This window comes from Lonchura striata, chromosome 12 (genome assembly GCF_046129695.1).
Source record: "Lonchura striata isolate bLonStr1 chromosome 12, bLonStr1.mat, whole genome shotgun sequence".
Taxonomy (NCBI): Eukaryota; Metazoa; Chordata; class Aves; order Passeriformes; family Estrildidae; genus Lonchura; species Lonchura striata.
Genome location: NC_134614.1, coordinates 611,171 through 849,383, shown reverse-complemented (window position 1 = coordinate 849,383; position 238,213 = coordinate 611,171). Strand labels below are relative to the sequence as shown.

The 238,213-nt window shown below is 42.5% G+C and overlaps 3 protein-coding genes and 1 long non-coding RNA gene across 13 annotated transcripts; 1 reads left to right on the top strand and 3 right to left on the bottom strand.

The window, feature by feature from the left end:
- Positions 1–49,573: 49,573 nt before the first annotated feature.
- On the bottom strand, positions 49,574–50,954 carry LOC110475414 (uncharacterized). The gene is made up of 3 exons (XR_002466266.3): positions 50,703–50,954; positions 49,695–49,812; positions 49,574–49,605 (listed from the first exon to the last, which is right to left on the bottom strand). It is a non-coding gene; the product is annotated as an uncharacterized LOC110475414 (long non-coding RNA).
- A 719-nt stretch (positions 50,955–51,673) lies between these two features.
- NINJ1 (ninjurin 1) lies at positions 51,674–85,174 on the top strand. Of its 8 annotated transcripts, none has more exons than XR_013340705.1 (5): positions 51,674–51,997; positions 58,944–59,178; positions 63,003–63,164; positions 63,272–63,322; positions 84,392–84,402. XR_013340705.1 is itself a non-coding variant. In XM_021539543.3 (4 exons), the coding sequence occupies exons 1-3, from the start codon at positions 51,926–51,928 to the stop codon at positions 63,155–63,157; spliced, it is 462 nt and encodes a 153-aa protein (XP_021395218.1). In that variant the 5' UTR covers positions 51,674–51,925; the 3' UTR covers positions 63,158–63,164; positions 84,392–85,174. The 8 variants fall into 8 exon arrangements, 5 of the variants coding, with proteins under 5 accessions (XP_021395218.1, XP_021395219.1, XP_021395217.1 ...); XR_002466269.3 differs by lacking the exon at positions 84,392–84,402 and adding an exon at positions 64,992–67,077 and having other exon boundaries at positions 63,263–63,322; XR_002466268.3 differs by lacking the exon at positions 84,392–84,402 and adding an exon at positions 64,992–67,077 and having other exon boundaries at positions 63,003–63,322.
- Positions 82,756–120,739, bottom strand: SUSD3 (sushi domain containing 3). Of its 3 annotated transcripts, XM_077786032.1 has the most exons (6): positions 120,590–120,739; positions 107,329–107,517; positions 104,898–105,045; positions 101,917–102,081; positions 93,351–93,660; positions 82,756–82,856 (listed from the first exon to the last, which is right to left on the bottom strand). In XM_077786032.1, the coding sequence occupies exons 1-5, from the start codon at positions 120,672–120,674 to the stop codon at positions 93,447–93,449; spliced, it is 801 nt and encodes a 266-aa protein (XP_077642158.1). In that variant the 5' UTR covers positions 120,675–120,739; the 3' UTR covers positions 82,756–82,856; positions 93,351–93,446. The 3 variants fall into 3 exon arrangements, with proteins under 3 accessions (XP_077642158.1, XP_077642156.1, XP_077642157.1); XM_077786030.1 differs by lacking the exons at positions 82,756–82,856; positions 93,351–93,660 and adding an exon at positions 100,983–101,294; XM_077786031.1 differs by lacking the exons at positions 82,756–82,856; positions 93,351–93,660 and adding an exon at positions 101,182–101,422 and having other exon boundaries at positions 107,329–107,592.
- A 10,477-nt stretch (positions 120,740–131,216) lies between these two features.
- Positions 131,217–233,978, bottom strand: FGD3 (FYVE, RhoGEF and PH domain containing 3). The gene is given in 20 exon segments (XM_021539532.3): positions 131,217–132,618; positions 138,338–138,478; positions 140,074–140,226; positions 142,499–142,621; positions 146,530–146,592; positions 151,511–151,612; positions 152,102–152,132; positions 152,526–152,605; positions 154,409–154,501; positions 155,100–155,246; positions 156,817–156,875; positions 157,667–157,805; positions 161,654–161,810; positions 163,093–163,229; positions 164,436–164,525; positions 170,212–170,809; positions 171,875–172,043; positions 176,824–176,994; positions 233,751–233,810; positions 233,813–233,978. Coding segments are annotated over 20 exon segments (2,811 nt in total). The 5' UTR covers positions 233,886–233,978; the 3' UTR covers positions 131,217–132,393.
- Between the last annotated feature and the right edge of the window lie 4,235 nt (positions 233,979–238,213).

The window sequence follows — 238,213 nt, the reverse complement described above, 5'->3', positions numbered from 1 at the left end:
ATTATTGGCTGTGAGGATAGAGAGGTCTTGGGAAAGGTTTCCAAGAGAAGCTGTGGCTGCCCCATCCCTGAAAATATCCAAGGCGAGTTTGGACGGGGCTTGGAGCATCCTGGGATAGTGGAAGGTGTCCCTGCCCATGGCAGGGTTAGGAATTAGATGGACTTTAAGATTTCTTCCAACCCAAACTTCTGTAATCCATCCTTAGGTGAGGACAGACGTGGGACACTGGCTTTGCCAAAGGCTGTGCCCTGTAACAGCTGTGACATTTCTGCTCTGTAAATTTCAAAAATGACGCTGGTTGCCACTACTGCCAAGCTCCTTTCTCAAGTATTAGGTTCATACAAACATACCATATGTAATGAAAATTTAAGTAAATAAAGAAAAATAAAAAGAGAAGGTTTACTAAGTAATTATTCCCTGAGATTTCTGAGGGAAGGGACGTTGACTGTCAGGCAATCATAATTAGTTCTTCTTTTAATTAATTAATTTTTAGTTAACAATTTTTTTTTAAAAAAACCCTTTTAAAATAAGAAACTGGGTAGTCATTGTCAATAGAATCACTGGTGGCTTATTTTTACAAATCACACAACTAACAATTCAGCCTAATGGATGTATTTGATCTTTCAGTGGTTTTGCTTTTTGAAGTGTTCAAATATCAGTGATATTTCTAGGAGTTGCAATTGTGGCATGAAACATGGATTTGTGTGCTGTATAGAAACCCAAATTCCTGAATATTAATCCTGTGTGCTGGGCTCTGCACCTCTCTGCACATGGAGATTCGGTAGAGAGCAGTCTGCAATTACCAGGAGAAAAGAAGGGAAGGTGAAGAGCTCTGACACTTTCTCCTACTTATTACATAAATTGACCTAAAACTCTCTTCAGAGTAACAGAAATTCCCACCACCATGTAGAAAATGAATAAGATTCAGGGTAATGAGAGGGCTAAATGTAGCTGGCAGCATTTCACTCTGCAGGTGGACAGGATAAAATGGGAATATTCTAGAGCTGACCAAATATCAACCCCAAAACCCACAATCAAGAAAAATATGGGGGGAAAAGGAGACTGGATTTCCCTGTCTGCCAGGCCCTGCCAGAAGAAAGAGGGACACCCTCAGGTGTAGAGAGCATCCCACCCCTAACTCAGGAGGATACACGAGCACTGCCAGGCTGCACCGGTGTCCCCTGACCCCTTCCCAGGGCTCCACAGATGAAACAACACCTGTTCTCACAGCTGAGTTTTTGTGCTGTCCAGTGCCACATTGTACCAGGGCTCTTCCTGTGTCCATTTGTCTACTGAAAATTTAGCAATAATTTGCAGGTCACAAACTTAATTGTGATCCACTATCAAGTGCTCTGAGTCTGTTACATGATGATCTTTAATATTCTAAAACGGAAAGAAAATGCTTCTTCTCAGATAGCTGTTTGACCTTTTTTCCATGCTGCCCTCTGCCTGCTCTACATCTCCAGGTGAGTGAGCTGAGCAGAGGTGTCACAGCACGGGGCAACACGGGGCAGAGCAGTGTGGCACAGCGTGGGCAGCTCTGAGACTAGCCCCAGTCTGATCTAGCACTCCATGGCAGGAAACAATGGCCCGTCCCGGCAGAGGGATGCTGCCCAGCACACAGAGCACTCTTCCTCAGCCATCGGGAGCAGCCATTCCAGCCTTCCCCAGTGTCAATGACCACAATGGACACATAGCCACAGAGGGATCCAGTGCCCAGTTCTCCCATACCCTGTGCTCAAGCAGTCCTGAGCCAGCCCCCTGTCCCAAGCTCATGCCTCATGGGTGAGGAATGCTCAGCAGGCATATAGGGGGGACTGGGATGACACCCAAAGTACAGACTGATGCAGTCTTTGTTTCTCCCATCTACCCAAAGCCCTCAGCACTGGGAACAGTTACCTACAAGCTACCTTTCCATAAGGAAAGGTCCCCTGTCCTGGGCAGGGGACCTCACAATGGAACAGGCTGCACAGAGAGGGCTTCCCTCACTGGGGATACTCCAGAGCTGTCTGTGGACACAGTCCTGTGCTCTAGAATGACTCTGTTTGAGCAGGAGCACCAGGTGGCCGACTGTGGTCCCCTCCAACCTTCTCCTTCTCTTGTGAAAAGCTATTTTATGGGGTTGCCTCTACTTTTCTCAGTTTACCCAAGGCAGAAAGCTGTTGTTGATTTTTCTGCTCACCTCTTTCAGCCTGTGCAAGCCAGTAGACACAGACATAAGGAGGTTGTTCTACCCACACAGCTTACTACATCAGTGTGCTTCATTACTAAAGGGCATGGAAAAAGATGAACAGTTTCAGTTTACCTGAATATTGGATCATCAACCATCATCAGAACAAGCTAGAAGTAGAGTCACCCTCAAGAGCTGACTGGTATGCAGATGGCATTGGAAATTATAGCACATTTCAACTGACAGGCAGCGAAGGTGTTACCTCAGACTGTGACTTCAATCAAGCCTTTGACTAGAACTGCTCCTTTAAGGAACGAAAGCCAAGATGCTCATCCCCTGGGTGAAGTTCTCTCTCCATGCACGGTGCTAAGTGAGACACACCTCACCCCAGAGCACAGATGGGCATTTCCACTTGACAAGCAGATTACCACAGGTCTGTCTTTGACTCACCTCACATCTGGCAGGAACATTCAGTCACTCACTGACACAGAGCAGGACAGGTTGTCCCAGTTAATAGTTAGTGTTCATTTTAAAAGGGAGAAAAAGAACCATTTTCACTTAATAACATCCCTTATTTTCCTTCTGTGTTTGTTAGTTTTGAGTGAGGAATTCAGACCAGTTTGACCAGCTTGACTTTCAGGTTCTCAGATACTGAGAAATTTTTTATTTGTTTAAAATAAATGCTTGCAGGAGACCATGGAAACATCTGTACTGGCCTCCAGTTTTCTATTAACTCAGTTTTTTATATAATTTATGACCGGATTGAAATCAGGTCAAATACCTATTGAGAGCTTACTTTCAGTTGCACCCAGGGCATGCTCTTTTAGCTGCACATGTGCTATGGGTTCTAATGTAGTATTATGTAGTAATTGCTTTTTCTTTGAAAGAACAATAATCATCATTTAAAAATCCAGTTTCACAATATATTCTCCATTAGGTCATCTATGTTCTATTCTAATAATTTGTTTATAGGGACTCTAGATACAGTGGTCCAAGTATCATAGAATCCTAGAAGGATTCAAGGTCATCTTATTCCACCCCCTGCCATGGGTAGGGACACCTTCCACTGTTCCAGGCTGCTCCAAGCCCCATCCAGTCTGGCCTTGGACACTGCCAGGGATCCAGGGGCAGCCACAGCTGCTCTGGGCACCTGTGCCAGGGCCTGCCCACCTTTGTAGTAAAGAACTTCTTCCTAAGTATCAGTTAATCTCAAGTTAATGGTTGGACTTGGTTTTAAAGGTCTTTTCCAACCTTAATGACTCTGATTCTATGATACTCAGTAACTGAATTAATACAAACTAATCACAAAGGTGTAAACAATCATCTCTTTATGTCAGAATGATGGATGCTCTTGGCAAACTCACCTTGCAGGTCAGGGAGCCAGGCAAGGGCAGGGAGCGAGCGGTGGGAAGGTGTGTGCCACCCTCCGCAGGAGGGGCTGGGTTCCATTTAGCTTTCTTTGCCCTGCAGTGTGACATTAGTATAACATATCATTCTAACATGCATGACAAGTATAGATGGAAAAAAATGTTTCATGTTTTTAATTCCTACAGATTTTAATAGGCATAATAATATGCCACCACATTACCTCTCAGATTCCTTAAATAAACAAGCTTTATGGGGCTGCACAGAAGTTAATGAGCAGTATCTTCATTGCTGTGTGGATTTATGAGGTGTGATTGCTGTTTCCCAGCCCAGGAGCCATCTGTGCCCAGGGAATTGTGTTCAGACCTCCCTGAAGGTCAGCTTAGTCAGCAAAAACACAGTTATTTTACAATTCTATTATTTACATTAAGCATTATCTCTCCACACAACTCTATGAAGGTGAGGTTTATTTTTCAGACAGGAAGCCTATCATTCTTCCCACACCAAATCTGACCAATGATGAATAGTTGTTTAAAAATTAATGTATAATTCCAAAGTTTGTACTTAATTATTTATCTGCTTTTCTTTGCCAGAAAACAATGGCTTTCAGCCTGCCATAAGCCCAAATGAAAGACCCAATACATTTCCAAATGCTCCTGTGTGGGCACAGGGATTGCAAGAGTACAAAGAGCAGGTTGGGTTTTTTGAAAACCTCTTTCACCTCTTGTGCCATTTCCCACTATGATCCCTCAGGTACCTTTATAATGAAAACAAAATAGATGGAAAGAGCAATGTAAGAATTAGATCAAAACAAGGAACAGAGCAAAACAGACCAAATCAAGGAGTTCAATGTGACACTTAATAACATGGTTAGGACTTTCTAAAATGTTAAATGTTTAAATTGACCAAGTGAATACCCTTTACTTTTTATTTTTAGCACGAAACTATATTTTATCAAAGAGCCCATTGAACACATTGTGTTGCAAAATAGGAAGATTTAAGACATAATGACAGTGCCATTATTCCTCCTAACATAAAAGATAGGGCATAAGTTCTTCTAACTTCAATAAACATCTGCTGATCTCATCTCCATGCAATGCTGCTCATTATACTGAGCTCTTTGATCCTGGCTTTTCCATTAACTGAAGAAGTGGTGAGAGCACAAAACCTCAGCACAAAACCCTCCCTCCATGCAATGTGCATTTAGTGACAGGCTCACATCACAAATGAGTTCAAACAGGTGCTGTGCTGTGAGGATTGCACCCATGTGCCTGACTGGTTCCAGTGACTCTGAACACACCACTGTGAGGAACACCCAAAAGTCACAAGAACCTCTACTTTGGCATTAACCAAAAATTAAAACAATATTTACAAAGGTTAACCATTTAAGGAATACAGAAACTGTGTCATACACTGATGACAACAAAAGGCCTGTGGAGCCAATGCCTGTGCTCCCAACAGCCTTAATCCTCCACCCTCCTCATGAGAAACCTCCTGTTTAGTGCACTGACACATCATTTTTAAGGGCTTTTAAGCAAGTAGCAAACACCATTGGCTTCCTGAGGGGAGTCACCACATGGAGACACAGAGCTCCTAGCCTGTGGCAGCAGGCTAGGAATGGATCTCTGGCCACAGAGAGCAGGCACAGACTTTCCCAGGCATTTTCCTGGAGAAGGCTGTGAGAAGATCAGAGAAAAGAATGAGAAACAATTCTTATCTCAACTTGTTGCACCTGCTGTTGTGCACATGTGGAATGTGTTATGGAGATTTGTTTACTAAAGGGTGATTTCCTAATTGGATACTGGATGGTGTTTGGATTGATTGACCAATTAGGTCAAAGCTGTATGGGACTGGCTGTAAGGGTTACTGAGTTTCTTAATAAGTATAGTTTAATATAGTACAGGATGATATAATAAAGCAATTGATCAGTCTTCTGCAATTATGGAGCCAATGTTAATTATTACCCGGCTAGGGGCCTGCAGCGACACTAGCCTGTTTAGGGGTCACAACAAGGACAAGGAACCTTTTGGAGTCCCAAGGTGACTGAGATACACGACATCTGAGATACATGACCAGGCATTTCAGCTAGTGCGGACTGCTCTGCTGGAATCATTGGAAAGCAGACAATACATTCAGGACAAATAGGTCGATCCATGGACTCAGTGCTCAGACATGGAGTGTGGGCTACACAGGAGAGGTAGCCTTGTGTCATCTCCTGCAGTCGTATGCAGTTGCTTAGTGTAATCTTGCTTTTCTCTCTGCTAGATCCCCTGCAAACATCTGAATAAGCCATAGATTCAATGAAGTTGGGAAAGCTCTCTAAGGTCATCAAGTCCAACTATTAACCCATGTCCTGGCTTGTAAGATAAGCATGTATTCTATTTCCCATCTATTGGAGGTTGGGCAGTTTTCTTATCTCTTCCAAGAACAATGTCTCCCTCCGGGGAGATATCTTCTGTTAATAAGCCATTGAATGACTCACTGCATGACTGGTAAAGTTACATCATCCCATTGTGAGATGCTCCACCCAGAGGGAGGAGCCAAGCACCCCTACCTGCATAAAATCAGCACTTTTTGGGACACCAGAGCAGCCCTTTGCTGGATTCCTAGAGGAGCAGCTTCTTCTCTGCTGGATCCCTAGAGGAAGACCAGGCCCATCTGCTCCACCACCAGACCTTCAGAGAAAACTACACCCTTCTAAAGGTTTCAGCCTTCAGCAGCATTTCATCTGCCACTCCAGGAGGAGCAGCCACCATTTAACTGGACTACTACCAACACTCTGACTCCTCAGGATGTCAGGTTTCTCACTCTATCAGTAGTTTTGTTTGTACTAATTACATTTTTTTTATTATTTAGGGCTTTTTTTCCTTAGTAAGGAACTGTTATTCCCATTCCCATATTGCTGCCTGAGAGCCTTTTAATTTTGAAATTGTGGTGATTCAGAGGGAGGGGGTTTACCTTTTCCATTTCACAAGAGGCTCTTGCCTTCCTTCACAGACTCACAGTCTTTTCAAACCAAGACAACCCAGTACTGCCTTATTCACCAGTAACCGAAGTGTCACATCTACACATCTGTTAAATCCCTTCAGGGTTAGTGACTCTGGCATCGCCCTGGGCAGCCTGTGCCAGAGCTGGACAACTCTTTCAGTAAAGAAATTTTCCCTAATACCCAATCTAAACCTCCTCCAGGGCAACTTGAGGCTGTTTCCTCTTGTTCTGTCACTTGTTAGTTGGGGAAAAAAGAAACTCCCATCTGTCTACACCCTCCTGACAGGAAGGTGCTGAGAGTGAAAAGGCCTCCTCATGAGCCTCGTTTTCTCCAGGTTACCTCAGTTTAAGCTGCATCACCCTTTTGGGCAGAATTACATGTGTGGCTTCTTTTCTTGTAGCAAGAATTAGAGGAGAGCCACTGGTGCGTGTGTTGAAGAGTCACAGACACCTCTGAATGGTTTTTAGAGGTCCTAATAGAATTTCACTCTTATGCCTTGTAGAATAATACTCCAGAAGAACATTGATATATTACCAGTTTTCAGTATTTGATGAAAGTGTTATGTCAATGTTATGTTTTGACATTGCTATGTCAAAATTTCCTTCTCATCTGTCAGACCAACACAACAAAGAAAAAACTGAGAAATATCATGGTATAAAGAAGCTGCAATTACTGTTTTCAGTTCCCAAGAGGAAGCCAGAAAATCCATTGAAGATCCCACCTCATGTCAAAGACAATAGATTCCAGGAGTATGTCCTTTGTTCTTTTTCCTTCTTTTCCCTGACAACAGGAAAAGGCTGCACATGAACCCTTGATCTTGGGACTCTGCTGAGACAGTTGGCATCCTGCATGAGGAGGGTTTAGGAAGAGCCTTTGAGACCTCTCAGTTACAACATACCTCCAAAAATAAAAGCAACATATCTCACTCTGGGTACCAAATACCAAGGTCCAGAGTTGAGGTTCAGATGTTAAAATTCAGTATTTTCAAAACATCAGATATCATTTATTGGACAGTAGTGTTTGTGTGGTAATTTAGAATAAGTGTTGGACAAAAATACAAAAATAAGCTCTGCAAGATTTGCAGATCAACTAATTTATACTTAGCAACAGATAGATGAAATTGGTGTAATGTCCTGAATTTCCAGGTAGGCTCTAAACACAAGCGCTATGTCTGAGCCAAGGTCCCAGTTCTGGTTTAATTACACTGACTTGCCATTGATTTAAATGAAGGCAGGATCAGCACGTGATACAATAATTTCCTAGTTTAACTGTGGGTCTGCTCACTGTGCATATGCTTGTTGTGTAAAAACATGCATTCAAAAGAATGTGAGATCTCCCACCCAGATGGATCCTAAAAATCTGCAAGGGAAATTCAACCATTATTTTTATTCTGAAAAATTAACCAAATGTGACATAATTTTACCCATCTCTCATCCTATATATCATACATTCTAAGGTCCTAAGCCCATATTTTAACTTTTTCCTCAAAATTAGCACACTATATATTTTATTTCTTTTGAGAAGAAGAGATGATTAGCAAAGTCATTAGCAGCTAGGCACCAGCACCTTGCTCATTAGAATTTATGGTTTACTTTCTGGGCAGGGATTTGCCCCATTTTCAAGACACACTGACAAAATGGTTGTGTAATTGAAGAGAAAGTTTACAAAATTATGTATGTGAGAGCCAAAATCACTAAGCTCCACCAAGTGGCATAAGAGAGAAGGTTTTGCCATAATGTTGAAGCATTAGAATGGTTTCAGAGGAACTGATCTCTCTTTATGTTGCCATAATTCATTCTGCAGCTACCTATGTTCTCCAACTTGTATGTGGCAGGTGAGTAGAGCATTGAGGGAGAGATTCTCTGCAATATAATTATGATCCACTATTCAACTTGTGATCCTGCAGTACAGGTCTACTCATCCATTCTACGGGTTACCATGGAATCATGGAATATCCTGAGCTAAAAGGGAGCCCTAAGGATCATAAAGTCCTTGTGTGTCTGTATTTTGAGCTGTAGACACATCATGTCCTTTTAAATGTATACCATAAATATTACTAATAAATATGAACAGGAATAACAAGTTCCTTGTTAATAGAGTGCATATTTGTTTACTTTGCTCTACTGCCAAATGTTTCAGTGATCTTCTCACTTCAAAACCACTTATTAAGAATACCTGCATGCTACAGGTAATTTTGACTAACATGTAGTAAATGTTTTTCACGCAAAACTGCTGGTTGCCAATTCCACTCTGTTGTCATTACACAAGTCTTAAGTTAGAATTGGATTGAGTTCAAAAACATTTCTGTTTTTTCCAGGTCTGTCAACTGGTGCGATAAAGGCCATCATTTTCATCCAGAAAAAAAAACACCCAACAATCATCATTGCACAGAACTCCAAGGATGTTACTTTTAGAATCACTTATCATGTTTAATGTCAGCCCTAGCAGGGTGTTCTCCCTCTCATTGAATCATTCAGAATTGCAGTGCTCCCTCAGAGCAAAGATAGAGGCTGAACATATTATGGGAAAGGTGCCAACACCCTGGGACAGGTCCCATAGTGAGAGTAATAATAAAACTACTACAGCTACTCACAGTACTCTTATCAGTAGTGGTTTGGTGTGGCCACACGGCAGATGTTGCCGGGGCGGCCACTTTCCAAGACCGTCTCCCTCGGCCAAGGTGGGTAGCCCAAATGAGGAGCAGATGCTCACATAGGCAGATGGTGCCTAGCAGGCCAACCAGACAAGACAGAAGAGGCTCTCTGTGTAGGCTTCCAACCATTGTTCATTAACAGAAGGGCTGAAGGGACAGCGAGGAGCAGGGCTCAGAGCCCAGAACTCAGAGCCTCCAACAGGGGAGGGTCCAAGGTATTGAACTGACCATGGCTAGGAGGGGTGAAACAACTCGAGGGCCAATGGGAGGAGGGATGAAGGCAGGCACAAAAGCAGGCTAAAGGAACAGTAACCACTGGGTAGAAAGAGGGGGAGTAACATATAACATATAAGGACCAATGGGAAAGTGGAAACAGTGGACATTCTGGAACTGGGGAAGGGAATAGAAGTGATGTCCCAACAGTTATTAACATAAAAAACAAAGAACTATGGGAAAAAAACCCTAGTTGTCACTATAACCTAAACTGTTGTAACCTCCCAAGGCACTCCTGCTCCTCTTTCCTCCATATGAGACACTACATTTCCCCCCTCTTTATTTACTATGAAAGCCTTTCCCACAGTGTTTTTAAGAAATCTCATAAAACATGAAGCCGCTAATGCTAAAATTGCAATAATAACCAAAATCCATAACAGTCCTCTAATAACTAGGGCTGCCAAGCCCAGATCACCCCATTGTGTAAACAGGCTATGAAGCCAATCAGCAGTCTTCATCTCTGCCTTGATGTTCTTTATTTTATCTTGCATCTTCTTAATGTTGGATTGTGTAGATGTACTGTGCGATGTTAAATTGAAACAACAAATTCTTTCAAAACCCTTGCACTCATGGCCATGGGCAAGTAACAGGAAGTCAATTGCTTCTCTATTTTGAAAGGTGGCATTCCTGGTGGTCTCTTTGTCCACTAGAACATCACTGAGCATGGCGGACATGGTGTTGGCCTGCTTACTCAGCCAGCACCCCAGCTGAGAAAGCTCACTGAGGGCCTTCGCAGCAGCCACCCATGGTAAAAAGGTGGAGACTGCAACCCTCTTTGTTTTTCCCCAATTATAAATTTGGTCATCACAATTTGAGTCTAATTCAGCATATGATCTTTTTGTGCAGGCCAATTTATCCTTCTGCTTCCAATCCTTAATTAACATAACTTTTGGGGTGAGTGTGGTAAGCTGGCCAAGGCTGCAGGTACCCCCTTGAAGACATAATGGAATTCCCACCCATACCCTGTCTCCACAGGTAGGAAACACACCCCTCAGGAGCACTTTGGGGTATGGAGAGGACTCAGATAGGATGTGACTGGTATAATTGCACCAATTGGCCTCATTATATTCTTTCTTATTAGGTGTTACATTCTTCCTAATAATAGATTGGGCCTGTGTGGTATCTGACCAAGGCTGGCTGGACTGTTTATAAAAGAAATGGATACAAAATGTTGCTTTTGCAGACCCCAATAAGTCCAATTCCTGGGGTTCCTGTGGTGCATGTAGAAGGATCTTTATCCACTCATTCCAAGTGTCTACAGGGTTGGGCTTCTTACCTGTGTAGGGGTAGTCTCTTGCTGTCAAAGGAATTCCCACCAGGCATGTAGACAGTGGGTTGTCTACGCTGCCCATGGCCATGCAGAAGTTGTCTTGTTTCAGGGTCTTGGTGAGAGTCACCCAGAGGTTTTGTTTAGGTTGTTGTACAATCCATGCAGAGGCAGTGCTGATAGCGATCATGTGAGCAGCATTATCTTGTTGGAATGTTCCATGGTATTCCTTTGGGTACAGGGCATCAGCCTAGGGTCGTTACAGTATATGTTTTAGCATGCGGCAAAAGCAGCAGTTATAAACTATGTTTTTCCCTTTCCTCATTTTACAAGTCTTTCCCGTACCCCTTTTCTCCTGCTTGTCTTTTCTCTCCCCCTATTCTCTCTGTGTTAATAATTGTTGGTAAGGAGGGCGGGGGATAGGGTGTGGGTATGAAGGTAGGTCAAGGGACAGAGTGTGTATATGTATGAAGGTGGAGGTTGTAAGTAGGAGAAGAAGGAACTAGTAGAAATATCTGCATGTAATTAGGATGTGAGCAACGATATTAGGATATCTGTCTTTCTTTTTCCATTGATGTCATGCAACTGCCTCTTCTTGTGCTTGCACTTCTTGGTATGATGTATGATGTGCTTGTATGGAGTTCAATTTGGAGTCAGGTTCTAGGTAGGGTCTTATACTTTTTCCCGGGATCCACTTTGGCCTTGTACCTCTAGAAACACAAGCATAGCCTCTCCTCCATGTGATGAGAGGAAAAGGTCCCTGAATATGTTTCGTTTCAGGGTCATTTATGAGGACTGGGGGTTTTTCTCAAAGGTGTGCTTGGGTATTGTTTAGAAAAATGTCTTATAATTGGAGGGTTGGGTTCTCTAGAGGAATTATTCATAAAGTTAATCACATGTAAAGCTTTGCACAACCTTTCTATAGGTGACTGAGTTATATTGTTAGTTTGATGTTGTTCAAGAACCCTTTTTATCTCCTGGTGTGCCTTTTGACAATAGACTGTCCGGTGGGGTTGTAGGGAATGCTTGTGTTATGGCAGATCTCCCATTGTTGGAAAATCTCACAGAGTGGTTTGGAAATGTATGCAGGGCCATTATCAGTCTTGATTGTTTGAGAGACTCCAAGTGTCGTGAATGCCAAATAAAAATGTTTTATTACATCTTTTGTTTTTTCTCCTGATTGAGCTGAAGCAAAGATGGCACCTGAAAATATGTCAACAGATACGTGAATATATTTTAGTTGTCCAAAGGATGTAAAATTAGTCACGTCATTTTGCCATAATTCTAAACTGTCGAAGCCCCAAGGGTTGGTTCTGGTCGCCATGGATGGTAAAGCAAATGACTGGCAACTGGGGCACGTGGTTACAATGGCCCTTGCCTGTTGGTTGGTAATCTCAAACATTTGAACTAAGGCAGGCACGTTTTGGTGGCAAAATTGATGACTGAGTTTTGCCTGATTAAATATGTCTGGTAGCATGCAGATAGTGTGAGTGGTGTTGACTGCCGTCGCTAGCAAATCTGCTTTCTGATTGCCCTCTTCTATGGGACCAGGAATGTCTGTGTGCAACCTGACATGCATTAGATGAAATGGTTGCTCTCGGTGGGAGATAAGCCATATTAACTTTGAGGGGCAAGTGGAACAATTGATAGTTGGATATTTTAGCACAGAATGTTCTGCCCTTTCAGCTACCCCGCTACATAAACCGAATCAGTGACCAGATTAAAAGGTTGTTGGAACATTTTAAAAGTTCTAACAACTGCCAACAATTCAGCAATTTGAGGGGATCCTTAAACAATCTGAACATCAGACTCCCACTTCTGAGTGTTCAAATCCTTCCACGTTATAACTGATTTATGTGATTTCTGTGATTTTCCAGAACCATCTGTGAAAAGTGTTAAAGCTTTGAGAGGGACTTTACTCTTTAAAGAATTTGGGACCAAATGGAATGGTTCTTTTAGCAATTTATGTTTTGGATAATGGAGAGAGATTTGTCCAGGATAGCTGTCTAAAGCAAATCGAAAGTGTTAATTTGTTTGCAACAATGATTCTAACTCATGTAATCTAAACAGCAGGGAAATGTATGCTGGGTTGCACACTGTGAGGGTTCAGAGGCAGTTTATGCCTTTAATTATCAGTTGAGCTAACAACTCTTGTGGGGTTGTAATGTTTTTTTTATTGTTGGTGTGGCAGGAAAATGCATTCTACAATTAGCAATTGATCTGTAGAGAAATAAGTCCCACTGAAAAAACAGTCCATCGAAGTGGGAGGACTTACCAAGGATTGCTAGCCAGAAGATCAGGAAATGGTTGATGCAGTGTGCTTTTCAAGCTGAGACAGCATGTGCTACCTTTTGCAATGCATCAAGGGCCTCTGGAGTTAAAACACTTTGAGAGCTCAGGTCGTTGCTTCCCTTCAGTAGGTTGAACAAAGGTGACAATTCTGTGGTGAGGCCCAGCAATGGTCGGATCCAAGTGATGGACCTGCACAGCTGCTGTTTGTGGGTTGTTCTTGATGGAAATATCGTGGGGAACGATGGTCCATTTGTTGATTAAAAATCTGAGGTATTTCCACAGGCAGCAATATTGGATTTTTTCAGGAGCAATATGAAAACCTGCATCCTCAGTTGCTGTAATGGTCTTTTTGATCACCAAATTGAGGTAAGTCTTGTCTTGGGAGCAAATTAGGATATCGTCCATGTAATGCAGAATAATAGCATCAGGGAAGACCTTCCTTATCGGAGATAGAATTGTGGCCACAGACATTTGACACAAAACAGGGGAATTTTTCATTCCCTGCGGTAATGTCACCCAGTGGTATCTTTTGAAGAGGGCTTGATGGTTGATGGTTGGCACAGAAAAAGCAAACTTGGGAGCATCTCTGGGACAGAGCAGGATGTTGAAAAAGCAGTCTTTGATATCAAGGACTGAGAGCTGCCAGTCCCTGGGAAGCATGGAAGGTGAGGGGAGGCCTGGTTGTAGGGGGCCCATATCCTCCAGGACACAATTTACCTTATGAAGGTCCTGGAGCAGTCTCCACCTGTGTTTGCCTGGTTTTTTAATGACAAAGACAGGGGTATTCCAGGGACTAGTAGATGGTACCCTTTTTTTGTGCCCTTTTGATAGTTGTTCTCTACTAGGATGTGGAGCGCTTCTAGTTTGTCTTTTGGAAGGGGCCACTGATCCACCCAAACTGGATCCTCAGTTTTCTAAACCTCTGGTGGAGTGGCAGACTCTACAGTGGCCCCTACTAGAAATCCCAGGATGGCTGCAGGACCTCTAGCCTCACAACCGCCCTCCCCCTCCCCCCCGCAGTGACAAGACATCCCTGCCTAGTAGAGTGATGTTACTTGTTATGAAAGGCCTTACTGTTGCAACTTGTTCTCTGGTCCTTCCGCAGGAACAAGATGCTTGTTTCTCAGGGAGATGGCGGCTCCTCCAATCCCAGAGACAGTGCCACAAGGGGACACCAACTCCCAGTCGCGTGGCCACTTACATTGTGGGACGAGGGTAACATCAGCCCCTGTGTCAGCCACGGCAGAGAAGGAAACAGTCTTTCCATGGTGTGACATGGTGATAGAAACCATTGGTGTCCCTGCTGAGAACATGGGAGAGATAGATATCATAATTAGCAGCATTTAAATAGTCCTGTCCACTCAGTGTGTACATTAATGCAAATGGTGCACCCTTAGTCAAAGTGAACGGTGGGCTGTTACAAAATGGAGATGGTCACTTCGTGGTTGACTGAAACCACTTCTGGGATGACAGTAATATTATCTGGTGTGCGCACGTTGTCTCCTGGTAACAATACTTGGATAGGCCTGTCACCTTGGATGGGACCAATGAACTCCACAGGCACTCTTACCAAACTTTCGTTGTCCAGCATTAGGTGTAGAGAGCTGTGGACGAAATGCCTTGTTTGTTAATTTGACTGGTTTGTCTGCCTAAAGAATCGGAGTCCCTCTGAGTGGTTCCTCTCCTCAGAAATGTGCCATCCGGGAATTGGGTCTCCTGGATGGTGGGGAGACCAGGGCGATATGACCTGCCACTTATTGTTGTTGCTTGGGGTCATGTCGTGCTCTGCCATCTGTTTCCCAGCCTGTGTGGTGGGTGAAAGCTTCGAGGAGACTTAAAGACAGGGTGAGGCCCATGTGCTTGAATATGTCCCATCTGTGTGCAATTGAAGCATTTAATGTTGGTGTAGGTTGTCATTGCCTCCCCCACCCCCCTTTGCTGACTGCCAAAGCAACTGCACAGTTCTCTACTGTCTGTTGGATTGTCAGCTCGGGATCCTGTGGAAGGGCTCTTATCACTTCTTTACACTCCTAGTTCACGTTTGTGGCAGCCATCTTTCCCAATAGTTCTTCTCGGGCCTCTGAGTTGTCTATTTGTTTTTTAATGTCTTCTCACAACCTATCAATAAACTTGATAAAAGACTCACAAACCCCTTGTTGAATGGTATAGAAGTTTTGGAGGGGGGTGCTACTGTTGGGTATTTTTAGCCAAGGAGTGCAGGCAGCATCCTTGATATCATTTAAAACAGGAATTGGTAATTGAGTCCTCTGGTTTATCAAATTTGCCCTCCACTGACAAGGCGTCCATTGCATCCTTGGGTGTTGCAGAGGATAGATAGATATGATTGTTATCTTAGCTAGCCGAATGTCACTTCTACCCTTGGATGAATCATGGAGTGAAATGGACTGTTCCATCCCACCCCGCAAAAGATTGTGGCTCATCCCACACCTCTGTACCTGCCCCTGAAGCATCGGAGTCTGTAACCCCATTGGCTCATGCCTTGTCCCAGCCCACCTAGGAGCCCCTGAAAAGGGGGCTCCGAGCGGCCATGCAGCCTCTTGGACTTCCTCTCTCCTCCCCTCTTGGACTTCCTCCCTCTCTTGGCCCTCTCCTCCTCTCTTGGACTTCCTCCCCCCCTAAGCCCTCTGTTTTCTCTCTCCCTTCCCCCGTCCTCCTAAGCCCGGCCACGTGCTACACCTGAGAGCACAAGGCTCGGGCATTCCTGAATCCTCCAATAAACCTCTCTCCCCAAGAGCAAGCTTCAGAGATCTCTGCCTCCCTACACCCCCACCGTGCAGGAGCCTAATCTTCCCACACAAATGGTACCCAACGTGGAAGGAAAAGGAATCCACGAATCTCGACACCTCCATGCACGGTAATTTCCTGTGATAGCCTCCTCTTCGCTCTGAGCACAGGCTGTCGTTGCTAAGCAACGTAGAAGCCTTATCTCCTTAAAGATTTGCCGAGGCAATTTACCCTCGAGCACCATAGCCCGTTGGTAGCGAGCTTTTGGAGCTCTTGGGACTGCCCGAGCAAGGAGCTGTGAGCCGGTGGCACGTGGCCACGTTAAGAGCGCACTGAGCACTGCCCAGCACTGCCTGCGCTGGAAGCCCCGAGGGGGGAGGTCTGAAGGTCCCGAGCACGGAAAAGCCGTCCGGAGAGACGTCCGGAGCTCTGAGGGGACCTGTGCAGAGTCCTGAGGAGAGGATCTCTGCTTTTGCGAACTCGAGGTGAGCTACACAGGTCTAAAATATGGGACAATCCCACTCTACCCAAGATAGAGATCTCTATAAACAATTGAACCATCTTTTACGTAGTTATAACAGTACTTTGCCTAAGAAAGAGTTAAAATCCCTCTTGGAATGGGTCCTGCCCCACTTCCCTCATACTGATCGATCAGCCGCCTTTACCAAAGAATTCTGGGACTCAGTAGGTGATAAGCTTTTTATTGAGATTTTTAGGAGAGACCCGAAAGCTTGTGAGTTACTCCCAGCTTTTAGAGCTGTGGCCGAATTGTTCATTCCGCGAAAGCCGGTCCCGGCCATGTGGCCGGCCTGCGCGGTTGCTGACGACCGCGCCACGATCCCCTTCCGCCCCCTGAGTGACGCAGTTCCCGCCGCCCGCGCCCCAGCCCCTGCGACCCCCCACCCAATCCCCGCGCCGCCGGGCGCCGACCCCCGCGGCCGCTTCCGCCGCGACCCCACCCCCAACCGCTGTGCCCGCCCGTGCTCCGGCCCCTGCAACCCCCTGCCCAACCCCCGCGCCGCGCCGCCGGGCGCCGGCCCCCGCGGCCGCTCCCACCCCTGTCGCTTCCGCCGCGACCGCGACCCCATCCCCAACCGCTGCGGCCGCCCCGGCCCCCGCAACCCCCCCCCACGCCCCCCCGATCCCCAAGCCGCGCCGCTGCCGCCGGGCCCGGCGGCCGCAGCTGCGGCCGCCCCTCCTGCCTCCACCGCGACCCCACCCCCGGCCCCCGTGGCCGCCGCTCCTGTCCCGGCCCCCGCGCCGCCCCGCCCCCCCCACTGGCCGCGGGGCTCGTGCCCGCCCCGGCTCCCCTTGAAAACCCTCTAGTAGTGGCGGTTGCTACTTTCGCTGGCTTCTTACAAAGCGGCTTCGCTGCGTTTCTACAAACACTCGACCCGGCGCTCGCCGCCGCTGCCTTGCCGCCGCCGCCCACGCCGGGAGGGCGCGTGCCCACACCCCCAACCCCGGACGTGCGGCAGGAAGCACCGGGAAGCCCGGTGCCCCCACCCCAGCCCGAGCCCCGGCTGTGGGGGGACACCCTGGGACCCCGCGTCGCGACCCTGCCATCCGCCGCCCCCCGGCAACCCCCCCGCGGTGCGGGCTCAACCCCGGAGAGCTCCGGCGGGGCGGCAGACGCGGCCGCCATCTTGGTTCGGCCGGCGGAACACGTGACGCGCCCTGCGCATGCGCAGTTCGCGGTGTCCCCGGTCCGGCCAGTTCCTGCCGCCTGTGCCGCGCCGCCGACGGAGCCCGCCGCTCCCCCCGCGCCCCGTGCCGCGGTCTGCGATCAACCAGAACCCCCGAGCTCAGAGGCGGCGCCGGCAGGACCCCCGAACCACCAGAAGGAGTTCCACCGCCGCTGCCGCGGCCGGGGAATCCCGAGTCACTTCCAGGTTTGCCGCTAAAGCCCTCCATGCCGGGTGCCCGCCCAGAACTCTCTCCAGCCGCGCAACAAGTAGTTTCGTTACACCGCCGCCGCCCCTGCAGCCCCTGGACGCCTCCGCCTCCTCTCCTACGCTGTATCCACATTACACAGCTGCAGCCTCATCCTCGGTGTGTCCTTCCACACGTGCCCGTTCCTCCTTGATGGCTTTGCTTACGGACGCCTCTCCTCCTGCCCCTCTGCCCCAGCTGTTGGCAGCTGCTGCATCTGATTCACAGCTTAGCATGCAGCCAGGGAAAGAGGAACAGCACCTGGCAGCTGTTTTGACGAGTACAGGATCCACGGAGAACTGTGCTACCCCTACCAATACCACCCCTGCTGCCTTAGTTTCCCAGGATGCTCAGGGGATCATTGATGGCCTCCAACTGATGGACAGGCATATATCCAAGCCTCATGGTCACAGAGAGTGGACAGCTGTCCCATCTCTGGACGAGAGAGAATTCCTAGTAGCGGCAGGAGATAGTAGCTTCCCTTTCTCCTATGGTTACCAGCTGTTGGGGGGTACCATAGAAAAGACATCTAAAGCCCTAGAATGCAGCTTATTAAAACAGAAGAGGGGAATATATCAGGCCACACCCCAAAATAGGTTCAGCAAAGCCCCATACGCATACAATTTTTCAAATTGCTGTATAGGACAGCCTGACATCCCCATTTACAGACACTTTCTGAACAACAAAAAAGTAAAAATAAAAGTCTTAATCAAAACCTCAGTCACAGGACAAATAGAAAGCCCATGTAACCTTGTAACATGGGAGAGAGAGTTTGCTTGTGTTTTCACAGGTGAAAGATCCAGGTGGGTCCCAGCAGGGAATGTGGGGCCTTACCATACACCGAAATCTAGCAGTGCCCTCACAAATGGCAGTGACTTTGCAGGTGCAAACCAAGAAGCAAGCGCTCAGATTTGAACTGTGCTAAAACGAGATGAAAACTACCTGCCAGGAACAACTCAAGATTATGGACATTTGTTTTCACATGCATGTTACTTTTATACCCTTGTTGTTACAGTTGTTCTCTTGTCCCAGTTTTTGTATTGAAGTTCCACCTATAGGTTAACCAAAGACAAATGCCTGGGTTGCTCTAGCCAAGACTGCAAGCTCTGATACCATATCTCTAACTGATACAAAGCTCTAATAGACTTTTTCAACCTAGTCAATTATAGAACCTTCCCCAAAAGGTTTTAATAACACTACCTCAGTTAAATTCTTCCATTAGACTAAAGCAGTCAAAAGGTTAAAATGCTCAATCAGTAAAGAAATAAACGCCACCTCGATTACAATTAATAATCTAGCTAAACAGTTTATCTAAAGGTTTGAGCTTTGCATCTTGGCTGGAGGAACTCTGTAAAATAAGCTTGATTGTTTTAAGAAAAATAAGTGTCGTTTCAATACCAATAGGTTATATACCCCAAGTTGTGCAAAAATAGTAATTAAGTCAATATTTACCTTTTAAAAAGTTTAACAAAAAGGGGCAATTGTTGCAGAGGATAGATAGATATGATTGTTATCTTAGCTAGCCGAATGTCACTTCTACCCTTGGATGAATCATGGAGTGAAATGGACTGTTCCATCCCACCCTGCAAAAGATTGTGGCTCATCCCCACACTCCTATACCTGCCCCTGAAGCATCGGAGTCTGTAACCCCATTGGCCCATGCCTTGTCCCAGCCCAATTGGGAGCCCCTGAAAAGGGGGCTCCGAGGGGCCATGCGGCCTCTTGGACTGCCTCTCTCCTCCCCTCTTGGACTTCCTCCCTCTCTTGGCCCTCTCCTCCTCTCTTGGACTTCCTCCCCCCCTAAACCCTCCGTTTTCTCTCTCCCTTCCCCTGTCCTCCTAAGCCCGACCACATGCTACGCCTGAGAGCACAAGGCTCGGGCATTCCTGAATCCTCCAATAAATCTCTCTCCCCAAGAGCAAGCTTCAGAGATCTCTGCCTCCCTACACCCCCACCGTGCAGGAGCCTAATCTTCCCACACTTGGAGTCTCCATTACCCACTCCAGGTTTGGTTATCAATGGTTTAAGTAGTTTTTTCCATTGTGCCTCCCACAACATGAATTCAGTTGGTGACAGCAAAGCTGTCATTGTATCTCTGATGTCATGAGGCACTAGTGTATGTCCCAAGAAAGTCAGTTCAAGTATGCTTTTGAAGTATAGTGTATTTCTCCCATAATCTTTGGCTGCTTTCCTTAATTCCTTCACCTTTACACAGGGAATTTGTTGCCATCTAGGATTATCCCCCTTCTCGCAATATCACTGGTGCCATGAACTGATCAAGGTCTTGAGCGAGTTCTAAATTCCCATCCCTCATTGCTTCCTTCCTGATTTGTTCCCAGCTTCCTCCTGGCCAGCTGTTGTGGCTGGAGGTCTCAAGCTGAAGGACAAGCTGAAGGACAAGCTGCAGCACAAAGCCTCTTAATTGCCAGAAGGGTCCAGTGGTTTGGACTCTTGAAGGACAAGGTGGTCTTCTTTCGGCCATGTCCACTTCTGGTTCCGGTGGTGCGGGAACCAGCAGCAGCAGGAGGCGGAGAGGTGTGGCCTGTGTGGAGGGCGGAACCACAACCGAGGGGCCCATCAGGGGGAGTGACCAAGGAGGAGAATGAGGTGGGTCCTGACGCACACACACTCAACACGATGGAATGGGAGGGACCCAATGCATTCATCCATCTGGGATGTTGGGATGGCAGTACCACCAGCCAGGGAGGAAACGAAGGAAAAACTGAGAGCAAAAAACCCTCAACAAAACAGCCCCAAACGAAAAAGAAAGAGCGAGCAAAAATGGTCCTTGTAGGTCCCTTCCAGCTCAGGGTATTCTACAGTTGTATGATTCTATGTTTCATCAGTGTCTTGCTAGTCAGACCAGAATGACTAAACCTCAGTTAAATCCTGCAATCTATCTAAAAAATGATGTTAGATTTTAATCTTTGCTCAAGATAATTCAAGGTATTTTTCTCTCTGCCACATATTACTTGTCTCAGTAATGTCAAGACTGACATTAAAAGAGCTTCCCTAGCACAGAGGAGAAGCTATTACTATGTTCCCAGAGTTTAAAGATGAATGCCTTTTAATAAAAGAGTTTCCTAGCAACTTGTGTTCTGAGCCCAGAACGTATTCCAGAAGCAGTGATACTTTCAGTGTAGTCTCCATCACTCGATCTGAGACAGTTGCTGTGCTCTGCTGCCATTCCTGCCTTCACAACCCACAGTATTACAGAACAGCAGTCTCCTCATCCTAGATTCATCTTCTCACTGTCTCCTGCTTTGCTCTTACACATGAAAATATCTACCCACCCTCATCTAGTGATGTCTATCTATTGCTTTTCTTCAGCATTCTGAGGGAACATCTCCTTTTCCCTCACCGAATATCAGTCTCCTGAGTATTTCTGGCTCTTATATTACTGAGACTGCACATATTCCAAACTAGGCAGCCCTTTTAAATGTGTTTGGAGAGCTATGGACAACTGAATGATGGTCCTGGACCAGCACCAGCAGCACCACATTCTCCAGCATTGTGCATGAACACAGAGCAAGAGCAGGGAGCAGGAGCACCTTTCACTTCAGGAACTGCATCCCACAAGAGAAATAAAACTGTGAAATGGCTTAGCAAACTGGATTTTTTATATGATTGCAGAAGAAGGAAAGAGGAAAGTAAAGGAAAGGAAAAAGGAATGGAAGAAGAAAAGGAAGAAGGAAGGGGGAAAGGGTTATCCTGTAACTTCTTTGAAAGGGAATCATGATGCAAAAGGTTATGCCAGGCCACTAAGTCTTGGGGAAAATCCTTTGGAGTGTGGGTGTGGAGACTCAGGTCTGTGACAAAAGATTCTTCTTCCCAGGAGCAGATCCTGACCAGACCATCGCCCTCTCTATCCAGGATTTCCCTTTCATGATCAGGGCTCTCCAAGTGCTGAGAGAAACGACAGGGGAGGGGGGGCACAGGTAGGGAGATGGGATGCTGGGGAATTTTTGAAGGTTGAGAAGGAAAAAAAATTGCACCCCTGACTATTTGTTGGAGGAATTGGGCCCAAATGCCAGGATTTTAAAATGTCAACACACAACTGTCTGTCTAGCAACCTGAAAAAATACTAGAAATACCAGTAGTGTGTACTGCTTCTCCCCTGGGAGCAGGGAATACCAGCAGAAAGGCATGCTTAGGGAGCAAACAGAAATCACACAGCCTCAGAGGGAATAGGATTTTCCTCCACTGAGGTGCAGCTGGACCCCAGCAACTGAAGGGTGGATGTTACAGAATCACAGACTGGTTTGGGTGGGAAGGCACCTTAGAGCTCATCCAGCGCCACCCCTGCCATGGGCGAGGATACGTCCCACTGTCCCAGGGTGCTCCAAGCCCTGTCCAGCCTGGCCTTGGACACTTCCAGGGATTCAGGGGCAGCCATGTCTTGAGGATGCCCTGGACCTTTGTCCCACAGGGTGCAAATTTTTTCCTTCTCAACCCCAGACGGAATGGTCAACAGGAGTCCCAGATAGTGTAATCAGATCTTCCACCAGAGAGCTAAGAGGACACCCAGGTAGCTTTGGTTCTTGTAGGTTTATTGGAGGGAAGACAACCTCACAACAGGGAAGCCAGCTCTGGGAGCCCCTGCCAAGGGAGGGGTCAGGGCATATAACCAGGGAAGGATAGGAGGGGTCAGGGTACATTGAGACCAATAGGGAAGAGGCTCCGGGGAGGAGCAGGGATGGGCTGACATGACTAAAGTAAATGAGGACAAGGGGAAGGTGTGGTTAACTCAGAGGAACCAATGGGGAAACAAAGAACAGAGAACTTTCCAGATCTGAGGGATAGTAGTCCAAACAGTGACTGACATAAACTAGGGAGGGTACAACTCATGATGGACATCTTCATCATCATCATCAGGAAGGCAGGAATCTTATACATTGGTGGTTTCCCAGGGCATTCCCAGATAGCCTTCCCCGGGACCACATCCTACAATGGCTTCTCTGGCCAACTTGAGCCAGAGCCTCTCTACTGAGCTGTCTGTAGCTTGGGCTGGAAGTGCAGCCCTTTCTGGCTTTCACAGCTCCCAGGAACATTTTAGGATGTGTGGCATTAGGAACTATACAATGTGTAAAGGCCAAATAATCCAGATCCTAAAGGGACATTAGCTTTGCCCCAAGCACTTGCTGGTCTCAGAGGAATAGGAGGGCAGTGGGATTTCAGGCAGATTCCTGCTAAGTCAGGCTGTTCCAGCCCTAGCTGCAAGGAGACAGGCTGCTAGCGAACACTCTACACAGCAGCATTTAGGAGCAGCATCTGAGCTCTTCTGTGATCACTTTCTCACTTATTTACTGCAAAAACATACTAATGAAGTTTTGCAAGCACAAGGGTATGCAGAAGCAGCTGAGATACCACACTGTCAGTGGTTTTGTGATACAGCATTTGCTTTAATGCATTCCTCAACAGCAGGTTGCAAGACTGAGATAGAGAAGCTTCAAAGAACATTTCTTTCAATTTACTCAGTTCCTACAAGGATAAAATAATATGTGATGTCACAGAATACATTTTGATTCCTTCATTTCACAGCAGTTCTACAGTGCCTCATCCCATTAAACAAAGGTGCCTCATACCAGCTGTGCCAGCTCTGGACCTTGCAAGGTGCCACAGGGAACACAAAGCCAGGAGTCAATCACTGGCACACAGAGCTCTCTGCCAGGGGCTGGACAGGCTTTGGAGTTGCCTTAGAGCAGGTACGAAACCTTCTTTAGTTTTGTCTATAACACAGGTGGTCCTGAAGCTGTAGGGCATATACTCTATATACATTGACGTGATCTTGTTAGCAGCCCCTTAATGTTTTTGCATATTATGGGATCTCTAGGCTGAGGAGCCAAAGTTGCCCAGAAAAATTCTAACATATAGTTCCTTGCAAGGGGAGCCATGACCCCACCCCAACTGCTTTGAGAATTCATGCACCTGCCTCAGAGATTTCTTCCACAGGCCAATAAGGATGTGAGTCCCTTTTCTTTGATTAGGACAAATGTGAAGCAGAAATGGCTTTAGAGGAAAAGTTCTCTTTGTGCATTGGGGGCTGGTGGAGGAGAGAAAGGCTCTTCATTTACCTTTGACCCCAGAAATCAGACCCCAGACACCTCCATTTGGAGAGCCAGTGCCCTGCTGAGCACAAATTCCTTGATGCTGAATGTTACCAATCCAGCAGCATTCTTACAAGAGACAGATTTGGACTTGGCAAAGAGGAGGCATAACTGGGATTCCTCTGCTGAATGTCAGAGGTGTCTCACCCTCTCCTTTCCTCTCCCAGGGGACTGGGCTGCAAACCAGCTCCTGAAGAGTCTGTATTTTTCTTGTTTCTGCTAATTCTGGGATAAAAGGGATAATTTAGGTCCTTGCTATGGGAGGAAAATATTCAGATAACCTTTACAGTGTTAATTGCAGCACACACAAACCAAGCTTAAGCCATATGTTTTCATTTGGCTCACAGAGCACACTTTGCACAGTCTCCTCTCTCCTTATTGGGTTCTACATCTGATACACTTTATTTATAGACATCTGCCTTTCTCAGGCAGTAGCTCTGGCCCTTTTTGATCTCCACAGCTCCCTGACAGGAGACTGGAGTCAGGGGGTCTCTCAATCTCTTCTCCCACGTAAAAAGTGATAGGATAAGAGGGAACACCTTCAAGTTCCACCAGGGGAGGTTTGGGATGGATATTAGGAATAAAAATCCCTTAAAGAGTGGCAAAGTATTGGAACAGCTCTGGGATGTGGTGGAGTCCAGGGCTGTTCAAAGTAAGTGTGGACATGGCATTTTGCAATGTGGTTTAGTGACTAGGGTGGGATTTGGCTGATGACTGGCTGACCTTGGAGTCTTTTCCAACCTTAATGATTCCATGATTCTTCAGAACTATGAGTGTTACAGCTTCTATCCCATACCAAAAGCTAAACAAGCAAAGGAAAAATGCTCTGCAGCCCAGGACTGCTGCCGTTCATATCTTACCAAAGTCACAGTGGTACAACAGCCAGAATAAACAGGGTCCTATCATACCCTAAGCTCATATTCCTCTTCCGCTAATTTAAATGTGCAAGTATCACAGAACCAAGAATGGTTTGGGTTGGAAAGGACCTTAAAGCCCATCCAGTGCCACCCCTGCCTTGGGCAGGGACACCTTCCACTGCCCCAGGCTGCTCCAAGCCCTGTCCAGCCTGGCTTTGGGCACTGTCAGGGATCCAGGGGCAGCCACAGCTGCTCTGGGCACCTGTGCCAGGGCCTGCCCACCCTCAACTCACAAGGAAGAATAATTCCTAATATCTAATCCTAATATAGAGATGTTCCCCCTTGTCTTACGACTATCTGCCCATGTAAAAAGTCACTCTCCATCTTTTCATAAGCCCCCTTAAGGTACTTGAAGGATGTGTGCACTCTCATTCATGCAGGAGTAGAAGAATTCCTTCACAAACACAAACACCATAAATCCATAATGAGCTGTTATCATACATACTGTTGATTCACTTCTTTAAACCTGTCCTCTGGATTTCAGCCATGTACCCAAAACTACCAATAACATATGTGGATGCCAGCCTGGTCAGGGAGAGAGAAATGACAATCATTTCTCACAGTGGCTTGTGAGAATTTTTAGGGAGTTGTAAGAATGTGATAACTTGTTAGTCTAAACAATCTGCAGGTGGTGTTTTTCCACCTTGCTTTTCTGTTCCTCTCAAGGATGGTGTGTGAGAAAGATGTTTTTATTAATTAACCAATCAAATAGAATGTGTTGTGTCAGTCTATTTAAGCCGAAGTTTCCTTTCCATAAAGGCCTTCTTTTCTTCTTTTTTGTGCTGTGTCCTTGTCTGTTCTTGTGTCTTTCTTGGTGCAAGGGTGACATCATATCTTCAAATTTCTGCTAACATTTAGTTCTTTTAAAACAAACCTTTGAAAGCAGGACAGATCTCCCAGTTCCTAAGCCAACCTTCCAGGGCAGAGCAAGATATCTCCTGGCATTTCCAAGCTTTCAGTGCTATGGAGTTCTCATAGCTGCTCAAGGAGACCAGTCCTGCTTCAGTAGCAACCACAGACCCACCCCTGAGGGCCAGAGAGACCTAAAGGTATCTGCCAATTTTCCTTCCTGCTTGATACTATTCTTACTTCATTAAAAAAAAATTGCTGAAAACCCAGTTTCTGATCTCAGTTTTGCTGTCCAGACATGTAAACTTAATTCTCCGATCCTGATTTTTTTGTGGATTCTTGTCCTTTCTTAGCTTCACATTTTTAAGGCTTCATTTCTTTTTGCTTGTAAACTGTACTGCTCTAAAGAAACCCCTGTGATGAACTAGAGGAAAAACCTAGTAACACCTGTACTCATAATGCCCACTTTCTTTACAGTTTTACACAGTCTTGTAATTTTTTTGGAACAGCTCTTTAGTGCTATTCCTGCTCTCTGTAAATTACTGAGATGATAGCAAAACACTCAGAAACTGCACTGGGAATAGAGAGGAGTGCCACTGTGATGAGACTGCTGTAAATCCAAACTTCATAACCAGACTGGGCTGTAGCCATTTGAGGAACTATTTTGCTCATTCCAGGACACCACATTGTCATTATTAGTCAGTGCAGTTATTCCTTCCCCATGGGGCTAGAAAACTGTAAATAGCAAAAAGAATAAGAATAGGCAGCAGTCAAGCAACAGAATATTAAAAAGGTCATATGAAGTACATGGCACCAAAATATTGGAATGGCTGTATTAGAAGGTGGAATTCTAATAATAGCCTCCCAGTTCTAAGATAATATTAGCATGGAAAACTAGCACAGAATATTAATTTGAAAACAATAACTTTTTAAAAGACAGGGTTTTCTTCAACACTCAAATTCCTTTTCTGAATGCCAGATAAATTCTGTGAGCGTTATCATCCTTTCACCAGAGTTTTTAATGATGCTCCATTATATGAGAATGCAGCAGAATGAAGAAGAGCCTCAGTTGTTCTCTTTGACCCTCCACTTCCATTTCCCATTACGTGTTCCACCCAGGCCCTGTGAAGCTCAGTAAATCCTGTGCATCCCCACACACATGAAAAGACATCCAGCTCCCCACTGGTAAAGGATCAATCCATAATAATCATGGGTGCAGCCCCAGGGAAAGAGTGGAAGAGGGAGATGTATAATTGCATATTGGATGAGAGATCAGTGGTTTGTGAGCTCATCACCCTGGGAGATGGGACCAAGCTGCCGAGTCATCAATTATTTCAAATGATGTGCACAGTGTCTGCTGCTCCTGAATACCAGAGTGGCTTTAGTCATGTCAGACAATCTCAGTGCTTTTGTCCAGCACCCTCCTGGAAAGGAAGCCAGTTTTCAAAGACTTCAAAATCTCTGCTATTTCCATAACGATAAGAATTGGTTTGCCTCTAGGATTTTCATCTGAAGATTATATATCACCTTTCAGGGCTTCTGTCAGAACGCTAGAGATGGGGACAAATCTTTGTTGCTTCCAGAGACCAAAGTGAGGAAGGGATAATGGTTTCTGGCAGCATCAGGTGACAGCACCCAGCAAATACAGTCCTCAGGTGGAACAATGGGCATCACCTGAATGTTACCTTTTAGCTGGGCAAAGCATACTGGTATCAGACAGGGAAGTTTGAATTAGACAGGGAAAAGAAGTGTGGCTTTCACAGTTAAATGCCTGAGTAATAGGTTCAGGAAACTCTGAGCATGTCACTGGGAATGAATGATGGGTGGGTGTGCTTCAGTGCATACTGGAAAGTTAAATCTGCAATTTTCTTTACATTGGTAATGAAAGGGTGTGAGGATGGGAAAACCTGGCACAGGTGCCCAGAGCAACTGTGGCTGCTCCTGGATCCGTGGAAGTGTCCAAGGCCAGGCTGGACAGGGCTTGGAGCCACCAGGGATAGTGAAAGGTGTCCCTGCCCATGGCAGGGGGTGAAACAAAATTCTCTTTAAGGTCCTTCCAATCCAGACCATTCTGGGATTCTATGACATATAATAAACTGCAAATCGGGTGACAGTTTCCAGAGGGTCAATGTGGTGTCCTTTGACAGACCAGGAGCTGAGGGTGGCTCAGCACTTCACCTGGGCACAGCACCACCCTAAAGCTGGCTTCCAACATGCTGATCCTACTCTTTCCTGCCAGTGAAGTCACTCCTTGGACACCAAGTTAAAGCAGTTCACAATATTTGGTAAAATTTAGAATATACAGCCTAAACTGGCAAAACCCCTCATTTCTACAGGACATGGAACTCAAAGCCAGGCACGATACAGGAGGGTGGAAAATGCTGTGGGAAACAACTGAGGATTTGAATAAGGATGCCTAATTTTTTTTTTTTTTGTCCTTCCATACCTTCTTTAACTGGGTCTTTAGGTGGCTTTGTAACTCAGCTTTTGTAGGAAACAGGATAAACAATGCTTCTAGTTAAACAATGCTGGTACTATTTGTGAGTGGGTTTTTGATAATTTACTTGCACTTTATAGGGGATCATAATAGTTTTCAAATAGTGTCACCTCATTGCTTCTTAAATACTTCTGTAATCAAGGGTGCAGCTCAAAAATCCCAAAGATCTTAGAAGCTGGAAAAGCAGCTAAAACATGGGGCTTTCAGGTCATGCAACAGAGAGGCACACTATTTTTGGCAGCTTTTGACAACAGGACACAGACCATCCTGTACTGCATTTCATTACAAGTTTGGGCAAATCTGAATAACAAAATCTTTTGTACAAATTTATATCTGTCATGCAGATGGACTTACAAAGTTTTTCAGAGGTTTGCAGAAAATATTTGCTAAAAATTAAATAAAACCAGTTAATAAAATATTTTTATTATTATTTTAAAGCAAAATTCTCAGTTGTCCCCTTTGTGCAATATTCTGTTGCAGCTGGATCTTTTTCTAATTCATTTTGTGGGGCAGAGTTGCACCTCCATAAGGCATTAAGGTAACACCTCAGTAGGGAATTTTCAAGCTCACTCTTTTAAGCATTTACATTTTCTAAAGTGTTATTCTAGTTTTACCAATAGACTCCGATTTCAATAAGTAATTGAAACTCTGTGTTCAGTAGATTGAACATTTCTTATCTGAGTCACAGGGAGCAAAAATAAACTTTTCTCTTCTGCACTGGAACCCTGAATTTGGCTCTTTCCAGTGATCTTGCAGATTATGTAGCAGAATTAACTATTCAGTGCCAAATTCTACTACTGGGTTCAGGTCCATTTGGTTTAATTACTAAATAATAGAAACGTTGGACCAATAAAAGATCAGTTTCAAATGTGTCCTATTTAAATACATCCGCTTATATTGTTTATATCAAGTATATAATAGAATTAGGACAATAGACTGACAGAACTCAAAATGTCTCTCAGACATTTTTGAAGGTTCCAGGCCCTGTTCAGAAGCATTTGAGCCCCTGGCAGGCAGCTGGAAACAGCTGTGATTTTGGGTTTGAGCCCTGGAACGATTTACCAGCCTTGCAGGAAGAACAAGAAGTCACAAAAGTTTGGATGTTATAGTAGAAGTAGTCACAAAGTAGAGGGAAGAATTTTTGAGTGCTGTACAGGGCGGTTTTGGTTTTGTACATGGGGGTCAGAGGGTTTAAGATGGATTTGGGATTTGGGCCTGCCCTGTCCTTCCTCTTTCTTCTTCCTTATCTCCATGTTCTGGGTGATGTTGGCACTCACAGATTGGTTTGGAGCAGAAAAGCACCATTTAATATAGGTAATAGGCATTGGGGAAAAACTGTAACCAAGGAACACGTAATGTACCATATAAAAGACAGCAGCAGCCCTGGGCGGGGAGAGAAGAAGCAGTCGGGAGTCAGAGAGGATGTCAGGGTGTGTGTGTGCCTCTGCCTGAGCTGTGAGCAAACCACAGCAGCCCCAGAAGAAAATCTTTTAGATAACTTGCAATAAACAACCATGAGACTAAACAGCAGAGACTGCTGAGCTTTTCTTTGGAAGCTCGGGTTGGAGGAGAGACTTTTCCACCACACAGAGGAGCCACCCCGAACTAGGGTGGTCTCTGGCAGTAGATGTCATAGCTATATCATAGCAAGGAAACTGTTTGGGAATGCTTTTTCCCAATGTGACATATGAATATACACACAACCCCACCCTTCCCAAACATGGCAGCTGTGGGATCTTCCAGAGCTGGAAGAGCAACAAAGGGAGCAGAGGTTCTGGGAGTGCCATGGAGAAAGGACAGGACAGCACTGTCATAAAATCTCCTGAGCTGGAAGGGCCATTGAGTCCAGCCCCTGGCCCTGCACAGACACCCCAACAATCCCACCCCGAGTATCCCTGAGACTGTTGTTCAAATGCTCCTGGAGCTCTGGCAGCCTTGGGGACATGGCCAAACCCTGGGGAGTCTGTTCAGTGCCCCAGCACCCTCTGGGGGAAGAGCCTTTCCCTGATACCCAGCCTAACCCTCCCCTGGCCCAGCTCCAGCTGTTCCCTGGGTGCTGTCCCTGTCTTCGGGAGCAGAGATTGGAGCTGCCTCCTCGGCAGGAGCTGCAGCCCTGGTGAGGCCTGACCTCAATCTTCCCTCCTCCAGCTGAGCAAACCAAGTGTCCTCAGCCACTCTTTGTAGGGCCCCTCCAGACCCTTCCCCATGCTGTGTCCCTCCTTTGGACACTTTCTAATGAAATTCTTAAAATCATCACATGGTGTCTCTCTGACACGGGGTAAGAGATCACAGCAACAGAAATCTCCTCATGCAAGGCAGATGTCCTAAAGGCATGCAGCCTACTTTTATGAACATTCTCTGTAATGCTTTGCCAGCATTTCTGTAGGTAATTGTACACTATCAGCCTTTGTTTTATCAAGGATGACATAAGCTCTGTAAAGTCTGCCCAGGGCAAGGCTGGGCTGCCATGGCTCTCACAGCCCAGGACAAGAGACAGCAGCCAAGGCTAAACCTTCCACAAGCACATGGCTGCATTTAATGGCTCTTCCAGCCTCTTAAAATAGCTCTATTTGCTTTTCTTTTGTCATGACACTTTCCTCACTCACAGGCTGGAGCAAGAGTATTTTCTCACTTGATTAATGTTCCCCTAGAAAAATGACTTATAAATAGATATAGAGTGAGTGTTGCTGAAGTTTCGAGGGCATGAGCCTGTCTACCACTTTGGGTTTCATAACCATGAACATGCTGCTTTCCAAAGCTTAGCCCTCCTCTTTGCCATTCTGCTGACTCAAAAATAGGCCTGTGTTAGGTTTTTTCATAACCACCATATGGTGCCTAGAAAACCTTTGGTACATTTGCAGTTCCCGGTGGCCTACTCTGAATTTAAGAAGTAGATTTCTGAGGATGGCAATAATTTATGGCAGCTCAAAAAATTTTAGGGGTGTTTTTTTGCATCTTCTCTAGTGCTTAATATTTGTCCAGTGAAGAGGCAGCATCTGAAGACAAGTGGCTCCTCAGTGAAACTGTGTATTGCCTTTTCAATACACAAGATTTGATGTCTCTTGATTTAAAACACTTGCTTCTGCAACAAAAGCACACAGAAGTGTGAGATGTCTCTTCAAGTCTCTAAGCATGTCCCCTCTTACCTGTATACTCCCTGCCTGCCATTTGTCTGGCTTATCTCTTACCTGCTTTTCTTAGTAGCTTTTGTTTTAAAAATTCTTTTGCAAACAGAATTGAAAATTGTGCTGCAGGTGAGGCTGTGATGTGGATGTCAAATAGGATGTGGTTACATTTGCTGTGACATTTATCTAGATTACTGTCCACCTTCTCAAATTTTATGATATGGCCACAGCAACACTCTGATCAGCTTCCTTTAATTTAATCCCTGCAATGTCTAAAGATGCTTCAGGTTTCTTTTCTATTGTGGGTTGTTTTCTATTAACCCTAAATTTTATCTATTTTGTGGCTTGGTTCATTAGGTTCATCTGAAGTCTTTTGGTTTTATCTTTTAAACTAAATTTCTCCTGGAAAGCTATGATATGAGTCATCCACATTTACTTCTGTGCTCTCTTTGCTCTAATGCCTCTTGCAGTTTCTTCTGTTCCAGAGATGAGAATAACTAGTACCCACTCTTAAATTTTATAGTTTTTGGAGTGTACTATTTTTGCTAGAATTAATTTTGCTAGAATTCCTCTTCTTCTGAATGCATTTTAAGACAGCTGGAGGTAAGTGACTTGATCTGAATAAATTAACAGCTGAACTTCCCTGCAGAACAGACCAAGATGTACTTTGGTGAGTTAATTCATTATTTCCCATTTTTTTTCCTGGAAACTGGTTTTGACCCCCAAAACAGAAATATTTAATAACAATCATACAGGTCACTTTCTTTAAACCACTGAAATATCAAGAACATGCTCCAGATTGTGCTGGCCATTTATTTTGGGGAGACTTCTGCCCAATTTATTACCCCAGGCCTTTGATTAGCATTTTCCAAGTATCTAATATGTAGCCATCATGAATTAGAAGGTAAATAAAAATAAATGAGACAGTACTTTCATTATGAAATTTGGTTAGAACAAATACAACACCCTGAAATTAATCTTCAGTGGATGTAATATAACCCCCAGGAGATTAACTGAGCACTCTCATAACCATGGATTTACTGGAATAAGTCATTGGAAGTAGGTGCTTTTAGACAAGACCCATTAGACTCTGGAATTTTCATTAAACACATTTCAGATGTTAGCTAGGAGAACAATTTGGCAGATCAGGCCCTCTGGCTGAGTTAATTACTGTGACTTTGAAATACACAGTCAGCTTCAGACACAGGGACTGACCAGCTCCTGCCTAATGCATCCACCTGGCAAAGAACAGAAACAGACAGGCTCGTGGTGTAGAGCTCCTGCCACAGCCAGGTAAAGAGCTCCCCAGCATGAGTACCCTGTTCAAGAGACAGCTGACAGAAACGGAGTAGCTTAGAATGTTTCAAGAATGAATTAGAGACGTGGGTTAGTGATGAACAGGGATGGATTAACAGCTGGACTGGATTTTAGGCAGCTTAGCCGTAGTAATTCTGTGATTCTGTCCCTCCATGTGTTGCGCAGAGTGGGCAGCAACAGGGGCTCTCTGCAGCAGCAGGCACAGCTCCACCTTAACTTCACCTGGGGACAAGAGCTCCTCACCAGCTGCCCTTTGCTCAGGTTCACCATCCAAACAACCAGCTGGAACTCAGCAACTCCCCTTTTGTTAGATGGTTTTTCTTTACATTTTCCACTTGGGTGGTTCAAACGCTTTATCTGGTAGAAACACACTGCACAGAGGAAGCTCCCAGCAGAACAGCAAAGGCATTTCCTTGTTAAAGCAAATAGTATTTTGAGAAACCTAAGACATTAACTGCTATAATAAAAACAAGCAAGATAACCCACACTGCCATACATGTGCACTTGTGAAATAATTTGCAGTTTCTAACTACAAAACAACAGAAAAGAAATGCTACAGACATTCCTGCCAGTGCTGCAATGGGTGTATGCCTCACTGATCCAGACTCAGCACAGTGAGCAGGAGCTGCCTGTTTGAAGCAGGTTCTCACCCTGGGTCACTAACTGGTTCCTCACTATCATGAACCAGCAGCTATGGGAAGTGCATCAGGGTCTTGCAATCTTTCTTCCAGGTTTGAGCATTTATAGGGAAATGCTCTGATTCCAGCTGTGCATTCTGGAGCTGAAGTTAATGAACATAACAGCGGATAGAAACAGTTTCGGACAGAGAAAAATAAGGGAAACCAGCAGGGAAACAGTAATGGGGAGTTAAAAACCTTTGGTCGAGTTATTTTACTGGGTCATTATTTCTGTTGTCAGAGAGGACATACCTTTCCAAAGAGAGACAGTTCACGTGCAGCTGCAGAGAGGTGTTGTTTCCTGCTATAGCTGGATAAAGAGTCACACCTTCCAAAAACACTTTCTGATGCCAGTAACACAAATAAAGTACACGGTGCACCATATTTTCAATAGCCTCCTACTTTCAGCAGCTCTCCAGCTTGTTGTATGTTTTCATTAGGGCTTCACTGCCATGCAACTCTATTCTTAATTCATGTTAACTTTGTTCAGAGCTTCCTTCTGCAATAAAAATTAGTTTCTTCAAAGGAAGACAATTCAATGGCAAGAGGTAATGGACCAGGCAATGTCAGTTATATATCACAGCTAAGCTGTTAGGGAAGCCTGTTTTGAGGCTTATTTCAGTGAGCTGGGCTTCCTCTACCTTCACATTCCCTTCAAAATGTTCTGAAGGCAAGACATGAAACATCTGGATAAGATGTGTACATCAGGTGAGGGTGCTGCATGTGTGGAGTGGCAGCAGTAATTAATACCTCAGCTCCCTAACCTTCTCTGAGAGCTGAGAGACACAGAATCTGAGATAGACCTGGTAAACCTTATTTAAAAGCATGACAGTAAAATATATCTAAATTCAAATACAAAAAAAATCAAAGTTTGATGGTAGTGGCTGCCCAGTTTTGTGACTCTTGGGCTAAAATGAAGATATGGGTTGGAACTAGTTGATCTTTAAGGCCCTTTCCAACCTAAACCATTCTGTGATTTTATTTGTCACAGCTGTAAACCAAGTAAAACCAAGGCGAGTATCATGGTGCTAACCAGCTAACTGATGATAAAGTAAATTTTAAGAATATTGTCTTCTTTATCATTAAAAGCAAACTGTATTAGTATGCACAAGATAGTAAAGCAAAGCTGTCTTTATTAAAAACTAAGCAAAGGTTTCTTGCTGAATTTAGACTAGATCAAGAGGGACAGAGAGGGTTTCTGCCTATTTTCATCACATTATTTTATACTGGATATGTTTTTAACAATAATAGGACACCCTGGGAAGGATGCAAAGAGCTGTCAGTGATTTTCTCTGAATGCTGTGACATTCCAGAGTACTCTGAGTGATTCAAATAATGAAGAAATGTAATAACTTCTATACAAAACCCCTGTTGCATAGTTACTAGCTGAATATTGCCTAAACACCTTTTGGGTGTTAAATTGCCTCAGAAGGGATGAAGAGAGGAGTGATTTTGCTACATTCCCACCTTGCTCAGCCAAGGACTGGATGGGATACATTCACTTGGAGAAAAACAAAAGAAAAAATTTAAAAAGTAAAAGAAAAAGTTCTTGGATCATAAATTCTGATGCATCATAACTTAATAGTGTGCATTCATGTCAGTCAGAATGTATTAAAAGAACCCACTGCTATTAACAGCACAACATCCACCACTTCAGGATGGTTGCATTTCCCAAGCAAATTAAGGCCCCATCCAGCTTTACCTGGATACATTATTCTAAGAATCCAAATGGCCTTCCATTGAATTATGCCAAATTTAAATAAATTTCTCTTATTGTTTCTTAAAACCAAATACATTACACCTTTTTTTGCAAACTCAAAAGGTTACAAAGACATGGGATAGATTTAAAGAATTGCAGCAGTTTTTCCTAGAGGCATGAATTTTCCAGATCTGGTTCAACTCTTAAAGTTTTTAAATTACAGATTCAAAAATAATTTAAGCAGATTTTGGAGCACCCTCCTGGAACTCATCTGTGTATCTTTGTCTTCTCTGTGTGCATCCTGCATTCAAGCCCCCTTAACAGAACTGTCCCTCTGTTCTGAGTGTGGTGTGTGGGGCCCTTTGGAGTGCAGTGCCATGGGAACAGCTCATGGGCTTTCCCTCTCCATGCTCCCACCAGAGCTGCATGCTCCTCTCTGTCTCTGCAGCCTTCCCCTGGGGTCTGAGCCAACCTCGACTTCTCTATTTTCTCACAAAGACAGAAAAAATTACTTTGGGGGCAAAACTTCAGAACTAGACAGAGATGTTGCTTAGCTACATACAGGCATTTACATTTGTATTGCCTGTCAAGAGGAAAAAAGACAACTCTATTGGAGTAGCAGGGATAAAACAGCACTGTAGAGAGGTTACCCAGCCCAGCCCAATGCTCTGAGGCAGGCTTCTCAAAGCATGCACCACTCCTGCCAAGTTACATGTTGTTCCAGCCTGTTGTTAGAGACCTCCAGTGGTGGATAATCCACGTCTCACAATGCAGGCCAGCGGCCAGGGCCCCGGCGGAGGATCCTTCCCTCACACCAACAATGGTCCTTTTTATTCTGTTTTGGCAAACACAGAAAGGGATTTCTTCTATCCCATAGATCAGCCTAATTCTCTTGCTTGGTTGGTTTCTGCCAGCTCAGCTTTGAAGATACCAAATAATTCCAGTCCTACAAGAGTGTTACGAGCTGTTCTCTGATGAGCACATCATCAAGAATAACACTCAAATAGTTTTTAAATTGTTTCTCTTAGTCATAGCCTTAAAATAAAATTTTAAAAGAGGCAGAAGAAACAGTACGAGCTTTAGATAAATGTAAGAGGAATGCTTAGATAATGTGAAAACCAAGGGAGAACATAATTACAGACCATGTTTCACTGAGAGCATGACTCATTAGAGAAGACTAAAAAACCACTTTAAACAGATATATCTAACTGTTTGGCTGATAATAAAAGTGATAATTAAAAACTCCAGACACTTCAGGACTCCTCAAATCCCTCAGATCCTTACATCCAGAAATACAAATCAGAGCACATCCTCAGGTGGTGCACGGAGTGTTCCAATTCCCTCAGCTGCCAGATGGCTGCTGCAGTTGCAGAGTATCTGCACCTTGGACAAAACACACATGCAGACCTAAAGGATGGTGGCAAACAGGAGTTGGTTGGATGTATGGCTAATGTTTGAGTGATGCATGAGCCCCATCAGTCTGGGCTGGCTATGAACAGCCATGTGCCCCAGCAATGCTGGGTGTGCTGGTAATCTCAGACGGCAGCCAGGGGAGGTACTTCCAATTCAAAGAGATTTGAAAAGGCCATTTCCACATCCAGTACACTCACCTGCACCTATACAAGATTACTGGAAACTCAGTATGTCACAGCGCATTCTGTGTTCAGTCACAGAAGTGGTTTGAGCCTGAGTTATCAGCAATGAATTGCCAAGTTTGCAAGGAGCAGGGTCATTGCAGATGTGCACAAGGACACAGGTTTAGATTATGTTTTTGCCCAGCTTCCCAGCAATAGAAAAGAAAAGCAAAATTTGACATTTCTTTACTGAAAAAGTGGTAAAGTGTTGGAACAAGCTGCTCAGGGCAGTAGTGGAATAGTAAGGCCAACAGGTAAGGCCAGATTTAAGGTTCTATGATGCCTGTCTTTTGCTGAGAAAAGTGAAAGAAAAATAAATCTGTTAATGTCTGATCACTGAATAGATGTATTCCAACAGGATTTGCATGAGCACCCACATACACAAGATGTTGTCTGATGCATGTAAATGCAGGTATATAAAAATAGATATGTGGATTGGTTAACTCCTGCAGCAGTTTAAACCTTCCAACTACTAAAAACTGCACAAAGGCATTCAAATTGCTTAAAAGTTTGGGAAAAGCTTCTTTTCAGGTTTTATTATTCTGCATTCAGTCCAAGAGCATTGCAGAAGTCTCAAGGCATGCCTAGAGAGACATAATCATGCTGGTAAAATAACCTCAAGATGCTTTTGTGGAAACCTGTACTATGCTGTGTCCCTGAAGTCCCATCATCCCATGAAGATAATGTTTCCATAATGTAATTGCAGCTGCATGATATTACTACTATTGCATTTTAAGAACACATGCTTAACTGTGCAAGAGAATGAACAAGTGCACCGGAAAAAGCCATTGCACAGTAATTGTACTCAAGGCAATTTTCTTCAAAAAAAAAAAGAAAAAACCCAGGAACCCTGATTTTACATAAGTTAATTGCAGAGGTGAAAAAAATTTAATGGGAGGCATTAGAATTGTGCTACAGCTAAAACACAACAGTCAGCAAGACAAATTATGGACTGCTTTTAAAATTAATATCAAACACCAGCATGAGAAAACCAAATATGTAAATGTTTTGGCAAAAATCAGCTCTTTTCTTAAAATCAAATGTACAGATTCCTCTTTGGAGCATATAATGTATCCTTTGTGCTTCTGCCTAGCAACAAGCTGCCTGAGGCTGGATGCTCTCAGAGGGACACTCCTATTACCCAGACCTACCACCTCTTCACATCTTCTGCTGGGTTTTTAGGGGAAGTCAGTCCTATTTCAGGTTTATTCCCATTCTGTCTGAAGCAATGGATAAGGTGGGTAGGCTGCAGAGCTCTTAACACTAAACAGACTAGTGGTGAGCTGTATTCTGTCATTGCACAGTTGTATTCACAATTACAGTCTCACATTCAATTTTGATTGTGTTTACTGGCAGAACCTAACTTGTAAATGATAACCAATGCACCTAATGGCTTTAACCTATTTATAGGACTGCAGAAAGGCTTCAGGCCCAACCTTTGCTCTCATATTGCCAAAGGCTATAATTAAATTTTAATTGACAGCCTGAGTCTACCCAAGAGTTATTTCCTCGCCTCTCCCAAGGACTTGCAGGGTGTTGTTCCCTGGACCTGGGTTACACTTACTCGAAGCTGAAAAGTGCTCACAGGAGCATTAGGGTTTTTACCAAACTTAATTCAAGCTCCAGATCTAGAATAATGAGTAACACGCCTAACCTCTGTCTGAATCAAAGGCTTTTCCATTTTATATGATGGATTAGAATTTCTGAGGATGGTGGCCATTCCCCATGTGAGGGCTGCTAGCAATCCATCAAGTACTTGTATGAATGCCTCCTACAGCTCCCATCTGAACAGAGAAACCCCTTGACTAGTGGTCTCTGACCTTGTTTGTCAATAATGAAGGAAGATATCTTTGCTCTTCCAGCCTACACCTCAGCAGAAAAAGACCTTCTGCCAGAACCAAAGGTCACCTTTTCAGCTGGAGTTGGAAGACGTGGAGTCTCCCTCAAAAATGAGGGAAGGAAAGCACTGGCAGAGAGGAGCATACATGAAGGTATTTGTCTCTGTACTCGTTCACTTAGCTTTATTTCCATTCTACACAAAACCCTCTCCCAACCAAAACCACCCCAACAAGATCCCACAGCAATATAGATTTTAAATAAAGGGGTTTTTTCTCACACAGGCTGTGAAAGTCAATGGGACATTTGATACAGGCAGTATATTCTTATTCTGGAAGCAGCCTGGTTCTCCCTCCTGCCAGTGTATATTATTCCTAAAAAAGACTACCAGCTAAGAAGAGAAACACACAGCTACAGACTGTATAAACCAAGTCTGAAAAAAGAAAAGCTATTGTAGCAAAGTGAGATCAAACATGCAAGCTACACAACAGGTGTCAAATGTCTTTTTTTTTTTTTTTCATTTTAACACAAACAATTTTATATGTTTTAATGGAGTCTCTGTTCATGTTCAACACAGCAAAAGCTCACTGCAGGATTTACTTCAAGGTTGACAAGATCTGGATCAACTCACAAAAATACAGGCTCTCTTTCCATACAGAATCACAGAACCATAGAATGGGTCAGGTTGGAAGAGACCACAGTGGGCTCAGCTGGCCCAAACTCCCTGTCAGTCACCTCCCTAAAGTCAGTGGGAGCACTTTCCCATAAAAGGTGCAGAGTACACACAGGCATGACAAGCAAGGGGCTCACCCACACATCCACAACTTGGAAATCCTGTTGGTAGCAGCTCCCTACCCATGAGCAACTTCAACAATCAAAAGTGTCTTTAAAGATGCATCAGGACGATTGCCCTGCACTGGCAAACTCAGGAATGTTGTCTGGCAGCCAGCACACACAGCTGTGCTCCGTACCACAGTACTACTCATTTAGGACATAAATATTGAAGTGGGGTAGGCAGTTTAACTCTCTTTCCAGTGCATTTTTCAGGATAGATATTAAGGAGATAATGCCTGGCTGTGCCAGGTTGTTTCTCAAATCACTAGCCCCATGAAAAAGCATTTTCAATTATGTTTGCCTATCTGCAGATCTTTTCCTTAATTGGGCTGTTGCCCTTCCCAGTAACACGTAGGTGCTTTTCACAGCAAGTCTATAGTGAATTGTGTTTGAAGAGAATGGCCCTAGATATCCTTGAGCTTCTTAAATCTAAAGCAAGCTCTATCTCTAAACCTGAGCAGATACAAAGAGAAACACAAGAAATACTTTTTAAATCTTACTCTCCTTTTGCTAATTCAGTGGCATAGCAGAAAAACCTGTGCAAAAGTCTACGATTGTATTCTAGAATCACACTTTGAAAGACTAATCTCAAATGTACTGCCTACAGACCTGGTTTACCTTTGCTAAAGCCTTTTGCTTCCTGTGAGTAATTTCTGAAGGCATGTGTCACCATACTCTTGATTTTTGGCTTCTAAGTCAAGCTGGAAACTGAGAGCAGCTTTCTTGTTTCAGTGCATACCCAGGCTCCTCAGCACAGCAGAAATCTCAGGGCACCTGATGGCCTCAGCACAAAGCTGCTTTATGTCCTGCCTATCTGGAACCCATTCGATGTGATGGCATGACAGGTCCCACTGCAAGGAAAGCCTTGCACACCACAGCCCAGCTCCATGGCAGATCTGCACCCAGGAAAACTCTCCACAGGCACAGAGGCAGCAGCTTCCCCCACAGCCTTCCCAAAAGGGCAGAAATCCTGGACCTCAACTCTCACTCAGTATTACCTACAGACACAGTTTTATTATTTTCTTTGTTTGCAGCTGCTTAACCAGGCTTTAGCACATGATTTAATAGGGCCCCTTATTTTGATTATTCAGGAATTTTAAGAGTTTTATTAAAACCTTTGTGAAAAACGTAAGCCATTTTCAAATTCTCCCAAAGAATCAAAGCAGGTTAAAGAACTACAACATGCAGTTGGTTAATTTGTGCTTGTTTGGCTCTATAGGGCTGTGGTTATTTCAAGCCTTGTGTAACATCCTTAATTGTACTTTCAGTTAATTCCTGAATGGACAGTAATGCTGTCTACAGTGAGGCACACCACTTAAAAACAAAGCAACTAATTTCTTGGGATTATTACTACAACATGGTAACATAACCATGTATTTTGTTCCTTGAGCAGCATCAGAATAAACTGGCTCAAAGCACTGACCAAAGATGCCCTTTCCTACTGCTTTAGTCAGATTTATTTTAAAAAGAAAGATTTTTTTTTTTTTAAAAAGAGAGAAACTGTCAGAGAAACTGACAGAAAAGCTTTGTATATACTTACTGGATTAAATTTCCTTTAATAAACTGGAGCCATTTCAATTACAATAACAGAATCCTAGATGTTGGTTTCCAAAAATTTATCCCATATAACAGTGCAATTCCACTTTGAATTGTTTTCTCTAGGACATGGATGAACACCATCTAAAGGCAGGTTGTTGGGAGGATTTACATTGTGAACTCACCTTAAGAATTTGCCCTAAGGTTATCAAAATAATTTTAAATTCCTGGAAAGCCATACTGATCCCATGTCTCAATGAAAATGGAATAAATACCTAATTTGTTTTCCTAACAGCTTTGCTGTTCTGCCAGAACAGAAAAGGATGGATCTCTTTACATGCTAGCTCATATGCATACCTCTTATTTTATCTGATTATATAGATGCTTTTAAGCCTCCACCAAAATGAAAAAAGATGCACTAGATAATGTAGAGTCTGAAGAATGGTTAAGAACACTTTTAAAAATTAATGATTTTTGGAAGCAGGATGTTAAAGTCCATCTTGATGTCTAAACTGTATGGTCTTTGAAATTACCAATGGATCTGACATAAAGGTATCAAAGCTGACGTTTTCTGGAATTTTAATTCTGATCTCTTTAATCATTAAGACAAAAAATATTTGGAACACATATGTAATCTGAAACTGGCACCCCTCAAGTTGAGACAATTGGATATCTTAGTTTTCCTATGATATTTTCAGACAGGTGGTTTGGAAAACAGCCCCAATTTTAAGCTTTTCATGCTCATGCCAGGTGTGCTAGGTTTGGGAGAAATGTGGTTTTAGGACGTAAGTGACCAACCAGGAGCAATTAAGTACATCAGAGTAGTTTTACTTCTCACACTTTGCATTTCTCCTGACAGTAATTCTTTAATGTCTATATGCTCAAGGTATTAATGCCTCACTTCCCATACAGCCAGCACCATTGCAGAAGCCTCTGCCAGGGAAATCTGCAATGTTACTTACCAAGAAGGAGACTAACCATAGTTATTGACAATAAAACCCGTCAATATTTACACCATAACATAAACCAAGCTTACACCATAATGTAAACACGGTGGCTGGGGCATGGTGAAGCCAGGCTAAGGAGTCCACATACAGATTTCTTTCTCATATTCCTCATTTATCTTTATACACCACCAATATTTTAAAAATGCAGCATTTTCAAGCTAAGCTGAAATTTTGTGTTTTCCTTTCTTACAAATATGAAGGTGTTAATTTCTGTCTTGGTCATTTTCTCTTTTAACCTTTTCAAAATTGCTGTTCTGTATTTTGAGTCTATAGTTGCAATGCTTTTATAAAGGCCCTGAGACTGCCCAGTATTGTGGTGTAAGTATTCATTACTCTTAAACACTACCATTAAAGTTTCTCTTGTGAAATTAAAAACAAGTGCCTAGAGATGCAGCACACAACAACATCCAAACCACGACTGCCCTGGGCTCAGCATTAGGACATTTCCCATCTGTCATTGATTACCTCTTTGTATATTAATCCCGCAGGAAAGTAATGGCAGAGAGAAAGATAAATTCCTATCTCAATCCTCCTGCCTACTTAGGAAGTCAGAAAAATGGTTTGGTAGTGCTCAAGAAGGAAATCCTCAGAAGGGATTAATTACTTCCCCTTGAATTATAACCCTTTTACAATCCATCACACTGATTTAGGGCCTCACAGTTTGCTCTCCTGACAGCCATTGCACTGCAGTGACTCTCTACAGTCCTACAGCAGAGACAGCTCTAGCCCAAAAGATTAAATTCTTCCTACATCCATGCCTCGAGCCCAAGCCTTCCCTGGGCCTGTGGCTGGAAGTGAATAAGAGCAGAGGTGTGCAGATGCAGGCACCTGGAGCCTGCTCCAAGCACAGGATGTAGCCTGTGTTTAATCATGTAAGCTCCCTTAGGAACCAGATCCCCTACAGAACCTGCATTTAGCAATGCTTCATCCTGAAGCAGCTGATCCCAAGGCAAATCAGGGGATTCTGTGCTTGCACCCAGGTGTTTTATCACAATAGGACTGGACACAGCCAGCAGTGCTGGATTTCCCTTTTGGGGCTATGCCTGGCTTGCCAATGTTTTGAGGCAGCAACATTTTCTCCTTCTGTTCTCAGACATTCAAGTCACCCAGCTTCAATAAAGATTCACAGCATAGAATGACATTCCCCCTCCAGCAGATGTGTGAAACTCTTTTCTGAAATGAAGGAGTGTGTTTTGCCTAATAAAGTACAGCAGTGTAGCTGCCAGAGCACTCAGCTAACTCCTTTACCAACAGAAGGGGTTCAGACCTGTGCCCCAGACAGCACAACCATGGCTTTGTCATTGTCAAGGTCATGGTGATCTGCCTCTCACAGTGCAGTCATGTCACTCCCCCTGAAAATATTTGCTGGATCAGCAAAAGAGTGATTTTGGATTGACTTTCCCTATGCTCCCCAAAGCACTGCTGAGCAGCTCCATGCTGGGCTGAGACCCTAAACTTTTTGCACTTCTGGGCATAGCCCCAAATTTTTATCTAGTACTACCAACTACCTCTTCTAAGGCCTATGATTTAAAGCAAAGTTGCATCTTCACCCTATAGACCAGAGGGACCTCAGTCTTATCAATACAATCTGGACATCCCTGGGGTGGATGGGGAACAGCTCCATCTTCAGACCCTCAGAGAGGTGAGTTAACCAGGGTTCAGCTTTTAGGCAGATTCAGCAGGCAGGATGCTCAGTAAAATGATTTCTTTAGGTAAAAGCACAACTAATGATTTTAATCTCTGACTAGACAGTTTAAAATCATGTTTGCAGATCTTAATGCCATTTATCTATGGGAAATTTCCTCCACACCTGAGTATTTCAGTAACACTGGACTGATGTTAAACTCCTTCACATGAGTAATGGAAGCATTAAACAGAGATGTTGGCAGCACAGTCTGGCAATGGCAGAAATTGCCACAGTAAAGTTAAGAAAATAAAATATGCATCCTAATGGGGCAGTTATCCTAAACTTACATTCCACACAAGTTTCTACAAAGCTTATATGAAAACAGATAGTAATTAATTACAACAAATACCCTGTAAATACAAGCTGTTTATATATCCCTGGGCTATATAACTGACATTATTATATTCTTGATACCTTTTGTATTTATTTTATGTACTGTTACTTTCATGATCACTATTAAGTCACTATTAAGAAAATCATTCACAAGTAGCGCAATCATCAAGATTTAATAAAAAACCAAGAGTCACTCAGCAAGTAAAGGCAGAAAAACCAACAATGGGAAATAATTTTCAGTGTAAGGATCTAGTGAAGTGAACATGGCAACAGTGCTAATAAAATGGTTGTGTTGAAATTAGTTTTACACACTGCATCAAATATTTGGTAAAAAAAGGAAGACAAAGCCAGATGGCGCTGCTTTCATCAGGCAACAGGTCTTGCAAGAAAAAACCCTTATGTATATACAAGGTTTTGGAGATAGGCACCAGAAGAGAGAAATATTTGCAATGTCTTTCCAAGTCTGCCAGTAAAACACCAGAAAATTTGTATTTTACAGGCAACCCTCACCATAACAGCAGAGGGGAATGCAGACCACAGGCAGAATTAATGTCTACAGGTTCTGCTGAGTCCATTCAGTACTTTGAGGTGAAACAGATTTTAAAACGTCCTTATGTATCATATTTAATGGTTTCAGTCCAGTCTAGTTTATAGGCTGAGATTTTACCACATCCCAAAGCTGTCAAGTTCTAAGTTCTTTTAATGTCAGCTTTAAAAGCAATGCTAAGGACTTCAACAAAGCCAGATATCCTTCTCTGGTTCAACCACAAGCAACTGGGCAAACTGAGTGGTGCTTCATGAAATTCAAGCAAAATTATCACAATAGTGATTTCTGGCCATAAAATTCCATCTGGACTTGAATTTCCTCTTATTTTTTTAAACTGTGTGTCAGTAGTAAACAACAATCTGCGTTTGGTACCTATCTGGTCATTTAAAATCATCCAGACCTAAAGATTTCATGGAGTTTTCTTTAAAAATCAAACAAACAAATGAAAAGTTATACTGTCAAATTCCTCACTTTTCAAAAAGCTTCTGTTTATGAACCTGGCAAAAGAAAGCATGACAGGGATGTAAATTTATATTTGTAAATTCATGTATTGGAATATTATCATGATAAAGAAACTACCAAAAAATGCTTAAAGGCCAATGAGCATGAGCCAGCCCTAAATCACCTAGTATGACCTCACAATTTACCCTGCTTGAGCAAAATGTGAGGCTAGCTGGCCTCTTGATGTTTCTTTCAACCTGGATTATCCAGAGAATCTAGCAAAAACTTCCAGAAATTCTGGAAAAAGCAACCTTAACTAAGAACTCTTTCTAGAGAACAAATCAGCCCCACTGCTTGCACACTTCAGATATGTGAGTTCCCATGTCACACTATTTTGCATGCACATAAACTTATCCCATTGCATACTGTGGAACTTGAACTCAGTCTTGAGAGAGCACAAAAACCCCAAAAGGGACCAAGCCCTACAGCCCTGTGCAGATACAATCCTACTGCTGCACAGCAGCTCTAAAGCCTTGACTGATGTTGCAAAACTGGGATAGCTGGCAACATCACCTGGTTTGTTGTTGTTGTTTTGGGGGGTCATTTGGTTTTGGTGGTTTCATTTGTTTGTTTTGGGTTGTTGGTTTTGTTTTGGTTGTTTGATTTTGGTTTTGTGTTTATTAAGGTTAGTAATATTAATAAAAGACACAGCAAATGGGGACGGGCTGTACCTTGGCAATGAAGGCTGCTTTCTTCATGCCTTCCCTCTGGGTCATTGCAGGGTGGGTGCTTGGGCTCTTGGGGCCCTTAGCACTGCTGTCACCTGCGGAGTTGGTGCTCTACCTTGTGGGGAAATGTCTTTTTCTTCCTTCCTCTCCCTGTACATCTTGGAGGCTGGGAACTACTCCTGAAAGCAAGAGTGTGATACAAAAGAACCCTTTGAGCAGTTCATTAATTTCCTTTTTTCCTTTCCTCTTTTTTTTTTTTTTTTTTTTTTTTTTTTTTTTTTTTTTAATGCATTTCAATAGCATGTATTGTTCTGTGACTTACATTTGGGAGTAATTCCATACACAAAGGCCTTTTCATTTAACTAGATTAGCCTTTTCATTAAATTACTCTTTCCCAATAGTAGCTTTAGGGTCTGATTCTTCTCTTATTTACCTGGTTGCTGACAACCTATGTGGGGACATACAATTCAGATACAATTCATGCCTGTAATGAGATCTGGCATTTTAAACAGATGCATTCTTTACTCTGATTTACAGAAAACCTCCTTCCAGTCCCTCTTCTAGACCACCACTGCACCTCTGCACAACCCTGAAAAATACATTAGGTTTGATTTGTTTTTGAATTCTTTTTTTTGGGGTATATTACTGCAAATGAGTCATCTCTGACCTATCACTGCCTATACATTTGATGAAAAAAGTTTAAATTCACCTTTCAAAAGTAAACATTAAATCCCATATTTGCACATAGGCATGTTTAAATCATTCTCCATCTATTTGATATAATAAAATCTATAAAAATAATTTATTGATCATAAGAAAGTTCTGTTGGCTAGAATGAAACAATGACAACACGGTTTGGGAACGTAAATGCAACTGATTCCTGATCTCATTCATTATCTAGATTAAGATTCAGCACCTCTGAAGTGAAGTACATCCTCTAAAAATACACCATCGCCTCCCAATCACTGTGTTGTTTGTGAATTTTGTAACAAATTGCTAAGTTATGCAGCTTCAGGTGCATGCAAATGTGATTTTCTGAGCAAGACACTTTACCAGCTAAGAGAAATCATTAACACACATCACAGTTTTAAAAAAGACAATGTACAAGCACAGCAGAACTTTTAGACCAGTATTAACATGCCAAATTTTCAACTTTATATACCATTTCATTTCAGCTCTACAATTTCCTCAACAAATTTTGCAAAAAACCCACATCCTCTAATTGTACTAGTGTGTAAATATATACACATATATGTGCTGTAGTTAAAAAAGGTGCAGAGATTCTACTAGAACTTTTGAAAGGAGAAATTAATGTATAGAAATAGACTAAGCTATGCAATTTCAGCTATAAATTATAAAAGTTATGAAGTCTTTAAGACCGAGGATAAAAATAGGAGCTTTATTTCCTGCTATTGAGTCTCTTCTATCCAAACTGCTGATACGTCTTTCCTATTTTAAGTACAAGGCTGTACCTTGTCACCCTGTTCTTTTGAGAGTTTTAAAATTCTTCTATAAGTTTTCTATGCCTTCTGATATTTACATATTTCAACTGAATTTTCTCACACTGCTCATGTAAATAATGATTGTGTTACACTCTTTTTTGTGGGTGGAGAGAATTGATAGACTGTTGGTTTGACCAGTGTGGTTGGAGAGGTGGCAATTTCACCCTCCAATCCACTGTCACTCTTGCTATTCTAGATATAGTGGAGTCAGAAAATAAAATCCTCTTTTTTGGTTCTTTTTCTTCCCTCTTTTACATAACACATGTCTGTAAGTTGTTTCATGTTCTAATGTGACAGTACGTAGTTTCTCAGATAGCATTTTGTTATCACACTTGCTGAAGCAGGAAAGGTGCAGCAGCACACCCCAAAGCAGGCATTCCAGGAGGGAGTCAATAGAAAGCTTAAGCCAGGAGTGCCAGATCTCCTCAGGAAGTGTGCTCCAGAATTAGAGAACAGTAGAACCACCTGACAACCTGGCAGACTGTCATAATTGTCTAAAAAATATGTAAAAAACGGATCAGCAGACTCTCCAGGGAGGAATGCCAATAATTTTTGTAAAGGGCCAGGCTGGGGAATCGCACAGCTGTCTCTAAACACGAGGTTTGGAATCAGATAACACGCTGCCATGCCATGCCGGGCCCAGGCACAATTCTATTGTTTCCAGATGACTTGTAGCCATGCTGCAATTTGTACTTCACATTCAGATGAGATACCCATGAGCACTCCCAGCCACCTCCCTTCCAGAGGAGCCCAGGGCCATCGGGTCCCTCTTCTCCCTAACATCAGCCCTGCCAGGCACAGCGTTACTGACATTTGCACTGCCGGCACGTCGGCTGCTCACCAAACAGCACCCAGCATTCCAGATTATGGAACAGCTGCTTGTACAAGGCAGAATAGAGAAGCTGAGAGGCTGATTCATGTGTACAACTGATGTGCTGGGAACACAGCACACTGCACAGCAATGTGTGACTGTGTGGAGGGCAGCAAGCCCAGGGGAAGTGAATGCTACTGCACAGAGAAGTCCTTTGTGTAATGGGTAGTACTTGCTCTTTACAGAGACAATTAACTGCCTTACACTTCTAAATGCATCCAAAAATAATCCAAAAGAGTATTGGTAAATTGTATATTCGGGGTCAGAGCTCCAGATGTCCCCATTTTAATGCTAAACCACTTGTGTAGATGTTTCTGCTTACTTCTACATAGGAGCTTACTGATTTCCTTCTGGCACAAGTCTAGCACTGCTGGAAACCTTCCCTTTCTAAGAAAGTCTCTTCCGAACATGTGTGTGCCAAGCAAGGCAGCACATCTTAAGCAAAAAAATTATATTTAATCATTGCTTCAAGATTTTAAATCCAAAATGGACAAATGTGATTGTTGAAACTGATCTTCCCAATAACAGAGGCTGGAAATTTCTTTATATGCTTCAGGTATTAAGCCCACACCAGTTGCATGTGAGCAGGCAAAACCAAAATCACAAAATCATGGAATGTTTTGGGTTGTAAGGAGCCACAAAGATCATTTTGTCACAACCCTCCTGCCATGGACAGGGAACCTTCAACTAATGTCTTTCCAGGAAGTCTGGAAAATGTTCCAAAATGTCTTTCCAGGTCCTACTGATTAAGAAGGAAGGGCACTATCCCTTGCCTTGATCATTGGCTTTTCATGAAAACTCAGAGTAAATAGAAAGATTCAGGTCACTTTCAGGACTCTGATACTGACATAAGCATTGATTCCTGGGGCTGCCAAGCAGTCCTGCAGTTCAAGTTATTCTGGAGCATTTCAAAGAAGTGCTGTCCTTTCTAATTGTTTCTGCATTTATGATCATTCTGTGCCTGTCACTTAGTCATTGAAGCGATATGAGGAATAAATAAATAGACTCTACAACTCAATGTAGTTATGAAGTGGGTATGTATGACAGTGCCCGGCACAAGTGAGATAGCTCTCCAAAATCTTGTGCTCCGAGCTGGAGTTTGTCCCACAATTTTATTCACAAAGGTGCTCCATATGCAATACATTACACAACTTTTCTATGCATATTCAACCCCTGGCCCTGCCTGTCCTTGTCTCTCATGCTGAATAGGTCCACACCCTTCTGGGCATCCGTGGTTTTCTGTGGTGGTCCCACGGGGGTCCCTGGTGGTCTTCTGAGGCTGAAGATCATGGTCTTCCTCATGGTTGAACTTTTGAACTTTTCCCCTCTACACGTGTGCTTTTGGTCCTTTGGTATCTTATCCGAGTATGTTTGTTAGCCTTGACATGATTTGAGACAGAGGGGTCTCCTTATCTGGGTTCTTTGCATTCCGTGGTCCTCTCTGGTATTGTCTTTTATGTAGGAAGCTCCAAAGATTTACATTTCCCTATGCCCTTTGTACCATGGCAGAGGTTTCTTTCATGATACATTCATTTTGTTAGCTCAAGTGAACCCCAAAAATCTCCATTTCATCATCAGAGTGATTTTGAAGGAAAAAAAACCTCAAAATGGTAAATAATTACTAACAGCTTGAGAGTCTATAATAGAGACAGGAAATTCCTTTCATAGCTAAGATGCAGAGCAGTGGGGTTTTATTTTTCTTCTAAATATTCTCATCCAGATTTTAATGGGTGTTCTGACAGTGGTCCCTGTATGTGCACCCTCCAGTATCTGGCCTGCAAAGAAGCAGAACCCCTGACTCAGACTCCTTGTGATAACACTTGCAGGCTTCTCCTTTTGTACTTGACACGCAAACAAGACCTACCTGCCACGGAATGTTGTCTTGTTGTTTCATTTCATGGCTGTAGACTGGTCACATCACCTTTGCCTCTCTCTGACCACAGTCTGAGTCTGAGGCCATTTCCACATAGGGAGCACAGGGTCTTTTCCATAAGAGGCAAAAGATTTTTTTTTTTTTCAGATTCAACCCACAGAACTAACTCAAAGGCTGGATAACAGGAAATTTTATTGCTGAAAAAATTATACTAGACTGACAAATGCAGAGTTTCAACAGAGAACTACTGTTCCAGACCATATGTTTCACAAACACAAATTCAGCTGTTTCCCAGTTCCACTGAAAATATACCCATTTCCCATAGGATTAAGAACAGGTCCTACTCTCAGGCCTCCTTGGCACATGATTGTGCAGCACAAAGGGAGTTAACACTCAGGAGGAATCACTCAGCACTATCACTGTTATGTTCAAAGAGCAGACCTCTCATTTCTAGGACTAAGGGCAGAATAATGTCATAGAGCACATCAAACTTTTAGAACTGGCAAACAAGGTTTTCAAAATGCATTTGCAAAGAGATATAGAAGGTAAAAAAGGGGTCATTAAAAATATAGCAGTATCTCTGAAAATGGATGCTTGCAACCAGAGAGGTTTCTGACCAAGTTGTCCTGGGATCCAAATGCAGCAACAATTACGGTTCATGCATATTTAATGGCTGTTGAATGAACAGGTAATATATCTGATAAAGGCTGGCCTAGTTGAGCATATTATTGAAGTTTAGCTACCACAAATCCAATAATTAAGGAAAGCAATGTGCCTTTTTAAGCCTTGGACTAGTTAAGGACAATGTCATTTACACACATACATCTTTGCTGTCATTGTTTCTTCCATTTTCTATGGCCTATAAAACCTTTATTGCTCTCTCCAAATTAGTGTTTCCTAGCCCACTGCACTAACAACTACTCAGGAACATTTTCAGTGCAAATGAGCAGTTCAGGCTAAAAGAGATTACATGTGGTCATACAAAACCCAATTACTTACATTTATTTTTTACATTTCTGCTCTCGCTGGCAGTCGTTTCTATACATCTGAGTGTTCCTCTGATATCCCATCACCACCAAACCTGTATGTTGATTGGTTTTGTACGTGCTTGTTGTCACAACACAGGTGGGAAAATAAGCATAGGGAGACAAAATATATAGAACAATATATAGGACAAAAATAATTTAAAAATAAGATACTGAAACCCTAAAAACACTGTTCAGAGAGCTCTGAAAGAATCAAAGTGTAGCCTTCTGTAGCAGCGCTCGCCATGTGGGGCGTGCGGGGTGCCTGCGGCAGAGGCGCGACTGTGCCCCTGCGAGCGCTGCAGTTCCCAGATATCGGCAGGGACAGAGCAGGGACCGACAGCGACGACACAGCGATGACACAGCGATGACACAGCGATGACACAGGGCTTGGGGAGGAACAACACCGACTTACCCCTAGGCCCCTAGACAAGATGGAGGGGGCGGGGGGGTGAACAGAAGATTTTATACAGCAGCTCAGGAGTAGGGGTGTAGGAAAGCGAACCAATGAGGATATGGGAAGAGAGGAGTATAAGGTGGGGCAAATAGCTTATGAGCCTATCAGGGAAAATGGGGGGGGAATAATACAAAATAACAAATAGGGTGTTGAGGGCAACGAGACAGACACAGAACTCTCTGGAGAAAGGGGTAGAGATAGGGAGGATTGACAAGTTGGAAGGGAGGCGGTTAGGGAAGGGCTTGGGAAAATTGGGAACTGGGAAAAGGAGGGGATTAGGGAGGAGATCGGAGGGCAAACATGGATTCAAAGCAAAACACACCACAACAGCCTTCCACTTTGTCAAGAGAGATTTTTGAAATGAGCCATTTGCATCCATTACAATTTCTCTTCATACAGAATAATACGCAGCGCGATTCCTGGCCAGCACTAGGAAATGGGGCCCAGCCCGGGCCGGCTGGGTTTGGCCGGTGCCGGTGGAGCCTCTGCCCGGCTCCGCTCCGCCCGCCCGGGGCGCCGGGCCAGCGCTGAGCTCCGGGCCCAGCCCTGCTGGAAACCTCCGCCCGCGGGAAAGGAGGGGGAGCCCGGCGGAGGCAGGCAAGGAGGCGGGGGAGCGCGGCCCCGAGGCGGGAGTGGCCCTGCGCGGTGCGGGGAGGCCGGGCCAGCTCCGGGAACCGCTGCTCCGCGGGGAATTTTCCCCTTGGCCCCCGCCCGGGCCCCTCTTATCCCGGGCGGCCGCGATGGACTCTGGCAGCGAGACCCACGAACTCAACGGGACGGCGGAGGGCGCGGAGTCGGCGGCCGAGGAGCAGGTGAGGGCCGGGGCGGCGGGACCCGGCGCCCGCTTCCTTCCCGGCGCCGTGTCCATCCCGCCGTGTCCCTCCCGAGGCCGGGTGGGACGGGGACTCCGCGAGGCGCGGTGGTGGTCGGTGCTGCGGGGCTATTGCTGGTTTCACCTGCCTTCCGCGCTCTCCGCGCCCTTCCTGCTGGGAGGCCGCTGCGCGGGTCCGCGGCCGGGCGCGGCCGGGCAGAGCAGCCCCGGCCGCTCCTGGCTCCTGCAGCTGTCATCTGTCACCAGGGCCCTCCTCACCCGGGGCCAGCCCGCAGCTCGCCGCACCTGCAGGGCTTTGTCCACCCAGCTGGCTCGGGAGAGGATATCCGCGCAGAATAAGCAGTTACAAAGCTAGGAGGAATTAGTGAAGTGGTCGTGCCTGGATGATTAATTTCCATACAGTAATCAAAATAAAAACAAGAATACCCAGCTTTTTCATACTATGTGTATTCGAAACATCACCAGACATCCTCACTGGGAAATACTCATCCGCATTCTGTTTAAGCATAAAGGATGTTGCAGAACATGCCGCTTATCTGAAGAAAACAGATGGGTAAAAAAATGTCTTTTATCTTGTTTTGGAAAGGACTAAACTCTAAAGGCAGCTTTTACTCCAGCCTAAGTCTCTGCCACACAGAAACCTTCTTCTAAACCCTCTTCTGGTGTCACTGGTGAAGCGTTCAGACTGACTGGGCTGATTGTATAGCACATCTGTCCTTCTTCCAACCCTCCCTCCCTGACAAACCCTTGAAGTCATGAATATGAAACCAAGAAAAATAAAAATCTGTTTTCAATAAATCTTGGAAATCCTACCTAAAGTTAATCAAGGCTGGGATATGCAAGTCAAACTGGTGGTCTGGAGTGGTTTCCTCTAAACCTCTGACTTCTCAGGAGTTCTCTCATTTTGTTGATGCAGCTTTGTGATTGCATCACAAGTACTCTTGATGGGTTTTTTTTTCCCCAATGTGGTCTGCTCCAAGAATTTTTCAGCAACTTTCCTGTTTTACTTCATCTTCAGTTGCAAGCAACCCTCATTTTGTTACATCTTTCCCATCAAAACTCAAGTTCTCAGTGAGTGCCATGTAAAGAATAAGCAGTGAGACATGCTATTCCATTGTTTTAAATGTATACAGTGGCACTTCAGTGAACTTCATAAACACTTTTTAAATTTTCCTACACACACACACAAAAGTATATGCAAGGTAAAACAGATGGGGACATATTTTTTAAAAATCCATCTCTGAATAGAACATACCTTTAAAAATCTGCCAGTGTTCACAATTCACACAAACAAAAGAATATCCTGGTTCAGCAGCCACCTAAACCTAGAGAGACCATCCACAGCTGCCTGGATCTTCTATATTGGACTCAAAAGTGTGTCTGCTTTGAGGAATTCTCACAGGCATTGGAACGTGGGTCACTCTTGTTTCCATCCTGCCCTTTCCAGCATCTGGGATGTCCTGGATGTCCTCTCCTCAAAACAGACTCTCTTGCACACCTTTGCCACAGACCACTGCCTTCTCATACAGAAGAGCTTATATGAAATGCAGGTGCAGTTGTTACCTTCAAAGCAATCAAAGCATAAAAGTTTTAAAAAGACCAGTTAAGCTCTCCGTAGTTCTGAAAAAGTGGTGACACGGTGGTTTGATGTGGTTTATTTTTACTCCAGCATTAATTTGAATACATTTTATTAGCAGCTGTCAGGCTTTTGGAAGCAAGAAATTTCTTGCTTCTAGGAGTGGACTGGCGTGATGCACCCCATTGACTAATACACCTAGCAGAAGTATCTCATCTCTTCTTCAAAGGATCTGCTCATATAAATACAGATTATAACTGTTCTTTCATCTATCTAGTTGCTTTCCTTGGTCATGATCCATATTGAAACACTCTCCATCCACCATGTTGTAAAATCTAGTTTAGTGTTTCCAAGATAACAGGATGTGCTAGATGAAGGAGTTAAAGAAGAGCTATGAAAAAGGTGAACAAGAATTGGATAGTAGAAATAAACAGTTTTAATGATGTTATTCCTAAAAATGTGTTGAAGTCCATATATTAATTCAGGAGTAATTTGGAACATGAAAGTAATTTGAAACATGGCAGTTTCTTGGCATCATACTGCAAGTAACCAGCCTGTAGGAACTTGAAATTATTTGCTGCATATAGCCTGAAATGTTATTTCTCATTACTCATATCAAACTTAATTTGGAGTGTTCTGTATGCTCCAGATATTGATACTATTGGTGATAAGTTTTTGCTTGCATATTTTTTAAGTAGCTAGACTAAACAGTGTGTTAATCACACAACCATGCAAAATAGACAGTCCACAACCCAGTTGTGAGAAATAGTATTGTAAGACCAAATTACTGGAATGAGTAGTAATAATACAAGGCAAAAAAAAAAAAATTATGCAGGAACAAACTTCTATTTAAATAGCTGTGTGAACAATTTAAGTTACTCCTTCATTTCACAAATTTAGTCATGAGATGTGCTGATTCTTTTAAAGTAATTTAATTAGTAGAGATATTTTAACTGGATCCTGGAACCAGTACAGCTTTAGGAAAATAGGGCTTGGCCCTCAGTAGACTATACTTTTCCCTTTTTTAATATTAACTTTTTTAGCTCTCAGGGGTCAACATGATTGCCACAGTTTTTTTCTTAATGTAGTCATAGTTGCATGTTCTGTTTGTATAAAAGTGATTCTTCTTTAGCACAGGGTTTTGGAGCTGCTAGAAAATCATGTCTATGAAATACAAACACATGCTGAATTTTTCCTTTTTTTTTCTTTTTTCTTTTTTTCTTTTCTTTTTTCTTTTTTCTATTTGCCCACAACCACAGCATGTAATTGCAGAGTTTTCACAAACTAGTTAATGTTACACTGGGTTGGTACTTAGGTGAACATGTCCTCCCTCTCCTCAATATGAAATTTCCATGGGAAATGAAACTGATGATTCATTCCAGAGCCAGGGGTAGGGGTATTTCTCTATTGCATCAGTGCTAAACTGAACAAGTGATCTAATGTTTTTTTGAAAGATAAGCCACAGAGTATCTTCTGAGGAGGTGTACAAATGATCCATTAGAGATAAGGAGGCCAAGAGGATGGTGAAGGGCCTGGGGAGAAGTCTTGGTCTGCTCAGCTGGAGAAGAAGAGGCTGAGGGGAGACTCACTGGGGTCAACAACTCCTTGTGAGTGGCAGAGGAGGGGCACTGGTGTCTTTTTGTGGTGATCAGTGATAGGACCTGCAGGAATGGCCTGGAGTTGTGTCAGGGAAGGTTAGGGTGGATCTCAGGGAAAGATTCTTCCCCCAGAGGGTGCTGGCACTGCCCAGGGAATGGGCACAGCCCCAGGGCTACCCAAAGCTTTCCAGGGATGCCCAGTGTGGGATTGTTGGGGTGTCTGTGCAGGACCAGGGGCTGGACTGGGTGGTCCCTGTGGGTCCTTCCAACTCAGCCTATTGTGTGATTCTGTAATCATGCATTATATGACTGATATGACTTAAAATATTTTTGTTGGAAGAATACTTTTTTTCTTTGTTGAATATTTTACCTGGTTGTTTTTAGATCGGGAAGATCTCTGAGTTGGAGGGGAAGTCTAACTTCAGAGTGGTCATATATGGCCCTTCGCAATTTCAGTGTGTAGGTGATGGAGATATGGATAGAAATTCTACAACTATAAGTATTATTAAATACTAGTGTCAAGTTGCTAGTTCAATCCTGTAACTGTAGGTTTGATCTTAGAAAAAAACAAAAGTTCTGAAATAGTGTTCTGTTTTAGTCCTGTGTTATTCCTTTAATGTCTGAACCATCTCTTTTTTGATTTAACTGGAATTTTTTCCAAATACAAAATTTCCCCTCAGAGATCTGGAAAAATTAGCCATGTCATATTTTTCTGAAAGACTAATACTTCAAAACCATAGTAAATTACTTAAACAAAATTGCTTTTTAGCATCTTTTTAACAGTTCTGATTGGTAGAACACAGTAAAGAGCAGCCCCACTAAGTTCAGTATGGCTCAGCTTTAGTTCTGTGCTGCTTCATTATTATTTAGCAAGTTTCCATTGTTTTATAATTCAGACTTATTCCTAAACACAAGATTTTCAGGAAGCTTGCTCTATGGCATTACAAACCCAGAGGTCATTCTCATCCATTCTCATTTTCAGCCAAGGCTGTTGGCCCACAAAATAACTAACCCCAAATAGAAAGAAAACTGCTGTAATCCTTTCTATAGCAATTTACTGTGTTTAGCAAAGATACTTTATTGTTTTCAAATATTTCTATTTTCAGTACTGTTTCCTTCCTGTTGAATCACCAGGTGGGACTTAGCTGGGATTCATTAAACTCAGCACCTAAGGACATTTCCTGCAGAGCTGCTTTTATTTGCTTTTTAATAAATGTAACCAATAAATCCTTTCTGTATTTCAAAGGGACTCTGTTTTTCTGGGTGTACCATTGAAATGGGGAGCAAAGCAAAGCAGACACAGAGTCTGTACTTAACCAGAGGGACTGTGAACCAGCACCATACAATCTTGGAGGGAAGGTTCCATCTTACAGAACCAAAAATGTGCCCATTTATGACATTGTAGCTTTATCCTTGCAGAGTGCAGTGCTCTGGGCAAGCAAAGAGCCCCTGCTTCTGTGAGGAGACCTAAAGTGGTACTGCCTGTGGGACAGCACCATGTCACTGTGAAAATCAGCTCTTCCATGGGATTCTTCCAGTCACAGTTGGAGCAAAAGCAAGAGGCTTTTCACTCCTGTCCTTTGTCGAACTGTGCAGAGAGTAGCAGGGCAGGTTGTTGTGCTGTGAGGCTGAAGCTTTGCAGCCCTAGGGACCTGAAGGTAGACAGGGAATACTGCAGGGAATGGAGTCCCATCTCCACATGCCTCTTACACACATGTGAACGCATGTGCTGGCTTTGCTCAAACTCCTTTGGAGACATGAACACAAGGGCTTAGCTTGTCTCTACCAAGGAATTTGAATGTTGAATGTGTGTGAGGAGGTGTTTTGGTTGCACTGAGACTGAAGCAGGTCTCATGCAATGCATACTGCTCTCTAGCCAAGTGACACCTGCAGGAAAAGCATTCTTTCACCTCCAGACATTCCACTGTCCCTCTCCACGGCCCTGTGGGTGATCACAGCACAGTGAGTGTTTGGTGCTGTGGGCTGCATACATTTCTGCATGCCTGGAATCCCCCTGATACCTTAAAGCCACATAACCATGTTCTACTGTAATTACTGTTGTACATACTGTCACTCTCCTGAGGTTAAGGCAACATCTCTTATTTCATTACCTGTGTGTATATTGCTGTGTAGCACACAGTCTGATCTTAAAAAGTGCCCATTTAGTACTACTGCATCAGCTTCAATACCTCTGGCAGTGGCCTTCAGCTTGCCCTCAGAAGACAAGGCTAATTTGCTCTTTTTTTTTTCAGATTTTTGTTTTATGGTTTTCTAGCATCAGTCAGGAGACAGGAAGTGAATGTTTCTAGGGTTTTCATGATTACAGGTCATTTTTCCTGGTGAAGGCAAGATCACAGGCTGAGAAAAACCTCTGACATTTGCTGCTGCCCTATTACACTCAGTCAGATATTTAGGCTTGTGATGGATGACAACATGTCTGCTGAACACAGGTCAAGTTTGGTATTTAAATGCCCTAAAAAAACTGGCAGTGTGTACATGAATATCTACCCTGTTTAAAAGGATGCTTTTAGGTCTGGACTGTGGCAAGCCTGGCTTGGGAGTTGATAATGTTTAGTGCTGCTGAGGAGAGTAATTCGAGGGTCTTCTGCATTTGAGCTAACCTGCAAAGTGAGACTCCTTTCACAGGAGTCTGGCAAGCAGGAACACATTTGGGCAGTAAAAATGTGTCTAAGAAGTAGGTTTAAAGAAGATAGCTAGAATAAGCTTACTTTTCATTTATTTGTCTATTATTTTTAAAGTCTAGAAGTAAGAGCAGAAATAATGAAATTCCTAACCTGTTCAGAGACAGCAGGATAGAGGATCACTTACTCTTCCTTCCTCGTGGAGTTGGGCAGCTAAGTCTAACCTAGTTACCCTAAGCTGCATCTAATCCATAGAGATATAGGCACCTCTGGGAGACAAGCAGTCAAATTTCAAGTCAGGTCACGTGAATCATCATCAGGAAACACTCATATATTTATCCCGTTGGGTTATCTAGCCCTAAGTTTGCCCTACAGTTGGTTTTTATTTTCCTGTTTGTTTGCAGAGCAATTAAAAAAACCAAACAAATGAAAAACCACCCAAAACCAGCTGATGTGAAAATGGGGAAAGAAAGATTCTCTTATAAGTGGGCAATTATTGGCAGCAACACATCATATGACAGTTAAGTGGAAAAGCATCTGTGTACAGGTGTATGGATGGCCCTGGACAGTGGCATGGTGGAGGAAGGAGTAGCAAGGAAAGGAGAGCAAGCAAAGCTCACACAGTGGCCAACTTCACCTCAGTCCTTAAAAGAAGACTCAAGAGCAGTGAAGGAACTTTTTGGGTATGTAAGGAGAGAAAGTGAATTTAATAAATAGCTGTATTCTTAAGTGTACCTTCAGGAGTTAATTAGTCACAACAACCTGTTGTTTGCTGGATTGTGTTACAGTGGTTTTCCCCTCCCAACTTTTTCTGTGTGTAAACTTTTCAGCCTTTCCAGCCTCTTCATTTCCCAGGGTAGGAACATGCTGACTGTTTAGACTGATCCTATAGGCAAGCTGGAAAAAGTGCCAAAGGGCAGTAGAAGCAGGCACTGTTTTCTGCTCACCTTCTGCAGGCCAGGGGTAACAGTGGGAAAGCTGCACAGAAGATTTCAGCACTGCTGTGGCTCTGCTCGTATAATCACAGGAATCATTTGATGGGCCAAGTGATGTCTCACTGACCATCAATTAAGAGACATGAATAACCATTTTCCTCTCTGCTGGCTCCAGCACAGAAGGTGGCAGTGGTTCCAAAGGAACAGACCCATCAACATCAACCACTACGCCAACAAGAAGAGCGCGGCTGAGAGCATGCTGGACATCGCCCTGCTGATGGCCAATGCCTCCCAGCTCAAAGCTGTCATGGAGCAAGGGCCCTCCTTTTCCTTCTACATCCCGCTGATCATTCTCATCAGTCTGTCACTCACCCTGCAAGTTATGGTGGGAGTGCTCCTGATATTCCTTGGTAGGTAGCAACAGCAAGAACCACTGACTTGTATTTTTCTTATAGGACACAGCCTATAAGATGGCAAATATACACACCTTTTTAAAAAGCCTTTATCTCAGAACCAATTCAGGTTAGAATCACAGAATCATTTAGGTTGGAAAAGACTGGTAAGATCATCTAGTCCAAAAGTTAGCCCAGCACTGCCCTGTTCACCACTAAACCATGTACATAAACATCACAATTGCACGTCTTTTAATTATCTCCAGGGGTGGTGACTCAACCACTTTCCGGGCAGCCTGTTCCCAATGCTTGACAGCCCTTTCAGTGAGGAAATTTTTCCTAATATCCAAAAATATAGATTTTCTCTTGAAACCATAAAAGTACTGCAACAACGGGAGGAAGGGCAACTTTATGTGAAATCTTCAATTTTTATCAACTTCCTCCTACTCATTTGCCCATGCTATGAATAGTTTTTCCTCCAGAAAGCCTGAGGAGGAAGGAAAGTTATGAAATACTGTAAAAGAAACATCAGTAGGCCAGATAGAATAATGCAGTCTATCCAGTTTCATAATAATGTTTTTATCAAGACCTGTTACTTAATCTTATGACTGAAATGTATTTCTTCCATAGCATATAAGAAAATACTGTGAATGTGGATCTCCAAAAGGGAAGTGAAAGTCAAAATGTCCATTGTCATGTTAATGTGGCATGTTGTCTTTAGCTTGGCTATGTTGCAATCAAACTGCATCTACCATTGCCCACCTGGAATAAATTATACTGCCACTGGTAGGAAAGAGCTATGGATCATTTCTGCTAATGATATGGGATCACTTATTCTCATAATGTTTTTCAAATGTCATCCTTTACCTTAGTGGGAACTGACCTTGGGCCTCATGTAACTGAAAAGAGTTCACACATGGCATGAAAAAAAAACCAACCTGTGGATTCTGGCAGGTGTGGGAAGTGAGTAATAGAAAAATCAGCTAAATACTTCTGTGTTCCTCGGTTGAAGGCATCTCCCTGGTTGCTTCAGCAAGCTTTGAGGCTGTAAACAAGCTCCCTTCTGTTGGGCAGTAATTTCTCAGTATATGCCGAGATACTGCTTTTTAATGCTTGTTTCTGCAAGACACTGCTGAAACAGTTTAAATTGCTGTTAAGTTATGGGCCACATGTTCCATTTGTTCGCTGGTTGGAGACAGGGAGAACACACATACCTCAAAGCTCCATGCGACTAACAGCATGTTTTGGTGTCCAAACCTAGTATATATAGGGAATTTGAAAACCCTGGTCTCAACTGCTGATTGGTCTGATCCCCACACAGCCCACCTCCTGACCAGTGAGATGTCTGCAGCTTAGGATGGAATGTAATTGGTTGAGGTTCCTGTCTGTCAACCCAGGGGCCAGTTTATGGAACCAGTTGGGTTTCTTATTTATAGCCAAATTAATTGCCCAGTACAAGCCAGATTGTACTGTGACAAATTGCTGTCAACTTTATCTTTGTCTCATTGAGGGTAACAGAGACCTTGGCTTATGGTGATGCACTCTTGGAGCAGTGTTGTCCTGCTGAGGTCGAAGACAGGAAATAGGACACGAAGGTATGAAGATGCAGGCATCAGAGCAAGAACTTGCTTTTCACAATGTATATTTTCTAGTTTTTGGGTTTTGGCTTGCAGGAATAGTTTGTTTCTGTCCAGCCATGAAATTCTGTTTCTTCAAGTCTGTGCCACCATCCAGTTTCTTTCCTTGAGTCAGGGTTTTATCCTGGAAGCTACCTGCTCTCACAGTTTCTACTAGGTATTAAAAGCTTTTCCTCCTTCTAAAGATCCTTTCCCAAAAACAATGTGAGAAATGTTCAGCAAACTTGTCCTTGGAAGTGATTTGGGGACCTTAACTTTTTGGAAGAAAAGCAAAGAATGTCTTGAAATAGTTTCAGTGGCATGAAATCATAGTAATCCACTATAATAAAATACTTGAAGAATAACTGTTCTTAAGAATATTTCCACAAACACCCTCATCTTAAGTGCTATAATTACAAAGATGGGATTACTGTAATTCTACTTAAAAGTTTAGAGCTCTTCCTAAACTGACAAGTACTACTTGTCTTCTCTGACCCTCCTTTGGACAAAGGGACAGCTCTGAAAGTGACAGTTTGCCTTTCAGTGTGATTGCTTTTAAATCACATAATAGGTCAGGCCAGCATTGCCTTTCCATTTTTATCCAGCTGTCTCAAATGCTCTTATCCCATGTTTCAGAACTAATGATTCATTTTCATTTATTCTGCATTCAAATGGCAGTACTAGAGTCCTTCCAGGTCCTGTGGGGTGCAAGCATCCACATGCTTCCAGATGCTTTACATCTTTTTTTGTGTAAGCTCATTTTAAGGTTGAAGTACTACTGAACATAAATCATTTCATGCCTGCAGTAGTGTGCAGTGGCTTCCCAGGGCAGTTCCCCCACACGGCTCTTGGCCTGTGATGTTTGACTACACTGTGTTAGCACACAGGACTTGAGCAGGTGCTCAGAATTCCTTGAAACCAAAACATCATTATTAGGGATCCCAGGTGAACCTGGCTGTTAGCACTTCAGCATCATGAGTGTGTTTGCAACCACTTAAGTGCTTCAACAGCAAGGGATATTGGTTCAATGGTTCACTTCTGCTGTATGGAACAGGGTGATGATGGTTCAAGCAAGTAACAAGATTTATTTTGTGTGGTAGCTGTATGTCTATGTATGTATAAGCTGTATGTCTATGTATGTGCCTATCAGAAGGAGCTCTAGGTTTTTTGTTGCTGTCTGGTATAAACTTTCTTTCACATATTGTGTACATGCAGACACAAGCTCCAGTGATTTATGCCTTGAGAACTTGGAGCCCCAACAGACAAAACCCATTCTCAAAACATGCTCCATAATTCATCAGCACTCACTCCATCAGCATCAAAGGAATGTAGCAAGGGTCTCAGCTGCCGGAGAGCAGAGACAGGAAACGGTTGGGTTTTCACATGGTGTTTCAGTGGGCATGATAGTATTTGGTCAAAGTTGGACCTGATGACCTTGGAGATCTTTTCCAGCCTTAATGATTCTATGATGCCAGGCAGATGCCCCAGACTTCTTACTATCTTAAACCAAACCTATTATCAGCCCAATGTAGCTAACTTGTATGCTATCACGAAGCCTGCAATCAAAGCTTACACTACATTAATGCTTGTGTGAGCCTCCCTCACTCCCTTTAGCAGTTCAACCGAAAAACAGCTGCAAGAAACAAAGGAAAATGTTTACACAGCAGATGCTCTCTGTAGAAAGGACTGCAGCTACACTACTCTGACATCTCCCTCTGTTTAATAGATAGAGTACCCTTGCTTTCTAAAAACAGAATCAGGGCAAAGGCAGGGAGTACAATGGAATACAAGCTGGGGAAGGACACCAGTACAGAAAAAATCCAGCACTGGTAACGAGATTTGTAGCATTTTAACTAGGAAATTTAACTTAATCCTGTCAGGGCTTTAAGCTTCAGGTATTCAAGACTGAAATAATTTTTAAATGCTTAACGTCTGCAACAAAGTTAGGCTTCAAAACATCAAGAACTTGAAAGATTTCTCGTGATGTTTGTGCATCCATTACTTCCCATGTGTCTCCACAGAGATTAGATGCTAATAACTGGAAGTTAATAAGCTCCTTGTGGTTACAGACCTTCCCCTTAGCACTTTCACTGACACTGCAGAATCTGACTTCCCTTTTAAATATGATCCAAATAGCTTAGCATAACTGCAGCAATATGCAACCTTTTATTCTGGATTTCGAAATATGCATATTATTAAACATTTTTTTCTCCTTTCTCTTTGAAGTAAAATATGACCTTAACAACCCTGCAAAGCATGGAAAGCTGAATTTCCTCAACAACCTTGCAACTGGACTGGTATTCATTATAGTAGTCGTTAATATTTTTATCACTGCCTTTGGAGTGCAGAAACCAGTTGCTGAGCCAGCATCAAGACAGTAAGGACCAGGTGAGTGTGATCTCCTGCAACATGAGCATGGCATTCAGGAATGCAGGGCACACTGGGGCATTTTAGAAACAGCCACAGGCTGATCTGTACTGTTCAAGTTCTTGCAGATACCTGAGCTCACTTCCCATTAGTGCAAAAGCAGAAGCTGCTGGGAACTGGTAAGTTATTACAATGTGTTTGCGAATATGGAGTTCAAAAGTTGATGTCAGCACGTGTCACCCGTAGGAAGTGTAAGAATTGTCCTGGCCTAGCTACTCCTTTTCCTTGCTGCTGACTGAGACAATAAGGGAAATAATGTTGTTCTGCTTTCTCCAAATGCCTCTGCTTTTTTTAAGGAAGGTTTGCATCCAGCCTGTTACTTAACACTGAAGACAGTCTTGTTTCCAAGTAGCTAGGGCTGTTAAATCTGACATGTAACACTGCACATGCTGGAGCCTCTGAATTCCTATGCTGGCTCCAGATCGTGTGGCTCCTCTGTCCTCCACAGGGTAGGGCTTTGCTCTGTGGGAGTCTCAGCACTTCAGATGTGGCCATTTAGGACAGCGTTGTTGCTCTTACTTGCACTTGCAGCTTTGTTCTTTATTTATACAGAAGGATAAATATTGGAATTGTGGGGATCAAACTGGGTATCTTCCTAGCATCATAGCTATGATGAGCAGTTTGGGAGGAGATAAACCTAAATTATAGGCTTGTAATGCAAGAAGCACCATGATCAGCATCTGCCTTTAAAATAGTACTGCTAAGTCTGTGCATGCCAACATTGCTCTGGCACTTGGTCTCCCAGATCTCAGCCCAGGGTCAGAGACCTGCTGAAGAAGGAATGACTGGGCTGACAGGCCATGGTTGCACTCTGTACTACACAGACAGCCCGTGCAAGTAACATTACTGCTTTGTGCAAACTTCTACAGGAAACCCTTTCTCCATGAAAAAGAAGATAAAAGGCCTTTAAACCATTAATCTGCAACAAGAATGGGAATCAACCCAAAATTTATCATAAGTCAAAACAGCATGGGAGCAAATCAGTGTAAAAGAATACCAGGAAAATGAAAAACTGCAGTAATTTATATGAGGGTGTGGCTGTAATTTTCTGCTTTAACAAAAATCTGTGAAATTCTGGCAGTGAAACAAGATACTTTTAATGCATTTTCTGGTCACAGTCACTACAAACAGACTTATACATATTTAATTTTAACAGCAAAGAGCACATAGATTATCTGAGCTATTATCCAAAATGCAGGTAGAATGTTGACTTCAGCAGTATATGTTAAAGCAGTACTGAAGCACTAACCCCAAAATTACACTGGCAAAATCTAGAGAGCTGCATGAAGGATTATTGGAATTTTAGCAGCCTTCATGGGACAAAACACACAATATCGGGGGCAGAGGCAGAGACAAGGGTGTGAAATAGGCATGAGGAAGCTCAGAACAGAACCAGCAGCTGTGGGCTCCTGCCTCCATGATTTCACACATGTAGTTTCTTAATTAAACTACCAAATGTGGTGTCCAGAACCTATTTTTGCTGCAGACTTGTTAAATGTGAAAGTTCTGTGTTGCTTTGGAACATTAAAGCTGTTGTTTGCTCATTTGTACCCATTGCCCTTGCTAAAAACATCTGATCATCTGCATGTAACCTGAAAATTAAGTGGTTTTCAGTCTGTTGCCACAGTCTCCTCAAACCCCTGAGAGAAGTGGGTGGCCACTATGTCCTGGCTTCACCTTTACTATTAGGCACCCTTTTGCACAGAAAATTTAATTCCCCCTTTAAAGCAAATGTGTCATTCACAATAATTCCTGTATCACTAAAATATCAATGTCTTTGTGTTTCAGAGACCTGGAGTATTCATTTTAGATGCCATTTGCAGTTGAGCCAATTACACTGGACACGGTGGGGAAAGAAAAATTATTTTAAGATGCTGGACACACCAAGCAGCTTTCTCAAGCTTCCAACACACTTGTATACCTGAAATTTTCCCATGTGTTATTTAAACTAAGAAAAGGTTAGCTTTTCCCCAAGGATGCTGTTTTTCTGGAATATTGGCATTTCAATTTCTGAAGAAACTTTTTTTTTTTTATCAGAGAAGTAGCATAAATTCATGAAACAAGGAAATATCATCTAGTAGCATTTCACAGGACTTCTTTTTGCATGCCTTTGGTATTTGTGGCAATTTGTCATTTCCATGATGGTAAGAAATGTCAGGCCTTTGATTCTGGCATGGTCACATTGTCCTTTATTTCACAGCTTGGCACCAAACCCATGTACTCTGTAGCCCAGCAGGGCTCTTCGGTTGCAGTGTATAAAGGTAGCTGTGCTTTTGCACAGCTTTTTGTTTGCTTTTTTTTCCACTCGAGCTAAAGGAAAGATGAGACAAACAGAAATAAGCAGCATTCTTTTGTCTAGCTTTGTTCACAGGTAATCATTTGTATTGTTTCTTCTGTACACACTAAAAATTTTCTGTCCTTCATGCACAGACACAAATAACCTAACTTAATGGTTTCTTACCATGAACTGCTATTCTGTGTCTTCTGTGCATTATGTTTATTTGTTTGAGTCATAGAGTAGTTCGGATTCAAGGGACCTTTAAAGGTCATCTTATTCTACCCCCTGCCCTGGGCAGGGACACCTTCCACTGTCCCAGGCTGCTCCCAGCCCCATCCAACCTGGCCTTGGGCACTGCCAGGGATCCAGGGGCAGCCACAGCTGCTCTGGGCACCCTGTGCCAGGACCTCACCACCTTTATTGTAAAAGGTTCTTTCTTATATCAGATTTCTGGAAACTGTATTAGAAGTGCCAGCTTTTCTAGGCTCAACTGGTAAACTAGAGGATCCAGGGTAAACTTTATCCGTTAAATTAGTACCAAGTGCCTGTCAGCAGCAATTCAAACGGCAAAATGAACTGAGTTTTTCTCTCTAGTTTCCTCTCTCTCTTCCCATCATTGATTGCTGCAGTTTTGTTTCTTTTATGAGTTTATGGCTAAAACAAAATAAATGTTTAAGTTTTTATTTTTAAATATATATATAGAGTTAAAAATATTTTCTAGTTTCTTACCTGCTGGCTCAGGGGCTTACACTTTTGTAAATACACTATTGCTAATAATGATGTAAGTTACAAGAATTTCTTCAGCAAAAACATTTTAGTCATTTTATTTCCAAAGTACCATACCTGCAGTCAGAAGAATCTGGATTTTCTAGGTTGCACTTATATGTAGATGCAAGATGCAGATTTGTATGAATCAATTTTCTTGGCATCAGTTTTCAAAAGCTCCTTTGTACATAAGCATAGAAGATTGACTTCATGTGTCTCATCTCATTTACAGGTTTTATTACTGACCTTTCTCTTTGGTTATGTCTCAAAGCCTATTGGTGTACCAGACTTTAATGTATATGTTCTGTAAGAAACAAATCAAACTCGTGTGATTAGTAATGGAATAGACATTCTTTTTTATTTTCTAATTGTCTTTTGTTACTTCATTTCTATTGTAACATGTACTTAACCACTATCCAGCAGGCAGTGGTTTAATTTTGAAGGCTGTACTAATGTAAACATAACTCAGAACAAGTTCTGAATGAGGCACGTAGGACAACTTTCTTCCTGTATTTATTTTTCAAAAACCACCAACTGTAGGACTCTTCATGCCCACTCGTGGCTGTCACACTTCTGATGCTGCTTCCCATGTCTTTTATTGTGATTAAGTAAGATTTGCAAAACATTTTCAGACATAAAATCTGTATTTTAAGTCTTTGAAGCCTTCAGAGTTGATGTATTTTTTAGCAGACAGAAGCATCTGCAAGTTGGTTTCAAGTATAAATAATTTAATCACAGGATTATTATTCTTTTAAGTCAGGTGCTGCTTTAAAATTTGGGCAAGTATCTCAGAGGGGCAGCAAACAAATACATGTGTTTGACTCATTCTTGGACTCGTTCCTTGGGTTGCTGTGCTTTTTCAGAGTTCTTGGTTGGAGGCAAATATCTCTTTTAAAAAGAGGTCATCAGTAATGAAGTGAGATTAATTTTCCAGGCTGTGTGGGGAGCAGTTCATGCCAGGTTAGCCGTTTGCACCAGTTTAATAAGCTCTGGGCAGGGTAAGCACTGCTCATGGTCCTTCTCATTAGTCCCTTCAGCATCCAGAATAGTTGGCTGGGATTTTCAGCGTAGCTGTACTTACTGAAGCAGGTGACAACAACCATATTTACTGGAACTCACTCTAAGTATGTCTTCTAAACCAGGTAACTGCTGGAGCTAGTTCTGATGCTGAATCTTATATAAAATGGGTCAAAGCAGAAAACACTATCCTGGTTTCTGTATCCCCTCAACTGTCGTTCAGGTGTTTGAATTAACAACTTCTTTACCCTCAGTGAGTTTGCAGATGACACTAAAGTTTCTGGGAGTATTGATGTGCTGTCAGTCAGGAAGGCTCCATAGTTTTGTTTGGAGAGGCTGGATCCGAGCCCAGTGATCTGAGGTTAAACAAGTCCAAGTGCCAGGTCCTATCCTTGGGTCACAACAGCCCCTGAAGCTCCAGGCTGAGCCAGAGGAGCTGGAAAGGGCTGGCAGGAAAGGTCCTGGTGGTGCTGGTGGCAGTGGCTGAACAGGAGCCCAGGTGGGCAAGAAGGACCAGGGCACCTTGGCCTGTTCCAGCCCTGGTGCGGCAGCAGGGCCAGGGCAGTGCCTATCCCCCATGCTGGACATTCTGGGGTCAGTTTTGAGCCCCTCGCAGCAAGAAAGAGCTTGAGAGGCTGGAGCGTGTCCAGAGAAGGGAATGGAGCTGGGGAAGGGGCTCATCCTGGAGAAGAGGAGGCTCAGGGGGGACCTCTTGGCTCCGCACAACTCCCTGACAAGAGGGGGTAGCTGAGGGGTTCTGGCTCTGCTCCCAGGAGACAAGGACAGAAGAAGACAGCATGGCCTCAAACTGTGCTAGGGGAGGGTCAGGTTGGGCATTGGGAGGAATTGGACAGCACTAGTTCCTGGAGCAGATGGTGTTTCTGATAAGCCCAAGAGAAGCTGAGCCCAGGTTCATTGCTCAGATCCTGGTGCAGCTTGAAAAGGGGCCGGGGGAGGCATCACCAGCAGGACCCCACCACTCAGCAGTCTTCCTGGAGCTCACTAGTATTCACAGGTGATCAACAAAACCAATCCAGAGACAGAAGCTGAGACATCCCTAGAGAAAGAAGTAAACTGAAATAAATGAGAGAAGGTACTCCAGGAAAAGATAAAGAACAACATGGTCACAGCAGGCCTTAGGGCAGTTTCCATCAGAGGCTGGGTTGCATCCAAGTGCTTCAGGGTGATGTATCAGCTGTACCTGGAGTTTCACTCCTCTCCCCATCACTAAGTATTCCCATCCTGACACTCACAGTGGTGGGAGAGCAGATGGGGCGGAAACATGGGCAGAGCTGACCGAACAACTTGAGCTGATTGATAGCAGACAGCTCTTGGGCATGTCAGGAAGCAAACACACATTTTTGGAAGTACATCTACAGCAAAGAGACAGGAAAAAATGCGGTATATAAAGGCTTCAGCTGTTGGCAGGAATTTCTTATTTTCACACTGATCAAATTATTTTCACTGTATGAAATCACGAAGTCACAGACTCACTGAATCATTTAGGATGGAAGAGATATCAAAGATCATTGAGTCCAGCTTTTGACTGACTCCACCTGTAAATGCCCCCCCTCATCCTCGTTCCTGATATTCTCAGTCATGAAAACATGAGACCCGTGCCTGTGGGAAGGTCACTGACGTGTCAGTGCAGGATAGGGTGTGAAATACAGGATACAATCTTTTCAAAATTATATCTAACCAATAATTACCCAACTTCCTAACAGGGTAGTGACAAAACATTGCCTGCCCTCCTATTGGATACTATGGGTTATTTTGATGAGTCTGTTGAAGGTCTGTTTTCATGGTTCATTTTATCTCCTTGTGTTCTCATAATGAGAACTATTTACTAACCTGGCTGCCTTCCCAGGAAGAGTGCCACAGCTACCAGTCAGAAAGCTCCTCATCAGGCAAGTCAGGCTTTGTCAGAAATGGAGATGGCAAAAACTCAGTTTCCTCTTTCATTCAGCTTCCTTCTTGATGTTTTCTACTCTGCTTTTTTCCAGTCTTCCAGCCTAGAAGTTGCCCCACCCCCTTTTTAATGGTACAAGTTATGACTAGTTGGGAGGTGAGTGTAAATATGGTGCCATGCTAGGAAGCACCACACTAGGACTACTGAAACATTGCAAAACATTTTCACTGGTACCAAAAATATTTGAGAATTAATCAGTTTCATCACCACCCAACATTGCCACAGATTTCTGGCATGAAGGATGAAAATAATCTAAACTCTTGGGAAGGCCTTATGTTTCAGATTTGTTTTGGACTTGTAGAAGATATGGAGGGATACAGCTATGTGTCTTTACCCTGAAATAGGAGTTATTTTTTTCTGTGTCAGAAAACAGGATTCACCAGGCATGCCAGGTAGAGCATCACTCAGGAAATAAATGACTGTATCCCCTCAGGCCTCTCCACCCCTTGTAGAGTTTCAAATCCTGGCAACATGACTTGGGAACATGACTAATCTTTACAAATTGTGTGAAGCACACTAACTGGGGAGCACTGGGAGCAAGTCACAGTGCGCCTGTGTGGGTCACTGCTCTCCTTCGTACGCCATAAAAATTCTTTCTTCTCCATGCTAATAGAAAAACAGGTTTGAAAGCCCAACATCCCACAACTGCAATAGCAGGATGCCTCACAGCCTCTTGAAGCAACCCTGGTTGTCACACAGAGGTCCTGCAATCTTCAAACCTGATGTCACTAATAATGTTTTGCTTAATTTGCATGTTCTCTTCACTTGCAGACACAGAGTGTGATGGAATGATGTGTCTTGTTCATCTTTCCAGAGTCAGGACCAGCCTAGACTCATCCAGCTCAGAATGAGGAATTTGCTTCCTACTTGTTTTCTTATTGACTCTGAGATCACCAAGATGAGTTTCATTTGTATCTCACAGGGCTCCTGGCTTGGGAATACCCTGAAAGATATAATTGTAATTATTTCATAGAAAACTGCTATCTAAATTATTACTATTAATAATAATAATTATTTGATATAATTTTACCTGTTAAACCTGGACTTTGAATTTGTTTCCAATCTGATGTAAGTTATTTCCCTACCTCCTGGCAGAATAGAGCTCTTCCAGAGCAAAGTATCCATGTTAAATTGGCTGTGAGCCAGCTCCAGAGGCAGAGGTGAAACAAAATCCAGCTGTATGCAACCATTGTGGACCAGGAATATTTAAGAGGCACAGGCATCATATTTCCAGCCTTCACTAGGAGCTTTTAAAATGAATTAGTTCGGAGCCCACTGAGGAAAAACAAAGTTAGCTCTCTCTGTTTCAGTGGAGCGTTCAGCAGGGAGCAGCCACAGGGACTCAGCAGCCCTGCCTGTGCCAGCTGTCAGTGAGTGAGGCACCACAGCATGACACAGAGCGGGACAGCGCCCACAGGGCTGGAGCACTGGAAGACCCCCAGGGTAGCTAAAACTGGCTCAAAAGGATAAAAAAAAAAAAGCCACCTGAGTGTGATTAAATATTTTGCTATGGAGAAGAGTGGATTTGCTGTAAATCGTGCTGTCAGAACATGTCTCACCTGTGATTTATCCAGGCTTCATGTGCAGTGGCACTCTGGCTGCTGGCACCCGACTTCACCTGTTACCAGTTCATGAAGTACAGACTGAGTCTTAAAGGTTTTTGCTTTACCAGACACAATGTTATTAATGATTTATCAATACCACCATGGCAGAAAGCTTTTCCTTGTGACCACAGTGGAAAGTGCAAGGGCAGCTCAGGATTCACCCAAAATGTTATTTTATGCCAAAGCAATGGTGCTGAATTAACTGGAGCAGTGTTGCTGCATACCTGTCTCATCTCCCGCCTCTTGATTTCTTTCTGTTTGGCTCTAATAACATCCCTGTGAAGTGGGTGAGATTAAGATAGAAAATTACCCCCTTCCCTAATTCCTATTAATTTTGTAGTTTGATCAGGCTGTTGTTTCACTCATATCCAAACCTTGGTGATGTCCCTGATGCTCTGCTCTGGTCCCTTCACCTGGTGCCTGGCACAAGGCTGCTCCTGCAGTGGCAGAGGGTTAGGGCACAGGGCTGGAACAGGCCAAGGTGCCCTGGTCTTTCTTACCCACCTGGGCTCCTGTTCAGCACCGCACTGCCCAGCACAGACACCAGCACAAGCACAGCCCCCCACTAACAGCTGCTCCTCTCCCCAGAGGGCCACAAACCAGCAGGCAAGGAGGGGAGTCCAGTTCCCACTCATCAGGGAGTCAGCCCACAGAAGGGCACAGGATGAAGAGGATCTCTCCTCCTGATGAAGTTATCTCAGAGATCCTCCTCCATCACCACCCAAGCCCTGTTCAACAGAATCCAATGCCAAGCTCTGGGTCTCCTCTTGTCCCTAGAGTCTTGCAGCAGCAGATACAATCCTGGCTCTACCTAAGGTTTCAAATTGTGTCAGGGGAGATTTAGATTTGATATTAGGAAGTATTTCTTCATGGAAAGGGCTGTCCAGCCCTGGCAGAGGCTGCCCAGGGCAGTGGTGAAGTCACAATTCCTGGACATGTTTTAAAAACGTGGAAATAGCACTTTAGGACATGGTTTAATGATGAACGTGGTGGTGCTGGCAAGTTTGCCTTAGTTATATTACGAGCTCTTTTCCAATCTTAACAATTCTATGATCCCATGATTCTCCTGCTACAGCAACAAGTTCCTTTGGTGGGATGCTCAACACTGGTCATAGAGGCACCGGGCGAGCAGTTCCCCCTTACCCAAAGGAACAAACCAGTAACAAAATGGTCTACATGGTTTTTCTTACAAAGAAGTCCCTTTTTGGGTGGTCCAAGTAGCACTTCAAATTAACTGTGTGTCAAAGTCCCTTTACAGCAAGCACCAGTGTGCCTTCAAGGCTTCATGGGCAGTGACCCTTGGAACTCCCAAAATGACACAAAATCAGGAATTAACCCAAAGACACCCAGTGTCTTTGAACTGATGAGTCCTGTTCAACTCCAGATCCCTAAACCAGCTAAGCCGAAAAACTGCAGTTTTGAAATCAGGTGAAAAATCAGGTTAAAAATCCTGGTGCAAATACCCAGAAAAATTTAACCATGAGAGGCTAGAGCCCAGAAAGGGTCAGTCAGCAGACACAGGAGGGCAACAACCAAGGGGCGCTTCTGCAAGGAAGAGCAGTGCATTAACTACAAGAAAAACAGCAGCATTCTTCTCTTGGATTTTGTTTCAATTTAATTGACAGCTTCACCCCATTAAAAAAAGAAATACATTATTTTTCTGAAGGATTAAAGAAGATGTACATTCATAGAAATTAATACAGGACACAGGCCCTGTGAAGTGCAGCAAACTGATTCTTGCCAGCACAATCAAGGCATGGCATAACATAGAGTAACATCTGTGTACACAGAATGGCAGGAGAAAGCATCCACAATAGCACATTTTGACCAAATATGTTTCCAATTTATTACAATATTAAAAAAAATGACAAATTAAAGAAATAAAAGGAATAACTTTGTCTTGGCAAAGGCACTTTTAACTGCAAACTCCATCCAGCAGCTGTAAAGCAACCCAGCACATCCCAGAATGAATCACCACTTACATTCCCACTGCAGCTTGTCAGACACATCATCCTTCACCAAGTCCTTTAAATAGCAGTCTGGCTTTAAACAGAATTGTGCCAATTTTTTGAAGCATCTATCACTTTGCTTCCCAGCTCTCTGCACACAGACAGTCCCATACTTGGCCTTAACCATTTCCATGGCTCAGGCCAGTACCTGCTTAGCTCCTGTATATTCCTGCCTACAGCATGGCAGCCACAGTGTTCACAAGGATGGCCTCCACCCTCGGCATGGAGCCACCTACAACCCACCAAGGACAACTTCTCTGGACAAATGTTTATAAATGATTACCAGCACAGTTTCAGCAGCGAAGGTCAAGCTGTTCTTGATTTGCCAGGGAAACCAGAATTCTGCAGCTAAACAGCTTCATCCAAGACCCTGCTTGATTTATTCCTGTCTGTAACACTGTTTGCCCAGAAGGACCTGACTCCCATGCAGATGCACATGTGCTTCCTTCAGGAGCTGAAAAAGGAATTATCACTGTCCATATGTGCTGCATAGATGTACTTGCAGAGAAGCAAGCTCCTGAAAGAAAGTCTAAGAATATCTCCCAGCCTGTGCACATGCCAATTACATAGGCAGCCTGACAGTCACTGTTCAAATTAATAACTGGCACTAATGAAGGAACAGGTTGTTTTCTATCCTTTGCTGTCACATCCATTAACACTAGGATGAATCCAGACTCACTTTTTCTTTCTCCTTCCAGCTCTAACTCTTGGCATAGCTCATTCTGGATAATTTTTTTCTCTGATATCTTCATCTCAAGCAACCTCAGGAAGGGAGGAAAATATAGCCCTAGCCATAGTAAATTTTCTTGTACCATACTGAAAAAGAATTCTTCCCCCAGCCTTGGCACAGGTTGCCCAGAGAAGCTGTTGCTACCCCATTCCTGGAAGTGTCCTTTCAAAGCTCTCTAGTAGTTTAGTATCTTTCTAATATTGTGATGCCCAAACTACCCCCAGCACTCGAGGTGAGGCTGCCCCAGTGCACAGCACTGAGGGACAATCTCCTCCCTGGTCCAAGTGGCCATGCTGGGCGTGGTGCCCCCCAGAACAGGGATGTCCCCCATGGCTGCTAGGACACTGCTGACCCATTTCCAACTTCCATCCACCAGGATTCCCAGGTCCCTTTGCATGGTGCTGCTCTCCAGCATCTCATTCCCCAGCTTGTCCATATATCCAGGGTTGCACCATCCCAGGTGCAAAATCTGGCATTTTCCTTTGTTGAACTTCACTGGGTTGGTGATTGCCCAGCCCTCCAATTTGTTCGGGTCTCTCTGCAGAGTCTCCCTTTACTTCACTGGGAAAGAGAAAGCTAAATGAATCTGGAACACTTCCTTGGTAGTCTGAAGTGCTTCAGGTCAGACTTTCATTCCACTTCCTGGAACACCCCATGAGCTGGGAAGCAGCATGCACCAGCTCCAGGGCATTCAAACCAGGGCCGGCAGCTGAGTTTGACCAGGAACGAGGCATCAACAGGGAATCAGAAGGCACAATGAACACAAGGCACACATCAAGGGAACTGGCCCCCATAAACTTTTCATAGGTGCCAGTGCCCATCTGAGCTCAGACAGTGACTATAAAGGATCTAGACAAAACAGTTCTGAGATAGAGATCCATTTCTTAGTAAGGGCTTTGAGTGTATGTGTTGAAGTTCTTTTCTTAAATTAATTCTCACAAAAAACAAGCCAAAGTTCTTCCAACAGTTGTGATCCTTCATTCTGGTATAGAAAACACATGCAAACATGGCTTCAGACCCATGCTCACTTAAGAGATCACTTTAAAGCTTGTAATAAAAGTTTTTTTTATACAAACAATAAATACTTCAAGCATTTACAAAAATAAACGGTCCATTCCCATAAAGAAGGACATTTACAGCTGAAATTCTGAATACATCTGAAGGTAAGGCAATTATTGATTAAGCTAGTTAATAAAACCTTTGGTATGAGTACAGGACATTTTTATGCACTGTTGACTTCCTTTGGCCGGTGTACTGTACAGACAAGCAAATAGACAGCTTTTCCTTAATTTTTTGACATGTCTTCCAAATACAACATACAAATATTTCTAACATGTCTTCCTATGATAATAGGAGAAAAACCCAAGATTCTCCTGGCTCTTCCTGTGACTTGCGTTTCTAGAACGGAATGATGAGAGGAAAAAGAGAAAGTGAATACAGATTTCATTTTAGCTAGGAAGCAACATCTACAAAAAATAACAATTGAAAATAACTCTAGAGGAAAGCATATTTCCATCAATTTGTGGAAATCAACTGCCAAGAAAGGCAAACAAAGAATCTGTTAAGATTCATTGCTGCAAGTTGAGACAGGAAGAGGAGATTGGTCAGTTAGGGAAAGGAGGCAGCTTCACCCTTGAGCACAGCAATGGATGGTGTGGAGCAGGTGACTGTCTTGTGGCACTTAGAGCTAACATCCAGAGCCAGCAGCACAGGGACAGTTGTAGCTGCTGGAACTCGCAAATCCAGCCAGCATCCCCCAGCCCTGGCCAGGCTTCCACCAGCTCCCCAGGGGTGTGGAAGCCAGAAGGTTTTGGGTCTGTCTCATGACTGCTGGGAATCATGACCCATTGCTATAGCAACAGGAGTTCACATAACTACTGTATTTAAAAAATACCCCTATTTGTGGCATCTTCTGTAGGCAAAATATCCATTATTTATACCTCAGCATGTTCGCTGTGCAATTTGTATCCAGAGCTAATTAATGAATGATGACACCTTGACCCACCCTGTTACGGAGCCCTGTCAGATGAGGAGCCCAGCTTATTCTATCCCTGCTGAGGGAAGGCAGGCAGGAGAAGCCCCTGAGAAGCTCACCTGAGTTGCAGCAGTACCAGAAAAGGGCCAGTCCTGCAGCCATGCTGAAACATGCCAGGAAAAACACTGGACCTACAGAAAATGGCAAGAAAACACATTGAGACAGAGCAGGGCAGCAGTAGTTTAGCTCCATTCACAAATCACCAACTGCTATCAATATACATAATTAAGCATATTCAAATGAAGATAACATAGTCACAATTCTGGATGTTCTATAACTAATGTACTGTGAAGCACATTTATTAGACTGCAATTAATTTTTACTGCAGTTGCTTTGTCACCATTCCCTGTTCCCCTCTGCTCATCTAGCTACAGACTGTGATATTAAGGAAAAGTTTCCAAACCAAATCCCCTGGAAAACTACCTGCCTGGAATTACACACAGTTTAATGGTGATGGTCACTACTGATGTTAAATACAACCTTTCTAATTTATACTTACCCACTGACAAAACAGCATAAAGATTTATATCTGCTTCTTTATTACCTAATACTCCATTTGTAGTTACTATCTCACTAGAAACAGAGATACAATTAAACTACACCTCTACTTGTAGATACAATTAAGCTACACCTATCAATTTAAGGACTGTACTGCCAACAAATTCCTGGAGCTGACCGTGTGGACAAGGACACTGGAGAAACAGCAAAGGAGCAAGGATTTGGTTGCTCTTTGGCATGTAACCTCCCAGGGAAGGTGGCTAGTGGCCAAAGAAACTCTAGTCTGAGGCCAAGTCAGAAAAAAAAAGTAATAAGTAAAAAAAAAAACACAACAAACCTTCATTTTTTTATTTGCAAGCACTTTCTTTGTTCATCCTGTACTGTTATGCTGCAGACAGCAACAGCAATGTGTGAAGTCTGAGCAGCAATTTAGTTCAATATTCAGAGAAACATCACCACCACAGACAAAAATATACATTGAGTTAAACAGTGTTTCTGCTACTTATTTCAGTTTTCTCTCAGGAAACTGCAAAAAAAGGCATAATTCATATGTGTTTTGAATCTCTCATTATTGTATCTTAATCTCTAAATAAAACTGAACTTAAACGATTATAGTTCATTATAAATTGTGAGAACTCTTCCTCTTCATTTGAGATCTTCCTTTTCAAAATATCCCACCATGAAAAAAATATTTGTCTCTGTAATCTGGCATTGAACAGAGAAGAAGGTGCAACTAATTAATATATTTTCCTAAGGAAAATGTATTTCAGCTTTTCCTTCCTTTCTGTCATTGCTTTCAAATGACTTGTAGTTAAATTGAGAGCTTAAAAAAATTGAAAAAAACAAAGATCAAAAAGTTATTGACGGCCTTAAGCAAAATGAACAGACTTTACTGTTCAGGCATTGAAGAAATCACAGGAAATTAAGAGCTTACTTATAGGTTAAGTAATACCATTGTAAATATTGATTAAACTCTACAGTCTCTTCAATTTCCTGGCACTGGTTTCCTCAACAGTAACTCAGTACATTTTCCTTCATTAATTCTACTTAACTTGTGACCGTAAAGATATCATAAGCCAAAGTAGTTGTTATATGCAGTGCAAATTACATGATATAATAAATTGCATCATAATCTGTAAAGCCATTCCATCCGGTGATACTGTACGATTTATTTACCCCTGTCATTTAGCATATATTGCTCCTTGTCAGAGTCTACCTCTGTGGGATCTGGGATTTCTAGAAATAAAAGCAACACATGAAAAGTTAGTACTCAGCTCAAGCAAACAAACAAACATGCAAAATGGTGCAAAACACCGTCTTTCAGAAAAATATCCAATACTGACATAAAGTATTAATCCCTCCAATGATAAATCATTGCTAGAGTCAGTTCAGTTAAAGCTGTCCAAAAGACATAGGCACAGAGTCATCTAGTACAAATTGCTGCAGCCCCACCTCTGATCTGCTTAAGCACTGACCACATAAATAACATTACACTTGTTTCCCAAGTTAGGACAGCAGGAGATAATCCTTCACAATACCAGCAATTTTCATTGTAATACATACAAACTCTTTGTTAATAGATGCACTAATCTGAAAACACCTCTATAATTTAATGTACCACCATTCTTTGTTCTTGAGCAAATCTCCAGGCATTGATGTATTTAGCAGGTAAATCACATAGAAAAAATTACTGGTGTAGATTATTTTCTAAATAGAGGTCTCAGCTGAAGACATGCCCACCTTCTTTAAAACTCTGTAGATTCTACATGCTAACATTTGGCACAAGTAATTTCAGCCTCTATCTTTCTGCAAATTCTGGTAGAAAGGAGACTGGCCTTAGGACAAGATGTTCAGTAGTTTCCAGTCTGGGCAGAAAGACCCTTTCAGAGCTGCCTCTGCCACACAGATGTGGAGATCATGCTGTCTGCAGAAGAGGGACGCGCAGCTGTCACCAGACATGGCAGAGGAGTGACTTTCCGTAACACATCACTGATCTGCAACACTGTTTTAGCCAAACATTTCTACAGTAATGGAATCACAGAATCATAAAGGTTGGAAAACACCTCTACGATCACCTAGTCCAACTGTCAAAGGGTTAGGAGGGTTAAAAAAAGAAAGGAAAAAAAGTAAGAGTTCTGAATCTGGCTGTCAATAGGGAAGAATGTAAGACTGATCGGTTTCAACTGCTCTCCTTTCACATGGCACCAAGATGTAGGAGAACTGCCCTGTCCACCCAGGCAGGAACAGGGAAACATCGACCTCCCCTGCTAAGGATATCCCTCTCTGTGGGGAGACAGGGCATGGTGCTGGAGTAGGACAGAAGCATCTGATGCCCTTTGCTGTGAAGCTTGAGAGTCACTGGAGCAGCAAGGGTTGCTGCAAAGCTTCCGTGAGCTCGGTGTGCCCCTAGCAGCCTCACCCAGCCTGCCCCTTTGAGGAGCTGATGTCCTCCCTAGGAATTCCAGCTAGGAAATCCTCACATTGCACAGGAGAGCACAGACAAATCTCTGCCACTTCTATCGCTGTGTGGGGCTGATCCAAGCCTTTATCCATTAAGTCTATGTCAACATGGAGGGAAATAAAAACATTTTCTGAGTCCCTTCGAAACTCCCGTTTGCTTCAACAGCTCCAAGGCTGCCCATATCATGTGCCTTACCACCCCTCTAGTGGGAATGTTCAGACATTACCAGACACTTCACTGGCAATTTACACTTTGGGTAAAGAAATTTTGTTCTAGCACGAATTTTAAAGCTGTCTTACAAATGAAAAGTAAATATTTTAAAGCATTTCCTCTGCTGAAAAAATCTGTCGTATGTATAGCTGCATGTAATCTGTTACAGAACTACAGAGTTCATTCATGAACCCATACATGGTTCACCCATGTCTTCATTGATAATTTCTCCAATTGTTTGTAATGCTGGCTTGTTTCAGCTCAGCCTGCACTTAGAAGAAAAGCCCTATGTTAGTGATTCACCATGTTCTTCATGTTTACAAATTCTAGTGGCAGTTCTGTAAATGCTTTGTGCTAAATTTAACAGCTACAGCTAAGAGCATTATAGAATGATAGCATGGTTTCAATTGGAAGGAACACTGAAAACCATCAAGTTCCAACCTCCTGCCATGGGCAGAGACACCCTCCAATGACCTGAGTGCTCAGGACCCCACAGACCATGAACACCTCTTGAGCACTTCCAAGAAGTAACATTTGACTAACAAATTGTGCATGTTGGAGGTATTAGGGATAATGCCTTTAACATTGAAAATGCCCAAGTTCACTTACATGAGAAGTTACTCCTCATATTGATAAAGGAGCTTTTCCTGAAGCATAAAGGTGTTTGCAGTTTTAGCTTGAAAAGCTGCACACATTTTTTGACCATTCAATCCAGAATGCAGACATTTGTTTTCATTACAGAACTCTGAAGCAGCAAGCATATTAACACAATCATCTCAATGTTTACTTCTTAGATCAACAGAAAGAAACTGCTGAACCTCAGCACACAGTAATGTTTTAACTCAGTTCTTTCAATTATCCTTATCCTTCTGAGGATGATAACATTAAATAGTGTATGAAGATAACAGAGAATTTAATGACTTTTGATGGTCACTGAAGTCAGCAGTTTGCAGCAGCAGCAAAAGTGTTTTCGGGTGCCACAAAGAGATATATGTTTAACATGAAGCACTTCTAGCACAGGTATTTGCTATGCATAGTCTTAACATGAGAAACCCTAACTCTGCCTAGTCATGGCTACCTGAGGAAAGCTCAGAGTCACCACATAAATCACGTGCAAGGATGGGCACATTTCTGCTCTAGCTAAAAGTGAAAATATCCCACAGACTCTATCCAAGTCTCCTTGTAAAGATACATTTTCAAAAATGGCTTGTAGAATGTGCTATTGAACATTTAAAAAGCTTCAACTCTTAAACATCAAAACAGTTTTGAAATTTTTCTTCTTAGTGATTACACCAAGACTTCTCAAACTACTCTTAATTCATAAAGGCTGTCTGCTAACTGCTAGTCAGCCAGGCAGAAAAACTTGTTTCTTGACCTCTACCAAAGTAAAAATGATAGATCCAAGACCATTTGTTTGGAGAGCCTGTTCTCCAAAGTGCACGATTTCTGCAAGGTGAACATCAGATCAAAGCATTGTCTTCAAGCTGCTGTGAGGCTCAGACAGTTGGGATTGGGGCTCATCTGAGATTCTGAGGCAGGATGGGCCCAGACCTCCCCAGTTCAAAAGGGTTCCGGTATGGATGTGGGGTAACTGCAGCCTCCCTGTGCAGGCAAGAAAATGGTCCTCCACCAGTTTGTGCTGGGTAGATACAAATTGCTTTTTTCAGAATGAAAGACAAAATTAAGGAAATTACAATTTTACATTACAAAATCCCCTTACAGCTTTTGGAAAACTCAAGCCAGAAGGAATTAAGGTACACCCCAAAAATATTCAAGTAACTTGTTTATTTGTATTATTTATAGCCTGTTTAGGTTTTTAAATTACCTACACTGCATCTGAAATTAGGTTTTGTAATACACTGGCGAGGAAATCCACAACTCAATCAACTTACAAATACACTTACTCAAGATTTTCCTGCTTGGCAGATCATTAAACAGCAGTTCAGCATTGATCTGCAGAGCCCTGTAAAACTCCTGACAGTGTCTGTCTCCTTTCTTTTGGAGGTGTTTTAACAGATCTGAGAGCCTGGTATGAAGTGATGCCTTTGGGTTCCTAAACTGTAAGAGAAAAGTGAGCATCAGAAAAGAGGTTAAAACAGAAGAGAGATTAAGAGATCAATTTTACATCACTATGTCAGTTATGTAGCTTATTTATGGAGCTTCTTTGATATTTACTAAAAGAATGGGCCAAAAAGGGAAACGTAAAAAGGACATACATGCACTGCACAGCCCTGAGCTTCAAGTGGTCAGCACTATCTGATGAAGAGCATATTGTCTCTGCCTCTCCTTCTGCTTTTTTCTGTCCCAATCAAGTGAAAGACACTCTGATGCCTTCCATGCATCCAAGCTGACACGGTACTTGCTATTGTACAGTTTAATTCTGGCAGCTGTAGATAGAATATTTCAGCAAATCTTATTATTTGAAATAAAGTATGATGCTTTCAAGTTTGCCCTTAGCTGCCCAGTAATGATCCCCAAAAAGGCACTTTATACTGCTTATCCTAGCCCCAATACTGGAGTGCTCATCATCCCAAGATTTCGTATTTCATGGTTTTTTGTTGTTCCAGCCAATTGACTGCTGTATACTCACTTCAACAGGCACAAATTCCCATTACTCAGGTTGGCAAACAGATGCAGTGGGAAATAAATTTTTTCTGTAGTGCTAAATACGATGAATATTAGGAGACCTTACAAAGAGAAGGAAAATGCATCCCTAGCTGTGGTAGCACATTTACAATACCTAGCCTTACACATCAAACCTCTTTCAGTTTATTTCAAAAAAATCCAAAGCTATTCTCAGCAAAACATCATATTTCATAGAAGCACAGTGGATAACCTTTCTAGCAAACTGAGTTAAACTGCTGCTTGAGGGGGACAAGAATGCCACAAATTTAACACAATACTCCTTATTTTGACAAAATTCCCACAGGGTCTACCAGATTATAAATTTCCTAAACATTCAATAGAGTTGGCACAAACTTGCCTGAATCCATTAAAAAGCAGTTCATTTCCACCTAAGTGTAGAAGTCACAAATCATGTTTCAGATTCTTTATGCGTTTATTTTGAAGCTCTTGAGGGAAGTGGCAAGACTGGTTCAATAAATGACTAGCTCTGCTCTACACCACAAAACACTAATTGTCCCCATGAAGTTTGGTTATGGTAGCATTGGACCTATTTTTCCTGATGTTAAAATACTGATATGCCAAAACTCTGACAAAGTGCAGACATGAAGCTAGGCAGAAGACAAGTACAAACTATTATAAATAAGATTGTGGAAGCTCTTAGCTGACTTTAATTTTGTCTCCACACAAGATTAGAAGTTTTTTCTCCCTAAAAAGAGCTACCCATTTTTGAAAGCTTCACATCAAGGAGGGTGGCCTTCCTCCATACATGGTGGCATCACTGCAAGATATTATTAACTCCACCCACTTCCCAAAGCTCCACACTTATTAGTGGGACTAGTAACCCCCCACTTCTCTACCAATACTTAAAATTATTAATTGGTATCAAAACTGATTGAGCTAATATAGATGATTTTGTGGGCAGAGATGGATGCAGCATAGATCATCTGGTGTGCCACTGCACACCACCTCATGGGTGGAGACAGGCACACCAGGCATGTGGTCACAGGATGGGTGCCCTCCTGCCCATGGACTGGCTGCACGACTGTGTGGTCCTGATCATGCAGGGACCATGGCATTAAACTGCTGCAGAAGAGAGCATTCTCTCCCATGACCACTTGGCACAGAGAATGTGCCAGACCTGTGACTGCTCCTCTTACATGAGATGCCAGACACAACTGGTCAGCAAGCAGGAGGTGGGGCAGGCTGGCTGCATGTAGCACCAAGAGCTGTGTCAGAAAGAGGGCATCTGGGGTAGTGACCCGCAAAATCAACAGAACAGTCAGAGACACAGCAAAACTCCACAAATTACCTTTTCTGCTTCTTCATTGGTAAGAATTTGGGGATAGACTCTGTTAAGCTGAAGAACAATTTTATCAACCACTTGCTCATTCAGTCGGCTAGTACTGGTGAGGAAATACATGTCATGCTGCAGCCGATGACAATACGACTGATCTAGAGATAAAATAACACAGAAGAAATCACAGCAGTTAATTAATAAGCAATTTTTAAATTCTGTAATTTTCATTTTCCTACCAGTGATTAAATAGCTAAAATAAAATTATCACCACCACCTAATATTAGCAGGCTGAACTATCTGTTAGGGAAACATAACACTGCCATGTGCTTTCAAAGACCCATCCACTTGAAATTACATAAATCTGAACTTTTGGCTGGTCACTCTTACTGCCTCACTCCTTCCAAAGGGAGAAGGTTATTAATCATTTAGAAGTCAAGCTCTGATGGATATTTAATCAAATACAGCCTTAAAGTTAATAAATCACTGAAGATAAATTCTCTATTTATGAAGTCAGATTATGATATTTAAGGCACCTGCAAGATGCTTCTCCCATCCAATGGGATGCTCTTGAAAACAACGAGGCTCATAAAAAAACTTATCATACATGACCATAAAGTGCCAGACTGTCTGCTAGAGCACCTGCAGAAAAAACATCAAGGACACACTTTCTTAAGTTCTTCAAACACGGAGTTTGTCAGACACAAATCCCAACAGAGGAAGGAACAAGCCAGACCCTGGCAGCAGCCAGAATGTTGGACAAACCTGTGCACTCCTGCTTTACATGCCTGTGCTGAGATGTGTGGCCCCTGAAAGCAGTCACTAGCCACTGGCACAACGCAAACCAGAACTTGCTGGTTATACTGGTTGCCAAAAACACCTTCGTAGTTTTGTTTCTGCTTAACCATTCTTAGCATAAAAACCCTCATGTTGCTTTCTGTACAAGAAACATCAAATGGGATTTTGTTTGTCACAATCCCCTGCATACATTTTTTCATTATCTATTTTCACTGCCTTACTGGATAAAGCCACAGGGCCCTAAGGAGCTGCACTGCCACTTCATATTAATTAATTAATTAATTAATTAATTAATTAATACAACTGCATTTCAAATTTGTAGGCTGAGATCAGCCCTTCCATGCCACACTGCAACATGCAAGCACTCTCATCCACACCCAGGACCTAGGAGCTGCCAACCACTTTTAGTCAGGCAGGTACTCACTCCCAATTAATAACTCCACTAATATTTACATAAGGACTGTGGACACTGTCTCAGACACCACTACATCTTTATTATGGTTTCATCTTTGGTTTGTTTTCCCCTTAAAAGCCTTCTTAAGTTTATCAAGCAAACAAACAGGATCATTAAATAGATAAATTTAAATACAACAGACACGAAACCCAGTGCACCTCTCTGATGTTCTCTGTAAAACACAGAACTTTCAAACATCCATTCCAGAAACCTCAGTGGTGTCTGCTGTGCAGTGCAAACACAAGCTGCTACTTCCTGTAAAACTTCTGGGTGATTTTCATAAACATTACACAGGAAAGCTGGCAACCAAAATGTGGACAATCAAACCATTTGTATGTGTCCCTGACAACTCCTTTCAGAAGCATATAGGAAAGAGGAAAAAGTCTCTCTCAACAAAATGTTGGCTTAACACTAATTTAGTTTTGCCTTTTCTCTTTCAAGACCCCAATAATGGGATGCCAAGGATTTAAGAAGGAGACTGGCTGCAGAGAAATGGTCTTGACATGATCAGATGACACTGGTTACCAACCGCTCACGAAGAGCAACTGGTCTGCTCCTCTGGGATGAAGATGACAGAGAGGTGAAAAACAAGATGCCATCCTCCTCTGCTACTCTCACCCACTGCCATGTGCTACTGGCAAGTTACTAGAAGTCAAAGATCTCTGACAGAAAGTCATGAGAATCACAGAATCATTTAGGTTGCAAAAGAACCTTTAGGCTATTGAGTCCAACCATCAATCCAGTATCATCATGTTCAGCACTAAACCATGTCGTGGATTGCCACATCCATATATTTTTTTGAACATTTCCAGAGATGGTGATTCCACCACTGCCATGAATAGCCTGTACCCGGCATGGGCAACCCTTTCAATGAAGAAATTTTCCTTAATATCCAACCTAAACCTCCCCTGCTGCAACCTGAGGCCGATACCTCTCATCTCGTCACTTGGTGCTTGGGAGATTGACACCCACCTGGCTACACTCACCCCTCAGGGAACTGTAGACTTCAACAACTGCAGTGAGCAAAATACTAAAAAGCATTTGATACTAGAGTGTGACATTAGGTAACATACAGTCCCAGTCCTCCAAGCTCCATAGAACAGCTAAAACAACCGGGCCCCGAGTCACCAGGATAACTAACCTGTGTGCTCCCCAGGTGTAGAGGCACAATCCCAGCGAGCTGCATAGAGGTTGGGAGTAAACAGCAGATTTCGCTGCCACACAACACGCAGCCAGTGTGCCAGGGTGTGAAACGTGGCACCGCCCGGCTACACCGAACACCAGGCCGGGGCTTCCCTCGGCCCTGCAGCCCCGCGCCCAGCCCGGCCCGCCCGCCGTGCCAGCGGCCCGCCCGTGCGGGGCCCAGCAGCGCTGCCCGGGCCGGGCCGGGCCGTGCCCGGGGCGCTCGCCCCGACCCACGGCGGGGCCGCGGCCGCGCACCAACCCGCCGGGGACGGCGAGACATCGGCGCGGCGGCCCCGAAGGCTGCGGCCGGGTCCGGGAGCGCGGCGCCGCTCGCCGAGCCGCCGAGGGTCCCCGGACCCTGCCCGTCCCGCACTCACCGGCCATGGCAGCCCCGGCCCCGCCCGGCCCGCGGGCTGCGGCCTTCGGACGGCGGCCTTCGGCCTTCCTGCCAGGCCGGGGCGGGGCGGCCGGCGCCGGGCACCGCCTCCCGGCCCCAGAGGCGGCGGAGGAAGCGCGGAGCGGGGCGGCCGCGGCGCAGAGCCGGGGCAGCCGGGGCGGCGGTACTGGGGCGGGCCCCCTGAGCCCCCCGTAGCCAACATCGGGGTCACCATCGCCTTGACCTTCGAGGTGAAAACACTTCTTCAAACGTCTGTGCTCACCAGCCCGTCCTGTGTAGAAGCATGAATTTACACTTGCACAGCCACGAGTTTTTAAACAATTAATGCATGATTAGTAAAGCCGCGATTTCCCTTTCCAGAAGAAATTACACTGTCCAAAATACCGTATCTACGTCTTCACAACATCTGTCTAGAATTTATATTTTCCTTGTGCTTCAGCACAACATGCATTTAAGTGCACCTGGACACGTAAGGTACATTGGGCAGGTGGTGACTCAAGCCCAAGGAGCAGGGACAACTTGTCCCACAGAAAAGGTTTCAGTGAAGCATGTAATTAATTGGGATAGTTAACTTTGTAAGTGAAAAAGTACAAGCAAATCTGCCCCAAATTTCACCAACAATTTATTACCTCTAGGGATAAAATGCTGCAGAGGATCAAAACTGTCAAATGCTGTGACATTCATGATGCATATCCTTGAGACGATTGGTATTGTATGTACATCTTGAGTTTATTCTATTTACCCTCCAGAACCCAGATCTTCCTAACAGCATGAAAATACATTTTAAAATTATTATTATTGCACATAGAGATCTTGATCACGCCTGCATTGGTGTAATTTTGGCAATCTATTTTGGTAAAGAAACAGGAACCTTGTGAAAAGGAACTTGGAATTGTGTCATTCCTTTTGTGATGTATTTTTAAGGCTATTTTGGATGGGGCTGAACTACTTGGCACAGTGGAAAATGCCCTGGCCCATAGCAGGGGTTTGGAATGAGATAATCTGTAAGGTCCCTTCCAACCCAAACCATTCTTATATTCTATGATTCACTTCCATAAGTATATTAATACTTTACAGCAAGAGGGGTTGCCTAATACTAAGGAGCAGTAGGAGAATGTCATGCTGAGGATTTGTTTTTATGACCCCTTTATACCTCTGTGAATTCATTGCATTTTGTGCTGTGCTAAAAATTTTCCCTGGAAACTTTTAGAAATTTTAGAAATTTTAAATTTAAAAGCTTTTAGAACTTTTTAAACTACTGGAATCTAAACCACTAAACAGAAAGCCTGTTCATCTTAGTGTGATATGGACTGAAATCTCTAATATAAATCGAAATGCACACAGTGATTCTGTGACATGCTGTTCAAAGCACAGTGAGTGAAGTGGAAGCAAAAGTCAATCCCTCAGGAATGCTGCAATGTACAGTGCCACACTGCTTGGAGATATTTTTGTCCTGCAGTCTCAGATAAATACACAAGAAGAAGAGGTTAAACGTATCTCCTCTTCATGCCGGTGGCACGCAACACCTCTGCAGCAGGATGGCTGTCGGGCTCTCTTTGCGCAGACAGATCCTTGCGGAGCCACACGTCCGCAGCAGAGGCCGGCCGCCGCAGTGCCCGTGCTCCCGGGGAGGGAAGGACCGGGCTGGGGCTGCCCATGGTGACAGTCACATCCCGTGACAGTCGCAGCGCACGGCCAGATGGGGAAGCGCGTCCCGGCCGCGGTGACGAGAGCGACGCGAACAGCGAGGCGAGAAACGCGCTCCTCAACGCGCTCCGGAGCGAGGGGCACGCCGCGAACCCCCGCTTCCTGACAGCGCCCAGTGCCCTTCCAAAACTCTGATTCAGTTCAGAGTTCTGCCTCCGAATTTAGTGGCTGTTAAAAATAGGTTAGAAGCTATTGTAAAATAGTTGATAGTTGTTAAGCATGTACGGTTAGTTTGGTTATGGTAAAAGGGGTTAAAAGGGAAGTTAGAAGAATTACGGTACTCAACGTACCATAATACATCTGAATAAAGCGCACCACCCCCCCAAGCGAAATGAGCCAGCCTGGACAGAACTGTCATGGGCCAATCAAGCGCATTAAATCTTCATGCAAATGAAGGATCCAAAAAGCAACCAATCCAAAAGGACAAAGAAAAAAAACAAAATAAAAAGGGGGCTTCTGACCCACTGAATCCGCGCCGCTCCACCTGGAACATCGGGGACATCGCTGCCCAGAACACCCAGCGCCGCGCTGCAGCATCCTCGACGGGAACGCCCCTGCTCAGCCCGCGGGCCCCCTTGCTTTAGGCCTTTCTTTTTTATTAGAATAAATGCTGCAATCACTTTTAGTACAGGGAGTGTGGTCCCGTTTTTAACACTGGCCATGCGAAGTGACCTGCACAATGTTTTATTTGCCAGAAGATTGATTTCCTGCTTAGCTAATCTCAAAAGCCAGTACTGTTTCCCCCCCAGCACACCTCCACCCCCCCCCCCCCCCCCCCCGCTAAAGCGACTGATTTGTTTATTTGAGTGAATTATTTGACTTACTTAATAACACCCTTGTCCTGGCAACAAACAGTATCATGAGGTGTTTTATCTGTTAACTGTTGGATCACAACACGCTTTGCTGTTTTCCCACCACCAGATGACTGAATCTCTTTAGCAACAAATTAAATCTGGACAGCACAGTCTAACAGACTTGTGCTTAAGAAAATACAATATGGTATTTCTTAAAAAGGTCAGACAGTGCATTAGGCTCATTTCAGTAAGTTTCAGTCAATAATTTACAAAAACAAGCTCTAAGAAGGGGAAAAAATGTGAAGGCAGTGACGGGCTGGCCACTCCCATCAGAGCCATTGCGCCTCGCTCTGAACTCCTGTTCCCACAGATTTGCACCTTTTAGACCCTTGTTTTGCCCAAATTCCTCGTTACAAATGTGCACTTACAGCTTCTGTAGAGCATCGTCCATCGGTTTCAGGGTGGGTGTGTGCCGTGTACGGCACACGTCCCACGCGGGGCAGCCTCAGTGCAATTCTCCTTGACAGGATAAACGGAGGTCACGGGCTACTCGGAGAAGCGAAAGTAAACAGGGAGGGAGCGAGTCCAGCTGCGACAGCCGGCAGAGCGCCGCCGGGAGAGATGGGCTGCTGCACCTCTGCGCCTTGGGAGTCAGCAGCAGTTTACTGGTGATTTTAGGGGACGTGTAATTAGCTCTGAAAACCAAGATGATTGTCTGCTCAGAGTTATGAAGGCTTTTGGTGTGTAGGCTAATAATTTCTAGAGTAGCTTTGCATATAAAATATGTTATTTTCCAATCTTATATAGTCAGAGTATGATTATTGGTATGATTACTTTGTTGGTTAGAAGGAGATGAAGGAAGTTCTGATTCCAAACACAAAAGCAGAAGATGTGCTGCAAATTCCCAGCTCTTTATTCCTAACCAGTGAAGCCAAACCGTGAAATGGAAACAGAACTGATTTGGATGAAACTTCTCCCAGAGGGTGCTGGGCACTGCCCAGGCTCCTCAGGGAATGGGCACGGCCCCAGGGCTGTCAGAGCTCCAGGAAAATTTGGACGGTGCTGCCAGGGATGCCCAGCGTGGGATTGTTGGGGTGTCTGTGCAGGACCAGTGTTTGGATTCCATGATCCCTCAGGGTCCATTTCAGCTTAGGATATTATATGATAGCCTGGAGCATCCACAGGTCTGGAAGCCCCTGGTCAGTTGTAACTTTCTGTGTATTCACCTTGTACCTGGTGAATTACACACCCCTGGTTTTGCTCTATGATATCCTATCACTAGAAATGTTAACAGCATAGGTAAAACAAGAAGATGATGCAGATAATGGGAAAATTGTGTATCCTGGCACAAGGGAATAATGGGCACATAGACTAGGGCTCTGTATACTGATCACAAACAGTCCTGGTAAATGTTGCACAGATTCTGGAGAATGAACAATCAGCTTCACAACATGTTCAATATTGCACTTGGCTCCTTATCTAAAGCACAAATCAAACTGTACATATGAAAAAAATAGCTAATTATTTTTAAAAACACAACTGAATTCATTGAAGATAGGAAGCAAATAAAGCTGTTAGAAAATCCTCCCCTTAAAATAGGTGTGTAAATAAACAGCTGATAGATTTGGCAAACTGACATTCTGCAGAGCTGTGGGAAGGGAACAAAGCCACTTCAGGTACACATCCTCACATGGAAGTCATCCCTGTGCCAGCTCTGGGCCTCATCTGATCCCCACAGCCAGGAATGATAGAGAGGCTGGTGTGCAGCCTGTGTGAAGTAAAGCCCAGTTCTGGGCACGGGTTAGTTTAAGGTTAGAGTTCTTGGGTCATCCTTGATGGAGAGTTGCTGGGCTGCGATGGTCCGCTCAGATGGGCGGATGGCTTTATATTTTGTGAAAGGGATTTTGAGGATTTTAGTTGTTGTAGTCATAGTCTTGTTTATGTTTTCCTGTTTAGTTAAATGTTTACAGAAGTCTATAGGAGAGGCCTTTTTAACAAATAAAGGAAGGGGAGTTGTGGAGGCCTATGGGCCTGCTAGGGGATTTCCTGGGGCTATGCCCTGGAAGAATGTCTGCTGGACTTCAGACTCTCCCATACACTCCTGTGACATGCTGTCAACCAACCCCAGTGCCACTCCCCCTGTTGGACGTTCAACTGGCTGTTAACCAACCACATATAGTCACGGTTCTCGCTGTTTCTTTGTTCTTTGTACCCTCGTTGGTCTGTACCCCTGTCTGTTTACCCTTGTGTTTCCCTTTTGGTCACTGTAATCCTTTTCCTGCTCACACCTTCAGGTGACTGGTTGTTGCTGTTGCCCCTGCCCCTTTGTACCAGTATATAATCCTGGACCCTCTACTTCGCCCTGTCTTTGTCCCTAGACCCTTTCAGAGTGTAGGTAAAATAAACTACCACTGGAAACCCATACAAAGACCCTTCCTGCCTCCGCTGTCTTAGATTACCAGCTGTTGCATGTGAGTGTTGTATTTGATGTGTGCTTCATGGAGTGCTCTCCTTGTAGGGACACTTCAGGAAGGTTTCAGCAACCTACCATCTGCCCACGCTGCAACAGGTTAAAGGCCACTGCAGACTGCAGCTCATAGATGCAGTGTAAGTCCTGTGGGAAAGACTTCTGTGAGCAGTGTGCAAGTTATCAGTTTCATAAAACACAAAAGGCAATGCAAGTGTTCTGTAGCAGAAATAGGAGCTTGAATCCAGTTGGAACCACCGGCCAGCACACATTTAAGGCTTACAAGGTTTAAATGTCTATTTTAGAGCCTCAGCTGCTTTAATCTCCTTCCTGCACAGCACTTACTTCCCTTCTGACAATAAATTACGTTTGCACAAGCCATAAAGCTAACTCCAGGGCGTGCAGCCATCAGAACTAAGCACAGTCCCAGAAGGAGCCAAGCCACAAATCTTTCACAAACAGTTTGGGTGTTGCTTCCTTATCTTGGTGTAACTTTGCTGCCTCTTGCATTAGCGGCCCAAATAAATGACAGTCATTTAGCTCTGACACAGGGACAGTGAATTTACCTGCCTTCTGGGGTGCTTTCCATGGCTGCCAGCATCAGCATCCCTGGCAGCTCAAGAGTGCACTTTTTGTCCCATCCGATATTACTCATCTTAGCCTCATGCAGAACAGGAGCCATGCTGTCTGCTCACACAAAGTGTTGACCCAAACATCCCAACAGGGAATTTATTTCACTTGCAGTCACATTATTGCATTTTAAAGCCACATAATAAAATTAAACCACCAGGGAACTAAATAATGGAATTCTGTGAACATAATCATAGAGATGGGAAGAGGAAGGAAATTCAAAGGAGCTGCAGAGAGGCAGGATCAAGGGTATCTTGGCCACCCTACACATATGTACCTTAAGCACAATATTGCCAGTAGGGCAGAACACCTTCCTCCCATGCCTGTAACTCTTTTTAATCTTAGGCTGAGATGTATCTTATTTGTGAAGAACTTGTTTAACCATTTGTTCTACACTTCTGGGGATCAGAGAAGCCCTTCCATTCTGGTACTTCTGAGGTTCTCTTCTCACCCCTTATTAGATTTGCCCTTTTCCATTTTCTAAGAGCCAGCCCCTCACCACCCTCACAGACAAGAATTTCTTTCCTGCATCTCATCTAACCTTCTGGCAGTAGGGAGCCATTCCCCGTTGTCCCCAGTCCCTCTCCAGTTCTCCTGGAACCCCTTTAGGCCCTGGAAGAGGCTCTGAGGTGTCCCTGGAGCCTTCTCCTGTCCAGGTGAGCAGCCCCAGCTCTCCCAGCCTGGCTCCAGAGCAGAGGGGCTCCAACCCTTGGAGCATCTCTGTGGTCTCCTCTGGACTGGCTCCAGCAGCTCCATGTCCTTCCTATGCTGGGGCCCCAGAGCTGGACACAGAGCTTCAGATGAGATCCTACCAGAGCAGAGCAGAAGACAGAACCATCTCCCTTGACCTGCTGGGTACAGAAGCTGTCTGGGTCTGAAAGGCAACTGAAAACTGCAGTCAGAATAGTTCACAGCACAACTATATCCTGAGAAACACTAGCTAGTATTAATTGGATGAATTGAGAATTTAATTTGGTGTAGTGATGGGAAGTATATCCATTCTTCTTTTTGGAGTGCATAGTGAGAAGTGTGTTGCAAGGGTGCACCTTGGTGTAACATACAGTAGAAATAAGCTTATTAGAAACAAGAAAAAAGCTCTTTTGTTGCAACTTCCATCTCACTGAATTTCAAGCATATGTTTTTATCTCTGTAGAGTATGGCCAGGATAGAAGAGGCATTTGCCAGAAGGCTACAGTAATTTCAATTTCAAAACTGAAGCTTCAGAACTGCAGTTGTGAGAGGATGCCTGATTCATACCAAGGGAATATACCATAAAAAAATTACTGCAGCCCACTGTAAGGTCATGTTTCTACCCAAAAGAGGGATGTGATGATACCCATCAAACAGCTGATAAAAGTATTAAGTAAGGCTTCAACTGGAACAAAAATAACTAAACTATAAGTAGGATATACAACGATTTACATATAAACAGTAGAAAAGGCACTGTATCTGTTACTTAACTATTCAAAAGGAACAAAACAAGAAAAAAACTCACCTTGTTTCCTCACATTATATACAGATTAACAACAAGGAAAAAGGCAGGCTTTCAAAAGCTACCTCAGTAGCTACCTTTATTTAGAGAGGTCTCACAGTGATGACGCTGCAGCAATCCTGAGCTGGCTGCTCCAGGAAGGCTGCACCGCTGTCCCCATCTGCACACCAACTGCTCTTGCATTGGGACACCTGTAGAAGCTACAGGAGGTCACAGGTGGGGGCCCCAAGGTGTGCCACAGCACAACACCACATCCCTCCATGTGCCATCTCCTCTCCCACAGGCTGGCAAACCTGCAGATGGGCATTTGCTGCACTCAGTCTCACATGTTCTCTAAAGACAGAGCAGATGAATTAAAGATCTTTCTGATACAAAACAATGGGGCATTTAATTAAAACCAAATTTTTTCTGTAGCTCTATCTCATGCTACTTTGTAAAAATATGTGAGACTTTTCTTTCTGAAATTCTTACAAAACCCACTAATTCAGAGAACATTGGAATCTGAGGGGTGTATAACTATTATCATCAACTTCATATGAGGCAAATATGCAAACTGGGCACCACCTCTCTAGCTATGCAGAAGGGCATTATTCTTTTGCCATGATCACCCTGCACAGCACACCGCAGAGAACAGCTCTGGACTGACAGCCCCAATATTCATATCTTTATTTGTATCAGACCTTGAAGCATTTGTCTTAAATAGCCATCTTGGAATATAGAAAACTTACAGTTCATATTAATCATGAACTTTCTATGTTGTCTTTAAGGCACATCTATCAATATTTCATTTTGGTCCAGAGAAGCAGCTGCATTTCAGACACCAGCTATCCAGGTATCTGGCAGGTCTGTTTGTTGTAATTATCCTTATGAATGTAGACTTCAACAACAGGTATGGAGTTCACCGTCTGCAGTGCAGTGCTGTGTCTCAGTACCATGTGTTCCCTAGGTGCACCACTGCTCTTGGCTACCTTCAGCAGGTGACTGTTGTCTTTGCAACACCCAGGAACTACGACATCTTGAGTCCACTCTTCCTGGGACCTGTAAGCACAAAGGGAAAAGTTATTTCTGTTTCATTAATTCTGGTGAAGGTACAGAATTTGTCCATTTTATTGGCACATCAGGTGTTTCGCAAATGACTTGTGCTGTAACATAAAGAATTGCTTCTCCCAGCATCAAAACCAGTTGGCAGCAGTGGGGCAAATAATTGTGTTTCTGTAAAAGCTTCAACAAGATCTCAAGTACCTTTTTGCTGAGCACTGAGAACCCCTGTGACTTGCCATTAGGGAGCAGAAGCTACATGGGGTAATGCAGCACACCTCACTGCCAAAAGAAAATCTGAGATACTTGCTGTTGTGCACTTATTTATTTATAGTATAAGGAACTCAGTTCCATCTTCTTGAGATGGTAGTCAAAGGTCAAATAAAAATCAAATCAAAGCAGCAGACAGACAGAGAAGGACTGGAATAAAGTTTTGCCTGGGCCAGCAAAACAGCCTTTCGAAAAAAAAGTCTTTGCAAATTGTTCTGCCAGGATTATAGCTCAAATCTAGGTATGCTGGTAAGAGAGCAGTAAATACCTGAGCAGTCCATGTGAGCAGAAGTCATCCTACTCTGATGTTTTCCCCTATAAAGCTCTACGTTGTGAAACACTTCAATAACCCATAGTACACTACTCAGGAACCCAAACTGGCTAAAACTGTACTTGGAGAAGAAATGTATTCCTGGCTTAGCAACCCATTCCTCCCATTTCAGGAACAATTAAGCTTTCATTGGCATCTGTTGGCACTGGGTGCCTAGAGTAGCTGTGGCTGCCCCATCCCTGGAAGTGTCCAAGGCCAGGTTGGATAGTGCTTGGAGCACCCTGGTCCAATGGAATGTGTCCCTACCCATGGCAAGGCAGGGAATGGGATAATCTTTAAGGTCCCTTTCCATCCAAACCATTCCATTGTTACGTGATTCTGTAAGTGTAGGGTGAGACAGTAGGCACCACTCTTCCCTGCAATAGATTAAACCCTGAAGACATCAGAGGGACAGTGAAGCCAGTGGAGCTTCACCTCAACAGAGGATAAGAAGAGCTATTGAGAGGGTTGCAGTGTCACCAAGGGACAACTGTGCATTCAGTGGGCTTTGCTCTGTGTGCATGACCTTCAGTCAGAGTCTTCAGTTTGCTCTCTCATCCTTGGAAGCTCTGTACTTTGTCCTGAATGAGCATGACTGTTTTTTCAAGCACTTTAACTTTCCATAACTCCAGCTCCCAACTGGGCTACTTCGTAACACCACAGCAAGAGGATCAGAACCCTTCTCTGCACCCTTACCTGGCAATATAAACCTGCCCTGGGCACTGCACAACCAAGTGCATGATGCATTTGACAAGGACAGCCTTTATCTGACAGATAAAATTTGGAGCTCCCATCAGAGGAGAAGAATAGCCATCACAGCATTTGTCAGTGGGATTTAGAAGATTCACAAGAATATTTTTCTGTGTGACTTGAGAGCTGCTCTTTGCTGGAGGGAAAACACTGTCAACAGGACATCCGAGAAGTGTGAGAATGTAGCCACAAAGCTGCCTGGTGCTGGCACCGCCTCTCAAACCAGCTTTTATACTAGAGGATGGGAGGGGATTTTTGTCTTGCTGTATGCCTAGTGGCTTTGTACAAGACCCTGGGGTAATCAGGAAAGCATCACGAAAACAATAATATCAGCTCTATTGAAAGCACATGTTGCTGAACATGCCCCCTTCGAGCTCTTGCAATGACAATTACGACTTAAATTCAGAAATGGGTGGTAACTTAAAAGCCAGTTTATAGTACCCTTCTAACAGGGCCCCAAGGTGAAACCACAGCTCACTTCCCCTGTCTCAGCTTTCTCTGAAGCGTGCAAAAAAAGGTGGTGGTGGGGAACACGGAGCACAGGAAAAACAAGAGATTAAAAAAAAAAAAAACACAACTCTATGAATAGAGAAGTTCAAGGCATCGGGGAAAGGAAATCTGTCTCTCTCCTATGCTGGGTCTCCTCCCCTTCATGATGCCATGTAATCAAACATTTGGTGTACAGAACTGTATCAATTCCATACAGTTGTATCAATGGATGCTTATGTGATGCAGCATTAAACCCCACAATGATGCTGAAAATGCTGAGTTGCATCTCCTAATAGCATGCTGGCTTTGTGATTTTTCACAAAACCTTTTCAGTTGGAATTCTTTGTTGCTAGATTGCCCTTATTTGCTTTTTGCCAGGTAGAATGGTATAGCATCTTTTAGTCAAAAAGGTCTCTGGTACAAAAATTTCAGCAACTAAAAGTATCTCCTGTGGGAGAATATACCAGCCTGCTTCTCTGCAGAAGGATTTTTTTCTTCTTGGTAATATGCTCCAGCTCTGTGAATAGCTGAAAGGAAGACTTTAAGCCTACTGAAACATGGGCTTTTCCATTTGACTAGCTTCTGCAGTTAGATCAGCTACTTCGCAGAGAATGTTTTGTAACTTGACTTAGAGCTGTGAAAAATAATTCACCTCTAAGCAGTCCAAATTTGGAATGCCCAACTTCTTCCAAATGCTTCCCACACTAGACAAACAACCACACCAAATTTCTTTGATTCTCTTTAGATTGCATTTTTGAGCTGGACTACTTTTTTTCTCATTGTCATCTTAGCTGACAGAGAATGAAAAGGAGTTAGTGTACAGCTACATTCAGTTCTCCTGAGTGTGGAAAATACTGGATCATCAATTCTCCCTTACAAAAAACCAGCACATCCCTTGAGTCAAGGAAGTAGCTATTCCAGGACAGGTTACAGGACTTTTACACTGAAAAGCAGAGCAGCAGAGCCAAGGTGTGGCTAGTTCTGACCATCACTAGGAAGATGAATGCAAACTGAAATGAGCTCTCTCAGCATTTTTTTTTACACTGGCTATCTGTGCTGCTCTGGGGACAGTAACTTCTACACATGCTGATATATAAATAGTTTCCAAAAGAGGAGTGCCTGGTTTTTTAATGTCTCTTCATGCCAGAAGGGTTTGCTGTTTGCTCTCACAATGTTAGACTAGGTTGTGCATATTTTGCCAGAACAAAAGTGGTTCCAGTTGGATTCGGGCTCCCATTTCTGGCACAGAACACTTGCATTTCCTTATGATTTTATAGAACTGATCGCTTCACTTACAGAACAAGTGTAAATGCTACAAACTACTCAAACTACTTAAACAAGCACAGGACAGCCCCCTTCCTGAATGGATGCTTAAAATTTAATTGATTTACACTACAGCAATGGACAGAACAGGACAATTCTTTACAGATTTAAAAACTGGCAATGGTGTTTATCGGAGCCATTGCTTATTTGCATTTCCTCATCCTTATTTGCTCTGCTGAGGCTGTTGCGCTAGCTTGCTGTGAAGCTTTGCCTTCTTGCAGAAAATTGAAGGCATGTTTTAAGCTCTGTAATTTTGGCAGAAGTTTAGGTTGGATATTGGGAAAAAAATTCTTCACAGAAAGAGTTGTCAAGCCCTGGAACACCTTCACTTGGGGAGCAGCTACATCTGACCATGAGCAGTGGGTGAGCATAGCCCCTGCCAGCATTAAGCTGACTCCACTCTTCTTTTGAACACCCATTTCTTTAACATAACGTCTCAGTGACCTTCACCTCTATCTTTCAAACGCTACTAGCAGCTGGCACAGAGGAAGGACAGCTGCCATTAAGTTTCTCTTTACTGATATTTTACCCTGTGCCTGTCATGGAGCAGAGGACAACCTGCCTTCTCGGGCAGATGCCTGATCCTAGCTCTCCCACATTGCTTGTTGCTGGGATGGCAGAGGGCTGTTTGTCTCAGGTGGTGGATGCCCAAGCAAGTGCTCCAGAGAAGAATTACTGCAGGGTCAGGAATTATTCTTCATCAGAAAATAACTGACTCAAAAAGAGCATATCCTGGTTCATCTTGCAACCAGGCTCTGAGAACCATACCCAATATGCTGACAAGCCCTCTGCCCAGCAGTCCTCTTGGGGGCTGCTTCAGAGGCTCATGGATATTGTTCTCGTCTAACTACAGCCCAGGGCTACAGCTAATCTCCCTTCCCTAGACACAGACCCTTGTTTTCAGCTAATCTGGCTCAAACCTCTGCACCACAGAGAAAACTGCTATCTCTGTTGCTCTAAACTTCTCAGAAGCAACGCTGGGGAAACACCTCCCTCCCAGCAGCACCATGATCTGTAACTTGTTTTTCCCTGCTCAACATTATTTAGTGTTTTCAATAATATAATAGAGCAAATATGCTGTAAATACTTGCAGCTCATGCAGATACGAACTTCTGGTAAAAATTGTTATGTTCATCCTCATTATGATTCTTTACATCCAAATGAAAGAGGTGGCATCTGGAGTGACAGCACTCTGTAACTAATGATCCCAGTATTTGTACACATATTTCTTATCATTTTTAAGCAATTTATTCAACCATAAAACCAGTCAGAATGAGGATCATTATAATTAAAGCAGTTGACACTAAAATTCAATGTTTCCCTGCAAAACTACATATTCATGATGTTTGTTCCATGCTTCAAACATGAGGGGAGAAAGTTCTCATTTTGTGGCAGCCAGGTCCAAGAACAGCACAGTGAAGCTCCTACAGACACACAGCTGGGCTTCTCTTCTTGTTGTTATTTATAACCTCTGCACATCAGCAAGCTGCATCCACATTGTTTCACCTCATTGCATCCAAAATTATCTTGTCAACATACTAAGGCACCTCTTTAACTGATTAGAGTATTTTAATCCTAAATTTGTCTGCAAACCTTTATTTGTTTTGTAAACCTGTATTTCTTAATACCTTACCCCCCTGACAGAATTGAATTTTTATTTTATATTCCTTACCTGAAAGAATTAGCTTTTTATTTTATCTCTTCTTACAGCATTTTGATCCCAAAGTACTGAATCAAAATATTAATCTCAAAATCTATTCAATTAAGTCAGAAAAGTAGCACAACCTACATACTTTTCTAGTCAAAAATAAATTAAGATATACTCAAAAGAGTCTTCTTCAAGGGTGGAGGAGTTCTTACTCTTCCAGATACTTCATATGCTACAAGAAGAGCAGAACAGTTTTCTTCAAGGAAAGAAAGAAAGCTATTGTAAAAATTACTGAATTTGTCCTCCACCCACTCCCTTGTCAGACAGCTCGCATCTCAACTTCCCCTTCTAAGTGGGCTGCAGAGCCTCTTCCCATGGCTGGGTTGCAGAAAACAGCATGTACCACAGCACTGGAAAAGGCAGGGAGGAGAGGATTCATCCCCTGTGCTTCTTCAGACAGCTCCTGCCTAGAAAAACCAAGCAGCATTGCTGCTGTGCTCAAACATCTCATGATGCATTGGACAATTCCTCCAAATGTCTGAAACCTTAACACAAGAAGAGGATAAGGTAGGATAGAATAGGGATAGGGTGCTGATAGACTACAGCAGACTAGATTAGACTAGACTGAAATATTTCATTTGGAAGGGACTCACAAGGATCACTGGGTCCATGTCCTGGTTTGAAAGCAAAACCAGTGAGAGACTCCAAGTCAGAAATACAATTTATTGGGAAAAGGGGAAAAGGACAAAAATACATGCAATAATACAAAGGGAAAGGCTACTGCCAAAGTCAGAATACAACCTGGCCAGCGTGCTGGTAGCAGTCCGAATTGGAGTAGCTGCAGTCCTCTTGGGATGGCAGATGTAGTTGCTGTGTCTTCTCAGAGAACCTGTGGAAAGGCTCCCCTCTGTGTAGAAATCTCCAGTTTTATCCAGGTGGGAATGCCTAGCTCCTCCCCTTGGGCAGAGCATCTCACAATGGGTTATTATGAGTCACAAGGTGTGTCCTTAATCACCTCCTCCTCCTGGACGGTGTTATCTCTCAGGCATTGATGGGGCCATTAACAACAGATAAGGAAAACTGCCCCAAGGCAACTTCTACTCAGATGGGAATTGGAAAACGTTTTTTTTTTTTTTAAAACTTGGACAGTCCAACCACCTGACTCCTTTAGGTCTGACCAAAAACGAAAGCTATAAAACTAAGGGCATGTCCAAATGCCCCTTGAGCAATGCCAGTTTGGGCCACTAACACTGACCCCCTCTCCAGGACCCTGTTCCAGGGTCTGGCCACCATCTTGGTACACAAAGGTCTACTCATATCAAGCCTGAACCTTCCCTGAGGAGTCTTGATTAAATTCTCTTTTGGTTTGTTCTTGACCATGGATATGTAGAAATATATAGAATCTTTCCTTTGGTTCTGCCTGCCCTCAGTTTTGCTGCTTCTTTCCAACCATACCACGTGCCTGTAATTATTTCTTTCGAAAATCAATTCTGTAGCAGCTTCACCACTGCAGCAATACCCACCCAGGTTTAGAGATTTCCTTCAGGCACAGGCTACCAACATTCCCACCTCACACTGGGGGGGAAACGGTACCACAGCAATCATCCAGACAAGTAACGCATCCTTTCATTCTGGTCCTCCCAGCACTCGCCAGCTCCATGTTTGCACCTCCTCAGTGCCTGCACTGTTCTCTTGTTCCCAGTAAGCCAGACAAACACAGGATGACGAAACTTAGCCTAATTTGTTACACACGCACAAAAAACCCCAAAACTTGCAAGTGAAATACAAAACTGACAGGCCATTTGTTGTCTTCATGAGATCTGTTAGCAGAATTTCCACATCTCACCTTGCATGTCTGTTGTGCAGATGAAACAGGAAAGCCTTATAAATATGATTGCCTGGCAAAAGATTTTGAGAATATGGAAACTATAAGCGAGACTGAAATGAATGCAAGCTTTGAGATACCAAGCCTTGGTTACTGAACAACTGGAAAACAATAGTATGGCCGGCTGAAGGTATTCCCCTTTTTATGAAATAATACCCTCTGCTTGCAGACAGGTCCAAGAGTCAGAGCAGACCCTACTAGCTTAGCAGAGGGGGTCTAAAGAGTAGTTTTTAGGGTTTAAAATGTAACACAGTATGGCAATGTAATCATTCTTATAGGTTGTATGTAAATGCTATAGGATTTGTATCTTGTACTAGATCGGTTAGTGAAAATTGGAATATTCAGTACAGAAGAAGATTTATGGTATTGTAATGGCAACTTCCTCTCTCTTGCTCTTTTGGGCCTGCTCTGAGCTGTGGCTGGCAGCTCCGAGCAGGGCTCTGCACCCGCACCCTTTGCAATAAACCCAAGTTCCAAGCCCTGGCTGCAGGGATCTCTTGCCTCCATCTGTCCAAACCGTCCCACTGTCTTGTTTTGACAAGACAGGAGTCTGTGAAGGAGGGCAAAAGCCTCCTGTGCAATGGAGAAGGTAAACCCCCTCCCTCTGAATTACCAGGATTTTTAAAGTAAAAGGCTCTCAGGCAAAGTTATGGGAATGGGAGTAACAATTCTTTACTAGGAGAAACTAAATAACAATTTAAAAAGGCAAATGCAATTGGTACAAACAGAACTAGTGATAATGTCCACAACCTGACACCCTGAGGAGTCGGGGTGTTGGTAGCAGTCCAGTTGAAATGACAGCTGCTCCTCTTGCAGTGGCTGATGAATTGCAGCTGAAGTGGTGATCTTTAGAAGGGTATAGTTTTCTCTGAAGATCTGGTGGCAGTTGGGCTAGTCTTCCTCTGGGAATCCAGCGAAGGGGCCACTTCTCTGGGAATCCCACCGAAGGAGCCGCTTCTCTGGGAATCCCGTAAAGAGAGAGAGCTGCTCTGTCTCCCAAAAGGTACCACTTTATACCATAAAAGAGTGCTTGGCTTCCCCCTCTGGGTGGAGCATCTCACAATGGGATGGTGTAACGTTACCAGGCCTGCAGTGAGTCAGTCAATGGCCCATTAACAAACCATTACCTCTTCGGAGCAAACCATCGTTCTTGGAAGAGATAATAAACCTGCCCAACCTCCAACAGATGGCAAATAGAATACAAGCTTATCTTACAAACCAGGACACCACCCACCACTCCTACATGTCTATTCATTTTACAGAATTAAAAAATAGAAATCTCTTGAAATTACTTGATTAAACAGTTCTTATTTGAGTGGAAAAGGGGAACAAGGTATAAATAAGGAAGGGTCACATCTGTTCCAAGAGCAATTCCAGGACAGTTTTATTCAGAATCACCTTTAATGACACTTCCATCTCTGATTAGAAGCAGTGGCCACTTTCCATATGCAAAATAGCCAGACTTTTATCTAAGGGTGCACAGACTGATATGCCTACTCTCATAGCTGGCTTTAACTTTGATTAGCGATTAGCCAGGATCCTGTCAACTCATTCAAACCTACTTTATTTTAACAGCCTTACCTGTAGAAGCCTTGGTTATCATATGCCATGTTAGTCACATCACCAAATACAGATGTATTCCTGAGTTTCTTATTGTTGTTATTGTTTCTTCCCTTAAAACCAAAGTAAGCAGCTTGCATGTGCTCTAATTCTTCAGTCCTCAGCTGGCACCACAGATGCATTTCTCTGTGAATATACCAAGCAGTTGAAACATATTGTGATATATGGCTGTACAGCTGAGCTGTTACCTGACCACAGACCTGACTCTCTAGAGCTTAAATCTCATTCTAGGTTTACTGAAGAATACACTTAAAGACATGATGAAATTCATGTGCAAGCCAAACTTGTAGAGATTTAAATAACACCCTAAGACAGGGAGTTCTTCAATAGCATAAATATTATCTTGTAAAATAGTGATACTGTAAGTACTGTCCAGCACTCCTCAAAAAATAAGCAAACAAACAAGAAAATGAGAACAATTTTTTTATGAGAGCCAGTGGATAGTTCAAAGTAACAAACCTCCAAGAATTATGTCCATTTGATTCAGTGTTTTTCCAGTCTACAGGTCATAAGAAAAGTCATATAAGGTGGGATGATGTGTCAGTGCTCTAAAGGACCTTAAACAGTGACATCAGGCCACAACCTGTTGTGTGTGAGAAGACTTCAGATCATCTCCATTTAATGGGATAAATTAGTTCAGGGAAAAAAAAATATTTTCTATGACTTTTTGCATCACTGCTATTCTTAATGTTTCCAAAATCACCAGGCAGGTTGAAAAGATATTGACTTAAAAATGGAGGAGACAGGTAGCGTTGCCTTTGTTAAGCATAGGGCACATTGCCTCACTGTAAGAATTCTCTTTTGGAAATGTTCAGAGCTGTTTACATGCTGCTCTCTGCAACTCTGAGGCAAGAAGAAAATATCCACAATTTCTTTTCTTGTTTTTAAAAGAAGTCTAAGACTTGCAGAATCACAGACACTCTCACTGGCTGGTGGGAGAAGATCATATTGTGAGAACTAGTGACACTGATTTTGGTTCTATTTCTGTCTTCTTGGGACGCAATCCTGCTCTTTCCAGAGAAAAAAGTAGCCATGCTTCCTTAGTAGGACAAGATCTATGAGGAAGCTGAATGGTGGGAGGACTTTCAGCAGCCTTCATCCCCCTTCTCTCCAAAACACATGTGGATGTGGCAGTTTAGTTGTGAACATGGTGTTAGTGCTGTGTTGACAGTTCAACTTAAGAGTCTTTTCCAATCCTAATGATTCTATGATTCTATTAAACATAAGATGGCACTTCAAAGATCATTATACACCATGCAAGGCAGGTTTGTAGGCAGAGGTGATCTCTCAGGTAACCAACTAAGAGCAAAAAGAAGCAGACATGCAGACCTCAGAGCTACAGTCAAGGTGAGGACATCCCCTCTGCTCCATAGGTACAGATTACCTCATCTTTCAGATCTGGTCTAAGAGACACTATTATTTTCTCCCCAAGAGTTCTCACTTTGTATTAACTTATCAAGCCTGCAGCTTTTTGTCAGATGAATGCTTTGTGCATTTAGAAGTCAATGCACTTTTCCACCTCCATTACCAACACAAATGCTGCCACTGCACCTGACAAGTTTTGCACAGGGTTATGTTACGTTTTCTCCCATGACATGGACAGTTTGTAAATGACTTCAATTCTTTCTGCCAGAAGGGAAAAGATACGCAATGCCTGCAGTGCCCCCAGGTTTCTCCTTGGAGCTGGGCTCTGTTGCCAATGGGATGGAGCAGCTCCTTCAGGAGACAGGGAAAGGTGCACAGGGGAGCAGGGAACTGAGAAGGTCTCAGCAAAAGAAATAATTTTACAGCCTGATGACAGAATCAGGTCATTATGTCCAGTGTGAAGGGCTTTTCTTTTGTAAGAGGAAAAATATAAAGTCATTACAATAATGAAAATGGCTCGTTTTTACAAAGCTTCATTTAAAATAAATGAAAAACAAGGACTGTGATATGAATAGTCTGATCAAAAAGAAAAGTGGCAATTCCAAAAATAACAATTAACCTTTCATTTCAAAGCAACTTATTTCATGCTACCAGTAAAAACCTGAATGTTATGACTGACACCAATGACTTTCATTTTTTGACACAAAATAATCTTTCAATAGAAACAGAAAATCTCTATTTTGGCTACAGTTGGATTTCAAATGACAGAAGTTCCCCCTTCAGCTGGTTCCCACACAGCTTCAGACAAACCACAACTCGGCACAGAAACCTTCACTGCTGTCTTCCCCAGTCTCCCTCCACGCCACTGGTAGGAATAATCATCAAGAAAAGTGAGACAGAAACCAAGTTCCTGTGGAAAGCTTTCTGCAGCAGTGACTGTAGGTCACTCAGTGCTCTCATGAGCAACAGTAGCTTGGCTCCAGCCTAGAGGCAAATGTGCTCCTGCTGACACTATCCACACTGAGTTTTATATTGAACTGGATTGAAAATTTGGCATTTTCATATTCCTGTTTATAATCCACCAATTTGTGCTCCAAGCCAGGAGACAAAATCCTCTGTCCTTCCAGCCCCATGAGGTTTTGAGGATGCTCTGCAGATGGTGAGGCCTTGGATGGCTCTGACACAGGGAGATTCCACTTCCCAGCAGTGTTCAAAGAAAGAAAGGAAAAAAGGAAATAAATAGAGAAGAAGGGGAAACACTGCCAATCTTCAATAATTTGAGGAGAGAAATGCTATGCCAGAAAATAAGACTTGTGTGTTCTGCATAATCCTGGGTAAATCCAGATCTGCCTAGGCATGTTGAGGTTATCTGATACTAACAGGCATCAGGTATTTAAATACTCTGGAATTCCAAGTCCTTCAACACCTAAAGCTTGACCTACAAATTAAGGATTTTAAGTAATTAACATCATTCCAGTGCTGCAAGTGGCAAATCCTTTGAAGCACTTGTTATCACAGCAATGGAGTCCATATCATGTACACTCAACACTGTTATTAAAACTGTCTTCTTGACATACCTTTGAGTTCTCCTCCTCTCACTTTTCTTTGCACACTTGATCAGACAGCAAGTTAAGAAAGCCATGGACATCAGCAAAATGACAGCACAGCTCACAATGGAGGCAATCACTGCGACCTTAAAGCCAAAAGTCTCATACTTTGATACGGCTGCAGCAAAGCAAACACAAAAACGTTTCTAAGATCAGAGCATAAATTTATCTTTCACATTTTCATTAAACCATGCTGAAACCTACCTGCTTCACACTTCTGCTCAGTGAGGACCTTCATCTTACAATGCGTCAAAATATCAGAGAATTTTGGCTTCAGCTTTGACCTGTGCAAGCCTCAAACTGGACTATGTAAATATCTCCTGTTTATAAGTTACTAATGAATTGTTCGCAAGCATTTCACACTGCAATTAATTAAACACAGTACCCTTAGCACTGCAGTAGCTTAAAAGCACAAGTCTGTTGGCAGATCAAATGCAGATGAGCTGCAGACTCTATTAACAAGGACCAAAGCTACAGAAATGGATACTAACATGGGTAAATGGCCTTAAAGAAGCCATTTAGAGCAAAGACAGTTCCATGTAATTACATCCTCTTTGGCAGGCAGCAAACCAACAGGTCTTCCTCTGTTTGGGGAAGGATGCAAGATGGAAGAAGTGACATGCAGGGCTGAGTGTTCACAGAGATCTGATGCTGAAGTGAGTTACCCAGACAAAAGGAGGAACAGGAATGTGATGTGGCACAGCTAACGCAGATCTCTGCCAACTCACTTGGAATAGTAAGCATGTCGTGCTTCAAAACTCAGCTAATTCTCCAATATCACAATGACCAGCATCACAAATGGTTCAGCTGAGCTCCATACAAAGCATTATATTTCTGCATCCTCTGGGGGAAGGATTTCTGTAATTTTTTCTTTTATGGGATCTCTAAACGAGATAAGAATAGCTGAGTGTGGGAGAGTGCACTAAGTGTCTGTAAGGGAAATATATCCACTGGGAATTTGAAATGACACGAGGTCTGAGGCACCTCAAAGCTCAGAGGTACCAAGTTTTGCTTGGGTCTACGTCTGCTCAGACTTATAATAAACAAGCAGAAACACAGCTAAAAGGTAGTTATCTCTGTTGTCATTCAGACACTATTTCTCTATATGGTAAATTTCCCATGTGGCTGCAACAACCAAAAATTGTTAGAAAAATATCACTATGCTTCTTTTATGGCAAAAACATTGTCAGAAAAGACTGCCAGGAGATAAGAGGCTCACAAATATGCTTGCACATCAGTTGGTCATTCCCATAGTGTTGGGGTGATTTATGATGATGGTCTGCTTTATGCCCTAAAATAATTGCTGTATCTTTAAGGTGAGTCTGGGGGAAGGGGGAGCCTTGGGGCCCTTTGCTGGGCTTTTTCAAAGCCTCAATGTCCTGGTGTCCGAGGGGTGTGGTGGTGCAGTCTGGGTTTTTCTTGGCCAGTTTGGGGTTTTTTTGTTAACCAAGGCGGAAATTTGTTTTGATTTTTTTTTTTCCTGGGCTTGGAGAGGCTGCAGCAGCAATCCTTCAGCTGCTTTTCATGTTGAATTGGACACTTCGGTTTTGGTCCAAGATCTGAGAGAACAAGTGCCACAGGAGAGGAATCTGCCTGGCCTGGCTGGGCAGAGGGGCTGTTCTGGAAAAAGCCTGAGCCGAGGAGGGAAAGCACACCTGCTGCACTGCTTGTGGCTCTGGACAGGGGACCAACACCAGAGATACACCGGGTTGCCTTCTGTTTGCCCGAGCTGCTGCGTGAACCTTTTGGCCTCTTCCCTTACACAGGAGCTGGTTATCACCTCTCTCCCCACCCGGCTGCCAGCCCCTGTGGGTTTTTATCTTGCTCTGGCATTTTGGGAATTTTTTCCGGGGCGGAAGGGGCAGGGAGGGGGAGGAAGGGTGGGTCTGTTAAGGTCTGACAATTCAATATCTAGCACTTATTTACTTTTTCTCCCGTGCCGTTTAAGCAGTCTGTTTGTTAATAAATGGCTGGGTTTTTTTTTCACTTTCATCCACTAATATTCATTTCTTATTGGTGGAAAGGGATTCTTGGAACCCTTTTTTTTAGAGGAAACACTCATTCCAGAGAGTTTTTCTCCTAAACTTGTCTCTAAACCGAGACACCCTCACATTCTCTAAAGAACTATACAGCTTAAAAGCTAGAGGCACAGTTCTCCCAAGTGCTACCAGTGACATGAGATCAGGGATTAATCCAACAGTCTTTTATGTGTGTCGTGATAATGGCATGTCAGAACATATATGGGGTAGAATTACCATCAGTGGGGCAACTTTGAAGAAAACTGAATTTGTCTTTTTCTTTGCACAGGTATCTAGAATGAATCCTAACATTGCAGGACAGGCAGAGCAAAACGAACGCACCACACCCCAGGAGGAGGGGCACGGTTTGGGAAGAACCTTACGTGCGCAGGAGGGCACTGCGGCTGTCCACTGCGTGCTGTTCCCTTTCCAAACGCAGGTGACGACGGCCGGTCCCTGCAGCCGGTGCTCAGCGGAGCACCGGAACGCGACCACTGTTCCCACACCGGTGCCGTTGCCGTGCAGGACCTGCAGCGAGCCGAGCTGGGGCGAGAGGAGGCGGCTGCACTGCCCTGCAGACCAAACACAGACACTGCAGCGCCGCCGCCAACAGTGAAGCCATCCACTGAAGTGCTGTTCACAGTCAACTGCAAATCAGTCACAGTTAATGGTCAAAACAAATGGCAGACCTCGGGGCGGCCGACGCTGCCTGCTCTGCCAAGCATCGCCCCGCGGTAACGCTACCCTCCCTTAGTGCCCATTCAACAGCTCCTCTGCCCTCACCCCCAGCACAAAGCAACTGATGTTGTGGTATTATCTGCTCAGACTGGTACACGTTGAACACTTAAACACTAAAAACACTAAAAAAAGGTAATTTCTGAGAGGCACGGTCCCCTGTGGATCCCTGTGTTGTTGGATTCTGATTAATTTAGTACTCAGGCTAGCTGGGAGTATTCATTACGTGTCTTCCCCCACACAAATTTCCAAGATCTGCTGGACTGATCGTGCAGTTTAGCCTACTTGGCAGCATCTTGGCATAATCTGACCGAAACTTCTTATCTTTACAAGCACTACTTGTGTGTTTGGCTTGGCTGAAAGGGGCTGGCGGCATCAAAACCACAGGAAAGAGCACAGAAAGACATACACATGTAACATCTCCCTTTTCAAGTGACAATCTGCTTTACAGTGAATCATTAATTTTATATACATTTTTGTTCATTCTGCTTTTTTATTACTTTGTTGTTTATACAGCTGTTCTTTGAGCTGTGGAGCGGTTCTTGCCTTGGCCACCTAATGTCAGCCATTAACTTCATACACGAAGTTTTATTGTCATAACAAGTAATTTTAACACAGTAATTTTAAACAAAACTTTCAATGAGAGGTGATTAAAACAACATAAAACATCTCGATAACTTCAAAGGTAACAAATACTTTTTCTGGGACTATACATGTGCTTTGACAGAATGTAGAAACTCAGGTATTTTTAACATTTACAGAATACCAGCAGTGCTTCTGAATCAGAGCCCAAGTTCCCTATTTTTCACTGGATTTCCAAATGACTTAAGAAAACTCAGAGGCATAGTGCTGCAAATCCTATGATGAAACACACAAAAATATTAAAAGAGGGGAAATATATTTTCCAAATCTACAGGCAAAAAGAAATTACAGCCTCCCTGAGAACATCCTGACAGAACCACATGTTAGCAAATCTATTTTATTTTGAATGCTAAAACTCCCCTCATGTCATTATTGTTGTTAAGCCCCTAGATCATACCACAGCAGGGAGGAGTCCGACCTATCTATCTCCAGTTCATGCTCTTAAACTCCCTGTCCCTGGAAAACAAACCCAAAGGAATCTCAGCAAAAGACCAAACAGAAGTCCCAGTGACAATTACTAGGCTTAATCTACTGAGTAAATATGCATCAAGCACTAGCTTTTAAAACCATAGCTCTTTAATTCCATGCTGATTATTTCTGGTTGTTTTGCCACTTCTTTCAGCCACTTACTATGGCAGAAATTGGCCTCAATGAGAGCAAATATTTTCTGTAGTACTGGTTTCTCTTCCTCTCCTCCCATGCACATCCCATTGCTGGAACATACAGGATGTACTGGACAATTTCCCTCCTCACTCCAAATGAGTGTTACGAGTTTGGGCTTTTCTTTTTATTTTAATTACTCAGTGGTTTACCATGAGAAAATATTGTCCTAATCTGTAAAATAAAGATTTTACATATAGTTGTTTGGGTTGGGGTTTTTTATTTTTTTTTCATTTTACAATTTCAAGGCTATTTTTAGAGATTCGGACCACATTCTTAGAGTTCACATTGGTGACTCTTGTAGCTGCACAAGTAATTAGAACTGAATTGGACTTGATGCACACCTGCTGGGCCACAACATGCAGCCTCAGTAGAGGCATTCAGTACACCTGTCAGTTTACCTGACTCATTGTTCACACTTTGTTCTCCAAAGAACAAATAATTTGGCAGTGGATCCGTTCTTTGAAGACATATTTAATTTAATCCAGTATTGACCATTCTGAGTAACATGTGAAACTCTTGAACCTTCCCTGCCCTGTCCTTGCCCAAGATGGTGTCTGCCAAGACATTAAACCTCTGAATGGCAGCGACCTTGTCAGCACCATTTCTCAGCTGTGGGCTTTAAATTGTTTTTGCTCTGCTTGAGCTCTACAGAAATGTCTACTAGTCAGCATCCCCTGAAAACGTGGGTATTTCCATGCCTTGCCCTGGGCTGCAACAGCATCATGGATCATGCCCAGAGGATCATTTCCATATGAATGTATTTGGGGCTGGAACCACAGAGGTGCCACTCAATGACAGCTACACATCCAAAACCTTCTGTACCTGAGCTGAAAGTTCATCAACGACTTCATATACCTGCACTTGTGCAGAGGAGAAATGCTGTTCTTATTTTAAGAGCTTCTCAATACCATTTCTTCCCACTAAAGTCAAAAACTGAAATGTGTCACTCCTTTTTGCTTTTCACAAATGCATTTATTGAAATGCCCAGATGGAGTTTTGTCAGAATGATCTTTTGAAATTTCAACCAAGCTGAGATTTAGCTTCTCTGCATAAAATTTGCCCTAATTGTAATCATCAATTGTTTTCCAAAATTGCTTTTGGAAAACTTTCCTGCAAGCTCTAGTGTCCACTATTAGCTACCTTCAATGTTTTTGTAGTGAGCTATGGCATTCACTTTTCTGCTGGGTTAATTTTACCCTTACATCTCCAAAGAAACATGTTTAATTAAGCTTCTATCCCTATACTTACATAAGCAGATGTTCCATATAGACTTCTTTTTTGAATACTCTTCAGGCATGTTTATCAGACTAAATCTACTACAATCAATAATTTTATTATTGTTTTTATTAATAGAATTAATTTTATTTCTGTTTTCAACTGAGACTGGTGTCTGAGGCTGCACTGCTGCCTGGTAAAACACAAAAATTTGTACTGACCCAATTTACATTTAGATTTGTATTTCTTTTATAAATATCTATAAAATGTCATGTTCAGGTCTTGTCTCCATAACTGGCACCCAGAAATGTAAAAACTAAAAACTGTAAAACTGAATAAATCCCCTAATTAGAGAGCTGGAGGCCCTCTTCTCTGGAGACAGGGTTGAAGCACTGGCATTGTTCAGCGTGGAGAAGAGAAAGCTCAGGGAAGACCTCAGAGCCCCTTCCAGTGGCTAAAGGGCCTACAAGAGAGCTGGAGAGGGATTTTGGAAAAGGGCCTGCAGGGACAGGACAAGGAGGAATGGCTGAAACAGGGTAGATTTAGATGGAATATTGAAAAGAAATTTCTGGCTATGAGGGTGGCAGGCCCTGGCACAGGTGCCCAGAGCAGCTGTGGCTGCCCCTGGATCCCTGGCAGTGTCTGGGACAGTGGGAGGTGTCCCTGCCCATAGCAGGGGTGGGATGGGATGGGCTTTGAGGTTTCTTCCAACCCAAAACCTCCAGTTCTATGATTCCTGTTTCTGCAACTATTTCTGCAGCTTTTTGTGGAGCAGGAGCTGATTTATACAAACACAATTCTCAGCCTGGCCTCATGCTGAGAGGATATCCAGTGTTCAGGAAATCTCTGAATCTGATTCTGCTGTCTGGAAGTGCAGAATGGCACTGGCTACAATGCTACAATAAACAGGTTATTGCATATGACAAATAACTGTCCTCAAAGTAAAGACAGACACTAAAGCACAATGTCTTTCATAAAATCTTAATCACCCAACCTCTAGGTTCAGAAATAAACACATACATAATTTCCAGGCAGTGAAAAATAGAGAGTAATGCAAAAATTAAAATAATCCAAAATATCTCTTTTCATGTACAGCCAGGATTATCTGTATTGCAAAATTGATTTGTCAAAAAGAGGAAACAAATGGATTCACTGTCAGCAAGCTGTGGGTTTATGTTTTGCTGATAAGAAAAAAGAAATGAGAGAGCAACCTAGGCATGCCTGCCTGGTAGACATTTCCTGTGCTCCTTCTACAGCAAAACAGTGAGTAAAAGCAAATACATTGCATAAGTATCTACCAAAATGATCTAAACTACAATCTATGTCTTCACCTCATTATTCCCAGACACACAAAGGTCACCCTTTTGCATTGCTTACTGTTGCCAATTTAATATCACTAAAACATGCTGGAATAACTAGATGCCAGAAAGAAAGATAACACCAGGCTCTATCAACCCTGTAGAAAATAAACACACCAATATTATTGCTGCAAGTCTCTTTTCCTACAGAAGCACACCTCAGAAACTGGTGTCCCTGAAATCACAGGCATTTAAGCATCCACAGCAGTCTCACAGAAGAGCTCTGGGAAGAGGTCACTGTGTTAAAAAGCAAAAGAAAAGCAGCTAGAAGTGAAATATGAAATAAAGCAGACATAGCAAAGTACAGAGTGAAAGTGTCTGGCCCTGGCATTGGTCTCCTTGCCACCATGCCTTTGCTTCCTTGCAGAGGTGGCCTGAAGGCCTGCTGGGGCTGATCTTTTAAACCAACAAATGTCCACAAGGATATGATCCTCCCAGGAGAAAATCCAGATGCTGGCATGGCTTTTAAAGAAGTTAGTGTAAACATGTTACCAGAGCTACAGTAAAAGAGCAGGGCGAGACACAGGCTATAGAAGCTGCAGAAATTAACCGAGGTCCCCGGCTGCTGTGCTGCAGTCCCTGGGAAGCTGCTGTGGAGATGTGGGAAAGCTCTGACAGATTTGCCTTCCAACACACAGATTCAGCTTTATGAAATGATTATTTGTGGGGAGCTTTGGTGGTTCAGGTGTGGCACAAACCACATGCACGAAAACACAGCCCTCTGCACACCCATTAACTGCAAGGAGCACTTCAGAGGCAGGGCCAGGCTTGGCCACCACTGCTCCAGGAGCTTCACACCCTAAATTCTGATGGAGACCAGCAAGAACTGAACAGCAGGCACAGGACTGTTCCTCTGGGTCAGTCGCATAAAGGAACATCTGGACAACTGCGCAGGGTAAAACTTGCAGGTACCTAAGGAACACATCTGTCACAGCACATTACCTGACAAAAGAAATGCAGCTTATTAATATATGGTTCTGGCACCTGCCTCACATCAGCACTTCTGAATGAAAATATTCCCCATAAAACATTTCATGTTTCTATTGATAAAACTATTTTTTAAGTGTGATAGAGGGAACCCAATATCTGATGATTCTTACAGGTCAACATTAAACATTTGTAAAAGCAGAAGAAAAAGAAAAGCTTGTTCTCTCATTAATACGTAATTTCCATGCAATTAAGAAGGAGATCAAAAAGGTATTTTAAGAGAGTTAATTTCTGTGTTTACAAATCCATGTTCAAATAAGCTCTCTCCTCCCACCTCTGTTACAGCAGATACCTCAGGCTCACTCCTACCCACTTTCTTCAATTTATTTTGTAGGTAAAACTGATTTTTCAGCACATGTAATTTACAACATGCAAAGGTTCAGGTGCTGAGACTCCCACATCTATCTCATTTTGGGCAGCATTGCTTTCATGGAATCACATAATGGTTTTGGTTGGAAGGACTCTTAAAGCTCACCCTATCCCATCCCCTGCCTTGGGCAGGGACACCTTCCACTATCCCAGGTTGCTCCAAGCCCTGTCCAGCCTGGCCTTGGGCACTACCAGGAATCCAGGGGCAGCCACAGCCACTCTGGGCATCTGTGCCAGGGCCTCACCATTCTCTCAGGTCACCATGGGACCTGCAACATGGGAGTCCCAGGGCAAGTGTGCACTTTCCCTCTGCCACCAGGTCCCTCTGTTCTCAGACAGGTTTTGGTGGGCACATTCTTGCTGGTGTCCTTCATTGGGCCAGCAAAGTCTGTATTTTATAATTTCAACTTTCACCATTATTTTTTCCCAGTACTCATAAATAATCTCTCATTCATTAAACAATTGTAACATTTCTGAAGAGGATGCAAAGTAATCCACTAGCTAGAAAGCCAGCCACTGGAGAAGCCAAAAGAAACACCAGATGTATTTCCACAGGGAAACCACATCTCTGTTATGCACCATGGATACAGGAAGGATGAAGGATGCCTCCACCAGAAAAGTGGACAGGACAGAGGTTGTGTGCTTCCCCATGGGAAACCTCCTGCAGCATCCCTGGAGGAAGGGCAGCATCCCTGTGTATCCACTGCCCACTTTCAACATGCTCCACTCTCCTCCAGTGCTCTGGGTCCTTCAGGACACAGAGCTCAGCCTGGCTGCATATTTGCCTTGCCTGGCTCTGGGTTATCTGCCTGTACCAACTCTTTGATCTGGCCTGTGCACAGCAACGTGCACAGCAACATGCTGGGGTACTGAGCAAGGCTGATAAAAGCACAACATTTGCCAGACTGGACACAATCTCTATGGATGGCTGGGCCACATTGCACTGACCTACCTTGACCAATAAAGTTGTCAAGGAGGAAGGGTCCAGAGCTGGACAAAAAACATTTCAGTCATAAAAATCCACTCCCAATGTGAAATTTCAGATGGACCAGACCTGCATACTACCTGATGGTTATATATTGATTTTTTGCCAAAAAGCTTAAAACATAGGAACTGCATTTCCACAAAGAACGGATTTGTAAAGAATATAAAAACTTTTCAACCTTTTATCTTTGAAACCACTTTTGTGTTTTAAAACAGATGACAGGTTTGTTAATTTTCATGGGGAATTTCCAACCACCCTGTTAAGCAAAACAAGCCTGAATGCTACAGACCTTACCTGCATTTGCTCCCCCTGGCTTTGGCTTCCCTAAGTCTTTCCCAAGAGCAATCTGAAACTAGTTCTGTCCTTGGTTTGCTGTGTTAAGCTGCGGAATGCACACCACAGAGCTGTGACTTGGCATCCACAGCTGCCAGCAAGAATTTCTGTGAATAATTGATTTTTCAGTCTCAAAAAGTTAGCAATAGCATGCCTTTTATTATGGTAGAAGTTATTCATGGGCTGAGAAACCAACAGCCAGATTTAAAACCCTTCTCTTTGGTTTTACCATTTTTATTTTTCTTCTCTCCTGGCTGGTTGTTTTCCTGAGTTAGGCTTTCCTATTCTGGGCTTCATGCAGAGGGACACGCAGCTTGGCCACGGCCACCAGAGTAACCTACAAACTGCTCAGTGAGAGCCATGCAGCATCCTGCCAGGAACTCTGAGGCACAGCAATGATTAACAGCACAAGTCAATAAACACACCTTTCAGCCTCTGCACACAGGAACTGATGCAAGATGGCACGAAGACTGACAAGAATACCAGTATAAGGACAGGGAACCGATGCATTGTGTTTGCTTTTTCCCATTTAAAATGTCAAGGATTGCAGGTGAGTTATGCATAGAATGACAAGCAGCTTGAGAGAGCAGAGCAGAGGACAGCAGCCCCATGTCCTGCATGTCCTAGCCCTACATGGCTAGGGAACTCAGGGCTACACCTGAGAATGCAGCTTCTGGGCTGAAACAGGTTAAAATGAATGAAAACCTTAGTCCTAACCTAAATTTCTGCAGGAATTAACAATAATGGGACAAATACCACAGCTCTCTTGCCTGTGCAAAACTGCCCCTGGTTTTGTAGGGCACCATTTCTTAGAGCAAAGTAGAACCACTGTGTCCAGTCCAGATGCCTCTTTTGACCCAATGAACTAGAAAAGATCTTGGAAATAACTGTGGCTGTAAGCAGAAACCTTCCTGGATGTAATTCCGCTTTTACACAAAGGCACAGATTTCTGATCTTCTGAACAAGAAAAATCAAACCCCAGAACTTGCCCTTTGCACCCCTCTGAGCTCCCACAGGCCAAATCATCCTCCCACACACTTTTCCCAGCCCACACATGCACTAAGGGAGTTTTGTACACCATCACTTCACCCTACTCAACTTCCGTCCCCATTTTGACCTCTCCTCAAATTTATTCCCAAAGTTACTTGGCTTAGGAGTCTGGAACATATGAGCAGCATTGTGACATATTTCATCTCAGAAATAACAATGGAATCATCTCACAGGTCTGTTGGAGGAAAGGCAAGCAGTTAACCCATCCCTTTCCCCAACACTGCTTCTACCAGCCACCACCACTCCAATTTGGGCTGAGGTAGCTGTGACTGCTGCCCCGCACAAGCAGCTACTGAGGCCCCTAAAGATGCTGCTGGGCCACAGGGGCTCTGCTCTGCTGCAAAGGCTCATTTGTAATCCAGGCACCAGCTCAACCCCATCCCTGAGACCCTCAGCAGACACAAGAATTGATTTATTTTGGGGAGCAGTTGCTCATTCTGCAACTTCTGCATTTCTCTCTGTCATCTGACAACCAAACGAGAGGCAGACTGCAAAATCACCTCTCTGCCAAACCCAATCCACTCAGCCAGTCAAAACTGTTCTTTAGAATAACATGCCTGCTTGTCTGCAGCTGCATTTCAAATACAGTATGTCAATAAAATGCCTGAACGAAAACTTAACAATTATCCTACGCGTTAGCTTGTCTCCATCATAATACTGAAGGCAAGACTCTACAGTGCACATAAAAATTCAGTGGCAATCACGATTAATAAGTAAAATCATGTCACTTCCATCATAGTTATAAATTTCTTTTTTGTGGAGTTGCAGAGATGCTTGGGGATGCTCTGCTTTTCCAGGGGGAAGGTCCAAGGATGTCCTGGCTCTGACACAGTGGGAACAGCAATACTGGCAGCAGTTTTGCCCTTTAAAATAGAATAGACCATGCCACACCACCCAGAAAATGCTGGGTTAACCACTGTCATTGGGGTGCTTCTTGTGTTTTAAGACTGACTTGTGATTTTTTAAATTTCAGTGTTTTGGATCCAAAGCATTCAGTTCACCTAATTCATTAGCTGAAATTCAGAAGTCTACTAATGATCTGTCTCTCTAGCCTAGGTAATTTCAGAGTAGCCAGGATGAAGCATTAGGGAATACCACAGGGAACAATCTTGCACTGTTGAGGACTTAGAAAACCCAAAAGCTCTCTTCCTTCTCTATTTTGTACTGTTCTAATGCTTTAATGAAAAGCACAAAAATCCTTCCCTCAAAGCAATATCAATGCCTGGTGTAAATGCCTAACCACCCAGATTAACACCTTGCAGCACAGGAGATAAATCCAAATAGCTTTATCTAACTGCCACTTCTTTTACATTACTTAATACAAGGTTTGACTTTGAGCTCATGGGAGAACAAGAAAGGAGAAATAACCCTGGGGAAATTACGAACCCATATATTCCACATTGTATTCTACATTCTGCCCTGTGGAAATGGAAATTTGGGATCCATGATTTCTTCTGCAGCCTAAAAACTGAACCACATCTGAGGATCACAGGGATAAGGTGATAAAATTCTCTGCAGCCATACTGCAGAGCAGCAGCGCTTCTGGCTTTGATGCTGTCCTGGAAGAGCAAGTTCTTAGTAACATAATTTCAGTTTCTGCATTTCCAAGGAAACACACTTCAGAAAAAATAAAGTTGCTCACAACAAAAGAACAGACAGCTTAAGTCACACCATAAGTACATGCATCCTGGTACTGGCATCCCACCGTGGCCACCAACATCCAGGCTACAACTAAGCCAATATGTGTTGTCCAGCTCCTGTCCTCCAGCAAACTGCAAATCCTGTCTGTTCTAAGCAAGAGACCCCATCCCTTTCTTTCAGTGGTGTCTTCTAGATAATTCCTCCCACAACTAGGTCTGAATACAGCATTCACTGCAGCCTGCAGCATTTCCCACCTCATGAAACCTCTCCCCTTCCCTGGCTGGGTAAGTGGAGGAACAAGGCAGAACCACAACTACAGACAAAAGCCCAGCAGTGAGACCTACGAATTAAAAACCCGTCATGAGTGTTTCTGTCAGATCCTGCATTTATTGTCACTCTGTCTGTGGCTGCACTGATGTGTTTGTTGATGCATCTCTGTGCTGGCAGTGCTAGCTGGTCTGAAAGAGCTACAGGAAGATATAGAGGAATGAGAGGAATGACAGCAAAAAAAAGTTACCACCCTGGATAACTGGAGGGCCAGAGTCTCGCACTTCAGCAACACACGGACTAAAAATAATGATATGCCAATGATAAGCCTTTGTACTCCTCTCTCTTTTTCCTGTTTCACCAAAGACCACAGTATAATCCGGGTGGCTTCAGAGGCACCAGTACCTCAATGGCATGGGCTGACGACAGCACTCTGTTCCATGGTGATTCCCACAGGGCAGGAGAGTGCTCAGGTCACCTGGCACAAACCTTTCAAAATGTCAGAGGCTTCTCCAGAGAATTTACTGAGCCTGGCAAGCACTGGTCGATGAGTGTCCACAGAATACTACCACAGCACGGCAGTGACACTGTAAATGCCACTGTGACAACACAACAGCCGCAGTACAGAAGGCTTCTTCTCAGCTCCAGACATCTGTTGTGATCTTCCCCCGTGCCATGCTCCTGCCCTACACATTTGCTGATCTTCCCTCTGGGTAAGCCAGGCTCCCACAGCTCCTCAGGGAAGCACACTGCTGACCCTCCCCAAATAGAGGGTGGGATCATTCTGCCTGCTCCTGTCAGTTCTTCGAAAGAAGGCAAGACCAGGAAAAGTGAAGGGTGTTTGAATCTCACCGCTGTGTCTCAGGAAGCTCTAAGACCTGTAAATACTACAGGCATTAGGGCTGTTCTGAAGAACTTCCCTTAATTTCTCTCTCATTCATGTGTTAACTCAAATAGAAATCCTTCCACATTTTTTTCATCCTCTCAAAAGGAACATGTGAGGGAGTTTATCTGTGCAAATCTTTATTATCACCTTATTGCTCATGGTCTGAAATAATGTAAGGAGGCATTCAGCATCATAAAGAATCACCAATAAGGACATGATGCAATGAAAAGATACTGTATAAATACTGTGCAACAATTGGCAGCAAACATTGATGTATAAATAACATGTTCACATTTAGATGAACAGGAGTTTAATTTAAAATTATACAAGTAGCCATCATTTTAGCCATCTAAACTGCTTAGGGTTACCAGCAGTACATCCATCTGACTCAATAGTTCCAAATGGTTTTTGGTGAAGATGGAATTGCACCATGGAAAAGTCCCATGAAGCAGCAGAGAGGGTGAAGAGCACAAAGAGCATGAAGAGCCAACATCCGGCTAAGGTCTGGCAAATCCCTTTGTGCTCAAGCATATTCCAGTCCTACAACCAATGCAGCACAGCCAAGCCCTGACCCAGCATATTCCAGTTTAGCACCTTACTGAGAGCTCCTACTCCACAGTTTTGGTGTACTTGGCTTGGAAAAAATGGTCTTTTTTGTTCTGGCTGGAGACATGGTTAAGAGGAGCCAGGTCTATAGATATCCAAGGGATTAACTGAGGTTGGATTTCTAATTTGAACACCAAACAGTTTTTGGCAGATTAACATTTCTAGCTGTTTTGCCACAGATCTACACAGAGCAAGATTAACCTACACAGAATCAGAAAGGCTGAGTGTAACAGAAGACATGCCACTTCCAAAACTCCTTTTAGTGTGGACAAACCCAGCCCCACAAGACTTTGACACAACATATAAAAGCAGCCAAATATAAATTATTTTAAAAAAGAGAAAAGTCAGTAATTAGCAACACTATCAGGCTACAGCAACAGGATCTACACGTGGGTTTGAGTTATTTCTCTAAGCACATTTCCCAGAACTTGTTTCGCATTTTCAAATTAACTGCTATATTAAATTCAAATTAAACAGTCAAGCACATTCAGAGGATGCAATTTATTGCTACGCTAGTAGCCCAAATACATTAGCCAATTTCTATAGGCACAACAAAATCAGGTCATTAATGAAGTCTGTTAGAACTTCACGAGCCAAATAAATTGCAAGGATATGAGAGGACAGGCTGCACATGGGAAGGAGGTCCCTGGATTTCAGCAGCACACAACTCTGCTTGCATTGAAGCCAGGGAAAAGCCCATCTACCCTGTGATCTGAAGAAAAGAGGAAGAAATCCCAGCAAGCAGCTACACCAAGCTCCAGTATCCTTCCATGTCACCTTGGTCCTGGACTCCAGAGGTGGCTGTGGCTGGGAACATGCATCTCCAGGAACATGCATCAACAGATCCAGACCATGGTTCTGCTCCCTCCAGGCCCAGGCATCCACCAACGCCACAGCCCTGTGCAGCGGGTATCTCCCACCAGTTCAGCCCCTCTGTCATCTCACATTACCTCCAAATTATAGAACCCACTTAAGCCAAAGAGGTTTTGAAAGGATGTTATGGTCTATGCAATCGAACTGAGTAACCAAACTCCAGGGAAGAAAAAGATAAGAAGGAAAAAGCTTTGATTGGTTTCTGATTGCACCCCTCAATGTATTACCATATTCCATTAAAACACTGATGTCTTAATTTCCTTCCCAGCCCGGCGATATGCGCCCAGGAGCGATGTCTCTGAAAATCAGCACCTTCCATCCTTGCTAGACACTCCCCTCTGCCCCCACGCACTCGTCTCCTGTGCTTGTGGCCATCCCAGCGACTGACCCCCAAACTTCTATCACTGAACCGCAGCGCCTCCTCTCTGGGTGCAATCACCCCCCGCCAGGGCCCCAGCAGCCCCCGGGTGAGCCGCTCGGACGGCTCTGGAGTGCGGCTGCCGTGCGCAGCCCTGGCGGTGCTCGTCCCTTCCGCCTGACCCGCAGTCCCAGGCTGGCCCCGCTCGGCGCCCCGAGTGCAGCCCCGGGAGAGCTGTCCCAGGGTCACCGGGACCCGCCGGGACCCTCTCGTGCCCGGGGTGGCTTCGGGACGGCTCCCGGACACTCGTCTCGAGACTCTGTGAGCCCGAGAACTTCATGGCGCGGATCACCGTCCCCTCCGCGCACCGCGGCTGCAGGGACCAGCCAGAGGCGGCACGGGGTGGGACGAGAGGGGCCCTGTCCGGCGCGGGGCTCCGGAACGGAGTGGGAAGGTAACGCAACACCGGCTGGGGGCTCCCGCGCCCTTTCCCGGGGACAAACAACACCTCTGTCCAGGGGTACCGCATCCTGCCCCGGTCATCCCGCATCTCTACGCGGGAGGGACCCTGCACCCTGACCGGGGTCTAGCGCTACCACCGCTGGCATCTTCCCGCCACTCTGCTGCGACGCAGGAGGGAACTTGTGCGAGGAATGACGCGGGACCACGCTCGTACCTGTGTATCCGCGGGGACTGCCGCTGTCCCTCCCTAGCGCAGAGGAGCGCAGCGCGTCCAGCCCGGGTGTGGTGGCGGCCGGCATGGCTCCGCCGAGCCCCGCCGGGCCCCGCCGCGCCGAGCCGCCCGGCAGGTGCACCGCACCCGTACCCGCCCGCCCTCTGCCGGGGCCGGCCCGGGGGCAGCAGTGCAGCACGGCCCATCCCGCGGAGCCCCGCCGGGCGCCCGCCCTGCGGCCCCTCCGCGACGCCCGCGGCGTGGGGGAGGAGGGGCAGCGGAGCCAGAGGAGGCCGGCGCGGCCGGGCCGCCGCCAGAGCCTCGGGGCCCGGGATGGCGCCGAGCCCTGACCGCCTCGGGGTTTGGCCGGGCCCTTCCCCGGCCCGCGCGGCGCCCCACGAGGGGCCAGTCGGGGATGCGGCAGCGGTCGCGGCGCTGGGCCGGGACTGCCCGGCCCTCGCTGCCCGCCCTGCCCGCCGCCTGTCCCGCTGCCTGTCCTCTCTGCTGTCTGCCGTCAGTCCCCAATGCAGCCCGGCTGGTGGTCGCAGCCTGCAGAGCCTCAGGTACCCCAGTCTGATTCTCATGGTTCTGATCTTGCAAACACAGTATACTGCTCTTTATGTTGTTGTATTCCAGGAGCAGAATCTCTCGCATACATCCAGTTTATGGTCTACAAAATAGTGTTTGTTTTAGCTGGGATCTGCAGCTAAACCCACTAGTAGGTTCCCAGATCCATCATCCTGTCCGGAGCTGGGTGGCACACACAAACACGCACAGGCTACTTGGTGAAACCCAAGTGCCTTGCACACGCTGCGTATGTCCTTTTGTGCTTGTCACATCCTGGCCATGTCACCCCTTGCCATTTACTGCCCTTGCAGCGTTACCACAGTGAGTCTGGGTCTCAGCAGTGTTTGTTGAGATCCTTGATTTACTGACACCAGCAGTGGACCCAAAAAAGGCCTTTAATGGTCTGCACTGTGAGTCCACAAAAAAACAAGAGAAGAAACAACTGTCTCTGCTGAGGAAGCTCTGTGTGTTGGTGCTGAGTCTATAGTCTGAGGCCCACACCAAGCACTGCAGCTATTAACGCTCTCTCCACTTGTTATTTTTTTCATCTGGAATTAGAGGGAAAAAATAGTCTGCAGGAGCAGATTAGATAAATTAATTTTCAAGGTGCACCAAATAGACTGAAAAACCTCTTAAAGCTCTTCTGGAAACATCAAATGGAACAGGATCATGCCCACATTAAAGGGTGACAATGCTCAGTATGCTGCTGGCCATAGCACTTTCCTATGAACTTATCTGTCAGGGAGGCCTCAGGAATATTGCAGATATAAGGGTCTACTATTTCCATCCCTACTACTAAACCACATTCAAAAAGCAATGCTTGGTCACATTATAGCAAAACCCCAGCATTTTTGAAAATGCTGCATCTTATAAATTAGCTTTGTATTTGCGGTAATGCCAAATATTAATCAATCTAATTAAAGTCAACAAGAAACTGTAGCTGCTCCAGTCAAGTCCAGTGAAATCAGAGGAATATCAAAGACAGAGAAGTAGTTTTTCTGTAAGCCATTACCCCTGCAGCTGCTGTTACACAATTCAAGTCAAATCTTTCCTCACTGAAGCAAATTAAGCAGCGCACTCACATCATGGCAGCATTCAGATTTGCTTTGTAAGGGAATGTATAATCCAACAGCACTGGTTTTGCTCCACATGTCCTCAAACACTGCAGGCAGCCCTGTGGTGTGACACCCCAGAACATCACTCACCTCCCTAGTTGCAGGTGAGTGCTTTCATAATTTTTAAGGCCTCTGGTTTCATCTTCAGCATCAGGAGAAGCCATACGGCCTCAGCCAGACACTTACTGCTTTTTCTTAGGGATTATTTAACTGTTGGATTTCACTAAACTACCTGACACTGCTTTCTTTTAATCCTAGTTATTAGAGCTGCCCCCAGGCATGCCAAGGGCACAAGACTACTGAAGTGACAGTCCCCAGCAAATCTGCCTGGATGGCTGCAGGGGACTGCCTGCCCCTCACTGCCCACCCAAACAAGGACATACTCCCAGATCCCAGCCCAGCTATGGCAGCTTTCCAGCCCTCCAGCAGCAAGCTGATCCCCTCTCTCCTCTCCTGGCTGGCCCTGCTGCCATCCCCTTCTTCCCTGAGCCTCAGGAGCTGAGGCTGGCTCAGCTGAGCATCAGCCCCTCAGACCCAGGCAGTGACTCTTGGGTTTGCCTAGACTGCTCAGAGCCTTAACCCTTAAGAACCCTTTTGCTTATTCTGTAACTCTTGAAAAGGAGAATAGTAGCTCTCATCCTCAGCTTCTGTTTAATCAGATTACACATGCACAGGTGTGATAGCTAAAAGCTCAGCAATTAGATTGCTGAAAGAAAAATGTGACCTTTAGAAGTGACATGGAATGATCTGTTGGGTTGTCAGATCTCTTGCTGTTACTGGATCAGTGGTGTGCTGCTGGCCCAGGGAGATGGCTTCACTTTGCCCCCTGACTTTTCCTTTCCCTCCTCTCCCAGCTATAGGTTTCACTCACAGTATCACAGTATTAACTAGGTTGCAAATACCTTTGAGATGACCTAGTCCAGCCTATGACCTAGCACCACTTTGTCAACCATACCGTGGCACCGAGTGGCATGTCCAGTCTTTTCTTAAACATCTCCAAGGATGGTGACTCGATGTCCTGGCTTGTAAGATAAGCATGTATTCTATTGCCATCTGTTGGAGGTTGGGCAGTTTTCTTATCCCTTCCAAGAACAGTGCCTCCCTCCAGGGAGATATCTTCTGTTAATAAGCCATGGAATGACTCACTGCATGACTGGTAAGGTTACATCATCCCATTGTGAGATGCTCCACCTAGAGGGAGGAGGCAAGCACCCCTACCTGCATAAAATCAGCACTTTTTGGGACATCAGGGCAGCCTCGTTGCTGGATTCCAGAGGAGCAGCTTCTTCTCTGCTGGATCCCCAGAGGAAGACCAGGCCCATCTACTCCATCACCAGACCTTCAGAGAAAACTACACCCTTCTAAAGATTTCACCCTTCAGCAGCATTTCATCTGCCACTCCAGGAGGAGCAGCCACCATTTCACTGGACTACTACCAACACCCTGACTCCTCAGGGTGTCAGGTTTCTCACTCTATCAGTAGTTTTGATTGTACTAATTACATTTTTTTTATTATTTTTTTTCCTTAGTAAAGAACTGTTATTCCCCTTCCCATATCTTTGCCTGAGAGCCTTTTAATTTTGAAATTGTGGTAATTCGGAGGGAGGGGGTTTACCTTTTCCATTTCACAGGAGGCTCTTGCCTTCCTTCACAGACTCCTGTCTTTTCAAACCAAGACACTCCACCACCTTCCTGGGCAGCCCTTTCCAATGCCAAACCACTCTTTATGTGAAGAATCTTTTCCTCATGTTAGGCCTAGACTTCCCCTGGTGCAGCATAAGGCTGTGTCCTCTTATCCTCCTGATTGCCTGGGAGAAGAGCCCAGCCCCCACCTGGCTAAACCCTCCTGCCAGGGAGTTGTAGAGAGTGATGAATCTGCCTTAAGCGTCCTCTTATCCAGGATGAACAACCCCAGCTCTCTCAACTGCTCCTCACAGGACTTGTGTTCCAGACACCTCACCAGCCTTGTTGCCCTTTTCTGGACACACTCCAGTCCCTCCATGTCCTTCCTAAATTTGGGGCCCAGAACTGGACACAGCACTCAAGGCAGAGAGTGGAACAAGATGGGCTTTAAGGTTGCTGCCAATCCAAACCATTCTGTGATTCTATGATAGACATGGGAATAAAGTATGGCTTTTCTCAGCAGGGAGGAGTGATGCTCCCCAGTGTGGAAGAAACCAACCTGGTCCTGTACCAGGGAATACTGCATGCAGGGACCTGGAGAGTCCTTTCTGCCAAGGACACGCTGTATGCCCATGCCCAGCTCCATTTTGGCTCTTCCAGTGACTCTGCTGGGCTATCAGTGGCACAGAGCTCTGCCATGCTTGTGTGCTCGTGTAAAGATGGTTCACAGCTGATAACATGTGACCTGCTTGCCTGCTGCAAACTCCAGTGTGTTTTCCTTTTTTCTGGTAGGTGTTAGAGAGGTGGTGGATTCAGCTTGGGGCCACAGCTCAGGAACTATTTTCTTGTATTACCATTAAGTGCAGTCCAGTGCCACAGTATAGAAAAACACAGCAGCACACAGTTACATATATCCATATAATACATATAATACATATTTTCAGCCTCCAATATTTCATCAGAGCCTGAAAATGCTAAACTAATTTGAGGAGGGAACATTTTTGTTCCTTCTTTTATAGAAATTAATAAATACAGTGTGACAGGCAAAGTGGCATCAATACATATTCTGTTTTGTAGCTTGGAAAAACAAACACTCTGAGAACATTCGTTTGTGTCTTCAATCCAAGATAAAATGTTGCTGTGAACACTCACAAAAGCTATCTCCACCAGCACTGGGGTAATCAGCACAATTCCAGTTACAAATTTACTAATTTCCGTGTCCGAATATCTACTTTTTACAAATGTCAGGATATTCATTCTGTATCTGGTCATTCTCTACCAGATAGGAGCTCTATATTTTATAAACCTCAAGTAAACAAAGAAACAGAATGGTCAAGGGACCTTAAAGTCCATCCAGTTCCACCCCCTGCAATGGCCAAGGACACCTTCCATTGTCCCAGGCTGCTCCAAGACCCATCCAGCCTGGCCTTGGACACTCCCTGGAATGGGGCAGCCACAGCTTCTTGGGCAGCCTGTGCCAGGGCCTCACTACCATTCTAGTAAAGAATTTATTCTGAATATCCAGTCTAACACTGCCCTCCTTCAGCTTACAGTTGTTTCCCTTGTCCTATCACTCTATGCCCTTGTGAATATCAAATAATTTTCCTTCATTTCAGAGAAACACCACTCACTTGGTGGAACCTGCTCAGAACCTGTCCTGAACCATGGCACTGTGGTAAGGTTTGTGTGGTGAAGCTGGCACACATGATCAAATCCTGGCGATCTGATCTGTGTAGCTCAGAAGATTGAGCTCATGTGACACCAGCAACTTTAGACGCTTGCAAAAGATGCTTATTAGATTTGCTTTTATCCCTTCAAAACAGCAACAGGAAGCAATCTCTAAGGAGCATAGTAAAGCATTAGTGTGTTGTTCCTGAGTGACAATTTCATTACAGACTTACAGAAATGCATTATTATCCTAAACCTAGTGCATACTTCAGAAATCAGGGAAGAACTGCTAACATGCCACAAATTTGACACAAAATTGATCTCTCAGGCAAAAAAAAAATTAACAGCTATTGGAATAATACTGTAGGGTTAGGTTTTTCTCTGTGCTAGGAGAAATGGTGGGAAATTCACTGTAGAGAGAGAGCATTAACTATTTACAAGCAAAGACCAATGAAAAGCTGCTGGGTCTTGTCTCCAAATGTGGAGCAGACATCCTGCTCAAGTTTCCTGTGCATCTAGGGACAGCAAAACCTGTGCTGTAAATCACTGATTATCTCAGTCTTGGCAGGAAGCAGAAATGCTTAAAGATCAAACAAAGCTATATGGTCAGATCGTCAGCTAATTTAACAGAGAACGGAAATGAAATCCATCAATTTGTATGAGCCGAGGATGTGCCCAGTGTCCATTCTAGTAAATAAAGATTTATTTTATTTTATGGTAGATGCTTAGTGCTTTTCACAGTTCTGCATTTCCTCTGTACAGTTTTAAATGGATTGTTGCAATTTTATTAAGTGATTTTTATTTTAACCTTTTGCACTTTTCAATTCACATAATGGAATTTGTTACAGTCTCTAAATGGTGCATTTACATATAATTGCACACATGCTTTGTAACACTGTCAGTTTGCTCATTTAGCAAAGGGCAGTGATTGAAGGACATGCATGTACATGTCCAGCATCAAAATATGAGCTGATATTGGTTAATATTTCTTCTTCCAGATTGCTTAAGGGACTGAACAAGGGAAATACTGCCCACCAGCAAAGCCCTGTCATATCACTATTGTTTAAGACAGTCAAAATGGCACAAGATGCTGAAAAGGGAAAATATTCAAGTATTCTTTGTCCCAGATATAAATAGTCTGGGACAGAAATGTGAGAGAAAAAAATTCCCTGCCCCAGCATCTGCCCTTGACCCACATCATGTCCTGTGTGGTCAAAGAAAGGAGACTCAAGGAGGGGAAACAAATGTGATCAGAGCTACTCAGCAAGGAGCAAAGAAACAGGCTCTTTACCTACAGAAAGAGACACCTGGGAAGACCCAGGAGAGTTCTGTGCAACCTCAGGGTCCTGAGGAAGGTTACAGGGGAGTTGTTCAGTGCTGCTTCCCAGGCCAGACCTGGAAGGTGCCAGCACTACGGCTTCAAAAAGAGGAAGAAACTTTCTAGCCAAGATGGGGTTTAGGTACAGAATTCTTTGACACAAGATATTGTGGATATTAAAAAAAAAAAAAAAATACAGTGAAAAATATCATCAGCTAAGTTCTAGGTAAAAAATTCTCTAAGGGGTTATTAAAGGCCAGGTACCATTGCTAGCTTGAAATATCTTTGAGCATTAGGCAGCTGGCAGTCACACATCCATACATGCTTCTTCACGTCTGCTTTGGCCATGGCTGGAAACAGGCTCCTCACCTGGCTATGCTGTTCTCTGGGCAGGTACATGTGGAGTTGCGTTATTTGTATGTTTTATTATCCCTGTATTATGTATTGGTTTATTCCTTTGTACCCCCGTGTGCAACTTGGTTTATCCCCAGTTTTCCTGCCTTGTCCTCCCTTCCCGCCTTTCCAGTATCTATCCATCACCCTGAAAGAGGCATTTTACCCCCCCCGGGTGCCTTGTCTATCACTCGGTGCCCCTTCCCATCCATCCAGAAGCTTCCACTCAGGGCACCGGGTGATTGGCGAGGACCTGGGGCTCCCCGCATATCTTTCCCCCATTGGACCCCATCATATCCCCCCATCCCGGAGCCACCCCCTATCCCTATCCCTATCCCCATTGGTCGTTGGATACCCCTCCCTTACAGTTTATAAGCCAGTGCAAGCACCTTGTGCTTGTTCCTGTTGGCTGGCACTGTTCTAGGATATTTGGCCCCGTTGGGCTACAATAAACTTGGACTTAGCCCCCAGCAGGATTCGCTCTTCATTTACCACCGCGAGGCTTGCTAGCGCTGCCCGGAACCCACAAAGGCACTCTCCAAACCCCAGCTGGGAGCGGCGGAGGGTGCCTCCATCGCCCACTCTCGCCCCAGAGAAGAGCTAGCCGGGGCGGAGAGAAAAGGGATTTGGGGCGGGAGCGCGGCAGGTACAGGTTCTCACCTCGCAAATCCACAAGCTTCATCTCCACATCACTGTTGGAGAAGGGAGACGGACATACACACAATCTCAGTGTGCTCCAGCACAGTGATTACTTTGTTCCATCTCTGAAGATGTTTATAATGGACATAAAAACATATCCCTCATTTTCACTACTCTACTGTTTTTTATGTTCATGGAATGTTTATGGAAACATCTTGTTTGATGTTTCCAGCATCAAACAAGAAACTCACAGCTTTGTCATCTTTCTCTCTCAGGCAGCTGTGAACATCTGTCAGTGACAAGGAATTCCATGAAAACAGAAAAAAGATCTGGGATTAACATTCCCTCCCCTGCATCACCTTTAGAAGCAGTTTTACATACATGCATATGATTGTGCTCACCTCGTGGGGACTCATGGGGTTTAGGTTGAAGAAATAAATTAATTCTGCCTGTGAGGGCGGTGAGGCCCAAGCACAGGATGCCCAGAGAAGCTGTGGCTGCCCCATCCCTAGAGTGTCCAAGGCCAGGTTGGACACTGGGGCTTTGAGTACCCTGGAATAGTAGAAGGTAACTCTGCCCATGGTAGGAGGTGGAACAAAATGATCTTAAAGTCCCTTCCAATCCAAACAATACTGTGATTCTGTGATTTAGCAAAGACTCTTATTTTATCACAATCAGGCATTGATATGGTGGCAATAGTTCTCCTAAACCCTCAGTCAATGAACCCTGTGTAACCCATCATACCCAACACAGAGGCTGGAGAATGAGTAAACCGAATGAGCACACTGAAATCTAGCCCTTTTATAAGAGATTAAGGTGGATAATAAAAAGTATATCTGAATGGATCAGTCCCGTTTGCCTCTGTGAAAACCTGGCCCAGATTCCCTGGTGCTGCTGGTCTGCAGCAGACACAGCAGGTAAGGACCATCCATTTCAGAGTTTTCCTGTTTCTCAGTAGATTTGTCCATGCTGACTTTGCCCCTGATGGACCCTGGACACAATACCCCTGATATCCATGAGCAATCTGGATATTAATGAGCTACAGATATTAAAAGGTCACACATCATTTAACAAAAACACAACTTCCTTCTTCATCATCTTGAGCTGAGACATTGATTTCAAATAAAACTTCTTAATTGACTGGTTTGATTTCCTGTAGTCTTGGAGGTGACAGTGTCTTGTCCAAGCTCAAAGATGAAAGAGGCAGACCTCAGGTATTGCCTGTACAGTACCAAAGGCTCAAATGTAGGTGGAGATGACGTAGGTGGATCAACTGGATCCAGATAATTTGTGGAACGCTGTGTCTCTCCGAGTTGTAGCTCAATGTTGGTCCTCATCCTGATCACCTCACTTTCACACTACCTGCAGAATAAGCCACCTACCAACATGCATCCCACATCTAGAAAGGAAATAAATAATTGGAGACAGGCCCCGTCTGTTTGCTCTGTCACTGCCTTTTCTCCTTGCCAGTTCTTTGTATTTTTGCCTTTGCCAGTTCTTCTTTCTGAGGGCATAACACCACATTTTATTAGGAAAATTAATAAATAAACACTCAGAATTAAAAATGTGTGGGAATGAAATTAAATATAGCTATTTGATTTGCTAATGAAATCTTCCTGAACCAAATCCAGGGTTGTTCAAAGCCTTAATCTGTGATTGTCAATTTACAGGAAAAAATACAGAAAAAAATGACAGACATCAGTTTAATTCAGGCAAGAGATGATGGGCATCTTGAAGAGAGACAGCAGCTCTTGGAGAAGCAAAGGTTTATCCAGCTGTTGACAGCAAGAACCAAGCAAGCTCTCTCAAGATTTGTGAGGTTCAGCTCCCAAACACAGCAGAACTTTGGCATCCTGCAGTGCCTGAGAGCCCAGGGCACCGCAGTTTGCTTTAATTCTGCCCCAGCCATGCTCATAGTAGGAATGTTGTTTCTATAAGGCAGGTAGGGTCTGGTGCCTTGACCTGACAGACAGAGACAGACCTGGTGTGTTTCACTTCATGGTTGCAAGCAGCAAAGTGGAAAAGACTTGTTGGTAGAGCTCCACAGGCCACATCCCTCATGCACAGAGAAGGCTCTTGGCTTATTGTGAGATTTTGGCATCTTTTGTGAAATGTGCTTATGTCAGGACACCACAACTATGCGTATTGTACTTTTAATCCCTACTTTATCAAAATTCAGTCCCCTGGTTGAACTTAACTGCTGCGGCAACATCTAAATTTTTTCTCTGGGCTTATCATGGCTGGCATATATAATTCAGCTCTATACAGAGCTAGAAAGGGGCTATTAGTGGCTTAAATCTTATTTATGCACTAATATGAAGGCATATGTAGTATCTATGGGATGCTTAATCCCTGTGCTAACCCTCTGCAGAGAAGCAGGCTGAGTTCACAAGAACAGCTTTTATGACAGAGGAAAGTCTAAAGCTTACAGCTTTTATGACAAATAGCATCAGCAACACCATTTTCTTCAGCTTTGGGAGTTGCCACTTCCTTCCAAAGGAGAGGAGATGAAGAAGGAGAATGAAACAAAGGTCCTAACCCTCCAGATCCTGCTGTAAATTTAGGACAAGCCTTCGGAAATGTATGGTGATTTCTCAGATCATGTGATTGTGATTTCACAGTAGCACTGTATTCTGGGACCTTGTACTGATCAATCAATGCTGACTAAGAGAGACTCTCCTACAACAGCATTCTGTAGCCTGGGGCTGTTCTCTGAGGGTACTTTGCTCTTGCATTACTGCATGTTGGTTTGTTAATGTGTCCACTAAGCACATTTCCCTTGATTTGCTTAAAATCATAGAATGAGAGAATGTTAACACATTGTAAACAAACAAACAAAAACCCCACCTCCAAACCAGAAATGTTACTAAATGAGTAAATTTTCAAGGTAAGCACTCTACATCATTACATTTTCAAGGAAGCTTAGGAGAAGAAATAATACACACTGTAAGTAATTTCTTTTCATGGTAAAAGCAACTCTTAAAGAAATCTTTTCTGTGTAGACTGTTGGGAGAGGGTGGGTGGAAAAAGAAAGAAAATTTTCCAGTAGATAATAAGATACATGGCATCTAATTTTTTTATCATCATGGACTTCAGATAGATTATTTATTCACCAATGTAAAAAATAAACCAAACCCCAAACAAGGATAAGTCCTTTTCTGTAGGTCCAAAAAATACTCACTGATGCATATCACTAATTTTCAACAATCCTAAAAGACTCTGTATGGAGCATTTCTTCCTCTCTATCAATATCAGAAAATGTAGAAGGCTGAAGAGGAAACAAAAGTTAAACCAAACCATTTAAAAATACAGTACTGTGACAGATTTTATTTCATTTTGATTGATACTACATGCTTACTATGACTAGGAACAGACATGCCTTTTTTTTGTTTGTTTGTTTTAGACTTTTATAAGTTTTTTTTAACCTATATTAAATGTTGACCTAAACTTTGCTGCGCCTTCGAAATCTGGCTCAGGAGTTAACTGCAGGAATTTTTATTTAAATAGATAAGCACTTATGTTTGAAAATAAGACAAAAACAGGTGAACAGGAAAATTAAATTACAAATTCAGTTCATACAAATATCTCTTACACTATGTACTAAATCCTGTTAATTAGCTGAGGTTTTTAAAAAATTCTTAAAATACTTATGAAACATTATTTACAAATTATATAAATAAAATCTAGGCCACTTAAATTAACCAATACAACAAAAAACTCACCTTTTTGTATGGTGTGTACTAAAAATGTTCTTGTTTATTGATCATAACCCAGTTTGCAGTTAAAATGTTTGTTCACTTACATCAAAATGGGTTCCAATAGAAGGAAGAAAGGTATTGGTTCCAGAAGATAGCAGTCAATATAATAAATGCTTAAAATCAATGAGACTTCTTAATGTTCTGTTCTCCACCATCTGCAGTTATTTTTAGAAGTCCCTTCTACAGTATTTGTCATTTGAACAGGTCATCTCAAAACAGCAGAGACATGGTTTTAACAAAAGGAAAATACTCAGTACATTGCTCACACAGCACAAAGACCTAGCCAGGAGGGCGAGGCAGAGAATGGAATGTCAGTGGCCAGCACAAGCCTTTACAACATTTAACTTAAAAGGCAGCATTTATAGAACTAATCACAGACTATACACAACCTGCACTCAACAGCAATCAAAAGGACTGGAAAATATGCATTTAGGAAAACAAGATGGATGATTTTCCATTACCTTTGTTAAAATTAATGCTTTGCTCCTTGTCTTTTGTTTTAAACCAGCATTGACACCACCAACAACTATAACTACTTTTTTCTTTAACATAATATATGGCAGGTAACTACTGTGCTTGAAAACTGTACAATAAAAGGTGAGAAACCACTGAACTTCCTATGCAGACACATGAAAATATAAAGCCATATAGATTCCAAAGTGCCGTGAATACCAAATTCAAGTGATGGTTTATAGCATGTACAAAAGAAACTAAATGAAACTTGCTCTATGGGTTGCTGAGCCCTTCAGCTGTATCCTCAGTCTCCCCTTTGGCAGCTTTGGTGAGAATTTCCATCCATTTTATCTGTAGGTCTTCATCTTCTGCACTGAAATAGAGAGTTTGATGGGACTGGCAAAGCTTAAAAACGTGCTTCACATCAAACTTCTCACCAGAACCTGGTAAACTGACTTCATAGCCAGGCAGAGGGATTGGACGTGGGCTTCGTCCATCCTAAAGGAGAGAAAACAAATGTAAGGATTCAGGACCAAGTGCAGTTGGAGGTGTGGGTGGGGGCACACTGCACGGAGCCAGCAGGCATACACTGCAGGAAGCACACAGACACAGTCCCAGGCTCCTTATTCAGTGCTGCAACAAAGGAAGCAGGGACAAAGCAGAACCGACAGCTCAGCTTAAACCAGCAATAAGCAATGACTTAGTGGTGCTTTATCCTTCACTGATTTCCTTTCACAGTAAATATGGCCAGGGATTTTCATATAATTTCATGTAACTTATGCATGTGTCTTTTACAAAATTCCTCTATATTAGGTACAGGCAATGGAAACCAGCTGAGAAGAGTTTAGTGTTGTCCGTTTTGAACATCATGGGATATTTTGTAGGACTGGTTAAAAGGAAGCAATTAAGCAAAGCTGGACCCTGAGAGACACCAAGGTAACTAAAGGGCAAGGGAAAAGTCTTTGAAAGAAAAGACAATTTTTGATTTTCAGTAATTTATGATGCCTTTGAGAGATGTCAAAAAAGCCAATGCTCAAATTCTTGACCATCCTGTCAAAGCCAGATTGACTCACAGATCTAAGGAGCAATACAGCTCTCTAACAGTCACATCTTGAGCATCAACAAACTCCTCTCCTAAGCTCTCAAGAAAAGACATATTTTAGCAAGGCAAGGTGTGCCATGGCCAAGCAACCTTTTCAACTGCTCCCAGCAAAGTGGTTCTAAAGATGAGTCACCAAACTAAGTCTGAATCACACAGGCATCAAGCATCTCTACAAAGTTGTCATTTTCTATAGCAGCTGCTTGTGTTGCAGCCCAATACCTAAGCTAACGAAGCATCCCACAGAGAAGTGGCAAAGTCGTTCTTTTGTCAGCCCACACCAAATGCAGATGACTTGGTAAATCTGGAAGAGGACCCAAAACTCTGAGAAAAATGGTCAAAAAAGATGCCTACTTTTCTCAGACTTTGTCTAAAGCAATTCAGTATCAAAACTGCTCACATCAATGCAGACACATACATTAACTAAATGGGCAAGAAATACAGTAAAAAACGTATCACAGTTTATTAATACAGTTTATCAATATAGGCTTCTTGATTTAATCATCTATTGCTTGTTACTGTTATGCAAAAATGCCAGAGTCCAACTGTTTCAAGACGAAGCACTGTTCAATGAGATTCAAGGCAGATTTAGGCCAAAGGCTAAAGTTACACTCAGTTGCCATTTGAGTGTAACTAGTCTTAAATGCAGTTTCTATTCCCTGAAACCACAGCCACATCTCTAAAAACAGGAAGGTCTTGCCCATGCAGAAGAACTGGCATGTACAGAGCAGCTCCAGCACATGTGGCACTGCTCAAGCAAGCAACCATGGGACTGATTAACACAAATGCGCAAGAGCACATGCAAACTCAACCATGCCTGCTTCACCGGTCTTGGTTTGGAAGAGTAGACATTTAGACTTGTCAAATGAAAAATAGTAGGTTGCCTATGATAATGACAAATGATGTTACTTGTAGCCACGAAGTGCACTGTAAGAGCAAACTGATGTTTAAATTGTATGTGTTGCACCTACCCAACATGTGCAGACACAGGTAAATTAAGCAGTCTGCCTTTGGTCTTGCATCCTCCCTTAATATGCTGCCCTTGACACTTTGCCTGTACCTGCCTGATCCAAAAGGAAGGGATTTACATTATCTCTGAAAAGCTGTACTACTGAGAGGTAAAAGTGAAGCATTTGGCCTTGAGGAATACCCCACCCCCAGTCCAGACTTCTTTTTGGCACGAGCAGCATCTGTGGATGTCTGTTGCTGCTGAGCCCTCCTACCTGAAACCCAGCAAATCCAGCGGCTATTATGCACCCATGAGGAATTCCAGCCTTATACTGAGCATGTAAGTAGGATTTACAGGCCTTATAAGAGAGATGAAATTCATGTTGTAATTTTAAGAGCCTACAGGATTTGGCTGGTTGGATTGTATTTTAAAAAAATATTCATGCAATATAATATGACTGCATAATACTGGTATTTCATCAAACCAAAATACCCAGTGCTGAAAGAGCTTCACTTTAGGGCTGATTACAATAATTTTCCTCAGACAGTGAGTGAGCGATAGATAAAAATTTAGCGGATGTATAATACTGTCAGCAATCACAAGAATCTGCACCTCATCCTGATGCTCATCAGCATAACACAAATGGGTTATTTATCTAGGTAATTAGAGTAGCATGTATTAATTGTTTTGTTACAGCCATTGCAACACCCAGAGTTTAAGATTTGGGAACAGACAATTCAGTTCCACCACAGAGCAAGTTCTGTTTCAGGCACCCCTGCATACAGACACTCCTCTGGCACTGCACAGCTCTTTGCAATGTATAAGCCCTCTTGGACAACAGTGACCCACCAATGGCATTTTCCCCTCCTACTTCCGAGCGGGCTTAGAAAATCCCTGTTTTTTTCTACCCAAACTCCACTCTTTATCCATTCATGATCTAACCCCAACCTTACATAAGTCATTGAGAGACTCCTGTGATCTTCAGGACCAAAAAAGGACAAGCAGAGTTTAGTGCAGGGCCAGGTAAAGCTTCTACTAAACAGAATCAACAGGCAAGCAAAAAAAAAAAAACAAAACCACATCTCAAAAACTCTGAGCTCAATTTCAATCTCAGCTACTCTCTTATTTTCTAAAGGTAAATCACATTTAGATGATGAATGGAAAATTTCTCTTTAAAAAGCAACATTTTCTCTTGGATCAAGCTTGATCTAATATATAGATAAATATACTAGCTCTAGCTATACTAGTTTTACCCTTCATATTTCTCCAAAATCTATTAGTTTCCAGCTGTTCTGGAAGCCTTTGCATGTCTCAGGTAAGTTCATGTCACAGCTTTGTAAGTAGCTGTGCATTTTACAAAGCCAAGAGGGGCAGAAGGTCCAGGTGGAGCCCTTGAAAATATTGATTTATCTTGAAACTGCTGCTCCTTACACTTGAAGTGGTCTTTGCTTATAAATAAACTCTTATAATTTCACTGAGATAAGCAGGACAAACAGCTGTACAAATTCTCAATCGAGGAAAAATCAAATTGGTATGATTCTCAGACTTAAATAAGCTGGGAATCCTCATGTGTAAAAGTCTTATGCAAGAATTGAACTGTGAACACTCAGGGGACAAATTCATTCTCCTGGAACAAAAGAGCAAAAAGAGCAGTTTTCTTGCTATTTTAAATATGTGAGCCATGTTTCTGCCTGCCTCCCTTCTTTGGCGTAAGGGCCAGGGGTGCAGAGGAAGAAGCTTTTACTGTGTTCAAAGCTCCAGATTCAGCTTGGTTTGTTCCTTCTTCCCAAAAGGCAGCTATTATTTCTGTTCTTCTTAACAATAATCCTCCAACTTTCAAACTTCTAGAAAATAAGTTTGTTTCAAGACCTTTCATACTGTTGTCAGCAATATTATTCCCAAAAGACACATCTCAGGCACTGAAATGCTTCTTTGCTGGTCTAAAGAAGTCTGTGAGATCCATGGAGATGGTTGTGCAAAACAGAACTATGTCTGGGAAAAGAATATTTTAAGCATATGAGTGGCTCCCAACTGATTCCAGACACCAGTAATGAAGCTCTGGAAGAGATTTTCCTCAGAAGTTTAGTGTATCCTTTGTAAACCAGAATTAACAAGAATGTTGGATTAATATCAAGAAATAAGACTTCCTAATTTTTTCTTGCAGTTGGATGCAAATTGAAGTATACAAATGGGAATGGCAGGCCCTTGAAGAAAGGAATAACTTTCATTGTTTATAGTCTCATTCCTGACAATAAATACTGGTTTTGGAATGTAACATAAATAACCGTGTTCTTTTGCTTTCTTGATACTTTATTGGGAGAATTGTCTCACCCCTGAAATAGTTGAGGACACTAATCTCTAAATTTAACTATCATAAAATTGACAATCAGTGCCAAAGGCATCCTTTTCACCTAAAAACATAGGGTCTAACTAATATCAGCAGAGGCTTAAGATCAAATTTGGCAGGACATGGACAAAGTACATAGCAAATGAAGCAGAGAAGTTCTTCCAGTTTCCATCTGTGGTTTTACATGACTATCAGGTGGGGCCTGCAGAATTGAGTTTACACTGAATGCAGGTGCTTTATGTCCATGGATTATTATTTGTGCTGTACTGCAACAATCAGATGGGCAGTAGGAGAAATTCTCAATCATACTGTGTAAGGGGTGTTGCTTCCTCTCAACTTCTCACCCCTGCCACCTCTTAGATGACACACATTGTTTCTGTGTGAGGAAGGTCAAAGAATTTAAACTTCTCTCCCACTATTCCCACTCTCCTTGCCCAAGTATGAGACAATCTAGCTTGGTTTGTGTGGATGCAGGACTTGCGCTGGCCCTTGCATGAGACATAGCTTGCGCATCAGTTGAAAAGTTCCGTGGGTGACGCTGTTCTCTCTGCTTGGCTTTTAAAAGCATTGTTCCTTTCTCCAGACCCTGACTCCAGAGAGAGACAAAGACTGGATTTGTTGCCTTTGTTTTAGTGCCTTGTCTGAGGCTGTTTGCTTTGACTAGGAGGGAAACCAGGCAGCTCACTGTCTGCAGGACAAATTGGAGGCGTACCAACTGTGGGGTTGGAACCACAGATGGAGCCAAGGGGGCTGAAGCTCCAAATTCAAGAGTTCAGCCTCTTTGAGCACTAGGTTTAAAACATTGCACAAACTTACTTAAAGCCAGAGGTGCTCCTGCTGACAAGCTGCAAAATGAACACAACTCTAACAGCAAGGTGTAGTATTTGTTGATCAGCTACAGGGTGAGCTTTACTCTGAAATGCTTTATAAAATCAGAGGGAAAATTTATTTCCTTGATTGTTCCTAGCCACAAACAGATGCTAATAAAAAGAAAATATTTTTATCACTACAACTACAGCAAGGTAATTGCTGCCTGAATTCAGTTCCATTACTACTTCCATCCCACACAGGAGATAAAACAAAGCTCTGTATAAATGTGTCAAATACCAAATGCAAAACTGGATACAGGGAATCTCCTTTCACCATTGTCATTCTTCAGGAAGCATGACAGATATTTCTAGTTTGGATATAGATGTTTTTATCCCTTGATTTTCATCACACACAAATGCTAGTTAGCTTCAACAGTACATTTAGAGACAAAAAACTCTTATAAGTATTTCAATTAAAGATAAACCCCCCCGATGCTATGACAAGGAGCTTTATAATTTTTCAGGCTGAAGAACATCTACATTTCCACTAATTCCTCTATCCCATCAATCCAGAATTAAGTTTAAAAAAAAAACAACTTGAACCAGCGGCTCCAGCAATTGCAATATCCAGCCTCCTTTGCAGTTCTATATATTTAACAGGAAAGTGTTTTCCCTAACAACAGCAAAATACAACCCTTGCCTATATCTGTCTGAAACCTTAAAAAACCTAAAGCATAACTTAATTATCCTTGTTTTGTCCTCTTTTTTTGCTAAAAATATGAATGCAAAAGGAACGAGCTTTAACATTTGCTCACAACTGTATCAGCAGTAAGTACTGATAACAAGGTAACAAGGTAACCTAAAATCTCTGAGGCTTTGTATCATATCCAGAATAGGAAATTTAGTTCTGTTGATGAAACCAAGCCAAATCCTTTGACCCATTTCTCAGCTCAGCATATTTAAACTTACGCTTTTCTTTCTCTGTGTGTTAGCCCTCATGAATGCCATCTTACCTGGCTGCTTCCTTGCAGATACAGAACAAGAGGTTCACTCTTAGGGATGGTCACCCACATTTTGTACCAAGTCTTCCCTTTCTCAAGGAACTGGAGGTAGCTGCTGAAGAGGCTGTTTTCAGCCATAAGGATGCCTTGCTTCTGGATGAAGGGGAAAAAAATAAGACAGAGCTGTTTCCATTTATGTTTAAGTGTGCAAAATACTTAGAATTAAATATAAAATACTCAAGTGGTGCAGAGTCAAATAACACTTGAGGGCAAGTGTTGGGTAGGCCATAACCAAATAAGAAATCAACAATTATTATATACTAATTATAATTAAGAAATTATTATATACTGATAATTATTATATACTAATATTAATTAAGAAATAACATAATTCCATGTAACAGAGGCAGAGGCTGAACTACCATTCCCAGTGGACATGATAAATTTGACTTCCACCTAGTAAATTGAAAATGACAATTAAATTATGCACCTCATTTCTTGCTTAGCAAAGTAGGCTGGGAGATGACTTCAAATTAATGGAAAGGGTTTATTAGCAGAACCTCTTGTGCATGGTGGAGCCAAATCAGAGTGCAAAAAAAAAATTGGAAGAAATTGCTGTGCTCTGATAGAAAGCAAAGAAAATCAAAATTCGTGTTTGCAGTAGGATTTGCACAGAAGCCTTCTGAAGATTTCTGGAAGCTTCTAATAACATTTGTTAAGTGGCAGTCTCTTCAGCTGCTACTAAGCTTGTTAAGAAAGTTTAATGCAAGTAGAAGGGAAAGAAAAAGCCTGACTCTGATCTTTTCTTTCTAGACACTGGCCTTCTTGCATTTTACCTCATTCTTTGAAGATTTAACAAAAAAACTAGCAGCCTGAGTAGAGGAGAGAAAAACAACACTTTTCCTTGGGTTTTTACAGCTTTTTGTTGTTCTGCTTTCTGAAGTAAAGCCATGGGTCCCATTTCAGTGGTTTGCCTCTCAGCTTTTCAGATTAACAGGGCTCTCTCTTCCCTGTGTAGGTGCAGGTTTGAACCTGCAACTTTTCCTACTGAAACAGTGCTGCAAAATTTGTCATGACATATCACAGACTGTATTGGCACCCATAAAGAGCTCATCATCTGTAGTCATAGCTGGAGCATGTGTCACAGAATGGTTGCAGTCAGAGGGGACTGCAAAGACCATCTCATTCCAACCCCCTGCCACAGAGGGCACTATCTGAGATACCATATCTGAAGGTTTTGATAGGGTCAGGTTCCAGATCCAGAACTTCTTCTGCGCTCTGCAGACCTGGCAGCTCAGGCCAAGGGCCACCTGCGGCTTTATCCCAACCTGTTGCTGAGATCTTGGATGTGTTTAGGTACAAAGCTGACAAAGCCCCCAAGCAACAGAGTTGCTACATGGAATTAAAAGTGAAAAAACAGATCCTATTTTTTGAATAGTTACTGTGCACAGCTCAAGATTGGAAATAGACCATAATAAAAAGAAGTCAGAGGGTTTTCCTTCTTTTTTGTAAGTTTGGAAGCTGAAGCTTAGCTGCAAAACCTGTATGCACACCTGTGTGATCAGCATCCTATGATGAACACTCACTATCTACAAACAGCATCCAGGCTGCAGGTGTGTTCAATAAGATTTATAGGTCAGAGGATTAAATACTATATTGGGGCAAAAAAGAAAACAAATTTGATCATTTTTAATAAATACACTAAAAAAGGAGAGAGTCTCACAAAGTTTCTTAGCCAAAGACTGTACCTCTGCAGCTAGTCTTTTCTTCTGTTCCCCAACTGCTTCCACCCCAGGGCTGCAGGGGCTTGCTGGGAGCTGCAGGAAACACTCTTTACACACTCGATTATGGCGGCTGTTATCTGCAAGTGGCTTAAACTCAGAGCATTTTGCACAGATCACCTGTAACAGACAGATGGTGTTTAATTAGTCATGTTTAAAACACAACCCTTTATCAAAGAAATTGACTTCAGAATGGTTGTTAGTAAAGAAAAACTCTATGAAAGATAACGTAAATGTAAGATAGAGAGACCAATATAATATTCACTATATCTACCTCCATTAATAATTAATGTGCTTGTGATCCCATGCCATATAGCAAAATACCAAATAAAAGAAAACTTATGTCTTTGGGGAAATACTGTGTGACTAACATCATGCAAGTTTGCTTTTCTTGTCTTTTCCTACAGGCTTTTATAAGTCAAAAAGAGCTTAAGTTGATGAAGCAATTGGTGCTTTTTAATGGTCTAAGAAGGACTGATTTTCAGAGTGAAAGTGGCTGATATTCTTCATCAAGTCTCTCAATTCTTGGAGAACTGAGTAATCCAGAAAGTACCAACTATTTTAAGAACATAGTCCAATATATTATCCATTAAAAATTATTTGTCTGCCTCAGCTGCCAAGAGCGTGCAGTGGCACATTTGGCCCAAGGCACCAGTGCTTGGAAAAAATGCTGGATCATCAGCTCCAAAACCTGTTTTAATGCTAAAAATTTGTCTCTAATACACCTGCTCCAGGGAGAAAAACTGTCCCCAGTGTCAGCCTGATGGACATTGATTCTGAATTTCTGTACAATAATAACCAAAAACCCACAGCACACACATATGTTGTTACATGGTTCACTGTAAGACTTAATTACTATTTGAAGAGGACTGCCTTAATTCAGGGAGTGTTACCCAAACAAAAGCAAGACAGCATTTTTAGCAATATGATAGTCTTTCCTTGAGAAAAATTAACTTTAATTCAAATGCTATTGCCACACCACAAAGCATGGCACAACAAACAACGGTTTAACAATAAATTAATTCTGTAATTCTTGTTATCTCTCAGTTCCTGGGAGAAAGCCATTATTTCATTTCTTTAGTAACACTGACTTTCCAATGGAATATTTTAAACGCCCAGAAATGTATTTCATGATTTAATTAAAAAAACCCAGAAGGTTGAAAGTCCCAAGTCTATGGTAGAAATGCCTCCTCCACAGCAATTTAATTTCAGTTACTGAGACTGAGGTTTCCTTAAACATCTTCACTATACATTTAGATCTCTCTGCAGCTGAAAATTTATCTCTACTTCAAATGACTAACATTATTTAAATAACATTACTCTTACTGTTACATTAGGAACACTGAATGTGGTTTCAAATTATTTTGCAGAAATCCCTCTCATCTTGGCCATGGCTATGATTTAGGGAAAGGAAAAGACAATTCAGCCATCAATAAATGGCTCTAGGGGAGATGGCTAAGGGCCTTCAGCAACCCAGCCTTGCCTCTCTGAGATGGATTTTGTTTGGTTTTTCAAGCAGGAGGAAAACACTTTTGCACATTTCTTTAGGGAAAGAAATGCAGAATGACAGAGTATGCTGAGTGGAAAGGGATCCACAAAGATCACCAAGTGCAGCACCTGGCCCCACAGAGGGCATCCCCAGGAATCACACTCTATGCCTGAGTGTTGTGCAAACACTCCTGGAGCTCTGGCAGATTTGGTGCTGTGACTGCTTCCCTGGGGAGCCTGTTCAAGTGCCTGACCACTCCCTGGGGGAAGAACGTCTTTCTAACATCCATCCTAAACCTGCCCTAACACAACTTGAGGCATTTCCCTTGGGTTCTAGAAAGACATCACAGAAAGATGTAAGAGTCTGCCCCTCCTCTTCCCCTCAGAGAAAGTTATTGACCCAGTGAATCTCCCCTCAGTCTCCTCTTCTCCAGGCTAAAGAGAAGTGCCCTCAACTGCTCCTCACATGGCTCCACTTCACCATCTTCATTGCCCTCCTTTGGATACTCTCTAATAGCTTAGTATCATCTTTAATATTGCATGTCCAGCTGTTCATTTTAGAAGAGCTGCTGTCTGGGTGACGTGAGGCTGTCTTAAGGCCATTGCTTCTGCAAACAAACTATAACCCCCTCCCCAGATACACGCCCACCCCTAGGAAAAGCACCACCTTTCTCTTCACTGAGGCACTGAATTTGCCTTTAAACCAGCACAAACTAGGACTCTTGCACCAGTTTTGCTGTTTTCCCCCCGATATCCAGAGAGTAAAGCAAGTGGAAAAACCTGCTCTGTCAATGACTTGCCATGAACCAGAATGTCTTTTAGTCCCTGCACTGATAAAATTAAAAATGGTCTTCAACGGTCTCTGCAGAAGAAACTCAAGAGCTGAGCATGCTAGGATACTTACTGCCCCACACTGCTTACAATGGTGCCGCCTCTTTGTGATGGAATTGAAGCTCTCGCCGCAGCTCTTACAAGACTGTTTCTCTTTGTCTCGCTTGGATTTGGAAGATTTCTTAGAGGAATCACTCTGAAATTAAAAGTACAAATATGTGATTAAAAAATAATAAAAAATAATGGCAAAATTGTTCATAGAGTTCTACTGACAAAGATCCTCTTAGGGGTTCACACCATTTTGGGAAAGAATTTGCATGACTCCACTACTTGCCTCAGCTGGAGGGCTGGCTCAACCATCAGGGGGTCTTGGGAGGACATAATGTGGTCTCAGCCCCTCATCTTCTTACTGCCACAGAGCAATCCCCTCTCCCTCTCAGTGAAGAGGTGGAGGAATGGCCCAGGTTGGTGTCTCAAGCAAACCTCCCTTCCAGCACTCACCTCCTTTTTTTCAAGGTACATGTTGACTTTGTGAGTGCGCTGGAACCTTCCCTCCCTTGGTGGGAAGATGTGAAGATCTGGGGGAATATGGCTTGACTGAAGAAGCGAATGGTGCTAGGAGTGGACTTTGCACCACCCAACTTCAAATGCTTAATTTAAGAGTTTTCTTAGTCTCCCTTCCAGCCCAAGATGAAGCATATGGCTCCTCAGGGAGGCAGGGACATCTACACCAGGGATCTACATTTATCTGGGACCTGCTGTCTAGATGGCCAGGCAAGGTTAGCCTCTAAATCCAAGCCAATACGTAAAGTCACTCAGCAAACCCTATTGCATAATTTCCTGGTAAATTTAATAGCATTCCTGGATCCAGTGTAAACTGGACTTCCCATGCCTGGAGGTGTTTACGGCCAGATTAGATTCAGCTCTGAACAATCTGCTCCAGTGGAAAGTGTCTCTTGGAGTGGGGTTGGAACGAGATGATCTTTAGGGTCCCTTTCATCCCAAACCATTCCATGATTCTATGATTAACATGCCAATGTGTAGAACAGAAAAATATAATGTGCTGTATACAGATGTCTTTAAGTGTTTGATGAATGCCAGCAATATTTCACAGTATTTTTCAACTCTGTCAGAATACAGTGAGAACAGAAGAGTTTGCAACACTGCTATTGTAGCTGCAGAAAAGATAATAAAAATGAAAAGGTCTTTATTACTTGGCAAATTCCAGAGAGCTATTATAGAAGAAAGACTTTTTCAACAAGATATTATTTTAACTGCTGACACTGAAAAAGAATTTTTAAAAAAGTTCCTTTCCATTCCTGTGAGAGGAGACCTTCCTGCACTGGCAGTGCCCTCATCCCACCACCCAGTGATGGCTCAGGTGACCTTACCACATACTCTTAACACATCATCTGAACAAAGAGGTTTTTGTAGCAAACAAGGACATGCATTGTAACTCACATTGTTCATCATAGATAAATTTAACAGTCACTTTGCAACTGTGTCCTTTATTACACAGGCTACTTTATTTACTACTGATGCCTTTTAAGAGGTGCTAACACAGAGCTGTCTTCAGCATCTTGATAATAATGAACTTGAATAATTGCCATATTTCTCATCTTTCTCAATATAGCCAGCTCTGTTTTGAAGCTGCTGAGTCTGACAGGAAAAAAACACTCACATAAAATCTATTCAGAGTCAGGATCTACTTCTTTCAGGCTAGGCTGTTTTGACTGCTAATTTGCTTTTTCTCTACTGCTTTTAACTCTCTAAATCTCTACAGTTTCCTTGAATTTTAAAATTCTGGTGGAAAAACAGCATATATACCAGCAAGAGGTACAGATTATGTAACTGCAAGATGAAGGCTTGTGGCAGGCCTTTTTAGGTGAGCAGACATCTGAACTTAGTGAATTATGCAGCCTTCATTTGTTTCTGATATGCAGGGGAGAATCACCAAAAAGCTGGTAGGAACAGCAAGAAAACCAGTGGGCTTAGGAGACTGCTGTCACCATTATTTATTACTTGCTATATAGTTGGAGAATCACACAGTCTGGTTTGGGGTGGAAGCGATCTTAAAGCCCATCCAGTCCCACCCTGCCATGGGCAGGGACACCTTCCACTACCCCAGGGTGCTCCAAGCCCCAGTGTCCAACCTGGCCTTAGACACTTCCAGGGATCCAGGGGCAGCAACACCTTCTCTGTACCAGGTATTTCATTCTGTCTGGGCCAATGTTGTTCATGTAACTCATAAATACAGTCTGACGAGACTCTTACATGAGCAGACACATGAACTACAAAGCATTTTCAATTCTCTTCCTTCTCATTATGCTCTTTCAGGTGTATTTTCCATTCATAAACTATCTGGAGTAACCCACAGTTGGGTTGCAATCAGCAAGTGCTTCTGGAAATGCTTGTTATAAGTGAAAAATAATTTTAAATTATATAGCAGATTTTTTACTTTGTAATCTTGTTTGTTTCTCTACATGGCAACATTATACTGGCAAGACATTTTCCACAGGTTCATATTTCCTTCTGCATACAGAAGTCTGAGCAGTAAGACAATTCATCAAAAGAGGTACCATGATGCTGTAGACAAGCAGATGATCCTTTCTGCAGTAGGACTTAATTGTCTAGTTATGCAAACATGAACGTGAACACTGAAGAAAATCCCAGAAACCTCTCAGGCAAGCTGGGGAAGCACAGGAAGGAGCTCCCAGTGTGCTGGCCACCACTACCACCAAGTTGTTTGCATGTGAAGCTGTTGAGCACACAGTATATTGCTCGTGCTCTCACTGAACTGTACTAAAGGGATGTCAGCACTAAAAAATTAATATTTTGTGAAACTGCAACTATTATTCATTATTCTCATGATATTATAAATTTTTAGCAAAATTAAGAGTCCAGAATCAATGCTACACAATTTGGGCTATTTTTAACTTTGTCTTTTTGATCAACTCCATTTATTTTTCTATGTCAGGAATTAAATTTTTCATTAAATACATGATTTAAGGAAAATTACTTAACATATCAAGATATTCTATCATATGCAAACCACTGCCACAACAATTTGTAATCAGCTAAAAAGATACAAGGTTTTATTTAATTACAAATAAAATGTATATACTTAAGACCAAACAAATTTTTTATGTAGGCTTGGGGTTTTTTTTTTAGTAGTATAAAACATCTTTTTTTTTTTAAGTAGCCCACTAAATACAGCATCTGTAACTCAAGGCACAAAGCACTAATCACAAAACTGACTGTAAATAAAGTAAAAATTGTTAAGTGAAAATACTAAGTAAGGACAAAAAATAACTAGCATGAAGCATACTAATCACAAACACAAAGTATATTTTGTTTTCGTGGTAGCCAATGTTTTACAGGCCAGAGACATATAAAAGTACTATCATGTCTTCCTCTGCAATAGCAGAAACATGGAAAGCATACTGTGGAAGAAGTGCTACTCAAAATGTGGTTCTAGAGATGAAATCCTGAATTACACAATGCAACACCATTAATCAGATAGGTTTCCTGGTATCTTTTTGCCCTTCTCCTTTCAATCAGTGTAGATCCCTATCACAATTTAAATACATGCACACAAAACCAACCAACCAACCAAAAAAAACCCCACCAAAAATCCCCACAAAACAACAACACACAAAAAAAGCCCACACAAATCTCCCCCGCTCCAAACCCAGTGCTACAAACTGAAGAAACCAACTCTGATGCACGTGCAGCATACATCCACTACCAAAGGAGTTATATTGCTTTAAGTCTATTAATGCTTTGAGGAGAAACCTCCAGGCATCCAGCACTGTTAATAAAGTAACGTCGACTTTCTAACCCAGCAAATTGGTTGGAGAGTTTATTTCCTGGTTTTTGTGACACATCTGAGCAGGATTCAAATTTCCTGATGCTGCAAATGGCAACTAGCTGTGGGTATAACTTCACCAGTAAACTAATGACAGCACAGCTGAGGCCACAGACAGCAGGATATAAACCCTATAAAACCTATATTGAAGTATGATTATTTTTTCCTGCTATAAAAGAAACATAACCCACCTCCCAACACTGCTCTGACTAAAGTAATAGCTTCAAATTACTCACCCCTCCTAATGCACCACCACCATCTGCTCCTGGCATTGATTCAACTGAGCTGGTGCTGGCTATCTGAGGAGAAAGAGAATGACAGAATAGTTTCAACATGGACATTCTTCCTCAAATATATTAAACACTGAAAAGAAAGGAAAAGGAAAAGGAAAAAAAGGAAAATGAAAAGGAAAAGGAAAATGAAAAGGAAAAGGAAAAGGAAAAGGAAAAGGAAAAGGAAAAGGAAAAGGAAAAGGAAAAGGAAAAGGAAAAGGAAAAGGAAAAGGAAAAGGAAAAGGAAAAGGAAAAGGAAAGAACAAGGGGGGAGGGTGTTGGGAAGAGAAAAGAAAAGGTTGGCTTTTAGGCCCTCAACTCTTTGCTTGTGAGCACACTTTAATCCACAAAATCAGATCACGGAATCATAGAATTGAAATGGACCTTAAAGCTCATCTTGTTCCAGTCCCCTGCCATGAGCAGGGACACCTTCCACTACCCCAGGTGCACATGCTGCATATGTGCTCAGCCACCCTCAAATACAGGATGGGCTCTGATGTGGATGATTTTACAGATGGCACTGAACTGACAACCTGCCTTTGGGTGCAACCTGTGCCTGTCCCTTACGTGCTATAGAATGCCAGTGCCAAAGTTTGAAGGACACTTCTCTATTTGAGCGTACCAGCCAGACCAGCAAAAGCTCTGTGAGGGCACTTGATTCTGAGAGGAACAGAATTTACTCTATTAAAACACCACACAGTTAAGTTTGTCTTTTTCACAATGCATTTCAATCCCAAAATAAATGCAAAATGGCTTCTCCATTTATTCAGTTATGGAGGTGTATATGTACTAAATAGGCACAGATGTTTGCATATCTATATATATTTCTATAGAGTTCATATATAATATTAATATATATGTGTGCCACATACATAGACATATATACATTCAATAGTATTCAATACATAAAAGGCAAATGAGCTTTGTACATTGAGTACCAAAATCACAGATTACACTCTAAAAAGAATGGAAAACCATCTTTTCTGCAAATTGATTTACAGGGAGTTTGCTAGTTTACATGAGGTTTTCAAATTAGTAGATTCTTTATGATAAATTATCCTGTTATTCCCATAGTCATTCCTCCTTTGCCAATCAGACAACATCTCTTATTTCAATATTATCAGTAAGAGCCTGAATGAGATATGCAGGACTCCAGGCAGCTCTTCAAAATGCAGTTTATTGTATTCAAGATGTTAAAACAGTCCACAGTTGTCGGTGACAGAGCCTGTGCCTACAGCTGTCAGCTCCAGCTGCAGACAAGACTGAAGACTCTTTAATTTTGGTTACAATGTATTATATACTTTGCTGAGCATCTTAAGATGCATCTTACAGAACTACGAATCTACCTTAACTTTTACTATAGCCTATCATAACTATTATAATTGCCATATTCATGTTACTGTTCTCCAATCACTAAAAGTTAGTATGCTACAGTTTAAGCTAGAAGTTGTTTTCCAGTTTTATAGCAGTGGAAAATTCTGAGACCTTTTTTTCTACGTGCATCATCGGCAGACTTTTTTGCCTGTGGTATCCTTCTGCTTGGTAAAAACATCTTCATGTTTGAGGTGGGTTAATCCTTTGCTCTAAGCCATAAAAAACCCCTTCTAACATGCCCTTTGTTTTCTCAGCTATCCAGTAAAACTGGCTCAGCAATTCTTTTCTTCTACATCAAAACTTGCTTTCATTTCTATTCCTTCTTCAGATTCTACATTCAAAAATCTTTCTGCCAAGCATACAAATCTGTGAGACTTTCTTGTCAAACTTTCATCCTTCCCAACAATTACCAAAATGGCCAGTGCATTTTGGCACTCTGGCTTCATTTCATTTTAAAGCAAGAAGGTCAATCTCTGAGTGGCCAAATTGAAGGGCTATCCATTCTGACCCTTCATTGGATCTATATACATTCTAATACAATCAACCAACTCTTTGGAACAAGGAAAGGAGCAAATGCATCCCCTGGGGCCAGGGCTGTGACACCCTAGAGCACTTTCTCAGGGAATTCAATTGAATTAAGGGAAGCATCTCTATTCAGCTCTAACCAGCTACTTCTGCCTCTGCAAAAACCATCAACCCTAAGGTGTTCACATCATCTGTTCCTCAGTCCTCTGCAAAGGGGCTTTTTTCACTGGAATCCTAATCAACCCAGGGTTTTACTCTGCCTAGTAAAAGGACATCTGTGTGGTGTGATGGGACTTGGAAAAAGAAAAATGTAGGGGAAAAACAGGGTTTGAAGAAGAGCTTGAGAAAACCCCCAACAAATTTAGGGAAAAGAGTAAATTCCTCTAGTTGCCTATCCAGATCCCCATGTCTGTTTGTTTATTTGGAACAATGGGCTAAAAATCAAATACCCTCTATGCTTACCTGGAAAACATTTCAAAAGGGCTTCTCCCTGTTACATTACCATTATCACTCACAGTGTCTCAGAGCTGGTAACAATGCAATTATTGACATGTTTGTCAGAACCACCCCAGATCTATCGGGAAAGAAACAGCAGCATCTAACATTCACAATTTAACTAACAGAAGCATTCTCAATCTCAAATCATAGGGATGCTACTTCCACAGAGCTCAGCTCTCTGCAGCACTTTTCCTTGCCAGCCTTCCAAGACTGGACAAACTGGGTCCGTTACCACACCAGGAGCCTCCAGCTCTTCTGAGATGAAGCAGTGGTGAAAGAGGTCCTTTTCCTTGGGAACATTTTTAGATGGTTTTAAAAACACCTTTCACATAGCCTGGAAATGCTGCAGGTGAAAATGGAGGAACTAAAGCACAAAGGAATCTGAAAGCTTTCTAAAACCACTTTCTAAAATTACTACTGCTACCATTACCTGGTCTGGCACTGATTGGCAATGACACTGGATACTCCCCTCCTGACAGGTAAGCGTTCATCAATTGCTGAAGACCTGCACAGGCATAATCTAAAGACTAGGTCAAATTTCAGATCTCTCCACCTCCCAGAAACCACAAATCTTCTGTAGGGAGATTTCAGGCTGACACCAACCCAAAATGCTGGTATGAGCTCACGTGAGTCAGCAGAGAAACACAAGCATAGTCAGAGTTGAATACACTGGTCATGAACTGCAACCAGTCCTAAGCACTGTAACAGGGAAAATGTATGGCCAGGATGGGAAAAAATCAATTTGACTCTTTTTGTACAGGCTAATTTCTAGTAGCTGTTACAGATGCAGACAGGAATCCATGAGTGCCTATCATGGATTTATCACTATTTCTTCAATCATGAGAGAAAAAAAAAGGGCCACTTTTTCCTCTCAAGTTGCTGCCCAATATTCCATAGATGCTATGTCTGGTGACTACTACCTAGTGCAGTGTATGGCAGTTAGAATGTTCTCAGTATTTGTCCAGTTTTCCTTAAAGAAATACTTTCAGCTCATTTTAACTGACAGCAATTTCTGTCACATTTAGCTGTGACACCAGTTTCAAAGCTGATTACTAGAGAAGATACTCTCCTAAAAATGTGGGTTAAAATGCTGGCATTAAAGAAATTACAGTACAGACTGCATTAATATTTCAGACAGGGATAAACCAGACTCGTGTTCTGCTTGGCTTTCATGAAAAGTAGAGTATAAATATGAGGCTACACCATGAACACAGAAGCAAAATCAAATTGAATTTGCAAGCAAGATAATAATAATGGACTTGGCCAGATGCCATGTTTTAATTACATACAAAGAAGTGTGCTTATTAGTTTGCTTATTAGATTTTTTTCCATCAAAGCATCCTGGCTCTGAATGCAGCCATAAGTTAACTGTAAATTATAGACATGAATTGACTATTTTCTATTTTTTTCCCCAAGTAATTTTAGCTGATGAATAGTTCAGTACAAGTGAACTACGCAAATTCAGAAAATGGCTCATTGCTGGCAGTTATCCATAGCAGAATTCTGGACTCTAAGGAGTGTTGAGGAGATCTTCACTGTCAGTTTGATTATGTGGGGATGAAAGGCATATCCAACATCTCTCCTGAGGCCTCATGGAAATCGGGCACATAAAAAATCCAGATTACTGAGTCACCAAATCAGTCCTGAATCTCCAACCAGAGATGTCAAAAATGGTTAGGTACCAAAACAAAAAAACTCAAACAAAGAATTTAGGAGGCAGGGGATGGGGAAGATAAAAAGCTCTTAAAGTTCAATCTCTGCAGCTGGACCTTCTCTCCCTCTGCTCCAAGATCTACCATGTCTGAAGTCATAAAGTCATAGGCAGAACTGTATGATATTCCTAAATATTTTGCCCTTTCAGGCCCCATTCCTCTTTAGTTTGTAGCAAATGCCTGTGGCTAAGGTTATCACCATCATTTTCAAGTTGAATGGAGAGATACAGACCTGATGCGAATACTTTTAAAACAAAATTCCTAGCAAACACAGACTGATATCTTACAGCTGTAAAGAAACAATAAAATTTCAGACTATATAATATACATAGTTGAAGAGTATTTTTCTGAAATATATTTACTATCTATAAGATAGTATTTTAAGATCCTTTTAAAATGCATAATTTTCCTTCTGAGTATTTAAAATATTTTAAATAATAATAAAATAAATTCAAAGAAATAATCCCAAAACACATCTCTGATGAGATGAGGGAAAAGTAATGAACAAAATTTCCCAGGGACACGAGTAACATTCCAGACTGCTAAGCACTCATAACATTGAGGAATTATACCTGTTCCGCTAAAAAAAGCCACCAGCCTGGAAAACATGCCTGATGAGTCTCTGGCATTGAATTGTCCTGGGTAATTTATTCTGTATCTGCATGGCTGAGTAACTGTGACTGATACACATTTGAGAGCCAGAGAAATGGAGATCACTGCCCTGTAATGTCATATAAAAATCCAGAACAAGACTCCACTATTTTAAAGTTAGCTGTGCAAGTCTTAACTGTTGGTAAAACTGTTCTGGCAAAGGAGAATGAAGCACTAGTACTTACTGAAGAATCAGGAAGATGGTCCTCCTCTTGTGAAAAAGAGCTATTGAAAGCTCTGAAGGTCTCACTGTTCTGTTTGTGCTTTTCTATTGTGGCTTGAATGACCTGAGACAAAGATGTCAGCAAAGATGAGAAGCATCACAAAAAAAAATTCTCTCATAGGAAGATGGATAGGATTATCATTTGGTGAAAAACACTTACACATGTATAAATGAAAGGGAAACATAAAAACCTTAAGTGGTGGTGTTAAACCCATTATTGTTTCAGTCAAGAACTAAGACTGCCATCAGACAGTGAGTGTCTCTACAAGTCAAACTGGAAAAATATACAAGGTCTGATGCCTCAGTCTCTTCTCATACTGGGCTTGAGGAATGCAGGAAAGGGGAGCCCAGCTGGAGTCCCCTGATACTTTCTGGGGCCAGCTGGTCAGCACCAGGACCCTGACTGAGCTCCACACTTCTCCATGAACAACTCCACCACACTGGCCCACCCAGCTTCCCTGCACAGCCACATTAATTCAGAACCCCAAAACAATAATTTCAAAGGCTGCCTGCATGGTGATCGCCCTCCTTATCATTGTTGCTTTGTACTAACATGAATCCATTCCCTCTTCTCCTCTTCTGTCCTGTTAAAACAAAAGAAAAATAGAGAAAACATCATCATTCTACTTAAAATGTTTTCAATAAATTAGATTCACAGCTTTATATCCATTATGTTTTTAGCTTTGCGATCCACTATTTTAAAAACAATGGTAATTATTGACAGTAATTATTACCAAGTGCCAATAATACTTGAATTGTTCACACAGTGGACCCTACAAACACTACTAAAAATACTGTAAGCATTCAATAAAGGCAATCAACACACTTGGACTAAGGGCCAACATTCTCTTACATATCTAAGTTACCCACCTCTGTTGCTCACCTTGTGATTTAAAGCTCTGTCACACTAGCACAGCCCGTAGATCAATTTCTCCTCACATATTCACAAACCTTCAAAGACAGAACAAATATCATACCTGGCTTGTAGTTCCAATGATCTCTTTTTTCCTGTTATGGAAAATGTATGAGCCACATTTTGCTTGGCAATTTCTTGGACCTGTAAAAAGCACATGAGCTTTTTACTCATTGACCTTGTTTTTCCAACATTTTAAATTACTTACAAATACAGTCCTTCGAAATGCTTACTCTAAAGGATCATTTGGAATAAAGTATAGAAGTAGAAAAAATAAGGGACTGCTTCCATAGTTACCTGTCTTGCTACAAAACTTGTGTGTCTGTATCACCAATCAGACTTCTACAGCAGCAGGGGGAGATGGCTCGTGTACCAGCCAGGGGACAAGGTAATGCTCTCAATCCAAACATGTCACATAGTCACCATTATTCTGCTCCCCTTTGAATGATTCTTATAAAACCTTTAAAAGCCCAGCTGTCAGAGACTGAAATGTTATAATTTATGTCTTAAACATTTTAATGAAAGATTTTTACTTGTTACAGCAAAACTGCAAAAGCTGCAGAGAAAACCACCAAAACCCTGAATGGAGCCATACACAGCTCATTGATGAAGATAAGATAAATTGACTCAGGGGAGAAGAATACATTCAGAGAGGGATCAAGCTTAGTACCTTCAGGGTGGAGAGGTTTTGAGTGTGTGATGAAAAAGCCTCTGATCCCAGCAGGGAACACCTATCCTCTGCTGTGCAGAGGAGCTCAGCTGTGGGCTCCCTCACCTTGGCAAAAGCTGCAGCCACATGAAGGACAGCAGAGTCATGGCCCATCAAAGACCACCCCGCAAAGGGGTCTTCAGACCCTGAACCAGAGATGATGCAACAGATCCATAGTGTTGCAAAGGACAGTGTCAAGTGTGCCCTACACAAGGGAGGCACGTGGGCATTCCCACCTGGCCCAAACCAATTTATTAATGCACTGGATTCCATACTTTACAGCGACACGTGTCAGGGTAACCCTCACCACCAAGAGCAGATGGAGGGAGCAATGAAATGTTGTTGAGACCCTGGGAAGGGTGATATGCTTCCACCTAACCTATGTCACTCTCTCCATGTCTCCCCATGCATGGACACTTTTTTTTCTATTTCTGTCTTTATTTTTCTCTTTCTCTTTACCTCTTTTACTATTAAATACAATATATCACTTTTTTTTTGCACCAACATCTAACTTCATTTGGTTTTAATCAAGTTTCAGGGTATATTTTGAACCTTTCTGGATTTGATCCATTTTATTCACAAAGGCTTAGTTTCCTTTGGTCTTCTGTGTTAAGCTGGTTCGTAACACCAACCAACCAAAAAAACTCAAAAAGAGAATCATAGAATCATTAAGGTTGGAAAAGACCTTCAAGATGCTCAAGTCCAACCATCAAAACAGCACCATCACATTCACCACAAAACCATGTTCTCAAGTGCCACATCCACATGTTTTTTGAACACTTCCAGAGATGGTGACTTCACCATTTCCCTGGGCAGCCTGTGCCAGGGCTGGACAACCATTTCCGTGAAGAAATATTCCCTAATATCTGGTGCAACTTGAGGCTGCTTCCTCTCATCCTGTCACACGTGAGAAGAAGCCAACCCTCACCTGGCTACACCCAACTTTCAGACAGTTGTAGAAAGCGACAAGGTCTCGCTCCTTATCTCCAGACAGAATTGCCCCAGGTCCCTCATAAGACTTGTGCTCCAGACCCTTCTCCAGCTCTGCTGCGCTTCTCTGCACATACTCTGGCACCTTAAGGTCTTTCTTGTAGTGGAAAAGATGCATTGATCCAAAGGGATCCAAAGCTAGGTTTTAAGATTCTATTATATTTTTACATAAATATAATGTTACATATTTAAATTCAGCAGGGATCCAAAGCTATCAAGAACATTAAAAAAAGGGAAGAGATTCAAACCTGCAGTCCTGCAATGTCCATCTTCTCTCGGACACTGAACTTCTGGCCGATCAGCCTCAGCTTTGGCACACAGTACAGCACCATGCTGTTAAACTGCAATAAGGCAAGAGTTTAACTTAGGCAGTAACATGCTGGACATAGCCTGCACTGTGAAAGTTGAGAGCTCTAGTGTGTTTTACTCTAAGATATAATTCTCAAGAAGAGATTTAAGGTGAAATTGAGGTGAATGGATCATTACAGAAAGAAGTGGGCAGACAGAAACACCACATCAGCCAGTCACTTCTCCCTTCTGCTCCCCCTCTGAATTGGACTGTCTTGAAAGCATGAGAGCTCTTTTCCCAGTGCTAGTGAGAGCAGGCCATCTCCTGCAGGAAGGTGGTTTGGCTGGAAACCACCTCCTGTGGCACTCTGCCACATATAACAAATCCTTGAGGAAAAAGCTACAAGAGAAAACTGCTGCTCAGAAGGAGTAGCTGGGCTCAGCTGGTGAATGCTTTTTGGCTTTAGGCCTAGGAAGATGGAAATATACCACAGAATCATAGATTCAAAGGATGGTTTGGGTTGGAAGGGTCCTTAAAGCCTATTCCACCCCCTGCCATGAAAAGGGACCCCTTCCACTAGACCAGTATGCTCTAAGACCCGTCCAACCTGAGCACAGCCCTGAAAATAAAAGAGCAACTGAAACACTCACCAGGAATAAATACCTGTCCTGTGCTGTGCCATTCTTAGCTGAAAGTTTCTGAATGTGTCCTTCTTTAATGAGCTCGTTGGCTGGGTTAACAATATCCTCTTCACCACCCAGGCGCTCATAGACTTCCAAAAGCTTGTGCATCTTTTCCTGCCAGTACAAACCCCCAGCAATTTAAGTTAAAAAAAAAAAAAATCCATGTTTTCTATTGCCCACTGTTTAACTTCTGTGGTAAATATATGTAAGTTGAAAGAAAACAGTCTTTCACTTCCACTGTAGCTTTGCATTTATATTAAAACCCATTGCATACTCTTCAGTGCTATTCCCCACTCCAGATTAGTCACACTGGATTAGTTATACTTGGATTGTACCATTTAATGACACTTCGAGATAAATTTATTTGATACTTTTAGACTATTACTATTCAACAATAAATATGTATCATAGAATCATAAAGTCTGAAATAAATCTCTAAGACCATCAGGTCCAAATATTAATCTTTGGAACTTATTTTCTTTTCTTCTTTTCTAAAGAAGCAATGTCCAATAAAATCAATACCCAAGCTGGACACCTGTTCATTACCAAATAATGGAAGCATGATTTATTTTTTCTACTGCACCACAAGAGGAGTAAGCAGCCAATAATGAATTCAACCCCCCACTAACTTTTGGGGATTTTGCTACAGTATTCACTTTCAGTCTGGCAAAATTATTATAGCAGCCTTTTCCAATGGGTTCTTGTGTACTAACAGAAAAAGCAACCAACACAGAAAATAATGAGCCAACGAGTTGTTTCATATTCCTGATATCTGCAGATACTGTACAAACCCCCAGGAGTTGTTAAGAGGCCCAAAACCAGAAAAATTTCCACCAAAATATATTCTTATCAAGAGAACATGCCAGACTCAAATAGAAACAGATGGTTTCCTAACTATGTTTTCAGACATACTCGCAATACACAGACATCAGCTGGCTACTTCCCCACAGCAGCCACAGGAAACGTGGTCTCATGGTGTCCCCACCAGCGGGGGGAGGAAGTAATGGTATGATAGGGAAGTGAATATAAACTTGGACCCCCAAATGTTCAATGGGTGCTATGCCAGATACACAGCATTTCAAGTCTGTTTGATACAAAATATCCTGAGACACATGGGTGCACCAAAAGGATAACATCTGCAGCTGTAAAGCCCATTTATTTTAATGCACTAGCCCTTCTATATGTAAAACATGTGCTAATGTCCAAAATCTCCACAGTCTGCCCAGCTTTTGAAGCACAGCTTTCTGAAGCTATCGATGCATGCAAAATGAACATTCTGGCCCACTTAAGATGGGCCAAAATCAAATCAAAGCTACCTTCATCCTGTTGAAGAACAGTAGGGCTAAAAAACCAGTGTGAAAATCTGCAAGGACACCTTGTGAATGGGCCTAATCGGAATACTTTCAACACTTTTCAAGGAAAAGCAAATAACAAGTTTTATGAAAACTTCCTTTTCCAACTCATTGGGTCCTTAAGAATGAGGGAAGTGGAATTTACGCCCAACAAGCCATAGAAAACTGCATTTACAATAAAAAGAACTCAGACACCCAACACATGTTTAAAGCCTGAGTGACAGTCAGATAGTCCTTTCCAGTTACCGTACTGAGCCTATTGCAATGGGAGGCCCTCAGTTTTGTCAAGTGTTTCAGTCAGATAATGATTCTGTTATGGAATTGCTACTCACCATCTTCCGGATGGCTGCATTGGAATGGTTTGCTGCTGTCGATATCAGCTCCAGTGACTCTGCAATAAAGGTACCAACAGTTATGCATTCTCTAGATTATATCTTTAATAGCACCCTGGGGGACAGGTTCACCTCTCTGAGTAGTTTTTCCTTCAAAATTAATGATACATAAGCAACTATAGACACAATCAGTTCTGCCTGTTCAACTGATCTATGTTTCATCTTTCTCTCCTAAAAATCTAGATGAGCCAAAGCACACAGTGACAAAGAACCCTCACTTTGTAGGAGTCACCTATCAAAAGTCAAGTCTCACTTAAGTCTTCCCAAGCATATTTTTAAGACTGTTTTCCTAAAACAGGGCTTGCCTGCTTATGGTGATATGGACACTGTTTTCGTTGAGATCAAAAACTCCTTGTAATCAAGAGAAGTCCATTTCTCTTGTTTCACCATATAAACAGTCTATCTGGCTTTCTTGGCAAGAAATACACATTTAAATACAATACAAATTTGAAACCATTCTCCCTTTCTTCCTCTGGCTACTGCAAGGATGTCTTCCTGTCTTTGTCCTTAGCCACACAATGGATTAAACTAAAAAGTTAGATGTTCCACTACATCAAACTTCAACATATTGTCACTGATTATTTGCCAAAGCTGCTTTCATTCCTAGAGCAGGCATTCCAACCCTTTTCTTCTCAACTCCAAAAGCATTCAAAATCCTTTTGTTTGGCAATAATTTGATTAATTCAAATCTCCATTTCTACCATAGTCCCGGTTGTAAGTATCTGAACACGTGAAGGAAAACTGCCCAAGATTTCACTGTGCTTTTAGACAGAGAGGCGTTTACGTGTACTTTCAGCATCTTTCCTGTCTGGAGATTCTTCTGGAAGTTTCTTTAAATAGTCCTTCAGGAGAAGCTCATAACGAGGAATCCTTTGCACTGGTTCAAGCATGTGATGCTGCAAGGTCAGGTTTCCACACACCTCCTGTTTCTGTAATGGAGAGCAAACAAAAACAGGAGGGTTTGTTTTTTTCCTGCCTTTGGTATATAACAGCAATGCAAAATGACCACATACAGCTAGAGGAGTGTACAGGAGTTTCACAAGCCATCATGGATCATTAGACTCATTAGGTTGGAAAAGACCCTTGAGATGATTGAGTCTAAACATAAACCTGTCACTACCAAGGCCAACTAAATCAAGTCCCCAAGTGCAACATCTGCATGTCTTTTAAATCTCTCCAGGGACAGTGATTCCATCACTGCCCTGGGCAGCCTGAGCCAGGGATGGACAACCCTCTCCATCAAGAAATTTTCCCTAATATCCAATCTAAACCTTCCCCTGGCACAGCTTGAGGTGATTTCCTCTTGTCCTGTTTCTTGTTACCTGGAAGCAGAGCCCAATCTCTCCCCCATCTGCCCCTTCCTGTCAGGGAGCTGTGCAGAGCAAGAAGGTTCCTCCAGAGCCTCCTTTTCTCCAGATTGAGCTCCTTTCCCAGCTCCCCTCCCTTCTCTGAACACACTCCACCCCCTCAAACTCTTTCTTATTGTGAGGGGCTCAAAACTGACCCCAGGATTCAAGCAATGCCCAGCACAAGGGATGGGCACTACCCTGGCCCTGCTTCCACACCAGGGCTGGAACAGGCCAAGGTGCCCTGGTTCTTCTTACCCACCTGGGCTCCTGTTCAGCCACTGCCACCAGCACCACCAGGACCTTTCCTGCCGGCCCTTTCCAGCCCCTCTGGCTCAGCCTGGAGGCTCAGGGGCTGTTGTGACCCAAGGATAAGACCTGGCACTTGGCCTTGTTCAACTTCAGATCACTGGGCTCGGATCCAGCCTCTCCAGAGCTGGAGAGCCTGACAGCAGATATCAGATCTGGCAGATTTTATGTGAATCTTCATCCCATGTCCAGTATTTTCTGCCAATATGCAACTACCTTCTTTCAGAAGGCTCAGAAAAAGCTCTTCCCAACCATAGCCCTGTGCAGCATTATTCTCTCAACTTCACGAAATCAAAATGCCCCCTGGAATGTATTGCTTGCCAGAGCTCACTGTATGAGCAGTAGACACACTGCTCACATATCAGCTTTGAAAGGCAGAGCTCTCTCAAATTCAGCTTCTTTTTCACTTGGCCAAGAAGGGGAGGAGTTTTGAGTCTGGTTACACTAAACATCATCCAATAAGGCACCAATGTGCTCTGCTTACAATGGCACTGAGTATAGCAGTGTACTTGTTTTCATAGGATCCTGTGAAGCTAAAGAATATTTCTGCTTAAAAGACGAGAGATGAGAATCTCAGTAAGAACCAGTAACTTGCTTTAAAGCACACAGGAAGTTTTTGCTAGTGATGTAATCTGACTCCACAGGAGCATGTTAACCACAGACACACACAAGCTCTTCTACACACAGCATTATTTTTACATCAGCCCACTAATGTGGTCTGTTGCAGTGTAAAACAGCCTCTCTACAGCCATGTTAATTTCACTGTGCATCTCTCAGAGAAAGGAACTTCTTTCAAGTATCTACAATTTCCTCATAAATATTCCAGCCCACACCACACTGCTGACTCGCTCCATTCCCACAGCAAGACTGGAGATAGTAGGATGAATGTCTGAGAGAAGAATATTAGCTATCCTTCCAGAAATTCAAAGGACTAAATTTGATAAGTCACAGTCATCAACTTATTAGTAACATTTGATTTTTGTTTTCTGCTTTCCCTAATATAACCTAATCAGTAACAGTGAATGCCTTATGCTGTATATTATATATACACTATTCCATTAGCAGCTCAGGTAGACAGTGCATCCCTGAAGGATCACAACACACTTCAACTGGTATGTTGAAAACTATCAGTGGTTTTTGATAGTGCAGAGATATGTCAGATGAGTGGACTAAACATTCTGGGTCCAATCTCTGCCTCCTGCAGCTATGATCACTGAGCAATGGAGAAGAAGGTGCAGTGTAGGTGTGACTAAATAACCTACAGTGCAATTCTGTCATCAGCAGGTTTACGAGGTGCATCTCCAGTGCCCACACTGCCTGGCAAGAGTCCTGCTCAAGCAACAGCTGCCCTTGGTGTGGAACCATGCAGACCGACAGGTTACACACATAATTTGTGTTGGAGGCTCATTGGTAGGAAGAGACAGGTGAATTTTAGAGAAGGGAGCTACCTGTGCTGTAGGGAAAACAGTCCCAAATGGATTACCCTGCAGAAAGTCATGGCTTGTCACAGGCTGAAGACATCAAAACACAGTGCTGGTATGCATGTCCTTTAGTGGGAGCAGGATGGGTACAGGCAGAAAAAGGGTAAGAGTAGCAGCATGGCAGGAAAGGATTTCCCCCAATCCTTTCTTCTCCAAACTTCTGTCAGAGTCTCTGACACAGCCCTAAACCTCCACACGGGGCCTCTCCTCTCCCAGCTTGCTAGGGGGTTACTTGACTCCTGACAGCTGGCCCAGCCACAGTCCTCCCATTTAGGGCAGGCAGCTGTGCTCCCTGCTCAGCTTAACCCACTCCTTGCCAGCTTTCCCCTCCCAAAGGATGGTATCTGCCTTTGCGGGACTGGCACAGGGATGCTTATGAGCATCCTGGAGCCTGCATCACTTCAGCTGGCCCAGGGGATGAGCAGGATAGAGGAGTTTTATGGATACATCAGCATAACCAGAGCTCTTCCCCTCTCCCTGCTCAGCTTCTTGTGCATTTATGAGAAAACGTGAAAATCCGTGTTAAGTACCCTCCTGTGGAGCTGATCCTGAGAGTTGCTTCTACTTTGGAAGCCCCAGGAAAACTAGATGAACACCAGATGCTGTCAGTGACATATCCAAACTTAAGCACATCCACCTCAGAATAACTGGGCCAAGGATGAAGCTTCATTCTGTGATCTGATACTCCTCTTAAACCACAGAATCATAGAATGGTTTAGGTTGGAAGGGTCCTTGAAGACCATCCAGCCCAACCCCCATCCACTGTCCCAGGTTGCTCCAAGCCCCATCCAGCCTGGTCTTGAACACTTCCAGGGATCCAGGGGCAGCCGCAGCTTCTCTGGGCAGCCTGTGCCAGGGCCTCACCACCCTCACAGGGAAGAATTACTTTCCAATATCCCATCTAACCCTGCCCTCTGTAAGTTTAAAGTCATATAAAAAGAAAAAAAAACCTAAAAACTTGAGTGGAATAGAATCTGTGCATGGAGTCTGTGTACCAGCAAAAGAGAAGAAAGGAATGCCACTAAAATTGCATAATTTTAGTATGTCTTGTTATCTTGACAATGTGTGTCATGAACTGGGGAACAAATAAATACACTGAATCAAGTGAAGATCCCTCACTCCTGGGTGTAGCCAGCAGAGAGTTAATTTTTTCCAATAGCCAGGAAGGGTGTGGGGCCTCAGTGTTATTGGACAACATTTCAGGTCATTGCCAGGCTGGAAGAGTGGGTCTCCTTTCAGAGGAGAAGGTTCCTTATGGTGGAGCAAGTGTGGCACACGGTGCATTTTGGGTGATGCTGGTCCTGACTAGACGGAGTGGTTTGGGTGGCATAGCTGCAGCTGGATTGAGCTCTGCACTCTCTCTTTAGTACACATTTATTTTTATTATTAATTGTGTTGCTCTTTCTGTTTGTTTTCTTATCTCATTGGTGTTTCCAGTAAATTGTTCTTACCTCAACCCATGATTTTTGCCTTTTGTGCCTCCAGCTCTCCTCTTCAGATGTTCCAGGGGAAGGGGGAGGGGAAAAGGGCAGAGGGAAGAAGCAAACGAGTAAGAGTGTGGTTTTGGAGTCTCTAAACTGGAGAGTATCATTCCTAAACCATTACAATCTCTAAGTCCTATTATGCCAATGAAGAACATACCTGTATATTCTGAACAACATCTTTGAAGGAAGAGGACCGCTGCATACATGTGTTCACTATGTCCATTGCCCTGTCAAAATTCTTTACATATTCTCCATACATTTTCAGAAAAGGAGCAAGTTTCTGCAGGATATCTCCTAGCCGTGGGTTGACACTCCTATGGTAAAGAGACAGGTAAGTACTGAAATGTCTGGAAATCAATGGTATCTTCAGAGAGAAAACACAGCTGTAAGATTTCCACAGTTGTCTCCCAAATGCACAAGCACTTATACATATGTGCAATCAAGACAAGCTAAGTTTAGTTTAAGGTAATCTATGCAATATCCTAGATGAAACCTCAAGCCGGAATCCTATTGTACAAGGGATGATATTTCTGCCCTCATTGTCTTAAGAGCAGACTGACTACACGTTATTAAAGGAACATCTGTATATCTCTTCTGCCCAACACAAAATCTTGTGGGAAACTTTTACCTAATAAAATAATCTTTTCCACCACAGCCAAACATCTGAATTGGTTTTAATGCAAAGAGATGGTTCAATTCATCAGGGTAATCCCTAGGGGCCAGTAATCCCAGGCTGGAGCAGTAGTAGCCACACATCTTTCTCTGCCAAAGTCATGGGCAGGCAGTGAGCCAGCTATTCTCCCCCAGTCTGCCTGCAAGACCCTCTTTAGCTAGCTGACAAGCTTCTATCCTTTTCTGACACCCAGACTCTGCAGTTTTCCTCCCCTTTGTTACAGTTGTCCCTGCAAGTGCAAGTCAGACATAGAGATGCTGAGACTCCTTCTGGTCACTACAGAATGTATGAAGACTGGACTCAACTAGGCATGCCCTGGTCTCGTCTTGGTCAATCAGGGTACCTGGAAAGTTCAGCACTATCTGCACCTGCCGCTGCAGGACACCATGCAACCAATGTGTCCCCTCAAATCGGGTTTCCTAGATCTGACTTACAATTAGCCTTTCTACCTATCGCTGCATTTCTGCTTTATCTACAACTTACAGAATCACAGAATCATTAGGGTTGGAAAAGACCTCTAAAATCAAGTCCCGCCTGCAACTCCTTATAGTAGCTGAATTTTTATTGGTACTTGAAAATATTTATTTCAGCTCTGGGGCTGAAAGAAGCAATTTCATTCCTTCCTAGTACTGTAATTTCATAGTACTGCAATAATAGGAGAGTGGGAATGCAGTAAGGAAAACAGCTCTGGTAATACTTCCAACTGAAAAAACACTCACAATGTATTCTGGAAGTATTGAGTGCTCAGGCCTACTCCTTGAGTCAGAAATGTTTGAGAGACTTCAGAAATGTCTGAGGATTAGTAAATAACTAACATAACTACTGCATTAACCAATAAAAAATTTGAAATTAGACTAGGCCTTATGGTTGCTACAGTTTCTTGAGAATGTATTTTTAAAATAATTGTAATGACAGCTACCTACCATTCTTCTGTAATTCTTGTTTTGAGTTCAGGAAGAAGAAATTGTCCATGGAAACAATAGATGGAAGAAATATTTGAGAAGATGCCTGTTATCACTTCAGATGAGATCCCTGCTTCGGACAATTTAGTGCAAAAAACCTGCAAAAGGCAACAAGACGGTACCAATATTTTTTTACCAAAAACAGTCCTAGACTTGCTGATTTTGGATTGCAGTTTTGCAAAGCTGACTGCTTAGAACAGAGCTGCAGATTTTGACCCCTGGTAGCCAGTTCTTGGAGTCTTAAGGAGAGTCACAAAACTTAAGCCCACTTTCACCCAGGGTTAGATATATCACTATAGGCTATTGAAAAAACTAGAAAAATCTAAGCTGTAATTCAAAAAATATTGAAAGTACTGAGAAGATCAGATATCTCATATTTGAGTGCAAGCTGCAAAGAACATTCAGTCCCTGAAAAGCATTTACTGCTATTTACACAAAGTAAAATAAATAATGTGTTGGGGTTTTTTTTTTCAGTAGGAAAAATTACACCATACTGAACAAAAGGGAAAGACATTCCCTAGATTTCTATGGTCTAAAAACAGTTTCTGTTAATCTAATACAAGCACTGTAAGTCTTCCATACATCTCCAAGAGTTGTAGGGTGAAGGGTTCTCCAAGTTACAGCTTCTAACAATATTTCTTGCCAGGTGACAGTTTTCTTTTTTTTTTCTTCTACTAATTTTTTAAAAGCACTTGGCTAGCAATGTGTCTCATCCTCATTTTTATTTCTTTCCTGCACATTCATGGGTTTTTCTTTGAGATAATTATAAAAATGCCTGAATTGTGTAGCATCAACTCAAAGTCTATGGGGAAGAAAGTTGAGACTTATTGCACCAGTTTCACTTCATTACCACGTGTAAACATGATGGGCAACCATTACAAAACAGAGTGGTAAAAAAATAGCTTGCTGTAGGCACAGGACTAATACGTGTGGCCTGATTTTAGTAAAACATCGACTTCTTGCACATCAAAGAGCAATCACAGATTTAATAATTTCTTAGTGCCTTCATTATCCCTGTGATTTCCTCTCCCCATATACCCAGGGAGGAACCAAATTATGGCAGTGTCTGTGTCTTGGACTGCTGCTTTCCCATTTCACTTTCTGCCAATCCAATCCTCTGGTTCCTTTCACAGAATCCTCTTGCCCAAATCTTGCATCTGGGACCCATGCAACACAGCCTGACAAGCAAACTCCATCTTCCACCTACACACAGTGTTTGTATTGAGCTGTAGCTTAGGCAATGGACAGGAGATATCTTTGCTGCCCACTGAAAAGAGAGGAGAGTTAATTCAAAATGGAATTACCTGGTCCAAGAGATGGAGTCTTTTAACATATGCTTCTTCTGTGTGGAGCAGCTCATTGGCAATGTTGAATAGCTTTTGGGGCTCTGTACACTGAAAAAAAAGTTACAAATTACACAATCCACCTGCATCTCAACACCTAAGTTCCACTAACCGTTCTGTTTTTCATTTTTGTCAGTGGCCAAAATCCTACCAGCAGAGCAGCCTGAAGTGAATGAGATTAACACATTTCAGAATCTGCTCCATGTCTATCTAAAGATCACTTTGCTCCAGAGACATTTTAATGTGGCTTTTTGAAAGAGCAATTAGTAATGCAATCAGTGGCTGGTCAGGACATCACTTGAGTTCATTATGGCTTTATAAAAAGAACCAGAAACATCCTCTAAACCTGGAAATAAGTCTAGTTAATTTGAAAAATAAGGCAATAGACTGTAAAACAACTGTTCACCTTTTTGGACTCGGGTCCTGTAACTAAAATGAAAACTAGAAACCAGGCTGTTTGGCCAGGTTTCTACCTTTGCCAGCATAGCATTACTCTCTACGGCATATTTCTAAGATTTTTGTGCAGCTTTAAACACAGGCCAGTTCTCTGGAAAAATTTTCAGCAAGGTAACCCAAATTACTCATTGAAGCCTTTCATTAAGATCATTAAAAAAAAAAACAAAATGAGAAAGGACTACTTAAAAACTCTAAATACAGTTTTAAAGCACTGACTTTAGGCACTGTTCATGTAGCCAAAAGCTACATAGACCTTTCACTCACTAAGTGCTTAAAAATATCTGAATTCCTAGAATACAGGCTTGAGCTTTCCAACAATCTTTTAAAGTGTTAGACTTTAAACACCATGCCTACATATAATTAAACCAATCCAGAACAGAGCATTGGCTGGCTTGTGTTCAGGAATACAACTATGGAAAATGGGCAGCAAGGATGATCAAATGTAGGGAAACTATACTGGGCTGGATCCAGAAAAAAAGCCAAATGCAATGAAGGTAAGAGGTGCACTAACAATTCCTGGAATGGAGAACATTGACTGGACACAATTAATCACTATTTCTATGGGAAAACTGAAGGGCATCAAATAAAATCACCAAGGGTCTGCTTCAGGGGCTGCTTCCTCAAGAAACACGACATTGCCGGCAGTAAACTTCACACAGGTTCCCAAAAGAACCAGAAATATCAATAGAGGAAAAATTCAGCTGAAGTCTATTAAACACATGCGGCAATTTCCAGTTCAGGAAGCACCTGGGTCTGTCACCAGTAGCAGTGCTCCATTCCAAATGCCTGTCTCTGGTGTTCATATTTGGGACAAGGTCTTGTAGATAATAACCCTGCGAGCCATCATCAGATTGTTGAGAATTATCAAATAAAGGCTCTCTTTAAGCTTCTTCAACATTACCTTATTTTGTTTCCAAATAAAGTTGATGAGAAAAATTTAAAGACCTACCTTCCACACACATTCCGACAAAGTGCAATACAACTGAAAACATCAAAGGCTTTTCAAACAAAGACATGAACGCCAACAAATCAGACCCACAATTATCATATGTGAAATGAGATACCACTTGGCATGAAGTACCCAGAGTTCCATGATGCAAGTGTTTATTTGAAGCAACATCAGACTTCCTTTGAAGCATTCCCTCTATTTCCAGGCACAAATCTGAAGATAGGCAAACATGCCATGAGTGAAGTTTTGACATTGACTCTCTCTGTCCTGCCTCTCAAATTATTCCAAGTCAATTCAAATATTATTTTAAGCTCTTTCAACATGTTACACAACATCCTGCTCTGTTCACTATGTATTAATATTTAGGGAAGCAAAAAAAAAAAAAAAAAAAAACCCCAAAACAACAAACTCGCAACACAATAAGTTTTGAAATTGTTCCAAGCAAATACATCTTATTACAGTTTACACTGAAGTGCACTGCTGCCCAGTCAAACCAAGTAACTACAAGGATCTCTCACTGAGAAAGAATTTATCTATTGGTATTGCTGGGCACAAAGAAGCGCTCAAATGAAAGGCACTGATGTAACCAGCTGACATGCCAGCCACCAAGAGCATCCTTTGAATTGTTTGAATTCAGAATTGGAAAAATACTTATTTCCAACCAAATACATTTGTACTCGGAAGTAAATCTTTACATAGCACAGGCACTTTTTAACCTCTTGACATTCACCATCTACGGTTCAGTTTATATTTCAAGAAAACTTGCTGACATCTGCTTAAATACCAAACAAGGGCTGAATAGGCTCAGCTTGAGCTCAGTTTTGCAGAGTGACTCTATCTTCAGTTGCGCTCTCTGCTAGGCAGAGACAGGCACATTTTTCAGACAAATTTACAACATATTTGCCTATGGGCATAACATTTTGAAAGAAATTGTAGATTAATTAAATGTGAGGCAGTTCCATTCTTCTAACTTCATTTTGTGCCATGGTGGGATAGCTTTAACAAAGCCTGAGCCATCATTCAGTTCACTAGGAACATGATAATTCATGGTATGTGTTTCTAAAGGAAAAGTAAAAAAAAATCTGCAAACTGAGATTATACTCTGCTTTGTGCAGTGATCTTGCTGGGTGACTGCTCACCACAGCCACAGCATCTCCTGTGCAGTCATTCACTAGAACCTTACATCTGCTGCAAAAGCTGGATGGAACAGTGTGGCTGGTGGTGTGACAAGAAAGATGAGAAAACTGAAGAGGGAGGTGTTGACTTCACAACACAGAAAGTTCCCTCCAATGCTCAAAGCAGCATGTCCACTGTTATTATTAACACAGCAGGAAGCAGTACAGAGGGAGAAAAGCACTCTTTGGTGATTACAAATGAGCATATATTACTCTTAGTGAAAAAATGCCTAAACAAAAACCTATGAAGCACTGATACCCCTCCCAGAAGCATTACTCAGGCTCTCAGGCAGTCAGCACAAGTCTTGGGACTTTGGAAGACAGTCCCTCAGTCTCACGTTCATGTAATTTCTTTGATTTTTATTTTGATAAAAGATAACTGGAAATCCCAGTAACTCACTCCTGAGATTTTAAAACATATTTGTACTAACAGTGAGCCCTATTAGACTGCTGCAGATCACTGCATAACTTGGCCTAGACTACATAAAACAATACCACTCACATATCAGGCAAGGTTGCCTTCCCCAGCCATGAGCTGTGTGCAAGCTTGGGTGGAAGACAGAGAGATAACTCAAGTAGACAAGAATAGTTATTCATGAACTTCACTTACACTGATATCCTAGGAGTTACTGAGCCATCATTAAATTACTCCGCAGCTGTACTTATGCTCCTCCTCCAACTATAACAGCTTTCATATTTAATGAGACCACTTCATGGTGCAGCTGCAAAGACTGGTACTAGGGGTAGGAGGCAGAATGCAGGAAAAAGACTTTCCCAACTTAAGGCTTTTTGAAGGAGATGAGGTCTCCCCAGATCTCAAGCCAGCATTCTCTCTTCTTTCTAGCAGGAAAATTATCAGTTTTGTCAAGGGTGATGTGAAATTCCAGCCTAAGAATAACCATGGAACAATTCAACTTTGAATCACATTAGCTCTCCTTGCTGGAAGCTATGGCCCTTCACTCTAACCCTGAGTCCATAGTGCCCCAATTCTGCAACAGAATCCAAGCAGGGAGCAGGAAATGACCTCAAGTTATGACAGGGGATGTTTAGACTGGATATTAGGAAAAAGTTTCTTCACTGAGGGGTCAGGCATTGGAAGAGGCTGCCCAGGGAAGTGGCAGAGTCACCACCCATGTAAGTGTTCAAAAAACAGGTAAATGTGGTTCTTAGAGACACAGTGTAGTGGTGGACCTGTCAGTGTTAGAGTAGTGGCTGGACTCAATGATCTTGGAAGTCTTTTCCAGCAGTAATGATTCTGTGATTTTATGTGGACACTTGACACAGAAATTGGCTTCACCCAATGTGTTCCCAGAAGAGGGCATAATCTTTACACTGAAGAAGAGGCAGCTGCTCTCTCAGCCTTCCTCCTCTATGTGACTGCAAAAACAAGGTGACTTAGTGTAGCTTGGTGAGCCTCAAAACTGCCTTTTGGAAGGGGAAATCAACTCAAACTGCATGGGAAAACTTGCAGTACATCACATAAATGCACCACAGGAGGAAGGGTAATACAAAAAAAACCCCCAAAAAAGAGTTTTCTTCTGGAGATACATCTCATAAATTCATCAGGTGAGCTCCAGAGAATTACAGCCTCGTAACTTTGGGTTTTGTTGTCCTTATTTCCTACTATATGGACACATAATCTAAGGAACAAGACTCAAAAATAGCCATCAAACCATTGATACCAGTGGTATTTGTCAACAAAGCACTTCTTAATCATATGGTAAGTGTCAGCTTGGGGTTGTCACAATTGGTTTAATAGCATTCCTAGTCCAAAATGTAAATTTAATTACCAGATTAAAGATTTTTTAATGTAACATATTATTTTACAGGAGTTGGACTGTGATGATTGTTACTGGTTAGTACCAACTCAGGAAATTCTACAATTCTAGGCTTTCTTGCTAGCCTGTTGCAACTAATAACATATCTTTTAAATAATATTTCAGTGGCACACATGCACATACATGCACATTATGAATATAAAATAATTAAAGTATGTCACAGTGTCTGTATGTAGACATAAACACACTTGTCAAGCTCTGAGGTACAGAACTTGAATGCCATTTTCATCATTCTTTTATAGTTACCAGATGCTTGACCTAGAAACTAAGAAATGCATTCTAATGTCCATATTTCCCAAGGGACAAGCCCTTGACAGACACAAATCATTATATACTTGGTGATTTCAACACAACCACCCAATTTGTAAAAACTGAGGTGTGGGCAGTGCACTTCACTGCACCTACAGATCATTAGCTGCAGCTGCTCATTATATTCTTTAAAACACAAAAATCCCACATATTAACTTTACTGTCATCATGGCGTCGAGGGGGGGGGGGGGAATCCCTAACAAACTCAAACACCCACAAATACAAACAAAAAGAGCCACCAAAAAAAAAGTGCAAAAAGTGGAATATTTTGCAGATAATTTGCAATATTCTGTTCTGTTTTTCTGGAAAAATCTAATCCCTTTTAACAGCACTATTTCTAAAAATAATTGTCTTGATACACAGATAATCAAAGGAATCTGTCTTTAATCATACATAGATGCTGCAAACACACAACAGCCTGCACTACATTAATCTGGAATCAAGGAAAAATGTCTTTTCCAGCTACAGTTTCCTGAAGAGTAATTTGACGTAACTACCATTAAAACAACTTCTCTGCACTCAAGGAGTGGTCACACAACTCCTGTAAAAAAAAACACTCTAAATTTTGGGTGAGACAAAATTCTGATACTGCTCATTCTACTTGGATGCAAGGTCCTGACACTGCAAGATGCACTACCCAATTAACTCTCTGAATAACACAAAGTTCCATGGAAAACAACATGCTCTAACAAGATGAACCTAGACAAACCCAAGCAACAAACACAAGGTAGGAGGTTTCACCTACAAAAGTATTTGAAATTTAACAGCTAACCCCTGGCTGTGATGGATTCTCTTAGATAAAACCTTTTGAAGCAAGCTGGGAACCTTTCTAAAAAACTATCTAGGTCAGGAACAAGTTAGGACCTGCATAAAGCAGGAAACAATACTGACTTATCATCATCCTTTGATGAAAAACCAACCAAACAAATTATCCAAACAATGTATGAAAGCGATGCAAGTGTCAGGAACTGGTTTCTGAGCACTCAATAGCAACAAACAAATTCCCTTACCTTGTTTACATCCAAATACTCTAACTTTGGCACTTCTGCTATCTCTTGCTCCTCACTGCTTCCTTCATCAATATCACTGTCGTCATCCTGCATGGAATCTCTCTTCTGCTCCACAGAGGAAGGTTTGGTGCCCTTTCTGTCAGGTTCCATCTCTCCTGGATTCCCAGCCATGCTGGGCTTCTTCTGCTCTGCCCCTTCTTCACTAGGGAATGTTTCCCCAGCTACACTACAGGAAGGACTGTCAATGCCACTGTCTCTGTTGGGAATTTTACCATTCCCATTCAGTTCTGCAGTTGAGTCCTTAGTGCCAAGCTCTTCTTGGGACTCTTTGCTCACAGTCACAACAGTACAATCTTCATGGCTTTTGTTATCACCTATGCTCAGCTCTTTAATTTTCATTATGTCTGTGTTAGTTAGATCTGTGCTGCACAGTATGCTGGGCTCAGCTTCATCCAATTCAGTTTTGTCATTTGTGGAAGAGTCACTGGAAGCCACTGTGTCACAGTCACACAAGCTCATCTGCTTGGATGAGTCCAGGCCAGGTTCCATCTTAAGAGCTAAATTTAGCTGGTTTCTTTGAAGAATATGTACAGGTTGCCTGTGGGTGAAGAGAAAGCACCGCAGTCATATAAACACTCAGGTTTCACAAGTAGCCTGAAAGAGAGGGTCTGATTGCCATTTTATTCAGGTTGTATTTCTTGCACCCCACTGACAATCCCAGAAGGCAAGAGAGTGCACATTGCAATAATAATGATCACCCAACAACACCCAACGAAAAAATTCACCCCTACATTCTACTGAAATGGCACCACCAGAATCCTAGGCCTTTAGTGCTTTTCATGTCACCTTGAAGAACAGTCTGGTTTGAGGCTTTGGAGAAGAAATTGCCTTTAAAAAGAAGCAATTTGGTCTGGGCTTATTTAAATCGAAACTCTCATTCTTCAACAGAACCAAGCCCTTTTGGCAAGGTATTTTCTACCAGAGAGATTGTATTGAAGCATGAGAAGGCACTACTTTTCCTTTTTGAAAGACACCAGGTTCACCCAGGTGATAACACTCCAAGGCACAGTACGATGCCTGCCTCCATCTCCCTCTTTGTGGAAAAAACCCCATCACTTAGCTCCATTAGGCAGATTTGTTCTTCAGGAAAAGTACTCATGTGTTTGTAAAATGAGCTGGTTTTACAGCAAAATACATATATTTAATCCAATTTAGTGTCTTTCATTACAAAGGTTTAGAACAGCTGCTGTTCTGCATGACATTGTTTCACAGTACCCTATACCCTTCCCTGCCTCCAAGAAGCAAGATCTGATGTTTATTGTATCTTGGACAGAAAACTCGATTATTTAATATCAAAACAATTAAGTTCCTATAACATAATTCCCACATTGAGCTAACTTATCGAAAGCAGACTGTGGGCTACTGGCCTGTGTTAGACCAAATTCAGCAGGTCTTATGCTCCTTAAGCATGACTGTATGTTACAAACTAAAATTTTCTGCTTTTATTAAAAATATACTTTGTCCTCAGTGAAACTTTTCCAGTAGAAAACATCCCAAGAGGACTTTCCATGGGATCATTACAGTTAATGTTTTCTACTATTATATTCTAAGTATAAAATGCAGAAAAGAGAGAGGAGAGTGGATCTGGCAAAGCCATATTTACCTAATACTTTCAAATTTCTCAATGAGCGTGTTGACTCCTGCTGATATTGGTATTTCTTCCTCTCCAGGTGCTAAGTTCCTTGATGACTTGGGATCAGCTGGCAAAGGCCGAGATGGTGCAGGAGGAATTCTTTCCTGCCCAGGTTTGAGATGGACAGGTTTAGGAGGTACTAATGAAAGAGAAGGGAAAAAACAGGAGGATAAATCTCCATCTTCTTTATCCTAAACTGGGAACAAAATCCAGACCAAGAGGTATGTATTCTTTCCTCATTTTTTATGAGTGGCACAAGTGCAGTCGTGAAGTATTGCTTACAAAGCAATAGCAGCTAAAGAAAAATGACAGGCTTCTATTTTGTGTTTCTACAGCTGGCTTTGCTGTGCTAACAAATCGAGTGGCTTGCAGCACTGCACTGCTTCCTCATTACCAAACAGGATGCACAGCTTACGCTTCAGTTTGCAAGTTTGCTTGCCATCTCAATCACACTAACGAGCTTCCCCTTCCATGACTTCTCTGGCACCCCATTGAATGTCTTATAATGGGGAAAAAAAGGTAGAAGGATGAACCACATCCCAAAATAAACTCTAGAAACCCAACCCCAGCATGGATTTCAGTGCCTTGTGTTTGCTTGGTCCAAAATGCCACAGGTTGAACATAATGGCTTTTCTTCCTGTCATTCTCCCTCCCCCCTCTCTTCTGTGGTGTAGTAGTCCTCACAAATTTCCTTCCTCTTTTGGTTCTGTGTTGAGTTGCATATGGTATAAATAAAACAAGTATTGTAAGAACACTCAAATTCCACTTCAGGACTCACAAGGAGGCCAAGGTACAAAATTTAATACAGTGTTTTTTAAAAATGGCATTAAAATGTAATGTCATTCTAAAAAAATTATTCAGCTCTTCCACTGGTTGCAGAGTAAATGATTTAGCATACACAGGCAGTAACTCATGGCAACAGGCTCCCATGTTGTCATGGTTTCATATAGGGAAAACAACTCCCATAGGAAGAACTGACACTGGAAGACAGGAAAACTGGCTGTGGGATTGTTCCCAAAGCACACACTGCATGGAGTAGGACTGCCAAGTGTGCCCTCCAATCTAGACTATCCAATGAGTTGACATATTAAATGAGGAAATTCTAACTTCATGTTGTATTAAAAAACATTTTTGAAAACAGTTTCTTTCAACCATTTCTGACTCTGATCATTCAGCTGGGACATGTGACCAGCATTGTAATGGGGCTTGAGTTAACAATTGTTCTGAATGTAATTCCAGGGTTACTTCTTTTAGGAGGATAAACAGAGGCATGTGCACCCAAGAAGTCAATTTCAATTGTCTCTTCCTTGCAGAAGGCTCTGCATCTGTTCTGAGATCCATATCAGCTCAGATGTCTGCCTTGCTCCAGTGGATGGGCAGCTGCCATAGTAGTCCATAGCCAGACAGTGTGTGAGGTCAGTGATGAAGAAATGTTAAAGCATTTTGGAGCTCTGAGTATAGGTCAGACTTTAAACTTCCTATATTACTGAGTTTATTTCAGCATGAAAGAATAAAATCAAATTTTCTAAGGATTTGAGCTTTAAGAGGACACTTCCTATCAGAGGACTGATTTGCCCAGTCTCCAAAACCATCTGAAATACCTATCGTAAAATAAGGGTGCTAAAGTCCAATTCTGAAAAGACCTCTACAAGCCCTATCTTACACAGGAATAACAGGGAAACAGGAAAAGAAAATCTTCTTGCATATAAATGGGATGGTGAAGATGTGTTTTGTTCAACAGGTTTTCAAGTGCACACCATGTGACCAGTGAGCATCTAGCCATGTTTCTCCATGTAAAAATAAAAAACAACCAAAAAACAAGTATCCATACAGCCTTCTGGCCCATCTACCAAAGACAAGCTCTGCAATCCCCACAGAGGGTGCAGCAGGCAGACATGTCAGAATCTACCCCACATACCCCATCAGGCCTTCAAAACTGGCCCTGATCCATACATCCAAAGGTTTTACAATAATGTCAAAGCATTTACCCTAGGTCTCACTGCTGTCCATGTAAACATTTGATGTCTTTCCTGTTAGTGGATTCATCTGAATCACCTCAGACAACACACTCTGCACTGGACCAAAAGGAAGAAGGAAAGCATTTTTGTTAATTCTGAATTTTTACCTACTGAAGTAATGTTGAGAAATAGAGACTTCAGCATGGAGGCAAAGCCACTACTGAGGACTACTTGGCAAGCAAAATTTCAGCCACACCAGATGTTCAAGGCCACCTTTGTTCAAGGCCAAGTGCACCTGGGTCAGGACAATGCCAGATGCAGACTGGATGGAGAATGGATCAAGATTAGCCCCACGGAGAAGCACTTTGGGGTGTGGTTGTCAAGATGTTTGACATGACCTGAGCACGTGCACTGACCGCCCAGAACCTCGCCGTGTCCTGGACTGCATCCCCGCCTGCAGCATGAGCAGCAGATTCTCTGCCTCTGCTCCATTCTGATGAGACCCCGACTGAGGAAAATACCACGCTCTGGCATGGTGTGGGTGGATGGAGGCAGAGATCTCTGAAGTTTGCTCTTGGGGAAAGAGGTTTATTGGGGGTGCAGGAAGGTCCTGCCTCGTGCTCCCAGACGCAGCATGTGGCCGGGCCTGAGAGCGTGGGGGAGGGGAGAGACAAAAGGAGGGTTTAGGAGAGGGGAAGCTCCAAGGGAGGGGAAGTTCCAAGAGACCGTGTGGCCCCTCGAAGCCTTCTTATCAGGGGGCTTCGAGGTGGGTTGGAATAAGGCATATCCAATGGGGTTGCATGCACTGATGTTTTAGGGGAGGGATAGTGGTGTGGGGTGAACCATACATGGAACAGTCCATTTCACCCCAGGACCCATCCAAAGGCAGGGGCATTGTCCGGCTAGCTGGGAGAACTCTTCTCATCCCGATGTATTATTTAGGAACAATTATATTTATCTATCATCTACAACACCCAACCTGCAGCTCTGGGTCCCCCAAAACAAGAATGACGTTGACCTGTTGCAATCAGTCCAGGGGTGCTGCAAGGGCTGCAGCCTCTCTGATCTGGAGATGGGCTGAAAGAACTGGCAGGGTGTTCAGTCTGGAGAAGAGAAGGCTCCAGGAAAAGCTAAGAGCCCTTCCTAGTGCCTAAAGGGGCTCCAAGAAAACTGGAGAGGGACTTTGGACAAGAGCCTGGGGCACCAGGACTAGACAGAATGACTTCCTGGCTGACAGCAGGGTTAGATGGCATATTAGAAATTAATTCTTCCCCATGAAGGTGGTGAGGCCCTGGCACAGGTTGCCTGTAAAAGCTGTGATTTCTCTGTCCCTGGAAGTGTCCAAGTCAAGTTTGACATGGCTTGGAACAACCTGGTCTAGTGGAATGCATCCCTGCCTATAGCAGGGGATGGAACAAGATAACCTCTAAGTTTTCCTTCCACCCAAACTGTGATTCTGTGGCTCTAATTAAAGTAGAAGTTTGCTACATGGAAGATACCAACATTACAAAGCACTTTCAGCTGTTGTCTGAAGGCTGAAGCCACATGCTGGAAAGCTATCTCCTCATTCCTCCTTCTGAAGGTTTTACACAGCAGCGCATGACTTGAAATCATGCTAACTAGGGCCCCTCCAACTTTCTGAAATACACACACAGAAAAAACAGTTTACATCCTCAGTGATTGGAAATCAGTGCCCATGAACACAACAGCAAAGTATTTGCACCAGATTAATTAATTCCAGTTCTTACTGAACAGACTCACTATTCCTTTTTCTTGCTAGTAAATAACAACAGTCATGTAACAACTACTAATTAAACTTGGGCTACTAAGACCTCTAGGTGAAAGCTCTATAAAGACACAGACCTTGTGAGATGTGTCAAGCATGAAGTAGTATATTAATTTAATGTTTAAGGTTTACTTCCAGAAGCAGAAAATACAATGCTTTCTTTGTTGTTGTTTAAGGCTGAATTGCTTTTGTATAGATATTTTAATTGGGAGGGGGTGGTAGTGTAATGGCTCAGTGGTACAACACAAAAAAATCTTTTTCAGATGACAATGACTATCTATCACATGGACCCATATCGTCTAAACATTTTGGTTTATGAACTTAATATCTTCTTGAGGCTTAGCTTCCTTTGTTCCAAACACCTCTCAAGCTCCATGCTTTTTGCATCCCCTATTCCCTTGAGGCAAGCACCCATTACAAACATAAGTGTAATCAATTCTACAAAGCACGGGGTGGTGAGAGTAGGACTCTTGGCAAACTGGCATTAAAAAGACAGACCACATGTCATTTCACTGATGGAGAAACATGAAAACAACTTCTACTTTTTCAAGAAATTTCCTGCAATCTTTTTTGCAGAATTCAGAAGCCTGGGGAGACAAGAACATCTAGAGACCAGCTGGAACACGCTACTTCCTGGCTCAGTATCTTCCATCATACTTTTGGTTTTCCACCTATTGGACTATTAGCTGGCAGTTCTGTGGAAGTATCATAAACCCACAGGTGATTGGTTTAGCTTCTACTTCATATTTTCAAAATACATTTGGTCCATTTAGGCATTTCCTGTTGCCATATGTAGTTACAATAAATGGAAAACAGACCAGGTTTTAACAATAAGATATTATTACCTAAAATACATCTAAAAAAATTATCCAAAATATAAACAATGTTGATAAATTCAACTTACACTTCACAGCTGCACGAGGTATACCAACAGGACAAGAAACATAAAGTGACAAGTTAAGTAATTGGTTATTGCTGAATCAATTTCTTCTTGAAGGCTTCTCTAAGTGGTTATCTAACATTGGAAAATGAAGATAATAAAACCATACCAGCTATACATTACAATGTAAAAGTAACTATTTTGCTGTGACTCAAATTGAAACAATAATTTTAAAATATTATACTTCCTGTGCAATAGAAACTTGCACAATTTCTAGAAGGACAAAGCCACTTACCTTGGGGTTTCTGTAGAGGATGCATTTTGGCCAGTGCAGTTTTGGTTTTGGGCTTCCTTCCAGCCTGATGGAGACATTGCCCTGAGCTGATATGCTGCAGTTCCCCACATGCTTCCAACACAGGATTGGAGTCAATGTGACACTTGATTTGGAAAGGAGAGCAAGGGCAACCTGAGGGAAGGAGGGAAAGAAGTTAGTATTTGTTCTATTGATCCTGAAGAAAATTTTTGCTACTTCTGGAAATAGATCACTCATCCAAATTCCTGAAGAAGGGAAGTGGGAAAGGAGAGGGTTGAGCCATTCAGTCACAAGTTATTACAACCAATATACCAGCATTAATTATCCTGTTAAACTGCCTGATAAGCCAGGCAGAATTTCTGCAATCCTATCTTTAATTAATTATTTACTTCTTTACCACAGATGCCCAAAATAAAAGAGCAAATATAAAAGTTAAGAACCATTTCAAAATTATTTCTCCAAACAGAAATACAAGTGTTGTAGCATATAATGTTCTGTTACTTGATAAAATAGAACTGTATTAGGATGATTCAGAAGTATGTTCCACGTGATGGGAATGGTACAAGTGACAGTTCTTCAGATTTAATCACTCAAGTTGCATCTTATCCCTATTTATTACTCCTCCTTATATAAAAGATTAATATGGCTGCAAAAGCTCCAGCTTAGAAGATGCCATTAAGATACAGTCCAGCGGCAATAGAGGGAAAGAAGTGATTAATATGATTGTTAGTCTTTCATTTTACATTCTTGGTTCAATTCTGTGAAGACTCAGAAAACAAACCATCATGGACCCTGCAGTATTTGATTTGGAGTTTTTTTAGAATTGTGGCAAGGCTACATAAAACCCTTACATCAGCTTTTCTAGTGTGTCATGAGAAGGTTAAAAAAAGAATTTAAAAAACAATGTGGTTTAAAGTTGCTGCATTTGAACATATAAGTATATGAGGTTCTGGCAGTACTCAGAAATGAAAAACACATCAAATTTAGAAATTTGACATAAATGCTCTAAAAAAGGGCAAAGAAAACAAGACAAACATTCTTTCCCTATTACTGTTTTGAAATGGACTAGCTGAATTTACCAGACTCTCACCAGGTGGAGGGTGGCCAGCATCACATAGAAAGGATTCATCTAAAGGTGAAAAACCAGTCTTTGCCTTTCTGTGATGTCTTCAACAACATGGCTTTAGCTTCAAAAATGCAACCTACTTTCACCCAGATTCCTATTAAGATCAAAAACCTGAAATGAAAAGCACTCCCAGTCACATCAACTAAATTTTCCTGGACTTATATTAATGGTATTAAATCAGGATGTGATCTTTTGAATAAAGCCGCTGGAGTCTGAGCCATGCAGACTGCAGATTTTGTTGTCAAAAATAGATTCAGATGGCACAAATCTACTTACTGATCTCTGCCACCCAAATATACAATCCCTGAATTCCCCATGTATGGCTGCCAGTTGCTGCTGGTTGAAGGTTCATTAGCATTTCTACCACAAATATCTTCTTTTCAGCAGATTTGAGACCAGCTATTAAAACATCCTTCCAGCTAAAATCAGGAAATTATAAGTATTAAGTTCTATTAAGATATAATTTCATTTAACAGAAAAATGCAGTGAAAACAGAGAAGATTATTAGAACAGATTAATAGATTACTGCAAACATATAATCACTGCCAGAATTTATGCTGATGCCTTGGCTCTGGGTACCAACATCTCCCTGTGGCAGTAGCAGTGCTGCCACAGGCCAGATTTCCAGGACTTCTTCCTTATGAACAGTAGCTCAACATAGCCAGAAATTAAAACAGTGCATAAATGAAAAGCCTGAATTTGATGAAATTAAAAGAGCAGCATGCAGAAAATAGAGCTCAATATTTCAGCACGTATTCACCAGCATGTGACTGGAATGCAATCTAGCAGTGTTGCATGTTCTTAAAAACTGCTTCAGTGATCCAATTCTTCAATGGACAAATCTCTGCACCTATCACAGCTCTAGAAAATACAAGAAGACCTCTCTAACCTGGGCTCTGATGTGTGATGACACAAGCACAGCACCAGTTTCAGCTGTGTTGAAACTCTGAATTCCTGGTAGATGCCAGACACTTCCACACTCCCTCACAGCCACTGGAGGAGAGCCACAGCTTCTGCCCTCAGGCACTACATCCCTGGGAGAACCCAAACTGGACACCCTAAGATGAGCCCAGCTACCCCATGCTGACTTGGGATAAAGTACCAGTTACCCTAAGCATTCCGCATTCTTCTTTAACCACTGCCACTAAAAAAAAAAAAAAAAGACTATCCTGTTGGTATAATTTTGTGAAGTTTCAAAAGTAATTAAATCCCAATCCCTGTTTCTTTCCTCCTGGAATAAGGTGAGGTGAGCCACCTTACCTTCTATATTGAAAACAAAAGCTAGTGGTTCCTTCATTGGTTTCAAATGTGTGGCACCACCAGACACCCTTTTTGTCTAGGTTAAAACCTCTTATGAGCTACTTACAGTACTGCAAAGCAGGGTGTTTTGACCCCCATTTTATAAATTCACACATTAATTCTTCCTCTTATGCTGCTTTATTATCTCCAGCATTTTCCTCAAATCTACTTAAAGCTTGCCTCTTCCTCCTGTCCACAGCCAAGCTGAGACCTCAGCAGGGGTTTAAGGCAGTGTTTGTGCTGGGGCTGTACAGCCTTGCTATAGAACCCAGCTCAGCGACACTGACAACAATTAGCTTACATTTTTCAGGCATTCCAAAACATCAAATTCAGCAAAAAGAGTGATAGCAAAGTTACCACCATAAGCTTTCAGAATAGCTGTAATCAAACAAATATTATGTTCTAAAGCAAGCAAGAATCTGGCATGGACTGCAATTCCCCACCAAAGAGAGGCATATCACTTACTTGTGCTTGAGCAGAGACTCACACATTTTTTCTTACTTGCTTAAGCTGTAAGACAACTAACAGGAAGGAAGAACAGCTCCTGCTGCAGCTTTCATTTCATGGGTTAAATACCATGTTCACAGGAACTGACCTCTCCCAGCTCACTTCCGACCACCATTGTGGTTGGTGAGTCAAAGCATATAAACTGGTAAATGGCCATGGAGGAGCTGTGATAAGCACAAGTCACAGGAGATTACTGCTGGGTTTGAGTTTCAAACCATCTGAAAGGCAATATAAAGGATGTGGATGGTTTAGAAGACTGAATCTTCTGAAATAGAAAAGAGAAAGCTAGATCATGGAATCATAGATTCTCAGAATGGTTTGGAGTGGAAGGCCCCTTAAACAAAAACCATCTTGTTCCAATCCCCTTCCACTAGACCAAGTTGCTCAGAGTCCTATCCAATCTGGTCTTGGACACTTCCGGGGATGGAACAGCCAGCGCTTCTCTGGGCAACCTGTGCCAGGACTTCATCCACCTCACAGATCACTTCTTCCTAACATCCAACCTAAACCTAAGATCTTTTAGTTTGAAGCCACTCTCCCTTGATCTATCACTATATACCCTTGTAATAAGTCCCTGTCCAGGCCTCTTGTAGGACTCCTTCGTATTTTTATAGATTTTTGCTTAAATATAGTTTGATATTAATGCAAGAACAATCAGTAACAGCAGTAACATGTAATGAAAACCAACAAAACCACAGTTTTCTGCATGCAAACTCTCAGTTTGCTTCACAGTCTGAGAAGGGAAATGAGGGACCACAAAAAGTGACAATAATGAGGGGCCACAAAAGTGACAATAAATGCAATTCTACCAACATGGGATGGAGCTTGCTAAAAGATTTACATCAAATGTCTTGAAAATGTTCAAAGCTGCTTCTTCCATTATCCTGCTCTCCCATCAGAATCTCCATGGGAAATGATAAGGGATGAAGCAAAATCTAAAATTTTTGAATAAATGCTGCATTGCAGGGCAGACTCCATCTCTGAGGAGCCACAGAGGGGCTGCTGCTTTGAGTTCTTACAAAAAACCACAAACCTGACGAACCCTGACAAATTGCTCAGTCTGAGCAAGGCTGCCAGAAATTTGGTCTATTCAGTTAATCTCAAACCACCATAGAAATACAGACACAAAAAAAAGAGTTTTATGTGAAAGAATCACATTGCTGAAATTAACAAATTTGTTCATATAAAGCACAAGAAAGACCAATAGCTTCCCTAGACCTATAACAGTAGTATTTGGGAATTTGGGATTTGGTGTACTTTTATCCTGTTCTGACTAATTTTAACTACCTTAGGTGAGGATGCTTTCTCCAACAGATGTTTCATAGCATCTCAAGTGTCACTACTAAACATCGTTGTCATTGTATCATCCATAAACCTGCATCAAAATACCCACCTTTATGCTCATTAGATTCTCCTATGGTACATTCTTACAAGCTAATCCAAATAAAGGCTGTGCTTTACAAGCACTGGCACACACCTTACATTTCTCATCATCTGAATCACAACAGGCATATTACTGAGGATTTTTCAGCTCTGACTTCTGTTCTTCTTGAACAGGTTTTTACATACAATGAGCAAAAAACTATTTTACACACTCATTTGAGTGCAGTCTCTGTATCTGTCATTGCAATCTTGTTTTAATTGCCCTATCCAGAACAGCACATAACCCAGGTACCTGTGCAAAGCTTTTCCAACAGTCCTCTGCTTCTGGGACATTTCACATTTGATCCTGCAGCAAGGAATTGCTCCACAACTGCTTTAAAGAAACCATTACAGAATTTTCATTACTCATTTAATCTGGTATACTTTAATTTGAAGAATTAGCTTTTCAACAGACCTACATCAGCCCTTTCCTCACAACAATAAAGCACACTCTTTGTCCCATTCAGTGCTCCCCAGACAGGGTACTACAGCATAGTCCTAATTTTCCATCTTGCATGTAAATTTAAAAACTTCACACTCCAGACCCACATTTGTCTAGCTAGAAACACTGCTGGCACTGTTCTACATAAAGCAGGAATGCAGTGTCAGTACAGACTCTCTGGCCTCCCACCATTACAGGGGCAGCTTAGACACTAGGGCCTTTCCCTCAGACATGGGTTAGCTGGAAAACTGCTATTGAAAATTGGCTATGAAAGTGATTCTTAAGTGATTACTTTACATTTATATAATTACAATGGTCAGGAGAAGATTTCAGAGTGACAGAAATAAGGAGCTTCCACACCTAATTCTGGATTGCCGCACTGCTTAACACAGATGTGTAAACCAAAATCCTGACAAAGTCTTCATACTTACCCAATGACAAGGCAAAGAAAAGGCAAAAATACAAGCACATCTCAGAAATCCTGCTTCTAGAAAGTCATTACATGCAATTTTACACTGGGGCAAGGAAAAAAAACAGACAAAAACAATCAAGAAGCTCACTTCTACTTTTAGGCATTTTATGTTGCTCTGAATGCAGCTGGCCACTACATCCCCCAGAGACAGCACAAAGCAAAGAGACAGCACAAAGCAACGATCCTCCCAAGGCTGGTCAAATATGCCCCATCATTTCTACCATCGTGGCAATGATACCATCTCTAGAGATGTAATACAGGATCAACTCAACTTGCCACTAAGAGAGAAAATTTAAATTCCTTTTCAGGACAAAAAATCAGAATCTAATGCTACCTGTATGGAAGGTCATCTTTCCCTAGTAAAGAAGAAAAGTGATATTTTTTATTTTATTTTTATTATGTAGTAGGCTGCCAAGCAAAATTCTGTCCAAAAAATGAGTGAAGTGTTACATCAGCTGAATGGGAAGAAGGGCCATCTTCCAACCCTAGGGATTCCAAGGTGGCCTGAGGAGGGGAAGGAACAACTAGAAAAGCCATACTGAAAACAGAATAAATTCACTCAAAAGGAAAACAAGAAAGAAAAAGGACCACAGAATATATTCTCCTCCAGGACTAACAACAGGCACAATAAAGCCCTGAAACAAAAATATATGTTTTTCCTGTGTGAAACAGGATGTGGTACTGCAGTTAGCAAGAATTTACCTTCAGCTCCTGGGGTTATTGGTACAAAGTTTTAAAAAAAGTCTTGTGTTTTTACTGACTGTGTTTTAATTGAGTCCTCTGTTAACATCCACACAAACACTGAGGATATGCAGTCTACTGCTCAGCCCCAGCCTCCCTTCAGTCACAGGAGTCAGCCTCAAATGACAGGGTTGTACTGAAACCTCTTTGTAAGAAGGCAGTTGCCTCATCCAGCTGGCACTCCAGGGACAAGTCCAGCCTGACCATCTCCTGCAGAGAAGGAGGGACTGTGGGGAAGCAGCTCCTCGCTGTACATCACTGTTATCAAAGCACTAGACAGATGCAAGTCCCAGGAGTGGAAAACTCCACATGTAATTATTTCTTTGCTAATAAACTTCTAAGTTATTATAATTTAAACTCTGCTGGAGAGTAGATGAGGACTGATGGATTTTGGGGGGCTTGGGGGATTTTTTTAAGTAGTCATATTTGTTCATGTCGTTTAACACAAATACTGTAATTTCTAAATCTGTGTCTGCAGTGCTGCTGAGTGTGATAATGAACTACACAGTAAATGTCTTGAAGCAATATCAATGTCGTGTGCTTCTCCTCAGTATCACAGGATCATAGAATGATTAAGATTGGAAAATATTTCTAAGAGCACCAGGTTGACACCTCCACACATTTTTTTGAACATTTTTGAACACTCAACCACTGTTCTGGGAAGCCTGTGCTGGGCTTGACCTCCTTTTCAGTGAGGAAATTTTCCCTAATATCCAACCTAAACCTCCCCTGGCACAACTTGAGGCTGTTTCATCTTGTCGTGTCACTTGCTACCTGGCAGAAAAGACTTGACACCCACCTAAGTGGCAACTCTCAAGTTCTTGCATGATGTTCTGTGACAAACTTGTACCAAAGTTATTCTTTCATATTTTGCTTATATTTGTATCTCTTTGGAGAGTATCAGTTTGGCCTTAGGTTTCATCTCTCAGTTGACTTGGACACAGATGCCCATCAGTAACTTTTGCATTAGCATTTCTATCATACCTCAGAATTTGAGCATATCTTTACAGATCTGGTCCCTGAAACTTTGGCATTATGATTTCAAGCCTCCAGTGGCATTCCCACACAGGAAACAGACAAGGCACACAGGAAACAGATTTCAAATTAAAAAAAAACCAAAACAACATGTTTTAATACCTCTGTCTAGGGCTGGAGACTGTTCATTGCTAGAGCAAATTTCTACATTTAGCCATAGTCTTCTCAATATTTACATTTGGCCTGCTCTTCATATTGACATACAGAGAACAGATGTTAGGGGATCCTGAACATCAAATCCCCATAAATGGAAGGCAATGACAAACTTTTATGATCTAACAAAGTATAACAAAGAGGCTGTGAAAATCCCATTCTTCTGGAGGAAGCATTTAGCTAACTTTTCCCCTCAAATGGCATAGTTTAATTAGGCTAAAATGATCACCACAGTTATTTTCTGTGACACAAGATCAAAGATAGAAGAGAAAAACCCCTGAGACTCTTCCATCTAGTAAGAAAAGCAGGTTAGATGCTATAAAAAGACTGAGGCATAAAGAGAGACAAAGAAAAGGAGAAGGAGCCTGGGGTAGGCGTCAGCCAGCCTGACATCGAAGGAGACAAAAGCCCTGCCAGAATGCTGCAGACATCAGGAGATTCAGCCATCACATGGGACTGTTCCTCTACTAGAGAAATGGAGGCAAGAAGGGATGAGCAGCTAGACTCATTTCTTTGATGAATACAAGTCTTGTCCTACTTTTGTGTGATGAAATGCAAAGCAACTTGTTTAACTTCAGCAGTAAATTTCAAGACTTAATTCCTGCATTGGTCAAGGTGCAGATATCAAAGGCCATCTTAAGTTGTTGCATGTGCCTAATTTAGAAGGGGAAAGGGGAATTGGCTTTCATCCATGTATTTCATTATAACTAACAAGAAACCCAGAATTCATTAACTCCTAAGACGGTGTTTTGCTTTGATTTTCTCTTTAGCAAAAGTATTCATTGAAGATGGAAGATAATGGGCCTTTCTCCCTATTTTTTTCCTGAGTTGAGGACTGAGTATTGGGCAGATAACACACACAGAATAAAAAATAAAGTAAGCACTTGAAACAGGCTAGAACTCTCTCTAAGGAAGTTCTAGCAAAGTATTTCTCATCATAATTTTACCCTCATTGTTCTCATTCTAGCCAGGTAAGCATAAGCAAGGGCATTTCTCTGACTTATAGGAAAAGTCCCAAACACCACCACTGTGGGGTCTTTCAGCACAGCAGCAGCATTTCGACATATCTTTTCCTCCTTCTGCCTTTTCCCCATCCAAATTCGCTTTGCAACTCATACTTCTGGTAATTAACTTGGTTTGGCTCTGGTCTCCAGATTTAGTCTGGCTGCTTCCTCCACAACACAGGGATGCTTACCCACAGACAACTCCTGGTCTCCCAGAAGGGAACACCCATAGCAAACTGATCTCTCTACAGCGTCCTCAGAGACCAGCCAAAGGCAGCTGAGCATAAGGTGTAGTGAGTAGCTGTAACTATAAATGCATTTTCACCACGGATTTTCAAAGATGAAGCTATCATTTTACCTGACAGCCTCACAGCCTTCACTGATGTCTATACCACCTCTAAGATGCCCACACTAGATGACCCTCCTCTAAGATGCACATACCAGATCCTGATGAAGGGATGCAGGGAGAATCTTTATTCAGCATTCCAGAGACTTTCCTCTTAGATGAGCACAGAGTTTGCTTTTTTCTTTTTCCCCTGACAAGTAAAAGGTTTTTCATTAGGATTGAGGAGTCCTAATTAATAATTACACTGATTTTGCAACTCAATGAACTATTCAGCTTAATAATATACCTGCAACTTCACATCTGTACTACTTTAACACAGGAATTGCAACACCAGAGCAATGAATTACTGTGAAAACCTAAAGAGATTTATTCTATAAACAAATTGCTGCAGCTAAAGCCATCTCAGTTTGTTCCTTTCAGGGTACCTGCAGCTGCATGCTTTACTGTCTTTGAGATTCTCTCCTAGGAACAAAGAAAGATGGCAGATCTCCAATTTCCAGAACTGGTGAGCTGCGGGAAGAATTTCTCTGTTCTCTGAACAGAGAAAAGCATTACACTGCCCACCTTCCAGTGATTTAAAAGACAAAATGAGAAACAGCCCAATTGAGTCCTATGAGCAAATTTCAGCCTTCATTCAAAATCATGTCAAAAATGTTTCATGTGCTTAATTTCTTCTCTTACTAAAAGCTTATTAAATTATTATTCCTAATGACAAAATCAGCATGCAAGGATCTCTGTTCCGTTAATGTGCCTGTGCATCCTCTTAATGCTACACATTGCAATGTGTAAGATCTTATTTAACCAGCAAGATGAGTAAAAATTACTTTCCACTTAAGAATAATTGTCAATATAATTCATCTCAAACAGTGTCCCAACCAAATGGCTTTCTCTTTATAGTCCTGAATTGTTTAATTAGTTTTAGTAAACCAATAATTAGCCTTTGCTGATTTAAAAGTTTATTTAGGTACTAAATAAAAGTAGGTAAATAAAAAGAAGCTTGAAACTAAGCTCAAGTTCTTTGGTAGAGAAGTGAGCTTTGCAGGGCAGGACTAGCTTTTCTGTGTGATCACAAAGTGCTCACTTCACAGTGCAGAAATTAAGAAAATACAACTTCATTATTGAAATGCACAGGGAGCATTTTTACACTATTTTGACAGAAGAGCTGCATATTTCAAAATCCGGAATAATTTCACAATAATCATTGAAAGAAGATATATTTCAGCTCTCTGTGTGGCTCAGTAACACCCTATTTGAAGTTGAAAGCTTTGATAGAAAATGGCCAAGGCACAGATTCTTTGAGGCTGGAAGGGACTTGTAGAGATCACCCAGTCCATCCCCTCTGCTCAAAGCAGGGTCATACAGAGTAGGCTGCTCAGGACCTGGTTTGACTAGGTCAATCACACATATTATTATAGATGTCATAATATTTTTGTCCCTTTTAAAACAATGTAACAAAATAACAATGTAAATTATCAATAAATACTGTTCTCAAAAAATAAGTCCTTTACTGAGAAAAGGACAGAGAAAAAAACATTTCTGACTGATGAGCTGAACATGGGCAGCAATGGGAAGCAAACAGGTCACTGTGGTGCCTCTGCTACACACTGGATGATTGAGTGCCACATGGGCTCACAAAAGTACAGTTGCAGTTTGGAAGAGCCTTTAAGAGCCTGGACAGCACAGAGAGGCTAACAGCAAAAGCATCCCTAGTCCCGGTGCCTCTGTCTCATATCTATACTTCCAACAAAGTAATCCTACACAATGACTGCAAATCCAGTGCGAGAAAAGCCTTGGAGAGATCTAGCCACTGTGAGTCTCTACTCTTTGGAGACTTGAAGCAGCCTATGATGTTGACCAAAGGTCCACACTACACTGCACTGGTTTCTCAGCTGAGTAGCGAACACAATCTTTACCCGTCTCTGCAGCCTCGGGCTCTGCACCCTGCTCCTCCAGAGACCTACACACCCAGGTTATCCCAGAGCCACTCCTTAGGTCAAACTCCATGTCTCTTCCAGCTCAGGGGACACACACAAACATATTCGGTACATTGCAGATGGAGGAAATGAGCAAAGAGCAATCTTTCACTTGCAAGACCATCTCCTTAGCTTAGATCAACGCTTCCTCACTCTGTGATCTACAGTCTCTAAGATTCAAAGTGAAAGCAAGAAAAAGAACCTGGGAAAGTTTAAAGGTGTCCATGGAAACAATGCAGATATAAATAAAGTGGAAGAGACTGAAAACCACTGAACCAGCTCCAGTATTTTGTATCCCACTTACACCATAGGATAAAGTAGCGCTTATTTCAGCCTGACAAGCTCCAAAGAAAGTAACACCAGATCAAAAACCTATATTATAGAGTACAGAGAAAAACTGGAGTAAAACGAATTAGTATTAGTTTTCCCAACAAAACTTCAGTTAATTAAGTATATCTATAGCAGCTATTTCATCTCTCCAGTTATCTGTAATTGCACTTTCACCCAATTTATAGTCACTACAATGTGAAAACCAGGGACATTTTTAAAGAACCCAAGTTATCATTTGGGACATCATTTATAAATCACAAAAAATAAATTCCTAGTGAATGACTGTGTCCTGGGTTGTAAGATAAGCTTATATTCTATTTGCCATCTGTTGGAGGTTGGGCAGGTTTATTATCTCTTCCAAGAACAATGGTTTGCTCCAAAGAGGTAATGGTTTGTTAATGGGCCATTGACTGACTCACTTACAGGGCTGGTAAACGTAACATCATCCCATTGTGAGATGCTCCACCCAGAGGGGGAAGCCAAGCACTCTTTTATTGTATAAAGGGGTACCTTTTTGGAGACAAAGCAGCTCTCTCTCTCTTTACGGGATTCCCGGAGAAGCAGCTCTCTCTCTTTGCAGGATTTCTCAGAGAAGCAGCTCCTTCAGCAGGACTCCCAGAGAAGCGGCCGGAGCATGGTGAGGCGGCGGCGGCGGAGCTCAGAGGCAACCCCGGCGCAGAGGAAGACCGGCCCCACTGCCACCAGATCTTCAGAAAAAAACTATACCCTTCTAAAGATCACCACTGCAGCTGCAATTTATCAGCCACTGCAAGAAGAGCAGCTATCATTTCAACCAGACTGCTACCAACACCCCGAATCCTCAGGTTATGGACTTTATCACTAGTTTTGTTTGTACCGATTGCATTTGCCTTTTTAAATTGTTATCTAGTTTTCCCCTAGTAAAGAATTGTTACCCCCATTCCCATATCTTTGCCTGAGAGCCTTTTAATTTAAAAATCCTAATAATTCAGAGGGAGGGGGTTTACCTTCTCCATTGCACAGGAGGCTTTTTGCCCTCCTTCACAGACTCCTGTCTTGTCAAAACAAGACAGATTTTGGCACCCAATGTGGGGCTCGAAAGCATTGAGAGGGAAAAAGGATTAACAGTTCTTAAGTAATTTGGTTTTTTTGTTGTGTGTAAAAACATCTTAAGCATCACCATGTAGTCTAGTTTACCTTGGTTTGGGTGGCATGTGACCGTAGCTATACTTTTCCCATTTTCAGACCCTTATCTAAAAATGGGTCCTATAACTAAGGCTCTGTGTCTGTTATCAAGTTTGGCTTCTGGGTTAATTGGGTGAGGAATTCATGGATCTTTAATTTCCTCTGTAAACAGTACATGGATTCATAGCTATCACACACTAACTGTATGTTTTTGGGGTTACTTTAATAACGGTACCTACTGCGAGGAAATAGCACCTGGGGAAACTTTCTCCCAAGCTTTTAACCATCTTTTTGGGTCTGCTCCACCAGTTCTCAAAGGGTTAAGATCCTCTCTGAGTGCTAATGATATCATACAATGGGTGGTGTTGCTGATAGGTGTGTTATAATTAGCACTCAGAGATAAGGGAAGATTAACCTGGATAACTACCCTCACACCTACACCAGAGGCTAGGTATGCTCCTGCAGAACCTGACACTGCCCCAGAGACTCGAGATGCTGCTGCTCCAGAGCCTGACCCTGCCCCACAGCCCACCTCAGAAATGAACCACCCAGATTGGGTGAGGGTTCTGGTTAAGGAGATACGAGAGATGCTGAAGGAGTCCATTTCCCCAGCTGGTGAGAAACCCTCCCTTTGCCTTGAAGAGGGACAGTCTAATAGTACAGCTGTAGAACCCACAAATGTTACAACTGTCCAGGTTCCAGTTGAACCACAAAGGCAGTCACAGCCAGCAGCAGTTGCCCCGGTAGAAACAAGGAAATCTAAGGTGAAAGCAGAGCACCCTGCAGATAGGGACAGGAATGGAGGAACCTCACAACCCACAGGGGAGCCAGAGATTGCTATCATCACCGAGTCCCTGACGTACGAAAGTCTTAGTAATCTGCATAAAGACATTGTGTGACGAGGGCGTGAGGCTTATGCTACCTGGCTACTCCGGGTTTGGGATCTTATGGGTACAGGCGTGCAGCTGGACGGTGGTGAGGCAAGGAACTTGGGACCCTTGACCCAGGACTCAGGTATAAATCAGACTTTTATAAGGGAACCAGGGTCCCTTTCTCTCTGAGAGCGGCTCTTAATGAGTGTCAGGGAGAGGTTTGTCCACAGGGAGAGGATGCAGGAGCACCTTCATAGAATGCGCTGGAAAACCCTCGAGGAAGGGATCCAACAACTGAGGGAAGTGGCAGTATTGGAGATACTCTTTGGGAGGGATGGACGACACAATAATGACCCCGACAAGGTCAGGTGTACAGGACAAATGCTGTAGAGTCTAACAATACACCATCTCAATACACCACTTTAATTGCAACAATCAATGCTGACGCTCACTGGGAGACAGTGGGCACTGTTGCCAACAAACTTAGGAATTATGAGAGTATAATTAATGGCCCAATGCAGGCTTATATCTCAGCTGTGATTAAGGAGTTTAAAGAGGAGATGAGGGAGGAGATAAGGAAGGTTAATGCAGAACCCATGAGAGTCACAGGCCCCAGAATCAGCGCCCAACAATCCCCAGCTAGAGAGAGAGGGTACACCCCAAGGGCTCATCTGTGGTTCTTCCTGCGTGACCATGGGGAAGACATGGGGAGGTGGGATAGGAAACCCACTTCTGTCCTGGCAGCACGGGTCCGCCAACTTAAGGAGGGAAACTCTAACCAGGAGAGTTCCACCAAAGTGAAGGTAGCCTCAACCTCCCGTGACCAAACTTGTAGGTACGATCTGTCAGACCCCCTTGAAGGGACTTCTAATATGTATGCCCAGGAAAGGAATAATAACCAGTGTTAGAAGGGCCCTGTCTCTAGCCAGGGAGAGGCACGGGAAAACCAGATCTTCTGGACAGTGTGGATCCGATGGCCTGGCACATCAGAGCCACAAAAATATGATGCTTTAGTTGATAGTGGTGCACAGTGTACTCTGATACCATCGGGACATGTGGGGGCAGAGCCTGTTTCCATTGCTGGTGTGACAGGGGGATCACAGCAATTGACCCTGCTGGAAGCCGAGGTGAGCCTGACTGGGAAGGAGTGGAAGAAACATCCTATAGTGACTGGCCCAGATGCTCCGTGTATCCTAGGCATAGACTTCCTCCGGAACGGATATTACAAAGACCCAAAGGGACTCAGGTGGGCTTTTGGAATAGACGCTGTAGAGGCAGAAGACATTAAGCAATTGCACACCTTGCCTGGACTGTCAGAAATCCCCTCTGCAGTAGGACTCCAAGGGTGGAAGAGCAATGACTGCCAATTGCGACCTCGACAGTGCACCGCCGGCAGTATCGGACGGATCGAGATGCCGTGATCCCCATCCACAAAATGATTCAGGAGCTGGAGAGCCAAGGGGTGGTCAGCAAAACCCACTCACCCTTCAACAGCCCCATCTGGCCTGTGCGCAAATCTGACAAAGAATGGAGATTGACTGTGGACTACCGTGGCTTAAATGAAGTGACTCCACCGCTGAGCGCTGCTGTACTGGATATGCTGGAACTCCAGTACGAGCTGGAGTCCAAGACAGCAAAGTGATATGCCACCATTGATATTGCTAATGTGTTTTTCTCCATTCCTCTGGCAGCAGAATGCAGGCCTCAGTTTGCTTTCACCTGGAGGGGCGTGCAGTACACCTGGAACCGACTGCCCCAGGGGTGGAAACACAGCCCCACCATCTGGCATGGGCTGATCCAGACCGCACTAGAAAAGGGTGAGGCCCCAGAACACCTGCAATACATTGATGACATCATTGTGTGGGGGAGCACAGCGGCAGAAGTGTTTGAGAAAGGTGAGAGGATCATCCAGATACTACTAGAAGCTGGCTTCGCCATCAAGAAGAGCAAAGTCAAGGGACCTGCCCGAGAGATCCAGTTCCTGGGAGTGAAATGGCAAGATGGACGGCACCAGATTCCCACTGAGGTCATCAACAAGATCACAGCTATGTCCCCACCAACCAGCAAAAAGGAAACACAAGCTTTCCTAAGTGCCATAGGTTTCTGGAGAATGCACATTCCCGAGTATAACCAGATTATAAGCCCTCTTTATCTGGTTACCCGAAAGAAGAATGATTTCCACTGGGGCCCTGAGCAGCAACAAGCCTTCACCCAGATCAAGCAGGAGATCGCTCATGCTGTAGCCCAGTCAGGATGGGACCAGAGGTCAAGAACGTGCTCTACTCTGCAGCCGGGAACCATGGGTTGTCCTGGAGCCTTTGGCAGAAAGTGCCTGGGGAGACTCGAGGCCGACCACTGGGATTCTAGAGCCGAAGTTACAGAAGGTCTGAAGCCAACTACACTCCCACAGAGAAGGAAATCTTGGCTGCCTTTGAAGGAGTTCAAGCCGCCTTGGAGGTAATTGGCACAGAAGCACAACTCCTCCTGGCACCCCGACTACCGGTGCTGGGGTGGATGTTTAAAGGAAAGGTTCCTACTACCCACCATGCCACTGACACCACATGGAGCAAATGGATTGCCCTCATCACTCAACGCGCCCATATTAGAAACCTGAATCACCCTGGGATTTTGGAGATAATTACAAACTGGTCAAAAGGTGAAAACTTTAGTCTCACTGATGATGAAAAGCAGGTACAAGTGACAAGGGCTGAAGAGGCTCCACCATACAACCAACTACCAGCAGAGGAGACCTGCTACGCTCTTTTCACTGACGGCTCCTGTCGCATTGTAGGGATGAACCAGAAGTGGAAAGCAGCCATATGGAGCCCCACACGCCAAGATGCACAAGCTACCGAAAGAGAAGGTGGATCAAGCCAACTCGCTGAACTCAAAGCCGTTCAGCTGGCTCTAAACATTGCTGAAAAGGAAAAGTGGCCAAAGCTCTACCTTTATACTGATTCGTGGATGATAGCCAATGCTCTGTGGGGCTGGCTGGGAAGGTGGAGGAAAAACTGGCAGTGTAGAAGAAAGCCAATCTGGGCTGCTGATATATGGAAAGACATTGCCTCTCGAGTGGAAAAGCTAACGGTGAAAGTCCGTCATGTAGATGCCCATGTCCCCAAAAGTTGGGCTAATGAGGAGCACCGAAACAACGAGCAGGTAGATCAGGCAGCAAAAATAGAGGTGTCAAAGATAGACTTAGATTGGCACCATTAGGGTGAGTTGTTCCTGGCTCGATGGGCTCATGATGCCTCAGGTCATCAGGGCAGAGATGCCACTTACAAGTGGGCACGAGACCGAGGGGTGGATCTAACCATGGACAGTGTTTCCCAGGTTATCCATGACTGTGAGACGTGTGCTGCCATCAAACAGGCCAAGAGAGTAAAGCCCCTATAATATGGTGGGCAGTGGTCCAAGTACAAATATGGGGAGGCCTGGCAGATTGACTATATCACACTGCCCCCAGACACGCCAAGGCAAGCGCTACGTGCTAACCATGGTAGAAGCCACCACTGGATGGCTAGAGACTTTCCCTGTACCTCATGCCACTGCCCGGAACACCATCTTAGGCTTGGAAAAGCAAGTCCTGTGGAGACACAGCACACCTGAGAGAATTGAGTCTGACAACGGCACCCATTTCAAGAACAGCCTTATCAGCACCTGGGCCAGAGAACATAGTGTCAAATGGATATATCATATTCCCTATCATGCTCCAGCTGCCGACAAAGTTGAACAGTGCAACGGACTCCTTAAGACTACCCCAAAGGCACTTGGTGGGGGAACATTTAGAAACTGGGAAATTAACCTGGCAAAAGCAACCTGGATGGTCAACACCCAAGGGTCTGTCAATGGAGCTGGCCCTGCCCAGTCAGAACCCTTACACACAGTAGATGGAGATAAGGTCCCTGTAGTACATATAAAAGGTATTTTAAGAAAACTGTTTGAATTAATCCCACCTCAGGCAAAGACCAACCCATTCGTGGGATTGTCTTTGCTCAAGGACCTGGTTACACTTGGTGGGTAATGCAGAAAGATGGGGAGACCCACTGTGTACCACAGGAAAACTTGGTCTTAAGTGAAAACTGGGTGTAAGATTTCATGGTGAGCAGATGGAAATAGAATAAGGGGTGGATAATGTCCTGGGTTGTAAGATAAGTTTATATTCTATTTGCCATCTGTTGGAGGTTGGGCAGGTTTATTATCTCTTCCAAGAACAATGGTTTGCTCCGAAGAGGTAATCGTTTGTTAATGGGCCATTGACTGGCTCACTTACAGGGCTGGTAAATGTAACATCATCCCATTGTGAGATGCTCCACCCAGAGGGGGAAGCCAAGCACTCTTTTATTGTATAAAGGGGTACCTTTTTGGAGACAAAGCAGCTCTCTCTCTCTTTACGGGATTCCCGGAGAAGCAGCTCTCTCTCTTTGCAGGATTTCTCAGAGAAGCAGCTCCTTCAGCAGGACTCCCAGAGAAGTGGCCGGAGCGCGGTGAGGCGGCGGCGGCGGAGCTCAGAGGCAACCCCGGCGCAGGGGAAGACCGGCCCCACTGCCACCAGATCTTCAGAAAAAAACTATACCCTTCTAAAGATCACCACTGCAGCTGCAATTTATCAGCCACTGCAAGAAGAGCAGCTATCATTTCAACCAGACTGCTACCAACACCCCGAATCCTCAGGTTATGGACTTTATCACTAGTTTTGTTTGTACCGATTGCATTTGCCTTTTTAAATTGTTATCTAGTTTTCCCCTAGTAAAGAATTGTTACCCCTATTCCCATATCTTTGCCTGAGAGCCTTTTAATTTAAAAATCCTAATAATTCAGAGGGAGGGGGTTTACCTTCTCCATTGCACAGGAGGCTTTTTGCCCTCCTTCACAGACTCCTGTCTTGTCAAACCAAGACAGACTGCTATATCTTCATCTGAAAGAAAAAAAAACTACACACGTCATCTCAAAAGTGAATTACAACTCTGCCAGAAATTATTTTAAAATATTTTCTTTTAAGAAATTCGAAGCTCAAGCTGGACAGAAGCAGGAAACAATTTCAGAATTAGATCATTAACCCAAAATATGCATTCAAATTATTATTGTGAAAATAGCACACATTCTGTCTTGCTTCGGTGATAGCTTTCAATTCTGATGTGTGGTCTATCATTACATAAACTATAACAAGCAACTAGAAATTTCCAATATATATGTATAGCTAACATGGATAATTATAAACTATGCCACTTGCATAGGATATGTGAATATTTGTGTTTAAAATTATATTGCATAAAACAGCACATACTGCATCACAGTCACTGTTTCAATAATTACTGGTTTCTATTTAACTCTGCATCATTATTCCATATTATTCTTTAATTACTGGAGCAATTTCCATGCATACAATGTATGCTTTTAGGCAAAGCTGCATTATTAAGAAAGGATGACCAGAGGGATTTAAAAATAAAAGTAATTACAGAAATTTAGATGCTTTTAAGAAAAATGCACAGAATTTTCACTGTAGAAGGAAAACAGTAAAATAAAAGATCATTACAAGATTATTTCAGATAATAAATTACTCTTTTAATGAATTTACAATCTTGAGCTCTTATAATAATTGACAGAGAAAGTGTAATTTAGTACTAACATCATAATCCTATCAGTTGGTTAGAATGAGTTTTGGATAAATAATTTTTGTTTGGTAGGAGTTTTTTCAGCTCTATTATGGCATACTGGCTTCAGAGAGCTTTAACAGCTGCCAGCTTCACAAGGAGAGGAACAAGACACCTTTCAGAGCTATATCTTTACATGTAAAGTGAGGATCTAAGTTGGGACCCATCAATAAAGAACAAAACAGTAACATTAATACATCTCCAAATTGCCTAGGACACTTCCTGCTTCATTTGACAGCATGCTGGTTTCAGCAAACACCACTGAGCTCTTCATAGCCCTTCTAAAAATGAAAAACAAAAACCACCAAACGCATGCATACATGAATTTCAATAAGGTCTGATTATGCCCTGGCCACCCTGCTCCATTCTGGGAATGACTGATACACACCAGCTCATTGACATTGATCATGACACTGGCTGCAGAGTCCTTAGCCACACTCCCCTGTGGCACTTGGGTCAGCTTCTGCATATGATGGGCAGACCCCTCAAAACACTGTGATGATTGTCACCACACAAAGTTACTTCTTAAAAGGCACTTTAAGCCATGTTATCCTAGTTCACAAATAAACTGGGGCTAACTCAGAGATGGTTAGAGCACAGGTATCATTCCTCCAGATCCAAACCTGGCATTCATAAATGTATACAAAGTCTGCATCAGCCACATCTCTCCACCTGCACTGCTCAGGAAAGACAGCTCTCCTCAGAGAAGCCAAACAGGATGGCAGCAGCTCTGGCAATTTCTAAGTTAGGCCAAGTGCACAGCCTGTTGTGCACATCCTGTCATGCACAGACCAGCACACAGCCCTGTTGTTCCCCCATCCTCACTCCATACCACACCACACCACTGTGCTGTGGGACCATCCCTCTTCTGAGTTCCTGCCTCATCTCTCAGCTTCCTGCAAACACACCATAGAAACACACTCAGAGGGAGCAGCTCTGAGCTCCAGCAACCACGGGCTAAAGCTGTGTTCTCAGTCTGGAACAGGTCAGTTTCTGTGATGTACTGTGGCAAAGGAAAAATTAGACCTGTCAAGCAAAATAATTGCTTCAAGATGTTTTTTTACTGAAAAGCGCATTTAGCACTAATGGTCAGGAAGAATCGGGTACTTTGCTCCCTGCAGAGTTACAGAATCACAGAATGGTTTAGGTTGGACAGGACCTTGAAGATTATCTTGTTCCAACATCTGCTACGGGCAAGGACACCTTCCACTAGTCTGGTTGGTCAGATCCCCATCCAATCTGGCCTTGTGAAAAAAACAACCAAAATAAAACTAGAAGCAAGTTGAAAATCCTGGGTAATCTCTCCAATTTTCTGGTCACAGATCCAAAAGTGCTTCTTCTTTCTCATCATGGTGCACCTTCTCTTCCTGGCCAGATACTTGAAAACAACTCCTACAGCATTCCCAACCAATATCTAAAAAAACATTCTTGGACTGAAAAAATCCCTCTTCCTCTCCTCAGAGCAGCCAGTTTGGAAATCTCAGATGGACAAAAAGGCAACATCCCCTGCTACAGATATATGTTCAGAAAGGCATAGAGCACAAGATGCACTCTACTGAGGACTACTACATTCATCTTCTACTAATCTTCTACAAGGAGATACATTTGATAATAGGAACATGTGACTATCTTAGTGTAACAAACATTAAGTGCATCAACCTCCAGTTCTTTTTGCATTTAATACAAGCAGCTACGCAATACATGTTGTAGCAATATTACAATTATGTACTTGTCACTTAAAAACATTAAATAACATTTGAATGCTAAAAGTGCATAGCATACACAAATCACAGGCAGTTTTCAGAATAAGTGGCCCAACCAAGGATGTTATCTAAATACTTCAGTTTGGTGATGGAATTACAACATCAGATTACAGTTCCATTAAAGAATTAATTTTAGCCATGAAAACTATACAAATTTCTTCATGTAAAGTAAAATTCAATTTATCACACATTCTAAACTATATTATACACTAGGGTTCCTCCTTTTTCTGTACAGTAAGATATGCTTTATTTCAAAACATTTTCAGAATTAAAAATACAAAAACTATATAAAAGCCATAACAATATACTGTCTTCTTTGACTAAAGAACCTAAATTGTAATAATATTTAACAGCATAAAATTCCAATCCACTCAGCAATCTATTGAAAATACACATGATAATGTTAAATTAAAACTACTGAGTTTTGACATTTGAAAAAAAATTTAAACAGATTGTTAAATTTGATTGCTTAATCACCTGAAAGTGGCAAAGGCTTCAAGCAGTTTTGGTGTTCAAAAGAGGAGGATGCAAACAAGCCTTTTAAGAGTCACCACCATCTAGGCATCAGGGACAGCAGGCAGGAGTTGCCTCTCTCCCCAGAGATGCACACACTGTGATCACATCATTACCATTCTTATGCAGATCACACCATGGATGTTCAGTGACATTTTACAGACAGATAAGACTAAAACGCCCTACCCTTAGGAACCAAAGCCTTCGAGGACAGGGCAAAAGCCTGTATCCGACACTTTTCAAATTGGAACTATCCTTGTCACTGAGAAGTGATAGGTCAGAGCCCTGCAAAAAGTCAGTAAGACATTGAATTTTATAACAATTTCCTCAGAAAAGACTACAAATTACCTGAAGATTAAAGATAATCTTCAAAATGTCTGCAATTATTAGGAAGTCAGCCCCAACTAGTGCTGCAAGACATGATAGAAGACACAAGTAATGGTTCTAGAAAGCCCATTTAGAGACTTATTGAACACCTCACCTCTTACAAAGCAACAGCAATGCAACTAAGAACATTGTTGTGGTTTGACACAGAAAAAGAATTTTCTTGGAAGGAAGAGGTTAATTTAGATATTGACTAATTGAAGGTGGACATGCTTTTGAGAATACAGAGGGGTTAAAATAGAATTCTTAGGAGAATTCACTCTCTAGTTCTGGTCAGCGTGCAGTGCAGTCTCTCCTTTGTCTGGCCCGTGGCTGGGTGGGGAGGGGAAGGCCCATGGCCTGACTGAGGTAGGCCCAAGGGTGGAGGGACTGGAACCCCCTGCAGATGATGGAAGGGTGGAGAAATCTGGGATGTCTCTGTTTTCTCCTTAGAGTCTCTCTCTCTTGAGAGAGAGAGAAAGAGGCAGCGGCAGCTTGTCAGCAGTTCACCGCGGGGAAGGAGAAGAGCAGGGGGCGGGGGGCCGCAAGGTGCCCAGCCACTGTGGGAGCTGGAGAATCCAGGTAGAGTGCCAGCCAGGGAGTCAGGACTGTGGGAGCTGGGGAATCCAGGTAGAGAGCCAGCCAGGGAGTCAGGACTTTTAACCCTTCCTTGAGAAATGAAAGCTTTATAAAATTTTTCTCCTCCTCCGTTTAAAAGAGAGGAAGAGAGACAGTTTGGACCCTGGGATGTTATAAGAATAAATCCTAGGTAGGAGGAAATGAGAAGTGGTTTTTTGGCTGGACTTTTCCTTGTTAGCCACAAACTGAACCAATTTTTCTCCTCCAAGAGAGACTGTATTTTAAGAGGATGTCAGTAAGCCAAGAGACCTGCTTCAGCTGAGAAAAGACAGAAATAGAGCAAACAGAGAAAAATTAGGGAGGTTTGTGGTGGTGCTCCCTGTCCTCAAAAAAAGAAAAGAAAAGAAGATCTCTGTCCTTAGACCCTCAGCCCCAGGGAGAAATGGGGGGGGACTGTAGTCCCAAAAAATAAAAAACTAAACTGTTGTTTTTTTCCCCCCTCTTGGCAGGGCATCCTTACAAGAAAAAATCCTAAAACCAGTCTGTCCATCCATGCATTAGTAGTGAGAGCACTGTGCATAGGAAAGAGAAGGGTCACCATGACAAACTTTTTCTCCGGGCAGTGCCATGTGTGACATAGAAGCACAAGATGTGGCAGCCTGTGTTTCTTAAGGAGTCTGTAACACAGGAAAGACTCGTCTCTCCCTCAACAGACTGAGTATCAATTGTCTAGAAGGTAAAAACCTAATTAGGGTCCAGATTGTGCTCACTGTAGTTTGTTAGAATTAGGTAGTGAAAAGAAGAATGCTTTACAAGGTTTTAATTTTGATCTTTATGGTGTTTTTTTTTTCCCTTTCTTTTTTTTCTTTCTTTTATAGCAATAGCTTAATAAAGTTTTTTTTTTTTCCTATTATTAAGCTTGGGCCTGCTTTGCTCTATTCTCAATTACATTTCACAGCATTCAATTAAGAAATTACATTTTCATAGGAGCACTGGCATTGTGCCAGTGTCAAATCATAACAAACATAAACACAACAGAAACTACAATTACAAAGTCAAAGTCTGGTGCTACTACTTGATAGAAGATATTCCCCAGTCCATTACCAACATAAACTCCCTGGCTATCAGTAATGTTGTGTCTTTCTCCAGTCTCAGTCCTCCATAACCTAAATATTCACCGATTAGTACTTCTGTATATTTAACTCTTTGAGGGCCCAGTCCTGAAGCCCTTCATTATTTTTCCATCCTGGCTGGTCAGAAGAAACACAAGAGCACTGGGCAGCTCCTTTGGAACGGAAACTCAACACCTGGTAAGACCAGCCACATGAGCACCACTAGTGTTCCATGTTTTGTATCTACTGTCATTCTGCTTCTCATACCAGTATTTCCCATTTTGACAAACCAGACCAAACACCCAATTGCAGAAAGAAATACTAAATCTTGGGCTAAAGGATAGAATTTTACACAGGTGCAAGATACAGGTGGCAGGATTAATGATGTGGTTTAATACTACCCTTAACATCCTCCTACTGAAAGAGTCTCCCTGCCCTGCTCCCTCAACCACAGGCATTACATTATTGTTACTTAGAAGGTTTTTGACCCAACTCAGAATTGATTCAGCTGATCTCATGCATAGGGAAGTGGTGTGAAAGTTGTGCTCAGGGTGGAAGCCAGTAAGAGCACAGGCAGCAGATAGAGGAATTGGGCTTGGAGGTATCTTCTACAGTGGTACCACAAGCAGGTCTGCTGTTATAACAAGTCCTAAACTCTGCAGAACCCTGTGAATGACATGGTTTACTGCAACTCAATTGGCTAGCAAACAGAAACACTTCATTTCAGTTATTATTACCTAATGGCATGGGAAAAAAAATATATCAAAACCTCTTGTTGTGCAACTACATACTTTTTCACTGGGAATCAGCAGTATGAAAGAAGTATTCAAAAACTGATACCATTTATTCCTCTTAAAAGCAAAGTCACCTTCACAAGGAAAATAGCTCCAGTTTGATCTTTGCACCTTCTCAGACCATGGAATATTTACCACTCATGCACTCATAACCCAAGTTAAAGCAGTTGGCCTTTTATAACCAAAGAGGCCAAGACTTTGAGCTTTTTCAGTGAAGTGTGTTTTCCAGACATCTACAATTTTTCGTGGCAAGGGTTTTTCATTACAATATCATATATATAGGGGAAATTAAACTTCAACTGATCCCATGCTTAAGTGAAAAGGCTCAGTTTTGGTTTCCTGTTGGAACTTTCTGTCCCAGATTGAAACACAAGATGTATTCCATTTGCCATCTGAAGGGCAGTTGTCTTCTGTTAAGTGGGCAGTTTTTCCTTATGTCTTCCACAACCAATCCTGCCTCCAGGGAGACATCTCCTGATAATGGGCTATTGAATGTCACCACATGACTGATAAAAGTTACAGCATCCCATTGTGAGATGCTCCACCTAGAAGGAGGAGCCAAGCATTCCTAACTGGATATAATCTGGGTTTTTGGGACACCAGACTCAGGCTTTTCCACTGGATTTCCAGGAGGACTGCAGCCAATCCAATTTGGACTGCTACCAACACCCTGACCAAAAGAGTGTCAGGTTGTATTCTGACTCTGTCAGTGGTTTTTCTTTTGTATTATTGCATGTATTTTATTTTCTTTTTCCCTTTTCCTAATTAATTGTATTTCTGACTTGGAGTCTCTCACTGGTTTTGCTTTCAAACCAGTACACCATGATCTGTTTTTTTTTTCTTGTTGTCCCCAAGCTTGCCCCTAACTCCAGGCACTCCTGAACAAAGATTCTCTTACACCTTATCTTGCACATAACTTTCAGGCATCTCCAGGCTCTGAGTCCTACATGGGAACATTACAAGCACACAGGAATCCTCAGGACCATGGAAGAGCTCAGCAGAAGTTTTCAGATCTGCAACACCAAAATTGCCGTAAAGGCAGACCCTTAACTCCTGCTGAAGGTGCTCACGTCCTTGTTTAGATCCCACTTTAATTGTATAGCAAACTGTATACATCAGAATGAGCTTAATCCAAAAAAGCCCTGCATACGTCATTTACTTTAAGAGCCAGATATCATTAAAAGTCCTGTAGCAACAGGAGCTGTAAGATACTCCCTAAAACACCTTAGGGAATGCCCAAATAACAAATATTTAAAAAAAAACAAAACAGCAAAAGCATGGAGGGAAGTCTGATCCAGGTCTCCCTGTTGTCATGGTGACTTCCCAGTCATTTATGTACTTCAGACACATTCAGAAAAAAGCTCTATTTTCACCCTTCCTACCAAATAATGTAAGAAAGGGAAAAAAATCCTGCCAGCTTGTCCCAAGACAAACAAATGGCAACCAAATCCTTTGATCAGACAGCATCCCTGAAATATTTTAACCAATACTTTTCCTGCACTGTGAATCAGATACTCAGACAACATGGAAACAGACATCACCAGAAAATTCAAATTAACAATCCATCCAATCCCTTTATCATTCAAGATTCTGACCGCACTTGGATCAGATTATTAAAAAAATAATTACTTACAACATAATTTCATTCATCTCCCATTTGCAGACACTGTTTGCAAGCATTTGATTTTCTTTTATCAAGTACTATGCGTTCCACATGCTGCTGTTATCATATAGAGCCATCAAACAGCCCTATTTGGCTCAAAAAGCATAAAATCCTCTCAACATTTACATGCAAATACTGCATAAATATGGATTTTAAAAAGCATAAAATCAATACAGCTCATCGAAGAGCTGTACAGAAAGAGCAAATGTTTTACTACCAGCACCAAATTGCTCACACTCAGCAAGCACTGCCCAACACTGCCAAACCCCCCTACTTCTACATGGGGAAAAGGCTAATGCATAACACAGCTGAGGAGCAGGCATCTACTAAGACACCATTTTCTACATGATACCTGAAAAAGCATTACAGACTCCACAAGAAAGCGCTATTTGAACAGATCACAGCATGCACACTTACCAGCAGCTCCCCAGCCCAGCCTGGCCAGCCATCTGCCGTTGCCCACCACCTCCCAGCATTCAGGAAATCACCACATTTGCTTCACAGACAGACCATCCTGATGGCCCCCACCCTCCCTGTTAATCAATTAATGAAGCAAGACTGTTTTTCCTTACTAAGCAATATATGGACACTAGGCCACTTGAAGGTTGCCTGTTCCTTCCTGCTGCAGGGCCTCCCCAATAAAAATTGCCCAGCCAAATTCAGGCTTTTTCCTTTTTTTATATTCATTCAAAGCTGTAGGAATACACTCAGCCCTTGACAATGCCAGTTTGCATGATGAAAGAGCAAAAGTAGTTTGGAGGCTGCAGAATGCCGTCTCTGGGTTACCATGGCAATAAATGTGGGAAGGGGAGGGGGCTTCACTGATGGCAATTGCTGCTGCTTGGTGGAGATGTTCTAAAGCCAGCCTGTGTGGGAGTGTAGTCCAGGAGAAGAAAATGTGTTTTACTATTACTATTACAATTTTATCTGCACTTCCTTTCATTTGCACCAAATTTCACATAGTTGAAATTTAAACTTCCCTGAGATGCTGAGGGGATGCTGATTGAAACAAGTGTGGTGTATGATCCCTCCAATGAGGGAGCTGAAGACACTTTATTTACATATTGGAATTTACACAGACGGGAATTAATGCTCAATCGCAATTAAAACTTGATTGACAAAGATGAACCTGTTGCAGAGCTGAGGCTGTAGCAAGGAGGGCTAGTTTCATGAAGGCTTGGTAAGAAGCATCACCTTATCATTAAAACACAAGGTAGCCTTTCTCTTACAAAAAACTCTCACACATAGTATGAAACAGATCACCTCAAGGATCTTGTCCCTTGTGAAACTGAGAAAAGTTCATCAAGAAAAGCAGGGTGGGCACTGACACACCGCTCCACAGTGCTCCTCCATGAGATTTTGACTCACACCATCACCACCCTCCCCTTCTTGGGTCTTGTCAGGGTACCCATGGAAAGTCAACCAAAATAATCCATGGGAGGTGGAAGCCTGGCACCAAAATCCCAGTGAGAATATGCCATACAATTTCATCAAACTGATTATATTTTATACAAATTTAGTTAGTATTTTTGGGATATAAGTTAGCATTTTTAGGATATTATTAGTAGTATTTTTTAAATATTAAGAAAAATTCTTTCATTGAAACAGAATGGCTAAACATTAAAACAGGCAAACCAGAGCAGTGGTGGAGTCATTGTCCCTGGAAGTATTCAAGAAACAAGCAAACATGACGTTTGGTGACATGGTTTAGCGACCATCATAGGATTCAGTCAAAGGTTGGACTTGATGATCTTGGAGGTCTTTTCCAACCTCAGAAGGCAAGAGCTGCTCACTATGGTGACATTAACACAATGCTCCAACCAAAGTGCAATACTGACTGTCCAATATTTGCCAGAAAACAAAGCAACTTCCACAGTCATCAGTTTACCACTATTACCAATGTAATTTAATTTTGCAAATCAAAAAATTCTCCAAATACTGTCTCTGAACACTCAGAAAAAGTTTTTTAACAGTAGTTAATTAACAGAGAGCTCCACCTTGGCACACTAGCCAGACCTCCCCCCTCCTCAGTCTCTCTGCAGAGGATACCAAGAAGCCTGCACCAACACAAAGACAACTTTGATTTGCAAAAACAGCAGCTAAAGGTGATCCACTCAAAATCCACCATTTATTTACTTATCAATTTCAATGGGCTTGTTTAGAAAGATAACCCAAAAAGAGAGGAGGTAAGCATGTTGTGTGCCATATAAAAGGACAGAGTAAAGCTGGGATGGAGACACTGTGAGAGCAATTATAATCCAGCTGGGCACAAGGCTGGAAAAAATCTGTCAGGCTTTGGAGTTTCTTCTGAAAACCCCAGAGTTGGCTGCTCTGCAGCTGCTCCAGCCAGGCCCCATGCAGCTGCCTTCTCCCTGGAGCTCACTCATCTCTCCAGTCCCACGTCAGAGAAAAGGAGACACCACTGAGGTCCCAATGCCTCAAGAGAAGTGGCTGATATCTTCTACCCAAGTGGGACCAAGGGAAAACTTGTTTGAGAAATAACCTAGGCTAGGTCACTTTCTGACTCCTCTCTCTCTTGAAACAATTTCTGCCCCAATCTGAATTGAGAGAAAGAAAAAAAATATGAAAAGATGTTTTTTTGCAACCTGTCACAGCAGTAAGATGAACTAATACATACTAATACTTACACATATAAAATCCCTAGAACACACACTGCCAGCCCAGGAGTGGGGAAACCCCTCCTGAACCTGAGGGAAGGTCCATCTCCCTGTGAAGCAGAGAGCAAACAGTCTAACTCATATATTTCCACCTGTGTTCCTCCTCAGCCAAATACGAGTTCAACATTTCTTTACAAGGCCAGAAATCAAAAATCCTAATACAAATAAAACACAAATCTGATTTTATGATATTACAAAGTTTTGCTGATCACACCTGATCCAGATCACACTGTACAACTCTCCGTGCTTTCCCAAGTTCTTACAGGTGGCCTCGCCATCATGTCTTAATAGCAATTTAATTTGCCAATAGTAAAATTCCACTCACAGCAAAATCTTACTTCATATACAAAGTCAAGGAAGAGCAGAATTAAATCTGCCAGTGCAAGCACAGCAAAGAGCTATAAAGCACTAGCTGCTACACATAAGCAATGGGTAAAGGCTGAAACAGCTTAAAATTCCAAACAGCCAGAAACCAGAGCAACCCAAAACCACAGAGCAGCTCTGCAGGACGCACCCGGCATGGGCTTACATATTTCTAGCCACATCTCCTCACACCATGCCAGCTTTCCACTACGCCCCTCTCCCTGCTCCAGCAGGCACCAATCAGTACAGAATGGAGCTAGTCTGGAGCAACTCATGTCCACTGTTCAGCTGGCAGCTGTCATCCTGATGTTTTGCCTGCTTGTCACCTCTCTAGGAATCAGTCTATCTGGCCAATAAATTTTAGGGAAAAACAGAAAGGAAAAGGAAAAAAAAATTGTATAGCTCCTTACCCCTTTTATTGACTATGCTGAAATGTACTTGAGGAGCAAGAAGGGACAGAAAGCACAATGCATAAGCCTCACTTACTCAGGAAACCAGATTAAAAGCCACACCACCAACTACCAGGGAAGATCAAGAAGACCAGGGAGCATGTCAGATTGATTATTCTTTTCTTTAAAAGATACCTGCCAGGGAGACACAAAGGTATACAGTGAGGCTGAGCAGAAGGCCAAGAAATTGCAGGGATATCATATATTGATTATTAAAAGTCAAGAATATATTCATTGCTATATGTATTGTACATACCCAGGTATGTCTTGGAAAGGGCAGCCAGGAGATTTCTTTGAAGCTACCCTGAACAAACAAAAAAGCATCACTGTTTTAGACTTTCTAATAGCTAAATAGCAACAGACTGACCAACCAACATTCCTGTGATTATGTGGCTAAAATCACTGTGCTCCAGGAAAGGAACATACACATCATAAATCATACCTCATCTCCTAGTAACAAGGCAAGGTATCAGATGTGCAAAGCTTAGGGGAAAAACAGATTTAGTCTCTTATTGCAAAAATATAAATTGAACAAAACTGACAAATGACTGGCTATTCATTATTACATGATCCTCCTGTAATCTTGAAGCTTTTTATCAGAACACTGCATGTGCAAAGAAATGAAGAGTTGATCTCATGGTTGGTAGTAGCTTTTAGATGACTGATAACCTCTTATTGGAAGAACAGATATAAACTTACAAAAAAAAACCCCAAAACCAAAAGGATGACATTGTTAAGGATAAACTATCATTTTAAATCATGTACCCAGAAAAACAGGGAACAAGTTGATATCCATTATTTGTTTACCTTATTTTTTGTGTTCTGACAACTACATTCATCTGCCAATGAAACAAAGGAAAAGTCAGCTTGCCTAACTGTATCTGATGCACACACTTGTGTTGCTGTATATTCATACTATCACTAGTTGTGTGCACCAAAATTAAACAGAAAAAACGAAACTAAGAAGATGCAATGAATCACTCAAGCCAAGTGGAGCAAGTAAAAGAGCTTTGCATTTTTTAAATTGAATAATAGCTTTTAAATAACCAATAATTATTAATCTGTCTGAGAGCTGCACAAGTGCATCGTTATCTGGTCCCCAAATAACACCACTAAAGGTGAAATGATACACCAGCCCATGGAAATGGAGATTTATAGAGGCCCCAGTTATATGTAATACATAATTTGCAGTATGTATTTTTATAATTTTCTGCAGTGCAGAGCTAACTGGATAGGAAGGCAGAACACTCAGGGTACTTTTATGAGCTGTACAGGTTTGCCATATATTTCAACCTAGTCCAAGTCACCTGAAGGGAAACAGAAATTATTTGTTTAAAAGATGACTTTTGACAATTCTCCTGGATTTTTCAACATTTTAAACCCCATTTCTGCTAACACTCAGCATTTCCTTCTCAAATGGCAGCAGAAAAATTCCTCATATGCACTAATAAGGTATATAGATGCTACCCTGCAGACCCTGGCTGCTATAAAAATAAATTTTGAAAGGCTATATGAAACAGTGTTCATTATTATTTCCCCCGGCATGTGCAATCACAACAGGGGCACTGCAACTTTAAAGCTCGATCATTACAATTCACTAGGAGTTACCTTAAAGGTATTAAGACAGCAAGAGGATTTTATCACTGTTCTGTTGCAAGAGAAGTTTTTGAAAACCAAATAAATTTTGAAAAAATTGACGTAGTTCTGCTGTCAATCATCTCTGCTGCCAAAATATATTCCTTTAAGAACTCACTATCTTTGCTCTTGTAGTCTTAAACAAACTAAAGAGAATTTTTTGCCCTGGTCATACAAATTTCTGAAACTTATTTTAGAAACACTCTGCATTAAGACCTGCAGTAAAAATAAAGAGAGATGCTTAAATCACTTGCATGGTCTAAATGGTGCCAAAAAAAAGGTTAAACAAACAAATAACTTCACCTACTTAAGCTGGGTAATTTTTCTACCAAAACAACAACAAAAAAATTACTTCTCAAAAAAGCTAGATGAGTGAGTCTTCAGAGACCTTTGATCCAACCATTTTATACCACATGTTCAATAAGTGCATTAAATTTCATTGTACTAATAATAGGTTATAATTACTATTATCATCACTGACAACAGACAGGCAGTGCTGACCATTCCTTTAAGCACAAACACGTCTGAGTTTCATCCTCAGGCTGCATGTCCCCAGAGTTTCTGCTCTAGAACGACACCCGGAGAAAACCCAGAACTGAGCCAGCATGAAGTGGGGAACAGGGGGAGCTGGAAGTTCAACTCAGTGAAATCTGTCAAACAAATATGAGCGGTATAAAGTGCCTTTTTCCACTTTCATTTTATTTTCATAGTCAGAAAATGCTTTGAAAGTAAATAGAACTTATTTGTATGAGGTCACTGATGGAAGCTGTATATTTCTTCCAAAACATTTAGAAAACAGGAACAAAACTTGAAGTCAGACACCATAAACTATGACACGCACATTTATTCACAGTTGACTTTGCAAGTTCCACTTTGGTTTTTATCAGAACAAAATCTCATTGTCTCATTTCCTTTAGTTTCCAGTGAACTTCATTATTAAAATATGAGGTTTAAAATAGATTATGATTTCACCCAAAAAACAAATGTAATCTTTGTGCAAGGGGAACAACAGTTGTATGCTCTGAATGGTGCATAACACCACACAGCTTTAGCAAAAGCATGAGCCAGGTCAATTATTTTAAATTTTTTATATGTAATTCTTAATTTTTGATACATGTATATATGCATCCATACATTATACATATATGTGTACACATATACACCTTGCCAACTACTCCCTTTAATAACTTCAAACTTAAGGAGACATAGTTTGCTAATGTTACAGTAATTGTTCATTATTAATTTTATGTATCATCTCTTTAAGAAAAATATGAATATAGAGCTATCCACAATTAACATCACTGAACAATTTTCTTCCCCAAATCCCTATCACTGCTCCCAAAGCAGACAGTGCACAAGAGCAGCACACTGAGCTCAGGTCCATGACATTCTGAAGTCAGCAGTGAGGAGAGTGAATCTCTGCAATTAGCTGAATACGTGCGTATGTATAATGTAGGCAACTTGCCATCTGCATTTCCAGGGATTTCACAGTTTTTTGGAAGCTCAGGGATGTGGAACACCAGAGCTTGCTTTTGGTGAGAGCACTTCGATGGCAGTTTGTTGGACCATTGGCTATTAATAATTTTATTATTCCTACAAAGGCACCCAACAATCCCAAAAGAAAGCAGAGCCCATTGAGATAAGCACTGTACAAATACTTAATAAAACCAGGCTTTGTTCACAGTTCAAAAAAGAATGCTTGAAAATGAAAGAAAAGAAAAAAAAAATAGTAAAGTGTTGCCAAGGTTTCACAGCAGGAACAGAGCTGTAGCATGGGCTCGTGGCCAGTGTCCTACCCAGCTCCTGGGACAGGGCTAACTCCCTTCAGCACCAGTTAGCAAGCTGGTAGTATTGTTTCAAACAAAAAGAAGTAAATAGGAGCCTTTGTTCTCGCACCCAACAAAGTAAATAACTGAAGTATATGTATTCTTGGTGCACACAACTTCTCCACATGGGAGAGGCAGGGGAATTTTGTGGGAATCCCCTACTAAAACACTGGCAGAACATCACTGACACCTCAGAAAGCAAATCTGTACATCAGTCACAGCCCAATGCAAACAGAATGTGCAATTCTGCAGGGGAAAAAAAAAGGGAAGAAGCACAGAGAAACTGACACCACACAGAGAAGTTAGTACAATTTCATGTAAGAAGCAGTAAAAAGAAGAGAGTAGTATCGCATATGGATTCAGTTGCACTGAGCAATGTGTATTTGAAAGAAATTGGGTTGAAATCAGTTCTTCCAAGCAAAACTTCAACTTTTTCAAAGAATGCAAATCCTCTTCAAGGCACACTGAAACAGGAGCCATAAAAGGTTTAATAGATCAAAGATTTTGGTCTTCCACAAGTAGAAGAGCCTTGGATTGATTTTCACAAGCCCATTAAAAATTGTTTTTAAAGAATTAGCACATTGCACATTAGCACTTGTTAGCACATGGAAAGAGTCAGATGGTCTCATATAAGGATTTATATCAAAGTAACACTATCCAGAACAGAAACCATATTTCTGTAATGATCTATAATGTAAATTTGGGATGTCCAAAACAAGGGTCAATTTCCATCCAAATTCCATAATACAGCATCTTTAGACAAAAAAAAAGTGGAAGTTAATTATGGTAACTCATTGAGTTAACATCTATTCTTCCATGACTAAAGGTGACAGAACCCTGCAATCATAGAACCATTAAGGCTGGAAAAGACCTGGGAATCATGAAGCCCAACTGCCAACCCAGCACCATCAGGTTCACCATTATGTCCTCAAGTGCCACAGCAACATTTTTTAACATTTCCAGGGATGGTGACTCCACCACTGCCCTGGGCAGCCTGTCCAATGCTTTGCTTTCAGTGAAGGAACTTTTCCCTAATAGTCAATCTAAATCTTCCCTGGTGGGGAAGAGGTCATTTCCTGTTGTCCTGTCCCTTGTTCTCTGGGAGAAGATCATGATCCCCCTCTGGCTGCCCTCTTCCTGTCAGGGGGCTGTGGAGAGAGACAAAGGGTCTCCCCTGACCCTCCTTTTTACTCTAGGCTGAGTGCTCCCAGCTCCCTCAGCCACTCTTCATACTCCAGACCCTTCCCCATCTCTGTTCTCTTTCCTGGACACACTCCAGATTCTCAAGGTCTTCCTTATTATGTGGGGCCCAAAACTGAACCCAGAATTTGAAGCACAGCCTCATCAGTGCTCAGCACAGGGGAAAAATAGGAGACTTCTCCTCTGGGCTTCTTTTGGGTTCAGTGCAGCATCTCCTGCTGGAGTAGGCAGAATGCTACACAGTTTTCCTCTGTGCAAACATACAACTGGACCTCCAGTGGTCTTCTTTATCTAACTTAGTTTCCAAATTAATTCAGAAACAACAAAAACGGTGTTAAGACAAAATACTCTGCAGAAATTTGCACAGTAACAAAGAGTCTGATTATATCTGCAATTTTCACATGAACTATTGCTCTACTTCTGATTTATGAACAAAGCTTTAACACTCAAAGCTTTATTCTGCAGCTTTTGTAATTAGTTGTACATATGCATGCTTTCATGAAAAACAAAGCAAAAGACTTTTTATTTAATTTTGCCTTTCAGTTCATCCTTTGCTGTAAAGAAAATTGTTACAATTCACTCAATTGTTCATTTCTCTACCAGGTCTAAGAGGTACAAATGCCCTTGTTTCCTTGCCAGGAACCAGCAGCAGCATATTTGCTTGACATGGCAAAGCCATGCATCTCACTCCACATCAAAGGAAAAGTTTAAGCTTTATAGATACAAAATAAAAAAGAAAAAAGATAAAGAATAAAAAATCCTACTAATTTCAGTATTGCATCAATCCAAAATCAGTGCCTGTACAAAGATCTGCAAAATTCAAATCAACTCAAGCCTGTAGTTTTTAGAGACATCATCTTGGATTTTGGAGTGTGTTCAATCATAATTAATCAGGGTTAACGATACTCTTAATAAACAAAAGGTGTTTTTCAAAACCCCCTAAAGTCCCAAAGCACTTCATAAACTAACATTTCCATTCACATGAAACAATATATCAATTACAGACACTCAAACACCTTCCAGCTGAGATTTTGCAAGTTTTTGCTGAAGGGACCCAGGCAAAGAACTACAAATCAAGAGACTCAGTTTTTAATTTTGCCAGCTGCATTTTGGGTGCTGAGCATGGCATTTTGGAGAGTACTTATCTGTGACCAGAACGTGGTCTGAGATGCTCTGGGGACAGAACTAGCTCAGTACATGCAGAAGAAGGATTTACTTTAGTCCTTTGATTTTTCAAATAACCATGAAACTGGACCCTGGCTTGAGGAACAAGGTTACAATGCACTTGTCATGCACTTAGTTGCCTATTTTACGGTATCCAGGGCTTCTAGTTTGAATGTTGTTCTTTTAAGCACAGCCTCTCACACAGGTTTAAATGTTTGGCGCAAGACAGTCCAAAAAGCTCTTTGTTGTAGCTTGCTGCCAAGAGGTTTGGACTTGGGATGGTTATCGTTTGTTCCCTCCACACTAGTGACATCCTTTAGACAAACATTTGGCAACACACTCTTGACTAAAAAAACCCCACATTTTCTCAAGGAAACATCCTTCCAAGCTGTTAAATTAATATGAAAAATGAGGATCTCTGTATGGAAAAGGTGGAGAACTACTGTACTGGTTATGAAACTTGGACCTATTGGATTACAGGAAAAAAAGTAGGGCACAAGTGAAGACAGAAAAAGCAGAACACCACTTCTAAGAAATTCCCAAGTTTCCCACAGTGAGAAAATGTGTGCAAATGGAGTCAAACAAACCACCCATGCCCTCAGTTAACGCCAACAGCACTAAAACACAAATGCCAAATGCAATGAACCACCCTGTGACTGGTGCCCCATTCAACTCTACCGTGACCTGTAAAACATGATTTTCCACACAAGTAATTTCATGTTCATTTTAAGGTAAATATTTTGTTGCCTTGGAACCTTACAGTCTTCTGCCTGCCTTTAAGAGCTGTTTAGATCCTCTTTAATCCAAAAGAAAATAATTTTTATGCATCTTTTGCCCTCTTCAGTAGTATGCCTTGAGAATACTCTGGATTGTTTTTTGGGTTTGTTTGGGGTTTTTTTTGGGTTTTTTTTTTTGTTTGTTTGTTTGTTTTTTGTTTTTGGGGTTTTTTTAGTGAAACAAGTTGATTTTAAGAAAGACCATTTTCTGGACACTTGTAGTAAACCTTGCACATCGGACATAGCCCCAGATTGTTGGGACTGGTCCTGCAAACACACCACAACACAGCTCCTTCAGAGTCCCACAGGCACTCAGGAACTGCATCTGAGGCAGAAATAATCTGGTCTTACTTATTAAGTTGGGCTTCAACAGATGTTTAAACAGGACTGAGATTTATCATCAATAAATCTGTCATGCTCACTTAGCTTTGCTTCTAATTAGGGATGCATAAACCTCCCCTTGTTCAATTTCAAATCTTTTAAACACAGTTTAAAGCTCCATTTGTCTCAGTTACTGCCTTATGGTTTTGGTCTAATTTTTTAATGGGGTTTTCAGACAAAACTGAAGGGAATAAAAAAGTCAACCATGAACATTATAAGAAAAGTTGTGAAAATGGAGTGAAAGTGATAAATAAAAGATTTGAGGAACAGATGGTAAGAAAAGAGGGAGGGCAGGAAAGAACACAACAAACACATATCATGGCCTGTAAACTATGGCCTGTAAAATCCCAGCTTGGAGGATTTGGAATTGCTGTCAATATTGTGGTAAAACCTGCAAAGGCACCAGGGCTCTGCCACACAGAACAACTTACCTTCTGATGAGTTTAACAGGTAAGAAAACACACTTCTGAGGGTCTTTACTCCCACCTGTAACCTCTCATTAAACAAGATTTTGGAATCATGGAAGGGCCCTCAAAGTTCACCTCATCCCATACCCTGCCATGGGCAGGGACACCTTCCACTATCTCAGGTTGCTCCAAGCCCCATCCAGCCTGGCCTTGAACACTCCCATGGATGGGGAGTATCATTTGTACACACCCCTCAAATTTTACAAGTGCCAAATGAAAACATTTTGGAAATAAGATGTTCTGAATTTTTTTCTAAATCAACATAGGAATATAGAATTTTTCATGCAGGACCACTCATGTTTTCATCCTTAAGCATCAAGTGTCATCTGGTGGATTGACTAAGAACTACACCAAAGAACCTCACACAAAAAAAATTTTGCCAGGGAGGAAAAAAAATGAATTAACTAAACAGAGACAATATTTACCTATGGCTTCAGAGATGCAAAGAATAGAAGTCCAAACTTCTGCCAGGTGCAGGTATTTAGAAGATCAGCCATAAGATTCTTATAACACACCCAGGAATTTGGTGGACTCACCTCTCTGAAATTTGGGAAATGCAAATTTTTTACAACTCGCTGTCTAAAAAGCCGTATGCCTCCAACAAAGACATTGAAAAATCCCAGTCAAATATTTATTTGGTTTTTTAATCTAATCTGAGATCCATAAATAACTACATGAATCTAGAACTGGCGCTTTAAAGGAAATATGTCACCTTGAGTAAAATGTCAAGCTGTTTTTCTTCAAGAAGAAAAAGAAATTCAAAGAAGGAATAAAAAATCAGATGCCTTAATCCAGGTAAACAGGGATGCTGGAAACCTTTAAATAAAAAAGAACATATTTAACTAGAAATCAAACTTCCTATTTTCTTTCTGTGCCTTTGAAATATACATCCTGTTCTCTCTCAACCAACATTAATCAGCTCTGATATAACGATTTTAAAAACCAGACATCTCCTTTTTTATCACTAAAGAGAAGTAAGAGACTGAGCCAAGAAGAAAAAGATAGATTACAAGAAACTCCTCCTAATGAAGCTCCTGAAGACAAATAATAATATTTTTTTTATTGTTATAAATAATAACTCCACAAACCCAAACAAACAAAACCCCAGAGAAGAAATAAAAAAAACCACAAAGGAGCCACTGCCAGGATCACCACAAAATTATTTTTTATCACTTTTAATGCTTCAATTTTAAAAGTAATCCCCCCTCCAATTAACATATTGATTTAAAGAGATTGACTTTGAAACATATTTAGCAATCTTGATAAGCAAACAATGGGGCACACACCTCCAGGAAACACTCCAGTTTGTTGGAAGAAGACAAGTGTTGATCAACCTAGGAAACAGAAAACAGAGCAACATCTTCTGACCTTTCAAACAATTTAATTGCTTATTGTGGAAGGTCATGGTCATGGCTACCAATGGCAATAAAGCAATTTTTAATTGTTTGAAATCACAGCAAAAGCCTGAGAAGGCAGCCCAGCTTCCACAGCCTGGCTTTATTTGTCAAGGTCCTAGAATGATTTGGGCTCAATAGCATTTTAAAGATTGTCTCATTTCAACAAGATATACCTGCTGTGGGCAGGAACATGCTTCAAGCCCTGTACAACCCAGCCTTGGACACTCCCAAGGATCCATGGGCAGCCCCAGCTTCTCTAGGCAACCAGTGCCAGGGCCTTGCCACTCTCACAACCAAGAATTCCTTCCTGAAATCTAATCTACTCCTACCTTCCACAGTGGGAAGCCATTCTCCCTGACCCTTTCACTCCAGGCCCTTTTCCAAAGTCCCACTCTAAACCTCTTAGAGATTCTTTAGGCACTGCAGGGAGCTCTAAGATCTCCCAAAAGCCTTCTGTTCTCCAGGTTGAACACCCCCACCTCTCACAGCATAGCTCTAGCCCCAGCTCATACAATTCCTCTTGTTTATTTCCCATGCTGTACTAATGTGCGTAGGGAAATTTAAGCTGGGTCCTATTGAAACTAATCTACCAGATGGAGCTGTTGGAATTGCTTTGCAGTGTCCTTTAGGTGCTCTCCTGCTGACCTGTGATGCATCTCCAGGCTCTGGGCATCTCTTGCTGTCACTGCCATCAAACCAGAAGGAATGGGATGGATTGAGGTTCTCCTTCTTTAGATTTTGGGTCTAGTGGCTGAGTTCTGTGTTAGACTGGGTTGATCTATGTTATGCAGTCAGACTCCATCAATTTGATCATTATCCAAAGTCAATTTGATGAGCAAAGAACACCTTACAGACACAGAATTAATCTGCTGTATGACAATTCTTTCCTGTGTGGGATCAAAGAAAACAGTGAACAAGGCTCAGTTTGAGACTTGAGTTCATGGTCCCAACAAGCTGGCTATCAAACTCCACTGTGCAGGTTGTTCAGGGGCTGACAAGGGATGTGTCACCATCCCCATTTTAGTGGTAGCCAGAGGGCTCCTTTGAAGCTACCTCTCAATTCACTTCATACAACTGTGTTTTGGTTTGCAGCCAAGCACAGCCTGGGAGCGTATGACCTGTTCTCTCTCAAGAGGACAGGCATTCAGTGCGTGTGTCAAGAACACAGCAGCAGCTGACAGGCTCTTGGTCTTTCAGGGCCTACCATGAGCTGATCTAAAAGCCACTCACACTCAGGGCAGATGGTGATCTCCAGAACCACCTTCCTTCCACAGATCCAATTCCATAGGCTGCTGTAACTACTGATGTAGACATAGCAAATACAAGTTATTCTTCCTTTGATATTTTTAACCTCAAAGTAAACATCTTACCTAAGCAAAATCTACCACTGAATACCAAAACCTGAAATACATCCTAAGCAGAACAATGTCAACTACAACTGTTTCCCACTCCTGAATGCTCCAAGAATTGTTTATACTCCCTTACAAGCCAAATCCAGTTTTCCTCCAAAACTGACACAAGAAAGAAGGCAACCATCAAGTTCAGTCTATCCAGGAGAGAGTGGACTTCTCAGCAGGAATTTCTAACAGGCAGCATCCACTAAGAAAAGGTTTGTAAGAGACTGTTAGTTTCTGCATCCCAAGTCACAGTTGCCACTAATAAATGCCAATGCTACAGATGGAAAGAATCCATCCAGCTGCAAGAGAAACTTTGTATCTGTGCACTGTCTTGATAGCAACACACTAGCCTAGATATCCAGTCCAAGCTTTTGGGTAGCCTTAAAGCTGATCCAAGTCCAACAGGGTTTTCCAGACAGCTCAAATAACCTAATCTTCTTTTTTACAGACTCCAAATAAAGTCTTCAGCTGACCAAAATGAAGCATGGAAGAGGCAAAAAGCTTCAGGAGGTCAAAGGAAACAAAGCCAATCCTCTTTTTGACTTTCTCAACTGCTGTCAGAGGTCCAGCTGAGGAGACAAAGCTGACATTACCTCAAAGCTCAATTCAGAAGTAGCTGATTCAAAGTGTAAGCACTGTATACTAACACTTAAAAGGTCAGTTGTTTCAATTATACAGTGTAAGTCAGTACTTGAAACAGGACAAGTTTCTGATTCTCCTGATTAGAAACCCTCAGAAATCAAGTGCAAAACATGGTCTGCCTAACTGCAGAGAAAGCTAGAACACTAGAGCAGCACCTTAGCTCTCAGTAATCTCCTAGTTCCATGCCCAGTTGTTTTGGGTGAAATCTAAAAATACTTTAAGTAGCTAAAGGGTTAATACAGCTATTATTTTTTTTTTAACCAGTTTACTGCAATATACCACGCATTTACCCCTGGTGCTCCAATGTAAATATTATCTCACTATTAGTCCTAGCAGAATCAAAAACTCTGCATGTATAATAAGACAAGTCCTCCTCCATAAACTGCAGGACAGCAACAGTGCCAAAATTAAGTTGTGTTACAGTTCAAGGCATCAGAATGTCTTACCACAGTGCCAAGTAAAACCACTTCAGTGAGGAGTCCTCATGCCCAATTAGGGATTGCAAACCCTGTGTTAAGGAGCATGGAAAGAAGCTGAGAGATTTACAAGAATTAGCAGGACCATACCTTGAATTTCTTACAATACCCACTTTTTGCAGTGAAGGATATCTGTGGTCTTCTGAGGACTCCATCAAATGCCACTTCATCCAATACAAAAAGATGTAACTCCACCATGACACCAGCTTCTAGCTAAAGGAATCTTTTTTCCTGACATACATCTTACAGATTCCTTAAACACTCATCTTTCTAGTTTTGCCTTTGGTGTTGGTGCCAAGACTGCTGGCTGCCAGCACAGTAGCAACTCAAGTTTGTAATTGGGGAGGGGGGCAGGGGAGCATTCCTGACAATATTAGCAATTAGGAGTTTCCTGTAACACCAGCAGAGCACTGACTGATGAACAGCTCAGAAATGCAGAAAATAATTTTCTTCTCTCAGACCTGATCAGCAATTTTAAGAAGCAAAGACAACTTCTGTTACCACTGTGACTGCAGGACCCCCAGAACACAGAGACAACAGTTTAGACTGCTCACCAATGAATAAGACATTACAAAGCCCTTTTCTTTGGCAGAACCCAAATTCTCCCACTTTTCAGCATCACATTTTTCCCTTGCCCTCATGTAACCACCTGAGCCACTGATCACTAAACGTCTTAATTTACCTCAAGAATGACAGATACCTTTCTTTGCTGCATTTTTCCCTAATCTCCCAAACTGAAAGAAATCTAGTGTTTCCAGATGGACTCAAGTGCTTCACAAGCTGAATTACAAAAGGAACTTCTTCAATCCATTTCCACTGTAACAAATACATCCCCTCCAGCTAAGAGGAAAATGAAGAGGGGAAAAGCAAAATTTTGTTCCTACTTTTATTTTCCCATTGGAACAGAGTGGTGTAACAGGCAGTAAACTTTTTTTTTTCCCTGTAATTTCCTGCTCTTATGGACCAAAGTTTTTCACGGCAAATAAACAATAAAACTCCTATCAAGCCTGTAAATAGAGAGTGGAAAAGATAATAGAAAAACTATTTAGAATAGCCTGAGTTTTTTCCTAATGATATTGACATGCTGAAGACAATCCTCAATTGTTAAGCACCCCAGATCTTAAACTAAGATTACTTTACAATCTGTCTCCTCAAACACTTTTAAGGATAATCTAAGGAGATTACCCAATTTTTGAATATGAAGAACACTCATGACTTGTAGGGGAACTCTACATTTGGTTCAGGTTTCTGAGCATACTTGGGACCTAAATCTGGGGAAAATAAATACCCATTTCCTTAATAAGCTGAATCTGCAAGGCAATATACTGAATCCCCATGAACTCAGAAGAATTTTTTTTCCCCTAACAAGACATATATTTTTTCCTCTGTTGTACTGGGTCTGCTTAGTATTGCAGGATGACTACAGCACTACAACCTCAAATGTCAGTGCTTGCTTCTGAATTGTCATCCCAAAAAGAACACTTGTCCTGGGTTCCAGCCAGGACAAGGTTAATTTTTACTGTAAAGCCCAAAGGTTATAATTTCTACTGAAGTGACCCAGAGAGCCCACTTCACATAATTTTCCAGGATGGGAGACGGGGTCCCTTCCAGGTGGCACACCATGGTGTGGTCAAGGGTCCTGCATGGTGATGAGCACATGAATTGTTGGCCTCTTTTCTGTTCATTCTGTATTACTATTGTTACCTTTACTGTTCATTTTCTTACCTCATTGCTGTTTTCAGTAAATTGATCTTCTCTCAACTCATTATCTTTATCTGCTGTGCCTCCAATTCTCCTACCCAGCTGCCACAAGGGAGAGAGCAAGTGGAGCATGGCTTGGAGAGTCTTGGGGAAGCACTTAGTTGGGGAGTACCATTCCCAAACCATGACACCAGGAAACTAAGCATGTTGACAAAGAGCATAAAACATGTCACTGTTTATAATAATCCTGGCTACATGATATAAAACTATGGTGTGCCCACATTTTCAAACACTGCAAGCCAACTTTTAATAGTGGGTTAGCCTACCTGAACTCAGAAGATAATGCTTCTTTTCTAGTGGAAGATCCATCCAAAGATCCAGTAACATATAATGGACACTAAAGCTGAACTCATACTGCCAAGGATCTGCTGTTTGCCTTCACTGGGATGAAGCTATTCCAGCATGTATACAACACATTACATTATTTTTGAAGGTCTTCTTAAAAACCAAACACACTCAAAAAACCCCAAACAAAATAACCAAACCAAACAGAACAAACAAAAGGAAAACCCCCAAACAAAAACTCAAACAAAACCAACTAAAACATCCCTCCTCCCACCAAAACAAACAAACAAACAAAAAAACACCCCAAAAAACCCCACTAAAACACAAAAAAACCCAACAAACCACAAATCCCCCAACAAAAACATGAAAAACACCCCCAAAACAGTACTTGTAACAAAGATTTCTCTATCTTCCCAGCCAGAAGACCCTTAGCCCTGCTGGCCAGACCCCAGCTGAGTTTACATGGACAGCCCCAAAAAGGCAGGAGCTGACTACTTGCAAGTTGTTTTAGAAGAAGAGAGCTTCAAGAGTGCTCCAAATTTGGAGACTAGCACAGGGAAACTAATCAGATCTAGACACAAATAGCTTTTTTTCACATGGTCAGTATGACAGAAACTGAGGGAAGGAAGAAACTGGAGGTGTTTGCATTAATTTTCTGGAATAGTTAATGTATTGGGAATGTATTCAAAAGCAGGTCTGCCTGATGGAGTGTGTATCTGCCAGCTCAGATCTAACATTTAGGAGACTATTGTCAGCACTAAAAATAAAAAATAGAAAGAAGGAAGTCTTAATCCTGATTTCTCTCAAAAAGCAATTAGTTTAAAAAAATCCCAACTCTACAAGACAAAAACCTAGCTAAAAACCACATTAGATTTAGTATCAGTAATCAACAAAACCAGAAAATGCATTTAATTCCCTTTTAGCCTTTGTATTAGGACTACACAGAGAACAGATATAATGAGTGGGATTGACAGAGAGCAGTAACACTGACCTATGTAGGTTAACTCCAAGTAAGGGACCAGAGATTTCAATATCATTAACGAGTATGCTACATATTTCAGCCAAACAACAGAACCGAACACTGTTACTATCTAGCCTCTATGAACATTTCTATGCTATTATAAACTGCTGTAGAAATCCACAGCTGAGATACACTTTAAATCCTGCATAAATCAACCTCTGTCATGACTGTCATTAAATAAACCTAAAAATAACAGTGTAGTAAAATACAGACTACCAGTTTTTGCAGGTTTTTTTTGTTTAAACAAACTAGTTCAAGTCCTGCAGCTGTGACATCTATCTCTTAAAAATGCATTTAACTTATTCCAAAAGGAAGAGCAAAAAAAAAATTGGACACTACAGTTTAGTCAATACCAGCAAGTGGAAATGAAGACTCTACACCACATCTTGAATAGGCTAACTGGGTGCAGGGTGTGGAGATAAATTCAGAGTCAGCTGAAGAGTCAGCTAAAGATGCAGCAACATATTTTCATCACTGAAAAACAAATCCACTACAAGTCAGAGCCAAAACAAGGAAGTGTAACAATATACATCCAGTTTCTGCACATTCATAGAATTATAGAATCACATATGGTTTGCATTGGAAGGGACCTTAAAGACAACCACATTCCAATCCCCCTGCCATGGGCAGGGACACTTTCCACTTGACCAGGTTGCTAACATAGAAATGACAAACCTATTTGATAAATGCAGTCCTTATGAAGAAAAAATCTTGTTAATTACATTTCTTTTATTCTGGACATTAATTATACATTCATTCAGTAGACACATTTGCACAAGTCAATTACCCAGCTGTAACACGAACTAAAAAATACATATAATTAATTAATACATATCATTTTGAGCATCAGTAAGTTGAACATTACCACCATATTTCCAGTTCAGGCTCCCTTTTGGATAAGCATTTTTCCAACAGATTCTCTTTCTTTGGGAAACTCTGGGCATGCAATCTGGCTGATCAGCTCTAGCCCTGTAGTGGTTACCCACTGACATTAGAAGACATCTAAGCAGCAATACCCAGGCAAAGCTCTGCCTACTCTGTTCAGACAAGTCTTTATATTGCTCCAGCCTGTGTTAATCCCTGGAAATGTGACCTCCCTCCAATAAATCTATCTGGCAGCAGAATCATCAGGGGGAAAACTATAGAATTTCTATGGCTCATGTCTTTTAACACCAAAGTTGCTGAAAACCCTACTCTGCTTCTAAGTGAAATAAACAACAGTAATCTTGACTACACCAGACTGAAAAATAAGGATTTGGATTTGAAGGTCTGCCACAAGCCTTCTCAGCAAGGGCACTCCACTGCAATCCCCAGCATCAACTTAAAAAATCCTTAAACCACCATCTGATTTTCAAGTTTAAAAAAAAAACAAAACCAAAATGGAAGTTACAGAATCACATTCTGACTACTCCTCCTTCTATAACTGTGCTCCCTTTGAAAATACTTACTAACATTTTTAAAAGAAAAAACAATTTTATTTAATGAAAAAATATTTTAAGGCCTTTACTGCAAATTCTGCAGTATTTTTAGAAACTAAGGCACATGCCATTTAAGCATCTTTAATGCATTTTAAAACATAGAGAAATATACTGATTTACTCAAATGGATATTAGATTACATCTCATCTTATTTTCCCCACTACCTGGTTGTGGCAGTACATTTCTCTCTCTCTCTCAGGATTTTTCATAAAGATGCACAGAGAGAAAGAAAGAGAAAACAATTTCTATTTCTGCTCCTTGTTTTTCCTATGTGGAATGTGTTTGGAGAATTGTTTACCTGGTGTGAGTGCTTGATTGGATTCTGGTGAGGATTGTTTGAGCCTGATGGCCAATCCAATCCAATCCAATCCAATCCAATCCAATCCAATCCAATCCAATCCACCTGTGTCTGGACTCGAGCGAGAGGGTCACAAGTGTTAGAGACATAGTTAGAACAAGTAGGTTTGTAGTTTTTAGTGTCTTCCTTTATATAGTATATTAATGTATTTTAGCATAATTATAATAAAGAAATCATTCAGCCTTCTGAACTGAGTCAGACATCATCATCTCTTCCCATTGGGTTTGCCTGCATTTACAACACCAGTGAAATAAAAAATCAGCTTTTAGTGCCAAGCACCTTGTCAGTAGGTGCCTGAAGGGATTCCCTATGGGATACATGGTGCTAAGGAATGACAACGATGATGAATTTTGTTATTTATCATATCACCATACCCAGAGTTCTTCAAGCTACACCAAGATATTACATACTCAAAGTCTTATTTAATATGTAAAATTGCTTCTTCCATCACAAGATAAAGGAACATAAATTCAGTGGGGGGGGGTGGGAATTAAATGAAATAAAATTAAAAATCAGGGAAACAGCAGCACAGAGTTATCATAACTCCACAAACACAATCTATCCAAACCTCAATAACTTTTGGATATAAAACTAAAAGTTTTAGAGGGCTGAAAGTAATGCTCAAAAATGTGCATTTTTGAAATCTGGTCTCCAGAAGGATCTGAAGGTCAAGGCTAATTCAGCTCAAACTGCAGTAACTTAAAGTTTATTAATTTTTATTAGTCATCCAAGCAGATGTCACAGCAGAAACATTTTGGGAAAAAATGTCATCAGGAATATCCTGGAGCTTCCACAGAACTGTGTCAATCAGAACTGAATATGTCAGAGGGAAGAGATCAAGAACTGTTGGAAATGAGGAAAAAAAAAAGTGGCAGGTTGATGCTGAGCCCCATCAGTAGTAATTTGTGGATTCCTCAGGCACTGTGAAGTGTGACAAACAGATGACCAAGACTCAACAGGAGTCTGATGTTCATCCAATAAAGCTGATGGTACAGATCAGGAAACAGGAGACAGGAAAATATAATGTGTTTGGCAAATTTGGAATATAGTCTTAGCAGCCAATACCTTTGTGGCTAGGAGACCCAAACAATGTAGTAGCAAAAGTAGATGTTGGGGAATCATACAGCCAAATTTAAAACTTGGATTCTCATGGTTTAAGATTTTTAACAACATTTCACCAAGCCTCTCCCAGATTACAAGGCAGCTCCTATGACTCCTGGGTTTTCAACCCTCCATGGAAGAGAGAGGAAACCACCACCCTACAGAGGCTCTGTTGTCATGAAAAACCATTCAGCAAGATCCTGCTCAATTCTCCATGATGAAACCTAATCCAACAAAGAGGGAGTAGAGAAAAGGGAGCAATAAAACAGTGCACACTGTGCAGTTGGAGGCAACTCACCTGCGGGTTCCTTTACAGCTTTGAATGAATCAGCTCACTCCTCCTTTGCACAGAGGAGTGGGGTGGAACATCCACGCTCATTATACAACATTTTAACACTTCAAACATACAAGTAAAACAGTGCCACAACTCTGTATACTGTTTCCGAACAACTAGAAATTCTGTTACCAGCCATAAAAGAATTTCAATTTCCATGGAGGCCATGAATTCTGTGCGTCAATGAACCCTCCAGCTTTAAGACACAATGGAATTTTTAAACAACTGAGAGTAGGAGGAAGAAAAGAAATAATAAAACCACCTCTTGCTGCCAGTTATTCCATAACCATTTGCCACAAAGGTTTTCAGTCTGCATCCAGAACCCCAAAGTAGATGGACAAGTAACACAGCAGCTCTCCTATCCTCAAAATTTGGTTCAGCAGTTTCTTTGTCCTAAGAGGATTAGCAGTTTTAAAAATAACTTTTGGGACTTGCATGGTCTGGAAAATACCAATAAAACATCAGACTATCCTTTCACATGAATAAGAAAAGAATCTGTTCTGCATTTCAAGTGAAGAAACCTTTTTGACTGTACAGCCATCAAGATTAAGCAGCTGTAACTCCAACCAAAGACCCAGTTCCAACAACTCCACACGGTATGGGTAAGACAGGATTTTCTTAAATTACTATTTTTAATTTACTATTTATTTTAGTAATTTTACTGTTACTAGCTGGGAACACTTGCACTTCCAACAGTAAGTTAGAAATGGCAAAACAAGGCATGTATTTGCATTAGATGAAAAAAAATGTTAAGAAATGTATTTCTTAACCACTCAACAACTAGAAGGGAACTTCTCCCCGCAGTGTTGATATTTGACCCTGCATTTCTACAGCCAAGAAAGAGGCTGAAAGAATTTCAATAGTAATTAGCACATCCAGGAGAGCTCAACACCCTTTGTTCCTCCATGGGAAACTTCACTCTGTATGCATGACTCCCCCAGCTGTGAGAGCGATTTACAGAGGTGGCACACCTGGCTCCAACAGGAAATTGGAATAGCTGAAGTTTCCTCCAGGCAAAATTAATCTACCCCTAGTCAGGGGCTTTGCAGATATTCAACAAACAAGGAAAAAATGGAAAAAAATTAAATAGAAAAACCATATATGTGACTTCAAGACAAACCCCTAAGAGTTCCAAGATGTACACTACTACAGCCTGGGGCCTGGGCCTTAATCATTGTCAGTTTTTGTAGGTTCAGTCACAGCTCCAGTACAACCATGTAAACCAACAGCACAATTTTACCTATGGGGCCACAATCCCCTTTTCCATCCAATTTAAGAGGGAATACAATGCCCACCTTGCACTATGGAATCCACTATGCACCTGCATGGGATGTTCAGCTATCCTATACAGGTGCAAACAACCCTGCTCTCCTGGCAGCTCACCAGCACCAGCATGGAGCTGCAGTGGTTGACCCAAGGGCCACACCACTACCAAATCCCTGAGGCTCCAAACACATGTCAAAAGGTATGGCCAAAGTGGGCTTGTATGAGGAAACTCCATCCTCCACCAAGAGCCTCCATGAGGAACCTTGCATATTTCTCCCCCAAAGGGTGTGAGAACTTGTTGGAACTCACAGATTGGTTTAGAGTAGAAAAGCACTTTGTAATATAGGTAGTAGGTATTGGGGAAAAACTATAAACATGTAATAGGTACTATATCATATAAAAGATAGCAGCAGCCCTGGGCAGGGAGGGAGAAGAAGAAGACACCAGTCAGAGAGGATGTCAGGGTGTGTGTGTGTCTCCACCTGGGCTGCTGACCAAGCAGCCGCAGCCCGAGAAGACAATCTTTTAGATAACTAACAATAAACTGCCTTAAGACAGAACGACAAGAGGCTGCGAAGTTTTTTCTTTGGAAGCATGGGTTGGAGGAGAGACTTAACCACCACACGAGACCCCAGACCAAGCCCGGGGTTCTCACAAGAACTGAGTACACTCTCATCCCCTGTCATTCACAGAAACACTGCAGTCATCACAGAGCATTATGCTGGATTAAAACAGCAAAATCTAGGAAAAAAACCAAACCCACAGGAAGCTGATATCTGGTAGTTTTTTCATTCGCTGGTCTGCAGAGAGATCACTCCTTCCTTTACCACATTTATTCAGCGTTCTTTTGGTGTTACTCTGGAGAACTTTTTCCTTGCCTCTGCAGTGCCCACAGGTTAATCTTCCAGAGTGTTTTGTACAGGTTTCCTTTCTTAAAAAAATTAGCTTACTAATTTTGACTTTAAAATCCTCTTTTTTCAAAAACTCTTCCTACCTTCCTATGAGGATTTTTTGCACTGTACTCGCTTTTTCCTTCTTTTTTATCTCAGTATTCCAATCTACTTCTTCATTCTCTTTGGTTTTTACACAAAGAGTTTTATTCCGGTTTTTAAAGCTGTGGGTGAAATTCAAATCACAAGCCCCCATCAGACACATAGGGCCATGGCAGAAAACACAGTATCTCTGTAGTTTTTTCTCCGGGTTTGTAAAATAAGCTTGTATTCTATTTGCCATCTGTTGGAGGTTGGGCAGGTTTATTATCTCTTCCAAGAACGATGGTTTGCTCCGAAGAGGTAATGGTTTGTTAATGGGCCATTGACTGACTCACTGCAGGCCTGGTAACGTTACACCATCCCATTGTGAGATGCTCCACCCAGAGGGGGAAGCCAAGCACTCTTTTATGGTATAAAGTGGTACCTTTTGGGAGACAGAGCAGCTCTCTCTTTGCAGGATTCCGGGAGAAGCAGCTCCTTCAGCAGGACTCCCAGAGAAGCGGCCGGAGCGCGGTGAGGCGGCGGCGGCGGAGCTCAGAGGTGGTCCCGGCGCAGAGGAAGCCCAGCCCCACTGCCACCAGATCTTCAGAAAAAAACTATACCCTTCTAAAGATCACCACTGCAGCTGCAATTCATCAGCCACTGCAAGAGGAGCAGCTGTCATTTCAACTGGACTGCTACCAACACCCCGAATCCTCAGGGTGTCAGGTTGCGGACTTTATCACTAGTTGGTACAAACAATGTACCAATTGCATTTGCCTTTTTAAATTGTTATTTAGTTTCTCCTAGTAAAGAATTGTTACTCCCATTCCCATAACTTTGCCTGAGAGCCTTTTACTTTAAAAATCCTGGTAATTCGGAGGGAGGGGGTTTACCTTCTCCATTGCACAGGAGGCTTTTGCCCTCCTTCACAGACTCCTGTCCTGTCAAACCAAGACATTCTTATTCTGGAAGTGACAACAAAATTACCACGTGATTCATATCAAACATGGAAAACCCATGTTTGGACACTTCTTTGGTCTTCCTTTCACAGTTCCTTGCCCCAATGTTTGGTACATTAACTTTGGCCCTGTTCCAACATCAAGGCTCAAAATGATTACTGAAGTAGCAAGAATCTCATGAATGTAAATATTTGCTCAGGGTTAAATTACCAAGAGAGAATTTCTGCTCAGAGCCTGCAAGCCCAAAAAGAAAGAATAAAAAGAGGCCAAGAGTTTAAGAAAACTAGAGCCCAGTGTTAAATTCCTTCATTATAGTCAGACACCTGCCTGTTTTTCAGAAGTATAAAATAAAGAGGAGAAATCTCTAACATCCAAGTGATATTTAGATGTCACCCTTCTTTCAAAAATTCTGGGGCTACTGTGTTGGTTGAACTTTTAGAAATTAGATTCTTTAATGAGATAAGTGGAAGATCATTTGTTCACTGTGGTATGCTCGCTTACCTTGGTTTGCATAAGAATGTACTGGTGTGTCTTTGAAATGCTTATTTGCTTACAAGGTGATAAGGAGGTTGAGATTAGAGTCCTGGGTGTGTGTATCTGGTCTGCTTGCTGTATCTCAAAAAAAGAGACTTAGAAGCTATCACAACGACCGGACTCAGACTACATCTGGAGAGTCACGCCTGCAAGGAGAAGGGGGGGGGATAAAAGGAAGGTTGGGACAGAACATTTTTGCGCGCCGTTGGTGGAGCAGGAGACTCCCCGGCCGCCCAGCGCTGTGCTTTGCCTGCCTTACTCGCTTGCTATTTTAAATAAAATTGCTTTATTGAATTAAGACACTTCAAATTGTCGTGTCACAATTTATAACATTTAATATGAAGACTGGTATCCTCCAAAAATCTCCATCCAGATTGCCATGATGCCATGTACTGATGTGTACACTGTGTGCACACGCTGTATCCAAATGCTCCATCTCAAGGATAGAGGTTGGGCTTCCAATAACAGGCTGGCATCTAACCACTGGCAGCTTTGGACTCTGTATTAGTGTTTTAGCCGTTCACATTAATTAACCAGCTCAATGAGTACTAGAACTTACCTGTAAAGGTGCTACACTTTTAGCAGTTGTTCTGTATACTTCAGTGGAGATTATTCAAAATGCTTCAAGAGAGAAAAATGGCAAATTGCATGTGTAATTGATTCATACAATAGTCCAGCATAAAAATGCTCTATCCTTGAATATTCATTAAACAAAAGAATTTCTGCATCAAGTGAAGCTGCATCAAGTTAGATGAATAAAGAAGAAATAAAGAACTATAACAATCTTTCAAAAGGGGACATTCCAGGATTTTAAAGTGCAATTACAGTAAATAATTGCTCATGGCCATGCTGAAATACATGAGGACCTAAAATGTTTCAAAGCTCCTCACCTCTCGCAGCAATGGCCAGTGGTCTGCTTTGTCCCTGCTAGTACCTTGAAGGTTCTGTCATCCCAAAAGATGCATTTTTACTATGACTAGGAAAAAAAAAATAAACAGATTTGAAGACCATTAATTCTACATGACTCTATTCACTGCGCAATGACTGCTTCTGACCCAGCCTCAAGAGTGCCCTCTGAACAGCTATCAATACTTCCACCACATTTAAATATACTCTAGAGGCCTATGAAATTTTAAAATTTAGAAATGGTTATTTTTGCCTCTAGTAACTCTGAGCTCTCCAGAAAGTCACCAGCATTTAAGACACCAAAGCTGGTAATACTTGACATATTTCTTCAAGACACAAAACATTCTTCTCAGCTATTGGTGCCCAACACAAGTACAGGGAGGGATACCTTGTGACAGCATAGCCAGATTGACTAGCCCCACCATTAACATATTACTTCATTCAAGCAGTACCAAGTTTCTCAACAAAGGAGAAAAATCCCATTTTAGCACTCCTGCAACTTTTTAATGCCAATGCTGATGCTGTGAAAGAGCTGTTGGTTTTTAGAGTCCATAACCACAAAATTAGTTATAGTAAGAGAGAGAAAAGAAAGACTGAGGGACAAAAGTATTGTGCCCATATCTTAATGGTTATTCAAATGGCATGGCTTCACAGTAGAAATTTAATTCCTCTGTTAATGGAGGGACTATAGATGAGGACCTGATGAACTCATTTTGCTGAGCCCCTCAAGGATCCTGCAGGAAATCCTATAGGCCATGATGGAGATTATGCTATGTCAACAACCTCCTCTTCTCAGGCTTCCACCTCAATTCTTCACCTAGCCCTCTCACAGTAGTTAAATAATTAGCTTTCTGTCCCACACAGGGGTCTTAACCCCAGACAAATAGCAAGAAAAGCACAACCCAGAAAACAAGGAAGCAGGTAATATCAATAAACTGTTTCACAGAACAACAAAAAAGCAACAGAAGTCAGTAAAACCAGAAGGCAGGGAGAACAGCATTTTGTGAGGTAGTGATAAGGGACCACAGAAGCAATGCACTTTAAATAATGTCACTTAAACTCAAAAGTTAACCCTGAGAAGCCAGACCACAGCTACAGACCTGGGTATTTCTCAGAGAAGGACGTGGTGACCACTGCCAGAAAAAGTAACGTCCACACCACTAAGGGAGTGGAGATGAGCATGAGGCTGTCACTCCAATTAACATCACGGGCAGGGACACCATGTACCAACAGATCTACTCTGCACAGGCTGGCACAGCATTTGCTCGCTACCCAGGTAAAGCAAACACTCGGTATTGTGATATCAGGAACTCCTAACTACAAGCAGCACAGACAGAATGAGCAGCCACAAACTGTGAAATAAAACCCAAAGACACATAAAATTTTAAGATGCTGCAAAGTGTAAAATGTAAATCAAGTTATAATAAGCCTTGCTTTTAGGAGCTGGCTGTGAATGGGAGGGGGGAGAGTAGAGGGAGGGGAAAAAAGTTCTCCTGGAAGCACTTTCCAGTATACCTCACTATTGTTCCACCAACAAAGGCATCTCAAATTTCATCACTCATAACCTCCAAACCAGCCAGAGTTTCAAGTGCTGTGACTTGACTGCCTCCCAAATGCTCCAGAGAATGCAACACTGAGCTGCAGACATCTATTTTCAATTTCATACAGATTTTCACCATGGAGGTCTGGGGTCCTGTGTTTGGGGGTGCCAGGCTCAGCTCTCAATGGGGTGTTCAAAGGTGTTGGCAGAGGACAAAAAAAATGAGCACTCTGAGAGCTGGTGATGGGCATGAAGCATGGCTCAAGAGCTGTCACATCATGGAAAGGACTTCAATGATACTCTCTCCTACTTTCCCCCTCCTCTCTCTCATTCATGTCCAAGTCAATCTTAGCTCAGGTTATGTCATATGCACTGTTCCCACATCTGAAGAATATATATAGTCACATTATTTTTTACTTAAAAGGAACTTTCAGCTAGTTCAGAGAATTTGGAACAAGAGACATATTTTCAGAAGAGTATCAATATTCATCATTGTGTGAGAATTGCAAGTAATTGTTAGTCTCTCAAGTGAAATATCAAATTTCACATTAAAATCTGATAATGCCAATACAAATGGATACCACAGTAGTTATTACTGATTTTAATCTGCCACTGTTCACTCAACTCAAACAAGTTAACATCTACACAATCAATGGCTCAAATGTCTAACACAATATCTGTATCCAGGGAGCTAGAAATATTCACTACTTAGGTTTTACCAGTCACCTATTTTAGTTTCAAATTGAGTTTTTGGTAAATAAAAATTTAAATTTAAAAATTAAAATGTAAATTTCAACAAAACAGCTTGAAAAATAAAATTAATCTTACTCAAAAGCATTTCACAAGTTCAGAGGTTTAGCAGAAACCAGCATGCAGTCAGAGGAACTAAAGCATTAATAACATCATTGCTGCATGTATACTTCCTGCCCTTTCAATTCTCACACAGAACCCTTGGTCACACTCACTGACCAAAGCAGGACCATTATTGATCTCCAATAATCTTATCAAGATCCCTAAAAAAAAAAGGACTAGACAATCTGGGGAAAAAGCTATGCATCCATAATTATTGAGCTTGGTCAGCAGGAACAGACACACTTCAGCTAGAAACATTCAGTGATTTTTGAGGTTACAGACACACATGGGAAGACAGAGCTGTTCCCAAAACTTCCTGCAGAAGTTAGCTGTACATTTTGCATTGAAAACCAGTAGGAAACAGTTGGACTTTAGGTCATATTTCAGAGAGCAGCACTGCCCAGACCACTCCACCTCACATAGCTCATTTGAGAACAAAGCTTCCTCAAAACCAAACACATTGAACCTGAACAAGGAACTCAGAGTATAAAATCATTGGAATACTTTGGACCCAGCCACAAAAACTTCCTTGAAAACACAGCAGGGCAACCAATGCATGACTGAAAAATCATCACCTGGGATTGTGACTTCCCAAGTCTGTCGCTCATGGTGTCACAAGGTTTCAACATCCTACTTCCACCACTACTGACCTAAGGCAGTCTTCCTCATTTGAATGGATCACACTACAGAAGCTCATTCCACACAAAAAGCCATGAGGACCATCATCATTATGATTCTACTGCTTTTATTGTTTTGAATGAAATATTCTTTCTTGCACCTCTGAGACACTCCAAGACCAAATACACTCTGCAGTCCCGACCTTGTCCCACATTATCACCTCAGCCAATGTTAGGAGTTGGGGAGACACCCAAAAGAATTGTGTTGTTCAGTATTGCCATAGCATTAGTCCACTACACTGGATTTCCTTAAGGAAAGGGCAACCTCAACTCCATCTTTCTTCCCTACCTCTGTGAAAGATACCTGACAGGCCTTAGATCTGCATACTCAGCAAGAGGCAAAGGTCCTCTGGAAAGACAAAGCCCTGCCTCTCCACTTCCAGCAAGAGTTTTAAACATGCATTTAAATGCAAGAAGCTGTGCCAAATGTGACTGGACAACAGCAATTCCAACTCTATTCAAGAACTATGCAAGCAGGGCACATCAGATCAGAGCCACAAGAGCAAGCAAGCTCTACAGATTTCCCTTATATCACCACACTCTGAGTCCCCTGACTCTGAAAACAGGAGTAAAGCTCACTGGTTGATGCTCTTTAGTGAGATGTACCACACTCAAGAAAATAACAAACACACACATACGGAAGGACAAATATTGCACCAGTCTACAAGCAACTGACATTGCAATTACTGCTTATTTTGCAATCTACAAGCAACTGACATGAGAACCCTGGCTCTCTCACTAACAGAGCAGGAGACTGCTAACATGGGCATTTCAGCTACTGCAGGGTCCAACCCATGTGGGAGGACCAGCCTCTAAAAATTCATGTACTGAAGATTGGTATGCAAAGAGTTCAGGAGGTACCAGAAGTCAGATTGCCTGAATATCTCTGGATCCAGGTGGGGAACTTCAGCAGCTCTGCAACTCACCATAATCTTTCCTAGGTTGATCCAGTTTTGCAAGTAAAAGCAGGGCAGAAAACTTCCACTTTTTAAAAATAAGAATTTATTTATTTAAAATTAATTCCTTCAAACTCAATTTCATTTTTATAATTTTTCTTTAGCGTTATTAAGGTAAGAACACTTACAACATAAAGAACTGGGTCACAAATGAACTAAATCAGGAACAACCCAGCTTGCTTATTTCAAGGAATATTATAAACACAACTCTGCTAGATGGAGTATGAACTCTGAACCATCCTCCTAGCACTGTGAAAAACAGCTTTCTATGAAAGACAAACTTCTTCTAAAGAATGCAAGAATCCTTTTGATCAATGTATTGGTCGCCATACATAACCCCTTTCCATTCTCCATGCTTCTCAACAAAACCAATTCTGGTCATTAACAACTGCCAATAGTTTCTCCCATTCCATGGTTCCACTGTGTATCAGGCACTGCAAGATTCTTTTATGTTGCAGAGCAGTTTTCCTTTGTGTTAAAATTCCCTAAAGCTTGCAATGGAAAGTAGAGTATATCCCTTTAACATAGTTACCACTCTTAATATTTGGAATGGAAAGTGTGACACAGGTACTGAGGTTTAAAAAACAGCTACAATGCATGTGGCCAGTTTTCTAATCATAAATCTCATAAGGGGTTTTCGGGCTTTTTCCCCCCCTTTTCTTCCTTGTTTCTGTCTTTTGGATTTTTTTTGGTGGGTTTTTTTTTGTTGTTGTTTTTTTTGGGTTTTTGTTGGTTTTTTTTTTGGGGGGGGGGGGTTGTTATTTTGTTTTTTCCCCACAAGAATGATGGTTTTACAGAGACAGCCAGCTAAACATAACAGATCATTATGGTTCAGAGATTTCCAATTTGCAACTGGAAATTGTTTACGTTTAAAGTACTAACCGTTCCAAAGGGTATTTAAAAATGAGAGAAGGGAAAAAAACCTCAGCATTTCATAAGTGCCTAAATATGGATTGGCAGGAAATAAATGTAATCTCTACAGTTAATAGCAGTCTTAATGAAATGAATATTTAAGAGAACTGATTTTGTGTGGTTTTAGGAGAACTAAAAATGTATTTACACAACTCAGTGCTGCATTTACTCAAACATGGATTCCCTGGCCATTGTGAGCCGCACAGGGACGTCGGGTCCAGAGTGTGAGTACGGGGGCAGGTCGGCGTGAGCCCGCAGCTGGCGCCTGGGAGGCCGTGGGTAGCGCGGCCAGCGCCGCTGCGGGTCCAGCCTTGGGAGGGCGGGCCGGTTCTCCGGGCGATGGGTTTACATCAGAACCGCGCCAGGCGCTCGCAGGGGCAAGAAACGAAGAGAAAAAAATCAATTAAAGAAAGTTAGTTGAGCATGCCCCCAAGTCCGTGCGAGCTGCTGCGCAGGGCCCCCGCCTCCCCGCGGCGGAGCGGCCCGACCCCGGGCTCCCCGCCGAGGGCGCGGGCGGAGCGGGGCCCTGGCGCCAGCAGAGCCGGCGGGACCGCGCCCGCCCGCCAGCCGGCGAGGGGAGGGGAGGGTAGCGAGAGAGGCGGCGGCGGGGGTCCCGCACACCTGGAGCGGGGCCGGCCCGGCAACCAGCCTCCCCGCCCGCGCCACAGAGACCTCGCGGCCCGCCGGGGCCACTGCGCCGCCTCGCTCCCGGCCCGGCTCCCCGCGGCCGCCGCAGCCTCCAGCGAGAGCTCGACGGGCCAGCGCGGGGCTCCCTCGGAATCGCGGCCGGGGCGCGGGGGGCTGGGCGTAGCCTTACCCTCAGGCTCCATCTGCTCCCGCCGCCGCGCTCCGGCGCTCCCCGACCGCTGCGCGCCGAGCTGGGCCAGGCGGTTACAAAGGCGGCCGCCAGGCGAGGGGGGTGGGTTTCCTCTCCCTCCCACTGCAGCTGCATCGCGCCATGAGGCGCCGCCAGCGGGACGCGGCGCCCCTGAAAGCGGCGGAGGCGGGATGTATCCCCGCCCCGGTCCGGCCCAAGCGGCAACGGGACACGCCGGAGGGGCCGCCCCGGCTGCCGGGGGACCGGGTGCTGCACGGGGGCAGCGGCGGGGAAAGGGGGCACGCGACGGGATGGCTCCTCCCTAGGGCCGGGAGCGGGGGCCAAGGATAAGGAGGAAAACTCCCTTTCCTGCACCCCTCCCCCCCGACCCTGGGGAAGCAACGCCTGCCGCTTGCGTGACCCCTGGGCAGCTCTACGAGGAGCTCCCTCTGAGCCAGACCCGTTCTGGGCTAACCGGGGACATCCCATCCCCCCGACGTGAACCGGTGGGTTCCGGGATGCAGGAAGCAAGGGGCACAGGAGCTCCTCATCATTCGCATGCCACAGGGAAGGTGTTTATGGGTCCCTTCGGTAAGAAAGAGGACGAACACAGGGCAAAGCTCAAAATCACGTCACAAGGAATAGAAAAGGAAAGGGCTACAAGCTCTACACCGGCTGTTGCCCTTGGAGCCAAAAGCTTCTCGGTGCAGCTGCTGGGGGCGGCTGTGGGATACATGCCGAAGCCCAGGAGAGACCCCAGGCTGTGCATGGATTCTCTGACTGACCTCTTCTTCCATGTATGCGTCAGAGAGCAATTCAGATACGAATTTTGTGTGAGGGAACCAAACCCTGCCAGCCTCTACCCAGCTCCAGAACCATTCCAAAAAACAAGAGCTTCTTAAATAGTCAGACCCGAAGGCCCACCTGACTCACTATTCTGTGCCTGGACAGGGAGTAGGATGCTGTAGGTAGGAGGGATTGCAGCGGAGTTGGAGGACGATGCTCTCTTTTGTAGCCCTGGTGAAGTGCTCCTTCAACAGAGGTAAAACCCTGCCTCTTCAGGCAAGGCACATATTTAAAGGAGAGCTTTCTGAGATTTAGGATCCCAGCTTCTCGTGACAAGGAGTAAATAATACAGAGAAAAACAAAAATACCTATCAAGCAATCTATCTCTGAAAGCAAAAGACATGTAAAATGGTCTTCACAAAGGCATTTACCTTCAGGAAAAAACAGCAAAACAATAAAATGAAACATTATCTCTGTTGGGCTTCAGTCTATTTTTTATTACCCAGTAGTCCATCATTGCTGTTTGCCTTTCCCCTGAAATATCCAATTTTGATGCAGGCATTAGTGTGGGAATATGCTGTAGAGCTTTCAATAGTGTGGTGGAATGGAAACACAGTTTTGCAGTGACATTCCCAAAAATTATTCCTGTGGACTAGCCATTCCAGAATAAAAGAAGTAGCTGTTCTAGATCAACTCCTTAAACAGGGTCTAGATAAACCAGAGTAAGAAAGCAGATTCTTCAGTAGGAAACCAATCTGGATTTTTTGTCAGTTTGAAAATCCAGCCCATTAGTTTCCAAATCCTGTCTTAAAGCATTAATACACATACACAAATGTTATACACAACAAATTATTTCAGACATTCATTACTGCAAAAATGGATATGGCTCTCTCAGATTAGTCCTGTCCTTTAGGACAATGACATGGGTCTTCTCTATAGCATTTTCACCAGAACATAGCCAAGCTCACTAGTCATTGCTGCATGGTTATCAGGTGTAATGGAGATACAGCATCAGAAACAAACTTACAAATTGTTGGAAATTTCCCAGTTCTTTGCTCTCATGGAAGCAAGGTACATACTATAAAGTGTGAAGCTGAGACAAGTTTTATTTTAAGCATTTAAACTTGTTAGATATAGCAGCAGAACACCAAATAACCAGGATCCCTTAAAATTACCTATTTACGCCCTGTCCAACTCTTTCCCCACCCTAGCCAGCATTTTGGTTTGGTTTAGTTTTTGGGTTGGTTTTTTTAGATAATTGGACCATTTTTCATTTTAGGCACTCAGTATCTACAGTCAGGGTATCATCAGTATTTAATTTGTTTCTCTGACCAGAATCAGTTCAGTTATTCTGGAGTGAGTTAACAATTTAAGCAAGTTGTAGCCATTGCTTTTGACCAGCAAAATTGTAACAGAGAGCCAGTGTCAGTTTCTTTACATCTGGAAAATAAGCCATGTCTCCAACCCAGGTAAATCGTGTGGTCTTAGAGACAAGTTTCAGCAGGTAAGTAACAAAGAAAAGAAGTGCTCTGCTTTGCAGCTCTGCTAGGGATTGGAAGAAATAAAAGCTAAGAAGAAAGTGATCTGAAAGTGGTCTACCAGAAAAAGATCAAAACAGTGCAGATTTGGGAAGACAAAAGAAATTGCTGGGACACCTCCCCTGAATCTGGAACTTCCCACCTGAATTGAGAGGCAAGCAATCCTTTAAAACTGTGAGGGGCAAAATGCTCCTGGGATCTTTTACAGCACAGTTTGTGACTCTTGAGTAACAAGCTTGGGATGCCACCTGAATTGAGTTGCAGGCAGTAGATCTATATCCAGCTCAATAAAGCCCTTTTTTTCTAACCTCTCTCAGTTAGGTTAGAAGAAGTTACCTGAGCTGTTTCCCTTCCTGTCTGATGAAGGAAGTCATAATAGAAACAAGTCTGCCTTGTCAACATTTCTGTCATTTCTGCCATTCACAGTGTTAGTCTCAAAGAGGCTGAAGATTCTCTTAAATAGATTAGAAACTGGTTGGAAACCTCTTGCAGTGAACTGGACCTGGCTGAGGACCTGAAGGTCTTTGTTTAATTAAATCTTAGCCGTGAATTTTACTTTGGGCCCAGTACAATGGGCTAAAACCTTCTTTAAGCTTTGAAGCACTGGGCAATGTCACTGAATATGGTCCTTATCTTGGGCTGGTTTTAATTGTTTTCAATCCCTTGGTATCTAATGTACATGTGTGAAAGAGTAAGAGTAAAGCGCCAATAAATGCAGTGTGAGCAGTTAGCAAAGTTCATTCAAATATTCTTGCTCTCCAAAAATAAAAAACCTGTCTATCATATTGCATTAAAATTCTGTTGCAAGATGAGCTCTCTCAATATAAAGTAAATCTCCTTCATGGTAGGCTTTACAGTTCAATGAGGACTACCACTTCATGCCCAGGAAAGACAGATTTATTGAGGGTAAGAATAACCTCTTCTAGATTTGATAAGACATTGGAGACCAAAAAGCAAAGGCTTTGGAAATATATGGGGGTTTTCTGACATGCTTTTCTTGTAGGAGATGAACATTTTGTTTTGTTCCAGATCACATAATCCTTGCGGTGACCCTCATGTGCTTTTGCATGTCATGCTTTTGCACATGACACTCTATGGCAAACATAGAGTTCCTTTGTGCACAGAGTCCTTATTTATAAATCCTGGAATTTTGACTGGAGTTTCTTCCCTTTCTGAAAAGACTATTTTGAAAATTGAAATTTTGAAAAAGACTATTGTGAAAATGAAGATTTGAAAATTACTGTGATGTCTCATGAGTATTTGTGCAATCTCATTCTCATGAATTTGAGGCTGGGCCTTTGCACTTGCAGATAAAGCAGAATTGTTTATTTCCCATTTAAATGAGACGAAACCAGCAAATGCAATAAAAATCAATTCAATTTTATGGTAGCACTGAAACTTATTCTGTTGCTCTTGAATTTGAGGGGGGAAAAAGTCAGAAAGAAGTGATTGATCAAAGCTAGTTTTCAAGGGATTTTTTATTTTTAAGCTAAAACTCTACAGTGGTAGGGTTTGGTTTTGTTTGTTTTTTTTTGTTGTTGTTGTTGTTTTTTGGTTTTGTTTTGGTTTTGGTTTTTGGTGTTTTGTTTTGGTTTGGTTTGGTTTGGTTTGGTTTGGTTTGGTTTGGATTTTTTTTGTTTTGGTGTTTTTTTTTTTTTTTTTTTTAAATGATATCTTAGGCACTTTGGTAAGAGCAAGTCTATTCCATATTCACCAACCCCACTTAACACAGCAGCCAAGTAGCCAGAAGAAAAAAACCCACAGAACAATATACAGAAATAAGGAATTGCACATAAAAGTAATGCAGCCCTCTATTTGGGACAGAGGTCCTGTGGCAGGCTTTAAATTCTGGCATGAGATTTTAATAACAGTGTGGAATAGTATTTTAGCTGCATTAAGTAGGTGAACTTAAATATTTACTGGGACTTGAATGTTAATTTTTCTTAGCACTGAGGCATTTCCAGTCCTAGACTTTCTAATATCACTAGTATTCTTTATTCAGTGACTTAATAATTTTGGGTGTTTTTTTTCATTTAAATTGATTCAGATCTTTCTAAGATAATACACCTCAGAGTTGTTATTTGGACTCTCTGAAAGCAGAATTAGGTTCATAAAACAGGTAATGAATTATTAGTGCAC

What these genes read in the sequence shown, in the direction of transcription:
- NINJ1 (XM_021539543.3), top strand. Translation starts at nt 51,926, where the DNA reads ATGGACTCTGGCAGCGAGACCCACGAACTCAACGGGACGGCGGAGGGC. An exon ending in AGTCGGCGGCCGAGGAGCAG is followed by an intron (nt 51,998 to 58,943) that starts GTGAGGGCCGGG and finishes TGCTGGCTCCAG; the next exon opens with CACAGAAGGTGGCAGTGGTT. An exon ending in AGTGCTCCTGATATTCCTTG is followed by an intron (nt 59,179 to 63,002) that starts GTAGGTAGCAAC and finishes TTCTCTTTGAAG; the next exon opens with TAAAATATGACCTTAACAAC.
- SUSD3 (XM_077786030.1), bottom strand. Translation starts at nt 120,674, where the DNA reads ATGCCGGCCGCCACCACACCCGGGCTGGACGCGCTGCGCTCCTCTGCG. An exon ending in CAGTCCCCGCGGATACACAG is followed by an intron (nt 107,518 to 120,589) that starts GTACGAGCGTGG and finishes TTTGGTCTGCAG; the next exon opens with GGCAGTGCAGCCGCCTCCTC. An exon ending in GAGAGGAGGAGAACTCAAAG is followed by an intron (nt 102,082 to 104,897) that starts GTATGTCAAGAA and finishes GTATATTCACAG; the next exon opens with AGAAATGCATCTGTGGTGCC.